At 40.5% G+C, this 288,358-nt stretch overlaps 2 protein-coding genes across 3 annotated transcripts in view; both read right to left on the reverse strand.

The window, feature by feature from the left end:
* Positions 1 to 3,781: 3,781 nt before the first annotated feature.
* LOC140736058 (collagen alpha-1(XIV) chain-like) lies at positions 3,782 to 186,350 on the reverse strand. The gene is given in 49 exon segments (XM_073061781.1): positions 3,782 to 4,748; positions 4,916 to 5,071; positions 7,555 to 7,632; positions 8,312 to 8,392; positions 8,394 to 8,500; positions 9,536 to 9,602; positions 9,695 to 9,730; positions 20,700 to 20,771; positions 21,685 to 21,738; positions 22,603 to 22,656; positions 25,182 to 25,235; positions 25,394 to 25,489; positions 25,602 to 25,655; positions 34,521 to 34,607; positions 42,003 to 42,080; positions 42,186 to 42,344; positions 53,887 to 53,996; positions 54,290 to 54,432; positions 66,579 to 66,717; positions 66,855 to 66,893; positions 68,271 to 68,435; positions 69,535 to 69,678; positions 71,186 to 71,309; positions 71,855 to 71,994; positions 78,819 to 78,875; positions 85,874 to 86,020; positions 87,913 to 88,029; positions 89,201 to 89,344; positions 90,854 to 90,976; positions 102,216 to 102,342; positions 104,443 to 104,585; positions 107,719 to 107,851; positions 110,983 to 111,122; positions 111,232 to 111,361; positions 112,189 to 112,328; positions 138,311 to 138,440; positions 141,307 to 141,452; positions 145,850 to 145,979; positions 151,425 to 151,594; positions 152,299 to 152,460; positions 154,910 to 155,074; positions 155,805 to 155,924; positions 158,519 to 158,674; positions 160,456 to 160,650; positions 161,367 to 161,537; positions 164,375 to 164,518; positions 168,896 to 169,000; positions 177,353 to 177,454; positions 186,214 to 186,350. Coding segments are annotated over 48 exon segments (5,607 nt in total). The 5' UTR covers positions 177,429 to 177,454; positions 186,214 to 186,350; the 3' UTR covers positions 3,782 to 4,649.
* Positions 186,351 to 193,864: 7,514 nt separating this feature from the next.
* The window catches only part of LOC140736059 (DEP domain-containing mTOR-interacting protein-like), a 102,775-nt gene continuing 8,281 nt past the window's right edge, over positions 193,865 to 288,358 (reverse strand). The window contains exons 1-9 of one of the 2 annotated variants that reach the window (XM_073061783.1): positions 286,845 to 287,276; positions 275,803 to 275,981; positions 253,327 to 253,450; positions 251,372 to 251,550; positions 248,874 to 249,056; positions 247,443 to 247,583; positions 231,477 to 231,547; positions 228,244 to 228,348; positions 193,865 to 202,085 (exon numbers count right to left, since the gene is read on the reverse strand). In XM_073061783.1, the coding sequence (XP_072917884.1) occupies positions 201,960 to 202,085; positions 228,244 to 228,348; positions 231,477 to 231,547; positions 247,443 to 247,583; positions 248,874 to 249,056; positions 251,372 to 251,550; positions 253,327 to 253,450; positions 275,803 to 275,981; positions 286,845 to 286,849 (1,113 nt within the window). In that variant the 5' untranslated portion in view covers positions 286,850 to 287,276 and the 3' untranslated portion in view covers positions 193,865 to 201,959. Of the gene's footprint in view, positions 202,086 to 228,243; positions 228,349 to 231,476; positions 231,548 to 247,442; positions 247,584 to 248,873; positions 249,057 to 251,371; positions 251,551 to 253,326; positions 253,451 to 275,802; positions 275,982 to 286,844; positions 287,277 to 288,358 lie in introns of those variants that run through there. The other variant, XM_073061782.1, reaches the window with a different exon arrangement.

Genomic DNA, 288,358 nt, shown 5'->3' on the forward strand with positions numbered 1-288,358 from the left:
GTGGAGGATTTCTTACACTTGTGGGATAACATCTTTCCTAACAAGGGGAATTACTTTTCTTGGCAGATGAGACTTGTGGCTACGGAACAGTCTCAGGTTCTGGGGACTCCTCTGTGGTGGGTATAGGATTGGACTCTGGGATTGTCGGAAGTGGCTCTGACTGCTCCATTCAACTTCATTCTGGACGTGTGGGCATCCTGAACAGTACATGACAAGCTGCTTGATCTGTTGATATATCCCAGACCATGAGAGAAAGCTTTGAGCCAATACTTTCATTTTAAACATGCCTAGGTGACTAGCATGTGGTTCCTCCAACACTTTAGCTCTCAACTTGGATGGCACAACAACTCTCAATCCCCCACATAAAGCAACCTCTGTCAAGGGCAAGCTCATCGCAGTGCTGGTAAAAATGAGAGATCTGGAATACCTGTTGCACATTCCAGCCAGTTTGGGTGGCCATGCAGACCTGAGACAGTGTGGGGTCTTTAGCGGTTTCCTTTTGGATCATCTAGTGATCTAGGAATAATGGTCCATAGTTCCCTGAAGGTGGAATCTCATGTAGATAGGGTGGTGAAGAAAGCTTTTGGTATGCTGGCCTTTATAAATCAGAGCATTGAGTATAGGAGTTGGGATGTAATGTTAAAGTTGTACAAGGAATTGGTAAGGCCGAATTTGGAGTATTGTGTACAGTTCTGGTCACCGAATTATAGGAAAGATGTCAACAAAATAGAGAGAGTACAGAGGAGATTTACTAGAATGTTACCTGGGTTTCAGCACTTAAGTTACAGGGAAAGGTTGAACAAGTTAGGTCTTTATTCTTTGGAGCATAGAAGGTTGAGGGGGGACTTGATAGAGGTATTTAAAATTATGAGGGGGATGGATAGAGTTGACATAGATAGTCTTTTTCCATTGAGAGTAGGGGAGATTCAAACAAGCGGACATGAGTTGAGAGTTGGGGGGCAAAAGTTTAAGGGTAACATGAGGGGGAATTTCTTTACTCAGAGAGTGGTAGCTGTGTGGAACGAGCTTCCAGTAGAAGTGGTAGAGGCAGGTTTGATTTTGTCATTTAAAAAAAAATTGGATAGGTAGATGGACAGGAAAGGAATGGAGGGTTATGGGCTGAGTGCAGGTAGGTGGGACTAGGTGAGAGCAAGTGTTCGGCACAGTCTAGGAGGGCCGAGATGGCCTGTTTCCATGCTGTAATTGTTATATGGTTATACGGTTAACTCTGCCGTAATAGGGACTTCTGATTTGCAATAGGAAGAAATGGTCAAGAGGACTGTCGTCCTTTGTAAATTTTTCAGGTATTGCCTTTTCCAAGGATAAATGTGGCAATCCATCAGCACGATTAGTTGTCCTCTTGAGTTTGATCTTGTGATTATGTCCTCCAAGAAACAGAGCCCATCTCTGCATTAATGCTGTTGCTCTTAGTGGAACACCCTTCTGAGGATTGAAAATGGACACCCGTGGTTGATGATCAGTAATGAGGGTAAACTCTTTCCCGTGCAAGTACCGATTGAAATGTTTTACATGCCAAACCAAACTCAAGGCCACGCTGTCAATCTGTTCATTGTTTTTCTCTGCAGCATTATGGGAACGTGATGTGGGATTCAGTTCCATCACTGAAAACATGTGAGATGACTGCACCTACACCATAAGGTGAAGCGTCACAGGTTACAGGTAAGCTCCACTGGACAATGTGGATCATAAAATGTGAGCACAGTGTCTGATATAACCATTTCCTTCATCTTTTAGAACCTCACAATGATTTGCCCATTGCCATTTCTTCCCGACCTGCAGTAATGAGTTCAAGGGGTTAAGCACGGTAGTCAGGTATGGACATATCCTAAAAAGGACCACTGTTATGATATCTACTGTGGCTTTTTGGGCATCCACCACTGCTTGAATTTTCTCAGCTCATTTGTGTAATTCTTCTATGTCTTTAGTGTAACCACAGTAAGTGATGGTTGGTTTAAAGAATTCACAGTTGTTCTGAGCCCATAATCTTCCAATCTTTCTAACACTGTCTTGAGATTTTGGAGAAGATCCTTGTCATCCTTAAAGATTACAATGATATTACTCCGTTAACACTGAGTGCTTGGGCAGCCTTGCAGCATCTGGTCCATAGCTTCCTGAAAGAGTACGGGTGCTCCAAAAATAAACCTATTATAGCTCTAGTGCCCTTTGTGAGTGATTATGGTGAGAAACATTTTGTGCTCTTCTTCTATCTCCATCTGTAGGTCGGCCTCAGCAAAGTCCATTTTACTGAAATGTTTCTCTCCAGAAATGTTTGCAAATATATCCTTATCCTAGGCAGGGTGTATTAATCTACTTTCAGCACTGGTAATTTTTTTAAAATCAAAGCGTGTTGTGCTATTTTATTTAAATATTTCGCTGTACTTTCTTTTAAACTCAAATGACTCACTGTGCTTGTATAAACATCTTTTAACTGCCTCTTTTGTATCATTCAACCTCTGCCACCAACCCTGGAACATCTAGTACATCACTAATAATGCCTATTTCATCTTTTAATTGCTGTTCATGGTTTCTCAACTAATTTTGGAATCAGTCCGGGAAACTTACTTTCTCAAAGAAGTTGTTATGAATTTTTTTGTTAACATGCTCAGATAACTTAATGGATAGTTAACCATCCTTATCTGTGACAATTACCAGATGTATGTTCAAATTGACAATGTTATCTGTTCTTCCATACAAAAAGTTTTGTTCTTAACCCTTTGACTTATCCCAGTGCAAAACTACATTGACGGAGAATACAAAGCAAGAATTAGTCTTCCATTACCAGCTGCACTCACTAATTAATATCTCAAAAGAGGATTACTTCAAGAAGAATGGAAACTTCTACTGAATACTGATGTCCAAATTTTCTCTCTAATACAAAATCCATGAAGGATGGACATGAACCAGTATATTTCGTATGACAGGTTTCTTTCGCTGTGCCTACAGGTAATTATCTTCTCAGAGGTTTGTCACTTCATAGTGGTGGGGATGCTTGTGAGTTCTTGAGATCACCATGGAGGAATGGAGGATTCAGACAAAGAACAATCCAGCTGAGACCTCAGCAATGGAGCTGGCAGAAGGTGATGGCACATCACAATGGCAGTGAAGGCGACGAAAGGCTGCAAGAGTGAAGAGTGCCCAGTCATCTTGCATGCCGCACTGGACATTGACACTGAGCTGTCAAGGACCATGTGGTAGCTGCTGATGCATCAGCCTCCCATGTTAAACAAAGTCATACATAGCCACAATCCATTAAGAGAATATCCCTTGGGAGAACATCATACTCATTTCAAATGATCGCACTTCTACTACTACTACTACATGTAGTTACACTAAGTTTTCTCTTTCTAAAATGGTCTGTTGTTTCTGTGCTGTTCAGAAAGCTAATGTGATACAATGCCAAGTCATAGTTGAAGACAAGGGACCAAAATAACAATCTGTCCACTCAGTTTGTTACAAGGACATAGAGGTCTGGCTGCTTAAAGTTTGTATCTCTTTTTTTCACCCAAATAGCCAATTTCTTCCATCTGTGGCTATTCTCTCATCAAGCAGTAGCTGTATTCACATCCAGCTTTTTCTCCTCTGCTATCAGAATTCTGAACAATTAAGAATTCCATGGACACTACCTCATTATTTTTGCTTTGTTTTCGCATCACTTAAACTGTTAATATATTTCTCATTGTACTTTATAGTGTATTTTATGTATTGCGCTGTACCGCTGCTGCAACACAACAGATTTCATGACATACGTCAGTGATAATAAACCTGATTCTAATTGGTCAGTTATTTCATTGAATTTTTATTTACTCCATTCACTACATCTCTTTCTACGTGTATTCATCATAGATGGTTCAAAATAGGTTAATCAAATTCATGCAAAATGTATTATTTTGTTTTGAAATACATTTATTCGTACATTCGCAAATCTAGAAAACACATGAATATTTAAACATAAATTGAAGTACTGACAGGATCCTCAACTATCTGGCAGGCCTATATGTTAAAATTAGTCTTGTGGCATGGATTTGACATTTAATTAAGCAGCATGTTAGTTTTAATAAGAACATTCAAAAAATAAACCAGATTTGATCCTGAACACATACAATTATTTTGTGAAAAATGTAACAAATGATGTTGAATGAGGAATATTCACATACTAACATCCACATCTTGTAGAAATGCTCCGAGGTAACATGATAATATTAGGCTCTATATGAATAAGGAAATTCACAAACACCAATTCAATTATCATCTTTGAAGCAAAATACATAATTACTGGATCTCGTTATATCAGTTTCAGAATTTGAAAAATACATTTTGTAAATACTGTCTGCAGTTATGTTAACAATGAATATTTTCAGCCTTGCAACATGTAAAGATCCACTGAGGATGTTGCTGAACATGAACTTTATACTGCTCACATATGCTCTTTTTATCCCAGTTGATCACATTGTGATTCAGAGAATTCATAATGACTTGCACGATTAATGCTTTCACTTCATTTTCAACATCACATTTCTTGGCATACAGTACACATAATAATACAACAGGAAAATGTCACCATTCTCAACTTTAAAAAGGCTGATGCGGTTCATTCAACTGAACCTTGCAGTAATCTGTTTGGTTGTTTTTCATTCATCCTTGAGAACGAATGCAAGAGTGGCTTCCACCACTATAAATGGCTTAAGGCAGTTGTTGAAATTTATGCTCAGATTCAATGTCTGGTTCACCTAATTAAAATAAAATTTTACAGAATTAAAACCCAGTAAAAGAAACAAGAAAATGAAAAATAGTATAATTAAAAGTCTTTACTGAAAACTGTTTGTAAAGGATGTACTCTAAGATTGATTAAGTCATAAGCTTTATTGGTACTTTTGTGAGAGTTGTTCATACTCACTCTCTGTGTGAAATATATTGCAGGCAGAGACATCACAGTGTCCTGCAGCACCTGGTGGTCCGATGGAGCCAGGTAAACCAGGCAGGCCAGGACGGCCTGGTGGGCCTGGTAATCCCTGTGGTCCTTGTTTTCCACGTTTACCTTCACCTCGTGGGCCTGCACAACCAAATGAAAGTTAAAACCTGGCTCAGGTAAAGAAGGTGGTTCCTCAAGTATTTAACATGTCATAGACATACAAAAAATCTGCAATTTTTTCCAGCAAGATGCTGGAAGTCCAAGGCCATGCACACAAAATACTGGATGAGCTCAGCATGCCAGGCAGCATCAATGGAAAAGAGTAAACCGTTGACATTTCGAGCCAAGTCCCTTCATCAGGACCCTTCATCCTGACGAAGGGTCTCAGTCACAAACATCAACTGTTTACTCTTTTCCATAGATGTTCCTCCAGCATTTTGTGTGTGTTGCTTTAACATATCAAGAAGTGAGAGCATAGCATACCAAGTATACTGATCAAGAACCTTTCAAAGTGATATGCATTCTCTCTGCTGGCTTCTAGAATCTGATGTGAGACTGTTTAGAATATTTACATTCTAATCCTTGATGGATAAGAATGATTAGACTAAAGGAAAGGATAAAATTAAATAAAGTGCATATTGGTGCAATGTGTCTTTATGTATGGAACATGTCGTTTTCCCTGTATCTTTATGTCTTTACTTCATCAACTCATAGAACAGCAAATCCATGTCATCTGCCTTCTTTTCAGACAACTTAGTAGCCTCATAGCCATTTAATCTGCCAAGTTAGAGGTCACAATATGTAAATAGTATGAAAGGTGCTGCTCTGCAAATAAACATTTCTGGAATTATCTTTGCTATACTCCAAGATTTTGTATGGTACCTTTTTCTGAAGTTAGGGTAGAATAATAAAGGTTTAATCTGGTGGATTGCCGAATGCAAGTTCACATCAGAAGTGAAAAGGAGCTCAACTGGCCATATTAATATTTCCTGTTCAATCTAGTTTGATGTGAAGAAAAGATCGATCCAATGAAACTTCGCATCAAGTATAGAGAAATACATCTGGGAAAGATTTGTAGGAATTTACGTAGCTCAGAAATGATCAATACATGAAATAGAATGACTAGATCAAGTAGATTTAAAACTATGTGTATTTTGAAACAATAGGTTGTCCAATATCTTTTTTAGATGGATGTATTTAAGTGAACCAAATATCCTTCTCCATCTGATTCATCTGATTGTTGGTGAATCAAATTTGACTAGTTAATAACTTATGCTTCAGTGAATAGTGAAACCGGTTAACAGTTAATCTACTTTACACTGCTGAGATTCAATTCTTTTATGATCCACAATGCTAAAGAGGCAGGTAAAGAATTGTTTTGCTAGTTATTAAGATTCATTTGTAGCTCAATTCCTCTGAACTTTGCAAAAAGCTAAAATTTAGACCTCCTTCCAGTATGAAATTTAGATTAATTTTAAGTCTTAGTCTACTTAGGCAACAGAAGATAATCAACCCGTCCCAGATGTCCTCCTTTTTCAAAGAAAGGGGCTTCTCTTCCTGTGGTAAACTATGTATACCTGTCTGGACACGTCCCCCCCCCACTGACTGCTCCTGTGGCTCCTCCCAAGACCCCTGTATAAAGGCGATTGGGGGCACTGCTCCTCCCTCAGTCTCGACATGGTCGTGGCCCTTTTTCACGGCTAATAAAAGCCCATCGTTCACTTCCAGTCTCCTAGACTTATTGATGGTGCATCACTTCAACTGCATCTCTTCAATTTCACACACGTCTGCTCTTACCCCATCCTCCTGCCAACTCACCAGGGATAGGGTTCCTCTTGTCCTCACCTACCGCCCCACCAGCCTTCGAGTCCAGCATGTAATTCTCCAAAACTTCCGCCACCTCCAACGGGATCCCACCACCAAGCGACTCCCTTGTCCATTCGTCCTCCCCACTGATCTCCTTCCTGGCACTTATCCTTGCAAGCAGAACAAGTGCTACACCTCCTCCCTCACTACCATCCAGGGCCCTAAACAGTCCTTCCAGGTGAGGCGACACTTCCTCTGTGAGTCTGTTGGGGCATTTATTGTGTTCGGTGCTCCTGTTGTGGCCTTCTGTACATCAGTGAAACCTGAGGTAGATTGGGAGACCACTTTTCCAAGTATCTACGCTCCATTCACCAGAACAAGTGGGATCTCCCAGTGGCCACCCATTATAATTCCACTTTTCATTCCCATTCCAATATGTCCGTCCACGGCCTCCTCCACTGTCGTGATCAGGCCACACTTAGGTTGGAGGAACAACACTTTATATTTCATCTGGGTAGCTTCCAACCTGATGGCATGAACATCAATGTCTCAAACTTCTGGTAATGCCCCCCAAACCGCCCCCCCACCTTCTCCATTTTCCATCCTCTTTTCCCTCTCTCACCTCATCTCACCAATCAATTCCCTCCCCCCACCTTTTAAATCAACTCCTCAGCTTTTTTTCTCTGGTTCTGTGAAAGTGTTTTGGCCCACAACATCGACTGTACTTTTTTTTCCCCCATAGATGCTGCCTGGTCTGCCGAGTACTTCCAGCATTTTGTGTGTGTTGCTGAGAAGATAATCACCATCATCATTTGTACCTGGGATTCCTTGGGGCCCCTCAGAGCCTGGTGCATTGACCCCTGGGCTTCCTTTCTCCCCCTTTTCACCAGGCTTGCCTGTTGACAAAACAATTCAAAGGTAGAGACAATTAAAACTACACAGGATGATCTGGGCTCTTTTCAGTCCATGTATGGTGCTTGACTGTCTAGGAGACTCAGATCATTTCTACAACACCATCATATTAAACTTAATAAAAGCAGCAGTAATTTCCAAATTTGCTTCTACAACTTCTCTGATATGCAAGCCTGTGGATATCGATGCGTAATTCCATACACGACACTCCGTGGAAATCCACACCCCACCCTTTTCTTCCCGGGAGTTACAAGGGTGATACAGGAACTGGAAGCCTGACTGGTGAAACCATTTCCTAGCGATCAACACACTTATCAAACTGAGATAGGATGTGGCATAGATTAATAATGCAAACATTAAGCACAGAGAATGATTGTGCCTGACACAGAAAGCCATCACAAAGGAACCTGATTTTCCATTCACTGTCCTGTGTTCTTTAGATAAAACAGCTTCCCAGAAAGTAGGCAGGGTCTGAAAATTGTGGGGGGGGGAAATTAAAAAACAGAATTTAGGCTGACTCCGTTAAACAGATTATCGTGAAAATACAATAACATTCCGGTACAGAGCTACAGAGTAGGGAATGAAATTTCAGCCAACTGTTGACATTTCCCATTAAGAAAGTAAGATCCCATTCTGGAAAATGAGTAGGGAGATATAATTTACCAATCTCTCCAGGGTAGCCCGCTTTGCCATCATTGCCAGGTATGCCTGGCATTCCTGGAGGCCCTCGATTTCCAGGTGGCCCAGGTCTCCCTGGCTCTCCAACCTCACCTGGTGGTCCCTGGATTATCCGTACGGGTACTGGGTTCTTTGTATACTCATTCAACACCAAATCAAATTTCAACATGTGACCTAGCAATTAATAAGTAAGCAAAGGTTATTACCAAACAGCATCAGAAACTCAATTAAAATCCATTCAGCTATTTGGTCATCAGAGATGTTTGTGAAATTATTAAATTCCTATCAGTGGAAAAACAGTTTCTCATATTTTGTGAACTTTTCATGGGCTCATTAGAGTACAATACTTACATAATAATATTTGGAAAAAAAGAGCAAACATGAGGAAATCTGCAGATGCTGGAAATTCAAACAACAACACACACAAAATGCTGGTGGAACACAGCAGGCCAGGCAGCATCTATAGGGAGAAGTGCTGTCGACGTTTCGGGCCGAGACCCTTCGTCAGGACTAACCGAAAGGAAAGATATTGGTTAGTCCTGACGAAGGGTCTCGGCCCGAAACGTCGACAGCACTTCTCCCTATAGATGCTGCCTGGCCTGCTGTGTTCCACCAGCATTTTGTGTGTGTTGTTGTTTGCAAAAAAAGCATGGGATTCAAAAACCCTAAACAAGGGAGGCTAATAAATCTCAGATATAACAACACAACACATATTGTATGTACATTGAACTCTAATTCTGAAATTTAGTTCAATGAAGTAAAATTCTAATTTCAGTAAAACAAACATATTAAATCATGTATGGAACAAAGGTGACCAAGATGGATTTCTACCCTGTGGAATTTTATATTCATGGGAACTTAAATTGAGTTATTAACATACAAGTAAATAAAGACTGCCGGTTTTACAAAGCCTTACAGGCTCATTTCTGTAGCCTGTAAATGAGCTACAGGCTACAACTTGAAAGGTCAGCAGAACAATCTTCAATTCACTGTTTGTCAGAGCAAAACTGTTTGGCTGCTGCGCAGGAATACCTTTAAGTACATAGTCTCTGTAAGTTCATCTTTCCTGCTTGAATGGCCTGATAGATTTCAATCTAAAATTACTAATGCTTTAAAAATGTAAATAAATGTAAATTTCCTGTTATGCTATATTATCAATATGAGACTGGCATTTTTCCTTTTTTTGTTGTACATCAATTGGTTACTTACTCTGAACAAGCTCTTCACAAGCTTGGCTAACCATCTGATAAACTGCAGCGAGGGATTGAGGTTCTCCCTATAAACAAAAAAGAATCGAAACATAACTCGAAAAAATTTCTAGTCTTTCTAAAAATTTTCCTTCAAAGTTATCATCAAGAAAGTTTTCACCTTCTCTCCTTTTTCTCCTTTTGCACCAGGGAGTCCCTGCAAAAAAAAAGGTATCAAGTATACACAATTGAATTTCAGAAGTGAGCACAAATTTGTATTTCTACTGGGCTAAGGAGTGCTGAACTTAGCCTTCCACCCACATTTTCTGCCTGTTGCTCTCTCTCCAGGCTTTGATGCAGAGAACCATACAAACTGACACTCCCTAGTTTCAAGAAATTCAGCCAGAAACTTCTCATTTACCGCATTACCTTCTGGAAAAGATTTATAAACATGTAGAAATTTCTACTTTACAGAAATTAATGATTAATGTTTTTACTCCTAACTTCATCTGGATAGTACTTCAATAACACTCTAATACCCCATCTGATCTCCAGGCCATTTAGTAGTGTTAAATCACAAACACTATAATTTTCTTAAGATCTTTCTCACTGCAACCAGTAATATCCAATCTAAGTATTCAAGACTATTTCTGCACTTTGGTAACAATGTATATATGCATCATGTTAAAGTATGCTTCCAGCATCACTTGGATATTCTTATACAATCACTGCCCATTAATATTGGTTAATGAATGTAATCATTAATAATCATCAGTATTACTACTTCCTCATACCTGCGAGTTACTAATCATTTCACCTGGACTAAATCTTTAGAAATCTGGCAAAATATACTTTCAAGTTCACTGCACTCTTTGTTAATGGCACTTGACTGAGTGTATTGATAATGAGTCCTTCCCCTTAATGAGAAATCCCCAGCGGTGTCAACTGGCAGAACCTTTACCCCAATAAAACCAGAATATGCTGGAAATCCTCAACAGGTCAGGCTGCATCTGCAGAGCTAATGCTTCGGACTAAAAGCCCACTGTAGGAACTGGGAAGGAAAGAAAAGAAATTCATTATAGAGAGGTCTGGGTGTGAGTGGGGGTGTCTACCATATTTGCCCAGATGACGACATTTACCATACAGGTGCGTCTGAAGTGCCTTTTTCCTTCCTGTACCATCGCTTCACCTCTATCAGATTAACAAAGCCCCTCTCCTTTGAGTCAGAACAAGGATAGAGTTAATTTAATACCTTCCACATTCAAAAGAACATTCTCCACAAATTTCACCATTCTACCATCAGACACATCTTCCCCTCTCCGCCCCCTTCAGCGTTGCACAGGGACTTTTCCTTTCATGGCACCTAGGTTCATTCTTCTGTTCTCACCTACCCTGATTTTGCCCAATCAGAGGCAAATTCCTCCATCACCATCTCTGTAGATTAATGAGCTTCTTCTCTCTCCGTCCCAGTTCTGACAACCTGAAACATTAATTCTTTCTCTTCACACAGATGCTGTCTGACTTGCTGAGAATTTCCAGTACATTTTGGGTTGATTTTAGATTTCTAGCATTTGCATTTTTGCTTTGATATTCAAAACTTTTAACCAAACTTTAGCCTTGAAGTAATTTGGTTTCTGTTCTGTCTTTCAGTGACTTAATTGCTGTTAAATTGCAGTTCACCTTTGCTCTGTGCTGGCATCATTACCATGCTTACTTTGTCTATGATTGCTTTAGTCAAGAAATCACATAGCTGTTGTAATGTATGGATGTATTTCTTTTAGAGCAGTGACTCCCCCCCAACTTAGTACTATGCATTGATCTGTTGTCTGTGCGTTGTTCTCTCTCTCTTGCTGCAATGTGAATACATCTGTTAAAGCCATCTCCCATGTGCACAGTTTTACTTAATCAATATGTAGTTGTGCACAGACACAACAAATTGGCGACAAGTATGAACCTGAATGTCAGAAAATATCACGAACTGCACCGACAGTTACAAGACGAAACAATGAGAGTTAAACAGCACAGGAAAGCCATCACAGGCATTAACAGAGGAACATGTGAACAACAGTGAAAGACGTGCTGAATTTAAAATTAAATTAACATAGTGATGGCCTCTGTCGGAAAAGTTGATGAATTTGATAGCACTAATGAAGGCTGGGAATCATATATCAAGGGGGTTGAACTGTATTGTAACCTGAACAATGTAAAGGAGCAACAAAAAAAAAGCCCCTATACTTCTTGGCTTACGCAACTTCGTAACCTCTGACAAGCTAGCAAGCTTGATGAAGCTGTTACAATTTTACAAATTCACTTGAGCTCTAAATCACTGGTAATAACTGAGAGATTTAGATTCTACAAAAGGAACCAGACAAAAGTTGAAAGCCTTTCCAAACACATGGCAGAACTACGCAAACTTTCCCAGTACTGTGACTTTAGAGCTGGACTTTCTGATGCATTAATGGACAGGTTTGAATGTGGCATAGATAGTCAAAACCCTCAAAAGAGGCTACTACCCGAAAGAGACCCAACATTAAAATGGGCATTGACCATTTCAATATCATTAGAGACAGAAGTAAAGGATGCAGCAGAACTACAGAAAAAAAGGTTAAAATGTAATATGCACAAAATGTCCCTGGATGTTGCAAATAGCCAAATATGTTATTGATGTGGCAAATCCTCCCATGATGCAAATGTCCATTGGTTCAAAGCAAAAGTCTGCAGAAAGGGTCACAGTCAAGGTCACATGGGGAGAATGTACAAGTCAGATAAAAAGCACAACTGAGTGAAAAGTCTCAAACACAAAACTAAGCAAATGCATAAAGTTACTGAATGTAAAACAGAATCAGACAACATAGGATCTGACAAAGATGAACTGTCATGCGTAGAACTGCATAGTATAACTAAAGGAGATCACAAAATCATTTGGATCAGAATAGATATGTCTGTGTAAAAATGAAAATGGAGCTGAATACAAGGTCAGCTTCATCCACTATTCCAGAGGCTGACTACAACAGACTGTTTTCTAAGAAACCATTTGAGAAGAGCTCAGTGATGCTAAAGACCTACACGAGCGAAAAAGTGTTTCCCAAAGGCAAACTGAAAGTAAATGTGACATATGGAGGCCAAACACAATCGTTAGAGGTTTATGCACTGAAAAGTGGAGGCCCAGCACTTTACAGAAGTGAATGGTTGAGAAAAATCCAACTGGACTGGCACCCAATCAATGCTCTCAGTGTGACATCAACAAGTAATGGCAGCCCATACGGTTATACTAACCAGAGACAGGCACATCTACTTAATGCTAATGAGAAGGCAACTTGTAAAAACCCAAAAGTCATGAATGCCAGAACTGAACTGGATGAAACAGCAACACTAAGATTCCATAAAGCGTATCCAGTGCCTTACGCATTATGTCCTAAACTGGATGCTGAACTGTAGAGCTTGGAGGCATCTGGAATCCCTCCAAGGTTGAGGGGAGGGATTGGGCCACACCCACTGTCCCGGTGATCAAGAAAGGATGCCATCATTTATGTGTGGATTTCAAGGGAAGCATCAACCCAGTGCTGCATAATGTGTAGTATCCCCTGCCACAAACAAAGACGTTTTTGCCTCCTTGGCAGGCGGGGAGAGGTTTTCAAAGATTGAATTGTCACAAGCCTATCTGCAAATGGAGATTAAGGTGTCAAGCAGGAAGTTCCTCACAATCAACACTCTTAAGGGACTGTTCCAGTATAATTGTTTCATCTTTAGCGTCTCATCAGATCCAGCAATTTGGCAAACAACAATGGACCAAGTGCTCCTAGATATTCCAAGAACACAGTGTTACCTTGATGACATCACTGTGACTGGCAAGAATAATGAAAAGCACCTTCAGAACTTTGTAAAGTGTTTACCAGGCTGAGTGAGTATGGTCTGTGAAAGAGAAATGTGTGTTTTTCAAGAATGAAATCTCATAAATTTCTCATAAATCTAGTATGAGGAATAAAGAATTTCTAACACTACCTCGAAGGACAAAAGTTTACAATAATGACAGATCACCAGCCCCTTGTGTCCATTTTCAATCCCAGGAAGGGAATTCCAGTGATGACTGCTATGTTGTAACTAGGAGCCCACACTTATGACATCAAATTCAAGGGTATCAAACAACACAGCAATGCTGATGGCTTGTCAAGACCTCCACTATTGGCAACTGATGAAGGAAAGTCTTCATTCTGTGACCCAGCAGAAGTGTTCCACACCGCATTGGCGTACCAGTTGCCGATAACAAATACCAAACTACAAAGAGAAACAAGAAATGACCTGACATTGTCAAAAGTCTGTGAAATCACCATGCAAGAATGCCCAACTCATGGTTTGCATTGTTGTCAGTGAGACAAGACCAATTGTCAGTATGACAAAGAACACTGATGTGTGGATCTCATGTTGTGGTTTCCTCTAAACTGTGCACCAGGGTGTTAGAAAATCTGCATGAAGGACACCTCGGTACAGTCAAGATGAAGAGTTTTACCCGGAGCTACATGTGGTGGCCAAGAAGAGATAAATAGATTGAAATCTTGAACAACAGCTGTTTGGGATACCAAAAAGTTCAAAATGCACATCCAGAGGCATCATTTCACCATCATCACCATGGCAAAGAGTACAAATTGACTTTGCTGGGCCATTCATGGACTCCAGGTTCCTGATTGTTGTGGATGCTCGTTCAAAGCAGTCTGAGGTCACGCCAATGAAGTCAACCACCTCAGTAAAGACTGTCTCCGCTCTGAGGGCTATCTGCTCCAGAAATGGCTTATAGAACAAATTGCGAGTAACAATGGACCTTAGAAAAATAGAGGGATATGGATAACCCGAGGGAATTTCTAAAGTAAGTACATGTTTGGCATAGCATTGTGGGTCAAAGGGCCTCTATTGTGCTGTAGGGTTTCTCTGGTTCTGCAAAACACATCAGAAGAATTCCGACTGTTCATGAAGAAAAATAGCATCAGACATTTCAAGTCAGCTCCTTACCACCCAGCAACGAATGGGTTAGCTGAAAAGTTTATCCAAACCTTCAGGAAATCCACTGAAATGCTGGAGAAAGAGAATATTTCTCTACAGCACAAGTTGGACAGCTTCCTTCTTGTGTATTGGAACTCTATTCATACGACAACAAATCGAACACCTGCAATGTTGTCCATGAACAGAAATCTGAAATCTCGCATTGACCTCCTAAAACAGATCTATGGATTGAAGTGCAGAATAACCAGTTCAGTCAGTTGCCAAGTGAACCAGCAAGAAGCTTTGAGATTGGACAGTAAGTCCTAGCACGTGTTTACCGAGAAGTAAGATTGCTACAAGAACTAGACTACTGATGTACACAGTGGATGTTGGAGATCAGACATGGAGACATCATGTAAACCAGATACTGGATGCTCAGCTGAAGAACACACCTGAGTTGACTACATTCAGCAAGATGGATACATTACAGTCATTGGACTTACCTCTCAGTGATCATGTCACTGACAGCAATGTGAGACCTGAAACTGAGAATGTTGTCTTAGACAAGACACCTACCAAATCTGATGCCACTCCACAGGTCCAGAAAGAAACAGAGCACCACCCAAAAGACTGAACCTTCAGAACTGTGAAGTTAGTTATGGACTGTAATAGTGAAAGCATGTTTATTTGGAATATGGGTTTATGAAAGGGAAGTTGAATGACTTGTACACATACAGTTTATGTTGCATTAATCTAAAGGTGGAAGAAGTGTATGTATGAATCTATTTCTTGTGGAGCAATGACCCCCCCCCCCCCCCCCAGCACTACGTATTGACCTGTTGTCTGGGCCTGTGCATTGATCTGTTGTCTGCGCATGCACTGTTGTTGACACATGCACATTGTTCCCTCTCTCTCTCCCACTGCAATGTGAATACACTAGTTAAAGCCATCTCCTGCATGCATGCTTTTATTTAATCAAAATGTAGTTGTGCATACACACAACAGCTGTTGTCTCTCTGTCTACTATTTTGTGTCTTGCTTATATTTTGAGGGTATAAGCTCACAGAGTTGCAAAATAAAAGAAAGAAGCCCTTTGGCTCATTGCATCTGTCCCAGACATAACGCATACCTATATTAGTCCCACCTCTGCATCCTTCCATGTACTGTTCATTCAAATACCTATAAGGATACCTCCGTCTGCCTTATTTTTCCCCCTGAGAATTAATCATTTTTGTCATTTTGAATTGGAACCCTCAGATGGATTCCACTGTATTGTCAGCAGCTAGTCATGACAGTCTCACACATTGCTTTGAAACACTGAACAAAATCAGGCAGTATTTCTCAATGTCTCTGCACACAAAATGGGATATACAATCCTACGTTATTAATTATTTCCAATTTGCATACTGAAAAAGTAACAGACGATCTTGTCAGTAAAGAAATTGCCAAAATCTCTAAATTTGCTGAGCTGTGACAAATACTGCGATGTGACTAAATATTTACTGATAGTCTTTCTTGATTGGTTGAATTTGTTCATTGATTAATCCACAGATGATTGAACGTAGGACATAGACTATTAAAGAACAGTACAGACTCTCCGATCTACAACGTTGTGCTGACCTTCTGACCGACTCCAAGATCAATCTAACCTTTCCCTCCTACACAGTCTTCTATTTTTCTATCATTCAAGTGCCTAAGAGTTTCTTAAATGCCTCAAATGTATCTACTTCTTCCACAAGGAATTCTAATCAGGCTTGTGAGACATGAGATGGCCCTCATTAAGCCATGTTGACCATTCCGAATCAGACTCTGCTTCTCCAAATGCTCATAAATCCTGTCTCTAAGCATATCCAGGATTATCCCTACTCCTTTTCTTGATCAAAGAAATAATATTTGCTACCATCCATTCATCTGGTGCTGCTCACCTGGCCAATGAGGATGCAAAGTTAATTGTCAAAGGCACAGTAATCTCTCCTTTTGCTACTCATAGTAACCTAGGTATATCCCATCTGCTCCCAGAGACTTATCTTACCTAACGTTTTTCAAAAGTTCCAGCACATTCTCTTCTTTAATATCAACATGTTCAAGCATATCAGTCTATTTTACAGTCTTCACAATCATCAAGTCACATTTATTGTCATTTACCTATATATGTACTGTATATAATGTATATATTGTAACCACATAATGTATGTGGAAATGAGACAATGTTTCTTCAAACCAGGGTGTAAAGCACAGTAACTTATGAAGGCAAGGATAAAATCTACAGAGAATCACACATAAATAACAAACAGAAGCACATTAATATTAAATAGTACAGAACAGATTAACGAGTGATCCTTTGAATATGATGCAGCCAGGACATCAGAAGCCCAGTGGCCTGGGGGAAGAAACAGTTTCTCATCCTGACCATTCATGTTTTTATGCATCCTGTCTAATGCTAGAAAGTCAAAAAGGATACTGGATGGATGGGTAGGATCCCTAATAACACTAAGGGCCCTGCATATGCAGCACTTCTGAAAAATATCCCCAGTAGATGGTAGGGAGACCCCTATGGTATCTCAGCTGTTCTCAGTCCTCTGTAGGGACTTCCATGTCCAATGCTCGACTGTACCCATACCAATGGAGGTGCAGTCACTGGTGAATATTGAAGCTAAGTATTCACTACAGGCCTCTCCATCCTCCTCCAACAGCAAGCACATATTTACTCTACTATCCCTTTTTGGTCCTCCCCTAACTCTGGCTATTCTCCTGTCCTTCACATACATGTAGACTGCCTTGGGGTTTTCCTTAATCCTACTCACCAAGGACTTCTCATACCTCCTTCTAACACTCCTAAGTCCGTTCTTCAGCTCCTTCCTGGTTATCTCATCTCTAATGCTCTCCGATTATTGCCTTCTAAATTTTAAGCAAGCACTTTCATTTACCTGACTAAATGTTCATCTCTTGTCAACTATAACACCATCCTTTCCCTCCCTCAATGGGACAAACTTATCCCTAACCTCCTGCAAGTGCTCCCTGAACAACCTGCACATTTTTGTTGTATATCCCCCTGAATATATCTGTTCCCAATTTATGCTCTCCAGTTCCTGCTTAACAACATAATCACCCCCCATCCCCCAATTAAATACTTTCTCATACCATTTGTTCCTATCATTCTACAAAGCTGTAGTAAAGGCCAGAGAGTTGTGGTCACTATCTCCAAAATGCTCTCCCACTGAGAGATCTGACACCTGGCCTTGTTCATTGCCTACATGAACATCCATCATGGTCTCTCCCCTAATCAGCCTGTCTACATATTGTCTACAGTAGTTAGGCACTAATTGACAAAGTAACAAAGTAACATACCTAAAGTCTCCACCTCTTCTCACTGAAGCCTTTTTAAGCCAAACCCTCAAACCCTCCACTCCTACACTGGCCCACCCACGCTATGGCCAATCCCACAATACCCTTAAACCTAACTTTTTTTTGGCCTTTGCCAAATGACTAATTACCTTGCGATCTCAGGCATGCAGAACTCCCAACTGGCCCAGGGCATTTTCCCCTTGTCACAAAAATAACCTTGCTTCAAAAGAAATGATCAAAGTCTCCAGTGTTGTTGTGTTGAGACAGACACTAATGCTTACTGATAGTCTTTCCCGATTGCTGAGTCTTAGATCCAGATTTGGAGCTCTCCATAACTTCTAACAGTTTAGGATTGAGATTATTCTTTAGTTTTTATTTCACTTTGCTAAAACAAAACACCTTTTAATATTTGTGGTATCAATGTGTTTGCTATGCAGTACATTTTCCAGATTCTTGAATCATTTGGAAGGATGTACTACCTGTACTGGTGCTTAATAAAAATTCCTTCTCAGTAGTGACTTCTGCAAATTGCTTGTCTGAGAACACTTGCATTCTTACACATTCTCCAAATGAACTTAAAACCTGATTGTAAACACAAAGTAAGATGCCAAAGGACTATTGTGTGCTGTTCCTCCTAGAATCAAACAGCAGTAAAACAGATCCACTGAGACTGTGCTAAAAATTGGGAATATCCATAATTTAATTTTATTCACCCCAAATTTCTATTTCCCACCCTCTAATGCCCCCAGATTCTATCACTCACCTACTTAGCATGAACAATATTCAAGAGCCATTTAACTTTCCAACCAGCATGCCGTTTGGGTGTGGGAAGAAACTGAGGTATTCAGAAAAATAAACCACAGTTATAGACAGGACAAATAAACTCTGCACAGGTGACACTGGAAGTCTGGATTGTGAAGTAACAGCTCAATTTATCTCAACACAGTGCCACCACCTCAGGATGAAATTTCTGCTCAAGAAGTTATGTCAGTGGTGCTAGAAAGTTTGTGAACCCTTTAGAATTTTCTATATTTCTGCCTAAACATGACCTAAAATGTGATCAAATCTTTATCAAGTCCTAAAACTAGGTATAAAGAACCCAATTAAATAACACAAAAAAATCATACTTGTTCATTTATTTATTGAGAAAAAATATACAATATTACATGTATTTGTTGGAAAAAGTATGTGAACCTCTAGGATTAACAGTTCATTTAAAGGGTGTTTCAATTAATGGGATGACAATCAGGTGTGAGTGTGGGAGGCCCTGTCCTATTTAAAGAACATAAACCCAGGTCTTCACTATCAAAATCTGATCTTCACCACATAGGTTTTTGGAAGTGTGCCATGCCTTGATCAGAAGAAATTTCTGAGGACCTCAGAAAATGTTACTGATGCTCACCAGGCTGGAAAAGGATACAAAACCGTTTCTCAAGAGTTTGGGCTCCACTAATCCAGAGTCAAGCAGATGGTATACAAATGGAGGAAATTCAACACCATTGTTACTACCCTCAGGAGTGGTCGACCAACAAAAATCACTCCAAGAACAAGGTGTGTAATATTCCAGGAGGTCACAAAGAAGCCCAGGATAACATCCAAGGAGCTACAAGCCTCTCTTGCATTGGCTAAAGTCAGTGTTCATGAGTCTACCATCAGGCAAACACTGAACAACAATCCTCTGCCTGGCAGAAGAAAGTTTACCAAAGACCACATGGATAAGCCAAAAGGCTAATGCAAGAATGTTCTGTGGACATAAGAGTCCAAGATAGAACTTTTTGGCTTAAATAAGAAGTGTTATGTTTGGTGAAAATCAAGCACTGTATTCCCAGCTTAGGAAACTCATCCCATCTATGAAACATGGTGGTGGCAGTGTCATGACTTGGGCCTGCTTGGCTGCCTTGGGACCAGGATGGCTTGACACTTGCCATCACTGACGGAACTATGAACATTGATGAATTGTACCAGCAGATTCTACAGGAAAATGTCAGGCTAACTGTCTGTGAACTGAAGCTCAAAAGAACGTGGACAATGACCTAAACACACAAGTCATTCTACCAAAGAATGGTTAAAGCAGAAGTAATTTCATTTTGGAATGGTTGGATCAAAGTCCTATCTTTAAACCTATAGAAATGTTGTTAGACAAATTGAAGCAAGCAGTTCATACAAGGAAGCCCACCAACATCCCAGAGTTGAAGCAGTTTTGTAAAGAGGAATGGCCTAAAACTCCTCTAAGTCGATGTGCAAGACTGATCAACGGTTACTGGGAATGTTTGGTTGAAATTATTGCTGTACAAGGGAGTCACGCCAGTTACTCAAAGCAAAGATGCAAATACTTTTTCCAACAAATACATGTGATATTGGATCATTTTTTCTCAATAAATAAATGAACAAGTATAATTTCTTTATTTAAGTTCACTTTATCTAGTCTTAGGATTTACATGAAGATCTGATTGCATTTTAGGTCATATTTATTCAGAAATAGAGAAAATTCTAAAGGGTTCACAAAACTTTCTAGCACAATTCTGTATTTTAATTAGATTGTCACGGTTTCTCACAACCAATGTTCAAGGACTTCCAGACTCAGCTCTCAAACTGTTTATTCATACCTGTAAAAAGCTATTAAGATTTTGCTCATTCCTGATCATCCATCTCCTTTTTATTATGCCTTCTATCCTTCTCACCAGTTTGTAACACCTGCGCACATGCAGACAGTCCTTTAGTTGACCAGGACAATAGAGATTTTATGCAGAAACACAAAGTGATGCTGAGAAGAGCTGGAATATGTGCAACTGCTTTTTTCAACATGATTATTTCATCACGTGTTCATAGGTCAGATATCATATACTTAGATAAATTGTAATACTTACAGTTGGCCCAACATCACCTGGAGGACCTTGATCCCCTCGATAGCCAGATGGCCCTGTGATACCCATGGGCCCCTTAAAAAATCATTATGAAAATTGTTTCAATGACATGTAAAATCAAAGCCAAAACTTTAACTGTCTTTCTATTAGCAAAGACAGGCAATTCAAAGAAATTCCATTGGGCCTGGAGAAAATCGCATGGGAGGCATTCAAGAATGTTGTTGAAAATTATCTTGCCAACTGCAGAATACCAAATTACATGCAGCTGGCTGACAATATGATTCAAGCATTAAAAAATATGAATAACTAAAGATTAATTTTCTGCATTGTCATTTAGTGTTCGTCCCCGAAAATCTTGGCACTGTCAGTGACGAGCATAGCGAAAGGTTTCACCAGGACATAGCGGTCATGGAGAAACTGTAAAAAGGGCAAGTGGAATCCATCAATGTGGCTGATTATTGTTGGACACTTAAGTGAGAAGCCTCAGACATTCAGTAGAAATGAAAATCATCAACAAAACATTTTAGCTTAGTTGAGCTATTGCAAAGCATCAGTGCCATTGTGCAATTAAACACATTATATTCAATAAAAGTTGATTTCTTGTTTCTCCAAATTCCTACGCAATACAAGTAGTCTGAAATTATATTTGTGTTCAGCTTTAAGCATTCTATCATAAACGATAAAAATTCTGAGGAAGCAACGCTTGAAAAAAATGTCCATAAAATGTTAACTTAATTTGGTTAATGTATCAATTATTCCAACTATAATTCACCATTACAAGTTTAATGAAGAAAATATAACTTTTTTTTCCCAAAAAACATTATCCAAGCAATATAATTACTTAAATTCTTGTCAGGAAGCCATTCAAAAGCTGAAATGTCTTCCCCACAGACCAAAAATCATTCTGAACAGTCTTCCACAGAAAGTCAGTGAAAAAACTATTATCTTTTTATTGACTTGTTATAAAATATTTTATTAGAAAACTTACTCTTGGCCCAGGAAGTCCTGGAGGTCCAATTGTGCCTTCCAGTCCTCTTGCTCCCTAAAACAGTCATAGCAATTTATAGCCTATAACCACACAACTTATTGACAACCCCACATTTTTTTTGCATTTTAGTTTCAATCCAGAGAAATCTCATTTGAACAACAGCAACAATTTTTGATGGCTAAAAACCCTCCTCTCTATTTTGAAGAACAGCAGAGGAGTTTCACCAGGATTAAGTCCATACTCATCCCTTAATCAGTATCACAAGGAAAAACCATCTTGGCATTGCTTTTCTTTTGGCACATGGACAAGTTGTCTGTTTCCCATAAAACAGGACCAGCAGACTGCATTTCAAAAGTTCTTCATTGTTTGTAAAGATATATGTAAGCTCGTTTGATGCTATTCCATGGCTCCGGAAAAAAAAATCACTTTCTGGTAATAACATTGGTAAGAAAAGCTCTTTTCAAGATAAATATTCTTCTGAGTTCCTTTCATTATCCTGCATTTCCCAATGAAAACATGTTTCAGGAGTTTCCAGCTTTTTTTATGCGAAGAATCCCTGCTGTTAACCATGGACCCCAGCTTGGGAACTCGTGCTTTAAATAGAACCATTAATGTTAATAATTTGACTGAAGCCTTACACATATTGATGTATCCAACATACTGTGCATAACTGCTCTTTCATTTTTTTGGCTCAGCTGTTAAATGTCACTACGAACTCAAAATATTTTTGGAGCACTTGAAATTGATGATATTGTGACCAGCAGTCCTGTCACTGTGCAATCTTACATTTGAAAAACTGGGTTCTAAATGTTGTTTGCAATGAAATACAGCTATGTTACATATTTTGTATTTATTTTTATCTTTGCAACAAGTTACCTGTTTACTCCGTTATTTATTTCCAAGCAAGTTTTACTCTACCTTTGGTCCCTGAAGTCCATCTCTCCCTGGAGGACCCCGAGGACCTGGAAGACCCTAAGGAGAAACAAAATTTCTGCTGAAAACAGTCACTTATTGCTCATTCAGCAAGAATGTCATTGTGATGTTATCTTCCCTTTTTCCACTATTGTCTCCAAACCATCACATCAACTCTTCAATTAAAGCAGAGAATGTTCTCAGACCCTAAATGACTCACAATATGCCTTGACCGCTTTGCATTTGAATATCATGGTAATTTTTTTAGTTTCTCTATCTTCACTTCTTTCTTGGTTACAGCTGCTAACCTAAACCATATGTCACAGTATGCTACTAACTGCAACATTGGTGAAGTCACCCAAACACAGTTCAGGTGAAAATTCAAACACAAGGAAATCTGCAGATGCTGGAGATTCAAGCAACACACACAATATTCTGGTGGAACGCAGCAGGCCAGGCAGCACCTATAGGAAGAAGTACAGTCGACATTTCGAGCCGAAACCCTTCGTCAGGACTAACTGAAAGAAAAGATAGCAAGAGATTTGAAAGTGGGAGGGGGAGGGGGAGATCCAAAATGATAGGAGAAGACAGGAGGTGGAGGGATGAAGCTAAGAGCTCAAAAGTTGATTGGCAAAAAGGATACACAGCTGGAGAAGGGAAAGGATCATGGGACAGGTGGCCTAGGGAGAAAGAAAGGGGGAGGGGAGCACCAGAGAGAGATGGAGAGCAGGCAAGGAGTGATTGTGAGATGGGCAGAGAGAGAAAAAAAGACAGAAAGGTGGGGGAATAATAAATAAATAAGGGGCATTAACAGAAGTTAGAGAAATCAATGTTCATGCCATCAGGTTGGAGGCTACCCAGACAGAATATAAGGTGTTGTTCCTCCAACCTGAGTGTGGCTTCATCTTGACAGTACAGGAGGCCATGGATAGACATATCAGAATGGGAATGGGACGTGGAATTAAAATGTGTGGCCACTGGGAGATCCTGCTTTCTCTGGCGGACCGAGCGTAGGTGTTCAGCGAAACGGTCTCCTAGTCTGCGTCGGGTTTCACCATATATAAAAGGCCACACCGGGAGCACCGGATGCAGTATACCACACCAGCTGACTCACAGGTGAAGTGTCGCCTCACCTGGAAGGACTGTCTGGGGCCCTGAATGGTGGTGAGGGAGGACGTGTAAGGGCAGGTGTAGCACTTGTTCCGTTTACAAGGATAAGTGCCAGGAGGGAGATCGGTGGGAAGGGATGGGGGGGACAAGTGGACAAGGGAGTCACGTAGGGAGCGATCCCTGCAGAAAACAGGAAGTGGGGTTGGAGGGAAAGATGTGCTTGGTGGTGGGATCCCACTGGAGGTGGCGGAAGTTACGGAGAATTATACGTTGGACCCGGAGGCTGGTGGGGTGGTAGGTGAGGACAAGGGGAACTCTATCCCGAGCGGGGTGGCGGAAGGTTGGGGTGAGAGCAGATGTGCGTAAAATGGGAGAGATGCGTTTGAGAGCAGAGATGATGGTCCTTCATCGCATGATAACAGGTAAAATGAATACATTAAGTATGATTCCAAAGGCTTCAGAAAGTACAGACATATAGAGACTGCACTAATGTCCTTACAGAGATCTTAAAGTCAGTGTCTTGCCAGGAGGTCCTGTAAAGGTTATGTCTTTATCTGCCCAGGCATACAAATGCACCTTCAACATGCTGATGTCTAGTTCACTAACTTACTGTACAGCTCTTACTGTATCACTTTTTAATCTTTCTGGTTGAATGCTAGTTTCTGATTTTTGGTATCATTCGTCACTGTGCAGCCATTTGGTAAGTCTACTTGAAGATGCAAAGAGATCAGAGAGACTGTACTTTTGTAGAATAAAGGTATTAAATCAGATGCACATAAATTTTGTACATGACTAAATGCAGATTTTTCTCTGTTTGCACATCAACTGCACATTAGAGTGGAAGTTCTTCCAGTGTACAGATTATTCCAAGTTATCCAGAAGTGTTTAGATTGATACGTGCATCCAAAGACATTCTGCCTGTAAGGGAAGCTGTCCAGTGTAACACGGCCAGGTGTCAACAGAGTCAAGCTCCTGTTCATTCTGATGGCCTCGTCACAGAGGCAGCTGACCTACCAGCTGCCCTGGCAAAGGGGCCATGCATCAGCTCCCAATGCATTTGAGGACTGACAACTGTGAGATTCTTAGAATCCCAGTAAAACACTGAAAAATTCCTGAGACAAAGTAACAAGAGCGATAAAGACAATTGAACTATGAACATTAGGAGCATGAGAGTCTATAACAGGAGGGCACAGCTTTGAGGTGTGAGGGGAGAAATTTAAGGGATAGAGTTTTCACTAAGAGAGTGAATATCTGAATGAACAGCAGCAGCAATGGTAAAGGCAGAAGCAACTGCCACATTAAAAGGCCTTTGGAAAGCTACTTAGATAGAAAAGGCAAAGAGGGATATGGACCGACTGCAGGCAAATGGGATTAGCATAAATGAGCATCACCGTCGGCAAAGACAAGATGTGGCAAAGGGGCCAATTTCTGTGCTGTGCAATTCTGTAACTCTATATTGCTGTTAGCAACTTTACCTGATTGCTTCTTTGTCCAGGCTCACCTTTTTGCCCCTTTTCACCAGGAGGACCCTATTTAAAGAGAATAAGAAACTAGGTGTTGTTATAAATTTAAGTTTTCTCCAATGTGTTGACAACAAAAAAATTACAAATACTTAAAGATTTTAATAAATACATTTTATCTAGATTCATTAGTATCTGATTTATATATACAAATATAACATGCATACCGCAGGTCCGCGTACACTAAGCCCCCTGGGTCCTGGAGGTCCCGGTTCACCTTGTAATCCCATTGGCCCTCTATCACCAATTGGACCTTCCGGGCCCTAGGGAACAAGAGGGCTCAGACTGAAAGGGGAATCAGTCCTGAATAAGCATTTGTTTACATGTTCATTACTGGAACTTATTTCTGGTATTGTGCAGAAGTGTAATCCTTACCCGAGGTCCAGGCTCCCCACGATCACCCTGGGGACCTCTTGCACCAGGAGGACCCTGTAGAATTGTTTTAAAAAAATAATCTTTGTTGCTTTTTAGAAACATGCATTTTTCTTCATTGATATATAAACAAACACATTGTGAAGAAATGTAAGCTAATCTTTAATTAGGTAATTAGACAAAGAATGGAACATGGCTGTAGAGGATGAGTTTAATGAAAGCATTCAAGTTAAAGTGCTTTCAAGTTGCATTCTAAAAATACAAACTTATCATTACAATACTTCCTTTAATGGCTCTTTTTTCAAAATATTTCACTGATTGTTGACACTTTGTCCAATCTGATGCTGGCAAAAGCAATATGGTTTACATTTGATTAAGAAGAATTTTAAGTAATGACAACCATTTTTCACAGACAAGGAAGCTAAAAATTTGCATAAAGATTAACTTAGCTTTAGCTAAGTAAGAGAGTATGAGATCATGGAGGACACACTACATTTCATATCACACATGAAGCTTCTGAGGCCTGTGAACACCACTACTTCTAGCTGTGGATTTGAAACAAATGACAAAATTGCTTAGCATAAATCTAACATTTTGATCAAACAATTTGAATAGAAAATGAATATTTCAATGACAAATCAGAATATGACTGAGAAATAAATCACAGGCCTTCTATCGTTACTAGATCAAAACGCTTGAATTGCATAATTTAGTGGACAGTGGGAGTACATATCTCACCAGGACAGCAGTTGTTTAAAAATATGGTCCAGCACCCCTTTCCCATGAGCTGAGGTAGGCTTCAAACGCTGATCTTTTCAAACAGGCCCAACTGCTTGACATGAATTATACCCGAGGCTGAGAACAAGGAATGAGCTGATGTTTGGCTGATTTAAATGCTGGGCTGCATTGAAAAGGTCAGAGTATTCGGCCGGAGGTGAGGGACATGTTGGTATTCAGCTCACTGTTCCGTGAGGTTTACTCGTCTCTACACAGAACTGAGGTTGTGGCCTGCACCTAACAGCGTCCTGGACTGGCTGCAGTGATGACTACTTTAATGGCTGTGAACTCACTTTTGTGAACTTTAGTTCTGAATGTTATTTGTTTACTTTTTATTGTTTGCACAATTCATTCTTTTTTTTGCACATTGGCTGTTTTAATGGGTTTTTTGTTTTGTGGCTGTCTGCAAGAAGACAAATCTCAAGGTTGTATATAGCAAACATACTTTGACAATAAATGTATTTGAACTTCAGTGTCTACGAACCGGTAGCTACAGAGGCAACGTTGAACAAAATGAGCTGAAGAAGCCTGTAATGAGATGGGTTATGGAATGTGCTCCCTGGGATGGTGGCAGAGGAAGATACATTAGGGACTTTTAAGAGATGATTGGATAAGCAGATGAATGTAAGAAAAATGGAAGAATATGGACATTGTTTAGGCAGAAGAGACTAGTTTACTTGGCTATGTGATCACTATTTTAATTGGTTTGGCACAACATTGAGGGCTAAAGGGTCTGTTCCTGTGTTGTACTCTTCTGTGTTCTACATCCTAAGTCAATTGACAAGAAATAGATGGTAGAAGCCCTTTGAGGGATGGAGGGATTGGGCACTCCAGGTCCCAATGAAATGAGAAGATCTAAAGCTCATTGTCAGTGAAGTTCACCCTCACGCTCATATCGATGCCCGTCCTTGAAAGTTTAAAAAAAATGCAGGGTGGTACTGATATCCAATACTGAGGATGAAGATATATTAAAAGCCTTGCAATAAGTAGGGCATTGACAATGGGCCAATTAAGTTCAGTCATGTCACAAAGATCAAAGCAATGAGTCAAAAGGAAGATAGAGGATTGGGGAGCTTTTAAAAACTTGCAGAAGGAAACTCGAGGGTAGATATAGGACCAATACAAAATGGCACTGGAGATATTGTAATGAGAGATGCAGTGATGGCAGAGAAACTGAATGTGTATTTTGTTTCAGTCTTCACAGTGGAAGACGTCTGCAGTATACCGGACATTCAGGAGTGTCAGAGAAGTGAAGTTTGTGCAGTGAAAATTATGACTAAGAAGGTGCTCAGGAAACTTAAAGGTCTGAGGGTGGATAAACCTCCTGAATCTGATGGAATGCACCCTTGGGTTCTGAAGGAAGTAGCTGGAGAGATTGTGCAGGCATTAACAATGATCTTTCAAGAATTGATAGATTCTGGCATTGTACCAGATGACTGGAAAATTGCAAATGTTACTCCGCTATTTAAGAAGGGTGGGAGGCAGCAGAAAGGAAACTATAGACCTGTTAGCCTGACATCAGTGGTTGGGAAGTTGTTGGAATCGATTGTTAGGGATGAGTTCACGGAGTACCTGGAGGCACATGACAAGATAGGTCAAAACCAGCATGGTTTTCTGAAAGGAAAATCCTGCCTAACAAACCTACTGCAATTCTTTGAGGAAATTACAAGCAGGGTAGACAAAGGAGTAGAGTTGATGTACTTGGACTTTCAGAAGGCCTTTGACAAGGTGCCATACATGAGGCTGCTTAGCAAAATAAGAGCCCATGGAATTACAGGGAAGTTACCAGCGTGGGTGGAGCATCAGCTGGTCAGCAGAAAACAGAGAGTGTGAATAAAGGGATCCTATTCTGCCGGTTACCAGTGGAGTTCCACAGGGGTCGCTTCTTTTTACGATGTATGTCAATGATTTGGACTACAGTATTCATGGATTTGTGGCTAAATTTACTCATGATAGGTGGATGAGAGGGCAGTGTTGAGGAAATAGAGAGCCTGCAGAGAGATTTAGATAATTTAGGGGAATGGGCAAAGAAGTGGCAAATGAAATACAATGTTGGAAAGTGTATAGTCATGCACTTTGGTGGAAGAAATAAATGGGCAAACTATTATTTAGATGGGGAGAGAATTCAAAATACAGAGATGTAAAGGGACTTGGGAGTCCTTGTGCAAGATACCCTAAAAGTTACCCTCCAGGTTGAGTCAGTGGTGAAGAAGGCGATTGCGATGTTGGCATTCATTTCCAGAAGTATAGAAAATAAGAGCAGGGATGTGATGTTGAGGCTCTAAAAGGCACTTGTGAGACCAGACTTGGAGTATTGTGTGCAGTTTTGGGTTCCTTATTTTAGAAAGGATATACTAACATTGGAGAGGGTTCAGAGAAGATTCACAAGAATGATTCCAGGAATGAAAGGGTTACCATATGAGGAGTGTCTGGCAGCTCTTGGGCTGTATTCCCTGGAGTTCAGGAGAATGAGGGAAGATCGCACAGAAACATTCTGAATGTTAAGAAACCTGAACAGATTAGATATGGCAATGTTATTTCCCATGGTAGGGGAGTCTAGGACAAGAGGGCACGACTTCAGGATTGAAGGACATCCATTTAGAACTGAGATGCAGAGAAATTACTTTAGTCAGAGGGTGGTAAATCTGTTGAATTTGTTGAGGCCAAGTCATCGGCTGTATTTAAGGCAGAGATAGATAGGTTCTTGATTAGCCAGGGCATCAAAGGGTATGGGGTGAAAGCAGGGGAGTGGGGTTGACTGGAAGAATTGTATCAGCCCATGATTGAATGGCGGCACAGACTCGATGGGCTGACTGGCTTACTTCTGCTCTTATATCTTATGGTCTTATGAGTCTCACTGAGATCGTGAAGTCAAAATGTTTGGGCTTTGTTGCCGTAAAGCCAGACAAAAATATCATGATCGTAAAAAAGATCGCTGTACCTTTGGGTGCCACGGTAGTGAAGCCATTACAGCTCGGCTTGCTCCAGAGTTCAGAGTTCAATTCCAGTGCCGTTCTGTAAGAAGCCTCTGTATGTCTCTGCGTGGAATGAGTGGGTTTTCTCTGTGTCCTCTGGTTTCCTCCCATAGTCCAAAGACATACTGCATAGGTTAACTGGTCATTAGAAATTGTCCTGTGATTACGTTAGAGTTAGTCGGTTTTGTCGCGAGATGCTGGGGAGGCATGGTTCTAAGGACTGGAAGGGCACTGATAAATACATACATAAATACCTCATAAAAGGAGCCAAACACAATAACAGAAACTAATAATAGTCTTTGTGAATCTGGTCAAAGTATTTGATTCAGTCAAAAATGATGCAGAAAAGAATTTCATCAAACTCATAGAAGATCTGCAAAATGATACATCGATAACCTAGAGGTTATCTGGAAGGAGTGATGTTCACAGGCCTCAGAAACTTCATGAAATGTAGACAGCCTACAATGATCTCATGCTCCAATACTTAGCTAAAGCCCATTCATGACCAGAAGTAAACAGAGTGATCCACTCTCACTTATCCTGTTCAAAATTGTCATGGACCCCTCTCCTCCCCGTCAGTTGTCTGGGCAGTTTGAGCACGAGTGTCAAGATTTCAATTTAATACCATCAAATGAAACTTACAGCACCTTCTTCTGCTGACAACAGTGCTATCAATAGTGATTCTGACACAGGAAGATTGAGCAACATTAAGATCTTTCAGCCTTTTTGCAAATGCACTCACTCAAAAGCAGCACCAAGGAAACAAGACATTTTCATAGGTCTATAAGCTCAAACATTATATGTACGACAGCCATCCAGCTAATTCAATAATGGTAGTTACATAGACTTTGTACAACCTACTGATTCCAAGAAGAACTTGGAAGCCATATTGACCCCTGGATGAGAGTCACCAAAGAGAACAGAAGTGGAAAGTTTGGCAAGTGGTCACCAAGCTTAAAGCAATTAATCTGAAACCCTACAAAAGTCAACATATCCAATGCTCATAACCCCTTCTTACATTACTGTCCATCAGAAGCATTCTAAAACTGTCTGAGATTCCTTGTTAAAATGATCCAGGTGATAATAAAGGAGCCCCTCCCCCTGCTCCTAAGTAAATGACATGCTCTATTCATGATTATTCTTTCTCTTACTGTTTATTTTTTAAGTCGTAGTGAGTTTATGTCTTTGTACTCTACTACTGCTGCAAACTTCAAATTTCTCGTGACATAAGACAGTGATAATGAACTTCATTCTGATTCTGATTCAAGAAAACATGACAGAAGGCAAAGGAACTGACACAGAAAGAGAAAAGTAAAATAGAAAAATATGAAAGTAACAAGAAATAAACAGATTGCACAAGATTTGTAGATATGTAAAAAAAAGATTCAGAAAAAATTAATGTGGGTTCATTGCAGACTGAGAGTGGTGTTCAAGAGGCTTTTAGACTGACATATGATTATGAGAATGGAGGAATATGGAGGCAGAAGGAATTAATCATATTTTGCATATGCTTGGCACATACATCATTGAACAAGAGGCCTGCTCCTACGCTGTACTGTTCTATGTTCTGTGTTCTACCTGTACCTGTGCTGATACAATAAAACTCAGTGATGATATGGGCAGCATAAGAAGCATGTAGTGAGGATCAACGTATAATCCTCCGTAACTTCCGCCACCTCCTACATGATCCCACCACCAACCACATCTTCTCTTCCCCCCCACTCTCGGCTTTCCGCAGGGATCGCTCCCTACGCGACTCCCTTGTCCATTCATCTCCCCATCCCTCCCCACAGACCTCCCTCCAGGCACTCATCCCTGCAAACGGAAGAAGTGCTACACCTGCCCCCACACTTCTTCCCTCACCACCATCCCAGGCCCCAGACAGTCCTTTCAGCTGAGGCACCACTTCACCTGCGAGTCAACTGGGGTGATATACTGTATCTGGTGCTCCTGATGTGACCATTTATACATTGGGGAGACCCGCCGCAGACTGGGAGACCGTTTCGCCGAACACCGGCGCTCAGTCCTCCCGCAGTGGCGGGATCTCCCTGTGGCCACACACTTCAATTCCACAGACCACTCCCACTCCGACATGTCTGTCCATGGCCTCCTCTACCATCAAGATGAGGCTGCGCACAGGTCGATGGAGCAATACCTTATCTCCCGTCTGGGTAGCCTCCTATCTGCCGGCATGAACATCCAACTCACAGACCTCCGTTGATACCCCTGCCCCCGCTTACCCCCATCCCTATCTATTATTTCAGTCTGGTTCTCTTTCTCTTTTTTCCCCCCTCACTATAATCTCCCCCCAGCCCTACCTTTCTTTCTCTTTTATTTCCCATAATTCTCCACCTTCCCCTAGCCCATTTCCCTCCAACCTATCACTTCCCAGCTCTCTACTTCATCCCTCCCCCCACTTCTTATCCCCACTCGACCATCCCATGTTACTTCACTCCTGATGAAGGGTTTCGGCCCGAAACGTTGTTATTACCTCCTCCCATAGATGCTGTTTGGCCTGCTGAGTTCTGCCAGCATTTTGTGTTTTTAGTGAGGTTTTAGCAGTATTAACTTAGAAAGTAATAATAGGATTGGGCAGAAGCAATAAGATTTATATTGAGGAAATCATGTTTGAGCTTGTAATTATTGGGACCTTCAGAAGGCTTTCTGTAAAGTACATGCAGCCCAAGGATATGGCAGGTAGAACAAAATGTAGAAAAATGTGTGGTTATCCACTTTAAGTGAAAGGAGAAAAACACAGATTTTTTTTCTAAACAATAAGGCTTTGAAGTCTGTCTGAGTGTCCCTGGGCATTCTTGTACATGAATCACTGAAAGTTGCAGCTAGAAGCAAACAAATAGGAAGGCAGAAATTTTTGTTGGCTTTTATTCCAAGAGGATTTCAGTACAAGAATAAGGATGTCTTACCAGAGAAACTTAACAGCACAAATATCAGTGATGATTCACTCTCAATGCCCCTTATGCACACTTTGAAAGGAGAACTAACACTACATCTTTGCGAGTCCCCAAAGCATCTAGCAGCCCTGTGATCACTTGTCTCAGAGGTTGATGTTGGAAAATCCAGAACCCTCACAAGGCATCACAGCTCCGAAGATGTGCCTAGCTGGGTACTGAAAACCTGTTCAAACTAACGGGCTGGAGTATTCAAGGACACTTCCAATCTCTCACTGATGCATTTGAGATTTTCACCTGATTCAAAGGGACATCAATTGTACCGGTGCCCAAAAAGAGCAGGTTGAGCTGTCTCAATGACTATTGCCTGATAACACTCATAACTACTGTAATGAAGAGCTTCGAGAGGTTGGTCATGGCTGGAATTAACTCCTGCCTGAGCAGGGACCTGGACCTGCTGTAGTTTGCCTTCTGCCAATCTCATTGGCTGTCTGCTCTGCTTTGGAGCATTTACACAAATGCAAAACAAATATTAAGCTGCTTTTTATTGATTACAGTAACAATATCATCATCCCCTAAGTACTAATCATCTACCTTCAAAACCTGGGTCTTTGAACCACGCTCAGCAACTGGACCCTGAAATTCCTTATCGGGAGACCACAGTCGGTATGGATCGGAAATAGCATCTTTTCCTCACTGAGGGTTAACACCTCAAAGATAATTCTTACAGATTTCTAAATATGTACAGTGTAGAGCATTCTGAGAAGTTACATCACCACCTGGCATGGATGCTCCAATGCATAGGACTGCAAAAGGCCACAGGGGGCTGTAGACTTAGTCAACTCCATCATGAGCACAACCTTTCTCACCATCAAAGACATCTTCAAGATGCAGTACCTCAAGAAAGTGGCATTTATCACTAAGGACACTGACTATACAGGACATACCCTCTTCTCGTTACTACCATCAAAGAGAAGGCCCTGCTTGCAGTGATTCTGAAACAGCTTCATATTCAGCTTCAACGTGTCAGACACAGCCCTCTATCATCAGATTTCTGAATGGTCCATGAACCCATGAACACTACTTTATTATTCCTTTTTGAGCTATTTATTTATTTTTGTAACTTATAGTAATTTTACTTCTGCATTGACCTACTGCATATTTCACGTAATCTAAGTCAAAAATAAATCTGAAATACTTGCAATGGAGAGCGTGTAACAGAGACTCTTTCCCTTGTCTCATTGACCTGTGCATTTAAAACCATAGGTCACAGTCTCAAGATAGGTGCTTAGTCATTCAGAACTGAGATGAGAGGAAATTCCATGACGAAGGGTCTCGGCCCGAAACGTCCACAGCACTTCTCCCTATAGATGCTGCCTAGCCTGCTGTGTTCTACCAGCATTTTGTGTGTGTTGTTGGAAATTCCATGATTCAGTTTATGGTAAATCTCTGGAATTCTCTTCCCAAAGTTCTGCAGATGTACAGCCTCTGGATATATTCAAGTCCCAGTTAGATAGCTTTTGGGATGTTAAAAGAAATGCGGGATTATGGGATTATTGGTTGATAATAGTGCTGAGGTAAAGCATTTAGGCTACCATTAATTTAATCAGGTAATCTTATTTCAGGTAGCATTAATATATGCAAGAGAGACTGAAAGATACAGCACAAAATCTGATTAGTTTTTCATTCGCTGCTGTGGCTTAAGTTCAGTCTTTGAATGAAGCTGAAAATATTCATGGAAGAAATGAACCACAATATGGAGAATGCACAAATGAAGATGAGCTTCCACAATTTTCACCGTACTGGTCCCTCGTTCGTGACCGGCATACCACCCCATCCCACCCCTGCCTGAAATGAAAGAGTCCAGGAAAGTGAACTGTACTCAAATGACTCATTGGACTGCAGTTTATCAGATTTAATCCAAAGAGGCCCAAAGACAAATTTAAGATGTGTCCCTCCTGCTTACTAATCATTTTTCTCCCATTAAAGTTAGACCACTTCTAATCTCCAAGAGACTTCAACAGATTGATATTTATAAGGAGTTTGAGTACTTATCATGCCCTTGACAAACGGACATAAAAACCCATTCCAGGTCTGCCATATGTAGTTAAAGCTATAAAATATGTATTGTTTATCTTTCCCAAAACAATAATATTTATTCCATTTATCATGTTGCCTAATTGTATTGATCTGGTCTCCCCTATACTATTTTTTACATCTCTATTTTATAGCTAAGACACTGTGTTGTACAATGAACTCACTGGTAGTCCTGAAGGACCCGAACTTCCTTTGGTTACCCTTGAGCAAGTGCAGGGCTGAGCACGGGGGGGACATTTCACAGCATCTCTCTGAAATCAGGAAAATACTTCAATTATCATAATTCATGGATCACATAGACAGTAGGAACATGCAAATCCGAAATGGTAAAGAAGCCATTAATAGAATTCTATTAATCTTCTTTAGCAAACTTTTGTGAATCTATTCAGCTATCCATGAAATGTGATGCATAAACATCCCAAGGCAAACCTTCACATTGCAGGTGAGAGGCAATCAGAAAGTTTCTGAGAACTTGACGAGATCAATTTTCAAATCTGTTACTATGATCTACTGGCTAGTCTTAAATTTGTAAACTTTTTTCACCTAACATTGAGTAGAGTCCGGTTTGCTTTGAATTTTGTCTCTAAATCTATAGTGTGGTAAGTCCCCATTGAGCTATTACCATGACAACTGGCCTGCCATTTATAATGTGGAAATTGCCCATAACATCAAGCTCCAGTGAATCAACCTCACATAGGGGGAGGGCCATCCCTTTATGTATTGTCTCAAGTGAGTCCAAGAACAGAGGTGGGGGGAGGGGAGAGTGGCCTGGGTGCCATAGGATTTGAGTCAGAAGGGAAGTGCAGCCTGAGGTCACTGAGGGGTTGTTCTAATGCTACAACCAGTGGTGAAGAAGATGGGTTGCAGTTTTATGGTCAGTGGTGTGGGACGTATCTGTATCATATGGCTGTAGGGATGGAGAGGGCATTTGATGGGTAGAGGGTCCGAGACTGGCATTGAGGGTTTGGTGGAAAGGAAAGAGTGGTTTAGGCTAATTGGTGCAGGGACAGAACTAGAGATTGAGAGCTGGAAGTTATGGTGGAGGAGGAAACGGCAGTGGACAAACGAGAGCTGGTGAGGAAATAATCTGAATTTGAACCAGTGCTTGACAGGGACTTGTTTTGGGAGACATTTTTTTAAAATTGCATTGCTAAAGTTGTTTATTGTGTTTCCTCCTCTCGCTGTGAAATGGGGACACCACTTTTTCCCTTATTAGGGAGGGAGAGAGAGAAAGAGAGAGAGACAGACAGACAGACAGAGAGAGACGGTGGTTTGTCGAATTGTTGGGTGATCGATTAGTTTTTGTTGTACTGCAGATCATGGTCTCATTGGAGGTTTTGCTACTGCATGCTCAGCGGGTGGAAGGCGCTGATGGTTTTTTGCTGAAGTGGGTGGGGGAGGGAGGGTCGTTGCTTTGCTGCTACTTGTGCGTGGGAGGGGGAAGTGGGGCGCTTTGCAGTTCTAATACGTTAACTGTCACTCATTCTCTCGGGTACTCTTCTGTTTTCCTGGTCGTCTGAAGAATTTCAGGGTGTATATTGTATACATTTCTCTAACATTAAACAGAACTATTGAAATGAAACTAAACAATCATTTCTATCATTTCATGAAAACCTTGTTACGTTCTGAATAACAATTCATGGACATATATCTGCCTAGATTTGAAATGATCTGTGTGCAATTTGCACATAAAAGACATTTCATGCACATTAGAGTGCACTTGATATCATTACTGGGTTGACAACTGATTCATAGGAAATTGGTCTACATATATCCAGATATGAACCATAGAATCAGGTAATGGGGGAGACAGTTAGAGCAGTGGTGTGCTCCGTATGCAGTATGTGGGAGGTCAGAGTCAACACAGTTGTCCCTGATGACCACACCTGCAATAGGTGCATCCAGCTGCAGCTCCTATCAGACCGAGTTAGGGAATTGGAGCAGGAGCTGGATGAACTACAGATCATTCGGGAGGCAGAGACAGAGATAGATAAGAGTTATCGGGAGGTAGTCACACCGACGAGACAGGAGGTAGGCAAATGGGTGACAGTCGAGAGAGGCAGGAGGAGCAGACAGAGAGAGCAGATCACCCCTGTGGCCGTTCCCATCAACAATAAGTATACCGTTTTGGATACTGTTGGTGGGAATGACCTACCAGGAACAAGTTGCAGTGGTCCTGTCTCTGGCACTGAGGTTGGACCCTCGACTAGGAAGGGGAGGAGGGAAGAGAGTGGTAGTGATAGGGGATTCTATAGTCAGGGGGGCAAATAGGAGATTTTGTGGGGATGATCGGGAGTCTCGGATGGTATGTTACCTCCCTGGTGCCGGGGTCCAGGACATCTCAGATCGGGTGCAGGTTATTCTCGAGAGGGAGGGCAAGAACCCAGATGTTGTGGTCCATGTAGGGACCAACGACGTGGGTAGGATGAGTGAGGGGGTCCTGCGTAGTGAGTTCAGGGTGTTAGGTGAGAAGCTGAAGGGCAGGACCTCCAGGGTAACAGGATTGCTACCTGTGCCACGTGCGAGTGAGGCAAGGAACAGAAGGATTATACAGATTAATACGTGGCTGAGAGGATGGTGCAGGAGGGAGGGCTTCAGGTTTTTAGATAATTGGGCTTTGTTCCAGGGAAGGTGGGATCTGTTCCGACGGGACGGTTTACACCTGAACTGGAGCGGTACTAACATTCTTGCAGATAAGTTTGCTAGTGCTTCTCGGGGGGGGTTTAAACTAAATTTGCAGGGGGCAGGGATCCAGAATGTGAGAGAGGATAGCGAGATGAAGAATAAAGGACAAGTGGGGACTACACGGTTCCGGAATATTAAGTGTGTAGTAGAGAAAGGTGAGGCGGAACAAGTGATAAGAAGGACACATGTACAGAGGGATGGTATGATGGAACATGGAGTTAAATGTGCAGAAAGAATAAGTAAATTTAGGAAGGACAACAAAATTCAAGGGGCATATAGCCCGATGGGAGTTTGGGGAGCTGGGTTAAGCACAATAGGCAGCAATTTAAACAGAGACAGGAGAAATGGGCTAAAAATTCTATATCTGTACGAAGTGTCAGAAATAAGGTGGATGAGCTTGAAGCTCAGGTGTGAATGGGTAACTATGATGTTTTTGGGATAACGGAGATATGGCTGCAGGGAGATCAGACCTGGTAAATGAATGTACAAGGGTATACGTGCTATCGTAGGGACAGAAATGTGGGCAGTGGGGGTGGGGTGGCCCTGTTGGTGAGGAATGAGATTCAGTCCTTTGCAAGGGGGGCATAGGATCAGGAGAAATAGAGTCTGTGTGGATAGAACTGAGGAACAGTAAGGGCAAAAAGACCCTAATGGGTGTTGTCTACAGGCCCCCAAACAGTAGCATGGATATTGGGTGCAAGTTGAATAGGGAGTTAACATTGGCATGTGGCAAAGGTAATGTCGCAGTAGTTATGGGGGATTTCAACATGCAGGTGAACTGGGAGAATCAGGTTGGTGCTGGACCCCAGGATAGGGAGTTTGTAGAGTGCCTACGGGATGCATTCTTGGAACAGCTTGTACGAGAGCCGACCAGGGACAAGACTATTTTGGATTTAGTGTTATGTAATGAACAGGATTTGATAAGCGATCTTGAAGTAAAGGAGCCATTAGGAGGTAGTGACCATAATATGATGTTTTTATCTGCAACTTGAGAAGGATAAGGGCAGATCAGAGGTGTCAGTGTTGCAGTTGAACAAAGGAGACTATGGAGCCATGAGAGAGGAGCTGGCCAAAGTTAAATGGATGGATATCCTAGCAGAAAAGACAGTGGAACAGCAATGGCAGGTATTCTTGGGAATAATGCACAAGGTGCAAAATCAGTTCATCCCCCAGAGAAGGAAGGATTCAAAGGGGGGAAAGGGGCCACAGTGGTTGACAAAGGAAGTCAGAGATTGCATAGCATTAAAAAAAAGAAATATGACAGAGCTAAGGTGAGTGGGAAGACAGATGATTGGGAAATTTTTAAGGAACAACAGAACTTAACTAAAAAGGCAATACGGGGAGAAAAAAATGAGGTAAGAACGCAAGCTAGCCAGGAATATAAAGGAGGATAGCATCCTCTATATCCTCTACATAGCACCATCCAGAGACAGAGAAGCAGTTTCAGCGACAGGTTGCTATCGATGCAATGCTCCTCAGACAGGATGAAGAGATCAATACTCCCCAATGCCATTCGGCTTTACAATTCAACCGCCAGGAGTAAGATATGTTAAAGTGCCGGGGTTAGGACTCAATGTATTTAAGTAAACTACTTAAGAACTTTTTAAAAGCTATTATTAATGCTTTTTGAGAGGGTGATTTTAGATGCGTATCATATTTTTACTGAGTTAAGTATTGTATGTAATTAGTTTTGCTACAATAAGTGTATGGGACATTGGAAAAAAATGTTGAATTTCCCCATGGGGATGAATAAAGTATCTATCTATCTATCTAAAAGCTTTTTTTTAGGTATGTGAAGAGAAAGAAGATAGTTAAGAACAATGTTGGGCCCTTGAAGAATGAATTGGGTGAAACTGTTATGGGAAACAGAGATATGGCAGAAGAATTTAATAAGTATGTTAGATCTGTCTTCACTAGGGAAGACACAAGCAATATCCCAGATGTATGGATGGGCCAAGGACATAGGGTAACAGAGGAAATGAAACAGATTGACATTAGGAAGGAAATGGTGATGAGTAGACTGATGGGACTGAAGGCTAACAAATCCCCAGGTCCAGATGGTCTGCATCCTAGGGTACTAAAGGAGGTGGCTCTGGAAATTGCGGATGCATTGGTAATCATTTTCCAATGTTCCTTAGATTCAGGATCAGTTCCTGAGGATTGGAGAATGGCTAATGTTATCCCACTTTTTAAGAAAGGGGGGAGGGAGAAAACAGAGAACTGTCGTCCTGTCAGCCTAACATCAGTAGTGGGGAAGATGCTAGAGTCCATTATTAAAGATGAAATAGTGGCATATCTAGATAGCAGTGATAGGATTGGGCCGAGCCAGCATGGATTTACCAAGGGCAACTCACGCCTGACTAATCTATTGGAGTTTTTTGAGGATGTAACCAGGAAGTTAGACAAGGGAGATCCAGTGGATGTAGTGTACCTCGATTTTCAGAAGGCATTTGATAAGGTCCCACATAGAAGATTGGTGGGTAAAATCAAAGGTCAGGGCATCGGGGGGAAGACATTGACATGGATAGAAAACTGGTTGGTAGATAGAAAGCAAAGGGTAGCGGTGAATGGGTGTTTCTCGGAATGGCAGATGGTGACTAGTGGGGTGCCACAGGGCTCGGTATTGGGACCACAGCTGTTTACGATTTACATCAATGATTTAGATGAAGGTATTGAGAATAACATCAGCAAGTTTGCTGATGATACTAAGCTGGGTGGCAGTGTGACATGTGATGAGGATGTTAGGGGAATTCAGGGTGACTTGGATAGACTGGGTGAGTGGGCAGATACTTGGCAGATGACGTTTAATGTGAATAAGTGTGAAGTTATCCACTTTGGGAGTAAGAACAGGAAGGCAGATTATTATCTGAACGGTGTAGAGTTAGGTAAGGGAGAAATACAAAGAGATCTAGGAGTCCTTGTTCATCAGTCACTGAAGGTGAATGAGCAAATACAGCAGGCAGTGAAGAAGTCTAATGGAATGTTGGCCTTTATTACAAAGGGAATTGAGTACAAGAGCAAGGAAATACTTTTGCATTTGTACAGGGCCCTGGTGAGACCACACCTGGAGTACTGTGTACAGTTTTGGTCTCCAGGGTTAAGGAAGGACATCCTGGCTGTAGAGTGCAGCGTAGATTCACAAGGTTAATTCCTGGGATGTCTGGACTGTCTTACGCAGAGAGGTTAGAGAGACTGGACTTGTACACACTGGAATTAAGGAGATTGAGAGGGGATCTGATTGCAACATATAAGATTATTAAGGGACTGGACAAGATAGAGGCAGGAAATATGTTCCAGATGCTGGGAGAGCCCAGTACCAGAGGGCATGGTTTAAGAATAAGGGGTAGGTCATTTAGGACAGAGTTAAGGAAAAACTTCTTCTCCCAGAGAGTTGTGGGGGTGTGGAATGCACTGCTTCAGAAGGCAGTGGAGGCCAATTCTCTGGATGCTTTCAAGAAGGAGCTAGATAGGTATCTTATGGATAGGGGAATCAAGGGATATGGGGACAAGGCCGGAACCGGGTATTGATAGTAGATGATCAGCCATGATCTCAGAATGGCGGTGCAGGCTCGAAGAGCCGAATGGTCTACTTCTGCACCTATTGTCTATTGTCTATAGTCTAACCATAGAACACTACAGCACAGTACAGGCCCTTCAGCCCTCCATGTTGTGCTGACCCATATAATCCTTAAAAAAAAGTACTAAACCCACACTACCCCATGACCCTCTATTTTTCTTTCTTTATGATTAACTTTAGTGCCTCTGATGTTTGCATTACATTGGTTCCACATCTAATTAAGTCATATGATTACAGCAGGTACAAGTACAACATTTAGAAGGATCTTGGACAGACACATAGATAGGAAAGATTTACAGGGATATTGACCAAACATGGGGAAATGAAACTAGCTTAGATGGGAATCTTGGTCTGCATGGAACATCTGGAACTGAAGGACCTGTTTCTATGTTGTTTGACTTTATGACTCATCCCATGCACAGTGGTTATTTCTGCACTGACAGACTGAAGCTGGCTGCCAACAGTATGAACTTGCAGCCTGTGGATTTTCCTCACAAGAAAATAACAAATACGCCCTTGGGAAGTTAGTAAACGGATACACATTAAATGGATCCTATTGCTTTAACTGACATGAAAGCACACATCTATGCATTCACAACAGGAATTGTCCAGTTGGTTTATTTTGTATTTGTGCTACCACAATGTAAACGGAATTTGGGCCATAAGACTACAAAACATCAGAGCAGAATTTGGCTAAATGGCCCATCATGTCTTTAGATGTTTGTGCTTTTCAAAAAAACACAAGAATAATAAGTTGTGAACAAATGGTTGTATACACTTTTTTCCTTTTATCAATGACTTACAATAACCAATGAGACCACAGTTCAGTATGTTCTTTTTTCGCATTATGGTAGGGAAGTGAAATAATAAAACAACATTACTTCCAGAGAAATGTCAATTAAATCCTTTTGAGTATTATTGTTTTTGTAGTTTGAAAAGGAATAACGGAGCCTGGGTCCATTATAAAAGAATAGAAAGTGTACAAGTGATCCTCAATCATGTCTTATCCACCTGCATTAATTTCATACATTCATTTGCAATAAAAAATGTATTTCAAGGATTCAAGCATCAACATCTTTATTTCAGTCAAACAGTTATAAATTCTAACTAAGGGCATAACCTAAAATGGCACTCCAGTGCACTGCTGAAGCACTGGAGGAACCAGTTGTTAGATGAGCTATTAAACAAAGGCTCCACTTTGGATAAATAATTTCATGGCATTTAAAAGCAGGCAGTATCTGGGCTGATATCATTGTTTCAAGTAACAACCAAATTGCATTTTTTGTGTGATTTTGCCTGTCATCTTCCTTTATAAACTTGAGCTTTTGGAAGCTAACATCCTTTGGCTTAACATTGATGCCTCAAGTTATTTACTATGACTTACCAACGCCGGTAGATCACAGCACTTATCCATTTCCGCAAAAGAATTATTGCAAACCATTTCAAATGCCTGTAACTGAAACTAAACAACCAATTAAAACCAGATGCAATCAAAAGAAAACACGTCAAAAACATCAACAAAGTAAAACACTTCAAAGAAGTTAAAATAATTCCATTTATCACTTACTGGCGCTGAACTACTACCAGGATCACTGACGTTTACTAGTTTTGCAAGCACTTCAAATCCTTCTGAGGAGATTTTTCCAAGGCCATTTATGAGTTTCTCTCCAATCTCCACACAGTCAAGATAAAGCTTGACATTTGTCCTACTCACTGCTATATGGACCTAAAAAAAACAGCAGATACCAATTTAGTTCAGCATTTCATATAATTGATATAGTACTCCTAATATGACAAATGTTAATTAGAAGCTATTGGAAGTTAGTAATTTCACAACTGATACAGATGCATCTAATTTATTTTAATGATGTCGTGGAATTCATCTGGCCAATACCAGGGAGTGATGCCTTCCAGTTTCTCACTCTTCTAGTATCTATCCTTAAAAAATTTCCTTTTGCCTTTCTTGCTTTCCTGGTTTTCCACCTGTGAAGTGTACTAACCTAATGCTTATATCCTCAGTTCTGGAGTTTATGCTTTTCATGGATGGGTATGTTGATTTGTAATATTACAGCCATTACAAAAATTGGGCTCAGGGCGGAAAGTGAAGGAAAGGGAGGAGAAGGAGTTGCATTTTTAGTTAAGGGGAATATCACTGCAGTGGTCAGACATGATACTACTGTAGGATCATCCAGTGAGGCTACATAGGTGGAGCCAAAAAATAAGGGGATGATCACATTGTTTAGATTGTACTATAGGTCCACAAATAGTCAACAACAACAAAAAGGAGACATGGGTCAGGGACAGAAAGCTAGGAATAGGTGAATCCCTGAAGGAGTATGGGGATGCAGGAACATACTCAGGAAGAACATCAGGAGGACAAAAATGGCTTTGATAGAGGGGATTAATGAGAATCCAAATAGATATTGCGAGTGAAATAGGGAGGGGAGGGGAAGTAAATGGAGAGAAAATAGTGCCTCTCAAACTTTAGATTTGAAAGATTACTGTATACATCTATAGGTGGGGCTGCAGAAGATGGCCAACGTCCTCAATGCATATTTCATCTGTTTTTACCAAAGAGAAAGATACGAAGATTGAGGAACTAGGGAAAGTTATCGGGTTGGCTTGGCAATAGTCCACATTATTGTAGTAGAAGTGCTGCAGGTCTTAAAATAAATGAAGGTAAATCTCCAGGGCATGACTAGGCATGTACAAGAACATTGTGGGAAGCTAGGGAAGAAATTGCTAGAGCCTTGCTGAGATACTTACATCATCATAAGCCCAGGGTGAGGTGCTGGAAGATCGAAGGGTAGTGAATGTTGTGCTTTTATTTAGAAGGGCAGCAAAGAAAAACCTGAGAACTAGAGATCAGTAAGGAACACATCTGTGGTAGGGTTACTGGACAGCATTCTAAGGGATAGGAGATACATGTAAATGGAAGGAGAAGGATTGATTGGGGATCATCAGCACAGCTTTGGCATGGGAGCTCTTGGACAAGAATGTACAAGGCATGATTAGTAAGCTTGCAGATGACACTAAAATAGGTGGTATCACTGAAAGTGAAGAAGATTATCAAAAATTACAGGGGACCTTGAACGGATAGCTGGGTAAGTGGGTTGAGGAATGGCAAATGAGGTATAATTCTGGTGTGTGAGGTATTGTATTTTGGAAAGTCAAACATACTCAGTAACCACTTTATTACTCATCTCCTGTACCTAACAAAGTGGACACTGAAAGTACGTTCATAGTCTTTTTGCTGCTGTAGCCCATCCACTTCAAGGTTCAACATGCTGTACCTTCAGAGATGCTCTTCTGTACACCACTGTTGTAATGCATGGTTACCTGAGTTACTGTCACCTTCCTGTCAGCTTGAATCAGTATGGCCATTTTCCTCCAACCTCACACATTGACAAGGCAGTTTTGCTCAGAGTTGTGTCTGTACACAACCACATATGAATTAAATAAAAGCATGCACATGGGAGATGGCTTTAACTGATGTATTCACATTGCAGAAAGAGAGAGGAGAGAACAATGCATGTGTGTAGACAACAGATCAATATGTAGTGCAGGGGAGGCGGTCATTGCTCTAAAAGAAATAGATCCATACATTTTACTTCCTCTTCCTTTAGGTTAATGCAACATGAAACTGTATATGTACAAAACATTAAATTTCCCTTTCATAAACCCATATCCCAAATGAACATGCTTCGACAATAACAGTCCGTAACAACTTCACAGTTGGAAAGATTCAGTCATTTGGGTGGTGCTCTGTTTCTTTCAGTATAGTGCCTCTGGACGCGGTGTGGCATCAGGTTTGGTAGGTGTCTTGTCTAAGACAATGTTCTCACTTTCCAGTGTGACATTGCTGTCAGTGACATCATCACTGAGAGGCAAGTCCGGTGACTGTAACGTGTTCATCCTGCTAGATGCAGTTAACTTAGGTGTGTTCTTCAGCTGAGCATCCAGTATCTGGTCCACATAACGTCTCCAATGTATGATTCCACTGTGCATATCAGTGGTCCAGTGGTGTCCACTTGTTTTCTCGGTAATCACGCGCTAGGGCTTCCTGTCCAATCTCGAAGTTCCTTGCTACTTTGCTTGGCAACTAGCTGAGCAGTTTATTTTGCACTACCCTCTGTAGATCTGGTTTCAGGAGGTCTATGTGAGATCTCAGATTCCTGCTCATGAACAACATTACAGGTATTTGATTTGTCGTCGCATGAACACAAAATGAAAGTTGTTCACCTTGTGCTGTAGAGAAATGTCCTCCTTGTCCATCACTTTAAAGGACTTCGTGAAGGTGTGGATAAACTCTTCAGCTACCCTATTCATTACTCAGTGGTGAGGAGATGACCTGAAATGTTTGATTACATTTTTCTTCATGAACAACTAGAATTCTTCTAACATGCATTGTGGTCCTTTGTCACTCACAATTTGCTCAGGTAAGCTATTTCTGGCAAAGATAGTCCTCAGGGCAGAGACAGTCATTGCTGAAGTGGTTGACTTCATTAGTGTGACCTCAGACCACTTCGAATGAGCATCCACAGCAATCAGAAACATGGAGTCTATGAATGGCGCAGAAAAGTCACTATGTACTCTTTGCCATGGTAATGATGGCCACTCCTGTGGGGGTGCATTTTTAACTTTTTGGCACAGCTTTCGGCCAAATCTTCAATCTGTTTATCTATTCGTAGCCATCGCACGTAGCTCTGGGCGAGACTCTTCATCTTGACTGTACCCAGGCGTCCTTCAGGTAAATTTTCTAACACCCTGGTGCACAGTTTAGAGGGAACCACAACAAGAGATCCACACATCAGCATTCTTTGACATACTATCAGTCGTTCTTGTCTCGCTGAGAACTCTGGAAACACAGGGTTACCATGAGCTGGCCATCCTTGCATCGTGATTTCATAGACAATGTTGGGTCATTCCTTGTTTCCCTTTGTATTTTGGAAATTGTTAATGGCAACTGGTTCACCAGTGCAGTGTGGAACACTTCTGCAGGGTCACAGAATGAAGACTTTTCTTTATCAGTTGCCAATAGTGAAAGACATGACAGGCCACCAGCATCGCTGTGTTGTACGGTACCCTTGAACACTATGTCATTGGAGTGGGCTCCTAGGAACAGTGCCTTATGTTGTAACTGAGTAGTAGTCATCACTGAAATTTCCTTTGGAAACACCTTCTGACTTGCATTAAGCACTGATTACTGCTATCATTTGGGCTGCAGTTGCCTGTTGCTATCACATTGAGAGCTTTTTTAAAATTTGTATTTATTTATTAAATTTTTAAGAGAATTACATAAAATGAATAGAATATTAGAATAGTGAAAAATTAATATTGTCCCTCCCCCCTTAGATCCCTATCTGAAAAAAAAAGAAAAGAGAAAAAAAAGAAAAAAGAAAGAAAAAAAAAGATAGAAAGATTGCCTGGATATCGGAGGATCCCCACATGCTCCACGGAGTTCAAGATAACTTTAGTTTTTATTTTCCCCAAATAACTTATAATTTTATCTTCAAAGGACCTATATATTTAAACCTATCTTTTGTAGTTGGGGTGCCAAATTTTCAAAAATATATCATATTCATTTCTTAAATTATAAGTGATTTTTTCAAGTGGAATGCAGCTAATATTCATTATTCCAATGATCCATAGTTAAATATGAATCTGATTTCCAAGTAACTGCAATAGCTTTTTGGCTACTGCCAATGCAATTTTTATAAATTTTTTCTGATATTTATTCAATTTAGGTTTCGGTATTATCGCTTCAATATCACCTAGTAAAAATAATATTGGGCTATGTGGGAGTTGTATTCCAATAATTTGTTCCAGTAAAAGTCTTAAATTTATCCAAAAAGGTTGAATTTTAGAACAAGACCAAGTAGAATGTAAAAAGGTACCAATTTCTTGATTACATTGAAAACATTGGTCAGATAAATTTGAATTTAATCTATTTATTTTCTGTGGTGTTATATATAATTGATGTAAAAAATTATATTGTACTAATCTAAGTCGGACATTTATTGTATTTATCATACTATCAAGACATAGTCTTGACCAATTTTTTTCATCAATTTTAATATTCAAATCAGTTTCCCATTTTTGTCTTGATTTATGAATTCCTGGTTTAATTGTTTTTGAATCAAATTATACATACAAGATGTAATTTTTTAAATTTTTTCTTTTTGAATTAAGATTTCTATTTCATTAGGTTTTGGCATTAACATTGTTTGACCCAGTTTATCTCGTAAATAGGCCTTTAATTGAAAATAACAGAAAAGAGTGTTATTTGATATTTGATATTTATTTTTTAATTGATCAAATGACATCAATATACCTCCTTCAAAACAGTCACCTATATATCTGATCCCTTTTTGAAACCAGTTATGTAAAAGTTGATTATCCATTGTGAAAGGAATAAGCCTATTTTGAATTAAGGTTCTTTTTGCTAATAAGGATTTCTTTATTTCATCATCCATATTTACCTTATTCCATAAATCAATCAAATGTCTTAATATAAGAAATTCTTTCTTTTCCCGTATCCATTTGGATTCCCATTTATATATAAAATCTTCTGGTATATTTTCTCCTATCTTATCTAATTCTATTTTAATCCATGCCGGTTTTTCTTCATCAAAAAAAGATGCAATAAATCTAAATTGATTTGCTTTGTAATAATTCTTAAAATTTGGAAGTTGTAACCCTCCTAAATCAAATTTACATGTCAATTTTTCCAACGATATTCTTGACATCTTTCCTTTCCAAAGAAACTTCCTCACACATTTATTCAATTCTTGAAAAAACTTCTGAGGCAGTTGTATTGGTAATGTTTGGAATAAATATTGTAATCTAAGAAATATATTCATTTTTACAGCATTAACTCTACCTATTAATGTTATTGGTAACATCATCCATTTATCAAGATCTTCTTTTATTTTTTTCAATAATGGCAAATAATTTAGTTTATATAAATTCTTTATATCATTATCAACTCTTATACCTAAATATTTTATACCATTTGTTGGCCATCTAAATTGAGTTACTAGTCTACATTGACTATAATCTCCTTTGGTAAGGGGTAAAATTTCACTTTTATCCCAGTTTACTTTATACCCTGATATTTTCCTATATTCTTCCAATCTAAAAGATAATTTTTGCAACGATTGCAATGGGTTTGTTAAATAAATCAGAACATCATCAGCAAATAAATTAACCTTATATTCTTCTTGGTTAACTCTGAAGCCCACAATATCTGAGTCCGTTCTAATTATTTCAGCTAATGGTTCTATCGCCAATACAAATAGGGCAGGTGATAATGGGCAGCCTTGTCTAGTTGACCTTGTTAAGTGGAATGATGTTGAAATTTGACCGTTTGTCACTACTTTAGCTTGAGGACTAATATTTAAGGTTTTAATCCATTTTATAAAAGATTTTCCTAACTCATATTTTTCCAGTACCTTAAATAAAAAATCCCATTCCAATCTATCAGATGCTCTTTCTGCATCCAAAGCAACTGCCACACTCATTTCCTCTCTATTTTGTGCCAGATGAATTATGCTAAGTAACCGAGTTACATTATCCGTCAATTGTCTATTTTTAGTAAAGCCTACATTTTTTACAACTATTCCTGTCCAAGAAGTTCTGGCCCTCCATTTTCAATATGTAAATGTTGTACTTGGTCTCCGTACATCACATTTACTTTCAGTTTGCCTTTGGGAGATACGTTTTCACTTTTAGCATCACTGAGGTCTTCTCTAATAGTATTTTAGAAAACAGTCTGTTATAAACAGCCTCTTGAGTCATGGACAAAGCTGACACTGTATCCAACTCCATTTTCAGTCTTACACCAGACACATCTATTGTGATCCAGATGATTTTTTGATCTGCTTCAGTAATACTGTACAGTTCCAGGCATGACGGTTCACTTTGGTCAGAATCAATGCTGTCTGAATCTGTTTTAAATTTGGTAACTTTATGCATTTGCTCAGTTTTGTGTTTGAGACTTTTCACTCAGTTGTGCTTTTTATCTGACTTGTACATTCTCCCCATGTGACCTTGACTGTGACCCTTTCTGCAGACTTTTACTTTGAACCAACAGCCATTAACGTCATGGGAGAATTTGCCAAATTGATAACATTTTTGGCTTTTTGCATTTTGAATTCAGAATCATTTTGTGCATTTCACATTCTAACCTCTTTTTCTGCAGTTCTCCTGCACTCATTACTGCAGTCTCTAAAACTATTGCAATGGTTAATGCCTGTTCTAAGGTTAGGCCTCTTTCTGCCAGTAGCCTTGTTTGAGTGCTTCCACTACGCATGCCAACTACAAGTCAGTCCCTTAATGCATCAGGAAGCCTATTTCTAAAATCACAGTACTGTACTGGGAAAGATTGCGCAATTCTGAATCAGAATCAGAATCAGATTTATTGTCACCGGCATGTGTCGTGAAATTTGTTAACTTAGCAGCAGCAGTTCAATACAATACATAATGTAGAAGAAAAATAAATAAATATAGTATATGTACATTGAATAGATTAAAAATAGTGCATAAACAAAAATAATATATATTTTAAAAGTGAAGTTGCGTTCACAAATTCAATGCCCATTTAGGAACCGGATAGGAGAGGGGAAGAAGCTGTTCCTGAATTGCTGAGTGTGTGCCTTCAGGCTTCTGTACCTCCTACCTGATAGTAATAGTGAGAAAAGGACATGCCCTGGGTGCTGGAGGTCCTTAATAATGGATGCTGCCTTTCTGAGACACCGCTCTCTGAAGATGTCCTGGGTACTTTGTAGGCTAGTACCCAAGATGAAGCTGACTAGATTTACGACCCTCTGCAGCTTCTTTTGGTTCTGTACAGTAGCACCCCACTGCCCCTGCCCCCCATACCAGACAGTGATGCAGCCTGTCAGAATGCTCTTTACGGTACATCTACAGAAGTTTTTGAATGTGTTTATTGACATATCAAATTTCTTCAAACTCCTAATGAAGTACAATCACTGTCTAGCCTTCTTCATAGCTGCATCAATATTTTGAGTTGGGTCAGGTTAGGTTAGATCCTCAGAGATCTTGACACCTAGGAACTTGAAGATGCTCACTCTCTCCACTTCTGATCCCTCTATGAGGATTGGTATGTGTTTCTTCCTCTTACCCTTCCAGAAGTCCACAATCAGCTCTTTCGTCTTACTGATGTTGAGTGCAAGGTTGTTGCTGTGACACCACTCTACTAGCTGGCATATTTCGCTCCTGTACTCCCTCTATTCTCCAAATGAGATTCTACCAACAATGGTTATATCATCAGCAAATTTACAAATGATATTTGAGCCATGTCTAGCCAAACAGTCATGGGTATAGACAGAGTAGAGCAGTGGACTAAGCATTCACCCTTGAGGTGCACCAGTATTGATCATCAGCGAGGAAGAGATATTATCACCAATCCACACAGACTGTGGTCTTCCAAGTAGGAACTTGAGGATCCAATTGCAGAGGGAAGTACAGAGGCCCAGGTTCTATAACTTATCAATCAGGATTGTGGGAACGATGGTGTCAAATGCTGAGCTATAGTTGATGAACAGCATTCTGACGTAGGTGTTTGTATTTTTGTATTGTTGTATTGTCCAGGTGGTCTAAGGCCATCTGAGGAACCATTGAGATTGCATCTGCCGTTGACCTATTGTGGTGATAAGCAAATTGCAATGGGTCCAGGTCCTTGCTGAGGCAGGAGTTCAGTCTAGTCATGACCGATCTTTCAAAGCATTTCAACACTGTAGATGTGACTGCTACCAGGCGATGGTCATTAAGGCAGCTCGCATTATTCTTCTTAGGCACTGGTATAATTGTTGACTTTTGAAGCAAGTCGAAACTTCTGCCTGTAGCAGTGAGAGGTTGAAAATGTCCTTGAATACTCCTGCCAGTTGGTTGGCACAGGTTGTCAGAGCCTTACCATGTACTCCATCGGGACCTTCCGCCTTGAGAGGGTTCACTCTCTTTAAAGACAGAACTAACATCAACCTCCGAGACACAGATCACAGGTTGCAGCAGGGATCTTCACAGCTGCAGTTATATTGTCCCTTTCAAAGCGGGCATAGGAGGTGCTGAGTTCACCTGGTAGTGAAGCATCGCTGTCATTCATGCTATTGGGTTTCACTTTGTAGAAAGTAATGTCTTGCAAACCCTGCCAGAGTACATCCGAAGTCACCTCCAATCTCATTTGAAATTGTCTTTTCACCCTTGAAATAGCCCTCCGGAAGTCATACCTGGTTCTCTGGTACAAACCTGGGTCACCGGACTTAAATGCCACATATCTAGCCTTCAGTAGATGATGCACCTCCTGGTTCCTCCACAGCTTTTGGTTTGCAAATGTGTAACAAGTCTTTGTAGGCACACACTCATCCATTCAGGTTTTAATGAAGTTGGTAACAACTGCAGCATACGCATCCAGGTTCGAAGAGGAATCTCTGAACATGGTCCAGACCACAGATTCAAAGCAGTCTTGTAAGGGGTCCTGAGCATCCCTTGTCCATACCTTCTCGGTCCTCACTACTGGTGCTGCAGTCTTCAGTCTCTGCCTGTACTCAGGGAGTAGAATGTATTCAGAAATGTCTGTGCAATGTATTTGGAAATGCTTTCATCTTTTGACTGGTTCCTTTTGTAAAATCTAAATCTTTCAGCTATTGCCAATGGTTTAGGGCTCAAGTGATTTTGTAAAATTGTGACAATTTCATCGAACATCTTGTTTGCTGGCTTTGTAGGGATTACTAAGTTGCGTAACAGACTGTACGTTCTTCAGGCCCGCTAAGCTAAGAAGTGTAAGGCCTTTCTTTTGCTCCTTCATTTTGTTTGCATTACAATACAGATCAACCTTCTCAATATATGACTCCCAGCCTTCATTAGCGCTATCAAATTTGTCAACTTTCCTGACTGAACCCATCACAATGTTATTTCACTTTAAATTCACCGCGTCTTTTACTGGTACTCACGCGATCTTTCGTTATTGCCTGTGACAGTTTTCTTGTGCCGCTTAACTCTCAATGTTTCATCTTGTAACTGCTGGTGCAGTTCGTGATATTTTCTGACATTCAGGTTAGTATTCCTCACCTGTTTGTTGTGTCTGTACATAACTACATATCAATTAAATAAACTCATACATGCGTGAGATGGCTTTAACTGGCGTATTCTAATTGCAGCGAGGGAGAGAGCAAGGTGCGTGCAAAGTCAGCAGCATATGTGCAGACAACAGATCTATACATAGTGCTAAGGGAGGGAGGGTGGGTGATTGCTCTAAAAGAAATGAATCCAGACATTACACTTAAGATTTTTTTTGTTTTTTGTACCATTCTCTGTAAACTCTAGAGACTGCTGTGTGTCGAAGTCCCAAAAGATCAGCAGTCTCTGATATACTCAAACAGCCCCGTACGGCATCAACAATCATTCTACAGTCAAGGTTGCTTAGATCACATTTCTTACTCATTCTGATATTTGGTCTGAACAATAACTTTACTGTTTGATCATGCCTGCATGCTTTTATGCACTGAGTTGCTGCCTCATAATTAGCAACTTAGATATTTGTATTAAGAGATTCAAGATTATTTAATGTCATTTCCTGTACACAAGTGTAATGAGAAAGAAATAATTGTTACTCCCAATTAAAAAAAACCCTCAAAAGATAAAGAACACAATAATATTAAAAAACACAGTAAATATAAATACTGTTCTTAAAATAGATTGACTGTATGTCCATAAATTGATGCTAGGCTGTACATAAGGTGGCTAATGGGAGATAATAAAGTTGTGGTGGAGTTAATAGGTGGAGGAGTTGCTCAGCCTTACTGCTTGGGGAAAGTAACTGTTTTGCAGTCTGGTAATCCTGGCACAGATGCTGCATGGCCTCCTCCCTAATGGGAGTAAGTCAAGCAGTCCATGAGCAGGATGTGTAGGATCCTTTATGATGCTACTGGTCTTTCTCCGGCACCTTTCTGTACATATCTCCTTGACATTGGGTAGGCTGGTGCCACTGATGCGTTGGACAATTCTGACTACCCATTGTCGACCCTTCCTGTCCACTGCCGTGCAGTTTTGTACCAAGCTCTGAAGCAGCTTGTTAGCATCCTTTCGGTAGGATGACGTGAGAATGCTTGTGCAACGTCCAGCTCTCTTCAAACTCCTCAAAAGAGTTGGTGAGCTGCGTGGGATGTGTTCTGAGACTATGAAAGGTTGTGCGTGATGTGCATTCCCATAAGTATGAAACTGCTTACTATAGTGTTAAATGCAAAAATGAAATCCAGGAACAGCATCCTGACATAAATGTGTTTGTTTTCTAGGTGTGTCAGGGTCAGGTGCATGATACTACGGTATTTGTCCTAATATGGTTCTGTCAGTAAGCATATTGGAGAGTGACCAATATGGCATAAATCAAGTTTTTGATATATGCCATTACTAGCCATTTAAAGCACTCTTAATGAGCATGTATACAGGTGTACCCAATAACATGGTCACTGACTGCAATGGTAGGACTTTCACAGTGAATAGTAGGGTTCTACAAATTGCTGCAAAATAATGGCACCTTAGAGGTCAGGTATCTGGATCTCTAAAAGTGGAGTCACAGGTAAACAGGGTGGTAAAAAGGGCTTTAGGAGTGCTTACATTCATCTTTCAGGGCATTGAATATAGAAGGTGAAGATTATCTAACAGTTGTAAGTTGTCCCCGAGATCATAATACTGAGTATTGTGTTCCAATTGGTTACACTGCTGTCGGAAAGATATCATTAAACTGGGAAGAGTTGAAAAAAGATTTTCAAAAATGTTTCCTGTACGTGAGGGACTGCATTATCAGAAGTTGAACAAGTTGGGACTTTCTTCCTTTCAGAGTAGGCGCCTAAGACTTGATTTTATAAGGTGTATAAACCATGAGGGGCATAGCAAAGTGAATGCACTCCGTCTTCTCCCCAGGGTTGAGGAAACAAGAACCAGATTTAAGGTGAGAGGGGAAATGTATTGAAAGGAACCTGAAGGGCACTTTTCTCCCACGGAGGGCGATACAAATATGAAATGAGCTGCTAGAGGAAATGTTAGAGATCAGTACTACTATAACATTTAAAATGCAGCTGAACAGATTCATCAATTGGAAAGGTTTAGAAGAATTTGGGGCAAGCACAGGGAAATAGAACCAGCTTGAACTGGTATTTTGGTTGGCATGGACAAAGGACATGCTTCTGTGCTCTATGACTCTATAACAGTAGAACTGTTCATAACCAGGCTAAAATCAATAATTTTACCTTGTGGAAACTTCCAAAGAAAATCCTTTTCACTTCAGGTTGGCTAAAAGTAACTCTCTGTAATTCACTTTTGTGGTCAAGGTTGAAATAGTTCAGTGTTTGCTGTTTATCTGAAAATTGCATAGTACAAATCAGAATCAAGTTATTTTCAACATAAAACAACCATTAACATGACTCCTTCAAAATATTTGAGAGAGTTATGTAAGCAGAATTGTTTTCCCATGTTGGTGTTCTATGCATGGGGAAGATTTATTAGAAACTTGAGTCATTCCAGTTTCCACACCCACATATTCCTTTTAATTCCAAGCAAACAAAGCTCCTTTTCATAAACTGAGCCCCTCCAAGAGTAGAATTGTTTAAAAATAAATTTCTGTTTGCTATGATTTAAGTTCTATAGCCTTACAGTCAAGCACAACTCCAACAAGAGGGTGAAAATATTCATCCACAATCTGCCAAATTGCAAACGGTTCTTCGGGAGTATTCGGTAGCACTCGGAACAGCAAGGTAATGGTATGCTCTCTAGGTAGACCTGCAGGATGAATATTCCTAGACAAAAAGAAAACATTCATTAGCAAAACATCAGAACAACATATCCCTGAAAATCAAATTTTACATGCTATATTTTAAGAGACAAATGGGAGAAAGGTGATGGTGGGAAAAATGTTGTGATTAAACGTTGTTTACTTCTCAATGACGCGCCCATACCCAAGAATGCTGCCACATGAACCAGAAGCCAACCACTATACTCTATTATGTACAGACAATTTTAGTCAAGTAGATAGTTTTAAGGAAGTCAAAAACTGGCTGGTGGTTAAGACAATAAATGAAAGAAGGAAAATACGAGGCGTGATTGATAAGTTTGTGGCTTAAGGTAGAAGGAGTCAATTTTAGAAAATCTAGCACATCTATTTTTCAACATAGTCCCCTCCTACATCTATACACTTAGTCCAGCAGTCGTGGATCATACGGATCTCAGACGTCCAGAAAGTGTCCACAGATGGGTGATTGATAAGTTTGTGGCCTAAGGTAGAAGGAGATAAGTTATTAACTTCAAACTTTCTGCATAATCACTCAAAGAGTTGAACTGCATGTGCATGTAACGAGAGCTGTATCACTCATCTCCTTCTACCCCAGGCCACGAACTTATCAGTCACTTATCTGTGGACACTTTCTGGACGTCCAAGATCCGTATGCTCCACGACCGCTGGACTAAGTGTGTAAATGTAAGAGGGGACTATGTTGAAAAATAAATGTGCTAGATTTTCTAAAATTGACGCCTTCTCTACCTTAGGCTACAAACTTATCGATCACCCCTCATATATGTTGGTCACAGTTGGAAATGATCACTGGTTATATTGTGATTGCTAGCTACCAATCTAGTTTTTGCAATGTTGTATTATATTAAATAAGTAAATTATTAAAATAGTTTATTATTGTCACTGAGGTGGAGTGAAAAAAATGATTTTGTGTGCTATCCATGCAGATCATTTCATAACATTAGTACATTGAGGCAGTACAAAGGAAAGCAATAATGGGGAATAATTTGCTAAATGTTACAAAGAAAGGACAGTGCAGGCTATAATAAGGCTATAACAAGGTAGATTCTGTGATCAAGAGTCCATTATATTGTACTAGGTAATCATTTAGTAGGCTTATAACAGTGGAATAGAAATTATACTTGAGCTTTAAGGTACGTGGTTTAAGGCCTTTGCATCTTCAGCCCAATGAGACAGGGATAGAGAATATCCATGGTAGGTGGGATCTCTGATTATGCTGGCTGCTTTATCTATACTTCTTGTTACCTCTGTAAAGTAGGTAGTCCATGGAGGGGAGGATGGTTTCTGTAATGTGCTGAGCTTTATTTGCACCTCTCAGCAACTTCCTGTAGTCTTGGGCAGCAGTTTGCTTACCAAGCTGTGATTCACTAGGTTAGGATGTTCTCTACGGTGGATGGATAAAAATTAAAGGAGGGTCAAAGGGGACATACTAAATTTTGTTAGCCATCTGAGGAAGTTGAGGCACTGGTGCACTTTCTTTATCTTGACATCTATGAGGTTGGACCAGGAGAGACGACTGGTGATACTAATTTCTCAGAACTTGAAGTTCTTAACCCTCTCGGCCTCTGCACCCCCTTTCCTGAAGTCAATGACCAGCAGTTTTGACATTGAGGAAAAGGTTGTTGTCATGACTCCACACCGCCAGACTGCTTATCTCTTATTCTTACTGATACCGACCTGTTGGTCAGCAAGTCAAAGATCCATTTGCAAAGGAAACTGGGTCCCAGTTTCACGAGTTAGGAGTGTTAATTGCTTAACACTGCAGCAGTCTGGACCCAATTAAGATACATCCATTGCTAAATACTTATCCCCTATCATTCGGTCTCACCCAATCTCATTACTGACTGCCTACTCACATCCCACGAAATCTCACAATCCATACCCCAATCGACTCAGGCCCTGTCACCCTGACCTCCACACACTCACCTACATCAATAATTCCAACTTCTCTAATCCCCTCAATTGCCCAAATCCATGACCCAAACTCTTATCTTCATACCACCAGTCATGCTACCATGAGACACAGATCTCCAGGCATCTGCAGTTCTCCCCAGCTGCTGCTTCAGCCTCAGCTAATCCTAAAAAACTCCAGCTGGATTGCTATCATCCTCTTTGATCACTGATATCATGTTTTCCATTGCTCACTCCAAAATGCTTTGACTGCTACATATTAATGAATGTTATATAACAGATGACACATTATTTCAGAACCTTTTTTTTCATAAACTGATGGTCTATAATTCTTTACAGATGTTAAATTTTCTTTCCAGATTCTGTCAACAAAAATTTGATTTTTTTTAAAGGCATTAGGCAAAGGCATTTCAGTTTGGCAATAAGTAGCTTCTAATCATTCCAACTAATTTCTGATCAAGTGCTTCACAACGTAATGAGACAATAAATAACAATCAGAGTCGTAATCAAGATTAAAAAGGCAGAGCCTCACGGCAGTTTTTCAAAGTTGGACTGCAACCAATCAGTGAGCAGGCGTACAGGAAAAGAGCTGTCTTTTCAGTCAGGTCTGCACTCAAGATTAAAAAGGCTGAACTTTGTGGCAGGTTTTCAGTGTTGGATTGCAACCAGTCTCTGAGCGGGATTCTTTAGAAAGGACCAACGAAAAATAATGCAAGTGCAAGCAGAGTGGCCACTGTTGTGAGTGGGTCAGTGTTTAGAGTGGCTTCGGCTCATGAGGCTTGGGCGAGGTAAGGTATCTGCTAAGGTTTTCTTTTTGTTCTTAATTCTTCATCTGTTAAGGCATAGTAGTGTAGTGAGAATGGCTCCAAGGGCAGTGTTTGTAGTGTGTGTGAGATGTAGGAATTCTGGGAGACTTTCAGTCACCCAGATAACTGCATCTGCAACAGGCATGTCGAGCTGCAGCTCCTGAGAGAACATATTAAGGAACTGGAGCTGCAGCTCCTGAGAGAACATATTAAGGAACTGGAGCTGCAGCTCCTGAGAGAACATATTAAGGAACCAGAACTGCAGCTATATGACCTTCGGCTCATACGAGAGAAAGAGGTGGTGACAGATAGGAGCTACAGGAAGGTATTCACCCCAAGATTGCAGGAGGCAGGTAACTTGGTGACCATCAAGAGAAGGAAGGGAAAATGCACAGTGAGTGCAGAGTACCCATGTGGCCATCCCCACAATAATAAGTTTACCACTTTAGATATTGTGGAGGGGAATGACCTACTGGAGAGAGCTGCAGTGACCGGGTCTCTGGTACTGAGTCTGGTGCTGTGGCTCAGATGAGAAGAGAGGTGAAGAGGACTGTAGTAGTGATAAGAGACTCCATAGTTAGAGGAACAGAGACAAGATTCTGTGGGCACGATAGAGACACCCAGTTGAGATGTTACCTCCTAGGTGCTAGCATCAGGGATGTCTTGGATCAGGTCCACTGCATTCTGAAGGGGGAGGGTGAACAGCGAGAAGTCTTGGTAGACATTGGCACCAATGACAAAGATAGAAAAGTTGCGGAGGTCCTGAAGAGACACCTTAGAGAACCAGGTAGAAAGCTGAAAAACAGAACTTCCAGGGTAATGATCTCTGGTTGCTGCCTGTGTCAAGCGCCAGTGAGGGTAAGAATAGGATGACTTGGCAGGTGAATGTGTGGCTGAGGAGCTGGTGCAGGGGGCAGGGGTTTGGATTTATGGATCTCTGGGATCTCTTCAGGGGAAGGTACTTGTAAAAAAAAAAGGGACAGGTTACACCTGTAGGGTAAAGTAATTGGTGGAAATGTACATAATTCACAGCCACTGACACTGAGTTGGGGTTTCACTTTAAGAGGATGGTCTGGCATTATGACAAAATTACATTAGGGTTTTCTCAGCATGCTTTTGTGTTCAGGTTTTGGAGTTCAATAAAATGTATTAGGCTTTTCTCAAACACAAAATGCCCCAGTTTTATTTGCGATAACCTACATTGGTGACCCTGATGCTCTAGGACAATTCCAGAGTTATTGAACATGTTGGCCATTGCAGTCACTGCCAGAGTTTTCGCAACAAAATGCCACGATCCAATTCATGCTTTGAGAAATCTTCACCAACAACACCAAATATTTCTATGTGGTAGTGTTGCTCAGTAACACCACGGTTGCGAGAGTGGTGAGTGTATTAGAACACAGGACTGAACACAATAAATACTGATTGCGGAAAACTCACCTTTTATAGACTTTTGGACTATCGGAGTCTGAGCACACCAGTGGCTCTCCTTGCCCAGTCTCGACGATGCTAAGCCATTGGAGTTAATGGACTACATGCAGTCTCTCCTTGGAAATCACCATCCTTATTTTATTTTTAAAGAACTTTTCATGCAGCAAAAGCCTGATCAAGTTCACATAGCCATCGCTAATGCACCCATGAAGGACTAAAGGGAGTCTGCTAAAATGGCTGATCGTCTGCACTTGGCCAGGCAGAGATGCAAAATTCCTCCTCCTTTCCCTGCCTCAGTAAGTCTGGTCAGCAAGGGCCCCAACGTAGGGACATCCACAGCTGAGATACAGACAATGGTGGACCTGTGTTTTTACCATGCTCACTTTGGTACAAATGCTAGGAAGTGCCAACTGCCTGGTAGGCACAACAGAGTACAACAGGCCAGCACATCGGGACATCAGAGGTCTGTGAACACCATGGGTTCCAGCTGCCAGGGTAATCTACTGTTCAATATGGACATCCTTTCAGGGCGACGCTTCCTGGGTGACTCGGGTACTCAAGTGAGTGTTGCCTATTGACAAGAAGGCAAAGAGTGGGGAAACCTCACTGGAGACTGCCAACAGAAGCAGAATGCAGACTGACGAGACATGACGGGTTGCGCTCTGCTTCAGTGAGCAATGTTACCCCAGTAAGCTCCCCACAACAACACTGTCAAGAGCATGTCCTACTGCATGTGAGTTTACTCAACTGCTGGGCAATTTCCCAAACATCACCAAGCCCACATTCTCCACTACAATCACAAACCATGGCATCGAGCACCACAGTTCCACAACTGGCACAACAGTCCATGCCCGTGCGTATAGATTAGACCCAGAAGAGCTGGCAACCATTAAGTCTCAGTTTGCCAACAAGGAAAGACTTGACATTGTATAATGGTTCACTAGCCCCTGGGCTTTACTCTCCATATAGTCCCTAAATCCAATGGTGGTTGCTGCGCATGTGGCGATTACAGATGCCTTAACCAGTCCCCCATACAGTATCCAGGACTTTTCAGCACATTTAGCCAGAAAATTAATATTTTCTAAAGTACTTAGGGGCTACCATCAGGTACCTGTGCGCATGAAGGACATTTCCAAAACAGCTATGATAACCCTGTTCAGCCCAAGTTTCTGCATATGCTGTTTGGTCTGAAAAATGCAGCACAGACTTTCCAATAGCTGATGGACTCTGTATAAAAAGACTGAAATTTTCTTTTTGTTTACCAGGTTGACATACTTGTTGCCAGTGCATCCAAAATCCAAACACATATCCCATCTTCACAAACTTTTCAAGCACCTAAGAAATATGGGTTGATCATCGACCCTGCTAAATGCCAGTTTGGGTTGTCAACCACTGACTTTCTCAGCCATTTCTACAGACAGTGCAAAACCCCTCCCATTAAAAGTAGCTGCTATTAAACAGGGCGGAGATGGCCTGTTTCCGTGCTGTAATTGTTATATGGTTATATATGGTTATTATGGATTTCCCACCGCTTTGCACTACTAAAAAACTACAGGAGATTTTTGCAGGATCTCCCAGTGGCACCTACACTCTGTCCGCCAGAGAAAGCAGGATCTCCCAGTGGCCACACATTTTAATTCAATGTCCTATTCCCATTCTGATATGTCTATCCATGGCCTCCTCTACCGTCAAGATGAAGCCACACTCAGATTGGAGGAACAACACCTTATATTCCATCTGGGCAGCCTCCAACCTGATGGCATGAACAATGATTTTTCTACTTCTGTTAATGCCCCCCTCCCCTTCTTACCCCAATTCCTTATTTATCTATCTATCTATCTATTTATTTATTTATTTATTTATTTATTACTTTTCTCCCTTTTTTTTCACTCTGTCCCTCTCACAATCACTCCTTGCCTGCTCTCCGTCTCCCTCTGGTGCTCCCTCCCATTTTCTTTCTCCCTAGGCCTCCCGTCCCATAATCCTTTCCCTTCTCCAGCTATGTATCCCTTTTGCCAATCAACTTTCCAGCTCTTAGCTTCACCCCACCCCCTCTTTTCTTCTCCTATCATTTCAGATCTCCCCCTCCCCTCCCCCTCCCACTTTCAAATCTCTTACTATCTCTTCTTTCAGTTAGTCCTGACGAAGGCCCAAAATGTCGACTGTACTTCTTCCCATAGATGCTGCCTGGCCTGCTGTGTTCCACCAGCATTTTGTGTGTGTTGCAGGAGTTTTTAGCTATGGTGAATATTGATCACTTCTTCATTCCATGATCTGGTGAACTTGTGCTCCCTCTGTACAGTGTGCTTAAAGAAAATACCCCTAGTCATGTGCTGGACTGGTCAGTGGGTATGACCATGCCGTTTGATGGTACCAATCAAGTGCAACCTTGCTGCCACACCTGCTCTACAACACACCTAGAGCCATTCCTACTGACGCTTCAGACAACGCTGTAGCTGTACTCTAAAGGCAAGATGACAAAACTGGGGCTAATAAGGGAAGTCAAAGCCAACATAAAAGCCAAAGAGAGGGCATATATTAAAGTAAAAATTAGTGAGAAGCTAGAGGATTGGAAAGCTTTTAAAAATCAGCAGAAGGCACCTAAAAAAGTCATCAAGAAGGAAAGGATGAAATATGAAGGTAAACTAGCCAATAATATTAAGGAGGATACCAAAGTTTCTTTATATATGTATATATGTATTATAGTGTATAAGAGAGGTGAGCGTGGATATCAGACCGCTGGAAAATGATGTTGAGGAGGAAGTAATAGGTGACAAGGAAATGGTAGATGAAATCAATAAGTATTTTGCATCAGTCTTCACAGTGAAAGACACTAGCAGTATGCCAGAAGTTCGAGAGTATCAGGGGGAAGAAGTGTGTGAAGTTGCCATTACTAGGAATTGAATTGAATTGACTTTATTACTTACATCCTTCATATTCACGAAGAGTAAAAATCTTTACATTTTCTCCCTGTCTAATTGTGTAATGTGCAATTTATAGTAATTTATAATAACTAGTATGTATGTACAACAATATAACATAGAAATACAGTTCTGTCAGCATGAATTAATCTGTCTGATGGCCTAGTGGAAGATGCTGTTGTGGAGCCTTTTGGTCCTGGCTATTATGCTGGAGTACCGTTTCCCGGATAGTAGCAGCTGGAACAGTTTGTGGTTGGAGTGACTCAGGCCCCCAATGATCCTTTGGGCCCTTTTTGCACACCTGTCTTTGTAAGTGTCCTGAATAGTGGGAAGTTCACATCTACAGATGCGCTGGGCTGTCCACACCACTCTCTCAGAGTCCTGCAACTGAGAGAAGTACAGCACCCATACCAGCCAATGAAACAGCCAGTCAGGATGCTCTCAATTGTGCCCCTGCAGAAAGTTCTTAGGGTTTGGGGGCCCGTATCAAACTTCTTCAACTGACTGAGGTGAATGAGGCGCTGTTGTTCTTTTCACCACATAGCCAGTATGTACAGATCACGTGAGATCCTCGGTGTATGCCGAGAGCTGTTCATCCTCTCAAAACCAGAACCATCAATGTCAATAGGGGCTCGCCTGTCTCCATTCCTCCTGTAGTCCACAATTAGTTCCTTTGTTTTTGCAACATTGAGGGAGAAGTTGTTTTCTTGACACCACTGTGTCAGGGTGATGACTTCTTCTCTGTAGGCTGCCTTATTATTATTTGAGATTAGGGCAATCAGTGTAGAAGAAATAAAAGGAAGAAGGTTCATGGGAAACTGAAAGGTCTGAAGGTAGATAAATCACCTAGACCAGATGGTAAACAGTATACACTCCAGGATTCTGAAAGAGGTGCTGAAAAGATTATGGAGGTATTAGTAATGATCTTTCAAGAATTACTAGATTCTGGAAAACTGGAAAATTGAAAATATCACTCCACTCTTCAAGAAGGGAGACAGGCAGATGAAAGGGAATAATAGGTTAGCTAGTCTGACTTCAGTGGTTGGGAAGACATTAGAGTTGATTGTTAAGGATGTGGTTTTGGTTGCTTGGGTGCACATGATTAAATAGGCTGGAATCAGCATGGGTTGCTTAAGGGAAAATCTTGCCTGACAAATCTGATGGAATTCTTTGAAGAAATAACAAGCAGGATAGACAAAGGAGAATCAGTGGAAGCGGTGCATTTGTATTCTCAGAAGACCTTTGACAAAGTGCCACACATGATGCTTCTTAACAAGTTATGAACCCATGGTATTACGGGAAAGATTCTAGCATGGATAAAACTGTGGTTGTTTGGCAGGAGGCAAAGATTGGGGTGACTGTGTTGCAACCGTTGCTTTTTACGTTATTTGTCAATGACGGAATCGATGGCTTTGTTGAAAAGCTTGTAGACAATATGAAGTAGAGGGGCAGGTAGTTTTTAAGGAAGTATGGAGGCTACAGAAGAACTTAGACAGATTAGCAGAATGGGCAAATAAGTAGCAGATGGAATACTGTGTCAGAAAGAGTATGGTCATGCACTTTGGTAGAAGAAATAAAAGGGTAACTATTTTCTAAATGGAGAACAAATTCAAAAATCTGAGGTGCAAATTCACATTGGAGTCCTTGTCCAGAATTCCCTAAAGGTTGATTTGCAGGTTGATTCCATGGTGAGGAAGGCAAATGTGATGTTAGCATTCATTTCAAGAGGACTAGAACATAGAAGCAAGGATGTAATGTTGAGGCTTTACAAAGTACTGGAGTACTGTGAGCAGTTTCGGGCAATATTCCCTCCAAGACGCATGCATGCACACATCTCTTGCTACTAGCGCACAAAAGGTCACCATCTATCTCGTTGGCATGTTAAATATATTTCTCAGTCGTACACAATCACATTTCCTTTTCCAGTTTCTGATGCAGATGGCGTTGACAACATGGAGCTTGTGATGATTTAGCTGCAGGTTTTAGAGCTGGCTTATTTATACTGTTTGTATTGAAGAAATTATTCCGTGCACACATGTTGTTGTCACCGGGCAAAAAATTGCAAAGCAGAAGATTTTTTGTGCACATTGGTCATTACAAATCAGAAGGAACGTGGGTTTTACAGCCCTTACCTCAGAAAGCATGCGCTGACATTGGGGAGGGCTCAAACGGAAGTTCATGAAAGTGATTCCAGGATTGAAAAGCTTGTCATATGAGGAGCATTTGATGGCTCCCGGCAAGTACTCACTGGAACTCAGAAGAATAAGGGGTGACCTCATTGAAACCTATCGAATATTGGAAGTCTGCAGTAGAGTGGATGTGGAGAAGATGTTTCCTATGGTGGGAGAGTCTAAGTCCAGAGGACAGAGTCTTAGAATAGAGGGCTGTCCTTCTAGAACAGAGATGTGGATAAATTTCTTTAGCCAGAGAGTGGTCAATCTGTGCAAGTCATTGCCACAAGTGGCTGTTGAGGTCAAGTCATTGGGTATATTTACGGCAGAGATTGATAGATCCTTGATTAGTCAGGGCATGAAGGGATACAAGGAGAATACAGGAGATTGGGGCACAGAGGGAATATAAATCAGCCACAATGAAATGGCAGAGCAGACTTGATTGGCCAAATGGCCTAATCCAGCTCCTATATCTTATGTTACATTAGATGCTTTAACATGAGCTTCTGCCATTACTGTTTTAGGAACAATTGTTGTCTGGTAAATTAAATGATTATTTAGCATAAGGGAGTTTAAATTAATTGATAGCACACATTTAACTATTATTGTAAATTATTGGAAGGAGTACTAAGAGATGGGATCTACAAGTATCTGGATGGACAGGGACTTATTAGGGAGAGTCAACACGGCTTTGTGCGTGGTAGGTCATGTTTAACAAATCTATTAAGAGTTTTTCGAGGAGGTTACCAGGAAAGTGGATGAAGGGAAGGCAGTGGATGTTGTCTACATGGACTTCAGTAAGGCCTTTGACAAGGTCCCGTATGAGAAGTTAGTTAGTAAGATTCAGTCGCTAGGTATACATGATGAGGTAGTAAATTGGATTAGATATTGGCTCAATGGGAGAAGTCAGGGAGTGGTTGTGGAGGATTGCTTCTCTAAATGGAGGCCTGTGACTAGTGGTGTGCCACAGGGATCAGTGCTGGGTCCATTGTTATTTGTCATCTATATCAATGATCTGGATGATAATGTGGTAAATTGGATCAGCAAATTTGCTGATGATACAAAGATTGGAGGTGTAGTGGACAGTGAGGAAGGTTTTCAAAGCTTGCAGAGGGATCTGGACCAGCTGGAAAAATGGGCTCAAAAATGGCAGATGGAGTTTAATACAGACATGTGTGAGGTATTGCACTTTGGAAGGACAAACCAAGGTAGAACATACAAGGTAAATGGTAGGGCACTGAGGAGTGCAGCAGAACAGAGGGATCTAGGAATACAGATACAAAATTCACTAAAAGTGGCATCACAGGTAGATAGGGTAGTAAAGAGAGCTTTTGGTATATTGGCCTTTATAAATCATAATATTGAATATAAGAGTTGGAATGTTATGGTGAGGCCAAATTTGGAGTATTGTGTACAGTTTTGGTCACTGAATTACAGGAAGGATATTAATAAGGTTGAAAGAGTGCAGAGAAGGTTTACAAGGATGTTGCTGGCACTTGAGAAACTGAGTTACAGAGAAAGGTTGAATAGGTTAGGACTTTATTCCCTGGCGCGTAGAAGAATGAGGGGAGACTTGATAGAGGTATATAAAATTATGATGGGTATAGATAGAGTGAATGCAAGCAGGCTTTTTCCACTGAGGCTAGGGGAGAAAAAAAAAAGAGGACATGAGTTAAGGGTGAAGGGGGAAAAGTTTAAAGGGAACATTATGGGGGGGTTTCTTCACACAGAGAATGGTGGGAATGTGGAATGAGGTGACAGCTGAAGTTGTAAATGGAGGCTCACTTTTAACAGTTAAGAAAAACTTGGACAGCTATGTGGATGAGAGGTGTTTGGAGGGATATGGACCAGGTGCAGGTCAGTGGGACTAGGCAGAAAAACAGCTCGGCACAGCCAAGAAGGGCCAGAAGGCCTGTTTCTGTGCTGTAATTTTCTAAGGTTCTATGGTTCTATTGTTGGGAGTGAACAGAATTATAAACTCTGAATTAGCACATGACTAAAGGAAATCACGTGCAAATTGAGTGTGAGATGTAACGAGTTGAAATAACTGGATGTAGTTACAATCTCTACAATAATTATAATGAGAAGTTCATAACCATTTAGATTTTTAATATGCACCAAGGTTTTACTGTCTACACTCATATCAAAATAATTGCTAAATTTATCTTAGCATGTGCTTTTAAAAGTTATGTTTTAAAGCCTGTTTTTTAAATTATAACTTTAAAACTATAATTACAACATTCCATTTCTGAAATTTGTTTAATGTGCTAAAGCATCCCCAAAGTAGCTCATTGGAATACCACAAACAAAATTTCAAATTAGAGCAGAAGGTTAGCCACAGATAGTAATTTTAAAGATTATTTTAATTACTGGTGGTAAATCAGAAAAAAACTTCAATTTAACTGAGCCCCATCTTCCCTTCTGATAGCATTTCTAGACGCTGGTCAAATTTGTTTTGTTTTTATATATTTTAAAAACCATGACTCAGACATAAAAAGGGCAAGAGATCACACACACTGTGATTGTTCTTGGTCCTAACAATATCTTATATTTATTAGTATTAGCTGAGCATATGCTACAAATATTTCTTGAGAAGAATGGGAACAATATTACAATAGGACTTTGAAGGCTAGGTGTGTGGGCTTCGTAAGACTGAACAGGAAGAGAACTGAGGCTGCGAACACAAACAGAACACAGATGGGAGGCGGTACAGAAAAAGTATATGTACTGACAATTATGGCAGTTAAAAACGGAGAGCCAAATTATTATAAAAGAGAGATAAATCAGAAGTGACAATGGCAGAGAGGCAGGTCACAAGGACTGATGAGGTAAGAAGAACGTGAAGCTATGCAGTGTTACCTAGAAATTGTTTGGGGAAACAATGGTCATACCCACCTGGTAGCTCGTATAAGATGAGCATTTTCAAAAATACTATATGATGATAAGCCTGAGAAGATGTCAGATTCCATAGAAACTCCCTCAAGTTCTGAAAACTCTTTGTCTGTTAAGCCAAATGCCTCCATCATGTTAATTCCTATATCAAAAGAGTTATCAAAACACAAGTGATTTTTGAGCTAAAGGCAATTTTGGTGTAAAACAAATTTAGAAGCTTCCACAATTTATTAGTGGGATTGATACAACTAAATCAAGATAAGCAATATTTATTCATACCTGGGACAACCGTGCCTTGAATATTTGTCAGTGGACAAACTGAAAATAAGAAACATGAATTCGATTAATTTTTAACTGCCAACATTTTACTACTTTGCAACATGTCTCAAGAGATGTAAGCAATTCTAACCTAATAAATGATTTTAGGGTGAATTAGTCAAACACATATAGACCTTCAATCAAGTGCAAGAATAATTTTTGCTTCTATTGAAGCAACAAGAAGTAGGCAGAGAGCTGAGAGAACTCTTCGTTGAATAATGGACCTGCTGCACCCAACAGAACCAGCAGACAGCTTAATGTTCAGTTGGAAAGTGTCAATTACTGTGATGCTGCACCTTTGTAGAACTACACTGAAGTGTCTGACTGTTAAATGGTGAAGTCTCATAACTGAACTCATGATCATCTGAATTGATGGAAGAATAATAGGGACTGAAATCTGATGAAATTGAGGACTCTTCAGTCATCATTGATATTTTTCAATCAGCCAAATAGATTTATTAATCTGATCTGCCAATGAAGGTTAGAAATTAAAAATGCAAAGGTTCCTGAATAAAGCAAGTAAAAATGGTACCAACAAGGTTACCATATTATTATTTACAAGAAGGGTCAGAGCCATCTCTATTTCCTGAGGAGACTGAGGTCCTTTAACATCTGCGGGATGATGCTGAGGATGTTCTACGAGTCTGTGGTGGCCAGTGCTATCATGTTTGCTGTTGTGTGCTGGGGCAGCAGGCTGAGGGTAGCAGACACCAACAGAATCAACAAACTCATTCGTAAGGCGAGTGATGTTGTGGGGGTAGAACTGGACTCTCTGACGGTGGAGTCTGAAAAGAGGATGCTGTCCAAGTTGCATGCCATCTTGGACAATGACTCCCATCCACTCCATAATGTACTGGTTAGGCACAGGAGTACATTCAGCCAGAGACTCATTCCACCGGGATGTAACACTGAGCATCATAGGAAGTCATTCCTGCCTGTGGCCATCAAACTTTACAACTCCTCCTTCGGAGTGTCAGACACCCTGAGCCAATAGGCTGGTCCTGGACTTATTTCCACTTGGCATAATTTACTTATTATTATTTAATTATTTATGGTTTTATATTGCTATATTTCTACACTATTCTTGGTTGATGCGACTGTAATGAAACCCAATTTCCCTCGGGATCTATAAAGTATGTCTGTCTGTCTGTCTGTACATTCTACATTTTTACGCTGGCAGGCTTTATCACGTGATCTCTTAAGTGGCATTCAATGAAAGTTGCACACAGGATTTTATTGACTTCATAAGCTATTCTCAGTTGATATGGATATGCCAATCAAAGATGCAACACATCTTAATTCCTGCTGAAGCTTAGTTTCCTGAAATATTTTGCTTTTGTGCTGCTAATAAGAACAAAAAATAAGCAATATACTTACATGTCAAAACAGTTTGACAAATGGATGCAATAACTTTGTTTCCAATGTTGTTTAATTCACTGAAGTCATGGACATAAAACACAGCTTTGAAACCAGACACATTTGCAATTTTATTAAGCTTCACCTCATCGGCATCATCAATGCCAAGAATAAAGATAAAAAAGCCTGCATGAAAAAAAGATAAAGTTTATAATGTTAAAAATATTTGATGTGATGGTATTAACATGTCCGTTATATTGTTTAAACATGACTGTTTGTACATATAGCACCCTAAACACTTTATAGTTTTCATACAAATTCAAGTAATCTTATAAAACATCTTGCATTTACTATGCATCAGTAAAAGTCCAAATTGCTGTCTTTTATATTTTATAAAAGGGGAATTTATTTTTACAATAAATGTGCAACATTATTCATTAAAATGGAGCCTAAAATGTACAAACTACCAGGGACTATGGTTTATTACAAAGAACAACTGTTCAATTACTTGGATTTCCGTGCTGGCCTCATTTTAAGAATACTTTACTGAAACAAAAGCTAATTATCAAAAATATGCATCAGATTCTGACCTAAATGTGAACAGTGTCACAGCACTTCTTTTGCTTCCCAAGCTGCATCAAACACAATCAGCTAACATTAATTACTCCATGGATTCTGTCTACATTTCTTTCTGCCTCAATATAGCAGCAAAAATAATCAGTGACTCCTCCCATTCTGGATATTCTCTTTTCCATCCCCTTCAATTGGCATGATAAGATAGACTCTTGATCTCAATCTCGTTATGGTCTTGTACCTTATTGTCTGCCTGCACTACACTTTCTCTAAAACGCATTACTTTTCATTTTGTTATTGTTTTTCTTGTATTTTCTCAATGCACTGTTTGTAATAAAATGATTTGTTTGAATGACATCCAAAACAAAGTTTTTCAATGTAACTCAATACAAGTGACAATAATAAACTAATTTTAAAAAATCACCACAGATGAGTTGTTATTTTCTTTCACAAATACCTACTTGGGACAATAGCTTCAACTTTTAACTAATCAGAATCAGAATCAGGTTTAATATCACTAGCTTCTGTCATGAAATTTGTTAACTTTGCAGCAGCTGTGCATTGCAATAAATGACAAATATATATAAAAAATGAATTACAGTAAGGGTATATATGTATATTAAGTTAAGAATAGTACCATAAATTATATTCTGAAATTACTCTAAACTCTTAACAATAATTTAGCAACAGCAATAGTTGCCTAAAATATCACCTTTCAATGCCAGCTGTTGAAGTGTTTCACTTATTTCTCCAAGAACTGCTCCACGAGCAATCATAATCACAACTTTATGAATATGTTTTCTTTCCATTGTATTATTTTTGGAAAACAGACCATTTGATTTTCTGTCATCTTTGGCTATAAAACAAAATTGGCATTTTATGAACAAAAACAACTTTGCTAATTCTTTCCACATTAGCACAGTTCAGATTGATGAGACAGAGTTCCATTCCACTTAACGCTCTCCACTCACACCCGTGTAATTTTCAATGAACACTGAAAGGCAGAATAGGAAGCACTCATCTTAAATAAGTGAATAAATGATCTAAGTAACAAACTGGAGATGGCACCATCTTGCACACCATTTCCTGATGTTCTGACACACATGCATGCTGCAAGGCAAGGTAAGCATAACTCGAGTCACATTTTCTTCCTGTTGAATAAACATTTTGGCATTGCAAGAGAGATAGACTAACTGATGCCACTGTTAAGTGTGGATATCTAATTGACCACAAGGTTATATGCTTTCTCAGAAGTACCATGATCTCAGTATTTCATGCTTTAAACCAGAATACATGGGAAGAAAGTACTCTTTTCTCATATGCTCCCTGCTGTCCACCACTACCACCTCTCACCTGCTCCACCAGTTCTCCTCTCATCAGACATCATCAGGATAATTTATATTAGCCAATTGACCTATAGTTGCAAACCCCAAAACAGCTACACATAAATAGCTGCACAAAACCAGGCTATCAAAAAGCCAGACGCAGAGCTATAGGATGTGCTAAAGTACCCTAAATTGTAAGCTAAATTAACCTGAATCAAATGATCCAAACACTTTCTCTTAACCTTCTGAAGCATGTGGAACATTCTGCCCCTGAAGGTTGCAGATGCTAACTCAACTTTAGTGATTACAGAGGAAGATAAAATTGGGAAATAAGAGCACTGGGGTGTTGTTGGAGCAGACGATGGAGCAATAGGATTAAAAAGTTAGAGTTACTAAGATGAGCAATACATTCCACTGATGCTTCAATGATCCAAATTGAAAATATAATTGGAAGCCAGATCTCCCAATTCAACGATGTTACTTATTTCACAAACAGATACACATGGAAATTGCTGCAGATACAATAAAATAACACACAACAATTACAAGATATGTTGCTAACTCTACCTTATGCATATACAGCCTGTGTTTAGTGGACGACATTGAGAATAGACACTACTTTAATGAGTGTGCAGGCAAACTTGTAACTGGTCCCATAACAGAATGCTATAATAAATACAGAAGCAATTGGCTCATCAAAAATCTATTTATCTACTTTGTTCGTAGACTGGCTATTATTCACTACCTTCAAAATTGGATATATACTTGAAAAGAAAAAAAATCCTGCACAGCTATTGTGAGAGAAATTGGATGAATAAAAGTTTTTGGACAACTCTTTCAAACCACTGCTTCTGGTTCATTGGGCAGCATGAACTCATTCAATATTGTACCATAATATGATTCTTTGATCAGAAGAAGTCAAGATAAATTTAATGGATTGCAGAGGATTAAACTTCAAACAAGATGCCACATTATTAAGTATTAAACATAAACTAAGGTCATGCATCTAAAATTCTAGTCTGTAAGCAATGAGGATACCTGTGTTGGCATCTTCCCCTCTGTAAGGTATGTCATAGATTGCTCCCAGCAATTCCTCCTTACTTTCAAAGGAGCTGTGCTGAATTTCATTCCTCATATGATTACTGAACTGGCTCACTGATACCTGTGAAAGTAAATCATCATATCTATCAAAAAATCCCACCGACTGTTTTCAGTACTATACCCATTACTTACAGGCCCTCCCCAGTTTATAAACACCAAGCTTATGAATACCTCTGCATATGAACTAGCTCCCATAATATTCAATTGAAAAGCCTGATGTATGAATATATGTTTATTCCAATGAACAACAGAGCTAGTTCTCTCTTTCTATCAGTATTCAGTATACACTTTCATATTCATCCTATGTAATTTCATGCTATTCATGACAATATTGCAGAAGCATGGCTACCATATCCAGTGTCATTTGTTCAATTTATGTCATATGGACAAAGTTGACTTAAGGATGTCTGTAATAATGGAATCAATTCATTATCTTAGGACTGCCTGCACTACTTAAATAAGCAAAAAGCAACATTTCTGTATTTTATGAAAATTTTTCATGTAAGCCCTACACATAAAAACAGAGATGTGAATTTTGAGCAGCTTATGAGCAAGTTCTAAAGCAACAAGCAGTGAGAAATGACGCATTTGCATCTAAAAACTTACCTGAATTCCGTCAGGACCAATTTTGTCAAAAACTGTAACAGTGTCATACAGAAAGGCAATGATTTTCCTGAAGTTTACTGATCCTATCATTGTGGAGCCATCAATTATAAATGTCATGTCCGCTTTGACCGCACGGCAATCTGAGGAGAAAGGGACAGTGGTTGCTTTCTATCCAACAACTTCATAAAAGATGCAGCAAAGGTACGTAACTAAATTCTTGAAGCATAATTCTGTAATCTAAAACAGAGAGGTTATTCTTAAGGATTCTAAAATATTTTGCGGCCAATTAACTGAATCACTCCCTACATTTCTAAAAAGTACCCTTAAAATTTTAGCGGATATACCAGACACATAAGTTCTTCATTAATATGTTTATGTTGTCACTTAATAGTTTACATTATAAAGATAATACTCAATTAAAATCTGCACATCAATTCCCAATACTATTTGTCCTTGCAATTACTTGCTTACAGCTTATCTATTCTATCAACAAAAGGTTTAATTCCAGTGCCACTGATGCAGCAGGAGAGTTAGAGATTAAAATGATATGTAAGCATTTCCTTCAGCTTTAGGACCTTCAGTCTTATTCTGTGAAAGCCCAGCATTGTAACTGGGTAGGGACAACATCACCAAATGAACTGCAAATTGTATCATGTCGGTCCTATCTGCAATAAACTCACTTTTAATCATATTTTCCTAATTTTCTTTTATCCTAGCAAACAACCAATAAATCAATGGAAAGAAGAAGCCCTTCTGCTTAAGCAAGGAAAATTTAAAAATGAGAGGCCAGTGGAAAATTGAATATTTAAATGAAAAATGAGGCTTCATCGAGCACGTTGATTCCAAAATAGAAAATTCAACATTTTGGTAAACAGTGAACAGGAGAGGCCCACAATGTGACATGCATGTACCCAAGAAATATTTACACAGTCATCAACACATGTAATATATTTCTATATCAAATGGAACTGTAATTTAGAGTTTTACATGAAAAATCATTAAAGAAAGTAGTGGATACTGAAGAAGGGGCCTTTAGTATCCTAGAATAGAATAATTGAGATTGGAGAAAGGCAACCTTACATACTTGGTCTTAAAAGACTAAAACGTGTTCTTTACTGATTACAAATATTGCTACTTATAGTCTTTGGAAGTTCATTAATCCACTTAAATTTTAGACCTTTCTCAGCACAAAGGACCCTTACACTAATTGTACCAATAGCTTTAGATACATCTTGGTCCCAAATCTCTTTGGAATCTGACATTCTTGGATTTAACCATATGCAGCAGATCTGAGGCATCAATGAAATCCTGAACCAAATAATTGGTGCTATAATTTTTGGGATATGATTATTCATTAGATTATTATATAGCAAAAACCATATTGTCATCTGCACTTCATGAAATACCCAAATAGATAATGCAACTTGTTTCTTTTTATTTAAAAATACAGCACTTTGACTGGCTGTATCACTGTCTGGCATTGGGTGGGGGGGGGGGACCTACTGCACAAGACCAATGTACATTACAGAAACTAAGATTAGTCTGATCCAACATGGATACCAGCCTCCATTGTATTCAAGGAGCAGTGCCCTAGGAAGGCAGCATCCATTATTAAGGACCCCCATCACCCAGGACATGCCCTCTTCTTATTGTTACTGTCAGAAAGGGGATACAAAAGCCTGAAGGCACACACTCAGTAACTCAGGAACTGCTTCTACCCCTCTGCCATTCGATTTCTAAACAAACATTGAACCCATGAACACTACCTCACTACTTTTTTTGCCCTATTTATTTTAACTTAATTACTTATTAGACATATATACGCTTACTGTAATTCAGTTTTTTTCTCTATGTTCATGTATTGCTGCTGTAAAGCTAACAAATTTCACAACATACGGCAGTAATATTAAACCTGATTCTGATTATAACAGTTCCTTCCTGTGCATTAAGCCCGTGCCACCCAATTACACCCATGTGACTAATTAAGCTACTCGCCCACATGTCTTTGGAAAGTGGGAGGAAACTCACACAGTTATGGGAAGAATGTACAAACTCCTTTCTGACAGCAGCAGAATTAAATCTGGATTGCAGGTGCTAAAATCGCATTATGCTAACCACTACACTATCTTGATGACCTTTGATAGACAAATCAGGAGCTCCAAAGTGTTTCCACTGCAAATTTAATGAAGAAATAGCCTGATGACAAGAATAAAAAAGACACGAACAGATAGGGAACAGAGAGATATGGACCACAAACAGGTAAATGCAATTATTTTGGCATCATTCTCAGTGAAGACATAGTAGTCCAAATCAAACTTGGCGCGTGGCCAAGTGGTTAAGGCTTTGGGCTAGCGATCAGAAGGTCATTTGTTCGAGCCTCAGCTGAGGCAGCGTGTGTGTCCTTGAGCAAATCACTTAACCACACACTGCTCCTGCACGTTTATAGCCCAGTGGCAGCGGCTGGTGCAGTATGGACAAGACAAGACATGTCACTGTGCTGTACTCTTCCATGTTTCTATGTAAGAGCACATAAAGAATAAAAGAAATATTTGTAGTTTGGGAAATGAGGCAAGGCACTCATCAAAGCCATACATTGCATGTTGCTATACCATTACAACCATTACAAGTGTAATTAACACACATGCAATTTCATTGATATTCTTGGGGAAAAAAACTTGAGGACTGTGTAGTGGGAGAAAACAAATTGTAGACACATTCTTCCCTAGTGAATCTTAGTCTTTTTTTTTCAGATCAATATTTCATTTTAAAGTAATAATAAATTCCAAAATTCAACTTTAATTTAGAAGATTTAGTGTTGAGAAAAGTTAGTAAGAAGTCAGTCAGATTTTGGCAATGCTTCACTGGCTGTAATGAGAAAAACAAAGTTTAAAACAAAAGGATCCATTGTTATACATCTGGAACAAGTGGAGTAGCAGCTAAATGCCAAATGGAATTAAAGGCTTTGATATAAATGGAAAAGAAATCCATGATGGAACAGAAAGGTCCAAAGCAAACAACCATTACAGGATGACTGGTATATAAGATAATGAGAGGCATTGATCGTGTGGATAGTCAGAGGCTTTTTCCCTGAAATGGCTAGCACGAGAGGGTATAGTTTTAAGGTGCTTGGAAGTAGATACAGAGATGTCAGGGGCAAGTTTTTTTATGCAGAGAGTGGTGAGTGTGTGGAAGGGGCTGCAGGCGCTTGTGGTGGAGGCGTAAATGATAGGGTATTTTAAGACACTCCTGGATGGATACATGGAGCTTTGAAAAGCAGAGGGCTATGGGTAACCCTAGGTAGTTCTAAGGTAAAGACATGTTCAGCACAGCTTTGTGGGCCAAAGGGCCTGTACTGTGCTGTAGTTTTTCTGTTTCTAGAATCAAGGCAGAAGAGGAAAAAATTTTCTGAAGCATGAAAGGTCTTTATGAAAGAGTTAAAAATACAATAATTACTAACTGCTTGACTAAATAAACTGATATGATGCCCAGATACTATGATAACAGCTTTATTTCAACATGTTAAATAACATACTGGGTTATAGAATAAACTTGAGTAACATCATGTATATGTCCATTCCATATATATCCTTATTGATTGTTAATCAACACTGCTCCTAGTTAAGTAATCTTCTAGGGTAATTCTGTTGTTGCACATTTAATCTTAGCCTCTTACCCATTTCCAAATATAATTCTATCCATGAAGCTGTGCAGTCTGCTACCAAGGCCTTAATCTTTGGAATAGTCTTCTCAGTCTTTCTAGCCCACTTTAAAATCCTGCTTAATCTTCCTCGCCCCCACTCCCTTTAGCCAAGATTTTGGTTGTCTGTGCTGATGTCTCTTCATGTGCTTCAGCATAATCTTTTAACAATTATCCCATGAAGCTTTTAGGATAATTTCTGTTGTTGTTTAATTGCAACAGATAACATAGATTCAGTCTCATATATCACAACTTATGTGAACCTCAAGTGGACTTTGGAAGGCCATACAAATAGATGCACACTACACTCTGAAATGTATGTAGCAAAAATACAGATAAAAGAGCACAAATTAAATCAAAACATAAAATTTAAGAATATTACTTGGGCAATGTGAAGTTAAACAGGCAGAGTAGAAGATACCAAATGTCAGCAAGAGGAAGAATTCACATCAAGATGACCTGATTCATTTATTTCTGGCCAGCCTAGTAATAAAGCTGCAGCAAAAGATTCAATCACTAGAATCAGTTACAAAACCAACATCAGACTCAGCAAAGATGGGAAGATACAGATCACAGAAAAATTGCAAAAAGTCAGTCTTTCCAACAACAACTGAACACAAGTGAGAAAAGATCTCCTTCAACTGTGTCTGTTGGAAAACAGTGCGGAAAATTTTAGCCAGATGATTTTGTCAACTAGATAGATAGATAGATAGATAGATAGATACTTTATTCATCCCCATGGGGAAATTCAACTTTTTTTTTCCAATGTCCCATACACTTGTTGTATCAAAACTAATTACATACAATACTTAACTCAGTAAAAAATATGATATGCATCTAAATCACTATCTCAAAAAGCATTAATAATAGCTTTTAAAAAGTTCTTAAGTCCTGGCGGTTGAATTGTAAAGCCTAATGGCATTGGGGAGTATTGACCTCTTCATCCTGTCTGAGGAGCATTGCATCGATAGTAACCTGTCGCTGAAACTGCTTCTCTGTCTCTGGATGGTGCTATGTAGAGGATGTTCAGAGTTTTCCATAATTGACCGTAGTCTACTCAGCGCCCTTCGCTCAGCTACCGATGTTAAACTCTCCAGTACTTTGCCCACGACAGAGCCCGCCTTCCTTACCAGCTTATTAAGACGTGAGGCGTCCCTCTTCTTAATGCTTCCTCCCCAACACGCCACCACGAAGAAGAGGGCGCTCTCCACAACTGACCTATAGAACATCTTCAGCATCTCACTACAGACATTGAACTAACATTCAGACTTCAGATAATGAAGGAGATCATTAACTGAAAACTTTATTTTCAGTTAAAGTTGGAACTAATCAGAATTTCTACTTCACACAATAGATAGGCTTTAGTAGCATAACAATAATAAAAGCCATGGAATCAAAAGGCAGAGAGTCTGTGACATTTTATGATTATTGTAGTCTTTCTATGGGGACAAACTAAAATAGGCACTTGACCTTTCTCATTGATCTATGCATTAATCTGTCAGAAAAGCAGTGTCTGTTATAGTTGGCCCATCAGTTGATAACATATTTAAGGGCTGCACATCAAAAGAAACAAGAAATATCTCTGTAAATAAAATGATGTTATCTTTCAACTTTGTTGCTGTTCCCAAAACCCACCAACATTGCCAATGGTAATTTCAAAGACACCATCTCTATAATTTTCTATTTTCTATTTAGTTTCCATAAAGAAATTATTCTCTGAGTTACTGCAACCATTTATGAAGAAGGAATCAAGCACCAAGTTTCCAAATGAATTAAGACCAGAGAACACCACTGCCACCTTGTGGTTTAGAAAATAAAAGGCAACTTTCAATATCACTGTTAAAGCTGAAAGCACTAAGATTTTTGAGCAACAGACAATCTGCTGGAGCAACTCAGCAGGTGAAGGTAGGGAGAAGGGGATTATCAATGTTTCTAGCTGAAACCCTGTCTTGTAGTTTCAATTTGATATCCAGTTGTTAAATTGAAATTAATAGTTTCCAACATACACAGTACAGTTTTATACTGTATCAGCATGTGGAACATCTGTATCAATATTTCCAAAACATAAATAGCTTTGGTAATGCTTACAGACAATAGAAAACTTTCATCTATCCATGCTTCAGTAGTGTTTATGATGAAAGCCACTGATCTCACCATTATTTAAAAGGCAAAGCTTTTAATTTTCTTTCAAAATCTTTTTATACAAGTTTTAAGTTTTAGTTTGAATTCTTTTTAAAAATTGCTTTCTGTGTGACAAATGGCAAGTGAAAACTTAAATTTGTTTATACTGCATTCGTAGACTCTTTGGAATCCTTAAGAGGTGCAGAAATTTGCCAACAATCTGCTGGAGATACTCTGTGGATTGAGCAGCGTCTGTGGGAGGGTAGGAATTTTTGACATTTTGGGTCAAAACTCTGCATCAAGTCTGCTCAACCCACTGATTGCCTTCAACATAAGACCCAGTTTTGTGTGTGTGTGTGTGTGTGTGTGTGTGTGTGTGTGTGTGTGTGTGTGTGTGTGTGTGTGTGTGTGTGTGTGTGTGTGTGTGTGTGTGTGTGTGTGTGTGTGTGTGTGTGTGTGTGTGTGTGTGTGTGTGTGTGTTCCTTCAACAGTTTGCTTGTTGCTCCAAATTCCAGCATCTGCACGTGGTCCTGATGAAACATGACAATGCTTTACAAAACAACTAATGATCCTATTAATTACACTTTTTCTCGACTGCAATCACTGCTGCCCATGGCTGGAACAGACTTTAAGCCAAATCAAAGCAGCAGGCCCCAGGCCCAAGGGTGAAACACAAATAAGTGTTTGGCCAATTTACCAATTTAGGCATCAGGCCAGAACAAAAAGATTAAGACATCAAGGCTGAGACAAAGACATGATCCAGGCTTGTATCTTATTCAAAGGTACTCATTCAAAATGAATATAATCAATGTATGGGGGTTTTGCAGTAGATATAATAGCCTACACAGCAATATTCAGAAGATAGTTATATGGAAATAGATAGCAATTTCCAGGGATTATACATGTGCATGTAAACATAAAAGTACTTTGTTGTCCAATATGCACCTTGCCTTTCCAAAAGCTGCAACATACTGCATCGCACTAGCTGACCATGGTTCAGATACATCAAATATCATGGAACAACTTTTGACATCATTCTTTCATCACTGAGAACACAATTTGGTCTATTAGATAACCGCAATGTTTTCCCAAGTAAAAATTTATAGTCTGACACTGAAATACTATATTAAGCAATGACAATCCTACCTTTAAGAGCAGCAGGACCAGCACTGGAAGCAAATGTAGATCTTACTGGAAGTGGCACTAAAAGCAAGAGATAAAATTATGCCTTAAATATAAATTATTGCAAAACAAATATGATCTGCGTGATTTTAGTCAATTTTACTAAAGACTTCACCTTCTATTTGAATTTTACCTCCTAAGAGCATCTGCAGATTATACCATTTCCGTGACAATCATTACAATATTACAATACAGGATATTTTTCGTTCTAAATTTACATTATCCTTTTATTTCAATGTTTCCGTACTGTGGTAAGATATAGCTGTGAGGACGAAGTTGCTATTTTGTAAAATTCTGTTTTATTCTTACTAAAGCTAGTCTTCAGGCTTTTGCCTTGTCTTAATGAGAAAATAAATAAATGCTGCTGCTGACTAGGAAAATGATTGTTCGTGATGTTAGGAGATAAATGTTTCGCACATTCGTAAGATGAACTACTAGTTCAGTCACGGAGCAATCCCAGTCAAAATAGACTGGTGTCTTCTTAAAAATTTTGCATGAATTTATCTTTCTACTTACAGTGAGTTCCAATTAATTGGGCTATTGGTTAATTGGGGTAGCCACGTATTTGGAACGACACTTAAAAAACAACAAATAATCAAGAAAGTTCCAGGGACAAGAGGCAATTGCCAAATAATTTCTCAATACCGTCAATTGCATATACTTGTGTAGCCATTAGATACTACATCATGCTTTGAGTTAACAGTTTCTAAATAGTGTCAGACACATATGTTTGCGTTCAAAAAGCAGTGTTTTTTGCCACTGATAGTTGGTGAGAAATAAGCTGTAAGACAATCCAGAACTGTTTTGCTCACTGCAGTGTCAAGCATTCAGGCTTGGCGGTGCCAGAAATGGCCGGGAATAAAAAATGAAACGATTTCACTACTTCAGTAAGTTATGAACTACAGATAATTTGAAATTATCAACAATCATCTTGAATGTTACAATGAAAGCATTGAATGAAAGTAGTTCATTATCTGCACTAGGTGTGTGCATTGATTTTGATCATTTACAGACAATCAAAAAAACATGGACAAAATACTGGAGGAACTCAGCAGATCAAGCAGCATCAATGAAAAATAGTAAATAATCAATGTTTTAGGCCAAGATCCTTCATTCAGATTGGACGGAAAGAGGAGAAACCAGAGTAGAAAGGTGGGGGGAGGGAGGAAGAAGAACAAGGTAGTAGATGATAGGTGAAACCAGGAGAGGGGAAGGAGGGGAGCATAGTAAAGAGCTGGGAAGTTGATTGGGATAAAGGGCTGGAGAAGGGGGAGATTGATAGGAGAGGACAGAAGGCCATGGAAGAAAGGGAAGGAGGACCACTGGAGGGAGGTGATGGGCAGATAAGAAGATAAGGCGAGAGAGGGAAACAGGAATTGGAAATGGTGAACAGGGGAGGTGGCAATGATCAGACGTTTGAAGAAATTGACGTTCATGCCATTAGTTTGGAGGCTACCCAGACAGAATACAAAGTGTTGCTCCTCCAGCCTGAGTGTTGCCTCATTATAGCAGTAGAGGCAGCCATGGTCTGACATGTCGGAATGGGAATGGGAAGCAGAATTGAAATGGGTGTCTACTGGGAGATCCCACTCAGGAGCAGCACACACCCCAAAAAAAGAGGTAAAGTGTTGCCTCACCTAGAAGGACTGTTCAGGGCCCTGGATGGGGGTGAGGGAGGAGATGAATGGGTAGGCCTAGCATTTATTCTGCTTGCAGGGTTAAGTGCCAGGAGAAAGATTAGTAGGGAGGGATGAATGGACAAGGGAATCACAATGGGAGCAATGCCTGCAGAAAGTGGAGAGTAGAGAGATGGTACAGATGTACTTGGTGGCTGGGGCCCATTGAAGATGGTGGATAAGTTACGGGGAATAGTGTGTTGAATGCAGAGGCTCATAGGGTGGTAGGTGAGGAGAAGAGGAACTCTATCCCTGTTGAAGCGACAGGAGGATGGGGTGTGCATGGATGTCTGGGAAATGGTAGAAATGTGGGTGAGGGCAGTACCAATGGTGAAGGGGGGAACCCTGTTCTTTGAAGAAGAAAGACATCTCTTCAATTCTCCCCTCTGGCCCCCTCTTCTTCACTCCTCCCTCCTCTTCAATTCCCCATTATGGTCCCATTCTTACCTCTTCCCCTGACCTGCTTATCACCTCCCTCTGGTGCCTCTCTTCTTTCACTTTCTCCCACAGTGTATTCGTCCACTCTCCTGTTCTATCAGATTCCTTCGTCTCAAGCCACCTGCCCTTTCCACATTATTTCCCAGCTTCTTACTTCAACTCCCTCCCCTCACCCACCTGGCTTCACCTAGCACCTTCTAAGATGTACTTTTTCCGCTTCCCCTACCTCCTTAATCTGGCATATCCTCCCCCACCCCCCCCACCCCCAGTCCTGATGAAAAGTCTCAGCCTGAAATATCGACTGTTTGTTCATCTCCATAGATGCTGCCTGACCTGCTGAGTTCCTCCAGCATTTTGTTTGTGCTGCCATGGATTTCCAGCAACTACAGAATCTTTTATGTTTGTGAAGCACTAGGCCACCTTGAGGTCAGAACAGGTATTATCCATTTTCTTTATGTGACTGGTATCTTGTCAACACCATTATAAATGGGAAAGAGCCTTTAAATCCTCCCAATTGTAAGAATACTTTTTTTCCTCCACATACTTGTTCTGGCATTTAAAGTAAATCTAAAATTATTTCAGTGAAATATTTAACATTCGGCTTGGATTGGAAGCTCTGAACGCCTGTTAGCAGCTGCGCAAAAGGGTATTGGACATCAGAAAGCCCATGTGAACGGGGTTACTTCAATAATCTAGGCTATTAATCCAGATCTACACACAACACATGATCACATTCAGGGAAAAAGCAAAATATATCAATGGCAGAATTACTCTGTATCAGGAAAATAGGTAAAATTCATCTCAGTTCCTGTTTCTGGAGGATATTGTCAGGCTTGCACAGGCAGCCACCTCCCTCTCTCCACCCAGCCAATAGGAGTCACCGGCCACTCATTTCCAAATCATCATCTGCCACTCTCTGGTTCTGGATACCCCACCATAAAAAACATCCTCTCCACATCCACCCTATCTAGCCCTTTCAACATTCAGTTGGTTTCAATGAGATCTTCTCACATTCTTCTAAATTCCAGTGAGTAGATGTCCAAAGCTGCCAAGCACTCCTCGTGTTAACCCCTTCATTCCCAAAATCACCCTTGTGAACCTTCTCTGTACTCTCCCCAATGACAACACATCCTTTCTGAGATATGGGGCCTAAAACTGTTGACAATACTCCCAACTGTGGCCTGGCTAGTGTCTTATAAAGCCTCAGCATTAATTCCTTGCTATTACGTTCTAATCCCCTTGAAATAAATGCCAACATTGCATTTGCCTTTACCACAGACTCAACCTGACAATTAACTTTACGAGGTCTCCCAAGTTCCTCTATAACTCTGATGATTGACCTTCTCCCCATTCAGATAACAGTCCGCATTATTGTTCCTTTTACCGAAGTGAATTATCATAGATTTCCCAACATTGTATTCCATCTGCCACTTTTTTGCCCACTGTTCCAATTTGTCTAAGTCCTGCTGCAATCACAGTGCTTCCTCAGCACTACCTACCCCTCCATCTATCTTCGTATCATCCGCAAACTTTGCCACAAAGCCATCAATTCCATTATCCAAATCATTGACAAGCAATGTGAAAAGCAGCGATCGCAATACTGACCACTGAGGAACACCACTAGTTACTGGCAGATAACCAGAAAAGGCCCCTTTTATTCCCACATGCTGCCTCCTGCCTGTCAGGCATTCTGAAATCCATGCCAGTATCTTTTCTGTAATGCCATAGGGTTTTATCTTGTCAAGCAGCCTCATGTGTAACACCTTATCAAATGCTTTCTGACAATCCAAGTAAATGAAAAAGTAAAAGTCACTGCCTCATCTTTGTTCACCCTGCTTGTTACTTCCTCAAAGAACCTTGAGGAACCAAAAAATCTTGTCAGACAAGATTTCCCTTTACAGAAACCATACTGACTTTGACTTATTTTATCGTTCGTCTCCAAGTGCATCAGAACCTCATCCTTAACAATGAACTCCAACACTTTCCCAACCACTGAGGTTAGGCTAATTGGCCTATAATTTCCCTTCTTTTGCCTTTTTACCTTCTTAAAAGACTGGAGTGGTATTTACAATCTTCCAGTCCTCCGGGACCATGCCAGGATCAAGTGATTTGTGAAAGCTCATGACTAATGCATCTTTCATCTCTTCAGCAACCTTTCTCAGCACCCTGGGATGTAATCCCTCTGGTCCAGGTGACCTATCCACTTTAAGACCTTTGAGTTTACCTAGCCCTTTTTCCTTCATAATACAAACAGCACTCTCGGATCTCTAGCACACTGCTAGTGTCTTCCTCAGTGAAGACAGGTGCAAAGTACCCATTAAGTTCATCTGCCATTTCTTTGCCTGCCAATACTACCTCACCTGCGTCATTTTCCAGCAGTCCAATATCAATTCTCACCTCCCTTGTACTCTTTATATAACTGAAAAACTTTTGATATCCTGCTTTATATTTTTGGCTAACCTGCCCTCATTTTTCATCTTTTCCCTTCTTATAACTTTTTTAGTTGCCTTTTGTTGTATTTTAAAAGCTTTCCAATCATTCAACTTCCCACTCACTTTTGCTACCATATATGCCCTTTCCTTGGTTTTTTTCAGCCATCTCTGCTCAGCTGGCATCCCTACCAGTATTCTCCTCCAGTCCACCTGGGCAAGCTCCTCCCTCATGCCTCTGTAATTCTCTTTATTCCATTCCAATATCGATACATGTGAGTTATGCTTCTCCCTCTCAAAGTGCAGTATGAATTCAATCATATTATGATCACTGCCTCCTAAGGGTTCCTTTACGTTATGCTCCCTAATAAGATCTGGGTTATTATGCAACACCCAAACTACAACAGCCTTTCCCCAAGTAGGGCCATGCACAAGCTGCTCTAAAATGCCATCTCGTAGGAATTCAACAAACTCCCTCTCTTGTGATCTAGCACCAACCTCATTTTCCCAATTGCCTTGCATATTGAAGTCCCCCATTATAATTGTGTCATTACCCATATTTCATGCCTTTTCCAGCTCCCTTTGCAATCTCAAACCCACATCTTGGCTGCTATTTGTAGCTCTATATATATGATTCCCATAATGGTTTTTTTTAACCCTTACAATTTCTTAACTATAACCACAAAGTTTCAACATTGTCTGACCCTATGTCACCTCTTTCTAAAGATGTAATTCCATCTCTTGTCATCAGCCACGCCACCACCTATGCCTTCCTGCCTGTCCTTTCTATGCAAAGTATAGCCTTTGATACTAAGCTCCTAACTATGGCCTTCTGTCAGCCATGAATCAGCGATTTCCACTATGTCCACATTGTCCAGAAGCAGCAAGAAGGCATTGGCCATCTGCTCACCACTCTCAACCAATTTTCCATTTTGCTACAGCGATCCTGAACCAGTAACCCTCCTCCCTCAGAGCCTCCGATTCCAGTGCCCAAATGCTTAGACAGATCCCAACCCGATGCCACAAATTCCGGTCCCAGTGCATCTTACACTTCCTACTGGATCCATGGAAATGCCACCTCCAGGTAGAGACAAGAGGCCTTCTATCTGGTAAGCTCTTGCCAGCACAATAGCCGGAATCAATTGCTCTGTCCTCCCCACATCCTGCTGTATGCACACAGGAGTCTCTAGTGGATTATGGTGCAGCAGGAAACTTTCTGGCCCAGACTCTGTGTGAGCAGCTTGAATTCCCTACTCATCTCTTCTGCATCACAGCTTTCGGGTCTGGGACAGTCAGAGTGCGCACACTGCAGGTTGAGGTTGTTTTAATAGGGCCATCAGCCAGAGCCTATATGAGAAGCTTAAATCCACTGCTGCAACACATCTGCATGAACTGGTAATAAAAGTACAAAAATTGGGTGGATTACTTGTCAATTTGAGAGATTTCATTATGCTGAAAACACTGACTTGCATATATACCAACAAACCTGCAAAATGGCTATTAGCCCCACAACAAAAGTCAGCAGTGGTCAGATAGACCTGTGTCCCCCAATCATTAAAAATTTGCATGCAGGATCAGAAAGCAATTGGGAAGATAAATGAAATGTTTTTTATTGCAATAGGATTTGGGTTGAGATATTTGAAATGAAAATAGAAAATGCTGGAAAAATAGTCAGCAGCTCAGGCAGCATCAGTGAAATGAAAACCAATATTTTTTCTCTACTATTTTTGCCTGATCTGCTGAGGATTCTCTCCGTATTTTCTGTATTTTAAATTTTCAGTGTCGGTAGCCTTTTGATTGTCAGGAAGAATGTGTTATTTCAATGTTGTTGGGGAGATGCTCTGCCATCGAGTCTGCTCTGCCATTTGATCACCGCTGATTCTTTTTTCCCCTCCTCTGCTCTGCTCCCCAGCCCTCTCTCTATAACCTTTGATGCCATGTCCAATCAATAACCTATCAAGCTCTGCTATCAATACCCCAACAACCTGGCCTCCACAGCTGCCTGTGGTAATAAAATTCCACAAATTCACCACTCTCTAGCTGAAGAAATTTCTCTGCATCTCTGTTTTAAAAGGAGGCCCCTCTATCCTGAATCTGTGCTGTCTTGTCCTCAACTCCCCTTCCATGGGAAACATCCTTTTCACATCTACTCTGTCTAAGCTTTTCAACATTCAAAAGGTTTCAATGAGAACCTCCATCATCCTTCTAAGTTTCAGCAAGAGCAGACCTAGAGCTATCAAAAAATTCCTTGTATGATAACCCTTTCATTCCCAGAATCATCCTTGTAAACCTCCTCTGAACCCTCACCAATGCCAACAGATCTTTTTCTAAAATGAGGAACCCAAAACTGTTCACAATGTGCTTTTCCAATGTAAGGTATTCAAGGGAAATGGGTTTAATATATGAAGGTGGCACTGAGGTTAGCCATGATCTTACTGAGTGGTGGAGCAGGCATAAGTGCTTGTACTTAACTTACATGTAGACTGAAGAACAGAGACAGCAGGTCCTGCCATATCATGCAGTCTGGTGTAGACAGTGATCTTGTAGGGAGTATTGGGAAATAGATGTCTGAAACAGTACTGGTCTACCCCTGCATGCAGGGAGTTTTCCTGTATCTTTCCATCTGTAATTAAACAAAAGGTGGGGGGTTGAAAGAAGAGAAAGAGGAACATGTTCATTACCATTCCGGTGGAACATCAATAAATTATTTTGTGCTGTAATTTCTTTGAGTATTATTTTGATAACATAATTCAAGGCAAATAACAATTATAAATCCCATAGAAAATGCACAGCAGTTGTATGAAGGCAACAGCTCTGAACCTAGATCCTAACTTATACCATTTCTCACTTCATAATGGACAGAATGAGAACAAGAGCTTGAGAAGTCAGAGAGGTGTCTGTTTCCTCCCCTGCATAAAATTAAACACATTTAAGGAGTAGATGAACGTAATACAAGATATTAAGAGGAATAGACACAGTGGACAGCCAGCGTCTCTTCCCCAGGGCACCACTGCTCAATACAAGAGGACATGGCTTTAAGGTAAGGGGAGGCAATTTCAAGGGGGATATTAGAGGAAGGTTTTTCACACAGAGAATGGTTGGTGCGTGGAATGCACTGCCTGAGTCAGTGGTGGAGCAGACACACTAGTGAAGTTTAAGAGACTACTAGACAGGTATTTGGAGGAATTTAAGGTGGGGGGTTATATGTGAGGCAGGGTTTGAGGGTCGGCACAACATTGTGGGCCGAAGTGCCTGTAATGTGCTGTACTATTCTATGTTCTATGTTCTAATACAATGGTGATTGGTCCTGAATTTTACTGAGTTTTTTTATAAAGGAAATTGTAGAATAGTCCCACAACTTTTCATTTTTGACATTCGCAAGCAGATTCACAATTCAGTGGCATGAGAGCTAGGAACGAGTAGTATAATGTAACTAGGACAGGAGACAGATAGGTAGGCAGACTGACAGAGAGGGAGGGACAGAGGGGATTACAGTGAAGATGTGAAGTGGAGAAATCACAAGGGGTGTTAAAGGTAATAGAGAACATGTAAAAGACTATCTGAAGGACGTGGGGGTCCAAGATTATGAGGTTGCTTTGCTGAAGACTGAAAGGTCAACAGGTAGACTGGTGTGTGACAGAAGATTTGCTTGATGGTTTGTGGTTGAATTTTGCTTGCTTAACAAATTAAATCTCCAGCTACCACAGCACCAAGCATTTCCCCACCCTCCAACCACACCTAAATGCTGCTCTCCTGGCCATTATATGAGGAGTTGTAATATTCTGTGTTGTGCCGAGAAGGATTGTTACAGGTGGGGCAACAATTTGAGCAGAGATCTGGCAGGAAAATACTAGTGAAACTGAGGGACCTCTGTTCCAGTGAGCATCTGTTCTATCAGCTGCAAATCCCATTTGGAAGGGTAGGAAAGGGTGCTTCCTGGGGCCTGATAATAATAGAGTACACATACCAGGATCCTCTGGGAATCCCATCAGAAGGACAACAAGACCAGGTCGAAATCTTATTCTAAGATGAATGTAGGTGAATTAATATGATGAACAGCAAGCACAGCCAGAAGGATCTACTGTAGATGGATAAAATGAATTTTTCTATCCCCTCTTTATTTTAAGACTGCTTTTTTTCTCAGAACTCTTCCATCTTTACTGTTTTCATTTTTCCAAATACAACCAGCTGGATCGATTATATAAACGACTTTGATCTGAAGGTCACTTTCACCTGTTAAGCACCATCTGAAAGCAACCTGCAGAGTGGGTAGGAAATTTGAAATCTCACCTATGTGTGTTGACAGTGGCATTCTCAAACTAGTAGATGATTAAATTTCTACATGAGAGAGGATTCCAGCTTTTCGTGAACATATGAAATATACATATTCACTTTCCGTCGTGTATAAAGATATTCAACGAAGCAAAGAAAATATTTGAGAGCAACTCTCAGACAGGAAAGCACAAGCACAAATTTCAGTCGGAATGTTTCAATGAATTCTCAGAGCAAGTGTACCTTTCAGAGACTCAAGGACAATCTTGTAGCCTGTGGCTCCTGCATGGTCTTGCCACTGAGCACACATCGTTGTTAACTGGATGTGATAAGTACGAAGGCCAGTTACGTGCAAGTGCACTGCAAAACAAAACATCACCTTCAGAATTAAGGCCGCTGGCAAGGTCTGATAATGAAATATTCTCTTTGACACTGTTGCTTCCTGGAGAAGATCATCACACTTATACCTTTGAGTGAAAAAGTATAGATGAACTATAATTGTGTATGATATATTGTCAATCAATATCTTTCATTTACCATAAAAAGTGCCTATTAAATTGTACAACATCTTAAATTATTTCAGAGTCGGTTCTCAACTTCAGCATTTGGGCTGTGGTAGGTCCTTCTGTGTTGTAGGATTTCCCAAATTTTCATTGAGATGAGATGAGTAGTAGGTAGATACCATTTGACAGGCAATCTGTGCTAGTTTTAGCCAAGAGCATGTTAAATTCACCTCACACAGCCAAGGCAGGAACAGATTGCCTTTTGCATTGCCTTCCACCTTCATATCAACAAATTGCAGTGCTAATTTGTGACTCCTTCTCATTCCCTCTCATCCATAACTACAGCGTACAGAAACAGTTAAATATCTATAAATTTTCTTCCAAAGCATTTGGAAAAAGTCATTTTGTTATTCAGTATTATTTGAAGAGAGGTTTATTGAGTAGAAAGTGCTGGAAATTGAAGGAAAATGTTCCAAAACTGCAGCTGACAGATCAGTACTGTGCAGTCAAGGCAATTAAGTGCATTACATATACACAGACTGCACAAAGGAAATTCAACTAATAACAACTATAATATTATTCTTTAGATATATATTAATAAAACCATTCACATTTAGCAATTATCAAACCTCTCAAGGTCAACTCAAAAGCATTTAATACTGCCGAGACACAAGCAGAAAGCAATAGCTGACACTGCAAAGAAATTCACTGTTCACCACACATGACAGTGGGGTCTTTAACTTACACCTGAGCAGGCAGAGAATATTAAATTTGCATCTCTTGTCTGCTGGGACACAGGGAAAGCATAGGACAGGCAAATGTGGATAATCGACATAAACCGGTGTGGAGATTTAGGAAAGAAAGATGACCATGCATACGACTTGTTAGATTAAATAGGTAAACCTTGGATTAATATTTGAAAAACCAAATGTTCAAGTAAGGCAGAGGGCTGCCAATTGAGTCAAATTGGCAATAACTGAATCAGTATACTTTAGTTACGATGACTATTGTTAAGTGACAGAACCTACATGTTGCGGCTTTTCCTTCAATGAAAGTACTGTTGCCATTTGGATACAGTGCAAACACTCTGACATTGTATTCCTGTCCACTCTGAAGGTTCTTTATTACAATGGAGTCTTCATCCTCTCCAGTCATTACTTCCATGACTTTACCTGCAAAAAAGAAGTCCATAATTCTTCTCAAATACAAGGATCAAAGAAACAACAGTGATTAATGGAAATAATCCTATGTTTAAATTTTAATATTAACCAAACAGCAATGCAAGTTAATCTTAGAAATCTACTATGACCATGTTTCAGGTTTATCAATACTTTCAACAGCCTCTGATTTTATAACCACAACAAAGACCCAAAGATGATTTGTCAGACAGTTCCTTCTTTAACCTAATGTGTTATTTCAAGCCACATAAAATAGATCATGTGTAAGTTTTACTTCAAGACCCACAGAATTTAAATAGAGAGCTAGTTTAAGGAGGAGATACAAATGTCTGCAATTTTAGGGCACAGTCTGTAGGTCTGGCCTGAAGTCTAAGCATGGAAGTCAAGGCCGCAAGTCTGGTGCATTGGGAGCTCAAAGCCTGAAGGTTAAAGCCTCTGGGTTGCTGAGTGCTGAGGTTGAAGTCCTGTCCTTGTGTGTGTAGATGGGGAGTTGGGAAAAAGCTTCGTTTTGGTGGGTGGGTGGGAAAGTCGTTCATCTTGATGTTGTGAGCTGTCTGTTGGCTGCATGTTGTTCTGCTGGGCATGCTGTGTGGCACTTGAATGTGTGATGGAATACCAGCAGGCTGCCTCCACACCAAATCCTTGTGACTAATAATAAAGCAAAAATATAAACCTAAGCCAGAAATCCCACAGCACCAGATTCAAGAAATGGCTACTTGCCTTCAACTATGTGGTTCTTGAAACAACCTGCACAATCCTAATCACTACCTCAGTATTACAAGACTACTGCCACTTTGACCATATGGATAGCTATGCAGTGGTCAACATGGACATAATGGGCTGAAGGGCCTGTTCCATGCAGCGTGATAGATAGTCTAAAGGTGGGTACCACTAGGGAAGGTTTCCAGAGAAGGTATATTAAAAGAATTCTGTGAGACAGTTCCAGAGTGAGGAACATGAGGTGAGGGACTTGAATTGCATTCTCGAGGTTGTCAGGGTGAGCCTGGTAGTGGTCAAAATGTCCTGAATCCAGAGATGACGAAGAGCTGATTAATGAATTGGAAGTTGGTTGAGGGTGATGGACCAGGCAGATAGATCATGGTAGGTCGGAATTAGTGGAGAGAGGTAAAGAGATGACCTTACTGAGTCTTGTAGAAACAACCCTGCTCCTTACGACTCATAATGTGTGCAGTAAAAGCATATACCTCAAGACTTCAAGCCTTCATCTTTGCTACATGTTTGCTTTAGGCCTGAGAAGTCCAGGCATATGTAACCAAAACTGAGCACTGTTAAGATTTCACTATATTGAAATGATGCACTTATCTGCCACAAGCAGATTGGTCACTAACCCTCATCTCATCACCAATGCAGTTAGCAGAATCAGGGTGGGACTGGTTCCATTCCAATTAATTTATTGTCATTTAACCTCTGAAACAATGCTGTTAGGAAAAATTCAAACATTGTTCTGGCCATTCATCGAATCAAGGTCAAATCTACACTTACCAGAAGGTGCCTGGTAAATCACTGCGTATCCCATAGGTTGGGACTCAGCTTTATCCCAGATGACACGGAAGTGATTATACGACACCCCAGTGATTCGTAGGTTGGCTGGTGGAACAAATGGCACTGCAGGAAGGAAGCTCAGTGTAAAACCAATTGCCATTCATCAAGGGAAATGTGACAATAAACTGACTTTGAACATACTCTTACATTATGCCAATGATCCTTTTTGTAAGCAAACACATATTTTGCATCCATGGCTCCACAGTCTCTCACCTTGATGTTGCAGCAGTAATGAAAGTTTAAAAACCAATATATCAGGTTATCTGGTTGTCATTACTCTCTGAAAGGGACAGTAACTTAGTAGTTTAATATGGTAATTATTGTGTCTATACAACTACGTATCAATTAAAGAAAGGCACACATGCAGAATGTGAGGTTAACTCATGCATTTATGTTAAGAGGGGAGAGCGGGAGGGAGGGAGAGGTGAGGGAAAGGGAGATCAGTGCACAAGCAAGGACGACAGATCAATGCACACTAAGTTATCACTCTATCAGTAGTGTTAAGGGGAATCATCGCTCTTAAAGAAATAGATCCGTACATTATACTTCCTCCCCCTTTAGATTAATGTAACATAAACTAGCTATGTAACAAAACATTCAACTTCCCTTTAACAGGTCATATTCAAATAAACATACTTTCACAATAACAGTCCATAACTAACTTCACTAAAGAGTCAGTCTATTGGATCGTTTCAGTCTGTTTCTTTCAGGATAGTCCCTTTGGACATGTGGAGTGGCCTCAAGTTGGGCAGGTGTCTTGTCAAAGTCAACTTCTTCTGAGGCAGTTGTCACATTGCTGTTAGTGACATGATCATCATTAAGAAGCAAATCCGGTGGCTGTAATGTGTCCACCTTCAACATTGGATGAAGTTGACTGTACATGATATCTCCATGTCTGATCTCCAACATCCACTGTGTACATCAGTGGTCCAGTTCTGGTAGTGATTCTGCCGGATGTCCACTTGTTGGCTCGGTATTCATGCACTAGGACCTCCAGTCCAACCTCGAAGCTCCTTGCTGCTTTACTTGGCAACTGGCTGAACTGTTAATTCTGCATTTCCCTCCATAGATCTGGTTTCAGGAGGTCTATGTGAGATCTGTTTCCTGTTCATGAACAGCATTGCAGGTTTTTGATTTGTCGTCGCATGAACAGAGTTCTGATACACAAAAAGGAAGTTGTCTACCTTGTGCTGTAGAGGAATATCCCATTTGTCCGTCACTTTAATGGACTTATTGCAGGTTTGGAAAAAACATTCAGCAAAGCCATTCATTGTTGGGCGGTGAGGAGCTGACTTGAAATGTTTGTTGCCGATTTTCTTCATGAATAGTCTGAACTCTTCTGACGTGTATTGTGGTCCACTGTCACTCACAATTTGTTCAGACAAGCCACTTCTGGCAATAGAGTCCTCAGAGTGGACTTTTAGAGATGAGTGACTTCATTGGTATAACCTCAGGCCACTTCAAATGAGCATCCACAGCAATCAGAAACATGGAGTCCATGAATGGCCCAGAAAAGTCAATGAAGATGGCCACTCCCGCGGATGTAATAGTGCCTGTGGGGGTGTATTTTGAACTTTGTGGCACCCTGACCAGCTTTTGGTCAAGCTTTCAGTCTGTCTATTTATTCTCAGCCACCACACATAGCTCCAGGCAAGACTCTTCATCTTGACTGTACCCAGATATCCTTCATGCAGATTTTCTAACACTCTAGTGCACAGTTTAGAGAGAACCACAACAGGAGGTCCACACATCAGTGTCCTTTAAATACCGACAGCCGGTCTTGTTTCGTGGAGAACTCTGGAAACATAGGATTACCATAAACTGGCCATCCTTGCATGGTGAAGTCACAGACTTTTGATAATGTCGGGTCACTCCTTGTTTCTCTTTGTATTTCAGAATTTGTTACCAGCCACTGGTGACCTATGTGATGTGGAACACTTCTGCTGGGTCACATTCTGAAGACCTTTCTTCTTCAGTTGCTAACAGTGGAAGATGTGACAAGCCATCAGCATTGCTGTGTTGTTTGGTGCCCTTGAACTTTCTGTCATAAGAGTGGGCTCCTACGATAAGTGTCCAATGTTGCAACAAGGTAGCAGATATCACAGGTCCAAGTCCCGCTGCAATCACATTGCCTCCACAACACTATCTATTCCTCCACCTATATATGTATCATCCATAAACTCTGCCACAAAGCCATCAATTCCATTATCCAAATCATTGACAAACAATGTGAAAAATAACAGTCCCAATAGAGACCCCTGAGGAACACCACGAGTCACTGGCAGCCAACCAGAAAAGGCCCACTTGCTGCCACCTGCCTATCAGCCATTCCACTATCCATGTCAATATCTTTTCTGTAATGCCATAGGGTTTTATCTTGTCAAGCAGCCTCATGTGTGACACCTTATCAAATGCCTTCTGACGATCCAAGTAAATGACATTCACTGCCTCATCTTTGTTCACTCTGCTTGTTACTTCCTCAAAGAACTCTAACAAATTTGTCAGACAAGATTTCCCTTTACAGAAACCATGATGACTTTGACTTAATTTATAATTCATCTCCAAGAGCATTGAAACCTCATCCTTAATAATGAACTCCAACACTTTCCCAACCACTGAGGTTAGGCTAACTGGCCTAAAATTTCCCTTTTTTGCTTTCTTAGCTTCTTAAAAGAGTACAGTGGTATTTACAATCTTCCAGTCCTCCGGGACCATGCCAGAGTCAAGTGATTTGTGAAAGATCATGACAAACGCATCTTTCATCTCTTCAGGAACCTTTCTCAGCACCCTGGGATGTAATCCCTCTGGTCCAGGTGACTTATCCACTTTAAGACCTTTGAGTTTACCTAGCCCTTTTTCCTTCATAATACAAACAGCACTCACTCCTGCTCCCTGACACTCTCGGATCTCTAGCACACTGCTAGTGTCTTCCTCAATGAAGACAGATGCAAAGTACCCATTAAGTTCATCTGCCATTTCTTTGCCTGCTAATACTACCTCACCTGCGTCATTTTCCAGCAGTCCAATATCAATTCTCACCTCCCTTTTACTCTTTATATAACTAAAAAAACTTTTGATATCCTGCTTTATATTTTTGGCTAACCTATCCTCATTTTTCATCTCTTCCCTTCTTATAGCTTTTTTAGTTGCCTTTTGTTGTATTTTAAAATCTTCCCAATCATCCAACTTCCCAATCACTTTTGCTACCTTATATGCCCTTTCCTTGGCTTTTATGCAGTCCTTAACTTCCCTTGTCAGCCATGGTTGCCTATCCCTATCATTTGAGATCTTCTTCCTCTGTGAGACATATCTGTCCTGCAGCTTGTGAACTGAACTATTCCCTGAAATTTCAGCTATCCCTGCTCTGCCATCATCCCCACTGGCATTCTCCTCCAATCTACCTGGGAAAGCTCCTCTCTCGTGCCTCTAATTCCCTTTATTCCATTGCAATACTGTTAAATGTGAGTTATGCTTTTGCCTCTCAAATTGCAGTATGATTTTAATCATATTGTGATCACTGCCTCCTGAGAGTTTATTTACATTAGCTCCCTGATAAGATCTGGGTCTTATGCAACAGCCATTCCATGATAGCCCTTCCCCGAGAAGGGTCAAACACAAACTCTAAAAAGCCATCTCGTAGGAATTCAACAAATTCCCTTTCTTGCGATCCGACACCAAGCTCCTTTTCCCAATCCCCTTACATACTGAAGTATCCCATTAGAATTGTATCATTCCCCTTATTATACACCTTTTCCAGCTCCCTTTGCAATCTCAAACCCATATCTTGGCTACTATTTGGAAGCCTATAAATGATTCCCATAATGGTTTTCTTATCCTTACAGTTTCTTAACTCCAGCCACAAAGATTCATCATTCTCTGACCCTATGTCACCTCTTTCTAAAGATACAATTCCATCTCTTACCAACAGAGCCACACTGCTTTATGCCTTCCTGCTTGTCCTTTCAATACAAAGCATATCCTTTGATGTGAAGCTCCCAACTTTGGCCTTCTTTCAGCCACGACTCAGTGATGCCCACAACATCATACCGACCAATCTCTAATTGTGACACAAGTTCGCCACGTTATTCCAAATGCTTTGCGCATTTAAGTATAGCACCTTCAGTCCTGCATTCTTCATCCTTTTGAATTTTGCCTTTGCGGTACTATTTAACTCTTTGCTCTGGCTGCTCTTGTCCTTCCTTACATTCGTGTAACACCCATTATCTACTTATAAAACACCCTCAGCTCTATCATATTGGCTTCCATCCCCTACCATATTAATTTAAACCATAGAGGTAGTGGTGGAAATTCTTTATTCCCTAAGGGCCTCTCGGTCAATCTGTGCGCAGTTGCGTTCTGGACTCATCAGTGATCTTGAAGCAAATGCAATCGGACGTTCAGATACATCTTTCATTATGTGTGACAAAACAGCTCCAGTGCCAGAAGAGTATGCATTGCATGTAAGTCTGATGGCCAGAAATAGGTCATAATGGGTGAGCAGTTCATTTGATGTTATTAGTCTCTTTGTTTCCTTGAATGCTCTTTCACATCTTTCTGACCATTCCCACTTTGCTCTTGTCTGTAACAGTGTGTTCAGTGGGTCCAGCACTGTAGCAATGTTTGGGAGAAATTGGTGGTAGTAGTTTACAAGACCCAATTATGACCTGAGTTGTGACATATTTTCCAATTTTGGGGCCTGTAGCACTGCTTGCATCTTCTCTTGAGACTTATGTAAGTCATGCTTGTCAATAACATGTCCACATTATAAGATTTAATTCTTGAAAAAGTCACATTTCTCTTTTGTTGCATGCAGACCATACTCCTTCAGCCTGTTAAGCATTTTACCGAGGTTCTGGAGGTGCTCATCTTCATTCCTGCTAGTCACAATAATGTAATCAAGGTAATATTGTGTTCCTGGGACATCTTGGAGCCCTTGTCCATTGCTCTTTGCCAAATTGCTGGAACTGATTCGACACCAAAGATGAGCTGATTATACTGGAACAATCCCTTGTGAGTATTGATTGAGAGGAACATCCGACTTGACTCTTTAATCTCCATTTACAGATAACTTTGTGACAAGTCAATCTTTGAAATCCTTCCTCCACCTGCCAAAAATGCAAAAACGTCTTCTATTTACAGCAGGGGATACTGCACAGCATGCAGCACCAGCTTGATGCTCACTTCGAACTCCCCACATATGCAAACAGCTCCAGCCTTCCCTTTCTTGATCACCGGTTCAATGGGCATGGCCCAATTGTTCCACTCAACCTTGGAGAGACTGCCAGACACCTCCAAGCTCTGAAGTTCAGCAATCACTTTAGGGCGTAGTGCACTGGATGTGCTTTATTGAATCTTGATGTTGTTGCTTCAAGTTCAATTCTGGCCTTCAAGCCTTTGATCTTACCAATACCCTTCTCAAACACTTCCTTATTAATATTAAGCAGCCGTGGCAGTCTCTGGTTAGTCCTACTGTTTGGGTTGCCATTGCCTGTTGATGGTTTTTTAAAGCTATGATCGTGTGCCAGTCTAGTTGGAGTTTTCTCAACCATTCACATCCAAAAAGTGTTGGGCCGCCACTTTTCAATATGTAAAGCTCTGCCTGCTGTGTTCTGCCACTGTATGTCACTTTTACTTTCAGTTTGCCTTCAGGGGACACTTTTTCACCTGTGTAAGTCTTTAACATCACATAGGTCTCTTCTAATGGTAGCTTAGAAATCAGCCTGTTATAGTCAGCCTCTGAAATTATAGATACAGCTGAACCTGTATCCAGCTCCATTTTCAGTTTTACATCAGACACACCTATTGTGAGCTATATGATTTTGTGATCTGTTTCAGTAACGTATGCAGTTCTAGGCATGACAGTTCACCTTTGTCAGACTCTAATTGTCTGATTTTGTTTCACGTTTGGTCACTTTTTGCATTTGCTTAGTTTGGTGATTGGCTATGCTTGTTGTCTGCCTTGCACATTCTGTCTGTGTGACCTTGTCTGTGACACTTCCTGCAAACTTTTTCTTTGAGCCAATAGTCATTTGTATCATGGGAGGATTTGCCTCATCAATAACATCTTTGGCTTTTTGCGCCATTCAGGGACATTCTGTGTGTTTCACGTTTTAAACTCTTTTTCTGGAGTTTTGACGCATCCTTTTCTGCAGTCTCTAATGATATTGCAATGGTCAATGCCCATTCTATAGTTATGTCTCTTTCGGACGGTAGTCTCTTTTGATTGAGCTGACCATGTATGCCACATGCAAGCCAGTGCCTTAAATGCATCAGAAAGTCCATCTCCAAAGTCATAGGATTGGGAAAGTTTGCACCATTCTGCAATGTATTCACCATTTTCATCATTTGACTGGTTCCTTTTATTAAATTAAAATCTCTCAGCTATTACCAGCAGTTTAGAGGTCATGTAATTTCATAACAATTTCGTACAACGTCATTCTTTCTGGCTTTTCAGGAGTTACTAGGTTGTGTAAGAAACTGTATATTTTAGCACTCATTAAGCTAAGAAATGTGGAAACTTTCTTTTTCTCATCCACATCATTCGTATAACAATACACTTCAACCCTCCTGATATACAATTCCCAGTCCTCATTAGCACTATCACATTCATCAGCTTTCCTGATTAAGGCTACATCCACGCTACACTGGATAAATCCGTAACCGAAGCTTTTTCTCTTCGTTTTTACCCTCTGTCCACACTAAAACGGTGTTTTCATCCCCCAAAACCAGAGATTTTCAGAAACGCTCTGCAGGGCGTGTAATTTTGAAAACGCCGCTTGGCCAGAGCAGTGTGGATGGGGTCACTGGAGAAATCTAAAAATGCTGTCAAGACATGCTGGAACAGATAGTGATGGCAGCGTGCCATTTCATTGTTTTCTTGAACGCAACCTAACAATTTCAGAACAGACGGCAACGGGACTGAAGCCAGAAGAGTTAGAAATATACTCACCAAATACTTTGACCCATAACTTACTGAATAAATAAGTATACTCACTTTGCCCTGTTTTCTGTCCTTGCTCATATGAAGGTGGTTTACCTATTTATGCAAGTACTTCTCTGACAATAGACGTGTAATAGCCTAATGTAGCACTGTATGGAAATACAAGAAATACTGATGCAGACATGTTTTATACATTTAACAGGGAGCTTTATTAATGCAACAGAGTTCATCAGTTTTTCAATGTCCGTCATCAGCCGGGTCATACTGTCCGTGAACTCCCTGTCGGTTGCCTCCATATGCTCCAGTATTTGTTTTTTTTAAACTTTTAAGTCCTTCTGCGCGAGAGCCAACAGCTGTCCATCATTTAAGTTTTCCTAGTCTGTAACTGGACAAACGCGCAGCAAGTCTTTCACGGTGAGATTCGACACCAACCATGTCGCTTGTTTTCAGTAGATGTAACCTGCGCATGTGCAGTAGGAGGAGATTCACCGAAATATCCGTTTTAATGTGGACAGAGATATTTTTTAAAACGCATAGTATGGACGCCTATTGTTTTTACGTGAAACCAGTGTTGTCAAAATTATCCTGTCTAGTGTGGATGTAGCCTAATAAGGACATCATCATATTATTTTCACTTTAACTTTGCTGGTTGTGCTTCTCTCACTGTGTACCATGCACTATTACTCACACATCCCTTTGTTAGGATCTGTGACTACCATCTCTGCACTAATTCACTCTTTCCTCTCGCGGTCTCTCCCTTGTCCCGAATTCAGTTGTGTCATAACTGCCGATGCAGTTGGTGATATTCACTGACATTCAGGTTCGTACTCATTGCTAATTTGTTGTGTCTGTACAACAACATATTAATTAAATAAAGGAACACACATGGATGATAAGGCTAACTCGTGTATTCATGTTGCAGAGAGAGAGATAAAAGATCAATGCACATATGTAGACAACACATCAATGCACATAAGTAATTTATCAGTCCATCAGTAGTGCTAAGGGGAGTCATTGCTCTAAAAGAAACAGATCCATACTTTACAGGAATCCTAAAGTTCCAGGCAGTGATTTATTGCACCTTTACCAGCCGTCTCCACCTCAACCTGGGGAATTACCTGAACTGATAAGAATTTCAGGTATTTACAAATAAGTGCTTCTGTAAAATACCATGAAAATCCTATCCATTGTTAAGGAAAGTCTAATATATCCAAGGTGTATCAATTCAATGGACAATAGTAAACTCCCTCTCCCTTAAAACAGTGTTTTGACGTACAGTGCCTGTGTTGTAACACATATAAATATTTACAAAAGGAAGGGATTTTATAATAATGAGTTGAACTCTGAAACTCATTGGCTAGTCTGAGGGTCAATACAGATGATCGATCGGAAGTTCAAAAGTCGAAGCCCGATGACGAGTGCGGGAGACAGGAAGCATGGAGGTCCATCCTGGAATTGAAGGATGATCCATATGTGTAGGTGGGAGGGAGTAAAGAGGCTTACTTTGCTATTGTTGGTTCATGACTTGTTGTGTTCTGTGTTGCCCTGCCACGCAAGCAATATTGGCGCCAGAATGTGTGGCGACTCTTGTGGGCTGCCCCAGCACATCCCCAAGTGTGTTGGTTGTTATCACAAACATTGCATTTCACTTATGTTTTAATGTACATGTGATAAATAAACCTAAATCTTATTTATGATACTTCATCTATATTACCTATATAACAAAGTTAAATATTTAATAGTTTTTGTAAGATAGGAGAACAAGGACAGGCAAAGTCGCATAGAAGTCAAGCAATAAGAAACTGAATGAGGGTGAGTTTTGTAATGCAATGTGATCTGTCTATTCATTCTGAAGAGTGTTAGACATGTTCCAGCCAGGTAGTGGCATCAGTGACAGTGGATCGTGGTTGCTGGTATGAGTTTTTGCAGTCAATCCAGGTAGAAAAGGAACACACAAGTTGTGATTCTTTTTTTCTCTTCCTCCTTTTCCACTCACCTCCACTTGCATCCTGTTTGGAATTTAGATGGTAGCAGGCCATTGATGGGGAGGTTATGTATCAGATCACAATGAATCATGTCACTAAGTGTTGCAACGCTCCTGCAGATGTATCCAGGCTGTGTAAGTGCTCCATCAATTCTTGTATGACTATATGATTTACATGACGTAAAAGACTGAAAGAATATACCAGCTTTGCCACCAGGCTCAAGGACAGCTTCTATCTCACAGTTATAAGACAACTGAATGTCTCCCTTGTCTGATATGATGGCCTCTTGACCTCACAATCTTCCCGATTAAGACTTTGTACCTTATTTTCTGCTTGCACTGTACTTTCCTTATTCTATATCTTTATTCTGTATCAAGTTTCCTTTTCCCTTGCACAGCCTTGATGTAGTGATGTGATGATGTTAGGCCAGTTAGAAGAGTCGGCTGAAAGATGGCAGATGGAGTTTAATGCTGATAAGTGTGAGGTGCTACATTTTGGTAGGATTAATCAAAATAGGACATACATGGTAAATGGTAGGGCATTGAGGAATGCAGTAGAACAGAGTGATCTAGGAATAATGGTGCATAGTTCCCTGAAGGTGGAATCTCATGTGGATAGGGTGGTGAAGAAAGCTTTTGGTATGCTGGCCTTTATAAATCAGAGTATTGAGTATAGGAGTTGGGATGTAATGTTAAAATTGTACAAGGCATTGGTGAGACCAAATTTGGAGTATTGTGTACAGTTCTGGTCACCGAATTATAGGAAAGATGTCAACAAAATAGAGAGAGTACAGAGAAGATATACTAGAATGTTACCTGGGTTTCAGCACCTAAGTTAAAGAGAAAGGTTGAACAAGTTAGGTCTTTATTCTTTGGAGCGTAGAAGGTTGAGGGGGGACTTGATAGAGGTATTTAAAATTATGAGGGGGATAGATAGAGTTGGCGTGGATAGGCTTTTTCCATTGAGAGTAGGGGAGATTCAAACAAGAGGACATGAGTTGAGAGTTAGGGGGCAAAAGTTTAGGGGTAACATGAGGGGAAACTTCTTTACTCAGAGAGTGGTAGCTGTGTGGAACGAGCTTCCGGTAGAAGTGGTAGAGGCAGGTTTGATTTTGTCATTAAAAAAAAATTGGACAGGTATATGGACAGGAAAGGAATGGAGGGTATGGGCTGAGTGCAGGTCGGTGGGACTAGGTGAGAGTAAGTGTTTAGCACGGACTAGAAGGGCCGAGATGGCCTGTTTCTGTGCTGTAATTTTTATATGGTTATATGGAAATGATCTAACTGGATGGTATGAAAACAAAGTTTTCCACTGTACGTCAGTACACATGATGATAATAAATTAATTTCTAATGTCTGATGCTGATTAAAGATGGCTCACCAAAACACCAACTGTTTATTCCCTTCCACAGATGCTGACTGACCTGCTGAATCCCTCCAGCATTGTGTGTGTGTGTTGCTCCAATTTCCATGACATATGCCGTGCATGTATCTGGATTGTGTTTGCAAATCATCAGCTCAAGACTCCAAAATGACAGTGCTGAGTACAAATTAACTTGCTAACACCACAATTTGTCATTGGTCTCACCAATATAACATTCATTGTGGTACACCCCACAAATATGTTCACTTGTCATGAATGTTGGCTTAAGATTTTAATGGCACTCACATATCTGGAAAAAAAAAACCTGCTGTTAATGACCCCAATTTTGTGCCATTTACACTGCTTCAACTGCCACAGAAAAAATGAGATTTGTTGATTTCCCAAGGTCTGATAACAGCGCAGATCCATGGAAAGCCTTTACTCCTGGGATACTAACTGAAAATAACTTATTTTGTTGTTTTAGCTCGAGGGCTGAGCCATTCAACATAGATAGGTGATTATTTCAAAAGAATGGAATTTGTCAGTTTTGCCAGCTGTTACTGTGTTTGATTACACAGTATAATTTCAGGGCATCATTTTTCTCAGGGTCTTAGGAGTTTCTGTTAGATTTATCCTTTCTGTCTCTGCTTGACATCTGATGAAGACTAGCACCAGATGGAAATGGGGTTGGGGTAGGGGCACAGTGCAGCATAGAACCACTATAGGGATGTAAAGCTTGAAAAACATATCTGTTTTCAGAACCTCTAAAAAAATTCTTTCTGAAAATGATTGAGGTAGGATTTACACAAATTATAAAGAAAAACGGAGACTAAACTTCTGTTAATTATTTTCCTGGGGTGTGGCTCCACTATGCTGGTTAGCACATTATGATTGGCAGAGAAATTCAACAGGTGACCACTCAAATGGCTACACAACCTTTACTCGTGTTTCTGAAATAATACCCAAAATAGAGGAAAGGCTTATCAAGTTCAAGTTAAAATGTCATTATACTTACAGGTTTTTCCCTCTCCGGATATACTGGTCTCATCACCCGAAGCATAGACAGCAGTAACTGTCACATTGTACGTGGTATCAGATATAAGTGGTTGTAATATTATGCTGTTTCTCTTAACATGTGTTATCTGGAAAATTAGAAAGCTTTATTAATTAAGTTTCAAGATATGATTATTTAGAAACAAGTGATCAAGCTCAGTAATTTGGCTGAGACGTTTTTAAGTGGTTGAAAACTTAAAATATTTTGGATTTAACTAAGATGTTCGAGTAATGTGCTCTTTATGTAATTCTCAATTACTATATATCAACTTAATATTTTAACGTAGATAGTCTAAATAAACATAACAAGAAGTTGCAACAGATATAAATCATACTTGACTTTTCTGGTTCAAAAACCAGCTGCTAAATTTATCAAAATTATTTATGCACATGCCAAGAATTTGAAGCCCGTTTTCTTTAATTAAATTTTAAGCTTCAAGTTCTTTAAAAAAGCTAAAATTAAGGTTGAATCAGATCATAATTTTCAGAAAATCAGGCAGGATTATAAAAGCTTAAAAAGTGTGAAGCATTCATTTTGTTTCTATGCTTAAAGAAAATAAATAAATCTATATTAAAATATTTTATGTCACACTTTCCAATCATATGTTATATAAAGGATGATTGCCTTCCACTTAGATTCAAGGATGTGCAAGTAATCATTAACCAATTATCTCCCTTCCACAATAATGGTAGTCCTGTTCACTGCAGAAAATAGGAATAAGACTGTGTCTTAGGAACATTATACCGCCTTAGGAATAAGGTAGTATAATGTTGGACTCCATGATGATTCCACTGGTGGAATTTAATGTTACAAAATCCACTTAACCAACTTTTGTCACATTTGATAGGAAGGTAGTAGGTAATTTGTTCTTACTTTAATAAATATTTTAATATTATAGTTGATATTTTATACTAATCTATTTTAATGTACAGTATACTTAAATATTTTAGATTTTGCTTTTGAGTTGGCGGAGTTGGAGGCGGAATTAAGATGACACTAAACGGTGACTCCTTTGCTTGCATCTTCAGAAACAGCTCTATTTCCATCTCTACTGTCTTTATTTTTCCCTTTCAGGGTTCTGTTGAAGACCCTGACCTGGAGTTACACGCAGACTTCAGTTCTTTGCGGGAATGGGACCCACTCTCAGGGTTTCAGGACCGGCCATTGTTCTTTGGCATGCCAAGGGTTCGGCCTGGGAGTCTGGCTCGTATTTGAAAGCCTAAGATCTTAGGGCTCTGGAGACGGGCAGATTGAGGGTCAGTGTCACAGCAGGAGACTCTTCTGTCGTCGGGGATGCTGGAAAATCTTTCTCTGTGAGCCCAAAGACCCGAGATCTTTATAATCTTTGGGCACAGAGCTTGTAAAAAGCAACAAAACAGACTTATTAACATCGTAAACCAATGGGTTGTCGTTCTGTCTCCCGCTTGGTGTGAAAATGGGGGACACCTCCCTCTCCCTTTTTAGGGACAGAGAACCTGTGGTTTGTCGAATGCTGGATGAAATGTGGTAGTCTTTACGGTAACTGCAAGGTCTGTGTCTTTGCTATTGCCTAGCTCACATTTGTGCTCGGTAGTGGTGCACTTTTTTTTTTGCTGGGGGGAGGGGGGATCGTTGCCTTGCTGCCACTTCTGCGCAGGAGGGGGGAGCTGAGGGGGGACTTTGGAGTTCTCAGGTTTAACTGTTGTTCATTCTTTGGGGCACTTCTCTGTTTTTGTAGATGTTTGCGAAGAAAAATTGGACCTTTGAACCTTTGACCTTTGATTTTTTTCTTTTTTAATTAGCTTTAAATGTTTTCATTGACTTTTAAATAATTTTCTATTGTTCTGTATGCTAGATGTATTCCACCCCTTGTACACTCGAATGCCATGCCATTTTATTTTGCGTGAAATAGGAAAAAATTGACAATTCATTTATATTCACTGAAGTTCAATTACACTTGCAGAAATACATTTGAATGGTTTTCAGCTCTCAAAGATATTTTTTGAAGTATTTTCCAAAAATGGCATGGATGAAGATGATTCATGGGGCAGCCAAGATTTGTGAACATCTAATTCTAATAAGTTTGTAATTTCAGGGAAACAAATTTTACATAGAAAATTAACCTCCTATACAGACCAGTATGGGCATTATATTTTGACTATTACTACTTAAAATTGATATGATGATGATTAGTACAAATGTCATTTACCATCTCATCAGCATGGCCACCTGTAACTGTCATATATGAGATTTTGTACTGTTGAACATTTCCGCCTGAATGATCCCAGCTAACTTGGAGGCTAGTTGGAGTCTTGGACTCTATGAGAAGATTTGTTGGAGGATACCTGGAATCTAAAATAACATATGGCACAAGTAAATCCATTTTTAAAACTTCTACAATAAAGGTGAGGTTACTGCATTTTGATGTTTTGTTATCTAAATCAGAAAGTTAATATCATATTGCAATCTCAGACAATGGACGTCATATAGTGACAACTCATGTTCTAAATACAAACCTTGAAAATTCAGATTTATATTACTACTAATGACCAATACACTGGAAATGCATAGAAGAGCTGTGTCATTGGTTCATAGATGATGATCACAGTTCACAGTCAGTTTTACTGCTTTTGTATACTACCGCGGTTACTGAAACAGCTACTTGGATGGTAATCAGCCTCAGAGTAATGGCGGACATTTAAGAAGATTCCAAAGATTTACTATATAATGTTCTGAAAGAGTAAAAAGCTGAATTCCTTGCACTCTACATCAAACAATTACCCTTATCAAACCTCGTTAGCTCTTCAGCAAATCCAGATCTCTCTGCCTCTGGATGACAAAGCCCGTGAGAAGAAAATGGTTGTGTTAGATGCAGAGAGCTTAGCTCACCAGGAAACCTAGAAGAATATCCAGAGAGAGTATAGGGAAGAAAATAGAAGAGAAATGTGGAAACTAAAAAGAGGTAATCAAATAATACTTGCAGGTACTGAAGGAAAGAGTTGGACTGAGGAATCAAAAAGGTAAGCTATGTGCATCTGGACAATCTGATTAACTGCAACAAAATAGAAGGAGGATGCTGATGTAGATCGGAAAAACGTGTGTGTAACATCAGCTGGACTATGCATTGTAAAAGAGAAAGTATAACTGGTTAAGCAACTTTAAAAGTGAATACTTTGTCAAGTCTACATGAAATGTATCTCAGGATATTAAAAGAAGGTAGGAAATTGGAAATGTCTTAACCAGCACTTATCAATCATTGCTATCTACAGGAGCTATACTGGAAGACAGCTATTGCTACACCATTGTTTAAAAAACGAGAATGAGGAAACAATTAACTGAGTAATTATAAAATGGTTAATGTCAATGATGAACAAATCAATGGAATCAAATCTGAATGACAGCATAAGCATTTATTGAGAATGACCTGGATTACTGGAAGTCAATCTGTGTGGATTTGTTATGGAAAGTCTTGTCTAATAAATGACTGAATTTAAGAGCTAACAAGGAGGATAAAGGTAATTGTTTGACGTAGAGTACAATGAGTTCAGCAAAATGTTTGACAAGGTTGTGCATGACAGATGTCAAAAATACGGACAGTGGCAAGTAGGACTCAAAATCAGTTTGATTTGCAGGAAATGATGCATACTGTGTCACAGGCGTTAATGACACTGTAATGTTCTTTCCCGTGTAGATCTACATACAGCTCCTTGCTCTTTTATGGTATACTGTATACTGATTTATACTTAGATGCATGATAAAGGATTTACATGATAATTGACCGTGTGGTGAGGAAGAAAGGTTTTGTCGTCAAGGTGATGCCAATGGTCTGGTTAACTTAAAGCCGGGAAACATGAGGAAATGCATTTGGGAAGGTTGAAGTGACCAGGATGAAGGATGTTGAGAAAATGTAATATATAAATCATGGATTTTTAAAGGTGGCAGTATAGGTGTGAAGATTCAAAGGGCATGTGGAATGCTTACAATTATGAGCCAAGTAATTGAATGCAAGGAAAGGGAGATTGTAATATAATTCTATATATCAAAAATTAAACCAAGGTTTTAGCATAGTGTATAGTTCTGGTCACCACATTACGTGAAAGATATGATTGCGGAGCAAAGGAAATTTATAAGGAAGTTGCCTGGAGTGAAAACTCTTCACTGCAAGGTTAAGAACGGAAGAGCAGGGCTGGAATGGAGAAGGATGACAAGAGAACAAGGTGAGGTGCATAAAATGACGAAAGACATAACCAGAATGGAGAGGTGGTTTTGTTTTCCCTCTATAATGTTCAGTTCTAATAAAAGATCACCAACAAGCCTCTCTCTCTGTAGATACTGCCTAAGCATTTCCAAAACTTCTTCAGATTGTTCTTTAGTTTTATCATTGTACAGGCCATCCCTGCCTTTTGATTATTACACATGTACGAATGAGCTTCCATCAAGTTAGTAAATTCAAAAATCGGAAGTACATACATTTTCTACAAAGGTTAGAACTAGATCCCCTTCTTTATCCTCCAGCAATACCATTCAATGCAATGGTGTGCAGATAAGGTTACCCTATCAGATGATCTTTGTGTACTTTGAGACTTACCAAATTGACTTGGGGGCATCAATAAAAGTGAAACCCTGTTCATAACCTGGAGATGGCCTGTAAAGAGCTCAGTTCCCCTAAATCTTTACAGAACCAATGCCTTATTTGGGAAACATGTCACTAATTTGTTAGCAGAATTTTTTTTGTTAAATACAATGTTTCACACTAATGACACACTGTTAAAATTATCCAAATGCAAGCACATTTATTCTATAATGATTTATTGTGGATACCATCTCCATTTCAATCCATTCGTCTCTCTGGGCACTTCCCTAGAGTCAAGGATGTTTTCCTTCTACTCCAGTTCTGAGGAATGGAGGATATCTGTCTGTGGATTATTTCAAAACCAAGTAACTGCTGAATGCTCTTGACACAGTGAGATCTTGGTCCAAGACTGGAAATCTTTCTCTGCTACAAGAACTTAGCACACACATGCATGTGGGCAGACTCAAGTTCAAAACTGGGTGTAGATGCACACATGTGCATGTAGCCTCCCTCTGTCTCCTGAATCGTCTGTTTCACTACTTGCTTCCTTTCCCGTCAGCTTCTGCCTTCTTCCTTTCCCTTTCCATTCCCACCCCCACCCCCCACCACCACTATGTCTCAACAAACATGCAGTCTGAAACCTGTGGCCTAGTCCAGAGCTCCCAGACATCTCCCAGCAAAGATTGGGAGAATCTTCCTCCACTTTTCCAGTGCAACCCAATATCTGCAGGTTGCAATATCCCAGTGTGATTTCTTGGCTCTTGGGGGCTGGATTCATCTAGCAAAGGCATCCCAATTGATTCCCATCATCACTTTGCAAATAAAATGACACTAGATCACACGACAGCTATGCCAAAAATATTAATATGTTTTAGGGTACTGAATTCAATCTCCTTGAATTAGATTACTTACATGTATTGTAGCGCAGAACAATGGCGTTGCTCTTTGCTGTGTCATTATATAATGCTGACAGTGATACCTGATACTCCGTGTTTTTGGCCAGCCCCTGTAAGACTGCTGTGTTAACGTTCCCTTTGATGTCCAGCTGTTTGGAAAATAAGAAAAATTTATAGCATGCTTCTTAGCAAATTGAAGACATATTAACATTTCAAATATAGCTCTCAAACTTATATTTCATTCATAGATGTTGACAGTTTCACAATATATTCCCAGTTTTCTATTTATATTTCACAGTTCATGCATCTCCTTTCAATAAAATTAGATTTATATGTATTACTCTTAATAGTGATTTCCAGAAGAGAGTAAATAGAAATTAATATTGATTAATTTGAAAACTAAGAATGGCACAGAATGGCGATGAACGTATTGTGTGTATGTTACTGACGCCAAATCGATAACCACATCTCTTTGTTATGGATGGACTTTGCATTTGTACTGGACTTTAGGAAGACTCAGCTTGCATTGCTCCGTTACTACTGGTGGTGAGGACACAGATGTGGTGAGGACCTACAGGTACCTGGGGTGCACCTGAATGACAAACCTGAGTGGAGCACTAACATAGAGGCTGTGTACAAGAAGGGCCAGAGTTGCCTCAGCTTCCTGAGAAGACTGAAGTCCTTTGGAGTATGCATGCCTCTCCTTCACATGTTCTACCGGTCTGTTGTCGCCAGTACAACCTTCTATGTGGCGGTATGCTGGGGCAATGGCATCAACACGGGTGCCTAGAAAGGCTGGCTCTGTTATGGGAGTCAAACTGGACAAACTTGAGGCTGTGGTAGAACAAAGGACCCTACAGAAAATCCTGACAATTCTGGACAATGTTTCTCACCCTCTGCATGCCACCTTGGCTGAAAAGAGAAGTAGTTTTAGTAACAGACTAAGACAGCTGCACTGCTCCAAAGAGTGCTATATGAGGTTATTCTTACCCTTGGCCATTAGGCTCTATAATGAGTTGACCTTTAGCCAGGGAAGTGATGACCCCCTCCTGTTAGACTGTTTGAGGCATCTTTTTTAATTCTTTCTTACTTCTCTTCTAATATTTGTATGTTTGTGCACTTGTAATGCTACATTGACATTGTAATTTCCTTTGGGATCAATAATCTATCCATCTGTCTATGTGTGCATTGGCCAATCAAATCCCCATAGGATTCCTGAACGTTGAAGCTTGAAAAGATCTTTCCACAGAGTGCATTTGAGATTTGACCAGGGATTGGATCAAATAATGTATAACGTTGAAAAAAGAAGACAACGAAAAATTATTAGGGCAGTTAAGTATCAAGAAAGTGGCCAATTCTTTACTGGATGTTACAAAATGAAGCATTGTTGTTGGAAACTTAATTGAAACAATTAATTGGTGACTGTATTTTTTATAAGACAAAGTTCAGTACCTGAGTCAGGGACATTTGTCTATCTGTGAGGGGCATTCTGCATTTTCTACCCCACTCTTTCAATGGCAATTGGTAATTAATACAATTGACTTAATAATGAACTAAGAAAAAAATAATTTGCCCATTTGAAGTAAACAGGTTACTCTAACTATTTACAGAAAGATAACTGCTTATACCCTTTGAAAGCTTTATCTCTCCATGATAAATTTCTGTCTGCAGAAGGTGCAGATCTGAACATTATCAATTGGAAAAGAATGTATCACTGTTTACAGTGTTCATTCGCTGTTCTTCAGTCATTTACAGAGTAGTAACATAATTGCTGAATTATTGTAGTAGTATCCAGAGAACCAGGTTATTGAATTGGAAACACAACCTCAATTCTCACCATGGTAACTTGGGAATTAGAAATCATAGAAATTAATCTTGGACTACTACATCCTTCAAAGAAGGAACTTTGTTGTTCTAATCCAGTCTGATCTATATATAACTCCTGATCCACCAAAAGTCATTGATCCTTAACTGGGGATCTATAGCACATGCCAGTATTTCCAGCAATGTCTACATCTTGTGAATCAGTGTAAAAACAAAGAATTTGAGACAAGTATGCTAGCTGCTCACTTTTAGTATCCCATGAAGTAATTCCAAGGCTACAGACCTTTATCAACATTTTAATGTTGTACAGGATAAACTCACAACATAATAGGAATGGGAGCAGGACACTGGACTCCTCGCCATTCGGTATGATCATGTCTGATCTTCCCTATCTCCTCCTCTCTGTCATTTCTACATTGCTATCAATTCTTTGACATGTTAGAATTTATCTGCCACCTCCTTAAATACCTCCAGCGACCTATGTCTCAACATCGACCTTGTCATGCTGCAACAGGATTTTATTTATATCAATAAGGTTACCATCTTTTTTTTCTAAACGCCAAAGAATACACCCCTACATTTTCATAAGAGAAAAACTCTCTCATTCCAGAAATTGGCCTGCCAAATCTTGTCCGGATTGTTTATTTTTTTTAATATATTTAAAGATAAAGAACATTAATAGGCCCTTCTGGCACAATAAGCCTGTGCCACACAAGTACACCCATGTGGCCAATTAATGTAAAACTCTAGTATATCCTTTTCAAATGAGGGACCAAAATTGAATACAACATTCCATGAGTGGCCTCATCAAGCATTTCATACAAACAAAGGAAGGAGAAACAGCAATAAGGCCATTCCACTGTTTAATAAGATCATGGCTATACTAATCAGTTCCTCCTTCTTGCTTCCCTGCAGAAACCTTTTATCTACTTGTTTATCAAATATCAAATTAATTCTCCTTTAAAAATTCAAGAACATTATTATCACCTCTGTTTGAGGAAGACAGGTAAGACTCAATATCCCCTTAGTGAAGAAATGTTAATTCATCTTCATCGTAAATAAATGATCCTTATTTTTACACAATGACCTCCAAACACTTCAGAGCTAGAATACACCTGATGTATTTCACTGTATGCTTTGATGTACAAGTGACACATAAACCTAACCTTAACTCTAGATTCTCTCACAAAAGGAGACATCCTTTCCATGAACCTTCAGGATTTTATATCTCTGTGAAGTCCCCTCTTATTCCTCAAAACTCCAGCAGATACAAGTCTCTCATACGACAACACAGTTCTTTTAAAAGATCTTTCACCTGAAACATTTCCCATAGATGACCTCCTCAGAGTTTTCAGAAGGCTCTTTTTTCAAACTGAACTTCATTGACCTTTCAAATATTATCACTTCAGTTAAACAAACAGAACAAATTAGTTGGTTAAATATATATAAAACAAACCTCATACAATTTTCCTCCACTAAGTGGAATCCATTTTATTTTGTAGAGGGCAACATCACTGGCTGCGTGCTTCCATGTAATTGTTAAACTGGTGTCTGAAAATTCAGTGACTCTCAGATCTGAAGGAGGTGGAACCCTAACTAAGAATAAAAACGTTCAGAATATTTTCGTTATTCAAATATAATTGGTTCTTTTTAAATCAACTACAAAAAAATCTCTGCAATGCATTCTAGTTAGGAAGATACACACCTGTTTCAGCAGTGATGGTAATGGGCACAGACCTCAGGGTATCATAAATGGAAAGTACAGAAATCACATACTTTGTCAGTGAGGTCAGATTTCTTAATAGTACATTTGTAACGTTCCCACCAACTTCAATCTGGAATTATAAACAGGTATACGTGATCACACATTACAAACTTTCCAGGTAGAAAGATGACTCATTTTACCCAGTGAGGAAGGATTTACTGAGGGAATATTTAATCATATGTGTAAAATTATGAAGTTACTTATGAGCTTTTGTAAAAGGACTTATTCTCCCAAGTATAAAGTTATTAACTGGAAAGGGCATTCACTAAATACAATTGATTGAAAGGTTAGAAACATAGAAACACAGAAAACCTACAGCACAATACAGGCCCTTCGGCCCACAAAGTTGTGCCAAATATTTCCTTACCTTAGAACTGCCTAGGCTTACTCATAGTCCTCTATTTTTCTAAGCTCTATGTATCCATGCAGGAGTCTCTTAAAAGACCCTATCATTTCTGCCTTCACCGCCACTGCTGGCAGCCCATTCCACGCACTCACCACTCGCTGCGTAAAAATCCTAACCCTGACATCTCCTCTGTACCTACTTCCAAGCACCATAAAACTGTGCCCTCTCATGCTAGCCATTTCAGCCCTGGGAAAAAAAAGCCTCTAACTATCCACACGATCAACACCTCTCATTACCTTATACACCTCTATCAGGTCACCTCTCATCCTCCGTTGCTCCAAGGAGAAAAGGCAGAGTTCTAAAAGGTTAGAGTAGAGCTGAGGAAAACCAAAACATGCTTATGCCGTTACATTGTTTTCAGTGGGTATGATTGAAACTAAAGCCAAAACATTACTTACTTGTGTGATTAATAAGAAACGTAGGTACTGGTTACTTCCATTTGTAATGTGTGTTAGTCCCTGGCACAAGCAGAAGTTCAGCATAAGTCTCACCTGCTTGGGATCATTCCCATTAGCTGACACATATGTGATCTGATGTCCAGTCACTTTCCTTGCAGCTCTCTCCCAATTTACTTTGACACTACTGTGATGGAGCTCAGTGAGGTGTAGGTTTCTTGGAGGGTTCAGTGGATCTATATATAAATAACAAAGCAAACTATTGAAAACAGTTCATATCTAACGTAACGCCTACCAAGACCTCCTACCTTGAAATCAGTCAAGGACCTCTTTCTATGAGGTTCTTATGCAACCAGGCAGTTGTTCTATTAACTTGTAGCCTTGAGCCTGAGATTTGATATTGTCTGTTTCTCCGACCTGTCTCTTTGCAAACTCCTGCCCTTCCCACTGTTGCATTTTCAGTTCCCTAGATCACAATCTCTAGAACTTACTTCCAAATCTCTTTGTCTCTCCTTTATGGGATTCTTGGTAAAAATTATTTGATTGGCCAATGATGCACCATCAATAACTCTCGGAGATGGGAGGTGAACGATAGGCTTTTATTAGCAGCAAAACAGAGCACGGCATCTCGGAGACTGAGGGAGGAGCAGTGCCTCCAATCGCCTTTATACAGGGGTCTGTGGGAGGAGCCACAGGAGCAGTCAGCAGGGGGGCGTGTCCAGACAGGTATATGTAGTTCACCACATTCACCCCCCCCCCCTTTGTTTTAAAAGAGAGTCCCCATGGGGCGAAGTTTCTTACAAGTATATTTACAGGTTAAGTCTATCAGGCGGTTGAGTCTGTCGCTGCGATCTACGTAGCTCCGGTGGTGATTGCACCAGTGCCGATGGTTGTACTGGCTCCGGCCTGACTTGAGGTGCCAGCCTGTTAGGCATCAGTAATCCCTCATGCGTGTGCGTGGCGCCTGGTATATGCACGTGCGAGACGCCCGGTATGGGAGTGTCGTGAGGAGTCTGTGTAGGGCTTGGTGTGTGCGGTGTCAGGCGGGTATACACCTCGGTGGGTATGGGGTTCATAGTCACTGTGGAGTGTTCGGGGTAAGGGTCTGGTGCTCCTGCGGGAGCCAGGTCGCGAACGGAGATCGTGTCCTCCCGCCCATCAGGTAAGACCACGTAAGTATACTGGGGGCTCGCATGAAGTAGGTGAACCCTCTCGACCATCGGGAAGTATTTATTGCTCCTTGCATGTTTCCGGAGCAGCACTGGCCCTGGGGACATCAGCCAAGCCGGTAGGGTGGTCCCAGTGGCAGACTTCCTGGGAAAAGAAAAGAGTCGCTCATGAGGGGTGGCATTGGTGGACGTACATAACAGGGAGCGGATGGAGTGGAGTGCCTCGGGGAGGACCTCCTGCCAGCGAGAGACCGGCAATCCCTTTGACTTAAGGGCTAAGAGTGTGGCCTTCCACACAGTGGCATTCTCCCACTCCACCTGTCCATTCCCCTGGGGATTATAGCTCGTGGTCCTACTAGTAGCAATACCCCTAGCCAGCAGGTACTGACACAGTTCGTCACTCATAAACGAGGACCCTCTATCACTGTGGATATAGCAGGGATATCCGAACAGAGTGAAGAGCTGGAGCAGGGCTTTTATGACGGACGTGGCAGTGGTATCGGGGCAGGGGATGGCAAAGGGGAACCGCGAGTACTCATCGATTATGTTGAGAAAGTAGACATTGCGGTAGGTGGAGGGAATGGGGCCCTTAAAGTCGACACTCAGTCGCTCAAAGGGGCAGGTGGCCTTGATAAGTTGTGTCTTTTCAGGACGGTAGAAGTGTGGTTTGCGCTCAGCGCTGATTTGGCAGTCCCTGGTCATCGTCCTGATTTCCTCAAGGGAGTAAGGCAGGTTCCGGGCTTTCATGAAATGGTAAAATCGGGTGACCCCCGGGTGGCAAAGATCTGCATGGAGGGCGTATAGCTGGTCGAGCTGCACGCTGGCACACATTCCCCGGGATAGGGCATCAGGGGGCTCATTGAACCTTCCAGGCCGGTACAGGATATCATAGTTGTAGAGTTCTATTCTCCACTGCAAAATTTTATCATTTTTGATTTTGCCCCACTGTTGGTTGCTAAACATGAACGCAACTGAGCGCTGCTCGGTCAGCAAGGTGAACCTTTTGCCGGCGAGATAGTGCCTCCAGTGCCTAATAGCTTCCACTATGGCCTGGGCTTCTTTCTCCACCGCGGAGTGCCGAATTTCAGGGCCTTGAAGGGTACGAGAGAAGAATGCTACCGGCCTTCCTGCCTGATTGAGGGTAGCAGCCAGCGCGAAGTCGAAGGTGTCACTCTCTACTTGGAAGGGAATGGTCTCGTCCACCGCATGCATCGTTGCTTTGGCAATGTCCCCTTTAATGTGGCTGAAGGCCGCGCGGGCCTCGGCAAAGAGGGGAAATGTGGTGGATTTGACCGGGGGTGGGCCTTGTCTGCGTAATGAGGGACCCATTGGGCGTAATAGGAAAAGAAGCCCAGGCACCATTTGAGGGCTCTGAGAGTGGTGGGAAGAGGGAGTTCCAAAAGGGAGCGCACACAGTCGGGGTCAGGGCCAATGACCCTGTTCTCCACGACATACCCAAGGATAGCAAGTCGGGTGGTTCCGAACACACACTTGTCCCTCTTATAGATAAGGTTAAGAGCTTTGGCCGCTTGGAAAAATCGTTGGAGGTTAGTGTCGTGATCCTGCCAGTCGTGACCACAGATGGTGATGTTATCCAGATATGGGAACATGGCCTTCAGTTGGCACTGGTCCACCATCCAGTCCATTTCCCTCTGGAATACAGAGACACCATTCGTGACATTGAAGGGGACGCGCAGGAGGTGATACAGCCTGCCGCCCGCCTCGAAGGCGGTGTAGGGGCGGTCCTCCAGGCAGATGGGGAGCTGATGGTAAGCGGATTTCAGGTCTATGGTCAAGTACACCTTGTACTGAACTATCTGATTGACCATATCCGCGATGCGTAGGGGGTACGCGTCAAGCTGCGTGAACCTATTGATGGTCTGGTTATAGTCCACGACCATCCTATTTTTCTGCCCGGTCCAAACAATGACCACCTGGGCCCTCCAAGGACTTGTGCTTGGCTCAATGATCCCCTCCCTGAGCAGCCGCTGCACCTCCGACTGAATGAAGGCCCTGTCTCCCACGCTGTACCTCCTGCTTTTAGTTGCCACAGGTTTACAGTCAGGGGTCAGGTTGGCGAACAGCAGTGGGGGAGGGATCTTGAGAGTGGAGAGGCTGCAAGTGGTGTCAGTAGCGTGGCTGTTGGCATGGTGCTGGGTGGGATGTGCAGGTCAGTGTGTGTGTGTGGTCAGTAGCAGGGTATATGACGAAGCCCCACAAAACTGAGGATTTCTGACAGTGATTGGTGGGAGGGGCCCCTCATATGCCATAGTCACACTTTTTAGGTGGCTCTGGAAGTCAAGCCCCAATAGCACAGGGGCACACAGTTGAGGCATGACCAGTAACGCAAAGTCCCGATATTCTGTGCCCTGCACCACCAATGTCGCTACACAACCCCCCCGGATGTCTGTGGAATACGACCCAGAAGCCATGGTGACCCTCTGGCTTACCGGCCGTGTCACGAGTCCGCAGCGTTGCACCGTGTCCGGGTGAATAAAACTCTCAGTACTGCCCGTGTCAAACAGACAGCTAGTCCTGTGCCCCTCCACCAGGATGTCCATCATTGACCTTGCGAGCTGGTGTGGAGCGCTTTGGTCGAGGGTCATGGAGGCCAGAGTTGAATCGCCGTCTTGGTGTCCGGTAAGCACCCGTGGGGTCGGAGGCAGGGCGAGTTGGCACCGACAAAGATAGCCGCCCCCGTGCCTCGCACACGGCTGGCAGGCAAGATGGCGGTGACCAAAATGGCCGTCCCAATGCCTCGCACGTGGCACTGCTCGACTCCGCTCGTGGTTTGGACTTACAGGCCTTGGCGAAGTGGCCCTTCTTTCTGCAGCTGGAGCAGGTAGCTTCTCGGGCCAGGCAGCATTTTCGGGGCTGCTTTTCGAGTCCGCAGAAGTAACACTCCGCGGACTTGCGGCTGACAGCAGCCGTGGTCGATATGCTGGGTTGCAGGGACTTCACGGACTCACGACTGGCATCAGCTGTGGTTGATTCGCTGGCGGGTTGCGGGGTCTGCGGCGTCCACGTGGCCAGTGGGAGATCGCGTGCCTGGACAGCGTCAGCATCGTGCAGAGCGGCCTCCAGCGTGTCGGCCAGCTCGATTGCCGAATGTAAGGTAAGATCAGCATTTTCCAGCAGCCGCTGGCGCACATACACTGACCTGATCCCCGTAACGAAGGCGTCTCTTACTAGCAGCTCCACATGCTGTTCTGCCGTCAATCCCCTGCAGTCGCAGGCCCGCACGAGTGTCTGTAGGGCCCGGACAAATTCAACGCTCGACTCTCCGGCCCACTGCCGCCGTGTCGCTAAGCGATGTCTTCAGTAGACGGTGTTCACCGGCTGCCAGTATTGTCTTTTGAGGGCATCCATCACACCCTGGTAGTCCATTTGGTCCCTGATCATGGAGTAGACTCTTGGACTGACTCTGGAGAGGAGAATCCTGCACTTTGTGGCAGGGTCGGTCACATGAATCTCCTCCAGGTACGATTCGAAGCATGCTAGCCAGAGTTCAAAAGCGTCGCCGGCTTCCTGGGATTGTGGGTCGAGATCCAATCTGTCTGGTAGTAAAATGCTCTCCATATTTTAAAATTGCTGCTAATAACATTGATGCACCATCAATAACTCTCAGAGATGGGAGGTAAACGATAGGCTCTTATTAGCAGCAAAACGGAGCACGGCATCTCGGAGACTGAGGGAGGAGCAGCGCCTCCAATCGCCTTTATACAGGGGTCTGTGGGAGGAGCCACAGGAGCAGTCAGCAGAGAGGTGTGTCCAGACAGGTATACATAGTTTACCACAGCCAAGTATTTGGTTTCCTTCAGAGTCTCTTCTTTTCTGGTTCAATATCTATTTTCCTAATGCCCTTACAAACTACCCTGTCAGATCTTCATGTTAAATATTCATTGTAAATGGAAAAATATACCAATAGATCAAGAGATACTTAACAGTTATTTTCCAAAGCATTTTATTTGGAAAATAATACACTTTTCTATCACTCTGCTCTTTATTCATTCCCTAATTCTTTGTGTTGTTCATTCCTTATTCTTGGTATCTCTCCACTCAGCTGTTTCAACATTTTTTCTCCTTTTGCTTTATGTTTCAATCCTTTCAACTTCATTTTCACCATTCTTCTTCCACACTTTCATTAATCCACATCTCTTCATTTTCACTCTCTTTAATAATTGCTGATAATGACATCATATCATTATTCATTGAAACAGTCACATGAAGGTGCTGCTGAATTGGACAAACCTTGAGCTACAGCATAACTAAGCATTACACATGGTGCACCTGCTGGCCTCTTTGCTTTACTAATCTACTGCAGTCATGAAACACCCAGTGAAATCAGGGCCTCACATGCCACAATCGGAGCAGGTCCAAGCGTCAATCAGGCTTTTATACCTTGCATGGTGTAGCCCTACTCCAGTAGCCCCTGACAGTTTTGGCATCTTGAACTGTCAATGGCCTGCCCTACTTATTACTTTTAGAAACCTGCTGAATTGCATCATTGCATCACTGTGTGGTACAGAGAGGCTACTGCACAGGACCTAAAGAAGCTGCAGAAGGTTGTAAATCTAGTCAGCTCCATCTTGGGCACTAGCCAACAAAGTACCCAGGACATCTTTAGGGAGCGGTGTCTCAGAAAGGCATTGTCCATTATTAAGGACCCCCAACACCCAGGGCATGCCCTTTTCTCACTGTTACCATCAGTAAAGGGGTACAGAAGCCTGAAGGCACACACTCAGCGATTCAGGAACAGCTTCCTCCCCTCTGCCATCCGATTCTCAAATGGACATTGAAGCCCTGGACACCTCACTTTTTAAAAAATATACAGTATTTCTGTTTTTGCACATTATTTTAATCTATTCAATATATGTAATTGATTTACTTATTTATTTATTTATTATTATGTTTTATTTTATTTATTATTTTTTCTCTGTTAGATTATGTATTGCATTGAACTGCTGCTGCTGCTGAGTTAACAAATTTGACGTCACATGCCAGTGATAATAAATCTGATTCTGATCTTCTGATCTGAATTGGCATGTAGAATTGCTATTTTTTTGTGTAGTTTAACATTATTATGTTCTTTTGTATTTCTATATAATCACTTATATACATAAAACTATTTGGTAATTTTTTCAGTGATTGCAGTTGCCTCTGTATTTTTCTGGAAACTTCTTGGTTTCAAATGCAGGTGTCATATAACTTGAATCTGTCTATCTTACTGGTTAACTGTGATCAATGGAATTTCAGTTACCTCCAGTCTGGTACAAGAAGACCACACTACCTTTAGTCTTCCCTCCTCTCCATTGTCTCTAGCCATACTTCTTCCTTTCTATTTGCACTTGTAAACGCTTATTAAAATGATTACAAGCAATAAGTTTCATGCCTCATTCTTTACTTATGAGGAAGTTTTGGGCAGCAAAAGCATTATGACACAAAATGCCTCTAACATTCATAAGTATTTGAAAATATTTTAAATGTATTTAAATATTTTGAAATATTTTAAATATAGTAATATTTTTAAAAATGTATTAATTTTAAAACATTTTAAAATCCTGCTAATTAATTTTGCATAAAAATCCAATGAAAGAGAAAATATTGAAAAAAATAGCCAAGCAAATTTGAAGACAGAATATAATATTAATGGTAAAACTCTTGGCAGTGTGGAGAATCTGAGAGATCTTGGGGTCCGTGTCTATAGGACACTCAAAGCTGCTGCACAGGTTGACACTGTTATTAAGAGGGTGTGTGGTGTGTTGGCATTCATCAACCATGGGATTGAGTTCAAAAGCCTTGAGGTAACGTTACAGCTATACAAGTCTTTGGTCAGACCCCATTTGGAGTACTGTGTTCAGTTCTCGTCATCAAACTACAGGAAGGAAGGATGTGGCTACTATAGAGATAATGCAGAGGAAATTTACAAGGATGTTTCCTGGATTGGTGGGCATACCTTATGAGAATAGTTTGAGTGGACTTGACCTTTTCTCCATGCAGCAATGGAGGATGAGGGGTGACCGGATAGAGGTGTATAAGATGATGAGGGGCATTGATCATGTGGATAGCCAGAGTCTTTTTTCCCAGGGCTGAAATGGCTAGCACAAGGGGCATAGCTTTAAGGTGTTTGGAAACAGATACTGAGGAGATCTCAGGGGTAAGTTTTTCCTCACAGAGTGATGGGTGCGTGGAATGCACTGCCAGCGGCAGTGGTGGAAGTGGATAGAACAGGGGCTTTTAACAGCCTCTTAGATAGGTACATGGAGCTTAGAAAAATAGATGGTTATGCACTAGGAAATTCTAGGCAGTTTCTAGAGTAGGTTACATGGTCGGCACAACATTGTGGGCTGAAGGGCCTGTAATGAGCTGTAAATTTTCTATGTTCTATGTTCTATATCTTCTTATTTAAGGTCAATGACCTGATTCAAATGAATGGGGTCACATTGGAAGGACCAATAATGGCTGGCAGAAAATTAAAGTGCCAAATATGAAGTGTATACAGTACCTTAGGTCAAAAAGTAACGGAATACATCTAGACTCAGTGGTGGGTCAAAGGGGTCACATGCACTGTCATCAGACCTCCACATGTTCTGCATTGTTTTGTGCACAGTAGCTAGGTAGTGCTTCATAGCTGGCTCACATTCAGGATAATCTGGCCAGTTGTGCACATATTTTATAAAAGAAGTCATTGGGCAGAAGTTCATCAATAAAATATACTTAACTGAAGTCAAATATCACCCTGTATCCAAGACTGTTCACAGGAGAGTGAGAAATTTCTAGCTACTGGTCAAATAAGCATAATGAAAAGAGACCCAGGTTATTCCATTCAACAGATGGACATGAGGAAATTAACGCTGACAATTTTCCAATGATGGATAATAACATTCTGTTTCTCATCTCCACAAAATATAGCCTTATCATCATTTATAGGTGGATTTGCTGAGATTGCTTGCAGAATAGATACTAGCAAATTGTTAGTCGGCTTTCATTATGCATCATTTTAAGTAGAGTTTCATTATTTGATGAATGAAATGTCATTATTTGGCTGTATATAGTGACATAGCTATACTCAAAAAGAGTGGGGATAAGCAGATAATCCTACTATCAATCATGCGTCTAAGTGACTGAGATTGATTTTATGAATCTGAACAACCTTCCATTCACTATAATTTTCTGACAAAGTAAGTTACTGTAATTCATGTCATGTTCTGATTCCTCTGCTTTTCAGATAAACCATTTCCAGATAAATTAACTTTGTTTACTGTGCTTCTTGCCTCCTACAGAGAATAATAGAAACCCTGCACAGAATAGGCTTCAAGTCTCAGACAAGTTGAATAAAAACAATACTATTAAAATAAAAAATTCCATCATGGACAGTCCCAAGCCCAGCTACAAAAGGAGGAGGTTTGGGCTTGGAGCTAGCAACCCTATCCCATTAAAAACCCAGAGCTACAGGAACACTAACAGAAGCTCCAAAGACCTTATCCCTGGGAGAAGAAGGATCTTCACCGAGGAAGCATAAAATGGGCCACACCTGTAGACAGCTTGAAAGACTGGCCCAGGACAGAGGACTCTGACAAGCTGTTGTCTGTGGCCTATGCCACAATAGATGTGATGGCTTTAAATAAAATTTAAACTAAAAAGTAGGTACAGTTGTCTTGTCAGAGATGGGCATAAAGTACATGAGAGGACGATGTTCTGTCAATTGTGTACTAGCACCTCCCAGGTTAGAAGCACTTTTAAGGGGACCATTCCAAGAGGATTTGGAAAGAGAATCTTGTAATTTCACATTCATTTGGCCTAACCATTCATCACCCATCTTCTATACCCTACCCTTTGACCCCATTCCCCAGTCACCAATCTGCCACCTGACTTCCCCAATCACAAATCACAAAATTTGGAACATACTGTATCTGGAGCAATTCAGAGAGTAAGTTTGAGATCTGGTGTGAGGTGGGTGGGGAACAAGGACAAAAAAATAAGCAGCAATATCTAATTTAATGACAAAAGCTTCAAAATACTTTTAGTTATGCTAGCAGCAGGAAGTGGGAAGGTTTTGCTAAGGAACTGAAGGATGCATGAAGACGACTGTGCTCTGGCTCAACAAACGTTTTGTTCACAGGTCTGCTGCTGCAAAATATTGGAGTTCTTGGGGTTCAGGCAGTCCTTAAACGGTGAAAGGCTTTGCATTACAAAGGAAATGCAGTCATTTCATGTCTGGGTTAGAGAGATGGTGCATCTATCTGGGTTAAATCCAGTCATTTCAGAAAACCTGTTCCCTGGAATGTTGGGTGGAGTCCTTGAGGAAGGGGAGCTGTGATCAGTAGAGGTATTGGTACGAGTGTTGGAGTTCAGTGAGGACTATCAGGGCGGGAGAAAGGTAGGGGTACAGTCAGGTGGTAAATGGATCTCTTGGAAATTAAGCAAAAAGAGTGGCCCCAAGTAATCCAATATTTTTGTACCATTTGAAGAATCTGTACTAAGATGGACTGCACTTCTAGCCTAGAAAGCAGAGAAAAGATTGTTAGAAGTCCCATCAAGGTTCCAATGATGTCATTGTTGAGAATGGCAGCTTAAGTGAATAGCTCCTCTGGAAAAACGCATATTTTGCCCCGTTAACCCATTAAATGTAGGATTTTTCGAAAGTTTTGAACTGATAAGAGGGGCAAGAATGGGAAAAAATGGAAATAAAAAAGCATCACTGCAGAGCCTGTGGACGAGAGGCATGCAGTGAGCAGCTCTCCTACCCGGCCGCGTGCTAGCGAGGCTGATGATGGGCCTCGTTCAGGCAAAGCAGCAAATATGATCAAAATTTTGAAAGAGATACGGGAGTTCCAAAAAGATATAAAACAGCATCTACATGATATTAAGTCTGAGCTCGCCAATGTCAATCAAAAAATAGCAGTGGCAGAGACTCGAATTGAGAAGGTGGAAGATCGCGTGCAAAACGTGGAACAGATGCTAAGAAAGATGATAAAAATAATAAATCAACAAGAAGGTAAACTGCTTGACCTGGAGGGAAGATCACGGCAAAAAAAAATCAGGATATACAATGTTCCCGAAGGAACGGAGGCTTTGTCGATGATGGAGTTTGTAGGAAAGTTGCTGTGGGATGCACTGGAGCTTCCCTCGACTACGGAGCTGGAAATTGAGAGGGCGCATCACGTGATTGTCCCGCAGCCTACCCGAGGCAGAGAAGATAAGCCACGCTCAATAGTAATTAAATTCCTTCGATACAGTACCAATGTGGAGATTCTACGTAGGGCCTGGGGTAAGAATAGGGTGTTTTTAGATGATAAATTAATGTATTTTTATCAAGATTACCCCCCCCCCCCCGTGGTCCTGCAGAAACGTATAGAATACTCTTAAGTAAAGCGAATACTAAAGCAAGAAAGGATTAGGTTTCAAACTCTGTACCCTGCTAAACTTCAAGTGTTTTATCAAGATGGGATCCAACTGTACCAGACAGTGGAAGAGGTGACTACAGACATGAAAGCCAGAGGGTTGCCCGTCAGCATGATCGAACTGAGGGAAAGCCTGGCAGAGGAATTATCCCACTCTGCTTAGGAAATCGTGCGAGAATTGAGAAGGCAGGAGATGGGAGGAGGCCGAGAGAAGTATATTTGGAAGAGGCTGGGTGTTTTCCAAAGACAGTCCTCACCCCCTCCAGAAGAGCCATAAGGTTTGGCTAACTTTAAAAATGTTGAGAAGCAAAACAGAAGCAAAAGTAGACGGTGATATACCTACCTCGAGAAATACTTATTATAATGTGAATTTTATATTACTCAGCTATTCTACTTTATTTGCTCACTTACTCCTTTTTCCCCACCAAAATGAGAATATATATATGTGTGTATGTATGTATGTATATATATATGTGTGTGTGTGTGTGTGTGTGTGTGTGTGTGTGTGTGTGTATGTATATATATAGGAGGAGTACACAGGGAAATCTTTTCTGTGTAATGGATTTGTTCACTGACTTTTATGGATACTGCAATGGGGGCCTTCAACTCACAAGTAGGAGGGGTTATCCCCCACAGCTAGACATTTCCTCTAGCTCAACCCAGGGTCATCTGCTAGAGACCTCAGCATTGGAATCACACGTTTGTTGCCTTTTTTGTTATTATTTGAGTTTCTTGGTTCTTATTTGTTCAGGGAGTAGATTGATTAAGTTTTATTCTGCTAATTTCAATGATACATTGACAGATAAATACAGATGGCTCAGGACAAAGTAAAATTCATTTCTTTTAATGTCAATGGGCTATTAAATCCAATCAAACGTCATAGAATTTTATCCAAAATGAAAAAAGAACAAGCCCATGTAGTATATTTACAGGAAACTCACTTAAGTGATAATGAGCATAGAAAACTAAAGAGAATGGGTATCATTAATTTGTTTTTCTCTTCATATAAATCAGGACATAGGAGAGGAGTTGCTATTCTTATCTCAAGTAAGCTAAATTTTGAAAAAGTATTCGAAAAGGGAGATAAGAAGGGCAGATATATACCGGTAAGGGGAAATATAGATGGAAATTCAGTTACTCTATTGAATATACACGCACCCCCGGGAAGTGATATTAGTTTCTTTCAGAAAATTACTGATATTATGGTAGTGGAAACAGAAGGTCTCCTGATATGTGGGGAAGACTTAAACTCTTCCAATAGAAAAACCTATGAAACAAAATCCTTACATAAGAAAGTTAATACACTTTTCGAGGATGTTGATTTAATTGATATATGGAGGGACCTCTTCCCCGACAGAAGGGATTACACTCATTATTTTACTCCCCATTCTGTATATACAAGAATACAGACAGTCAGACAGACATACTTTATTGATCCCGAGGGAAATTGGGTTTCATTACAGTCACAACAACCAAGAATAGTGAAGAAATATAGCAATATGAAACCATAATTAAATAATAATAAGTTAATCATCCCAAGTGGAAATAAGTCCAGGACCAACCTATTGGCTCAGAGTGTCTGACACTCTGAGGGAGGAGTTGTAAAGTTTGATGGCCACAGGTAGAAACGACTTCCTATGACGCTCAGTGTTACATCTCGATGGAATGAGTCTCTGGCTGAATGTACTCCTGTGCCTAACCAGTACATTATGGAGTGGATGGGAGACATTGTCCAAGATGGCATGCAACTTGGACAGCATCCTCTTTTCAGACACCACCGTCAGAGAGTCCAGTTCCACCCCCACAACATCACTGGCCTTACAAATGAGTTTGTTGATTCTGTTGGTGTCTGCTACCCTCAGCCTGCTGCCCCAGCACACAACAGCAAACATGATAGCACTGGCCACCACAGACTCGTAGAACATCCTCAGCATTGTCCGGCAGATGTTAAAGGACCTCAGTCTCCTCAGGAAATAGAGACGGCTCTGACCCTTCTTGTAGACAGCCTCAGTGTTCTTTGACCAGTCCAGTTTATTGTCAATTCTTATCCCCAGGTATTTGTAATCCTCCACCATGTCCACACTGACCCCTTGGATGGAAACAGGGGTCACCAGTATCTTAGTCCTCCTCAGATCCACCACCATCTCCTTAGTCTTTTTCACATTAAGCTGCAGATGACTCTGCTCACACCAAATGACAAAGTTTCCCACCGTAGCCCTGTACTCAGCCTCACCTCCCTTGCTGATGCATCCAACTAGGGCAGAGTCATCAGAAAACTTCTGAAGATGGCAAGACTCTGTGTTGTAGTTGAAGTCCGAGGTGTAGATGGTGAAGAGAAAGGGAGACAGGACAGTCCCCTGTGGAGCCCCAGTGCTGCTGACCACTCTGTTTGACACAGTGTTGCAAGCGCACGTACTGTGGTCTGCCAGTCAGGTAATCAATAATCCATGACACCAGGGAAGCATCCGCCTGCATCACTGTCAGCTTCTCACCCAGCAGAGCAGGGCGGATGGTGTTGAACGCACTGGAGAAGTCAAAAAATATGACCCTCAACAGTGCTCGCCGGCTTGTCCAGGTGGGCGTATACACGGTTCAGCGGGTAGACGATGGCATCCTCAACTCCTAGTTGGGGCTTGAACTGGAGGGGGTCTATGTGTGGCCTAACCATAGGCCGGAGCTGCTCTAGAACAAGTCTCTCCAGGGTCTTCATGATGTGGGAGGTCAATGCCACCGGTCTGTAGTCATTGGAGCCACTGGGGCGCGGTGTCTTCGGTACAGGAACGAGGCAGGACATCTTCCACAGCACAGGAACCCTCTAGAGACTCAGGCTCAGGTTGAAGACATGGTGAAGTACTTCACATAGTTGGGGAGCACAGGCTTTGAGCATCCTGGGGCTGACACCATCCGGGCCTGCAGCCTTTCTTGGGTGGAGACGTTTCAGCTGTCTTCTCACCTGTTCAGCTGTGAAGCCCATCGTGGTGGTCTCAGGTGGGGGAGGGCTGTAGTCACGAGACCAGGGAGACCAGGAATAGACTATTACATAACATTTGGAAAAGACAAAGACAAACATCTGTGGAATTGGGACAATAGATGTAAGTGACCATGCACCTATATATTTATCTGTTGATTTTGACCTACAACCAAAGAATACTATTTGGAAGCTAAATTCGAGTCTACTCAATGATCCATACTTTAAGGAACAAATTAAAAAAGAAATTGGTCTCTACTTAGAATTCAATGATAATGGAGAGGTTTCACCTCCCATTTTATGGATACTCTGAAGGCTGTCTTAAGAGGGAAAATTCTTGCGATATCTTCATATAAGAAAAAAATAAGGAATAAAACATTAGAGGAATTACAAAATAGGCTGAAGGAACTAGAGAAAAAGCACAAATTGAATTTGGCACAGGATACATTAGAGGAAATTTTAAAAATTAGGAATGAAATTAATAGTTTGGCTATGCAAGAAATTAAGAAAAATTTAATGTTTCTTAAACAGAGACATTATGAAAGTAGATCTAAGTCCATGAAAATACTGGCGTGGAAACAAAAAAAAGATAGCAGAAAATACAATTCATAGAATTAGGGTTCCAAGAACAAAAATGATAAAAAAATAAGCTAAATGAAATTCAAGAAGCTTTTGAAGTGTTTTACAAAACTCTACATTCCAAAGTTCCAGGGGGAAGCTAACCCAAATTGACACCTTCCTGAATTCTGTAGTTACCCACTTTAAGTGAAGAACAAAATAGAACGATGACTGTTGACATAACTGAAGTTGAATTAGAAGCTGCAATTAGTAGGCTTAAATTAAGCAAGTCACCAGGATCAGATGGGTATACGACAGAGTGGTACAAAGAATTTAAAAATGAGTTAATTCCTGTTTTACTCCCTACACTGAACTGGGCTCTAAAAAAGGCACAAATGCCACCCAGTTGGAAGGAAGCGATAATCTCAGCTATACCGAAAGAAGGCAAGGATAAAATGGAATGCGGGTCATTTAGACCAATATCTGTTCTTAATGTAGATTATAGATTATTTACCTCCATCATAGCCAAACGATTAGAGGAGTTTCTACCCATACTGATACATAATGATCAGACAGGTTTTATACGACAACGCCAAACTCAAGACAATATACGAAGGACACTTCACATTATGGATCATATACAAACAAAATAAAATTGAAGCAATAGTGATAAGCGTGGACACTGAAAAAGCATTTGATTCGGTTAATTGGAATTTTCTTTACAGAGTTTTACATAGATTTGGTTTCCAAGACACAATTATTAAAACTATACAGACACCATATGACAACCCTACTGCTAGGATTAAAATCAATGGATATTTATCAAATAGCCTTACCCTAGAAAGGGGCACGAGACAGGGTTGTGCATGGTCACCACTACTCTTCACGTTATGTCTGGAACCATTAGCTCAATACATCAGACAAAATCAAGATATCAGGGGAATTACTATTAAAGGGACAGAGCATAAATTGGCTTGTTACGCGGATGACATTTTGATCTATCCAGGGCAACCAACATACTCTTTACCTAAATTGATGCAATCCTTTGAACAATATGGTCAATTATCTGGATACAAGATCAACATAGATAAAATCCAATTACTTTCATATTACTATAGCCAAGAGAAATTGAAAGTACCGTAGATTCCGGATTATAAGCCGCTACTTTTTTCCCACGCTTTGAACACTGCGGCCTTTACTACGGTGCGGCTAATGCATGGTTTTTTTTCATGCCGCCAAAAACATTTTGCCTCGTAACAGTAGACCAATAAAATTGATGAGTAGTTCACACAGGTCCAATGAAATTGTACGATAAATCAAGCGCACTTTCACAATTAAATTATTGTAAATCAGTCATTTGTACTCACCCTCATCAACATGGAAAACACTCGAAGAAAAGCATTGTGCTGCCTTTATGGCAGTTATTTAGTTTATAATATTTTCGCTTAGTAATTCATTTGTTAGTATTTTCTAGTTAAAGTTAGAAGTGTTTTAAGTATATTTGTTTTCTGTACTACATCCCGGAATGCTATGACGTCACATCCGGTTTCGCCGCGTCTTGTGGGAAATACCGGTTTGCGATAAACGGAAAGGAGGGGGCGAGCGCATTAGACCCACACGAGAACGCTGCCAGCATATGATGCAGCTTTTAAGTTAAAGGCGATCAATAACTTTTCCTGGTAGGCTGCAGTATATATTTTTTTACCAGTCGTAAGGAGATATTGGAATGTTGTTCGTGCACTGTTCAGTAAAAAAGTATACGCAACGTAATTTGTGTGTTACCGATACGTATGTATATTTAAAAGTAGCCGTGTTACAGGCACGGTTCGAAAAAAAGCATTTGCAATATGTATTTGTTTATGTTACCATACGGATTTAATTAAAAGTTAAAAAATCCTCACGTGTAATATCTTTCTGTGTAAATATCTCATATTACAACGTGGGACACCTGCGGCTTAAAATCCGGTGTGGTCTGTACAAGTACAAAATTGATTTTCTTTCTAAAATTAGAGCCTGCGGCTTTTAATCAGGTGCGCTCTGTAGTCCGGAATTTACGGTAGATATCCCTGGGCATGGCACACACAGTCTTTCAAATATTTGGGCATCATTATGCCAAAAGATTTGGCAAAATTATCAGAATGTAATTATCAGCCTTTATATAAAAAAATTAAGGAAGATATGGCAAGATGGAACCTGATTCCTTATTTTAGTCTCAGTTCAAGGATTGAGTCTATTAAAATGAATATACTGCCCAGACTGTTATATCTCTTTCAGACCCTACCAATAGAGATTAATCAAAATCAATTCAATGAATGGAACAAGATGTTATCAAGATACATTTGGCAAGGTAAAAGGCCTAGAGTTCATCTCAAAACTTTGCAATTAGCAAAGGAAAAGGGGGGATGGGGCCTACCTTCTCTTAGAGATTATTATTTTGCAGCACAGTTGAGAGCTGTGATATGTTGGTGGAACCCATCATATGACGCTCAATGGAAAAACATTGAGGAGCGGGTACTCCCCATCCCCACACAAGCAATTTTGGCTGATAACAGCCTGCAAAGGTACATAATTACTATTGATAACCCATGGGTGAAATTGACTCTTAAAATATGGAAAACTACTATAAAAGAATATAATCTAGAGGGAGATATTGCAATTCTTAAATGGTGTGCATATGACTCGGATTTTATACCAAATAAATTGGATGCTAGATTTAAGGACTAGATTTAAGCTAAAGGAATAACAGTTCTTTGCAACAGAATGAAAGAAGGAACACTGTTCAGTTTTGAAATGCTTAAAGAGAAACACAAGATTTTTATCGGTATCTACAGATGCAGCAATATGTTAATAGGACCCCTAAAAATGTAACCAAGGCAAGTACATGCTTGATAGAACTATTTAGAAAAGCTTATAATTCAGATAATGGTAGTAGAATTATTTCAAGCATGTATAAGGGTTTGTCAAATCTTAAAACACATTCGACTTCATACATTAAAACAAAATGGGAGAAGGAAGGAAGGAAGAAATTATATCTGAGGAAGAATGGGCAATAATATGGAGGTATCAATGGAAGTGTACCAGTTCACAGAAATGGAGGGAGTTCGGATGGAAAAACTTGATAAGATATTTTATTACACCCTCTCAGAAATCCCATTATGATAGTAACCTCCCTGTTTGCTGGAGAAATTGTAGAAATCAAAATGCAAATCATTATCATATTTTTTGAGACTGCCCTGTTATCAAAGACTATTGGAGGGGGATACACAATACCCTACAAAACATCTTTAAATGTGAAATACCCTTAGAGAGTAAGACCATATATTTTGGATATATACCTCAAGAATGGTTGAAAAGAGATAAATATTTAATGAATATACTGTTGGTGGCTGGTAAAAAGACTCTTACTAGGAAATGGTTATCCCAGGTGAGCCCAACTTTAAATGCATGGATGGAAATTACAATGGACATTTACAAAGTGGAGAAGATAACAGCATCCATTAATCATAAGCTGGAACAATTTGATTCATACTGGGGAAAAATGGTTTAACTACATAATGCCTCATGGGCCTGATTTTATTCTCACAAATCAATTAATATGTTGTTAAAAAAAAGATCACTCCCAACTTGTACATAGTTTTTTCCTTTTGCTTGCTTTTTCTTTCCACTCTTTTCTATAAGTGTAAACCTCAGATAAATACTATGTGGAGATTTGTGACATATATGATTATATGATATATATGTACAATGCCTGAAATACATCTTATGGAAATGTTTAAAAACACAAAATGCTGGCAGAACTCAGCAGGCCAGACAGCATCTATGGGAGGAGGTTGTGACGACGTTTCGGGCCGAAACCCTTCATCAGGAGTGAAGTAACATGGGATGGTGGAGAGGAGATAAGTAGTGGGGGGAGGGATGAAGCAGAGAGCTGGGAAGTGATAGGCTGGAGGGAAATGGGCTAGGGGGAAGGTGGAGAATTATGGGAAATAAAAGAGAAAGAAAGGTAGGGCTGGGGGGAGATTATAGTGAGGGGGGAGAAAAGAGAAAGAGAACCAGACTAAAATAATAGATAGGGATGGGGGTAAGTGGGGGCAGGGGTATCAACGGAGGTCAGTGAGTTGGATGTTCATGCCAGCAGGCAGGAGGCTACCTAGGCGGGAGATAAGGTATTGCTCCATCGACCTGCGCGTGGTCTCATCTTGACGGTAGAGGAGGCCATGGACAGACATGTCGGAGTGGGAGTGGTCTGTGGAATTGAAGTGTGTGGCCACAGGGAGATCCCACCACTGCTGGAGGACCGAGCGCCGGTGTTCGGTGAAACGGCCTACCAGTCTGCGGCGGGTCTCCCCAATGTATAAATGGCCACATCGGGAGCACAGGATACAGTATATCACCCCAGTTGACTCGCAGGTGAAGTGGTGCCTCAGCTGAAAAGACTGTCGGGGGCCTGGGATGGTGGTGAGGGAAGAAGTGTGGGGCAGGTGTAGCACTTCTTCCGTTTGCAGGGATGAGTGCCTGGAGGGAGGTCTGTGGGGAGGGATGGGGGAGATCAATGGACAAGGGAGTCGCGTAGGGAGCGATCCCTGCAGAAAGCCGAGAATGGGGGGGGGGAGGGGAAGATGTGTCTGGTGGTGGGATCACGTAGGAGGTGGCGGAAGTTACGGAGGATTATACGTTCGCCTCCAACTTTCACCCCACCCTCAAATTCACCTGGTCTATTTCCAACACCTCCCTCCCTCCGGGCACTCATCCCTGCAAAAGGAAGAAGTGCTACACCTGCCCCCACACTTCTTCCCTCACCACCATCCCAGGCCCCAGACAGTCTTTTCAGGTGAGGCACCACTTCACCTGCGAGTCAACTGGAGTGATATACTGTATCTGGTGCTCCCGATGTGGCCATTTATACATTGGGGAGACCCGCCGCAGACTGGGAGACCGTTTCACCGAACACCGGCGCTCAGTCCTCCAGCAGTGGTGGGATCTCCCTGTGGCCACACACTTCAATTCCACAGACCACTCCCACTCCGACATGTCTGTCCATGGCCTCCTCTACCGTCAAGATGAGGCCAAGCGCAGGTCAATGGAGCAATACCTTATCTCCCGCCTAGGTAGCCTCCTACCTGCCGACATGAACATGTAGTGAACTACATATACCTGCTCCTGTGGCTCCTCCCACGGACCCCGGTATAAAGGCAATTGGAGACTGAGCCCGGCCTCAGTCTCCAGGATGTAGTGTCGTGGTCAATTGCTACTTGTTCTTTCTTCCAGCCAATAAAAGCCTATATCTCGCCTCACGTCTTGGAGAGTTATTGATGGTGCATCAATTTTATTGGCTGGAAGTTTAAAACATGGAAAGCATTTTACGTCCGGAAAAATTAGACCTTGATCTTCAAGACTCCGAAGCAGTTCTTGCCTTTGAACTCTGGCTTGCATGCTTCCAATCATACTTGGAACAGATTCCAGTGACTGAGCCTGCCACAATGTACAAAATATTACTATCTAGAGTAAGTCCGAAAGTATTCTCCCTTATCAGGGACCTACCGACCTACCAAGGGGCACTGGACGCCCTCAAAAGACAGTACCTGCGGCCGGTGAACACCGTCTACGCAAGACATCGCTTAGCGACGTAGCGACAGCGACCCAGCGAGTCGAGCAGGCAGTTTCTCCGAGCCCTACAGACACTTTTGCGAACTTGCAACTGCAAAGGACTGACAGCGGAGCAGCATTCGGAGCTCCTGGTACGAGACGCCTTCGTTATGGGGATCAGGTCAGTGTACGTGCGCCAGCGGCTGCTGGAAAATGCTGATCTTACCTTACGCTCGGCGATCGAGATGGCCGACACACTGGAGGCTGCTCTGCACAATGCTGACGCTGTCCAGCCGCGCAATCCCCCGCCAGTTCCTTGGACACTGCAGACCCCGCCACCCGCCGTTGCAAGTCGCGAGTCCACAAACTCCTCAAAACCAACCACAGCTGCTGCCAGTCACAAGTCCGTGCAGTGTTACTTCTGCGGACTCGAAAAGCACCCCCGAAAACACTGCCCAGCCCGAGAAGCGACCTGCTCCAACTGCGGGAAGAAGGGCCATTTCGCCAAGGTCTGTAAGTCTGAACCACGAGCGGGGTCGAGCAGCACTGCATGTGAGGTATGGGGGCCGCCATCTTGGTCGCCGCCATCTTGCTTGCCCGCCTCGTGCAAGGCATGGGGGCGGCCATCTTTGTCGGCGCCACCTCACCCCGCCCCCGACCCACCGGTGCTTACCGGGCACCGAGACGGCGGTTCAACTCTGGCCTCCGTGACCCTCGACCAAAGCGCTCCACACCAGCTTGCAAGGTCAATGATGGACATCCTGGTGGAGGGGCACAGTACTAGCTGCCTGTTTGACACGGGCAGCACTGAGAGTTTTATTCACCCGGACATGGTGCAACGCTGCGGACTTGTGACACGGCCGGTAAGCCAGAGGGTCACCTTGCCTTCTGGGTCGTATTCCACAGACATCCGGGGGGGGTTGTGTAGCGACATTGGTGGTGCAGGGCACAGAATATCGGGACTTTGCGCTACTGGTCATGCCTCAACTGTGCGCACCTGTGCTATTGGGGCTGGACTTCCAGAGCCACCTCGAAAGTGTGACTATGGCATATGACGGGTGCCTCCCACCACTCACTGTCAGGAATCCTCAGTTTTGTGGGACTTCATCATATACCCCGCTACTGACCACACACACACACCGACCCGCACATCCCACCCAGCACCATGCTGACAGCTGCGCTACTGACACCACTTGCAGCCTCTCCACCCGCAAGATCCCTCCCCCACTGCTCTTCGCCAACCTGACCCCCGACTGTAAACCTGTGGCAACTAAAAGCAGGAGGTACAGCGCGGGGGACAGGGCCTTCATTCAGTCAGAGGTGCAGCGGCTGCTCAGGGAGGGGATCATTGAGCCAAGCACAAGTCCTTGGAGGGCCCAGGTGGTTGTTGTTCGGACCGGGCAGAAAAATAGGATGGTCGTGGACTATAGCCAGACCATCAATAGGTTCACGCAGCTTGACACGTACCCCCTACCCCGCATAGCGGATATGGTCAACCAGATAGCTCAGTACAAGGTGTACTCGACAATTGATCTGAAATCCGCTTATCACCAGCTCGCCATCTGCCCAGAGGACCGCCCCTACACCACCTTCGAGGCGGGCGGCAGGCTCTATCACTTCCTGCGCGTCCCCCTCGGTGTCACAAATGGTGTCTCTGTCTTCCAGAGGGAAATGGACCGGATTGTGGACCAGTGCCAACTGAAGGCCACATTTCCCTAACTGGATAATATCACCATCTGTGGTCACGACTGGTCGGATCACAACGCCAACCTCCAACGATTTTTCCAGGTGGCCAAAGCCCTGAACCTTACTTTTAACAGGGACAAGTGCGTGTTTGGAGCCACCCAACTCACTATCCTTGGGTATGTCGTGGAGAATGGGGTCATTGGCGTATGCGCCCCCTGTTAGAACTCCCTCTTCCCACCACCCTCAGAGCCCTCAGACGGTGCCTGGGCTTCTTTTTCTATTACACCCAATGGGTCCCTCATTACACAGACAAGGCCCACCCCCGGTCAAATCCACCACATTTCCCCTCTTTGCCGAGGCCCGCGCGGCCTTCAGCCACATTAAAGGGGACATTGCCAAAGCAACGATGCATGCGGTGGACGAGATCATTCCCTTCCAAGTAGAGAGTGACGCCTCCGACTTCGCGCTGGCTGCTACCCTCAATCAGGCAGGCAGGCCAGTAGCATTCTTTTCTCGTACCCTTCAAGGCCCTGAAATTCGGCATGTGTTACGAATGTGCCACAACTCTGAGGGGCCGAAGGGTACAAAGTAGCCCCCTCCTTTTTGAGAATCGCAAGATCGCTATTAATTCGGATCTGGGACCCAGGAAATGAGAGAGAGACATCCAGAATACACAAGGTTTGGAATGTGTCCTGGCCTCAGCAAGACGGAACCATTGATAACGGCTATTGTCTCTTGGAGACGGAATTGTGTATTGAGTACTGTACTATTCATTGAAGCCCCTCAGGGGATGACCAGAGTGGGCTGGTTGAGGGATTGCATCATCCCAACCTGATTGACATCTGAGACCCCGTGAGTAAGGATAAAAGAGGGGTCTGGGGAACAACCCCTTTAGACGCACCAGGAGAAACGCTAGAAATCCCGTGACAGCGTTTAATAGCGACAGCCGGTGGGGCTCGCGTGCGTCCTTTTCCCTTGCCTGGGAATTGGCGGGCTCGCCACGGAAGAACGGCTTTAGCTAAAGGAGAGGCCAAAAGTGGCCGGCCTCACCAACGGAACTCTCGAAGGATCGGAATCATAAAAGGAAAAGCCGGCAAGTTTCTAAAAATCTCTCTCTTGACTCCAACCAAAGGCTGCAGCCTGAATGAACTGAGTGACTTATGAGTATACCCGCACTTTTAGATTTAGTATTGACGACGTATATTATCTGTATGTTTGCATTGATATTATTTTTGTGTATTTTTACTAATAAATACTGTTAAAAATAGTACCATCAGACTTCAATGGACCTCTCTACCTTTGCTGGTAAGTGACCCAGTTACGGGGTTCGTAACACACCCAATGGGTCCCCCATTACGCAGACAAGGCCCGCCCCCTGGTCAAGTCTACCATATTTCCCCTCTCTGCCGAGGCCTGCGCAGCCTTCAGCCGCATTAAAGGGGACATTGCCAAAGCAACAATGCATGCGGTGGGTGAGACCATTCCCTTCCAAGTAGGGAGTGACGCCTCCGACTTCGCGCTGGCTGCTACCCTCAATCAGGCAGGCAGGCCAGTAGCATTCTTTTCTCGTACCCTTCAAGGCCCTGAAATTCGGCACTCCGCGGTGGAGAATGAAACCGAGGCCACAGTGGAAGCTATTAGGCACTGGATGCACTATCTCGCCGGCAAAAGGTTCACCTTGCTGACCGACCAGCGCTCGGTTGCATTCATGTTCAGCAACCAACAGCGGGGCAAAATCAAAAATGATAAAATTTTGCGGTGGAGAACAGAACTCTCCACCTATAACTATGATATCCTGTACTGGCCTGGAAGGCTCAATGAGCCCCCTGATGCCCTATCCCGGGGAATGTGTGCCAGCGCACAGCTCGACCAGCTATACGCCCTCCATGCAGATCTTTGCCACCCGGGGGTCACCCGATTTTACCATTTCGTGAAAGCCCGGAACCTGCCGTACTCCCTTGAGGACATCAGGACAATAACCAGGGACTGCCAAGTCTGCGCTGAGTGCAAACCGCACTTCTACCGTCCTGAAAAGGCGCAACTTATCAAGGCCACCCGCCCCTTTGAGCGACTGAGTGTTGACTTTAAGGGTCCCCTTCCCTCCACCAACCGCAATGTCTACTTTCTCAACATTATCGACGAGTACTCGCGGTTCCCCTTTGCCATCCCCTGCCCCGACACCACTGCCACGTCCGTCATAAAAGCCCTGCGCCAGCTCTTCACTCTGTTCGGATATCCCTGCTATATCCACAGTGATAGAGGGTCCTACTTTATGAGTGACGAGCTGCACCAGTACCTGCTGGCTAGGGGCATTGCTACTAGTAGGACCACGAGCTATAATCCCCGGGGAAATGGACAGGTGGAGAGGGAGAATGCCACAGTGTTTAAGGCCACACTTTTAGCCCTTAAGTCAAAAGGGTTGCCGGTCTCTCGATGGCAGGAGGTCCTCCCCGAGGCACTCCACTCTATCTGCTCCCTGTTATGTACGTCCACCAATGCCACCCCTCACGAGCGCCTATTTTCTTTCCCCAGGAAGTCTGCCACTGGGACCACCCTACCAGTTTGGCTGACGTCCCCGGGGCCAGTGCTGCTCCGAAAACATGTGAGGAGTAATAAATACTCCCCGCTGGTCGAGAGGGTTCACTTTCTACATGCGAACCCCCAGTATGCCTACGTGGTCTTACCTGATGAGCGGGAGGACACGGTCTCCGTCCACGACCTGGCGCCCGCAGGAGCAGCAGATCACTACCCCGAACACTCCACGGTAACTGTTAACCCTGTACCCGAGGTGACACCGCGCACACCGAGGCCTAAACAGACTCCTCATGTCACTCCTATACCGGGCGTCTCGCACGCGCATATACCAGGCGCCTCGCACACACATGAGGGATCACTGACGCCTAGTGGGCTGACATCTCCAGTTAGGCCGGAACCAGCACAACCACTGTCTCCAGTGCAATCACCACCGGCACCTGTGCAATCACCACCGGCACCTGTGCAATCACCACCGGCACCTGTGCAATCACAGCCGGTGCTACGTAGATCGCAGCGACAGATTCGACCACCTGATAGACTTAACCTGTAAATATACTTGTAAGAAAATTCGCCCCATGGGGACTCTCTTTTAAAACAAAGGGGGGGTGAATGTGGTGAACTACATATACCTGTCTGGACACGCCCCTCCTGCTGACTGCTCCTGTGGCTTCTCCCACTGACCGTGGCTCCTCCCACAGACCCCGGTATAAAGGCGATTGGAGACTGAGCCTGGCCTCAGTCTCCAGGATGTAGTGTCGTGGTCAATTGCTGCTTGTTCTTTCTTCCAGCCAATAAAAGCCTATATCTCGCCTCATGTCTCGGAGAGTTATTGTTGGTGCATCAGAACATCCAACTCACAGACCTCCGTTGATACCCCTGACCCCCCTTACCCCCATCCCTATCTATTATTTTAGTCTGGTTCTCTTTCTCTCTCTTTTCCCCCCCTCACTATAATCTCCCACCCCAGCCCTACCTTTCTTTCTTTTTTATTTCCCATAATTCTCCACCTTTCCCCTAGCCCATTTCCCTCCAGCCTATCACTTCCCAGCTCTCTGCTTCATCCCTCCCCCCACTTCTTATCCCCTCTCCACCATCCCATGTTACTTCACTCCTGATGAAGGGTTTCGGCCCGAAACGTCGTCACTACCTCCTCCCATAGATGCTGTCTGGCCTGTTGAGTTCTGCCAGCATTTTGTGTTTTTATCTATTTCCAGCATCTGCAGATTCACTCGTGTGCTTATGGAAATGTTTGTTTGATGATGAACTTCAATTAAAAAAACTACAAAAAAAAGTCCCATCAAACTCTAGCCACACTATGTAGAGGTGATCAATTTTATCAAATTCATAGAAAAATGCTGAATTCACTGCATATTCATTGCTAGCTTAAATCTACAGCATTTTTCTCAGTTGCTCCATGTTGCTTTTTAAACATCTCGCAACAGAATAATGTGGAATCATCAGTAAACATCCACATCACTGACATGATAAAGGGAAGGCCATTCTTGAAGTAGCTGATTTGAAAAGCAGGAGATACTAAATGGAGACAGTAGGAAATATTAAGGAAACACTCACTTTAAAATTCATTGATGAAAATAACACATAACATAATGGTTAATTTACTGGACCCGTACACCAGCCAATCCATTGACACAAGTTCAAATTCCGCAAGTGCTGCTGTGGAACTTAAAGTTCCTCTAATGTAAATACATTCAAGATTCAAGTGAATTTATTATCAAATAAAGAATAAATTACCCAACTTTGGGATTTGCGTGGTCACAGATAGCCACAGAGCAAAGAACCCAGTTTAAAGGAAACAAAAGAAGAAAAATAAAAGACCAACACTCGATGTGCAAGAGAAAGAAAATAAAACGCAAATCATGCAAACAATTGAAGCACACAACAGCATTCTAAACCAAAAATGAGTCTTCAGATCCAAACCCCAGCACAGCCCAGATCTGCTTATAAAACATTTTACAATTTTTAAAAAAAAGGTAGTATTAACTTTAACACTCATGACGAACCATCTAGCTCATAATGTCACTGGGTGAATGGAAATATAGCAGTCTTGTCTGGCCTTAAATAGTTCTGACTCGAAGCACTGTGGTCGACTTATAATTGCCCTTGCCATAAAACACAGTTCAAAGATGGACTTTAAGTGTTTACCTCACTCCATGCCTACATCCCGAGTATGAATAAAAAAGACAACTTAAAAACAATTATTACCAACATCTAGAATAAATGAGTTAATGCAAGGTCATGGAGATTATATACAATGTTACGGTAATTGATTATACATGTTTAAATAGACTCACGTGTTGCTTGCTGTGCTGTTACTGGTTCGCTTGTTTCCTCTCCATATAAAGCATAAGCTGTTACAATATACTCTGCATTTGGAGAAAGATCTTCTATTTCAATATCTGTGTATTGAGCATCAATCCTGATCTGTTATTACAAGAAAGCTATGTAAATATTTTGAAAGTAACTGTACAAATTTTGTTTCCTTAAACAGAGAGCCCCTGGAATTCTTTACATTAATGGACAACCCGCAGGAAGGTTATTCTAGAACTATATAAAACTTTCCATCGGCCAAAGCCGAAGCATCAGCTGACTGGGGAAGATGAAAATCTGGATGTACAGACCTGATAGTAGCGATGGAGAAAGATGGGACCAGCTTTCTCAATGATGGGTGCCCAGGACTAGATAGTCCAAGTTCCCCAAATAACTTCAATGAAGTGATATTACAGCATGTTTTACTGACGTATGACACTAAAGGTGCAAGGATAATGAACTCCAGGAAGTGCCCAGTCAAAATCAACAGAGAGAGAAAAGGATGTTGTAACAATTATTATTTTTAAAAACTGACTTTAGTTCCTGAAATAAGTTATGTAATTGAATCTCTATCAGTGAGACTGAACTATAAATGAACAGAATGATTGATATCGACAATCACTAAAATGTAGTACAAAGAGTATTTAATTAGGCCAACCATTTACATTCCAACTGCCTTCACCATAAGGTGATTGAAATGTAAAAGCAACATATTACCTCAGTTGTGCACATTCACCCGGGCAAGGTCATTGCTATTGAACCCTAAAAAGCAAATATTGGCCTTCAATTGCTTATAGCATGGGTTTGACATCATTGTAACAGAGCTTGAAGAGTTCAACTATGAGGGTAAGTTTTGAGCAGTCAGTTTGATTAATGATCAAGTTAATAAATTCAATAGGGCAGGTCCAGAGAAATCCCTCCGGTGAAAGAATTCAGAACAAAAGAACATGGTCTTATATGAAAAGATTTATGAGAATTTATGTTGTACCTTGTATAATATGTTGATATCTCAAAGTTCTTCACAAATAAAGAAAACTGAATTGTTCAAGTTTGCTTCATGCCAATTGCAGTCATCATGGCACATGAAATGCAGGAGCCAGTTTGCACAAAACAAGCTCTCATTACCAGTGACCAGGTAATATTCGATTTTACAACCATGCTAACTGACAGACAAGTATTGGACAGAATGCTTAGAAGGAAGACAGGACTTCCAGTCAAAGGTCTCACGGGAATGGTAAATTGAGATCTATGCTATTTAAAAATAAAATTTTAAAAATCTTCAATCTTTATTTCTTCTGCACACATGAAATTTTTAAGACTGTGATTGACACTCTTTATTAATGAACACATGCTAAATTTAAGCCAGTTGAGTAAGTTTCAGATGAACCATAGACTTTTGATGAGGCTAGGGGGCTAGACTGGGATATTCAAGATCCAATCCTCCTTCTAGAGTTTCTGATCCACTTCAGTGTAATAGAAATTGATGACTATTGAAAGCTGGGCAGTAAGTTTTCTATTTCATAAAAATAATCCTTCTTCAACAAGCTTCACCAAAAATATAAACATGGGCTGATTTCATTGATTCAATGCAATAGCTTCAGATAGATTTCTACTGCAGGCAGTCCCCGGGTTACAAACGAGTTCCATTCCTGAGACAGACCTTCAGTCAGATTTGTACATAAGTCGGAACAGGTACATCCAACATTATTTAGCATCAGTTAGTCAAATGTTTGTCTTAGTATATAGTATATATTTTACCTTTCTATGCATATAAAACACTTAAGAAATGTATGTATAATTAAACCACTGCATTGATTAGTAATAATTGTAGCTTTCATCGGGGCAGAGCCTTTCACATGTTCCATTATTCTCACTTTATCCTTTACCTGTATCCTTTCAAGTTGTTCCGATCATTGACTGACTGTAACCTAGTTTTTCCAATGACTGATGGCATTCCACCTCTTTCCAATTGCTTTATTATTTCCACTTTATTTTCAATCGCGATCGTTTTCCATCAACGGAACAGAAAACTGCGGATTTTATGTTCTATCACTGAGCAGCAGTGAACCATCTGATTAGCCTATCAGAGTTCTCTTGAGGAACTAGTTGACTTGATCAGCATTTCTTATCTGGCTAACGTTCACGATTGCCCTTAATAAAAAAAATACAGCAGCAGCCGTAGGCAGCGGTCTTGTGCTGCTCCGGGACATAAAGTCCACCGGTACTGAAACAGGTTAAATGGGACAAGTGGAGGCAGTGCTGACTGGAAAAGGGGGGCTCAGGATGAATCTTGCTAAGAAATATATAAGCCAAATACAAAGTTACACACTCAACACAGTGTTAACGGGAACAACTTAAAACGGACAGCATCGTGATCCAACTTAAAATGGCAGAAGGTGTTTTCCTCCCTCCGTTCGTAAGTACGAGTTGTCCGTAATTGGACATTCATAACTCGGGGACTGCCTGTATTGCCAAGCAGACTTGATGGGCTAAATGTCCTAATTCAGCTACTATGTCTTATGGTCTTAAGAGAATGTGGGTACTTCCAAGTTGCTATTGCCAAGTCTGAATGATTTGGTTGAAGACAAATGTTTTTATCTATATGCCCTTTGTTACATTTACAGGAACCAAACAGTCTTTTCTACTAATAATATACTAATGGTTAGAAACCATAGAGATCAATTTGGTTTCAGATTCTATGAGAAGCGCTCACCTCCAGGTCTAAACCAATCTTGACAACCAAATCATCGTCAATTATTCTACAGGATCTCCCTAACTGTATATCCTCTTCAACAATGAGCTACTACAAGGTTATAATAATTGCTACATGACTTCAATATAATTAGATCAAATTTTTATTTTAATGGATACTTTCATTAAGAAATGTACTCATCTTACAAGAGCATATTTTAAAGCAAAATACAAAATATAACTTAATATAAAAGCAGAACATGAAAACTCTGACACGGATAAAAATTACCTCTTTTCCATCTTCTACTTCATCAGTAGATACTTGTTCATAAAGGACCATATAATGAGTGGCTTCATCTTGAGGCTGCCATTTAATTCTCATACTGTTATGTGTGACATCATAGATTGTAAGATTATTCAGGGACGGGAAAGACACTAAAAATGAAGAATGTTAAATAAAACCAGTCAGATCAACTTTAAATAGGAGAACTAACTATCACAGGGAATAACGAACAAATTACATTCCTTTACCTGTATTTAACTGCACGAGTTAACTCATTTATTTTAAATGTGCTAGGTCAGCTAAAATATTGAGAAACATCAGACTATCATATTCAATTATAAATATCTGAAAAAATTACTAGCTATCCCATCTTGTAAATGAACATCTCAACCTTCCAATAGAATAGAATAACTACTGATATACTATTTGTTCTTCAGGAAATTGAACAGACAGCCTGATGCACCATCAATAACTCACGCCGAGACTTAGGAAGTGAGATTATCGGCTTTTATTGACTGAAGGACAACACTACATCCTGGGGAAAATGAGGGAGAGCAGCAGGCCACAGTCGCCTTTATACAGGGGTCTGTGGGAGGAGCCACAGGGGTAGTCAGCAGGGTCTTGGGAGGAGCCACAGGAGCAGTCAGACAGGTATATCTAGTTCACCACATTCACCCCCCCTTTGTTTAAAAAAATTCCCAAGCATATTTACAGGTTAAGTCGATCAGGTGGTCGAATCGTTCGCTGCGATCTACGTAGCTCCGGCTGCAATTGCACAGGAGCCGGAGGTGATGACAGCACAGGTGCCGGAGGTGGTGTGTGCTCCGAAGGCGGAGAGTGGGTTAATTCTGTCCCAACAGGAGGTGTCAGGGACCCCTCGCGTGTGAGCGAGGGCCCTGGAACAGACGCATACGGAGTCTGTGTGGGGCACGGGGCGTGCGGAGTCACCTCGGGTACAGGGTGCATAGTTACCGTGGAGTGCTCGGGGTAGTGGTCTGCTGCTCCGGCGGGCGCCAGGTCGCGGACAGAGACCGTGTCCTCCCGCCCATCAGGCAAGACCACGTAGGCATACTGGGGATTAGCATGCAGGAGGTGAACCTTCTCGACCAGTGGTGAGTACTTATTACTCCTCGCATGTTTACGCAGCAGCACTGGCCCCGGGGACGTCAGCCAAATTGGCAGGGTGGTCCCAGTGACAGACTTCCTGGGAAAAGAGAATAAACGTTCGTGAGGGGTGGCATTAGTGGACGTACACAACAGGGAGCGGATAGAGTGGAGTGCCTCAGGGAGGACCTCCTGCCATCGGGAGACCGGCAACCCTTGTGACTTAAGGGCTAAAAGTATGGCCTTCCACACTGTGGCATTCTCCCTCTCCACCTGACCATTCCCCCGGGGATTATAACTCGTGGTGCGACTAGTAGCTATGCCCCTAGCAAGCAGGAACCGGCGCAACTCGTCACTCATAAAGGAGGACCCTCTATCACTGTGGATATAGCAGGGATATCCGAACAGTGTGAAGAGCTGGCGCAGGACTTTGATGACCGACGTGGTAGTAGTGTCGGGGCAGGGAACGGCAAAGGGGAATCGCGAGTACTCGTCAATAATACTAAGAAAGTAGACATTGCGGTCGGTGGAGGGAAGGGGGCCCTTAAAGTCAATACTCAGTGTGCGTGTGGTAACGGAGTATATGGCGAAGTCCCACCAAACTGAGGATTCCTGACAGTGAGTGGTGGGAGGGGCCCGTCATATGCCATAGTCACACTTTTGAGATGGCTCTGGAAGTCCAGCCCCAATAGCACAGGTGCGCACAGTCGAGGCATGACCAGGAACGCAAAGTTCCGATATTCTGTGCCCTGCACCACCAATGTCGCTACACAACCCACCCGGATGTCTGTGGAATGCGACCCTGAAGCCAAGGTGATCTTCTGACGGACCGGCCGTGTCACGAGTCCGCAGCGTTTCACTGTGGCCGGGTCAATAAAACTCTCAGTGCTGCCCGTGTCAAACAGGCAGCGAGTCCTGTGCCCCTCCACCAGGATGTCCATCATCGACCTTGCCAGCTGGTGCGGAGCGCTTTGATCGAGGGTCACGGAAGCCAGCGTTGAACTGGGCGTGTCGAGGGCGGGGCCTGGTGACGCCGGCAAAGATGGCCGCTCACATCCGGGCATGCAAGATGGCGAGGCGGGGGCGGGGCCTGGTGACGCCGGCAAAGATGGCCGCTCACATCCGGGCATGCAAGAGGGCGGCTCCCAGGTCGCACACGGGTAGGTAGGGGCGGGGCCAGGTGACGCCGGCAAAGATGGTTGTCCACATCCGGTCATGCAAAATGGCGGCCCCCAGGTCTCAGACGCGGCGCTGCTCGACCCCGGGCGCGGTTTAGATTTACAGACCTTGGCGAAATGGCCCTTCTTCCCACAGCGGGAACAAGTCGCTTCGCGCGCCGGACAGAGTTCTCGTGCATGTTTCCGAAGCCCACAAAAGTAACAGAGTCTCATACCTGGCGAATTCGTGGGGTTTGAGATACCGCGACTGGCTGCGGCGTTGGCGAATTCGCTCGGAACCGGGGAATGGCTCGGTTGGACTTCTTCGGCGTACAGTTGCGCAGCCTCTATCGAACTGGCCGTCTCTATCGCAGAGCGTAAGGTAAGATCAGCTTTTTCCAGCAGCCGCTGGCGGATACACACTGACCGAACCCCAGTCACAAAAGCGTCTCGGACCAAGAGTTCCTTATGCTGTTCCGCTGAGAGCGCTTTGCAGCCACAGTCTCGCGCGAGTATCTGTAGTTCGCTGAGGAATTCAGCAGTCGACTCCGTAGGCCGCTGTTTTCGCGTGGCCAAGCGGTGCCGTGCATAAACTGGATTTACAGGCCGCAGGTACTGTCTTCGGAGGGCGGCAAGCGCCTCCTCGTAGGTGGATATGTCCCTGATGAACGAATAAACTTTTGGGGCGACCCTCGAGAAGAGAAGTTTGTGCCGAACAGCCGAATCGGTGGCACGAACCTCCTCTAAGTACGATTGGAAGCACACCAGCCAGTGTTCAAAGGCAAGAGCTGCTCCCGGGTCTCGGGGGTCCAAGTCTAGGCGTTCTGGGCGTAAAGCGGTTTCCATGTTGTAACTTTCAGTCAATAAAATTGATGCACCATCAATAACTCACGCCGAGACTTAGGAAGTGAGATTATCGGCTTTTATTGACTGAAGGACAACACTACATCCTGGGGAAAATGAGGGAGAGCAGCAGGCCACAGTCGCCTTTATACAGGGGTCTGTGGGAGGAGCCACAGGGGTAGTCAGCAGGGTCTTGGGAGGAGCCACAGGAGCAGTCAGACAGGTATATCTAGTTCACCACACAGCCTTGACACACCTACACCTCAAATGTGGTCTGGAAACTCTTGGCTTGCTCCACTGAGGAAAAACAGCCTTAAAAGATATTTTCTTCTGCATCAGTCTGATAAGATAGATCTCACCTCCTCAAGAATCTCCCAGTACATACCCTGGCTATCACAAAGGATGTGAGTAAGGGAGCAGATTTCAACATCATAAACTAATATTAAAGACAAGATCACTGGACAAGGAAAGTGAACATGGATGCAAGCCAGGAGAAGGCGAGGACATGGATAATCAAAATGATGGCAAGTTAAAGACTGCAGCTATTTGAGGAAGATAAATGTACTCTGACATCGGCCTAGGTAGGATGGCTCCCCACAAGTAACTCAGAATTAGGCCTTGCCCTTCAGTTTTATTTAGGCCTTGCAAATTGTATACCTTATTTGTAGCGGTTGCCCATGCCAAGGCTCTATGTGTCAGCCAGTGATATACTGGATGTGCCTGCTGCAATTTTGATTTGCAATCTCCTGTTCTAACCTGAAAATAGTCCTTCATGTCAAAAAAATTGCAATGGGACACCATCACAATACTTCACACCAAGGACTTTTTAGGGATAGTTGTTTGCAGCAAAGAAGATCAACTATGTTGAGGAGATTCAATCATAAGGAAGGAAAGCATGAAGATTGGACCATTAGAACCACCAGTTATTTCACCTCCCAGGAACTAAAATAAATATCACAGTTTCAAATTAAATGATTTACTGAAGGGGTGTAAGGAAAATCTAATTTTAATCTGCAGATTGCGTAGTCAAATCTGTTCTTGCAAAGTAATATTATAAAGAGAGAGAAGAGGCACACAAATTTCTTTGCATACTTGGAAATAATATCAGTGTCTTGTGCAGAAGTTGATCAATATGAAAAATATTAGAATTCTTTGATCTAATGAAAAAAACATTTTTTGATGATAAGAATGGATGCATTATAAGAAAGAGGCTAAATAACAAGGTGTTCATCACTTAAATGGAGAGAAACTGAACTTGTTTTCTTGTTGAAGATATAAAGGACATATCCAAACAGTAAAAGACTTAATATTGAAAAACACAAGTTTTTAGTTAATCTCTTAAAATTTGTTCAGAAGTTACTCCACCAATCTGTGTGTTATATAATACCACAAATCTAAATAGCTCAGATTTCGACTATTTATTACATGGTACTTTGATAACATACGTGTTGTTTCAATGCCTCTGAGACCTTCACCAACTAAATTTTCATAGATGGGAAACACTGCAATTTGATATTCAGTAAGGGAGTGTAAATTCTCTAGGACAACTGATGAAACTGTTCCATCCACAATCACCTGCAAAATAAAAACAACATGAAATTTTAAAAAATTCTAACAATACAAACCTTACATTTGTAATCTATGGCAATGTGGTCATAAGGTTATATAATCAATCCATTATATCACAAAAAAAGATATTATGAATTGCTTGGTTGTTACAATCCCTTGCTCTTCTCCATTCCATCAAATTTCTGCACACAGCTCTCTTACCAGTTGCTCTACTATAACCATATAACAATTACAGCACGGAAACAGGCCATCTCAGCCCTTCTGGTCCATGCCGAACGCTTACTCTCACCTAGTCCCACTAACCCGCACTCAGCCCATAACACTCCATTCCTTTCCTGTCCATATACCTATCCAATTTTACTTTAAATGACAATACCAAACCTGCCTCTACCACTTCTACTGGAAGCTTGTTCCACACAGCTACCAGTCTCTGAGTAAAGAAATTCCCCCTCGTGTTACCCTTAAACTTTTGCCCCCTAATTCTCTACTCATGTCCTCTTGTTTGAACCTCCCCTACTCTCAATGGAAAAAGCCTATCCACATCAACTCTATCTATACCCCTCATAATTTTAAACACCTCTATCAAGTCCCCCCTCAACCTTCTACGCTCCAAAGAATAAAGACCTAACTTGTTCAACCTTTCTCTTTAACTTAGGTGCTGAAACCCAGGTAACATTCTAGTAAATCTTCTCTGTACTCTTTCTATTTTGTTGTCATCTTTTCTATAATTCAGGGACCAGAACTGTACACAATACTCCAAACTCGACCTTACCAATGCCTTGTACAATTTTAACATTACATCCCAACTCCTATACTCAATGCTCTGATTTATAAAGGCCAACATATCAAAAGCTTTCTTCACCACCCTATCCACATGAGATTCCACCTTCAGGGAACTATGCACCATTATTCCTAGATCACTCTGTTCTACTGCATTCTTCAATGCCCTACCATTTACCATGTATGTCCTATTTGGATTATTCCTACCAAAATGTAGCACCTTACACTTATCAGCATTAAACTCCATCTGCTATCGTTCAGCCCACTCTTCTAACTGGCCTAAATCTCTCTGCAAACTTTGAAAACCTACTTCATTATCATCAACGCCACCTACCTGAGTGTCATCTGCATACTTACTAATCCAATGTACCACCCCATCATCCAGATCATTAATGTATATGACAAACAACATTGGACCCAGCACACGTCCCTGAGGCACACCACTAGTAACCAGCCTCCAACCTGACAAACAGTTATCCACCAGTACTCTCTGGCATCTTCCATCCAGCCACTGTCGAATCCATTTTACTACTTCAATATTAATACCTAACGATTGAACCTTCCTAACTAACCTTCCGTGCAGAACCTTGTCAAAGGCCCTACTGAAGTCCATATAGACAACATCCACCGCTTTACCCTCATCATCTTTCCTCGCAACCTCTTCAAAAAATTCAATAAGATTTTTCAAACATGTCCTTCCACGCACAAATCCCTGTTGACTGTTCCTAATCAGACCCTGTCTATCCAGGTAATTATATATACCATCTCTAAGAATACTTCCCATTAATTTACCCACCACTGACGTCAAACTGACAGGCCTATAATTGCTAGGTTTACTCTTAGAACCCTTTTTAAACAATGGAACCACATGAGCAATATGCCGATCCTCCGGCACCATCCCCATTTCTAATGACATTTGAAATATTTCTGTCAGAGCCCCTGCTATTTCTACACTAACCTCCTTGAAGGTCCTAGGAAATATCCTGTCAGAATCTGGAGATTTATCCACTTTTATATTCCTTAAAAGTGCCAGTACTTCCTCCTCTTTAATCGTCATAGTATCCATAACTTCTCTACTCATTTCCCTTACCTTACACAATTCAATATCCTTCTTTTTAGTGAATACTGAAGAAAAGAAATTGTTCAAATTCTCCCCCATCTCTTTCGGCTCCACACATAGCTGTCCACTCTGATTCTCTAAGGGACCAATTTTATCCCTCACTATCCTTTTGCAATTAATATAACTGTAGAAACCCTTCAGATTTATTTTCACCTTACTTGCCAAAGCAACCTCATATCTTCTTTTAGCTTTTCTAATTTCTTTCTTAAGATTCTTCTTATACTCTTTATATTCCTCGAGCACCTCATTTACTCCATGCTGCCTATATTTATTGTAGATATCTCTCTTTTTCCTAACCAAGTTTCCAATATCCCTTGAAAACCATGGCTCTCTCAAACTTTTAACCTTTCCTTTCAACCTAACAGGAACATAAAGATTCTGTACCCTCAAAATTTCACCTTTAAATGACCACCATTTCTCTATTACATCCTTCCCATAAAACAAATTGTCCCAAACCACTCCTTCTAAATCTTTTCGCATCTCCTTAAAGTTAGCCTTTCTCCAATCAAAAATCTCAACCCTGGGTCCAGTCCTATCCTTCTCCACAATTATATTGAAACTAATGGCATTGTGATCACTGGACCCGAAGTGCTCCCCAACACACACCTTCGTTACCTGACCTATTTCATTCCCTAACAGAAGATCCAACACTGCCCCTTCTCTAGTTGGTTCCTCGATGTATTGCTGCAAAAACATTATCCTGCACACATTTTACAAACTCCAAACCATTCATCCCTTTTACAGTATGGGCTTCCCAGTCTATATGTGGAAAATTAAAATCTCCCACAATCACAACCCTGTGCTTACTACAAATATCTGCTATCTCTTTGCATATTTGCTCCTCCAATTCTCGCTCCCAATTAGGTGGTCTATAATACACCCCAATCACAATCACTCCTATTTCCTTCACAATCTGCTTTAATCCTTTCAACCCACTAAACACTAAATGCACCTCAATCTCTTCGGCTTGTAAACATCTCATAAGATATTGGCATATATTTATCTCATTGTATAATGTGTAACCATATCCATAAAATAAAGGACAGTTGCCAGTGTATGGTCTTCCCAACTAATTGACAATTGCATAGTATAATTCAGGAAAATCAGCAAATTCCATTTCCTTTCCTATCTCCTGTTTTCTCCCAAGACCAGCCACCTGTCATTAAAATCCCTTTATCTCTGCTAGACCTGTTTTTCTAATAGTCCTCTATTCCTTCCTTTACTCTCTCTGTTCTGTCTTGTACCCAAGTTGGGCATTCCCTTTGTCATCATGAATTTACTTCAATTCCAATCCCCAGAATTCATATTAAAATTTTCTATCCTTCATTTAAGTTGCCCCATTCCTCACCCTTGAATGGAAATATTGAATAGTAGGGAAAAGAGATGTGGCTTGAAGTAATCTAAAGGCCCTCAATGTTTGGCCACGTGATAGGACAAAGGCATAAATGGGAAATATTAAAGCCATGTATGAAGGGAATTGCCATTATCATGGGAGTTTTTAATCAGAACAGTTGATTGGGCAAATCAAACAAGAAAGAATTTGAGAAGAGCAATTTTGTATTGTGTCTGAGATTACTTCTCAGAGAAGTATATTACAAAATCTACCTAGGACAGGGTATTTTCGGTTTGGCCACATGTACTGGAGGAAGATTAAAAAGAGATCTTGTGATTAAGGATCCCTAAGGAATAATGACCACAGCACAGCTGAAATCCAGCTACAGTGTCAAGGTGATCATCCCAGGTACAAAAGCAGGGTCTTCAACTTAAATAATTAGAATGCTATGAATTATGAAGTTGTTAGAGTGGACTGGATAAAGCAGCTAAGAGAAAGGTCAATAAATGATAAGCAGCAAATATTTCAATAACTAATTCAAAATGCTCAACAGAAATTTATCCCAACTGGAAAGAAGGATACTATGTGCAAAAGGATGTCAAGGCTTTGAAGAACGTGCAGAACAGGTTTACCAAGATGCTGCCTGGATTAGAGGACATGTGCTATAACAAGAGATTACTCAAACTTGGCTTGTTTTGGCTGTGGGGAAATCTGAGAGAGGCTTATAAGATTATAAGAGGCATAGATGGAGTAGATAGACAGTATCTTTTTCCCAGAAGACATGCATTTCAGGTGAGAGGGAGAAATTTCAAAGGAGATGAAGGAACAATTTTTTTTAAACACAGAGTATGTTTGGTGTCTGGAATGCACTGCCCAGGGTGGTGGTAGAGAAAGATACATCGAAGAATTTTAAGGGACATTTAAAACCGTACATGAATGGCAGGAAAATGGGAGAATATGGACATTGTCTTGGCAGAGGGTCTGTTCCTGTGCTGTACTGTTCTATGTAAGTTTTTCATTGAATCTGTACATACATATGACAATAAACTCATCTTTAACTCTGGTCCATATCTTAGATGTAGCAATTGCACCACCTCTTCTGGTAGTGTGTTCCAGATAGTAACCATTCTCTCTACAAGTACTTTCCCCTTAGAGCTTCCTTAAGCTCCTTCCTCTCATGCTAAATCAATGTTTACTGTTTATGAAACCCCTACCATGGCAAAAGTATTCTACCTACATTGTTTTAAATTTTGCATAACCACTCTCATTGTAATGAATCTCAAGATTCTTTGCTCCTGAAGGTGACGAAGGCCTGATGTTAGATGTATTTAAGATGAAGATAAGTAAAAGGTTTGAAAATTCAAGGAGGTGTAATTTAATTTAAAGTAAAATTCCAAAACAGAAGAATAGTCGAGGCCAACGTAAATCAGCCATGATCATACTGAATGGTGAGCAGGTGTGTGAGGCCTGGTGGCCTACTCCTCTCCTACTTTCTTGGATTAACCCCTCAGGTTCATTCATTCTAGGGATAACAGAACAAGCTTCTCCAGTCTCTCCCCATGACTAATGTTCTCCAATACTCCAAATATAGGAGTAGATCAACTTTTGAAAGATTGGGGAATTATGAGCAAGGAGGATCTGGCACATAGGAGATGACACCTAGAGTAGATCAGCATTTATCATACTGAGTGGTGGAGCAGGCTTGAGAGTTAGGGACCATATCCTGCTCCTGCTCTGTGTGATCTCCCTTCAGATTTTCTGTAAAATTTTACAGCAAAGCCTCTCTTCCATTCTGTGCTATCAATCTAACTCAAGATACTTATGAATCCTCCCAAATTTTGTCCATTAAATAACGGTGGTGCATTATTTAATGGACCTAAGTTCCCCTAAGCCTTGTGGCTTTCCAGCTGACTTTACATCTTTAAGACTCAAAATACAAAACAGAATGATAGTCAGGATCATATAACTGTTCCAATATTGACTTAAAGTTATATTTTGTCAGCTTTTGTCTCTGAGAAACACAGTTTTTCTTATATTAGTCATTACAGTTGGTAAATACAAGATTTTTGTTGAAAATTTAAATTAAAATGATACTGTATCTTCCACTTGAAGTCTATGACATTGTTTTTGAACTACACTGGCTTGTAGCAAATGAAATCGGCAATAGACTCAATATTTTTCAACTAAATTACCAACAAAATTGCATTCAACTTAATACCTCTTCTGGTTTTTCGCCTTTGGTAGGGTAATATATAACACGGTATTTGTTAGCTTTCTTGGGGCTGTGGGTCCAGCTGACCCGGAAACTCCTGGCTGTTATATCAGATATCACCAGATTTGTTGGGGTTGGATACAAAATGGCACCACTGCCAGGCCTGTGACGTTCACCTAATAATAGAAATGAGAAACAAAATTAACAAGGAAACAAAATTTTGTTGGCTTAATCTGCAACTTGCACACCTACTGCACAATAACACATTCATAAAAGCCGCACTTTCCTTTCACCATACAGTCACGTCAAGGATTCTAAATTAGTTGAAAAGGATTCTGTTAAGTATTCGATCAATGCTTTTAATATTCCCACAATTAGATCAACTGCTGGACAACTGATTTATAGAGTCAAGCACTTTTTTTTTACACTAAAGGGGTGAAAGAACACTTGTAGGCCACTGTTGAATTCCAATGTGCCTATGTTGTTACTGCATTTCCGAGAGCTCCCCAAAGATTTTCCCTTGGCTGCAATCAAAATGAACTTAGTGCTGAGTTTAGAGGTTTGGCAGCCACCATGCATCACTGCCATGTGTTCTCTTACAAGCTGACTAGTCTTATCTGTGCATCATTAGACAACTATATTTTCAAATGAAGTGTCTCTCTACACTTGCTTGGAAGAAAAAGCAGAATGATCTTTGAAAGATCTCATTGTGAGCTCCAATGCAAATGAGACAGCTGCACTTGATTTTAAGATTGAGATTTCAATAATGGTGAGGTCAAATCCAGGCCTCTGTATTGAGTCCAAAAGGCAGTTCATTGACAACAGGAAAAAGCAGTAAATTGCATTTTTGTTAAGAAACACAAGGAAGTTAGATGAGTACTTTTCACTTTGGTTGCTTTTGCCTTCATCTGTCCACAAAGAATCTTTGGAAGTTTATCACTGAGAGAGTCTAGAAGACTGAAGTCAGGCAAATTATACACATGGAGCTCAAGTGGATCAGATGCTATTTGTCTCAGCTCAGCTTCATCAGCATTCTTTACACCTACAACAAAATAGCACAACACATCAAGCAAAGGCAATCATGTTCTGTAAAGTATAAAATCTCTACATTTGGATTGGAGGAAGGGAAGCATGATGTCTCAGGGTACTAAAATAGGCCATAGTCAACATGGTTTCCTCAAGGGAAAACCTTCCCTGACACATTTGTTGGAATTCTCTGAAGAAAAAACAAACAGGATAGACAAAGGAGAATCGTTGATGTTGCGTACCTGGATTTTCAGAAGGCCTTTGAAAAGCTGCCACACATCAGGTTGCTTAATAAGGTATGAGCCCATGATATTACAGGAAGGATTCTAGCGTGGATAAAGCCATGGCTGATTGGCAGGAGGCAAAGAGTTCGAATAAAGGGAGCATTTTCTGGCTGGCTGCCAGTGACCAGTGGTTTTCTACAGGGGTCTGTGTTGGGACCGATTCTTTTTACTTTATATGTCAATGATTTGGATGATGGAATTGATGGCTATATTGAAAGGTTTGCAGATGATATGAAGATAGGTGGAGAGGTAGGTAATTTTGAGGAAGTAGAGAGGATACAGAAGGACTTAGACTATTTTCTAAATGGAGAGAGAATACAAAAAATGAGGTGCAAAAGGGCTTGGGAGTCCTTGTGCAGGACTCTCTCAAAATTAATTTACAGGTTGAGTCTGTGGTGAGGAAGGCAAATGCAACATTAGTATTCATTTCACGAGGGCAAGAGTATAAAATCATGGATATAATGTTTAAACTTTATAAAGCACTGGTGAGGCCTCATTTGGAGTATTCTCAGCAGATTTGGGCCCCTTATCTTGGAAAAGATGTGCTGAAACTGGAGAGGGTTCAAAGGAGGTCCACAAAAATGATTCCAGGATTGAACAATGTCATATGAAGAGCATTTGATGGCTCTAGGCCATTATTAACTGGAATTCAGAAGAATATAGGTAACCTCATTGAAACCTATTGAGGGGTGAAAGGCTATGATAGAGTGAATGTGGTGAGGATGTTACCTATGGTGGGAGAGTCCAAGACCAGAGGACACAGGCTCAGAATAGAGTGGCATTCTTTTAGAATGGAGATGAGGAAGAATTCATTTAGCCAAAAGTGATAAATCTGTGGAATTCTTTGCCACTGACAGCTGTAGAAGCCAAGTCTTTGGGTATATTTAAGGCAGAGGTTGATATTTTCTTGATTGGTCAGGGCATGAAGGGTCACGGGGAAAAGGCAGGAGATTGGGATGAGAGGAAACTTGGATCAATCATGACGAAATGGCAGAGCAAACTCAACTGGGCCAAATGGCCTAATTCTGCTCCTATATCTTATGGTCCTATGCTGTAAAGGGCTCTTTTATTATTCATCTGTCATATTACATAGGGCTATAATTCTACATATATATTTTCTCTTTAATTGCAATTTAGCAAAAAATACTGTGGAACAGTTAGAATAATAGTGTACCACAGTAACGTAGTGGTTAGCACGGCACTATTACAGCTCGGGGCACTGAAGTTCAGAGTTCAATCCCCACGTCCTCTTTAAGGAGTTTGTGTGTTTTCCCTGTGGAATGTGTGGGTTTTCTCCAGGCTCTCCGGTTTTCTCCCACAGTACAAAGATGTACTGCTTGGTAGGTTAATTGGTCAGTGTAAATTGTCCCATGATTAGGTTCGGGTTAACTCAAGGGTTAAGCAGGGGTTGCTGGGCTCGAAGGACCTTTTCTGCACTGTCCCTCTGAGTAACTATTACCAAAACATTTAAAAACTTATTCAAACAAGGAAAACTCCATGAAGAGTTCCTCTTTCAACTCAGATCTTCACACAGCTCCATCCCGATTTATCCAGAAATTCTCCCACAATTGCTCTTATCTTTATATGACCTCCTCCACTCGGATGTGGTGAGATATGAGGAAAGTGGCTGACGTTTCTTAATTTATCCTCATTCCAGGAGTGCATCAAGCAGGTGGAAATAATGGTTTCAGGAGAACCACCATCTACTCTGACCCTAAATATCCAATTCTCACAACAAGATATAATAAAGCTTTTGGAGTAAAACTGTACAAATCAAAACACATTTTTTTAAACAAGTAGGGATGGCAAAATATTTTTAAATAGTGAAAATAAAGATCATATGAACAATAAATCATGTATTTATTTAGTTTTTCCTATCTGTTCAGATTGCTGGTGAGGGAGGAGGATCGTTGCCTTGTTGCTGTTTACGTGTGGGAGGGGGGAGCTGAGGGGTGCTTTGGGGTGCTGATGTTTAAATATCATTCATTCTTTGGGGCACTCCTCTGTTTTCGTGGATGTTTGCAAAAAAAGTAAATTTCAGGATGTATATTGTACACATTTCTCTGACATTAAATGTACCTACTGAAATCTATCAGACTTTCCAGTCTAAAAGTGAAGCAGCCTACTTTCCAAAAACACTGTAGAGGGTTAAAGGGGGAAGATAGTAAACTTTATACTCACCAATAGCAAAAATTTCAACGCCAGCATCTTTCAGGCTTTGAGCTGATGAGGCAACATCGTCCTGTGACTTCCCATCGGTAAGCAGTATCAAGAACCTTGCAGCTTCTGGCCTAGCTCCAGCAGAGGCTTTTAGGGTATTTTCCAAAACATGCTTCAAGGCAAGAGCTAAAGAAATGGAACAGATGAAATCTCAATGTTCATTTAGAAATCGGATGGTAAAGGGGAGGAAGCTGTTCCTGAATCACTAAGTGTGTGCCTTCAGGCTTCTGTACCTCCTTCCCAACAGTAACAATGTGAAGAGAGCATTCCCCAGGTGGTGGGGGTCTTTAATGATGGACACCACCTTCCTCGGGCACCACTCCTTGAAGATGTCTTGGACATTATGGAAGCTAGTATCCATGATGGAGCTGGCTACCCATTTTATTTCACTGATTCACATAACAGTTGAGCACAGACACAGACTATCTCTGCATGGACAAAGAGGGAATTAGTAGATTTTCATTCTGATAAAGAGTTATAGAACAGAAAATGCTGGGAACTTTCAGATCTGGCAGAATAAAGATCAGAGATTAAGGATCAACTTTACATGTATTAGGAAAATGCTGTGGTGTGTTGGCACTACATGCAACAAAAAAACAACATTTGATAATTATACAAAATAAAGAATTATATAAAAATAAAGTTAGAAATACATATATGGAATAAAATGTGCATAAATACATAAATACCTACATGTATTTAGAATGCAAACAACATTATTAAAAGGTGGTTTAAAGTGCTTACAATGCAGAAGTATTTGTGTTTTACACTTTCACAATTATCGTAACATTTAATCTCAAATAAAGATTCACATTTGCTCTGGAAATTACGCCAATATTATTAGCAATAATATTACCTGTATACGTGTTGCCTCCCTTGTAGCGTATTTTTTGAACTGCTTCAAGAACTTCATTCTTGGTAGAATATGCATTCAGATCCCACTCTGTCCTTGGTTCTCCACTATATTGAGTTAATCCTGTTAAAAGCAGAATAATCAATAGCAGTGATTTAATCAATAAGGCGGGTTGCTTAACAACACTTCCCTCTATATAATAAATTACAGTCAAATGCTAATAGGTTTAATGAAGGAACAGTGTTCTGATATTTCATTCACTAATTTCCCACTCACACAAAAAACCTGTTCCTTTATTCTCTTTTCTCATCACCTTGTGAAGAAACAGGTTAGGATATCATCCTGTTCAAACCAGCTTTCCTAGATCTTATCCAAGTGAAAGGAAGTACAACTAAATTTGACCTTGTTCTCACCAATATCTGCCCATGTGTCATTTCCAGCAATAATTTCGCTGCTCAGCAATTGAGAGTAAGGTCTCCATCCACCACAACAGGTGGGGTTTCCAGGTGGCCTCCAATTTTAATTCTACTTCCCATTCCTATTCCAAAATGTCGGTCCATGATGAGGCCACTCTCAGGCTGAACTCATACTCCATCTGGGTAGCCTCCAACCTAATGACATGAACAGTGAATTTTCTAACTTCCAGAAATTTCTCCCCCTCCCCCTTCTCTCTTTTACCATTCCCCATTCCGCTCCCCTCTTACCCCTTCTCTTCTCCTCACCTGCTTATCACCTCCCCCTGCAGCCTCTCCTCCTTCCCTTTCTCACATGGTCCACTCTTCTTTCCTACCAGATTCCTTCTTCTTCTTCAGCCACCTCCAACTTCTCAGCTTCTCACTTCACCACCACCCCTCCCCCACTCTCCTCATCTGGCTTTACCTATCAGCTGCCAGCTTGTACTCCTTCTCTTCTCCCATACCCTCCTATTCTGCCTTCTTCCCGCTTCCTTTTCAAACCTGATGAAGAGTCTTGGCCCGGAACGTTGACTCTTTATTCCTCTGTTGTCTGCCTGCTAGGACCTTCCAGCATATTATGGGCATTGAGAGAAAGGAAGCTTTTTAATTCCCTTTATTCTTACTTACAGCTTTCACTCATTGCTGACCTGTTGCCCAAGGTTAAACAATCCAATTAGGTTGAGATTATAGAGCAGTCTTCATGCTTTTATGGTGATTAGAAAGTTTGAAAAAATAGATGCTGGAAATCTGAAGTAAGATCAGAGAGTCTTAGAAATACTCATAAGGAAACGGGCACTTTTGAAGGGAGAAGCAGAAATGAATTTTATGTTGATCAGGTTCATCAACCCGACACATTAACCTTATTTTTCTCACTACAAATAGTGCCCAACCTGCGGAGTATTTCCAGCATTTTTAATTGCACAATTTTTATAATTTGCCCCTCTGTTTTGCTATGAAGAAAATCAATTTGTTATAATGAATTATTCTGACACTTCAACATAACACTCAGTTCAAGTTAGGTTTAAAAAGAAAACTAACAGCTCATTATATTATAATGTAGACAAAAATAAAAAAGATAGTAATGTCTTTGTAAAAAACATTGTTCAAACATCCTCATGAGTACATTTAAAAAATGAGTAAATTTTTTTAAAAAGTTCTTCCAAATTATCAGTGCAACAAGCTACATTGTGGAGTCAGAAACAACATTAACATCAGGACTGATGAATTAACATTTTGTCAGTCCTGACAAAGGGTCTCGGCCTGAAACGCTGACTGCCCGACCTGCTGAGTTGATCCAGATTGTTTGTACGCCTTGATTTGACCACAGCATTTGCAGTGTACTGTGTTTATTAACATTTTTGACCTTTAGAAAAGCTAAAGATATCATAAATTTCAAGAAATAAGAGAAGCTGGGAATGAAGAAAGCGACAAGAATCAAATAGAAGGGAGAAGAGAGTAAGTGATAGAAGGGATAGTGCTGAAAATAATAAGGGATAGAAAAAGGACAAATAAAGAAAAAATGCATTCAGAGTTGTTGAGATCATTAGCCACTGAGAGTTGTCCCTAGTGTAAAGGTAAGTAATCAGGAGGGAGTTAATGCGAATGTGGGGAAAATAAAAAATAAGTTAGTATAAATGGGTGATGGATGGCACTGGCTTGATGGGCCAAAGGGCCTGTTATTGTGTCTTATGGGCCTACGATTCCATCTTTAGAGGTGCAAATAAGAACAGAATCATCAGCTGAAATTGTTGAACTTAAAACTAAATCTGCTAATTAAAAGTCGAGATGCTGCTCTTCCACAAAATACTGAGCTTCATAGGAAACAGAGGAGTAAAGATCATGATGGGAGTAAGATGGAGAATTAAAATGAGACTTGACTGAAAACTCAGAGCTGGGGGCATAATACAACAATACAAAGTCATCTACAGGTCATACAAAGTTTTGCCTTAGACTTCAAATGAGGGAGTTTATTTTTCTCTAATGCATATATTTTGCTGTTATATTTCAAAAGAGGCAACTATACCTCATGTTTCTAAAATCAACTGATATCCCTGCCTAATCACCACAAGTTATAAACTTACAGAAAGCAATTAAAGTTGTTGGTTGATATCCTAATGTTAGAGGCCACACCCATTACAAATTTAATACAGCCAGCAAACTTCCTTGAAATTCTTCCCTTTAATTAGATGGAAAAAATGGCAAAATAAAATTGATTAATGTAGAATATGAAGTTTAAAGTAAGGGTTGAAGTACTGCACTCACCAGTTCTAATTCCATCTGCACCAACACGAAAAGGTGTAATTAAGTTTATCAAAAACTGGCGGACCAGTCGGAAGTTCATTCTACCAATACTCCATGATCCATCAATTACAATTATAATATCTGCAGCAGCATTTGATGGGCAATTGAATTGAGATCCTGCAATGTCAAAGTAATGTTAATTATTTTAATCACCTTATCGAAGCAACTCCAGTGTGTTGATTCAGATATGAAACATTAACAAAGTTTAACAAAAACTTAAAGTAGTGGGTAGACAAATGTATAAATATGTTAATTATCTGGGTGCTGACTTTGTGTTTTACCCTTAAATTTGAAGAGTCACAAGGAAAATACTGCAGTTCCATTAACCCAGATGTTGCCCTGACTGATGAACCATTCATCAGCACTTTAGAAACTTAATTTGAGATGTAGATACCCAAATTAATCCAAAGACATATTCACTATTAAAGTGGCCTAACTTTCACACATTCAGCAACTGCAGTGTGACAGCAGATGTGCAGGAAATGGAAAAGATGCAGGTGAGGCCGGCAGTGAAGGAAACCCTGTTATTTGAAGGAGGACATCTCAGATATTCTGGAATGGAAAGCAATCATTCAATGGATATACATAGAAATAACTATTTTATCAAAGCCTGAATGTTTCAATGGAGGGATAATTTTTCATTACACATTCTGAGCCATGTTGGTTATCTCCAGATTATGGTATAGTTCCATTCTTGTGGGTAGAAGACGCCTGCAGAAGCTGGTCACTCCACCAGCCTCCCAAACACTTGTTTGTATATATGGGCTGTACATGAGTCAGGGATTCATAAACTGGAGTGGCCTGTATGTAACTTAACAGCAGTGAAGGGAATAGAGAAATCCTTTAGAACAGTGAACAGCCTTTAGGGGAGGGGGCACATACAAAAATTGCAAGAGGAAACTTCTACCACAAAACAAGTTCAGTCTTCATGAATCTGCAAGGAATTGGGCTATATGTTTATTTTGATGCCTGACACAAGATCTGAGTTTTGTAAGTGATGTGGTAAATGCCCAGTCATTTTCAGCAATTGATTACGTGAAAAAAATGCAATTACATATAAAAGTTTGTTGAACTTCCTTTCAATGCAATCTTTAAATAGATAGGATACAACATGCAATCAAATTTCCAAGAGAGCCAGCATTGTTAATAACCATCTTCTTCTTTTAAATTACATTTGTGATCAGAGCATGAGTAGTCCATCACAGACAAATGCCATAGTGGCAGAACTTTAGACTCAAACTTGAGACTCAGAAATTTAATAATGAATTATCTGTAATAATCATATTCCCTCTCCTTAATCATCTGCAGGTCCTAGCACACATTACAGTAATAAGTGTGGAAAGAAAATTTCAGAGTAATGGTGAATGTGGATTCTTTGTTTTTGAACTATCCATCCTTGTCCAGAAGTTACTGTTAATATGGATACATTTTGAAATACAGTGCGAACCCTGTCCAACCCCTCTCCATTAAAGTAGGAAACAGGTTTGTGATGTGAGTGGAATTTCTGTCATGTGAAGAACCATTGTTAAGCAATGATGCTTTACCCAGAAGGGAAACAGAATGGGAACTTCCATGGGTAAATGGTGATATGAATTTTTGGCTTGCTACAGAAAAAAAAACAGAAAAACTTGTTATCTATGAAATACCTCAAGTTCCCAGGCACTCTTGAATTGGAGAGGTAATTGACAAGAATAGGAGAAAGTTGTGAATAAAACTCTAATATAATGCACAACAGTCACCGTGCAGAACTTGGCTGGCTTATGCGTTGAAAACATCAGAGTGCCTAAGTGATCAGTGCACCTCACAAACTGTAAAAGACACCAATATAAATCATAAACAGTATGTGTTAATGTTACTCTTGCTTTATCTGACGTTGAAATTATACAGAAACTCCTCACCTTTTGCTAGGAATTCTTCAGACACAGGTTCTTCCTTTCGCTTTTCTTGAACCATTTTCCTTTTATTTTTAGGCAAATTTTGTGTTGCATTTTTCATTTGTGATGTTCGTTCATTTTCGGCAGCAGTGATATTCAACTTCCTTGTTTTGTTCTCTGACACCTTATCTGCTGACTTTCTTCGTTCGGAATTTTTCACTGCAAGCATTAGATGCAACTAAGACTTACAATAATTCTAAATTCAGTACAGTAATCACTTCTATTTCCCAAATGGTAATACAATTAACATAAAGTCATATAAACAGGATTATATCATAAACATCATTATCTGGGGTCAACATTGACCTTGTGTGGATGTGGAGCAGACTGTGGGTGGTATGATTATACCACTTAAATCATCAGCAGGAGATCATTTCCACTTTGAGAGGCAACTCACAAGGTGGGAAGTTTGATGCACTGCCACAGAGATGGTCTGAAGTGAACCATAAAACTCCCATGCAGCTATCAAGGGCATTCACAGTCTACACACCCATTATAATATTTTTTAATTAAACCTGGCTTTTCTGAGTCAATTTCAAAATATATGCAGTCCGCAGAGTGTTTGTCTCCACTGGTACCTCAAAACTATGTTGATTCCTGTGCAAATCATAGGGTTCAGTTAACACCTTACAAACACATTCCTGCCAAGGGTGTTATCATCAACCCTTAGAAGAAACCAAGCAGAATAGTGGCAGATGAGAACAAGTTAGGATGGGGCAGAAAATGTTTTATTGAGACTCTCAGTGCACTCCATTCTGCCTGGGCAGATAGCAGAATTTCCCTTCTACCCATCACTGTACCTCTTTATTATTAGACTAAATGGCATTTCTGTTTCTCTGTTGTGTAAAAATCATCCCTGCACTTTGTCTACCTACCTTTTCTGGATTGTGTTCCATGTATCCTTCCTGTTACATTGAGGCCTGTTGCATTACTAGTGGGAATACCAAGGTCCAGCAGAGTACCATTCTCTCCTGTTCCACTTGTCATCCTTTCACTTTGCTTATGCTTGGGAACTTTCCTTGAACGCTGTTCTTTTAGGACATTTACTAAAATGAAGAGCAACAGGGATCACAATAAAATAAGATAGCAGCATTAGCCTAAACATAAACTAAATAAGTCATGCTAATAAATCATGAATTACAATTCAATTTATAGCAGTATTTGTTGTTCTAAAGATTAAAATAAATAGTGAAATATTACATACAATGCAAATGTCAAATTAATAGCGCAGCTCTTAGTTCTGGGCAGAGTATACATTAGTCTGTAACACAAACTGCACTGAACCTTTTTGGAAATAATAAATATTGCAGGAGAGTAATGGAACATTAACATATATGGTCTACACTTAGAAGTTGCAGCAGCTACAATAAAACACCAGTTCACAATAGTGATAGCCCACATATCAAAGATGATTACTTGATTCATCTGTAGCAAAGTCCCAAACCAGTGGCTTGGATTTAACCACTAAGATGCAATGAATAACTGTGATTTCAGAGAACAGCTAAAAAAGCAGCAATAGCTGTTAGCATTGATGGTAAGAGGAGGGGCTGAAGAAACTCAGACTTATCAGTCATGATGGGAGGTAGCAAAGAGGAGATTATGAAGAGTATTTCTTAATACTGGCTCAAACTAAAATGTAGATGACAATTATTGAAATTCTAATCCAAGAAAAGTGAATAGTGGATTAATAGTAACTGATTGTCTAGATTACCAGATGCTATCAGCTGAATGCTGCATTAGGGAGAAATCCATAATATTTGTGGATTTTGTAGATAATGATGAATTCATAATTTTAATGCTGAATCTGATCATATAGTCATGTAGAGGGGGTAGTGAAATGGAGAGTCAAGAGAAAACTCACAAACTAAATTGCACAAAATGTCCAGGTAGCAGAAGCTCGAGTGGAAACGTCTCCAGATGAGAAGGAAAATTGTGTGACTTACCCAGTTCAGCAATGTTATTACAGTAGCTAAGAGTTAAAAGACACCCTGGAATAAATGATCCAATACAAAAATCTGCAGTTGATACAAACTGAAGGATATAATTTCAGGAGAGGAATGAAAAATTAACTGGCAATCGGCACAATTCTGTGCCCAGTTCTGAACAAAGAAAGGCAAGGCAGATATTTGAACAGAACAGAGTGAAGATGAAAACCATGAGATTAATATGCACATGGACTCAAAACACTGTGAGGCTTAAAAAACAATCAAGAGTCATTGGAGAGCTATGTATCAATCGTCTGTAAACTTTTCAGTGGCTTAATTCATTCAACAAATGAAGATCCAGCTATAGGGTTTAATCAAGCTCCAGAGAAATGGAAAGAAATCTTTAAAAATTTGAACACAAGATCATGCTAAGATTTTGAAAACAAAGATACAGGGCTTGAAATTTAAATCTGCCTGATTTGGGAATATATTCAAACATTCACTTTACTGTATATAAAAAAGAGGGAAAACATAAGAACTCAAGATCCAAATACACAGTAAAGACACAATTTTTATTTGAAATAGAATGTAATAGATGAAATAGATGTAAAAATTCTTATTGCGATTAATATATTTGCGCAAGTGAAAGGTTCTTTGCAGGAATGGGACCCGTTCTCAGGTTTTAGGACTGGCCGTTGTTCAGCATGCCAAGGGTTCGGCCTGAGAGTCCGGCTCGAATTCAGAAGCCTAAGGTCTCGGGTTCTGGAGACAGGCAGATCGAGGGTTGGTGTCATGGCAGGAGACCTATGTTTCATCGGGGGAGTCAGAAAATCTACTGCTGTGGGCCCGAAGACCCCGGATCTTTGCAATCTTCAGGCACAAAGCTCAAAAAAAGCCACGTAACGGACATTTAACATTGTAAACTAGCAAGTTGTTTATTACGTCTCCCCGCTCGTTCGGAAAATGGAGACACCTCTTTCACCCTTATTAGGGAGAGAGAGAATCTGCGGTATGTTGAATGCCGGGTGAAATGTGAAGTCTTTGAGGTAACTGCAAGTCTGTATCTTTGCTATCGCTTTGCTCATGCTTGAGTGCCCAGTGGCAATGCCAATGCTTTTTTTTTGCCAGTGGGGGGAGGGGGGATTGTTGCTCACTGCCGCTTATACACAGGAGGGAGGGGAGTGGGGGGGGGACTTTGGGGCTCTTACATTTAACTGTCGTTCATTCTTTGGGACACTTCTCTGTTTTCATGGATGTTTGCGAAGAAAAAGCATTTCAGGATGTATAGTGCATGCATTTCTCCAACATTAAATTGGACCTTTCAACCTTTGACTAGAATGATGAACTGAGAAATGTCTACATATACACATACACACAGGCATTTTGCTAAAGTTTCTTCGAAAACCCTGTCAACTAGAAGTTCATGGAACTAAAGGGAAAATTATTATTTTGATTATAGTAAGCTAAGTGCTAGTAGGCAAGTCAGCACACAACTTTGCAGGGCGTGACTAGTGTAATGTTATAGTAGCTTCTACTCACAGCATTTATATGGTTTAACTGATAAAAGAAAAAACCGTTTTCTAACAAAAGACAACACATTAACAATATAGATTTAACATTCAATTACAAAGAGATCTAAATGAATTAAATGAATGAGCAGAAATTTACATATTTTGGTAAAGTTGAGTTCATCTGGACAGAAAAAGGATTGGAAGATTTTACAATCCTAAGAGAAGCTAGAAGAAATGGAGGTGTAAAGATACCTCTACATTTTGAGCTTCAGAGTAGCTGCCGTGCACAACAATTTGCTTCTCACTCATTGACAAATGCTGAGTTTGAGTTAATGTTTTCAAGAAGGAGGCACATTCATTTCAATTTATTCCCATCTGCTACACAGTTCAGATTGCATTAAAGCACAATAATATGCAATTTTTGTGGAATGCAAACTAAGTTCTTACTAATAAACTTTCTTTTGGCGTAATGGTGCTCACGAGTTCCGTTAAGCAATAATATTTGAAGTGTGTACTCTTGAGTGGGTGAAAGGCCTACTACAGTTGCTTTTGCTATGTTTGTCTTCAGGATTATTTCCCGTTTGGAGGTACCTGAAAGAATCACAATACAAATACAAAATTATGTTCACAATGGCTACAGTGTGGGGCATTCTGTCATACATAAACATAAAATCAAGATGAAATCAGTGTTGCCCTAATAGTGACTAGACCAAGCACTTCAGCTTGAGCCATCATTAATTAAAATAATTGCAAAGTATTATTTTTATTCTCCGGCTTCTTAAAAACAACACAGTAGCTTTAGCAAACAATATAACAGTGTGTGCTCGTATATCAAGTAACGAGTGAACCACTTGAGATCCAAATTAAGTATTTATCAAGCTTAAGGACGGCAGTATGCATTGATAAGCCCTGCATCACTGGGATATTGATTATGAAAGTCCTTTGTGATGGAACTGGACCAGCAAAGAATTGGTGCATTAATGGGTGACAGGTGACAAAAATCAAAAGCACGGATGAGTGTCAAGTTACCAGCAGCCAAATTTGTGCCTGCTCCTCATTGCTACCACCAAGGATATGGTACAGGAGCCTGAAGACACACACTCAACACTTTAGGAAGAATTTCTTCTTCTCCACCCTCACCTTCACCCCCACTGCAATCAGACAATGAACCCATGATATATTTGCTCTCTTTTTGCACCACTTAATCAATTGAATTTTTAAAATATATTTCTTATTGTAATTTATAGTTTTTCAATATTATGTGTTGAAATGTATGTTTCCACAAAGCAACAAATGCCCGTGATATTAAACCAGATTCTGATACGAAGTGCAGCAGGTTCAATTATGGGCTCCACCACCAGGGGATAACATGTACAACCCAAACGCTACATTAGAAAATGAATAGCTTCTCTAGACCACTTTCCAACTGAGCAAGGATGAAGATATAATGCTGTATACAGGAAGTAAGTGATTTATTATTCTGGTCAAATGTGCATGTTAAAATAGATGTATAAATCCCTGAAGAATAAAGGATTCAAAAGCAACACTTGCTTTTCACGCAGATTTTGGCCATCTTACAAATGTAAAAAAAAATGAAATTGCAATGTTTTGGATTGGTTTCCATCGGTATACTGATGCCACCTCTAGTCGAACTAATCTGTACAGACATGCACCACTATCTGGCAAAGTGCCAAAAGAACATTTTTAACAGTGAAGGTATTCGAACCATATTTTATTCCTGGCATGAAAACAGCTCCTCGCTAACACTGGGGAACACACTTTTAGCTAAGCCCCATGCTTAGAAATGGAACATTTACTTTTGCCTTTTAAAAGGGAATTCTGTCTTCACACTCTATATTCACAAAGTGTGTCCTATATATAAAAAAAGGAGCAGAGATGTGACCAAGCTGCTGAGAAAGTTAAAGAATGTACAGGTTTGAAACCTGGGATCAGATAATATGGAATTTCTAAACATATCCAAACATCCTCCTAGAAACGAGGCAGGAGAGAAGGAGGTGGAGAGGGACAGTCCTGCACACAAAAGATTTAAACTCCCTTTCATTGATGTGCATTCCAGCATCTATGTTAGTGGAAGATGGTGCTGAGTGGTTGATATGGGGGATGCAGTTGCGGGGAGGGGTAGGTGGGAGGCGTTAGGAGGGAGTTGTCATAGGAGATGAGGGGTGTCAGTTTCTATTAAATTACAGCCCGGAGTAAGGTTTGTCCCGCTGTCTCTGACAGGCTATATTGACTCTAATGACAGTGGATCTTTTGGTGTTTTTCCCTGTCTTGTTTTATTCATATTCTGAGAACAGTGTCACTGGCAAGGTGAGCATTTAGTATCCATTTCTAATTGCCCTTCAGAAGGTCATTTTCTGCCACCTTCAGCAATCTTTCTGGCAAAATTACTTTCTCAGTGCCATTGGATACAGCTTTCCAGAATTTCCACAGAGTGACAATGAAGAAACAATAATGGCTTTCTATATCAAGTGGTATGCAACCAGGAGAGGAACCTCTGTGGTGGGGCACCACACTACTGCCTGCATCTTCTCAGTGGCTTAGGATGCAGGTTTGGAAGGTGTTGGAGTAGCGAGATGAGTAGCTGCAATTAAGTCTGTAGATGTAACAGACTACATCCACTGTACATCCATGACAAGACCATAAGACCAAGAGAAATAAAAGCACAATCAGGCCATCTGGCTCACTGCGTCTGCTTTACGATTCGACCATGGCCGATTTGTTTTCCCTCTCAAACCCATTCTCCTTGTACCGGATGACTAGATTCTGGCATTTTACCGGGTGACTCCGCTGTTTAAAAAGGGTGGGAAGCAGCAGAAAGGAAACTATAGACCTGTTAGCCTGACATCAGTGGTTGGAAAGTTGTTGGAATCGATTGTTAGGGATGAGATTACAAAGTACCTGGAGGCACATGACAAGATAGGCCAAAGCCAGCATGGTTTCCTGAAAAGAAAATCCTGCCTGACTAACCGACTGCCTAATCTTTTGAGGAAATTGAGAGAAGACAAAGGCGATACAGTGAATACGGTATACTTAGATTTTCAGAAGGCCTTCAACAAGGTGGCATACAGGAGCTGCTTAGCAAGATAAGAGCCCATGGAATTACAGGGAAGTTACTAGCAGGGGTGGAGCACTGGCTGGTCAGCAGAAAACAGAGAGTGGGAATAAAGGGATTCTAGTCTGGCTGGGGGCCGATTACCAGTGGATTTCCACAGGGGTTGGTGTTGGGACTGCTGCTTTTTACGATGTATGTTAATGATTTGGACTACGGGATTAATGGATTTGTGGCTAAATTTGCCGATGATACAAAGATAGGTGCAGGAGCGGGTAGCGTTGCAGAAACAGAGAACCTATAGAGAGACTTAGACAGTTTAGGGACATAGGCAAAAAAGTGGCAAATGAAATACAATATTGGAAAGTGTATGGTCATGCACTTTGATGAAAGCAATAAATGGGCAGACTATTATTTAAATGGAGAGAATCCTTGTGCAGGATACCCTAATGGTTAACCTCCAGGTTGAGTCGGTGGTGAAGAAGGCAAATGCAATATTGGCATTCATTTCTAGAGGTACAGAACATAAGAACAGGGATGTGATGTTGAGGCTCGTGAGACCACACTTGGAGTATTGTGTGCAGTTTTGGGCTCCTTATTTTAGAAAGGATATACTGACATTGGAGAGGGTTCAGAGAAGATTCACGAGAATGATTCCAGGAATGAAAGGGTTACCATATGAGGAACATCTGGCAGCTCTTGGGCTGTATTCCCTGGAGTTCAGGAGAATGAGTGGGGATCTCATAGAAACATTCCAAAAGTTAAATGGCCTGAATAGATTAGATATGGCAATGTTATTTCCCATGGTAGGGGAGTCTAGGACAAGAGGGCACAACTTCAGGATTGAAGGACATCCATTTAGAGCAGACATGCAGAGAAATTACTTTAGTCAGAGGGTGGTAAGTCTGTTGAATTTGTTGAGGCCAAGTCATTGGGTGTATTTAAGGCAGAGATAGATAGGTTCATGATTAGCCAGGGCATCAAAGGGTATGGAGAGAAGGCAGAGGAGTTGGGATGACTGGAAGAATTGGGTCAGCCATGACTGAATGGTGGAGTAGACTTGATGGGCCAAATGGCCTACTTCTGCTCCTATACAGTATCTTATGGTCTTAAGAACCTATCAACGTCCACATTAAATATGCCCAATGACTTGGGTCTCCACAGCTGTCTGTAGAAATGAATTCCACAGACTCACCTTTCCTTTCACTCAGGAAATTGCTCCTTATTGCTGTTCTAAAGTGATGTCCTTCTATTCTGAGGCTGTGAAATCTGGTCCTTGACTCTTCCACTACTGGAAACATCCTCTCCACACCCACTCTGTTCTAGGCATTTCAATATTCAGCTTGCTTCAATGTGACCCCCCCCCCCAAAACTTCTCAATTGCTCCTCATATGTCAATTCTTATTTTCCTGGGATTATTCTCATACACTACCTCTGGACTGTCCAATGCTAACACATCCTTTCTTAGATGGATGGAGGATATTAATGTTCAGAGTGATTCATAGGGTTCAAGTCAATTAAGCCGGATGGTGTGAAACCTCTTGGCAGCTAATGAAGCTGTACTCCTTCACAGTATTCCTTCACACTCCTGACATGCCTTGTACATAGTGGAGAGACTTTCGGGTCTGGATACCCAGAGTTCAACTGACAGCTGTAGCCAAAGTGTTTATGTGGTTGGTCAAGTTGAGTTTCTGGTCAATTGTGACTCCAAGTTGTTGGTGTTGATGAATGTAATGTGCATATCCATAGCTGTTTTTATCAAAGACCTTCCTCAGATCAGGTCAGAAGAGATATTTGCCCTGATCATTGCTCAATGTTCAATTTCAGTAGAAGTTAGGATGAAAGCTGATAAGAACTGCAGATCTGCAGCTCACATCCCATCAAGGAAGTCTCCTTACCTGAAGATGGTTTAACTCGTATTTTGTATCCTTGTTTGTTTCCATCAACTTCTTTCCATTTCATCTGCAGTCTGTCCCCTGATAGAACAGTTAATTTCAATCTACCTGAATGCAAAACAGAAGGAGAAAATATACCGTTAGAAATGGATCCCTCAAAAACATAGATTTCCCAGGATAATCAACTTTGTCATATTGCAGCCAAGTTGTCCTATCAATTAATGTTCCTCAAGAAAGATGCAGAAAATACTTTAACCCTTTAGATAATGCAAGTGTGGAGCTATTACCTTCTGTTAAGAACTGGTTCCCTGTCTTTGATCCACATTATTTACTTATTCCATTTATATGAATCATGGGGATAATAAAAACATCAAATGTTAGTTGTGCAATGACTCATGTCACAGCTACAAACAATGTACTTCAAGTGTGTATGCTTTACACACAAGGGAGATGCCGCAGGGAACTGCTAATGAATCACAATTAATTTTACTAATTCAAAGGCCCTGTCGTCCATAAAAGGTGATGAGATTATACAAAATGAATCTCTACACAAAATGTATACTGCCAGAGAAAGTCATAGAGGTGGACACAATTACAACATTTTAAACACATTTGGACAAGTATATAGATCGGTATGGTTTAGAGAGATACAAGCCAAATTCAGGCAAAAGGTGCTACCTCATGGACAAGATGGCTGAAGAGCCTATTTCCATGCTGTATGACTCCATCATTGTTTGTTTAGTACCAGATTTTAAAACTTCTACACAGTTTAGGAATTAGGAACTGCAGGAGAAGGCTGACTCGTCCTCCCAGCCTGCACTTCATCAAGAACGCTGGAGCAGGCACAACTGTGAATCCTTAAACTCAGCTTCATTTTCCTACATTATCCTAATTTCCTTGATCCTCTAATCATCTAGAAACCTGCTATGTAATTAAAGTCTCAGTAATATTTGATTATTATTGTGAATATATTGCTTGATTAAGCATTCATTGTTGTTTAAATAACTCATTACAGGTTATATGAAGAAGTATGTGAATGGCATACATCATCACACCACCATGTCATTAGTTCACACCTCACAAAAATTAAAAACGAAACTAGACACGTCATCTCCAAGCTCCCAACTTTTTCTTTCAATTAGTTTATTGTTTTGCAGTTACAAAACATAACAGTGCCGATGAGCAGGTTTTAATTGGCTATCTACCTGTTGAAAGTGTCTGCATGCTGTTGATGCACAAGGATTACACAACTGTGCTGAGAGCATTCAAGCAGTGGTGGATGCCCGAAGGCCAAAGGTCATGTCACAGTTGCAGTCCTTTTTAAGATTTGTCAATTACTATCAAAGATTCCTGCCAAGCCTCACTACTGTGCCACATCCTTGACCACAAAACTACAGATCAGAAAGAAGTGGCAATAGACAAAGCAGTGTAAGGTGACTTCCAAAAGCTAAAGGAAATGGCAACACCAAACACTGCACGCACGCATTATGATCATCTTTCAGTGAAGCTTGCCTGTGAAACCTCGCCTTATGGTATATGTATAGTCATGTCACATGTTAGCAGTGATGGAAGTGAATGCCCCATAGCCTTTGCATCACATTCCCTTGCCATTGCAAAGAAGAATTGTGCTCAGATTGGCAGGGAGGTCTTAAGTCTGGTTTGGAGCGTAAAACTTTTCAACCAGTATCTGTATAGGAGAGAGTTCACCCTTGTTATTGATCATCAACCACTAGTGTCCATTTTCAATCCATAGAAGGTGCAGAAGCCCAAATGCAGAGATGGTCTCTGTTTCTTGGAGGACACAAATATAAGACTGAGTTCAAGAGGGCAACCAATCATGGGAATGCTGATAGTTTGTCCCATTTACCCCTGAAAAAGCAAAAACCTGACAAATTTACAAAAGAGGACATTCCTCTTGACATATTCTCCCTAATGCAAATCACAAGTCTTCCTGTTATGGCAGAGATGATCCAAAGGGAAACCAGAAAAGACCCCAGACTGACTCATGTCATCGTGACAACCTAAAATGGCTGGAATGTAGAGTATCCTCATTTTTATGAATGCCATGATGAACTTGCCATGACAGAGGTTGCCTTATGTGGGATGGAAAAGTGCTGTATCATCCAAACTGAGAGATAAAGTGTTGGAGGGGTTATCTAGACGTGGTCAAAAGGAAAGTGTTGGCTTGAAGCTTCGTCTGATGGCCTAGGATAGATCAGCATATCAAACAGCTTGTGATCTACTGTTCAGAATGCCAATATATCCAGAAGAAAGAATCCAGAGCTCTCAGAAACTCTTCCTACAGTCCCAGAGTCAATTCCTACAACCACCATGGAAGAGGCCCTAGAACCTGAGGCTGTTTCACAGCCACAAGTCTCAACTGCCAAGCAGAGTGTAATATTGATTAAGCATTCCTTGTTTTAATAATTCATTATAATAAGTGTATGAATGGCATAATTCATTACGCCCACCACGTCATCGCTTAAAGTAAAAACAAAGTTTACACACATCTCTCGGCTCCCTTTTTTCCTTTCAATTAGTTTTATGTTTTGGAGGTACAAATCTTATTAAATCTACGCAGTCGCTAGTCAATTCTATTATTCTGCTGTTACATCCTTCATTGTATATTTGCTTTCAGCTGACTTTCAGAAAACAGGTCAGCAATTCCCTTTCTTCTCCATACCCCTACCAGAGGTAGATAGGCCACACTTGCAGGACTGACAGAATTTTGGAGGATAATAACCAATTCAGGCACGACCTCTACATCCGCCTCTTTCAAAACACTAGGGTCCTTAATTTCCTTTAGATCTTCATTCTTGTCAAGTTTTGGTTTGCTTGTATTTCTGGAAGGTTTTTTTGATATATTATCCATGAAGAAAGGCATAAAAATTTCCTCTGCTGTTTCCTTTTTCCCCATTATAACTTCTCTCATCTTTGTAAGTGATCCACATTTGTCCTGCTAGTCTACAGTTTTGCTTCTTTCCAGTTTACTCTCATATTCTTAATGAATTCCTTAATTCTCCTTTGATGAATTTTAAAATGCTCCTAACCTGCAGGCCTGCACTTTTGGCAACATAGTAAGTTTCTTCCTTCAACGTAATGCTTTTACAGTTTCTCTGGTCAGCCTGACAAAAGCCACTTTTCCTGTTGGGTATTTTTCAAAATCAAAACTTTAACTGCGGGCCAATGTCATAAGCTTTAGCGCAGTTTTCCTAATGACTACAGCCAACTCACAGCACAGATCCTTGAAGTTTATGTTTAGACCACTAATCTCTGACCAAAGTACATCACTTTCAAACCTAGAGTAAATTTTGTCATATAATGGTCACTCTTTCCAAAGGGTCAGATTAATTAATTATGAATTAACCCTTTTTCATTTTAGCATCTCATATAGAGAAACAGGCCTTCTACCTTATTACCACTGTTTGGACTAGTCCAGAATATACCTGAAGTTATTACTTTGTGAACATTTCTTTCAATGTTTTGGTTCAGCAATCAGGAAAAAAAAAATCTGATAATTACAATGAAATCAAAAATTTGGAATCCCATAATTGAAGACTGTATTATGATAGATTCCCCTAGGTGTCTTAAAGCAGTACAAAACATCAATAATAACCCCCTCTAGATTTCAACAATTAAACTGACATGAAATACGCAACACTCCAAAATATATAAATGTAGATAAACTGAATAAATATGCTCTGCTGCAGGAAAGAAGAACAAATCTCATTTTATTGCACTTAATCATACTGTAAGAACATTCCAAAAACAAGTTATATCAAGTTAATTTGGAGATACATTATAAATGCTTCTAAAATACCATTACAAATCATTCTCATCTATCCAAATTCACTTTTTACATAAGTAAAAGAAAATCTGCAGATGCTGGAAATCCAAGCAACACACACAAAATACTGGAAGAACTCAGCAGGCCAGGCAGTATTGTGGAAAAGAGTACAGTCAACATTGACTATACTCTTTTGTATAGATGCTGCCTGGCCTGCTGAGTTCCTCCAGTATTTTGGGTGTGTTGCTTGTCTTTTTACATAACCCTTTTTATTCATTTCAGTTTTAAATCTATTTGATTTCTTTATGTCCCTGGTTTCAACTATTTTTATAATGCCACATTATGCCTGTGACTACAGAAGTTAATGATCTATGGAAAATGCTTTTAGATCTTTCTGAACAACTTGATATTGTCACACCTAAGCTGTTTTTGATATTAACTATAAACATATGTTAATTTCCATGGATTATTTAGATTAATGCAAATGATTAGCAAAGTAAATTATCAATTATGTACATATTGTATCATATACTACATTGAGATTCATTTCTTGCAGGGATTTACAGGAAAATAAAGAAATACAAAAAAATTTGTGATTAAGAAAACAATGCATAAACTTGACAATCAATGTAGAAAAGATGACAAATTGTGCAAGTCAAGATAAACAAACAACTAAATGAATGAATGATGCGGAGAGCAAGAGTTGTAGAATTTCTTGGGTTGTGGAATCAGATCAGAGTTGAGATGTGTGAAGTTATCCATGTTGGTTCACGTGCCTGATGGCTGCAAGGTAATAACTGTTCCTGATTTGGTGGTGTGGGATCTAAGGCGTCTGTACCTCTTGCCTGATTTTAGTAGCAAGAAGAGAGCATGGCCTGGTGGATGGGGGTCCTTGATGAGCGAAACTGTGGGAGATAGAAACCTTCAACTCTATCTTAAAACAACCTAGATAAAAGCAAATGAGGTCACTTCACCTATAAAATAATGAGTGGCTAAGGAAGAAACAAGCTTTGCATAATATTTTTGCTGGTGTAGGTAGAAAAAAATTTATCTCGATTCATGCCACCAATAATGACTTCAATGATTCTATCATTTTGCTTCTGAAAAAACATCTCAAACATTATTCTACATCTCATTTCATACTGACAAACCCGCAAGTTCCAACATTTTCAGTAACACATTATTTTCAATTTCATTGATGCTTCATTACCAGATGAATAAGCTAAAACCCCTCAGTATAATATGGTACTGTTAATAACAATATCATCTTTATAGAGGCACGGTACAATGAACATCTTAAATCTATATACTAACTGTACCAGCTGCATGCTGGAAATGGTCTTCCTGTAACAATTACATTTAGGATCAATGATGAAGGCTTTCATCCTCATGAACCCAATTAGCATTGCCCAGTAGAATCTTTTTGTTACTGAAACAGCGCATTCACTCTGTCCAGCCACAGAGTGGAAAGAAACAATAGCTACTTACTGCAGCTATAATTGGAATCTATCAATTCCTTAGAAACGATAATAAGTTCAATAAAACCATTTAGGGTGTGCATAGGCTTTCCTATTACTTACTTAAGATATATTAAGATGATTTACAAGATTTATTTCTTGCAGCAATGCCGTACAGTTATGAAAGGGTAATTAGTTATGAGATCGTAAGGATAAAAAGGCTTTACACTGGGTCAGTTGATCTAAAAGTGCTTTGTTGCTGTATTCCTTGTTGCACTGAATACTGAATTGAGTGAATAATTATCAACTGCCGGTATTTATTTTAAAATCCCCTTTATCTACAACTATAACTCACATTTTGTATTTGCAAAAAAATGCCACTCATTTTCTTTATTTCCTGCACAACAGCCATTAAACATTTAAATTGCAGATGGAAAGTGAAGACCACAAAGAAGAGTTCATATTGCACATATAAATACACATTTGTTCTGTTCTTGAATACTGAAATTGTCATTTGATTAAATGGCACAGACAGCACACAAGAATATTACATATGAGTTATGAACAACTGATGCTATTCAGCTAACATACTACAATTGTTAGTACGATATCATTAGCCAAGTGCTTTGAGAGTCATCTTAATAATTCAAGTGATAAGATACTAACATTTGTTGAGGCGATAGTCACATCTGTCTGCAACAGAATGTGTACACAGAGGTTTACACCATTTGGTTCTGACAAATTAAGTAAAGGACAAAGCTCAAAGTTTCACTTGCTGGATTTATTTTAGCAAAATCTGTTAGCTTGTCTAATAACAAAAATTGGTGAAGAACTTATAGCCTAAAAAGAATACATTCAGAATAGCAAATACCTAATTGATATTCTACTAGATTTCTCCCAGAGCTCTTCACTGCGACCCAAAAATCATACCACAACTATGTGCTCTAAGGTGCTTTAAGACTTAAGATGCTATTCTTGTTCTAAGGTGAGGCTGTGTGTAAAATAGGGCCATCTCGGGGCCATTTAGGAGTAACTTATAGTCAAGAAATTGGACCATTGATTCCCATCTTTTAGGTGCAAGTTAATTTCCATTTCAAAGAGTGTGCATAGTTTCCCAGACTAGGGATGGGGTTGTGTATGAATCTATTCTCACAGAGGGTCGTAAAACTCAGATGGGGGAGATATGGAGGCTAGAATACTGAGGGTTTTTAAAGCATTAAATAATGTTTTGAAAGATTAGGGAATTGAATGCTATGGGGAGCTAGCACAAAAGGGACTGAGCAAGCTTCAGTAACAAAAGCAACCTAATCAGATTCCTCTTCTTTTATACTTCTTACCTTCCTTTGTTTATGCTTTATTTAATTCTGAACTTAAAGTTAGATGATATAGTTTTAAAAGTTGTTAATATACTGTAGATTTATTATGGCACAAAGCTATTGCTAGGTAGGCAGTGGGGGAATTCATTAAAAACTCTCATTAAAAGTGATCTTCCCTTCTAGAAATAGTTATGTTCGTAGCTTAAAAAGTCATGACAGATAAGGGTGATACTCCAAGCTCAAATATTGTGAACAATGTGTACTCTACATTTCTATAGCATACTTTTCTGTGAATTTGCTCACAGATAATGAAAGGATACACCTCTTTGCAAATTCATGCCAACTATCTATAAAATCAGTAAAGGTGATCTAACAAATAAGAGTTTTTTTTCAATATTCAACCTCGTGTTTAATGGTGCATAAAGTTCAGTTTTGTCTCATTTGATACCTTGAAATGTATAATTCTCGTGACAAATCTCAGCTCGACTGGCACTGATGCAAAGGATTTTTTGTAAAATTTAAAATACTTTAAATATTTAACTAAAATGTATCTATTACATTGCTGCAATATGAAAAGTGTACCATGAATCTAGAAAGATATTAACTCTTTCTCTACAGATATTTCCTGTACAACTGAATAACTTAATACATCTGCTACTTCTAATCTTGATACAAAATATGCATACACCACTTTTACTCTTTTATGCTACTGACTGTTTGAATACTTGACCCAGTGATGGTATACTTAGCATAGAAATTACTCATTGTAAGGCAAGATTCCTGGGGGAAAAAATGGCATGCAGATGCATACAAGCTTGGATATGGGGATATAGACTTCAAGAGCTATATTAATTTAACAATGCCCCAGAATAATTAAACTCTGTGGAATTAGCTGATCACCAGTAGAACAAGTAGGAAATTGACAGACAGCAAAGGAATAGTGATAATAGGAGCTGAGATTTTTCCTCTTAATATGTACTAAAGATTTGGATATGGATGTGTAGGGTAAATATTTAAATTTTGCAGATGATGCAGAACTAAGAGAGTACAAACCCACTTAAAAGAGAATCGTCGTACACTGCTAGATGTCAATAATATGGTTTAATGCATAAACAATTTGTTCTTCTTGATGCAAACAATGGAGCTCAGTGGGTATGGGCCAAACACAGGAAATTGAGATTAGCTGGGTGGGTGCTGTGGTTGCACGAATTGGTTGGGCAGAAGGCTCCGAATCTGGGGAGCATTGCATCCCAACTCTGTAAGATCTCCGCGAGGTCAGATATTGTAAATAGAGGGAAACTATTCCTATGGGAAGATGGTTCAAAAAGCTGGAGCTAAAAACTTGGGAAAAATACGATCCAATGAGAATGTGGGGTAAAGCTCTGAGGTTATAGTTAACTAGAGCTTGCTGTCTCTGTTGACACAGAAACAAAATTATCCAGCGCCTCCAAAAGGCACCTGGATGGTTATTCGAGACAAAATAATTTGTAGGACCATAGGGTAAAAACTGACAGAATGGTATTGAAGGGATAGTTGATGTGGATTGGAAGGACCAAAAATGCACCATCTATGCTGTAACTATTCTTTAACACAAGGCCCACTTAAATAAATAAGAGGGTGTCCATTACGCAAGTGCCCAGAAATAGTCTGGCAGGTATGCCTTAGTGTTAGACTCACAGCTAGATAGCTAAGAGGTAGATAGCTCATGGCCCAGAGCTATAAACAAGGGCAGTTATAAATAGTTTAGTTAGAAATTACTGTACAGAGTTTTAAAGTTCCTGGGTGGTCAGAAGTCTGGTGAAAAGAAAAATTAAGACACACGCTTTTAGGAAATCACAATTAAAATTGAGTTTGTGAATTCTAACTATAATTTTTCTTCAAATACATCTAAGATAAATACCTTGTCCCTCCGCTTGACTGATTAGATGAAGCACTACTATTGTAAAGGCGAGAACGCAGTGTTTTTGTGCAGTCATGGCAAAATCAGGAATGAGCACAAATCCTATAAATAAAGGAACAATAAATTAATTTAATTGACCATGAATATATTCAAATAAGCATTATCTAAATTATTGAAATGCAAAAAGGATTCATATACAAGCTGAGTTTTCATGTACTTCATTCAGGGTTGTACCAGATTCTTTAAAAGTGAACCTTGAAAGAGCTGGCCAAATTCATAATAACATTAGGCTTGGAAGATATCGTATCCAACAAAAAAATCTATGACTGAAAAGTTAACTCTGATTTCCTTTTGATAGATGTTGTTTAGCCAGCATTTTCTGCTTTAATAATATTTTATATATGTGTACACTGTATATACATATACATAAAGCATTATACAATAAAAACAAAAGTATTCCAGTGAACCAAAACTTTCACCAATCCTAAATTGCATTTTCCAAATAAAATACTTTTCAGGCATATTTATTGCCAAAGATTAGCAGGCAAGTTATGTACTCCAAGATTCCAGAAAACAATAACGCACCAATGATCAGCAAACACAAGAAAATGTGCAGATGCTGGAAATTCAAGCAACACACACAAAATGCTGGTGGGAAGGGATGGGGGTGACAAATTGACAAAAGAGTCATGTAGGGAGCGATCCCTGTGGAAAGCAGAAAGAAAGCACCAATGATCAGTTTTGTTTTAGTTTGTTGGTTTGAGGGATACTGCAGATATACTCTTTCTTCTCCTTCCAAAAAAACTCATGGTATCGTATATAAGCTTCAGTTAAAAAGATCATTCAGACAGTCTATCATCCTTTTAGTAACTAAAGTCATAGCCCACATTTATTGTTTAAGTGGACTTCAAAATCACAGCCCATGTTTTTGTGCACAATTCCTAACACATGGGCACGTCCTACCAGGTCAGCAACAAAATCAGTTAAGATAGTTCTGTTTTGTTACTCCAAACAACGAGATTTTATCTATAGAGTATGTTAGACAGCAAAATTCCTCCCAATAAACCTGATAACTAAACATCATCTTCAATTCTTTGGGAACTCATGCTTCCCCTTCCCAGGAATTACACTTCTACGTGACACAACACTCAGTTCTGATGGATGCCTAGGTATAATGTTATTTTGTATATAGTGACAAGTGATCGATGAAAGAACACTCACACAAACTGATGGAAGATAATTTAATTTGAAATCAGTAATTAATTTTCAAACTAATCCATCTGATTTTCATTCTTATCTTCACTTTTGATTTCACAAAAGGATTGCAAGATCAGTGCAGTTGAGCTAATCTCATTGCAACACTGAAGCAGAGTAGTGCAGAAATCATTAATTGATGTGAGGAGACCAAGGAAGTAAAAAACTAAGATATTGTGAAAGAATCCAAGATAATTGAAACTCTTTTGTCACTATGTATAATATTTTGTGTTCAACTATCTCTGAATGATTCATTCCTGGTCCTCCCCTACAATCCATCCTTTTCTGTCAGTTCTAAACTTCCTTTGAACCCACTTCAACTGTTGGAAGTATTTCTTCAACGACAAATTCCTTTTGCTCAGATCCAACCTCAAAGTGGAAAGTGTCCTGGGATGTTTCAGTACATTAAAGCTTTTGGTGAAATAAGGGAGAATATGCCTATTGATAAGATTATAGATAAAATTAAAAGATTGCAAACCAAATAAGAGACATAAAAAGAATTTAGCTATGTGATATTTTGTACTTTATGCATCAACGGCTACATTAAGGATATGCTTTCTATCGTAATCGTGGCAAATACTAAGTAACATGTTAGCATTTACACCATTAATAATCTATTTCTCATTATTCAATAAATCCCAAAACATGCAAACCTTTAAATTACAAGCAGGAAACAAAACATCCCTCCTTTATACTCATTTCTCAGTTTATAATGCAATTTATTAATAAGCATCAAAAATGGTTTTGATCTCCTTCAAGATGATAGGCTGAAGAGATTTCTCCAGCACGCTTTTTCCGATTACTCTTTCACAATAGTCAATAAACATCTTACTCTCTCTAATAAAATCATGAGCTTTCATGCTCTAGACACTCAATCAAACTTTCAAGAACTGGTCTTATACTAATTCTCATTTAAGTTTCTGTTATTGATTCATGAATACTTACGAGCTGTATGGTTTTCTTTTAATCTGCAGAAAATGGATTCTATTTCTGTTTTAACTGAAACCAGTTTTTCAGTGACTGAGGAGTTCAACTGAGGGGACATGGGCGTGAGATCCAGTGTAATTGATTGGCAGTATAGTTTTAGTTATGCAGCCCCCACAGCAAAAGATGAAAACACTTTCCAAGTCCTGAAAATTTCTTCACAGAATTCCAAATCAAAATTGTGCCGTGTGATTGAAAATCAGCTTAAACTAAAAACATGTGCAGCACATTTCCTTTAAACTTTCCCCTCTCCCCTTAACTGCACATCCTCTTAATACTTTTTACCCTGGGCAAAAGATTCGGATAAGGGACCAAATAGTTTGAGGTTGAAGTCAGCAAGAACCTTCATTAGTATTGTTCTGGTTCAGTGGGATTCTGACTGCGGAGGGCTGCAAATGCGCAGTTATTAGATATGTCTTAAAAGACCGATAGATTTTTTGCTATCCAGGAGTTTGGGGAACATTGGCAGAGAAGTGCTGAGGAAGGAGGTCAGCCACAATTGTTTTAAATGGGAGCAGGGCTCTGGGCTGAGTGGATTATTCCAACTTCTGTTTATTATATTCTCATAATCATTGAGTCACACAATCCAGAAGCAGGTCCTTCATCACACTGTCTCTATGCTGAGCATCAGCAATCTATCCATACTAATCTCATCTAAATTCATAAATTTGCATTTATTATGTGTATTTAGGGAAGAGTGGTCCCTTGCATCCATGTGGTATCACGATGTAAAAGCAGATTTGATTCATATCACAACATAAACAAATACACTGATATTATCAGTGAGAGATTCATTTTTCCAGTAAAATTCATCATAAAAAATCAGTACCAAAACACGTGTTGTAGTCGAGCAATATTATTAATCATGTAGAGGGAGTTTTAAAACTTAGACAGGTACTTGATTGTGCTAAGTTTTACGTACTCGTAGAGAGATCTGACTGTTGACAAGAATCTAAAGATTCACATTTACAGTAAAATCTCACATGCAACCCAGATATGTGTGAAGTGGTTCATTTTGGTAGGTCAAATATGATGGCAGAATATAGTATTATTAATGGTAAGACTCTTGGCAGTGTGAATGATCAGAGGGATCTTGGGGTCCGGGTCCATAGGGCGCTCAAAGCAACTGCACAGGTTGACTCTGTGGTTAAGAAGGCATACGGTGCATTGGCCTTCATCAATCGTGGAATTGAATTTAGGAGCTGAGAGGTAATGTTGCAGCTATATAGGACCCTGGTCAGACCCCACTTGAAGTATTGTACTCATTTCTGGTCACCTCACTACAGGAAGGATGTGGAAGCCATAGAAAGGGTGCAGAGGAGATTTACAAGGATTTTGCCTGGTTTGGAGAGCATGCCTTATAAAAACAGGTTGAGTGAACTCGGCCTTTTCTCCTTGGAGCGACGGAGGATGAGAGGTGATCTGATAGAGGTGTATAAGATGATCAGAGGCATGTGGATAGTCAGAGTCTTTCTCCCAGGGCTGAAATGGTTGCCACAAGAGTGCACAGGTTAAGGTGCTGGGGAGTAGATACAGAGGAGATGTCAGTTTTTTTTTACGCAGAGAGTGGTGAGTGCGTGGAATGGGCTGCCAGCAACAGTGGTGAAGGCGGATATGATAGGGTCTTTTTAAGAAACTTTTGGATAGGTACATGGAGCTTAGAAAAAGAGCTTAGGGGGCTATGGGTAAGCCTAGTAATTTCTAAGGTAAGGACATGTTTGGCACAACATGTGGGCTGAAGGGCCTCTATTCTGCTGTAGGGTTTCTGTGTTTCTAATGTTTACATGATATTATATAGTCACATTTTGGATAGAATTGAATAGACTGTATCGATTGGAGTGTGGTTACAAATATTAACAATGAAATCAGTTTGGATGGATTGAAGCAAATTAAAAACATTATGAAAAGATCCCAACTTTCTCTAAACTGATTGTTTTAATTTAAATTAACCCTCCCCTGTATTGATTGATGCCCTGTGTTGGAGTTAACTGTTTGTTTTATCTTCTCTTGAGAATCAAAGGAAAACTCTGGTTAGCATCCTGCATCTGTACAATCAAAATGCATTCCTACTTAGCATAGGGAGCACTGCCTAACTACTGTGTGGTACTGATGAGGAAAGCTGATATGTACTCAAACACCATGATGATTATCCAAAGTCCTAGGCTGAACCAGGGTTGAATAAACAGTCACCCATCAGATAGTATAAGCATTGCAATTGAAGAAAGAATAACTACAATCTTCTGTAAGTCTCCCACAGTTATTTGTCAGCTGTCACTAACAGAACCGTAACCTTAGGGCATTGTCACTGGTTGAAGATCGTTTTAAAATGGACTGATTTTGAAGAAAGGTGATTTACCAATAACCTTGACAGGTTAACATGCATAAATAGCACGGTTCATGACATCACCTGCTTGTAGTGCAGTCACAAAAACTTTTTGTTCTTTTGTTATAGAAAAACATCCCTAAAGCCATCAATCATGTTGATTGTTTTACAACGGGTCCTACTCCTCACACTCACAACCTCTCCAGGCACCTGTGCAGACATTACATCTCAGCTTTTGCAATGCAAATGGGTATTTGATTTACGATAGTCATGGAAGTATTTCTGCAAGGTGGACAGCATAGTTACTTTAAGAAAATGACCAGCTTTAAAAGCATTCTACATAGATACTCAGATATAAACTTGCAAGCCAAAGTTACTAATCCCAAATACAGCATGTTCCAGCAAGTGCCTCTTAATTACATATGTATGTATAAAAAATAGTGCCAAAGTCAAACTAACATAACAAAGAAGCTGACAGATGTCTGAATGAAAAATAATATGGGTTTAAATCATCATGATGGAATATCTCAGTACGGAAGATAATCATTAGCTCACAACTTGCTCAGTGGTATTTTTCTCTAGTGTGGAGTGCAAAAAATGGGTGTCTTCCTGTCAAAGCAACACACTCTAAATGCTGGAGGAACTCAGCAGGACAGATGCTCGGGGAAATGGTCTCCCAATCTACATCGGGTCTCACTGCAATACAGGAGGTCACACAAGGAGCACTAGCTGACACGCAGCTCTGAAGCCGTACAAACTGTGGTCTGCCATTCAGATAGTCCGTTATCCAGGATACAATGGAAGTGCCAATCTGCATTGAACAAAGTTTTTCACCCTGTAATGAAGGCTGTATGCTATTGAAGGCACTTGAGAAATCAGAAAACATGATCCTTACAATGCTATCCTGCTTATCTAAATTGGAGTAGGCTTCTTTCAGCAGGAAGACACTGAGGCTGTCTACAAGAAGGATCAGAGCTGTCTCTATTTCCTGAGGAGACTGAGGTCCTTTAACATCTGCAGGATGATGCTGAGGATGTTCTACGAGACTGTGGTGGCCAGTGCTATCATGTTTGCTGTTGTGTGCTGGGGCAGCAGGCTGAGGGTAGCAGACACCAACAGAATTAACAAACTCATTCGCAAGGCCAGTGATGTTGTAGGGGTGGAACTGGACTCTCTGACAGTGGTGTCTGAAAAGAGGATGCTATCCAAGTCACATGCCATCTTGGACAATGTCTCCCATCCACTCCATGATGTACTGGTTAGGCACAGGAGTACATTCAGCCAGAGACTCATTCCACCAAGATGCAACACTGAACGTCATAGAAAGTCATTCCTGCCTGTTGCCATCAAACTTTACAACTCCTCCCTCAGACTGTCAGACACTCTGAGCCAATAGGCTGGTCCTGGACTTATTTCCACTTGGAATAATTTACTTATTATCATTTAATTATTTCTGGTTTTATTTTGCTATATTTCTACTCTATTCTTGGTGGGTGCAACTATAACGAAACACAATTTCCCTCGGGATCAATAAAGTATGTCTGTCTGTCTATCTGTCTGTAGATGACAGCATCGGTGATTCCAGTGTGTTACTGATATGCAAACTACTGGGGATTAAGGGCTGATCTGACCAGGGATCAGAGGTGAGCCAGGACCAGCCTCTCCAGGGTCTTCATGATGTGTGAGGTCAGGGCCATTGGACAGTATTCATTCAAGACTTTCAGCTGGCCTTTCTTGGGTACTGGGACCACACATAATGCTTTCTACACAGTTGGGACCCTTTCCAGGCCGAGAATGAGGTTGAAAATGTGTTGAAGAACTCCACACAGCTGCTCAGCACATTCCCTCAGGTCCCTGTGGTTCACACCATCTGGTCTCAATGCTTTTCCATGTCTGAGTTTCTCCAGAGCTTGTCTCACCTGCTCAGTAGTGAAGGTGAGTCCATCATGACTGGAGAGTTGGTGGAAGTTGTGTGCTGGGGAGGTGTAGATCAGGACGACATCAGTTGGTAGTGAAGGAGTAGGACAAGAAGGGGATACAGACAGTGGTAGCCTGTGTTGTTCATCCACATGTTGAACTGGAGGGGGTAGGAGTGAGGAGGGAAGGTGTTGGTGCTGAGGTAGCATTGGGTGCCTCGGTACCTGGACTGGTGTGCTGAGGAGGGTGTGAACAGGCAATTGTCAAACCCATTGAAGAATTGGTTTAACTCATTAGCCCATTCACAGCTGCATTCTGCGGCTCTACGGCCAGGCTGACTGAAGCCAGTGAATGTTCTTCATGTCTTTCCACACCTCCCGTCTACTACTCTGCCCAAGCTTGTTCTCCATCTCTCTCCTGTATTCCTCTTTAGTCACATTGATCTTCTCCTTTAGCTCCCTCTGCACATGTTTCAATTCCTCCCTGTCTCTTGTGGTTGAGAATACTGGTGACCCATAGTTTGTTGTTAGGGAAGCAGCGAACAGTCCTTGATGGTATTAAAGTGTACTATGTTCCATCAATGTAAGAGGTTAACATGAGTATTGAGGAAGTAACTCAAGTATGTAATCAAAACTTCCTCAAAAAATAATCTGACAGATTAATGGTAATCCTTGACCAGGACCAATCAAAAAGGGCAACTGGCTTGCCAGATGACACTCTAAATCCCCAAATCCCCCAGGGAGCATGTAGAAGTCTAAAGAAAATAATAAAAGGAGTGCACCAACTCTCTCCATTTTCCTGCTCTATCCAAGCTCCTTTTGAAGATCAAACAGTGGCTTCCTCGACGAATTCAGATGCCACAGAATTGGAGAGCAAGTAAGGTGTCATATAATTTGGGAATATTTTATGGTTCCACTCCAACATGAAGTATCCTTGCATCGACTGCAACTTCAACAACTAGAGCTATATTGCCATCAGTGATCATGAAATTTGCCCCCTGTCAATGCAGTATCAAGTCAAACTAAAACTGGACCTTCTTCTAGAGAGGGGTCACATCTGGATGTAGAGTTATTCCTGCATTGCCTAAAAGCAGTTACAAAATAATCTCAGTGATAGAAAAGTTACAGTTACAATAGGTTTTTTTTCCATTTGGCAAAACAATCTGTATGCTGGAAAAGCTCAGTGGGTGAAGCAGTATCTGTGGAAAGAGAGGAAATGACTATGTTCTGGGTTTTGACCCAAAACGGCATCAATTCCTTTCTTCTCACAGATGCTGCTCAACCCATTGAGATCCACAAGCCAATTGTTTGTTGCTCCAGCTTTCAACATCTGCAGAATCTTCTCAGATGGGTTCTTAACTGTTTTGTAAGAAGCCTAAATTTTCACCAGTCCATAATCTCTATATAATAAAGAAATAATTACCATGGCAGCACAGTAGCGTAGTAATAAGCACCACACTTTACAGTACAGGAGACCTAGGTTCAATTCCTGGCACCGCCTGTAAGGAGCTTGTACAGTCTCCCCATGAACACGTGGGTTTCCTCCAGGTGCACTGGCTTCCTCCCACAGTCCAAAGATGTACCAGTTGGTAGGTTAGTTGGACATTGTAAATTGTCCTGTGATTAGGATAGGACTAAATCGCGGATTTGCTGAGTGGAAGGGCCGGAAAGACCTATTCCAAGCTGTATCTCAATAAATAACTAACTAAGTAAAGGTTATCATTTCTCTATTAATGTAGTTTGTCTCTTATTTAAGCAAAATAAATCAGCTATGTCTAGGAATGTATTAGTTATAACTACATAACAGTACTGAGAAGCACTCACACAGCTGTGATGCAGAAAAGATTAGAGCAGACCTATTAAACTACTCTTAATTGTGATTGAGAATACAGGGGGCTGTGTATAGCACCGGTCCATACTTGGTCAAGGTAAAATGTTTACTATTAATGAGAATAAATTTAAAGTCATATGAAACTTACAAAGATTTGTTTTAAGGTGTTTGTGGTCAAAACTTTGAGGCTGAAAGCAAAACAGGTATATGATCTGAAGTTCAGTTCCAATACTCAAATATTGAAATATTAGGAATAAACCACTTCTGCACATTACCTGTGTTTATCTTTGTCTGAACGAAACAAAGAAATCCAAGATTTAATCATGGGAAATATTTTTGTTTTTAAATCGCACATCTTCAAAACTGTCATTTAAAATATTCTTTGAATCTTCTGGCGTTGATAAAGTATGGACCGGTGCTATACACAACCCCCTGTGTCGGACAGATGTTAAATTCCTAGACTCGTTACGGGGGAAGAATGTACTGAGCAAAGGGAGGTTCGACCTGCGGCATCCACTGGCCATCACACTTCCGATGCTACAGAAACAAATACCTGGTTTTCCCTTCACGATGGGAGTTCTGCCAGATCACAACCGCCCTTCGCCGCTCCTTTATCGATGGTGTATTCCACACACACTGAAGAATAGTTTATATCCACAACGTTCAGTCAGATTATAAATTATAACTGCGAATTTCAGGGGTGTGTCATGAGATGATACTAAGCGCGGATCAGCCCCTTGGTGACGTACCTACTCCACATTAACTCTTACACAACTCTCAAGGCAAAGTGTCCCGACAAAGTTTGTTTCCAATTAATTGCAAATCCGAAATAAAACTGAGAAAACCGCTAAAGTCTAACAATGTGTTGAAGATAAGAACTTATATATAGAACACCAGAAGCTTATGAGAATGCCAAAACATTCCAATAATACAAATTGAATAATTCCATCATGTAGTTAAATATTTACAGTATTTACACTTTTCAGAAGAATAAGTTAAAGCAGATATGTCAGTCCCCAGGTAAGTAGGCAAACCGGATGGAATATTTATAAACGCAAATATTTTAAAAACGATCATCCTTCTCCGAGTCTACAGTGACCCGTGGAGCTGACACACCAACTAAAATTAATTTTAAGAGGTCAACTTGATGTTAACGTCTTCAAGTACTTCAGTTAGTATGTCGTTCGTTCGTTGGTTATGTGCCATGACCTATGACGTGGGGGACAATGGTCTTTCCATAACCATGATTGTTCTTGGTAATTTTTTCTACAGAAGTGGTTAGAAGTTGCCTTCTCCTGGGCAGTGTCTTTACAAGACGGCTGATCCCAGCCATAATCAATACTCTTCAGAGATTGCCTGAGTCAGTAGTCGCATAACCAGGTCTCTAGCCCCGGTTGGGGGTGTGGGGAGCGCTTAGCTGGCTACAGCTTGCCCAGCTGGCGGAGGGAGGGAGCGTCTTACACCTCCTTTGGTAGAGACGTATCTCGACCCCGACACCGCGTGTTTCATAAACGTGTAGAGAACTTGCTGACCGGACAGTTAGGTAGTACCTAAATTTAAGCATAGATAAAGCTGATCATCCATATTAGTAGGAAAAAGTAGAAATATCACCAACACTATTGAATTTTTTAAAAATGGAATAGAAAAGCAACTGGAAGCAAATCTGTAGTCATTAGAAGCGGTATTGCAGGTTAATTATGGAAACGTCGTCAATTTCTCTCCGCACATATGCTGCTGGACCCAGTGACTTCCACCAATGTGTATTTTTTCCTGTTGCTCCAGATTCTAGCATCTGCAATCACTTGTGCCTCTAATTATTTACTTCCAGGGTTACTGGAAGATCACAGTGAAGCTATGTTAAATTTATAGAATCATAGAAAACCTACAGTATAATACAGGCTCTTCAGTCCACAAAGCTGTGCAGATCATTTCCTTACCTTAGAAATTTCCTAGGATTACCCATAACCCTCTTATTTTTTCTAAGCTCCACATTCCCGTCTAGGAGTCTCTTAAAATACCCTATCGTACTCACCTCCACCACCGTCGCCGGCAGCCCATTCCACACACTCACCACTCTTGGTGTAAAAAACTTAACCCTGATATCTCCTCTGTACCTACTCCCCAGCACCTTAAACCTGTGTCCTCTTTCGGCAACCATTTCAGCCCTGGGAAAAAGGCACCGGCTATCCACACGATCAATGCCTCTCATCATCTTTTACACGTCTATCAGGTCACTCTCATCCTCCGTCACTCTCATCCTCTGTCTCTCCAAGGAGAAAAGGCCAAGTTCACTCAGTCTATTCTCATAAGGCATGCTCCCCAATCCAGGCAACAACCTTGTAAATCTCCTCTTCACCCTTTCTATGGTTTCCACATCCTTCCTGTAGTGAGGTGACCAGATCTGAGCACAGTACTCCAAGTGGGGTCTGACCAGGGTCCTATATAGCTGCAACATTACCTCTCGGATCCTAAACTCAATACTACGATTGATGAAGTCCAATGCACCGTATGCCTTCTTAAACACAGAGTCAACCTGCACAGCAACTTTGAGTGTCCTATGGACTCAGACTCCAAGATCCCTCTGATCCTCCACACTGCTAAGAGTCTTACCAATAATACTATATTCTGCCAACATATTTGACCTACCAAAATGAACCTCTTCACACTTATCTGGGTTGAACTTCATTTGCTACTTCTCAGCCCAGTTTTGCATCCTATCAATCTCCTGCTGTAACCTCTGACAGCCCTCCACACTATCCACAACACCCCCAACCTTTGTGTCATCAGCAAACTTACTAACCCATCCCTCCACTTCCTCATCCAGGTCATTTATAAAAATCATGAAGAGTAAGGGTCCCAGAACAGATCCCTGAGGCACGCCGCTGGTCACCGACCTCCATGCAGAATATGATCCGGCTACAACCTCTCTTTGCCTTCTGTGGGCAAGCCAGTTCTGAATCCACAAAGCAATGTCCCCTTGGATTCCATGCCTTCTTACTTTCTCAATAAGCCTTGTTGAAGTCCATATATGCTACATCTACTGCTCTACCTTCATCAATGTGTTTAGTCACATCCTCAAAGAATTCAATCAGGTTCGTAAGGCATGAGATGCCTTTGACAAAGCCATGCTGACTATTCCTATCATATTGTGCCTCTCCAATTGTTCATAAATCCTGCTTGTCAGGATCTTCTCCATCAACTTACCATCCACTGAATTAAGACTCACTGGTCTATAATTTCCTGGGCTATCCCAACTCCCTTTCTTGAATAAGGGAGCAACAACTGCAACCCTCCAATCCTCCAGAACCTCTCCCATCCCCATTGATAATGCAAATCCTCCTCCCTTACCTGAAACAGTAGCCTGGGGTACACGTCGTCCGGTCCTGGTGACTTATCCAACTTGATACTTTCCAAAAGCTCCAACTTTCTTAATATTTACATGCTCAAGCTTTTCAGTCTGCTGTAAGTCATCCCTACAATCGCTAAGATCCAATGCCACAGTGAATATGTAGTGGGAGTTTTGACAGGTTCAACTTCTACTGCAAAGTTCCATTCTCTCTGATATAAATAGACAAATAACTGAAAATGTTGCACAAAAGATTTACAAAGTCAGTGCCAGGACAGCGGGATAACAACTCCCAGAAAAAAGCAGAAATGTTTAGGAACATGCCTTGTGAATAAAAGGCTTATATATAGATTATTTTATCATTTTAAATAATAATGGAAAATGTACTGGCCATACACAAAACATTATTGCTGCTCTAAGACTCTTCAGTCAGAGAGGCTTGAACATGTTAACACAGAGTAATTGATGCAGTATTTTAGATGCCTTCAAAATGAAACTGGAAAAATGTAATAGTACAAACATGAGAAAAACTACAGATGCTAGAAATCCAAAGCAACACAGAAAATGCCGGAGGCCTCAGAATGCCGAACTCAGCAGGCCAGACAGCATCGATGGAAAAGAGTAAGCAGTTGATGTTTCAGGCCGAGACCCGAAGTAATGAAAAGAATACTAGGCTATGCGAGGGATTTGATGGGATAAAATTGGCCAATTAGTTTATTATTGCCACCTATACCAAGGATCTATGAAAATCTGCTGTGCACACCACCTATACAATTCATTTCAATGCAACAGTGCATTGAGGTACAGTAGTGCAAGGAAAAACAATAACAAAGTGCAGAATAAATTACAGGGTAAGTGCAGTGCAGGCAGACAACAAGGTGCAAAGCCTTAACAAAGTACATTGTGAAGTTGAGGGTCCTTCTTTTTGCACTATGGGATGACTCTATAACAGTGGGATAGAAGCTGTCCTTGAGCCAGGTGGTACACACTTATAGGCTTTTGCATTGGCTATCCATTGAAGGGGGAGAAAAGGATAGATGTACAGGGATTAGACTTACATTAAGTAAAATCTTCAATATACTCTAATTAAGCTAAGGAGCCTGCCTCTGTGATGTGCATTTGTGCAATTCAATGTGGTTATTTAGTATATCTTAATTTTAAATATTGTGTAATTAATCCAACAATACTCTGCTTAAACATCAGCCGATCTCCAACAGAATTGTTCTAGTTAAATGAAAACACATGTTGGAATCATGAACAGGAGAAGGCATGGCAAAATCTCAAGAAAGTGCTCACTAAAGAATCTGTGTTGAAATTCTATGATGCTGAGATACCCATCAAAATCTCATGTGATGCAGGCTTAGGGGCAGTATTACTCCAGAAACATGGTAAGGAATGGCTACCAGTGGCATATGCATCTCCTTCATTATCTGATCCAGAAACAAGGTATGCCCAAATTGAAAAAGAATTGTTCAGTATTACGTTTGCTTGCGAGAGATTTCATCTGTTTGTGTCAGGGCAATCTATTGATGTTGAAACTGATCATAAGCCTCTGATTGCATTGTTTCACAAACCTTTAAGTGACTGTCCTTTGCAAATTCAGCGAATGATGATCAAATTGCAAAGATATGCATTGAATGTGTCATACACACCTGGAAAATTCAAGTACACAGCTGACACACTTTCCAGAGCTGTGGATCCAACAACAAGACAGTCACAGGGACACTGTTGATGTTCAGGCATTTGTTGATATGATCATAGTGACTACACCTGTTGCTCCTGAGAAGTTGGAATTGGACAAAATTCTCAGTCAGGTGATACAAGTGGTGTTGGATGGATGGCCAGATAATAAGCATGAACGTATCTCAGAAGTCCAAGAACATTGGAACCACAGATCAGAACTTTCTGTTGTGGATGGGATACTGTACAAAGGCAGCAGAATTGTGATTCCTAAAAGTCTCCAAAAAGAAATGCTTGGGAAAATTCATGAAGGCCACCTAGGAATTGAAAAGTGTAAGAGAAGGGCTTGGGAAGTGATGTTTTGGCCCAGGATGAATCAAGAAATTGCAGAATTGGTGTCTTCTTGTCAAATATTCCTTAAATACCAACATAGCAACCCTAAGGAGCCACTGCATCCACATCCTAGTCCTCAGAGACCTTATCAGAAGGTAGGCGTTGATCTGTTTGTAACTGACAACAAAGATTATCTATTAATAACAGGATACAATGAGTATCAATCTGAAGTGTGTGGTCTGAGCAGAACAACTGCAGAAAATGTAATTACATGCATGAAATCAGTTTTTTCCAGACATGGTGTACCTGATGACGTTTTCACAGACAATGGTCCACAATTCAATGGTGAATGCATGAAACATTTTGCTCAGGAATAGGGCTTTGTTCATACAACATCTACTCCATTTTCCCCTCAGTCCAATGGGTTAGTTGAGAAGTCAGTAGGAATTATCAAGAAACTGATGCACAAAGCAAAAGATAGTGGAGGTGATTTTTATAAAGCTTTGTTAGCCTATCCCAGTACTCCACTTGAATATGGATTTTCACCTGCTCAGCTCTTGATGGAACGCCGTTTGAGATCCAATCTGCCAATAGATGAGAGCCCTCTGAGAACAGAGGGAGGTGAACAAGTGAAAAGATGGAAAGATGAACACAAAGCAAAGCAGAAAACATACTTTGACAGACGTTCTCGTCCATTACCTAAACTGCACCAAGGAGATGAAGTAAGAATACAAGACAGAATGAACACATGGACACAGAAAGCTACAGTACTTGAAGAAGTACAACCCAGATCATACATGGTCCAAACAGAAGAAGGAGCAGTGTTAAGAAGAAATCGCAAAGACCTCAAGAAAGAGTCAACTTCAGAGTTTCAGTTAACTGATGCAGACCAGACAAAACATGGAAATAACAATGAAACACAAGAACTGTGTGAACCACTTAGAAGGTCTACTCGTGTTCATAAACCCCCGAGAGATTGATAGAGACATGTTAAATTATGCATTTGCTCTGGTCATTGTTGCTAATTGTTTTTCTTTTTAAGGAAAGGAAGATGTGGTAATATGACATAGAAGAACGTGATTGGAGAGAGTTCTGAGCATGTGCAAGGATGTTAGAAAGATCGAGAAACATTGTATTGTAAAAACGTGGTGGTTGCTGTTAAATAAAAGTTCTATTCTTCCAGAATATGGTTCTTTATTAGTAACCCATGGTACGTACAAATATAAAGAACACAACATCTACCGCTACTTCTTTTCAGACATATTCAACACTGTGGGAACTGAGACAGGGAAGTACATCAGCTGAGACAGTGGTGAGGAGATAATCAGCAGGTGATTCATTTGACCATGTTTAGCCTATTAATTCTTGACTTCATTGGCTTCAGATTCAGTGCTGAAGAGTACCACCCCCTCCCAATGATATCTATTCTACACCAGTCCATCCCCACATTTGAGATGATGATAGAGCAGGGAGTGATCATAATAGATTGTTGCCTGATGAGTTTGGGAAAACTCTAATTCACAAGTGTTCTTGTGGATGGTTTTACCAAGGTTAAATGAGCTTCTTGTGGCCTTTCTCATGTTTTTGTATATTGTAGTTGATGCTGCCTAGCTTGCCCATTCTTTTTTTTCTCCTTATTCTTTTTTAATCGAGATTAGCTACAGCTGGGAGATTTGCCAAAATATTGCAAGGGATTGTTGACAATTAAGTTTGTTGTGGATTGAGCTACATGGGGAGAGAATGGCTCCCTCATTTCCCTCCTTCATGCACCTCCTTCAATGCAACACGGACCTCCTCCCACTTTCTAGCTCAGGCTGCTCAGTCTGTAGCCAAGGCCAGACACCCATAAAAACTTTGTGAGTAAACCACCTACCCTGTGCTGCCTGGTTTTGCTAGTTTGTGATATCCCCTAATTCACTGGTTGTGAGTTCACTTGTCATCATGATTCAAGTTAAAACCGAAAAGCTTCTGTCCCCAGTAACACACATAATATGTTGGAGGAACTCAGCAGGTGAGATAGTATTATGGAAAGGAATCAAGAGTCGATATTTTGGGCTCTGAGAACCTTTATCATTATTTTGCTCTCTGGATGCTGCTTGACCTGCTGAGCTCCTTCAGCATTTTGTGTGAGCTACTTTGGATTTCCAGCATCTGCAGAATCTCTTGCGTTTATGATTCTGTCCCCATTGCTGCCTTTAAGCCCACAGGTCCTCTGTCTCTCCTTTTACACACATGGGGTTGCCTTTAAACAAAGGACTTCTGTCTTCCACACTGACTTCAGGCCCATGAGGCCACTGTCATCCACGCAGCTTTTAAAGCCATAGGGCCTCCACCTTCACAACTCGCAGAGCTTCCAGCCAAAGAACATTCATGTATTTGATGGACTTTTGGCAATAATCAGAAAGAATTTTAGCGTTTTTGTCACAAATTCAATTACGTAAATTTGTCATATGTCATGGTGGGATCATGATTCTTGTTTATGACTTCAGATGAGATACCTGTCCATATAATCACAATGCTACAGAATATTAATAAGAAGTTTTTTTTAAATAAAACTCTCAATTAGATGAATAGTGCTTACAATTAACACATAAATTAAAATAAAATTTATCCAAATTAAGACCATTTACCTCAAACCTCATTCTAATGCCAGTCAAAAGCCTTACCTGCAAATTTAACAAAGATATTTAAAGATTTCATTCTAAATTTTACTCATTTCAATATCTTGCATTAATCTTTCAAAATTATATGTGCTTTTGCACAACCATCCTTCATCCTTCAGATGATCGGTGCATTAATGATTAACTCAATAGATCTTACCAAAGGAATCGACAGAGACAAACAATTAGTCATTAACTGCCATTTATTTATTGATTCTTTTTGTATGACACAGTTAATGGTAGTTGAATGTTAGACATTCAGGTATAATTAATGCAAGAATAGATATTCTGAAGATGACAGTGTTAGATCAGCTGTGTGAACATTATTCAAAATAATCTAGGCATTATTCATTATAAAATAAAATTATCCTCAATATGCAAGCTGTTAGGTTTCTCATATACCTTCGATGAACAAAATTATACAACATGTTTGTAATGCATTTTAAAAACTAGTTACCTTACCTGTATGTTTAAGCTAGCAATTTAGGTCTTGCTTTTAAAAAATACAGTACCTGCACACCTTGGGGAGCATTACAAAGAAAGTCAGTCGATTCTTTTACATTGATTTATTCCTATCTTCTTTCCGTGGAACTAAAATCAACTTCATTCTCATAAATATAACTCAAGATGACACAGTTAAAAATCTGCAGTTAATATACTTAAAACTAAAATTGTCACACCTGATGTTTCCCCTCTTATAATGAGGTTCCACGTTCATGAACCATATTCACACTGAAAATCAAGATCAAGTGAGCTTTAGACATTCTGCTTCAAGGAGGTTTCCACCCTGCTTGAGCTTTCCTTATGATTCCCGTCCAGCCCCAGCCAAACTTCCCACCTGCCATCGTCTCCAGTGTGGGTCACAGGTGGCAATCAGGGCACTTCCAACCACAAGAGAAAGCTCCTTGGGGCTCATCTCCCCTCTCACTGTGTGAGCAGAGAATCCATCTTGTGTCAAACATCAAGATTTACACATTTCATACTCAAAATTTGTCTTAATTTCATGTCTCTCTTGAAATTTTGATTAATTAAAATCAGGATTTCCTCGTTAATTTTTAAAAAATATTTTGTTTAGCTGCAGACCCTCACTTAATTGTTGATTAAGTAGGAACCAAATTAGTTAATTCCTTAAAACTAAGTACTTGTGTTGTGGAAGATTTCGTTAACTCAGCTTTTATTATTTTTATTAATTACTGAAAATCCAGGGGGTCCTGGGAGAAATAGACTAGGCTTCCTCATGTAATTCAAACTGAGCCTGACCAGATCCACTGCCTTAGCCTGCGTTTGAGATGCTGATTAATATTCTTCATTAATATTGTATTATTAGCTTTTGACTTTATACTTGTTCATTCAGGAAAGAGAGAAATGTTGTGCAGTGTTAACAATTATTAACTAATAACTAATTCAAATCAATCATTTTGCAAATATGATTTCTAGATGCATTTAAAATTATTCGGAAAACCTTGCAAGTAATGACTTTTACTATGTGCACAAGTCATTTTCTATTTAAATATTTATTACTCATTTGAAATTGAAGCTTTAGTAACCGACTGTGTTCTTAATGAATAGGTCCTCTGGATAAATTCTAGTGCTGGCTTTACCTTGATTAACTTATTTTTTTTTATTATTGGCTGATCTCCATCTGGAACTCTCATTCACAAAAGAAGCTTAATTAAAATGTGTGCAATTTGAAACAATGATTAATACAGAAGGACAAAATTGCACTCAAATCCTTTCAATCTTATTTCAGGTGGGTAAGTTACTTGTTCACAGCACCATCCTTTGGCCTTATAAAGTTATAACAGTTATTAGAAAGAATAATTCAATCATTTTGCAGAACTGCAACAAAGTAAATCTCCATTTACAACTGAGAGGTCAGTGTGTTACAACAGGTTCAGACAACTTATAATACTGTCTCACTAGAGAACATAAATAATAACTTGATTATAGACCATGAATATTGATAGTCTTTCAAGCAATTAATGGGTTTGATTGTCTTCCACCTTCATGATGGCAAAGAATCACAGATTTTATTTTTAATTAATTTACAATGAAAAAGAATACTCAAATAGAAGCACTGTTGATTTCTTTTAATATTTAAGTAAAAAGGACATATTAGAGATTAAAATTGAAGCAATATTATCTGCACCCAACACTAAGCAACTCTGCAACACATACAATTTCAATGACTAAAGTTGATCATTGCTTAATTCCCAGCTCTGCTGTCCTGAACAAGAAATTGCAATTCCTTTTGTGGTATTTCTTCATTTTCATTGGTGAAGACTGTTGAGGGCATCACTAAACCTGATAACCTGAGATCAGTAAGTTCACAACTTTCAGCAAGGTTTTCTGCTTGGTTCTGTCTCTGGGAAGGAGCCTTTGGTCATAGAGTCGTTGGTCCGGAATTGTGAGATTTGCATTCTTACGTGTGACAGGAGAAGCTAGGTAATGGCTTTCCTCCCATTTACCCCAAAAGTAACCAGAAGATGTAAGAGCAGAATTAGGCCATTTGGCCCATTTAGTTCAGCCATTGCATCATTACTGATCCATTTCCCTCTCATCTTCAATCTCCTGCCTTCTCCCTGTATCCCTTCATGCCCTGATTAGCCTATCAACTTCTGCCTTAAATATACCCAATGACATGGCCTCCACAGTTGCCATTGGCAACACATTCCACAAATTACCACTCTCTGGCAAAAGAAATTACTCATCTCTATTCTAAATGGACATCCCTTTATCCTGAGGCTGTGTCCCCTAGTCTTAGACTCCCCTACCATAGGAAACATCCTCCCCACAAATGCTCTATCAACACCCTTCAACATTCAGTAGGTTTCAATGAGGTCCCCCCTCATTCTTCAGAACTCCAGTTAGTAGAGGCCCAGAGCCATCAAACACTCCCCATACGACAAGCCTTTCAAACCTGGAATCATTTTTCTGAGCCTCCTTTGAACCCCCTCAAATATCAGCACATCTTTTACAGAACCCACATTTGCTCACAATACATTAAACCTCGCCAGTGCTTTATAAAGCCTTAAAATTACATCCTTACTTTTATATTCTAGTCCACTCAAAATGAATGCTAACATTATATTTCCCTTCCTCACCAATGATTCAGCTTGGAAATTAACCTTAAGGGAATCCTGCATGAGGACTCCCAAGCCTCTTTGCATCTCAGATTTTTGAATTTTCTCTCCATTTAGAAAATAGCCTATTTCTTCTACCAATCCGCATGACCATGCACTTCCCAACGTTGTATTCCATCTTCTACTTTATTGTCCTTTCTTTCAGTCTGTCTACATCCTTCTGTAGCCTCTCTACTTTCTTAACACTTCCTGCCCCTCCACCTCTTTTGTTATCCTCCAAAAACGCGGCTACAAAGACATCAATTCCTTCATCTAAATCATTGACTTAATACCGTAAAAAAAAAACAATCCCAATGCAGACCCCTGTGGAACACCACCAGTAACTGGCAACCAATCAGAAAAGACTCCCTTTATTCCCACTCTTTGCCACTTGCCAATCAGTCAATGTTCTATTCATGCCAGTATCTTTCCAGTAATACAATGGGTTCTTAACTTGTTAAGCAGCCTCATGTGTGGCAGCTTGTCAAAGGTTTTCTGAAAATCCAAGTACACAACATCAACTATTCTCCTGTGTCTATCCTGCTTGTTATTTCTTCAAAGATTTCCACATGTTTATCAGGGAAGATTTCCCTTCTAAGGAAACAATGCTGATTACAGCCTGTTTTATCACGTGCTTCCAAGTAGCCCAAAACCATATCCTTAATAGTCGACTTCAGCATCCTCCCAACCACTGAGGTCAGACTAATTGGCCTATTTCATTTCTTCTGTCTCTCTCCCTTCTTGAAATTTGGAGTGATGTCTGCAATTTTCCAGTCCCCTAGAACCATGCCAGAATCTTTTGGATCGTGAAAGATCATTACTAATGCTTCCACAATCTCTTCAACTACTACTTTCAGAGCACTAGGGCGCAGAACATCTGGTCTAGGTGATTTATCTACCTTCAGACCTTTCACCTTCCCAAGATCCTTCTCCCCAGTAATGGCACCTTCACAAATTTTTGCTCTGACACTCTCGAACTTCTGGCATACTGTGTGTATCTTCCACAGTGAATACTGATGCAAAATACTCACTCAGATCATTCCCCATTACTACAATTCCAGCATCATATTCCAGCAGTCTGATACCTACTCTCGCCTCACTTTATATATAAGGAGAAACTTCTGGAATCCTCTTTAATACTTCTGGCTAGCTTACCTTCATATTCCATCTTTTCCTTTTTTATGACTTTTTTCGATGTCTTCTGTTGGTTTCTAATAGCTTCCCAATCCTTTAACTTCCTATTACATTTTGTTCTATTATATACCCTCTCTTTGGCTTTTATATTGGCTTTGACTGCCCTTGTCAGCCACAGTTGCAACATCCTGCCTTTAGAATACTACTTCTTCTTTGGGATGTATCTATCCTGCACCTTCTGAATTGCTTCCAGAAATTCCAGGCATTGCTGCTCTGCTATCATCCCTGCTAGTGTGTGCTTCCAATCATTTATGGCCAGCTCCACTCTCATGCCTCTCTAACTCCCTTTACTCCACTGTAATACTGATACATCTGACTAGCTTATTCTTCTCAAATTGCAGGGTGATTTTTTCACATTATGATTACTGTCTCCTAAGGGTTCCTTTACCTTAAGCTCTCTAATCAATTCTACTTCATTGCACAACACCCAATCCAGAATAGCTGGTGGGCTCAACAACAACGAGCTACTTAATATATTGCCCCTTTGACATGCATTTTTGATCTTCCATTGTAATTTGTAGACCAAATCTATACTACTGTTTGGGGGTCTGCATATAACTTCCATTAGGGACCTTTTACACTTGCAGTTCCTTAGCTCTACCCACAATGATTCAACACCTTCTGACCGTATGTCACTTCTCTCTAATGATTTCATTTTTGACCAACAGAGACATCCACTCCCTTGACCTACTTGTCTGTCTTTTCAATACAATATGTATCTTTGGATGTTAAGCTTCCAGCTATAATCTTCTTTCAGCCACAGTTTTGTGATGCCCACAACATTACACATGCCAATTTCCCACTATGCTGCATGTTCATCTACCTGCATTCAAATTTTCCTTCAGTCCTGTATTTACCCTTTTAGATTTTGTCACACTTTTACATTGCAACTCATCCCATTGACTGCAATTTTGTCTCATCATCAACCTTTCCTTGCTGGCAGTCTCACTACACACTGCCTCTATTTGTAAACCAAATAGCCCATCGTCAGCCCCATCCCTCTGCAAAATTAATTCAAACCCTCCCAAACAGCTCTAGAAAACCTGCCCAGAAGGATACTTGTCCTTCGCAGGTTCAGATGCAACCTGTCCCTTTTTTGCAGATCATACCCTCACCAAAAGAGATCCCAATGATCCATAAATCTGAACTCCTGCCACCTGCACCAGTTCCTCAGCCACACACTCATTTGCCAAACCATCCTACACCAATGATTGCACCTCCTCCAACCCCTATGTGAAGCTTTTGAAGTTTGCAGATGACACTACCGTCATCGGACTCATCCAGAATAGTGATGAGTCTGCATATCGACAGCAGGTGGACCAACTGGCGCTCTGGTGCAGTCGGAACAATCTGGAGCTGTACATGCTCAAGACAAAGGAGATGATAGTGGATTTCAGGAGACATCCCCCCGCTATGTCTCCCCTTACAGTCCTCAGCAGCCCTGTGTCCATCGTGGAGAACTTCAGGTTCCTGGGAACCACCATCTCTCAGGATCTGAAGTGGGAGCAGAACATCAGCTCCATCCTGAAGGCCCAGCAGCGGATGTATTTCCTGCGGCTCTTGAGGAAATACGGTCTGCCTCAGGAATTGCTGCTGCAGTTCTACACTGCAGTCATTGAGTCTGTCCTGTGCACCTCCATCATTGTGTGGTTTGGAGCCGCCACCAAGCAGGATAGAACCAGACTACAGCGCACAGTGAGGACTGCCAAGCGCATTATTGGAGCCTCCCTGCCCTCTATTGTGGACCTGTACTCTTCCAGGTTGAAGAAAAGGGCGGGGAACATCATAAAGGACTCCTCCCATCCTGCGCACGGACTGTTTGATCTGCTTCCGTCTGGTAGGCACTTCAGATCCCTCCAGACTAAGACTAATAGGCACTGGAGAAGTTTTTTCCCTACTGCGGTCACTTTGCTGAACAGTTAACTGCCGGTTAACTGTCAGCTAACTACTCTTGGATTGCACTACCTGTATGTACAATTTATATTTTCATTTATATTTATCATTATTATTGTTATGAGCAGACAGACAACATCTGCTGGAAGTAAATTCCTTGTATGTGCATAGGTACTTGGCGATTAAAGTCTGATTCTGATTCTGATTCTGATTCCTGCCTTCACTGGTACGTGGCACAAACAACAATCCAGAGATTACTATCCTCTTGCTTGCTAAAATCTATCTTCAGGATCGCTTCACCTTTCCTATCTAGGTCATTGGTGTCAATATGTACCATTACATCTGGCTGTTCATCCTCTCCCTTTAGAATGCGATGAACCCAATCTGAGACATCCCTGACCCTGGCACCTAGGAGACAACATACCATTCAGGTGTCTCTATCACACCCACAGAACCTCCACTCTATTCCTCTGACTATGGAATCTTATATCACCACTGCATTCATCTTCACTTCTGTTGTCTTCTGAGCCATGGAGCCAGACTCAGTGCCAGAGACCTGGTCACTGCAGATCCCCCCAGTTAATTGACCCCCTCAAAAGTGTCCAAAGTGGCGTACTTATTATTGAGGGAAATAACCACAGGGTTACTCTGCCTATTTCCCCTCCTTCTCCTGACAGTCACCCAGTTACCTGCCTCCTGCAACCTAGAGGGCTTAATAGCAGGCATTTGTTCTCTTTATCCCTTAGGACTCCTGGAATTTCACCAGACTAGTTGCTCTGAAAGGTATAAACTCCTGGGTTATTTAGTCAGGATACTGGATTCATATGTTGAAATGAAGTCTGGCAATGAAAATGGATGGGCTCTAGTATCATGTCCCATTGCACATTCATTCCAGTTGTGTTTCTGTAGCAAATCTATTAATTTGCTATCCCTCTACCAGGTGCATCTAAAATCTTATTAAACTTGGTACCTATCCACGGAGCTGCAGGTATCATTTGAAACTCAGAGGAACAAAATCCCAACTACATACAAAAATCATTGCTTAGGGAGGGTATGCAAAGATCTTCTTCTCACACCTGAAAATCAAGGAATTGAACAAGAGGTTTCTGCAAAATCATAGGTTAATCTTTCTTTACACTTTTAAGACCGCACTTGAAGTACTTTGCTCAGTGTAGTGAGAATATGAGAATGAACTTGGCAACATAATAATTTTTCTTTTCCTCCTAATGATATCAAAGATGGAGATACAAGTAAGGGTTCTGAATTGTATACCTGTGAAGTGAAGACTTCAATGAAAATGTACAACTGCCTCTGATTAGTTAGATCATCAAAATGGAAAATGGAATAAAACAAGTTTTTTGTTGTATTTTCTTGTTCTAGATCAAAAAGCTGGCAATTAAGCACATAGCATCGTGAGAGAAAACAACTTTCCGATTTTGAATGAAATGGGTTAAAACTAAATTCTGTGAGCTCCTTGCTCAAATAAGCATGGATTGTTTTCTGTGGCGACTTGAAAACTTGGAACAGAGCCACTTTTTCTTTGTAGTAAGGCATAGTGACCTTGGAGCTTCCGATCTGGCTGGGCTCCAACATCGTTGCGATGGGGTAGGGGAGAGAGGAAGTCTTTACTTCTTGTTGAGTGTCACATTCCAATAAAGGTTACAGTGGATGCCAGTAAAATAGCTCAGTTTATACAAATACGCTTAATTGGATCTGCAAATTTTACAAATTAACCTTATACAATTTGAAGAAAATTGGTAATATCTATTAACAGTAGTTGTTGCTCTAATCCATGCTTCACAATCACGATGAGCAAACAAAAATTATAAACATACATCAAAAACAGAATTGATGTAGATAAAATGTATTCCAGCCATTGATTTTCAACATAGAAATTACAGTCAAAGTTAACAGGGGACAAATACTAACATACTTGAACGGAATTAAATGATAACTAAGTTTTGCTGGCCAAGATCTTCATCACTGATTTCTAGGCAAGTGTGTTTGAAACTATATATTCTCAAAAGTCTAAATAAAGTAGTCAACAACTGACTTTTTGAACAAGCACACATCATTCAATCATTTCCATAACTTCCATCACCAGAGTGCGAGGTCCTGTCATGATTATGTTGCTGACGGTTTTGTAGTCCAATTGCATTACATGCATACTGTTCACAGAAACAACGAACTGTCTGACCTGGTATAGAACAGAAAATATACAGTACATGTTAAAGTATACACAAATGAATGCAATATGTTCACTACATGACACCTTTCAAGTTGCAGCACTACGTGCACCCATCATCTTCCCTCCATGCAATTAGCAACCGAACTCATGCTTTTCCCTTGAAATGGCAAGTGCTAACAGATTTCTGTCTACTGGCTTCAAATCAGAAATGTTGGCCCCTGCTAATATGTGGATGTTGGGGTGCATGTCCTATGTATGGCACTTGAGTTTAAAATAAATTGAACAACTAACTATACAGTGTTCTTGTACTGTATTACTCTATAACTATATTTTGTCTACTCATTAAAAATAAACACAAACTCTCATTTAAATAATTCAGAAATTGGAATATGTCTGTGTGGAGCTGTTTCCAAACTCTATGTGATCCTTTGCCATATATCATCACAACATAGTTAATGTAATTTTCAGTAAAGATTACTGCTAAAAAATTCAATCAAGTGAGAATAACTTGCTGTCAAAATATTTCTTGAGTTAAAATCAATAAATATTAAAAATTTAAAAGTAAAATGATATTATAATTAAAGCTTTTCACAACACAAAACCCTTCCACAGTGTGTAGAAATGAAGCAGGTAAGAGTATTGGTGGTTTAAGCTAATAACCAAAATATCCATAGATATGTGGTAATCTTTAATTAGGGACAGAAGAGATTGCAGATTCTGGAATCTGGAACTAAAACAGAACACTGGAAGAACTCAAGAACCAGCATTCTGATTCTTTATATTATACTTTGTGAACACCATAGACGTGTTATGAATGAGTGTGATCAATGCTGGAGGCTCTTTGTGCATCCGGTCAAAAGTCCCAAGAAAATTATACTGCAGCACAGCATTAAGGAATGCACACCATTGTTGTATGGAAATTCTATACCATTGTATGCACACTGTGCAAGATGCCACTACTAGGCTCAGAATTTCAAGGGAATATGGAGTCACTGAAAAAAATGAAAACTTATTCTCCTAGACAGCTATCCAAGTTTTGTGCCAGAAGACAGTTTTCCCTGCAAAATGTTCTTTCCACAGATCCAACTTCCCCTGACGTCATGTCTGAATCTACAGCACTGGAAATAAAACACATCGTATTCAACAAACACCAAACTCAAATTCTAAAAAAATGTAAGTAAAAAGAATAATTTAGTCTTAACTATAAACTATCGGACCAAATCTCTCTGCCAGCCAATGTGAAAATAGAGATCACCTGCTATCAGCAGTGATGATATTAGCACATTCTAGCCCCACACATTGCATGATGGGAGTACAAAATGCACTGGGGGTCCAACTTATGAACTGTCCCTGGATTCATCATTGGATGCAGATGCATTCTGAAGCAGCTTAATGTGTTAAGAAGGATATGTCTTATCTAGCCCGTCAGCTCAACAGGAAGCTGGCACAGCTAGCTTGGCCTAAGTCATCTGAGTTGGGCTGTCAATTGCATTAAATAGGCAAGCTCAGTACATGAATCCTCTATTTGAACTTTTAATGAATTCATCATTTTATGGAGTTAAGTTTTAAAATACTTTGTTGACTGTTTCAAAATACATTTGAAAACTTTTAAAAATTATTATATTTCAATAATACGATTTAATTTAACTTTTATGAATATAGGGTTTGGGGATTGTAGCTGTATTTTAATACATGTATTTGGTACATTTTTTTCTTTTGACTTATATATATCTTCTTGTACTCTGTTTTCTTCAATGCAGAAACTAATAAAAATATTGAAAGAATATTTCAATATTTTTTCAATATTTTAAATATTGAATTTATTTTATGGAGTTAAGGTTTAAAATACTTTGCTGATTGTTTCAAAATACATTTGAAAACTTTTTTAAAATCCTTCTGATAGACAGGGGCCATCAGGCAGTCTGTAGGAGGGGCCTTGGTTTCTTCAGCCTGTGTCCTAGTCACAATTCACAGTTGGAGAAAGGTCAGTGCAGCCATTCACAATTCTGCCAGTTAAGTACAATAACTGAAAGCAGTAGTAACAAACTTCGGACGGCAGAGGGTGCAAAAGACAACACAGACTCAGAAATGGATTACATATCAACTGAGACTTACTTTGGAAAAGATATGAGGATTAGAGAAAAGTTGCAACAGTATATCATATAAAATAAAACACAATATTCTTAATGTTGTTATTTTTAAATGCCATGCAAAACACATGAATTGCAAAAATATGAATTCAATCATAATTATTGAAGCTGAGCCAAGAACATTTATCACAGAATTGGATGAATATTTCAGTAAGATTTAATAGGGTAAGTAGTTTTGATAGACAGTTAGCATTGGCAAGATGCCTATTTTGTATTACAATTTCCATATCTACTAAATGATAAACTTTTTTTCTAGTTTGCTGAAATATACTTTCCTTTGCATATTTTGACTTTGTAATGGTATAAAGCTGTCAGCCTTTACTTGTTGCTGTATCACCTTTTTAATTCATGCTTGTTATTTTTCCTTTATGTTATTTTATTTCTCTTGCACTTTGGAAGGAAAAACCAAGGTAGAACATACAAGGTAAATGGTAGGACACTGAGGAGTGCAGTAGAACAGAGGGATCTGGGAATACAGATACAACATTCCCTAAAAGTAGTGTCACAGGTATATAGGGTCATAAAGAGAGCTTTTGGTACATTAGCCTTTATAAATCAAAGCATTGAGTATAAGAATTGGAATGTAATGGTGAGGTTGTATAAGGCATTAGTGAGGCCAAATTTGGAGTATTGTGTGCAGTTTTGGTCACCAAATTACAGGAAGGATATTAATAAGGTTGAAAGAGTGCAGGGAAGGTTTACAAGGATGTTGCCGGCACTTGAGAAACTGAGTTACAGAGAAAGGTTGAATAGGTTAGGACTTTATTCCCTGGCGCGTAGAAGAATGAGGGGAGACTTGATAGAAGTATATAAAATAATGATGGGTATAGATAGAGTGAATGCAAGCAGGTTGTTTCCACTGAGGCTAGGGGAGAAAAAAACCAGAGGACATGGGTTAAGGGTGAAGGGGAAAAGTTTAAAAGGAACATTGGGGGGGGGGGGCTTCTTCACACGGAGAGTGGTGGGAGTGTGGAATGAGCTGCCAGATGAAGTGGTAAATGTAGGCTCACTTTTAACATTTAAGAAAAACTTGGACAGGTACATAGATGAGAGGGGTTTGGAGGGATATGGTTCAGGTGCAGGTCAGTGGGACAAGGCAGAAAAATGGTTCAGCACAGCCAAGAAGGGCCAAAAGGCCTGTTTCTGTGCTGTAATGTTCTATGGTTCTATGGTTATCCATCTTCCATCACTTTCACCCACCTTTTACTCCTATTATATAGGAGACTGTGTTGGCGCGTGGCCTAGTAGGCAAGGCATCAGACTAGTAACCCGAAGGTCACTGGTTCGAGCCTCAGTTGAGGCAGTGTGTTTGTGTCCTTGAGCAAGGCACTTAACAACACATTGCTCTGCGATGTCACCGGTGCCAAGCTGCTTGGGTCTTAGTGCCCTTCCCTTGGACAACATCGGTGGCATGGAGAGGGGAAGGCCTGCAGCTTGGGCAACTGCCGGTCTCCCATACAACCCTGCCCAGGCCTGCGCCCTGGAAACTCCAGGCGCAGATCCATGGTCTCTCGAGACCGACGGATGCCACCACCACCATAGGAGACTATAAAGAAATAAAACTGCATGAGAACTCCATGCAGTGCACAAAATCAGGTCATTTTCTATGTTGCACAACTTTTCTAAAGCATATTTTTTTTAAAAAGAGCTTGCCATCTACCTTACTTTCAAGCTGAGTTATATCTGAGTAAAAACAAGTTTTTCAAAAGACTGACAACTTCATTTGAAATGGGATTTCTCAGCTTTGAAAGCCTCCAAATCAAATTATCCCCATCAGAATTAGGCCTCTGTTTACAAAACATGCACAACAATACTGAGTTATAAGCCTTGAAAGTTATTCAATTTCCTTTGAGTCCCACACATTACAGGATGGAAGCATCAATTACAAGAAGAATGGAAAATGCCAACTTTACAACCATGTTTAGACAGAGAAGGCGTAAATTATTTGCTGTTTTGTGCACTTCAATTTCTCAAAATTCAAGGTCTATATTAACAGAACACAATGCATATGAATTAATTTTTAAAATTTATTTTAGACTCAATGATCACTTTATTAGGTACAACTGCTTGATAATGCAAATATCTAATCAGCCAATCATGTGGAAGCAACTCAATACATTAAATCATGTAGACATGGTCAAGGGGTTCAGTCATTGCTCAGATCAAACATCAGAATGGGGAAGAAATGTTATCTAAGTGATGTTGACCACAGAATGATCATTGGCGCTAGATGGGGTGGTTTGAGTATCTCAGAAACTGCTGACCTGGGATTTTCTTGCACAGAGCCACTAGAGTTTACAGAGAATAGAGCAAAATACAAAAAAATCCAGTGAGCAGCATTCTGGTGTTGATGAGAGAAGTCTGGGGAGAATGACCAGAATGGTTCAAGCTGACAGGAAGATGACAGTAACTCAAATAACCATGTGTTAAGCAGTGGTGTGCAGAAGAGCATCCCTGAACACACATGTTGAACTTTGAAGTGGATGTGCAGCAGAAGACCATAGATATACACTCAGTGGCTACGTAATGAGGTACAGAAGGTACCTAATAAAATGGCCACTGTGTGTAAACGCCAGCCCTTGCTGTGATGTCCCTATTACTTGGGGAAACAAGCCAGCAGAAGTGTGAGATACAGGAAATGAGGGAGTGAGGGAGAGCAAAGGGAAGAAAGGAAAACCCCAACAAAATCCCATTTAAAAATTTCCAATAATTATACTCAGATAGAAAGGATACAAGAAATGTCAGGTTTTTGATGGCAATGTTATTTGAAGTAATTAAAACTATCCATTATGAAAAAAATCAATTACATATGAATGCAAAACCCTTAACCACTTTTGCTGTGCTGTGTAGGTAAATATAGAAGCTTCATGCCCTTATTTTGATGTGGATGTTGTTTGTCAATCTAGCACCATGTTATCAAGGTAGCACAGTTTGCGAAAGAGCAGGGTACGTTGGACAGCAACTTCCAGACTTGTGCATTGAGCTACAAAAATAATTATCTGATAAGCTCCAGGACACTGTGTTCTGATAGTCTCATCAGTATTTTCATCATCAAATCAGGATGATTAAACCTTTTACAAAGAATATTAAAATGAGGACAAGATAGGACATGGATCATTTTTAACCAGATTGAAAGACATGTTTATTGAAGGCAAAAATCAATGCACAATATGCCAAAGGCTGTCTATAATCCTGATTCAATCTAGAATTAACTAGATTGAGTCAAACTAGCAGTGCGTCAATTAATAAATACACTAAGGCTATTATTTTTACTACCAGGCTTCAGACTTTAACCTTTAAACAAGTAAAAACTTGTACAGTACTCTAGCTTTATCTATTAGTCAAATATAGATGCATTTTTCCTTGCAACAAATTAAAGCTAACCAACTTAAAGAAATTACTGTCATTATATAACTCTACCCCTAATTTCTCATCAGTTGTTCGAAGGCTGGGACTTAAAGTGCAAGGCTGAAGATTTCTTTCTCAAATATCATATGAATGGCCTGACAGTGTTTCTCAGACTTTAAAAGTGGCCACACTTCCAGAGTACTGTGAAGTGGGCATCCAATGACAGTAAAGTATTTGTGTACTGCAAAAAAAAACTATAACCTGAAAATCTGGGCCAGTGTTTGGTTTTCACATTTCTAATAATGTTTTTGGTCCAACTAACTCCAAAGCTTGAGCTGGATTATTGCTGCCTAACCAATGACCAAATTACTTAATAATAATTGCATAACTTCAAAAATAGGCATGTTTATTCTTCTTCTGCTTTAAATCTAGTTGGCTTGGACATTTCACATTGAACTTGTGTTATCCATGGCAGGTTATTCTTGTAAGGTATGAAGAGAGGTTTTCAAATCCATGTAATTGATATCCAGGTACTTTAACAACTTGTAGCTTTGCAAGGATCCCTCTTTCGCTGCAGCTACATCAAATTGGATTTGGTACTGAATAAATAAAGTGCACATGAAGCAATTCCATTGAAAATCAAGACTTTTTGCAGTTATTTTTCCTCCTGATGAAGACGATATTGCTAATCCCTCACTTCTCATCCAATCTGACAATATTTATGTATGAATCTAAACAATGGGTTCTTTCAGTCTTTAAATTACACTGGATGTCACAGCCAAAACCAGTTTTGCATTGAAAAGCATATTGCTAGTAATGATCATGGTTAAACAATCAGGAAAAATATGTTTTAATTATTTTTGATCATTTTCAAAAGAAGGTATTTGTAATGAATTATATATTTAATGTTGTAATTTTAAGTTAAAGGCAATTCCAACAATTGGTCCTTGCAGTTAATAGCATTAAGAACAAAGACAGGGGATTCAGTGGAAATTACCCATACATGAAATAGACAGTGACAAAATAATTGAAGTCCACTGATATTTCAGTATTTTGTCTAAGGTCTACTATAAGTATCTATCCCTATAAGAGTGGATGGAAACTAACTGATTGAACCCAGCACCCTACCTGATTACTTGGTTTACTATTATTGCCACATGTACCAAGGTACAGTGGAAAAACTTTTGCCATCCATCAGATCATTTCATCACATCAATGCATTGGGGTAGTACGAGACAAAACAATAACATAATATAGAATCAATTGTTAGTTACAGAGAAAGTACAATGCAGGTAGATAATGAAGTGCTAGATAGATTGTTATATTATCATACTAGGAGACTGGTCAATAGTCTTACAGCAGCAGGTAGAAGCTCTCCTTGACCCTAACAGTACATGCTTTCGGGCTTTTGTATTTTCTGTCCAGTGAGAGGGGGGAGCAGAGGGGATGTGTTTGATTATATCGGCTGCTTCACTGAGGCAGCAAGAAGAGTAGTTGGAGTCCATGGAGAGGAGGATGGTTTCCAGGTCAAGCTGTGTCCACGACCCTCTGCAGATTCTTACAGCATCAGGCAGAGCAGACGCCATACCAAGATGTGATTCATCCGGAGGCTTTCTATGGTGCACAGACGGAAATGCCAGACTTCTTCAGCTTCTTGAGGAAATAGAGGCACTGGCGCACACGGCATCTAGATGGTTGGACCAAGCCAGGCTACTCCTGAGATTCACTCCTTGGAACTTGAAGCTCTCAAACCTCTTGACCTCAGCACCACTAATGTAAACAGGCACATGTACACACTCCACTTCCCAAAGTCAATGACTAGTTCTTTAGTTTTGCTGACATTGAAAGAAAGTCCGTTATGACACCATGTCACTAGACACTCTGTCTCCTTCCTGTACTCTAACTCATCATTATTTCAGATTTGGCTCACTACAGTGGTGTTATCGGCTCACATTGATGAACTGAGAACAGAATATGGCCACACAGTCATGAATGTATAGGAAGTGAAGTAGGGGGCTGAGGACATAGCTTTGTGGAGCATCATTGTTGAGGATAATTGTGGCAGAAGTATTTCTGCCTACCCTTATTGATTGGGGCCTGTTGGTCAGGAAGTCAAGGACCCAGTTGCAAAGGGAGGTGTGGAGTCCCAGGTCTAGGTCTTGGAAATGAGTTTGCTTGTAATTATAGCAATGAAAGCTGAGCTGTAGGTATCTGTACAGTCCAGATGCTCCAGAGATGAGTGTAGGGCCACAGAGATACCATCTCCCCTAGATCTTTTTGGCAGTAGGTTTAGTTATGGAAACAGAGAACAATCACATGAAAGGTAATCTATTTACTTTAGCCAGGAATGACCACAAAATGCTGTATGTGATAGATGTGTTCAGTTTGTTTACAAGAAGTGTCACTTAGTACATTTGCCTCTCTTGTCAAGCTCATTAAAATGGACTTCAGGAAGGGGAAGTCAAGGGGACACGCACCAGTTCTCATCAAGACATCAGTTGTGGAAAGGCTGAGCAGATTAAAGTTCCTGGATGTTAACATCTCTGAAGATCTATCCTGAGCCCAACATATTATTGCAATTACAAAGAAGTTATGACAGCAGCTATATTTCATCAGGAGCTTGAGGAGATTTGTTATGTCACTAGAGATTCTAGCAAATTTCTGCAGATGTATGTAACACCCTGGGAAAGGTTTCACTGCTAATATAAAGGTCTTTCTGTAGAAGCAGTGTTTGGGTTAGGTTAGAGATAACGGGTGCTCTGGAATGTGAGCTGACTCCTTTTGTTTGGCGGGAGATGACGAGGGAAGACGCTGGAGAGAACCAGTTGTAGGATTCGATCCGGTGAGGGGCCACAATTCGATGGAGCAAGGTGCCGCAGTCGACTGAGGATCAGTAGAAGTGACTTTTGGAAGAGTTGAGCTCCAACTTGTGCACATTTGACTGTTTCATTATAATGGGCCCTGTTTTGTTTTTTTTTTACAAACCCTTTAGTTCATAAATATAGTTCCTTTAATCGTATGTAGTGTGCTGTCTTATTTCTTGTCGAGTTGTAACAGGATAGTAAATTACACAGCATCCACACAAACCAGGGTATATGCATTATGCATAGAAGAGCCTGGTCTGGTGCAGTGATGAACACAATTTCATGTAGAAATAATCATCAGTGTGATTTGCTTACATGCATTAAAAATAGATGCTAATTAATAGATGCTAATCAGTTCCATTTCAAAGCTTCTGATAATCCTAGCAGGTTTAGAATCAGAATCAGATTTAACATCAGTGGCATATGTCATGAAATTTGTTGCGACAGAAGCGCAGAGCAACATATAATTTATTTTTTTGTGTGTGCCATACTCTGCCAGAGCCTCGGCGACCACTTTTTTTTTCAAGTGGTTGTCTTGGAGGTGTTACGCCTGTGCCCCAACTCTGAGGGGCCGAAGGGTACAAAGTAGCCCCCTCCTTTTTGAGAATCGCAAGATCGCTATTAATTCAGGTCAGGAGACCCAGGAAATGAGAGAGAGACGCAGAATCCACAAGGGGTTTGGAATGTCCTGGCCCCTCAGTGATACAAAGCCACGGATAACGGCCATTGTCTCTTGGAGACGGAATTGTGTATTGAGCGCTGTGCTATTCATCGAAGCCCTCAGGAAATGACCAATAGTGGGCTGGTTGAGGGATGGCCTCATCCCAACCTGATTGACATCTGAGACCCCGTGAGTAAGGATAAAAGAGGGTCTGGGGAACAACCCCTTTAGACGCACCAGGAGAAATGCTAGAAATCCAGTGACAGAGTTTAATAGCGACAGCCGGTGGAGGGCCCACGTGTGTCCTTTCCCGTTGTCGGGATTGAGGCCTTACCACGGAAGACGGCTTAGCTAAAGAAGAGACCACCACCAACAAAATTTCGAAGGATCAACATCATAAAAAGGAAAAGCCGGCAAGTTCTAAAAATCTGTCTTCCTCCAACCAAAGGCTGCAGCCTGCATGAACTTGAGTGACTTTCATATTTCCATCGGACAATACATTATCCCCTAGACAATGATAGAGCTATTTCTTATTGATTATGATTATACCCGCGCTTTTAGATTTAGTATTGACAACGTATATTATCTGTATGTTTGCATTGATATTATTTTTGTGTATTTTTATCAATAAATACTGTTAAAAATAGTACCATCAGACTTCAACGGACCTCCCTATCTTTGCTGGTAAGTGACCCAATTACGGGAAACAGAGGAAAGATTCTGTGAGTGGTCCCCCATGTCCTTCTCACAGCGCAGTGTTCTTTTTTTTTATACAAGGCCGAGTTACAAGCTTGACACTCAACCCGGCGCAGATGGAAAACGTGCCCGGGAGCAGCCCGACAGGATTCGAACTCGGGAACTTTCGCTCCGGAGTCCAGCGCTGATGTCACTGCGCCACCAGCTGGGTCGTAATATAATAATAAAGCACTATAAGTTACAATAAGAAATATATGGGAATTAAATTAGTACAAAAGAGAGGTGGAAATATAGTAAGGTAGTGTACATGAGTTCCTTGTCCATTCAGAAATCTGATGGTCAAGGGGAAGGAGCTGTTTCTTAATAACTGAATGTGTTTCTTCACGCTCCTGTACCACCACCAATAAGAAGAGGGCATGGCCTGGGTAATGGGGTTTTTTAATAATGGAGGCTGTCTTTCTGAAGACGTCCTCAATCCTGGGGAGGCGAGTGCCCATGGTGGAAATGGCTGAGTTTTCAACTTTCTCCTGCTTTTCCCGATCCTGTATAGTGGTCCCTCCATATCAGATGGTGAGGTGACCAATTAGAATGCTCTCCATGGTACATGACCCCCACCTGGTTTCCTTGGCTGTATAAGTTTAGGGAATACACAGTCTGGTCCCGCCAAACCCATGAGATTGAGACAATAAATGACATTATTATTCAGCCTCTTCCTGCCTTACATTAACTGAAGTTCAATTGTAAAACCTACCACTTCCACAAAACAGTCCGAATGCAGCTAAAATAACAGAGTACATAACATCACTATTTGGAAAAACATTGCAAAATCAAGAACATTGATTTGGCACCTTCAGAAATAATGGCTCAAGGTCCTTTCAAATTTCTCATATGTACAGGGAGTGCTTACTCCAGCAATTTACTGCTGACTTATTCATGCAATGAAAACCACAAAGGAGACACTAGGTATGCTGCATCTCTACATAGAAGTTCAATCTTGTTTCCCAAGCTCTTGACTACTTTGAGCAAAAATTCAACCACAGAGTCAAAAAGATCAAAGAAACATTTTAAGCATCCTTTTGACAGCTAACACACTTCAGTGTGAAGAAGCAAGCATTCAAATTCTTCATCATTACCTTGGCATAACTGGTGAAATATTCTGCTATTTAAATGGATAAGCTTTAATTTTGTTGATAGCAGATATTACAAGAGTCATGCTTGAGAATAAACGCTGGCTGAGGTTTTTGGCTGTGAGATGTTAATGGTGAATTACACAATGGATTGCAAACCAGCTTGGAATTTCTTTTTTCATAAATGCCAGTAACCAGCATGGTGACCTGTCATATACAGTGCGCCATCTGTTGAACAAGAAATCATGTTCCAAATTGGAATACTCTTAACCTCAATGTATATTTTGCGCTCATTGTAGATCGATTCTCCATTGATATTTGTTTTTAAGTTTAACTCAAAGCCTTCACTCATTTTGTCAATACGACGAACTATGGAGTTCTTATTCCGAGGAATTGATTTTAAAATACTGGTCTCCATTTTGAGAACAGTGGTGACCACTTCTGATAAAGCAGGCTTTATTAATCTTTCACTAATTGCATGAGATTTTCCACACTTTGCTATCATTTTAGTAATGTTATAAGAAGCAATGAGATCTGATGGGAACCGATTAAAACCATACTCCAGGTATGTAACATCGTATTGATGCACTTTTTGTACTTTCTGTTTCTTAGCAGGATTAGAATTCAAGGTTTTACTGCCTTCAGATCTCATAATCCCAAAGATGGTTCTTGACCATATGTATGAAGCAGAGGTTGCTTTGAACACTTCAAGAGAAGTCCTCGGGGTTGGCAGGTTCACTGATTGGCTCTATGTCAACATTTGGTTCCTGCCAGCACTGTATCATTGCTCGACCTGTTTTCCATAGATCTCTAGAGAAATTCGAGAGGGTGTACTTGGCTTGCCAACTGTAAATTGCATGAACTCATTCTGTGCCGCAAGTCAAGGAGGACTGTTGTTCCAGTGCCTCATCCTTTTATTTTGACAGTGCCTGTTCTAACAGGTTTCATGCCTTAAGCTAGGGTGCCACTTACCACACTCCACCCCCCCCCCCCAAGAATTGTGAATTCTTCCAGATGAGTTTTATTTCCCCAATGTCTCCTTAGGACACATATACACCCCCACTGGGAATCACCAGTCAGGATACTTGAAAGGTGCCTCTTTTCCACATGCCTGATGACTTGAGAAAATCTACACATTTCTGATGAGCTGAGAAAAAGTCCTGGCTGCTTCAGACTATTAGCCAGGGCCAAAGGAATGATCAGTTTTAGATGTATGGCTGTAGAATTTGGGTTATGGCTACCAAGCTGCCTTACACACTAAGGTTGGTGGTGTATTGGTGCCTTCACGAAATTTGAGCATCATATACTGCTCCTACAGACCAATTGAACTCCCAAAGGTCTGGGTAGACAAAAGGTGTTGGCACATAGGTTGCATCAGTATTGTTTCAACCTCCAGACATGCAGGTGATTCAGCTGACTGTAACCCCTCACTGCAGTCCTAATGTGGGGGTTTGACCCAAAACATTAACAATTCTTTCCCCATTACAGATGCTGTTCAACCCATTGAGTTCCTCCAGCAGTTTTTTTTTGCTCCAGATTCCAGCATCTGGAGTCTTGCCTCTTCCTGATTACAGATATCTAATTTCTGCTCACTTCATTATTAATCTCAAGATCAGAACTTTGTAACACCCAAGTCTGACTTTTTCACAAGGAAGATGGGTGAGAGTTTGCTGGGAAACATGAAGCTGCCATTACAGATGAGGCATCATTCCCACTGACCCACATTTTTGTGATCAGCTTCTGCACGGTCTCTCTATGCACTTGCAGATCATCAATCTGCTCAGGTCCAGTACTGAGAACAGCGAGCTATTTGCTCACAGCATCCTTCATTCCTGGAAAACACCAAACAGCTCAGTGTAGCATTCCCTGTTTTCTGGCACTAAAATCTGCACCACAAGTATATACTCCAAATTAAAACATTTTGATCCAAATCTTAAATAACTTTGTGTGGCCTCTGGAGAGATTTTAAATCACACAGACGCACTTGTTTCTTCCCATAGTGCCAAATTACCAGTGTGTGGTGCTGATAACACTAGGAGCTCAATCAAAGCATTAAAAGCTCAGTAGTCTCAGAAAACCACCGAGATAAAAAAAAATCCTCTTGTTGGTTAGAAGTACTAAGATTTGACAGATACAAAATTTGCAACCAACCTGAGATCAACAGCAACAGACATTCTCGCTACAATCAAGATTCCAGTCTCCTGTGTCACCAAGCTCGGTTCAGGTTTGATATGAGAGCAAAGAGTGTTTGAGTTTGCTCAGATGCAAGGCGTATACATCCAATGACTGTGTCATCATTACTACTGGAAGTGGACATGTATGGTGACAGACTTGTAGTCCAATAGCTTAAAGAGAATTATTGTTGAAGCATGTACAATAATAATTCAACTGAGGCAGCTACAGGAGAAATATTTGTACTCAATAAAATGTATGCCAGAAGGGACCAAGTGAGGATTAAAACTTTGAAAGCAAAATCAAAATGTATTAGCAGTGATAACTTTGCTGAAGTACTGAGAGTAAAGGTAAGTCTACTGCAAGAGCAGGGCACAAACAAAGGTTGTCCTTCTTAAAGAGAATCAGAATCAAGCAGCTTTAATCTTCCAGTATTAGTGGAACATGAAACTTCCAGCTAAATACAGTTACAAAATAAGCTTTCAGTTCCAAATTAAGACTTAAACAATTGGCAAGGAATTGCATTTCAAAAATACTAACAGTAAGAAACGGTAAGTACAAGCACTCATTAATACAGAAAAGGCTTAAGTCTTCCAAGTGTTTCCAAAATAATAATGAAAGGGGCAATGTGCAGTGACATTTTAGAGAAATGATATTTGGTGCCAGAAAACAATGAGACTGAGCTCTCATTTCTTACATGTCACTCATTCCTCATTTGCACTGCATGGTGTAAGGAAGGCATATGTTCATTGGAAATCTGAATTTGGATCTCCGATGTCGCTCAGCAATTGAGTTGAGTACATTACATTGCTCCACCATACCTAAACCTTGACAAAAAAAACAAGTGCATGTGCAGTATTATGATGACAAATATGAAGCTACACACCCTTCGTTAGAGCAAACCTTAAAGTTTTCCATTTCCTTTTAAGTTTGTCATACGGCTAATATTATAGCCTTAATCTCCTTAATAATTTCAAAACTACCATCAATGCAATTAGTTAACTCAACATTTCACTTGCTGTGGTTTTTAATCATTTCTAGCTATGTTTATAAAACATCAAACAATGACTCAAATAATCTCAGATCAATTACAAAATCTCTTAATTGGTTTTAGATTTACATGTGGATGGGCCACAGACCAAGGAGAATCTCTAGATTTTGATCCCCATTTTAAAAAATAATTTCTATGTTTATATTGTCAACATCCAAATTGCCTTCAGAACAAAAAAATTCTTGCTTCCTATTTTGCTCTGCTAGATTGTACTTTGGGGAACAACACATACCATAAGGCAGAAGAAACTCAGCAAGTCAAGTGGCACCTATATTGATGTTTTTGGTGAAGATTCTTCATCCGGATCAGCCCAGAGTTAACACCAAAAACAACAACTGCTTGTTTCTTTCCGTATTTGCTTTGTGCATGTGCATGTATTTCACTTTGTGCATGTGATCAGTATTTCCAGAATCTGCAGAATCTCTTGTGCTTATACTGCAGAAATTTCAGCAAGGCAGGGCTTAAAGTTAACGCATAGGCAAAGGTTCAAAGTTCAAAGTAAATTTATTATCAAAATATATATGTCATCATATGCAAAGCAGTCTCAGTTTCTTGTGGGCATACTCAATAAATCCATAACCGAATAAATGAAAGACCACACTAAACTTGAATGCTCAACCAGTGTGCAAATGACAACAAACTGTGCAAATACAAAAAGAAATAATGATAATAAATAAATAAGCAATATATATTGATAACATGAATAACATGAAATGAATCCATAGGTTTTGGGAATATTTCAATGATGGAGCAAGTGAAGTTATCCCATGTTCCTGAACCTGGTGGTATGAGTCCTGAGTCTCCTGTACCTTGGCAGCAACGAAAGAGAGCATGACCTCACTGGTGGAGGGTCCCTAACGATGGATTAGGCCATATCCACTACTTTTTGTAGGAGTTTATGTTCAAGGGAATTTGGTGTTTCCATACCAGGCTGTGATATAGCCAATCAATATACACTCCACCACACATCTATAGAAGTTTGTCAAAATTTTATATGTCATGCCGCATGTTTGCAAACTCCCAAGGAAGTAGAGGCACTGCCATGCTTTCTTAATAATTGCACTTACATACTGGGCCCAGCCAGGTCCTCTGAAATGAAAGCACCAAGGAATTTAAAGTTGCTGATCCTCTGATCTCCAATGAGGGCTGACTCATGGACCTCTGGTTTCTTCCTCCTGAGGACAATAATCACCTCCTTGGTCTTGCTGACATTGAGTAAGAGGTTGTTGTTATGGCACCATTCAGCCAGATTTTCAATCTTCCTCCTATATGCTGATTTGTTAGTATCTTTCATTTGGCCTTTGACAATGGTGTCATCATCAAACTTGAATATAGAATTAGAGCTGTGTTTAGCCACACTGTCATATGGGTAAAGTGAGTAGAGCTATGGGCTAAGCACAAAGACTTGTGGTGCATTTATGCTGTTGGAGATTGTGGAGGAGATGTTGTTGCCTATCTGAACTGACTGGGGTCTGCAAGTGAAGAAATCCAGTATCTAGTTGCACAAGCAGGTATTGAGACCAATAACTTGAAGCTTATTGATTAGTTTTGAGGGGATCATGGTATCGAAAGGTGATCTGTAGTTGATAAAGAGCATCCTGATGTATGCACTTTTGCTGTCCAGATGTTCCAGGTTTGAGTGAAGGGCCAATGTGATGGCATCTGCTGTGGTAGACAAATCAGAGCAGATCAAGTGGTAGTTTGCAGATAACTTCTCTTTGCACAGCATGGGGCTGGAACCATTTGGCATACCAACACAAGGTAAGGATGAAACCAAAAATCCTAGTGTGATGCTTACTCTCAGTCAGATGTTTTACTAATTTTGAAATATTACTCGCGATTAACATGTAGATTCTATTGACTATTAATGCCTGTATTACCATAGTGTAATTGTTGATTGATTATGCAAATAAGGAACTTGAACATCCACAAGATTACCAGTTGATCAATATCTGTATGCAGCTAAATATTTTCAGTATAAGAATGGCATTTCTATGTTTAAACTATAGAACAGTTTGTTGACTGGGGCCATACTGCCCTTGAACACAAGTAAATAAAGTGTGATTGAGGATTGAGTGCAAGATTTCAGAGTCCAGTTAATCAGCGACATCAATACTATGGGCAAATTTCTTCTGTAGCAGAAGTGCAAACCAAGCAATGTTAGTTTGGGTATGAATTACACAGTCCTTCCAATTGTCCTTTCTGCTAAGAAACCTGATTTCTAATCTTTGCTATAATCTGAAAATCATTCCCAGGAATAGTCAATATCACCGTTCAAAGACCCAAGCACAATTCATTAAATTGCACAATTGAGCATACAAGAATAATTGAAGGTAAACACAGAAAACTGACGGCATAAAGCCACGTAAAGGGAATCTATAGTAGCAAAAGTGAATGGGAAGTTGGATGATTGGGAAGCTTTTAAAATCCAAAAAAGACAACTAAAACAGCTATAAGAAGGGAAAAGATGAAATATGAGGGCAAAGAGCTAATAATATAAAGCAGGATACTAAAAGTTTTTTCGGCTATGCAAGAGTAAAAGGGAGGTGAGAGTTGATATTGGACCTCTGGAAAATGATGCTGGTGAGGTAGTAACGGGGGACAAAGAAATGGCAGATGAACTTAATGGGTACTTTGCATCTATCTTCACTGTTGAAGACACTAGCAGTGTGCCAGAGGTCCATGTGTCAGGGTGCTAGAGTGAGTGTCATTCCTATTACAAAGGACAAAGTACTAGGCAAACTCAAAGGCCTTAAGGTGGATAAATCACCTGGACTAGATAGACTACATCCCAGTGTCCTGGGATTGTTTGCTGAAGAGGTAACCTCAGGGGTCAGTATTGGGGCCGCTACTTTCCACATTGTTTGTCAATGATTTAGATAATGGAATTGATGGCTTTGTGGCAAAGTTTGCGGATGATACGAAGATAGGTGGAGTGGTAGGTAGTGCTGAGGAAGCAATGCGATTAAGTGAAGCAGTGACTTAGACAAATTGGAAGAATGGACAAAAAAGTGGCAGATGGAATATAATGTTGGGATATCTATGATAATTCATTTTGGTAAAGGGAACAATAGTGCAGACTATTATCTAATGGGGAGAAATTCAAACATCAGCGGTGCAGAGGGACATAGGAGTCCTCTTGTAAGACTCCCATAAGATTAATTTAGAGGTTGAGTCTGTGGTAAAGATGGCAAATGCAATGTTGGCATTTATTTCAAGGGGGATAGAATATATCAGCAAGGAAATAATGCTGAACCTTTATAAGACACTAGTCAGGCCACACTTGGAGTATTGTCAATAGTTTTGGACCCAATATCTCAGAAAGGATGAGTAGTCATTGGAGGGAGTCCAGAGGAGGTTCACGAGGATGATTCTGTAAATGAGAGGCCGAACATACGAGGAGCGTATGGCAGCTTTGACCATAAGACAGAGGAGCAGAATTAGGCTATTTGGCCTATCGAGTCTGCTCCACCATTCAATTATGGCAGATCCTTTTATCCCCCCATCTCAGCCCCACTCCCCAGCTTTCTCGCCATAATCTTTGATGCCATGACCAATCAAGAACTCATCAGTCTCTGCCTTAAATACATCCAATGACCTGGCCTCCACAGCTGCCTGTGGTAATAAATTCCACCATCGCCCAGCTAAAGAAATTTCTCCACATCTCTGTTTTAAATGGACGCCCCTCTATCCTGAGGCTGTGCCCTATTGCCCTAGACTCCCACACCATAAGAAACATCCTTTCCACATCTACTTTGTCTAGGCCTCTCAACATTCGAAAGGTTTCAATGAGATACCTCTTTGTCCTTCTAAATTCCAGTGACTACAGGCCCAGAGCTATCATACGATCCTATGTTAACCCTTTCATTCCTGGAATCATCCTTGTGAACCTCCTCTCAACCCTCTCCAATGCCAGCACCTCTTTAATTAGATGAGGAAGCCAAAACTGCTCATGATACTCAAGGTGAGGTCTCATCAGTGCCTTATAAAGCCTCAGCATCACATCCTGCTCTTGTATTCTAGAACTCTTAAAATGAATGCTAACATTGCAATTGCCTTCCTCACCTGCAAGTTAACCTTTAGGGTGTTCCGCACTAGGACTCCCAAGTCCCTTTGCCTTTCAATTCTTTGGATTTTCTCCCCATTTAGAAAATAGTCTGCACATTTATTTCTACTACCAAAGTGCATGACTATACACCTTCCAATATTGTATTTTATTTGCCGCTCTCTTGCTCATTCTCCTAATCTGTCTAAGTCATTCTGCAATCCACCTGTTTCTTCAACACTATGTGCCCCTCCACCATCTTCATATCACCTTTGGGCCTGTCTTCACTGGAATTTAGAAGAATGCAGGGAGATCTCATTGAAACCTACTGAATGTTGAAAGAACTAGATATGGTAGATGTGGAGAAGATGCTTCCTATGGCGGGGGTATCCAAAACTGGAGGGCACAGCCTCAAAATTGAGGGGGCAACCTTTTAAGATACGGAGGAATTTTTTTAGCCAGTGCAGTGAATCTGTGGAATGCTCTGCCACAGATTGCTATGGAGGCCAAGTCCATGGGTATATTTAAAGCGGAATTTGATAGTTTCATGATAGGTCAGGGTATCAAAGGATATGGTGAGAAGGGAGGTGTAAGGGGTTGAGCAGGATCTGGATTCAGCCATGATGGAATGGTGGAGCAGACTCGATCAGCTGAATGGCTGAATTCTGTTCCTATGTCTTATTGTCGGATGGTCCAAAATGCTGACTGACTTGGCTGTTTTGAACTTCAGATTACAAATATCTGCAGCTTTTTTTTCGATTTTCAGTTATCAGAGTAATTAAAGGAACTACAAAAAATAGCAAGAATAGCTGTTAAGTAAAATCTATCTCTGTATAGAAAATACAGAAAGGGTAATCTATTAAATTCACATTGCTTAATTATCTACGCCCCAAGAGAGAAACAATGATGCTCACGTTGAAGAACTCCAAAGCTTTTTACTCCCTTCATTCACTTAACCAATAGATTACTACATGTAAAACATTTGTCTCATAACATCATCAGCTAGTGGTACATTCCAGGTTGGAGGAACAACACCTTATATACCAGCTGGGTAGCCTCCAACCTGATGGCATGAATATTGACTTCTCTAACTTCCGTTAATGCCCCTTCTCCCCTTCTTATCCTATCCCTGATATATTTACTTTTTTCCCCTTCCTTTTTTCTCCTCTCTTTCTGCCCATCACTCTGCCTGTTCTCCATCTCCCTCTGGTGTTCCCCCCTCCCCCTTTCTTTCTCCCTAGGCCTCCCGTCCCATGATTCTTTCCCTTCTCTAGCTCTGTATCCCTTTTGCCAATCACCTTTCCGGCTCTTAGCTTCACCCCACCCCCTCCAGTCTTCTCCTATCATTTTGCATTTCCCTTCCCCCTCCTACTTTCAAATCTCTTACTATCTTTCCTTTCAGTTAGTCCTGATGAAGAGTCTCGGTCCAAAACTTCAACAGTGCTTCTCCCTATAGATGCTGCTTGGCCTGCTGCGTTCCACCAGCATTTTGTGTATGGTACTTTTTCATTGTGTTCATTTCCATAAAACTATCCAAGAAAATCTAGATTCTGATTCCAATTCATTTAGCACATATACATGGAAAAATAGTCAGACTTGTCATTTGCATTAACAACAGCACACCCAAGAAAATGCTGAAGGCAGCCCGCAAGTGTTGCCACAAATTCTGGCATCAAACATAGCATGCTCAGCAGAGCACAGAACATACCAAGCAACAAAGTACCTTTATGTGATATGCTACAACATTTTGATCAATTTTATTACAATATATAAATGTACACACTTTATGTTGAGATGTATCTATGTGTTGCACTCTGTAAATCTTGTTCTTCTGAACAAAAATACTGAAAAAGGAAAGGAAACAAAGTAGCACCGGCTCACGTTCTTACTGGTGTGCCAGCCCCACATCTCACTACGTCCTTGTCCTGGCCTTCAATCGTGGAGCAGAGGGTTAGACTCCAGCTTGTCCTCTAAGCTCTCCAGATCCTTGTCCCTAACCCTAACTTCCTCCTTAGTTTTTCTCTGCTCTTAAAACCACCCTCAGGAACCTTTGAAAAACAACAAAAAGCAACCAAATCTGAATCACAACATCAATGGGAAATCCATAAGGAAGTTAAATTCCCACTACCAAGTAAGAAAACTTTATTACATTGATTAAGAATTGATAGGAGCATCATAAAAGGGGGAAGCTGAAGTCTTTCCAATAATCCTGGAAAGCTTTAACCCTTAAACTACCATTGGAACATCTCACTAAATGAGATAGACAAGGAGTTGCATTGAGATTGTAGATAGAAAATAGAACAGTACAGCACAGGAACAGGCCCTTCGGCTCGCAATGTTATGCAAAATCAAATAGCTAACTAATCTCTTCTGCCTACACATTAGTGTGCCTATTTAAATGTCTCAGAAAAGTCTCTAATGTTTCTGTCTCTACCAACACTTCAGGCAGCTCATTCCAGGCATTCGCCACTCTGTCAAAAGTTTGCCCCTCACATGTCCTTTGAAATTACACACTCTCATCTTAAATGCATACTCTCGGTATTAGACATTTAAAACTTTGGGGCGGGGGGGAAATGCTGTCTGGCTGCTCTATCTAAGCTTCTCATAATCTTATAAATTTCTGTCAGATTTTCCAATAGCCTCCGTCACTCCAGAGAAAACAAGCCTAGTTTGTCCAACTTCCCATTATAGCATATCTTGATAAACCTCTTCTGCACCCTCTCCAGAACCTTGACATCTTTCATATAACGGGGTGACCAGAACAATGCTCCAGATGCAGCTTAACTGGAGTTGGATAAAACTGTAACATAACTTTCTGACTTTTGAACTCAATGCCTCACAAAATAAAGGAAAGCATGTCATCTGCCTTCTTAACCACCCTATCAACCTGTGTAGCCACTTTCAAGAAGCTTTGAACTTGGACCCCAAGCTCCTTCTGTTCATTAACACTGATCTTGTCCTTAACAGTGTATTGTCTCTTTTCATTTGACCTACCAAGATGCAACACTTCTCCCTTGACCAGATAAGCTCCAACTGCTATTTCTACTGTTTTTGCCTTTACTTCAGTATTCACTACAGAAAAGGATCTTGGCGATTGTAGGGATGACTTGCAATGAACTGAGATTCTTAAGCATGCAGATATTAAGGAAGAGGATGTGCTGGAGATTTTGGAAAGCATCAAGTTGGATAAGTCACCAGGACCTGATGAGATGTACCCCAGGCTACTGTGGGAATCGAGGGAGGAGATTGCTGAGCCTCTGGCGATGATCTTTGCATCATCAATGAGTACGGGAGAGGTTCAAAAGGATTGGACGGTTGCAGATGTTGTTCCCTTATTCAAGAAAGGGAGTAGGGATAGCCCAGGAAATTATAGACCAGTGAGTCTTACTTCAGTGTCTGGTAAGTTGATGGAGAAGATCCTGAAAGGCAGGATCTATGAACATTTGGAGAGGCATGATATAATTAGGAATACAGGCAGTCCCTAGGTTACATACGAGTTCTGTTTCTGAGTCCGTCTTTAAGTCGGATTTGTACGTAAGTCGGAACAAGTACATCCGGTATTATTTAGCGTCAGTTAGTCAAATGTTTGTCTTAGTATATGGTATATATTTTACCTTTCTATGCATATAAAACACTTAAGAAGAATATGTATTTCAATAATTAAACCACTGCATTGCTTAGTAATAATTGTAGCTTTCATCAGAGCAGGACCTTTCACATGCTCTATTATTCTCACTTTATCTGTTATCCTTTAAAATTGTTCTGATCATTGACCGACTGTAGCCTAGTGCTTTTCCAATGACCAATGTCGTTTCACCTCTTTCCAAACACTTTATTATTTCCACTTTATTTTCAACAGCGATTGCTTCCCGTCAATGGAACAGAAACACTGTGGGCGGCAGGTCCTGAGCTCCGCCAGCTCCCGAGGTCCACTGGGTCCTAAGGACCACCGCACTGAGACAGGCTAAATGGGACAAGTGGGGGCTGTGCTGGGTTTGGGTATTTGATCCTCCACAATATTCCACATGGGAATTTAAACTGGAGGTGGCAGTGTATTTTTTTACGAGGTCAAGTTGCGAGCTCAACATCAACCCGGCACGGATGGTATGGGAATCACTGGATCGACATCAACCTGGCACAGATGGCACAGGAGTCATTGAATCGATATTAACCCGGCACGGGAGTGGTCTGTCACTAGATCAAACTCGGAAACCTCTGTTCTTGAGCCCAGTGCTGATCTCACTGCGCCACCAGCTGACCGGAACGGGGGGGGGGGGGGGGGTGGTCAGGGTGAATCTTACTAAGAAATTTTAAGCCAAATACAAAGTTAAACACTCACAGTGTTAACGGCAATGACTTAAAATGGTGGACGGCGTTCTCCTTCCTCGGTTCGTAAGTACAAGTTGTCCATAAGTTGGACGTTCATAACTTGGGGACTACCTGTAGTCAGCATGGCTTTGTCAAAGGCAGGTCATGCCTTATGAGCCTGATTGAATTTTTTGAGGATGTGACTAAACACATTGATGAGGGTAGAGCAGTAGATGTAGTGTATATAGATTTTAGCAAGGCGTTTGATAAGGTACCCCATGCAAAGCTTATTGAGAAAGTAAGGAGGCATGGGATCCAAGGGGACATTGCTTTATGGATCCAGAACTGGTTTGCCCACAGAAGGCAGAGAGTGTTTGTAGACGGATCACATTCTGTATGGAGGCCGGTGACCAGTGGTGTGCCTTGGGGATCTGTTCTGGGACCCTTACTCGTTATGATTTTTATAAATAACCTGGATGAGGAAATAGAGGGATGGGTTAGTAAACTTGCTGACGACACAAAGGTTGGGGATGTTGTGGATAGTGTGGACGGCTGTGTGAGGTAACAGCGGGACATTGATAGGATGTAAAACTGGGCTGAGAAGTGGCAGATGGCGTTCAAACCCAGTAAGTGTGAAGTGGTTCATTTTGGTAGGTCAAATATGATGGCAGAATATAGTATTAATGGTAAGACTCTTGGCTGTGTGGAGGTTCAGAGGGATCTTGGAGTCTGAGTCCATAGGACACTCAAAGCTGCTGCACAGGTTGATTCTGTGGTTAAGAAGATATATGATGCATTGGCCTTCATCAATCGTGGGATTGAGTTTAAGAGCCGAGACGTAATGTTGCAGCTATATAGGACCCTGGTCAGACCCCACTTGGAATACTGTGCTCAGTTCTGGTCGCCTCACTACAGGAAGGACGTGCACATCATAGATAGGGTGCAGAGGAGATTTACAAGGATGTTGCCTGGATTGGGAAGCATGCCTTATGAGAATAGGTTGAGTAAACTCGGCCTTTTCTCCTTGGAGCGACGGAGGATGAGAGGTGATCTGATAGAGGTGTTTCAGATGATGAGAGGTATTGATCGTGTGGATAGTCAGAGGGTTTTTTCCAGGGCTGAAATGGCTAGCACAAGAGGGCATAGTTTTAAGCTGCTTGGAAGTAGGTAGAGAGGAGATGTCAGGGGTAAGTTTTTTTATGCAGAGAGTGGTGAGTGCGTGGAATAGGCTGCCGGCAATGGGGGTGGGGGCAGAAAGTATCCTTTAAGAGACTCCTGGATTTATACATGGAGCTTAGAAAAATAGAGGCCAATGGGTAAGCCAAGTTAGTTCTAAGGTAAGGACATGTTCGGCCCAGCTTTGTGGGCCTGTATTGTGTTGTAGACTCACATATTAAGTGTCACCTCACCTGGAAGGATGGTTTGGGGCTCTGAATGGTAGTGAGGGAGGAAGTGCTCCACCTGCTTATCTAACTAATCTTTTGTTCTCCAGTCTTGATGAAGGGTCTCAGCCCGAAGCATCAACTGTACTCTTTTTCCATAGATGCTGCCTGGTCTGCTGAGTTCCTCCAGCATTTTATATGTGTGGCTTGGATTTCTAGCATCTGCAGATTTTCTCTTGTTTGTGATTAAACCCTCCCAAGTAGCACTAGTAAACCTCCCAGCCAAGATTCTGGTTCCCGTCCAGTTTAGGTGCAACTCATTCTTCTTGTACAAGTTAGCCCCTGCCCAAGAAAGGTTCCAATTATCCAGGAACCTGAGACCTTATCCCCTGCACCAGTTCCTGAGTCATTCATCTGTACTGGTGACCTGTTCTATATAGGACCCTGCACAGGCCCCACTTGGGGTACTGTGCTCAGTTCTGGTCACCTCACTACAGGAAGGATGTGGAAACCATAGAAAGGGTGTAAAGGAGATTTACAAGGATGTTGCCTGGATTGGGGAGCATGCCTTATGAGAATAGGTTGAATGTACAAGGCCTTTCCCCTTGGAGAGGCGGAGGAAGAGAGGTGACCTGATAGAGGTGTATAAAATGAGGAGAGGCATTGATCGTGTGGAAAATCAGAGGCTTTTTCCCAGAGCTGAAATGGCTAACATGAGAGGGCACAATTTTCAGGTGCTTAGAAGTAGGTACAGAAGAGATGTCAGGGGTAATTTTTTTTAAACGCAGAGAGTGGTGAGTGTGTGGAATGGGCTGCCAGCAATGGTGGTGGAGGCAGATACAATGGGGTCTTTTAAGAGACTCCTGGATAGGTACATGGAGCTTAGAAAAATAGAGGGCTATGGGTAACCCTAGGTAATTTCTAAAGTAAGTACATGTTCAGCACAGCATTGTGGGCCAAAGGGCCTGTATTGTGCTGTAGGTTTTCTATGTTTCTATTTCTTCCCTGACTAGCACATGGCACTGAGAGTAATTCAGAGATTTCTGTCTTGGAGGTTATGCTCTTCAGCCTCTTCTCTACTCCCTGTACAGGACTTCTTCCCCGTCTGCCTCTGTCATTGGTGCCAGTGTACACCATGACTTCTGGTCGCTCACCCTCCCCCTTGAGAATATTCTGCAGTTACTCTGAGACACCCTAGACCCGAGCACCTGGGAGGTAATACATCATCCCGGTCTCATTTTCATGCCATAGAATCTCCTGTCCATCCCCTTAACTATCAAGTCTCCTTTTACTATTGCCCTGCCTGACTTTTCCTTCCCTGCTAATCCTTAGGCCGTGCCACTGGCTTCCTATGACGGGACATTCCCCCCTTTCAGTAGATAAAGAGGTATACTTGTTGCTGAGGGAAATGGCCATGTGGAACCCTGCATTTCCTTTACACTTTCTGGTGGTCACCCATCTACTATCTGATGCCTACATTCTGGGTGTGACCACCTCAGTAAGAATTTCATCTGTGAGGTTTTCAGCCTGCTGGACGGCCCTGAGTACACCCAGCTCCAGTTCCCGTTACTTGACCTTCTCAGTCAGGAGCTCAAGTTGAGTGCACTTCCTGCCGATGCATTCATCAGAGAGACTGTTAGGTATCCTGCAATCCCACATCTTACAGAAGGAGCATTCCATTGCCTCAACTCCCATCCTGTTTACACTTGTTATACCTTTGGTTCGAAATTCTTAAGCCTAAACTCTACAGTCAACTAAATGATTCCAAAAGACGCAACATTTAGCCTCCGTCTATTCTCGCTGAGACCTGTTGAGCCAAAGCCTCCCACTCCAACAATGACCACTCTACAATGGCCACTCCACTTAAACCTCACTTCTTTTTATTAGCCCTTGCTAAGTTACTAATAATCCAAGCAATCTCTCGCTCTGCAGAAAAGTCCTGGGAGGTCCCACTTGCTTTTTAACTACCGGCGCATAAACTCCACAATGAACTGTCTCCAGCTCATCCATGACCTCCCGCTCTGTAGACTGGTATTGAAAGATCTCCCATTTACAACATAAGGAATTGCAAGGATGAGGAGGAGGGATTAGATTGGGTAACGGGTTGACAACAGTCTAGCTTTGAGAAAGTGCATGGAAAATGGGATTATGCCTTCAAGCAGGCTTCAGGCTCCATGCCATACCTATCAGATTAGGGCAAGAGTTAAGTTTCCTCCACACAGCTCCATACAAAAAAATTATACCTCACAATCCTTTAATTTCCCATTTTCTCCATTCTTGAGAACTCTTCAGTGAAGTTGTTATGTAGTTTCAAAGTAAGGGCAGACTACTGCAAAGATTATAAATACAATCAAAACCATTACCTTTATTCCAGCTGCTGCAGCTGGCCCTCCCGGATCCACAGCTTGGATGTAACATGGTCTTCCTCCTCGCACCACAAAACCCCATCCCACTGCATCACCCACAATCTGAAATTAAGGGAAGTATACACGAGTTAACCCTGCTTTATCTTTGAAATGGTGATTATTATGCACAATAATGAGCATATTATTTTGAGTCATCATGGCCAAGTCTTGAGGCATATTTGAAACCTAATTCAATGTGACTGTGCTTTAGAGAGAACAATGCCATTGTGCTGCAGATGTAATTGTGTGCTTCACAGAAGAGGCTTCTGGTTAGAAATTTAAGAGCTTCCATTTTCCCTTTTATCCCCCAAGTGCAAAATGGATGGATATGTGGAAGCCTCAAGCAGCCTCAAGCACTCACAATCAAAATGATGGTCTTGGTAGTAAGGAGGTCTAAGAGAATTAGGTGCAAATTTCAAGTGTGCTATTTTAAACACAAGAAGTTAATTGTACTTGTAAAATTTAATTTCTAAGCCTCCATGTAAGCAAAAGAGTCTTGCGATATCTACACTCAAGTATTACTTAGGAGTTATTTAAACCCATGGATGTTAATGTCTTTGTTAAACAAAATACCTCTTTGTTGTTCAGTTGAGAGGTTAGATTCCAAATCAAATATGCTTCAGCACTGTTTGTTAAAGAAGTAATGTTGATAAGTTAGTTTGTACAGAGGCACTTCAACAATTAGAAAAGCATCTATGGAAAATTCCATTTGCTGAGAAACAAAGGATAGAAGGGGTTATGCCAGTAGCTTCAGCAAAGTAAAATTACAGTTGAAATATATTAGCCACTTCACTTGTTCAGGGTTTAGAAGGAATGTGAAGGCAAAGCAGGTCAAAAACAGTCATGAGGTATTGTATGTGTTTAGGAGTTGGAACATTATCAGTTAGTGCTCTGCTTTTATGCCAGAAACTTGAAGGTGACAACAATGTCATGAATGAAATGATTGTTCTTATTCAGTAATTGTGCAAATCAAATAAAGTTAAATGTTCACAGATAACAGAAAAATGTACAAAATTAATATATTCTCTCAATTAGATTTCAAAATATTTTAATCTGAAGCTCACATTAAAATAAAAGTCCAATTAAAAATGAATTTATTTTGTTTTGGTTCTTGACCTATCAACATTGTTTTATTATTTAAAAAAAACCCTTTGTCAATATTAGCACAGCTCACACAAGGTAACTGGCACAGGCATATGCTCACAACCTCCTCCATTCAGCTGAAGAAAGACAAATCCACCCACTTTAACCCATAAATTGTTCTTCCAGCCACAATTTCTTGATGGCATAAATGAAGTAAAATGAAGGTGCTCTTTTATCCAGTAAAGTTTCTTTGTGTCATTTATTCTGTTTGGTAACTCTTCTATTAAGTGAATTTTTTTTTTTTGCAGCATTAAAAGCACTATATGTATGGAAGTTGGTACTGTTGTAGTAGGACCTGTATTACATTTGACACTAATGAGTTAAATACCTGGAAATTGAAAGGCCTCTGCTGTTGCTAAAATAGGTTTAAATACCAAATGAAAATCCTCCTCACAGCCAATATTTGCTGTAAAGGAAGTAGGGATGAATATGCTTGTGAATCTATGTATGTTTGGTTTAACTACAGCAACAAACTCAGACTTTCAAACATTTCAGCTTCAGGGTTCCATCCTTAAACAAATAATTGAATTAAATTCTTAAAAGAACTTAACTCTTTTTTTACAAATTTAATAGGACCCAAACTTTGTATCTAAATTTTGTGCTTTGATTCACAGCATTCTACTGAGAAAGAACGGAATGCTTAGGTATTTGTTACTGGTGGTCGATTGGTTCTCATGATATGGTGCCACTTCCACCAGTTTGATTAATCAGCATTAACCATTTGCAGAGGAACCATCTTAAAGGAAGATATTCCTGTAGATTTTGGAAAATAAAAACAAAGTTAAACTAGAGGAAATAAATGGGCAAGAACAAGCTGATTGCTTAACTTTTAAACAGATTTGTTCTGCTAGCTCTGCTTTTCTTGTATAGTGTTGGTACAGTTATAAAGCTGTTCCTAACAGAGGAGAAATTTTACCACTCTAACACTGATGATGGTTCAGTATTGTGGTGTCTGCAGTGAAGTTGGATTTCGCAAAGACTCTTAACTCACAATTCATCCTTATTTGCAATATATATAGATATATATATAAAAAAATGTCAGAATGTTGCATATTATCTCTGAAATTCATTGTGAACTTAAACATTACAATCATCCCCAGCTAGAATTATGGTCTGGAAATTCAAAAGGAAGAACTTTTTTAAAATATATTTCTGACATTTATCTCTCCTCTTTCTCACTGAGGCCATGAATTAATATATCTTAATCAGCTCAATGCTTCCACTAAATTAATCAGAGAAAACAAGTTTCTTTAGAATTGTACAGGATACTGTAACTGTTAATCAATGCCCATAGTGTTTTACTGAGTAAATGTGCTCAAATGTGTACATGGATCTTAAGGGTCCAAAACAGGATTGGATGCTGCACCTCCAACATTTAATTTCTCATTAATTTAACAAAGATAGATGTTAGCATTTCCATGATCAGGTGTAGTCCTGCTGCCCACTTCTGTACCGCAGTCTGGACTGACATAAGACAGGTAAAACTCCTGGACTTGAGGAGAAGGTAAATGCATTGTATTCAATATTTCAGTAATATTTGATTAAAGTTGCAAATATATTGTTTGATTAGGCATTCTTTGTTTGTTCATTATGGGTTACATACTAGTAAGTGAATGGCATACGTCATTACGCTGCCACATCATACGTGAGTGCCTCACTAAAGAAAACGAAGTAGATAAGACATGTCCTGGCTGTTGGTGTTTTTCTTTTGATTCGTTTCTGGAGTTACAAAACATAACTGTAAAGCCCCAACATTTGGTGTTAACGGCATTAAGGAGGGCAGAATTAGGCTACAGAGATCTAATTCTCAGACTTGAAGGGACACGAATGCTGTTTCCTGAGAAACCAGGCCCAGTGGTTTACAAAAACACTTCTGTACAAAGATAAAATTGGCTCTCATACAAGACCTCATACAATTTGAGATAAGCCTGTTTATCTCTCTTGTGGAAGTATTTTAATTTAGTCAATTCAAAGCTTCCATTTAGACTTTGTAACAGCTCCACTGCTCCTGTAGTAACTGTTTAAAGCTTCAAGGAATGCACACTTACTGTTAGTGTTTTCTTTAAGTAAGGTGCTCCTGGTGACAGGAGTTCTTCATTAGTGACCGGTCTCTTCAACACTATAACAATAACCACTAGTGAGTATTTGCACAAAGCATGTTAACATTTTTTTTTTAAAAACAATAAAATAACTCAATGCTAGAAATCCACTGAAACCTTCCCTGGCAGGATTTTATCAATTCATGGAAAGGTGAATTAAAGGTTAGTACAATTACAGAAACAATTAACGTTGAATTGTGCTACTGTGCTTGTTGGGGGGAAAATTCCACTTTGAATGCCTGCTTAATACCCAACTCATCTCAGGCAGGCGATTGCTTCGAGGTATCACCAGGGTTTCTATGCCAGCTGCAGGATTCCAGTGGGTATTTGGATGTCTGAATAGCTGCATAACATACGAGACAATAAGCTGCTAAATAGTAGTTCAAATAGAGCTCTGAATAATGGCAACACCGTCCTGTCTACACAAGCCCCAAATCAAACAAACCAGTCAAATGAATCCATGCTGAAGCAGGTTGCTTTGCAAAGCAGGCATGTGTTGGTAAAATACATTCTGCTGCCTGCAGTCTGTCATTTAAATGCAAGTCTGGTATAAACATGAAAATGAGGCCTATGAGGCCTAGACACCACCCACAACTTGCCAATTTTAAATGCAAGTTAAAAATTAGTTTCCACCTCTTGGTTTAGCCATTGTTTTAAAATTGCCACATCAATGCATCATACCTTCACAGCTAATATCAGCATGGGCACTTGTAAGTATTGTTATTTTTCTAATGGGTACAGAGGTTGGCACCCCACTGCCCCATGCTCCTAATTATAATGAGCAGCTGCCTAGATTGTGTATACCAATGTTAAATAGATCTTGAATCCCAAGCTTCTTGACTCAGGTGTGCTACAAGAGTGATGATCAGCTTTTTACCATTCAAGAGCTTTCTTTGATAAACCCAATTCATGACCTATGGGAAGCACAGTTTCTGACCAAAAATGTTTACATTGTCCAGAAATAAATTTCTAAAAAAATACTCAGGTCGTGTCATTAAAAGATTCTGAGCAATAACTACCTTTGATGGGACATACATTATGTGCTTTGGTTTCACTCAAAAAGAGTTAAATTGCTTTCTGTTGCCTACAACACTTACAAAACATTTCCAAAGAAATGTGACTTTTTTGGTAATTAGCTTTGAATTACATTAAATCATCTTAACTCAGAATTTAACAGGCTTTATGCTTCAGTAAACTTGGAGTTTATTGCACACACTAAATTTCAAAGACGTGATCATGCCAAACAAAGGCTGTAGATGGGCGAATAGGAACAAGGACAGGGCTGTCTAATAAATAACTATTTATGGTAATAGCCAACTATGGTACTCCAAAACAACATACGAGACTTATTAATAAGTAAAGCATACTGATTGCAATGTTGTTGCTATATAAAGTGGAACACTTTTAAATCCTTACTGTTAATTAATATCCATTAAACATTTCACAGCTATGAATGATCTAGATCAGTCCCAACCTGGGGTGCAGGACCCCTCCATTAATGGTAAGGGTCAATGGCAAAAAAGAAGTTAAGAAACCCCTGTCCTAACAAATAGCACAACCTCTACAGCACACACAGTTTAAAACAAATTAGCACTGGTCTATGCAAGCAGGATATGTAGATATAACAGAAGTTAAGTCAACCTATGAGATTAGAAGTAAGCATAAAGGTTCATTGAAAGGAAACGAGAAATCTTTAATTGTGCTGTAATTTTGCCATAAATAGTGGTTATTACAACAAAAAAATATATAATCTCTTGAAAATTAGATGTTTAATCGCAAGAATACTTTTCCAATCACCTCAGTATTAGCACTTTTGAACACAAATGTCTTTCTTTTTGCGATTTCTTGTGGTTGAGGATGACTAGCTTCAACCCTAATTCCAGGGGTTCTGAGCTGCTGCATAAGGCATCTTGTGACCCACAGACTTTGCCAGAGATCAGGAGCAGAATATTTGATGGGATGGCAAGTGACTGGGTTAAGAGAAGGCATTGGAAATGGAATTGGTTTTTTGGTGTACGTATACTGCAACAGAGTGAAAAGCTTGTCCTGCACACTTGTTCATACAGATCAGATCATTACACAGTGCATTGAGGTAGTGCACGGAGAAAAAAACAATGCATATAAAGTGTAACAGTTACACAGAGAGAGAGTGTAGTACAGGTAAACAATAAGGTGCAGAGGTCAAGATTCCACATCTACTTTGTCTACTCCTTTCTACATTCGTAAGTTTTCAATGAAATCCCCCCCATCCTAAATTCTAGTGTACAGACCCAGACCCATCAAACATTCCTCATATGATATCCCTTTCAATCCCAAAATCATCTTTGTGAACCTTCTCTGAACATTCTCCAATGCCAGCACAACTTTTAGATGAAGAGCCCAAAACTGTTCACAATACTCAATGTAAGGTCTTACCAGTGCCTTATAAAGCCTCAGTATCACATCCTTGCTCTTGTATTCTGAATCTCTTGAAATGAATACTAACATGGCATTTGCCCTCCTCACCACCAATTCAACCTGTAATTTAACCTTTAGGGTGTTCTGCACAAGGACTCCCAAGTCCCTTTGCATCTCAGATTTTTGGATTTTTTCCCTATTTAGAAAATGGTCTTCACATTTATTTCTTCTACCAAAGTACATGACCATGCATTTTCCAACATTGTATTTCATTTGCCATTTTCTTGCCCATTCACCTAATCTGTTCAAATCATTAGCAGCTGATCCATTTCCTCAACACTACGTGCCCTTCCACCAATCTTCGTATCATCTGCAAACTTGGCAACAAAGCCATCTATTCCATCATCAAAATCATTAATATACAACATAAAAAGAAGCGGTCCCACACCGACACTCATAAAAAGCAGTACCACACTGACACAACTACTCACTGTCAGCCAACCAGAATAGGGTCCTTTTATTCCCACTCACTGCCTCCTACCACTCAGCCAATGCCCTAACCATGCCAGTAACTTTCCTGTGTTACCATGGGCTCTTAACTTGGAAAGCAACCTTACGCCCTTCTGAAAATCCAAATATACAACATCCATTGTATTCCTTTTATCTATTGTACTTGTAATCTCCTCAAAAAAATTCCAACAGGTTCATCAGTCAATATTTTTTGGGAAAATCTCCTGGGAACTTTAAATTCTCATAACTCCCATCAGCTTCAACACTGCTGATGTAGACAGAAGCATGTACATTGCCCTCCTTCCTGAAGTCCATGACCAAGTCTTCTGTTTTGCTGGTACTGGGGGAAGATTGGTGTCATGACATCATGTTACTCAGCTCTTTCCTGTATTCCGACTTATTGCTATTAGAGAGTCAACCCACTACATAACACTACATAATTACGATACTCAATATGCAATTCATAATTAATCAAAGCTCACATTTTATTGTCTCTGCACAAACAGCAACATAATGACGACGACCCCGGGCCAACAACTTAGAACATGAATTCTACTGTTCTCTCTGTATCAAAACTCACTCAGACAACTTGTCCAATTTATAGCACTGAAATAAGGGGATCTTCATTGGCCAGATGATTGATCCTTTCTCTCCCACCCTCTTCCTCATTCAATAAGATCATAGCTGCTCACGCTGTGGGCTTAACTTCACCCTCCTGCCCCTTCCCAATAGCTCTTAGCTCACTAGCTATGGAAATACCTGTCTAACTGTGTCTTAACTATACTTAATGACATAAACTCCACTACCTCCCTGGGCAGAGAATTCGACAGATTGACTACTGTCTGGGAATAACCATTTCTCATCTATTTCCCCAAATCTTGAGGCAATGTTTTGTAGTTCTAATCTCACTTACAAATGGAAGCAACTTCCCTACCTCTCTCTTATCTATTCATTTCATAGTTCCAGGCAACTCAATCTCTCCTCCTAGGTTTAACCCTCATCTCCAGAATCAAATTTGTGAACCTCCTGTTTTTCCTCAAGTAAGGATCTGAGAACTGCACATAGCACTCCAGGTGCAGCCTCACCAGTACCCTCTATAGTTGAAGCATTACCACTCTGCTCTGAAATTCCCTTCCTTCAGCAATGAAAACCAATGTTCCATTTGCCTTCTTGATAACCTGGTGTACCTGCAAACCAACCTTTTGCAATCAGGCACAAACACTCCCAATTCCCAGTCTAAACACAATGCTGCAAACTTTCACCATTTAAAAAATCACCTGATCTTCTATTTTTCCTTAAAAAGTGGATGACTTCACATTTACAAACTCCATCTGCCAAACCCTTATCCACTCACTTAACCTCTACAGAATTTGTTTTTCCACTCAATCTAGTGGTGTCAGTAAACTTAGATATAATACACTTGGTCCCCACTTCCAAATCATTGACATACATCATGAACAGCTCTGGGGCCAGAACTGACCCCTGCAGCACTCCACATCCATCTCTGCCTTCAGCTGATTAACCAATCTTCTAACCAAGCTAATATTCTAGCCCCAACTCCATGCATCCTTATCTTATAGATAAATCTTTTCTGCAGTATTAATCAAACATCTGTCAATCCAAATGCACAACATCCACCTGTTCCCCTCTATCCACTATGCTCATTATATTCTCGAAGAATATAAGCGTGTTTGTCACCCCCACATCCCCACCCCCAATTTCACCTGGAGGTTCTTCCTCCCCTCCTACCACTTTCTTACTCTGACTACTTATCTTTTTTCTCTCCCAGTCCCAGTGTCTCTGCCCAAAACATTGACAGTACTCTTTCCATAGATGCTGCCCGGCCTGCTGAGTTCCTCCAGCATTTTGTGTGTGAAGCAAGTTTGTGAGTAAGTTTGTCAAACAGGACCTGCTGTTCATAAATCCATAATGTGTCTACCTGATGGAACCACTACTATCAAACTGTTTATTTCTTCCTTAATGATAGCTTCAAGCATTTTCCCAACTGCAGACATCAAGCTAACTGGTTTATAGTTACCAGCCTTGCCTGCATACTTTTTACAATAGTGATATGGACATTCACTGTCTTCCAATCTGCCAAAGCCTGATCAGAGTCTAGAAAATTTTGATAAATTATCACAAATATGTTTACTATAACTTCTGCCATTTCTTTCAGTTCACTGGGATGTAATCCATCAGGAAGGGGACTTGGTAAACTTTAAACCCACTGGTCTCACCACCACCTCTTTAGTGACTACAGTGGCATCAGCTGCAAACTCGTGGATGGATTTGGCCACACAGTCAGGAGCATCCAGGGAGTAGAGTAGGGTGCACTCTTAGGGAGCACCAGCATTCAGAATAACTGTGGTGGAGTTGCTGCCTGTCCTTACAAATGTGATCTGTTGGTCTGAAAGTCAAAGATCAAGTTGCTGAATGAGGTATTGGTTCCCAGGCTCTGGAGTTTGGTGATGAATTTGCTTGAAATAATAGTGTTGACGAAAGAGGTGCAGTCAATATACAACAGTTTGACATAGGCGCCTTTACTATCTATTTGCTCCAGAGAGGAGCGTAGGGCCTGGGAAATTGTGTCTGCTGTTTCAGCAGTAGGCAAACTGTGGTGGGCAAACTTGCTTGCAAAGCTGAAGTTAATGCATTCCATGAGCAGCCTCTCAAATCACTTCATGGCTGTAAATGGCAGAACTACTGTGTGTAGATGTTTAGGCACATTATCTTATTTCTCTTGGGTACTAGAATGATAGTGGTCTTCTTAAAGCAGGTGGGAACCACAAACTAAAATACAGAGAGATTTAAAATGTTTGCAAACACTCCTGCATGGTTCTCCTGTGGGTTACACTGGGTTTTTCAGTCTTGCCATGAAGGAACTTGTGATTCTCAATGACAACCTAAGTGCTCTTTTGCCATTTTGTGCAGTCTCATGAATTTCTTGCCATGATAGAAGCTAGAATAGAAAGTCTGTTACAGGAGTCGAGTAGTCTTTGTCACAGAACCATCCAAGAGGTAGACAAAATTGCAATGTCTAAACAGAAACTGCCTAAGGAACAAATTGTGTTAATACTGTGGCAGGGGCTAGCATACAAAGACCAATATCGGTTTAGAGGTGAAACTTGCAGAAAATGCAACAAAGTAGGACACATACAAAGAGCATGATGAACAGACAAAGTTAAATGGACTGTACAGGGAAGAGAAAAGGCAAAAAAGTCAAATTGCAGTTTCAAAAAGAGCACTAGTCTGCATGCTGTTGAGGAAAAATCTGATAATGATGACAGTGATATTGGAATAGGTAGCCTTGAGATTTACAATGTTAAAACTAGCAATAAACATCAATATGACTTACACCAGAAAAGAACAGCAAATTAATTAAAATGGAAGTGGACACTTGCTCTGCTGCTTCTGTCATTCCACAAAATGAGTTTAAACAGCATTTTTAAGATACATAAAGATATGAAATTTTAAAGATACAACATAGGCAGGAAGAGGGATGAGGTCCTGAAGTGTGAGTTTCGGGAACTAGGCAGAAGGCTGAAGAACAGGACCTCAAGGGTGGCGTTCTCAGGATTGCTGCCAGTGCTACGTGATAGTGATGGTAAGAATTGGAGGAGATGGCAGTTGAATGCGTGGCTGAGAAGTTGGTGCAGGGCGCTGGGTTTTAGATTTTTGGATCATTGGGATCTCTTCTGGGAAGGTGGGACCTGTACAGATTGGATGGGTGATGAACAGAGAGCTTGAATACATACATGGAATTATGATGCAGTGGCCATTACGGAGACTTGGCTGGCACCAGGGCAGGAATGGATTCTCAATATTCCTGGATTTCAGTGCTTTAAAAGGGATGGGGGGGGAGGGGAGGAAGGGTGGCATTACTGGTCAGGGATACTATTACAGCTGCAGAAAGGGTGGATAATGTAGCAGGATCCTCTTTTGAGTCAGTATGGGTAGAAGTCAGGAACAGGAAGGGAGTAGTTACTCTACTGGGGGTATTCAATAGGCCCTCTGGTAGCAGCAGAGATACCGAGGAGCAGATTGGGAGGCAGATTTTGGAAAGGTGCAAAAATAACAGGGTTGTTATCATGGGTGACTTTAACTTCCCTAATATTGTTCGGCACTTGTTTAGTTCCAAGGATTTAGATGGGGCAGAGTTTGTTAAGTGTGTCCAGGATGGATTCCTGTCACAGTATGTTGACAGGCCGACTAGGGGGAATGCCATACTAGATCTAGTATTAGGTAATGAACTGGGTCAGGTCACAGATCTGTCAGTGGGTGGGCATCTGGGGGACAGTGATCACTGCTCACTGGCCTTTAACATTATCATGGAAAAGGATAGAATCAGAGAGGATAGGAAAATTTTTAATTGGGGAAGGGCAAATTATGAGGCTATAAGGCTAGAACTTGCGGGTGTGAATTGGGATGATGTTTTCGCAGGGAAATGTACTATGGACATGTGGTCGATGTTCAGGGATCTCTTGCAGGATGTTAGTGATAAATTTGTCCCGGTGAAGAAGATAAAGAATGTAGGGTGAAGGAACCATGGGTGACAAGTGAAGTGGAAAATCTAGTCAGGTGGAAGAAGGCAGCATACATGAGGTTTAGGAAGCAAGGATCAGATGGGTCTATTGAGGAATATAAGGTAGCAAGAAATGAGCTTAAGAAGGGGCTGAGGAAAGCAAGAAGGTGGCATGAGAAGGCCTTGATGAGTAGGGTAAAGGAAAACCCCAAGGCATTCTTCAATTATGTGAAGAACAAAAGGATGACAGGAGTGAAGGTAGGACAGATTAGAGATAAAAGTGGGAAGATGTGCCTGGAGGCTGAGGAAGTGAGCGAGGTCCTCAATGAATACTTCTCTTCGGTATTCACCAAGGAGAGGGAACTTGATGACGGTGAGGACAATATGAGTGAGGATTATGTTCTGGAGTATGTTGATATTAAGGGAGAGGAAGTGTTGGAGTTGTTAAAATACATTAGGACGGATAAGTCCCCGGGGCCTGACGGAATATTCCCCAGGCTGCTCCATGAGGCGAGGGAAGAGATTGCTGAGCCTCTGGCTAGGATCTTTATGTCCTCGTTGTCCACAGGAATGGTACCTGAGGATTGGAGGGAGGTGAATGTTGTCCCCTTGTTCAAAAAAGGTAGTAGGGATAGTCCGGGTAATTATAGACCAGTGAGCCTTACGTCTGTGGTGGGAAAGCTGTTGGAAAAGATTCTTAGAGATAGAATCTATGGGCATTTAGAGAATCACGGTCTGATCAGGGACAGTCAGCATGGCTTTGTGAAGGCCAGATCATGCCTAACAAGCCTGATAGAGTTCTTTGAGGAGATGACCAGGCATATAGATGAGGGTAGTGCAGTGGATGTGATCTACATGGATTTTAGTAAGGCATTTGACAAGGTTCCACATGGTAGGCTTATTCAGAAAATCAGAAGGCATGGGATCCAGGGAAGTTTGGCCTGGTGGATTCAGAATTGGCTTGCCTGCAGAAGGCAGAGGGTCGTGGTGGAGGGAGTACATTCAGATTGGAGGGTTGTGACTAGTGGTGTCCCACAAGGATCTGTTCTGGGACCTCTACTTTTCATGATTTTTATTAATGACCTGGATGTGGGGGTAGAAGGGTGGGTTGGTAAGTTTGCAGACAACACAAAGGTTGGTGGTGTTGTAGATAGTGTAGAGGATTGTGGAAGATTGCAGAGAGACATTGATAGGATGCAGAAGTGAGCTGAGAAGTGGCAGATGGAGTTCAACCCGGAGAAGTGTCAGGTGGTACACTTTGGAAGGACAAACTCCAAGGCAGAGTACAAAGTAAATGATAGGATACTTGGTAGTGTGGAGGAGCAGAGGGATCTGGAGGTACATGTCCACAGATCCCTGAAAGTTGCCTCACAGGTAGATAGGGTAGTTAAGAAAGCTTATGGGGTGTTAGCTTTCATAAGTCGAGGGATAGAATTTAAGAGACACGATGTAATGATGCAGCTCTATAAAACTCTAGTTAGGCCCCACTTGGAGTACTGTGTCCAGTTCTGGTTGCCTCAGTATAGGAAGGATATGGAAGCATTGGAAAGGGTACAGAGGAGATTTACCAGGATGCTGCCTGGTTTAGAGAGTATGGATTATGATCAGAGATTAAGGGAGCTAGGGCTTTACTCTTTGGAGAGAAGGAGGATGAGAGGAGACATGATAGAGGTGTACAAGATATTAAGAGGAATAGACAGAGTGGACAGCCAACGCCTCTTCCCCAAGGCACCACTGCTCAATACAAGAGGACATGGCTTTAAGTTAAGGGGAAGGAAGTTCAAGGAGGATATTAGAGGAAGATTTTTCACTCAGAGAGTGGTTGGTGCGTGGAATGCACTGACTGAGTCAGTGGTGGAGGCAGACACACTAATGAAGTTTAAGAGACTACTAGACAGGTATACGGAGGAATTTAAGGTCGGGTGTTATATGTGAGGCAGGGTTTGAGAGTCAGCACAACATTATGCACCGAAGGGCCTGTAATGTTCTGTACTATTCTAGTTCTATACTAAACTGAAGCTCGCAGATATCTAACTAAGAACTTACACTGGAGAAAAGATAACTCCTGTGGGAATGACATTCCTAACAGTGAAATACTAGAACCAACAAGCAACATTGGGCTTAAATGTGGTAAAAACAAGAGGGCCAGCATTGTGGGGGTGTGATTGGCCGAGCCAACTACAACTTGATTGGAGATCCATCGACAAATGCCATGCCACACCCCCTGGAATATATTCAACTGAAAGCAAAATAAGGAATGTAGTGAATGATGTCACTGCAGAGTTCAAGGACGGCACTGGAAAACTCAAACATATCAAGGGTAAAACAGTGCTAACTGAAAATGGCAACATCTAAGTTTTACAAAGCCCGTCCAGTTCATTCCACTATCCATGATAAAGTAGCCAGTGAGCTAGATCGCATAGAGACTGAAGGAATTCTTTCCAAGATTGATTGGAGCCCATGGGTAACACCAGTGACCTCACTAGCCAAGAAGATCTTGGCTACTGACAGGGTCTGTCAGAATCTGTGGTGATTTTAAAGCCACCATCAACCCAATACTGAAAGTAAATCAATGTCCTCTGCCCTGGATAGAGCATGTCTTTGCAACCTTTCTGGAGGGAAATAATTCAACAAATTGGACTTAGCTGATGCCTACCTACAGATGGAAATGCAAGAAGAGTCCAAAGTGTTTCTCATTGTAAACTACTACAAGGTACTCAGCTTGTGGAGCTTTCCACAACCAGCTTCCTCCATGTCTGAGAGGTCCCTACAGCATCAGTTTTACATTGAACTCCAAATTACATCATGGATGTCTGATCAGAGTCCATTCTCTAATTAAAATATCATTCTTCCCTTTCTCTTGATGAAGGGACTCCGAAATGTTCCACAATAAAGGAGCACTATTCAGAACTTTCCCCAGATTTAACTATCAGTGTGTATTTTGGGTGTGATTGTGTACAAATGTTTCATGTCATACACACACCTCACTTAACACTTTCCTGGGAGTGTTGTTTCATTATAACATTCTTGGGTTTCCAGTTTGAACCTTCAGCTGGATAACTGTGGTATATTTTTTAAAAATGTTTTTTTGGAGCTGCATGTGCCTGCGGCAAGAACCCAAAGGAGATCCCAACCCTGTCCACTGTTGAATGCTGCAGTAACAGTGGCAGCCTGGCATTAATCCTGCCCTTCACTGTCGCTCCACCATCAACAGATCAGCCATGGCATAGCCTGGGATGGCTGCCTATAAGAGTTTGCTCGGGTGGGCTAGAATGAATAATGTAGTCAATCAGCAATCCATTGTGTGGCTCATGGTTACATGTCAGCTGGTCTGGTGTGTGTGAGACATTTCTGGAGTCTGGCATCACCTGCTTCATGGGTTGCCAAACCACACAGATTCCACTGTTTCTGCCATCACCTGATGGAAATGGCCATCTTCCTTTTGTTTGCCCCTGTAGCCCAGAGGTTGCAGGTTCAACAGTGCTGCTCCAACAAAAATATCTTCTCCGGTGTGGGATAGCCGAAGAGAAATCGGCTGTACGATAGGCCACGACGATCCAAGCAGACAGTCTACACCAGGAGCAGTCACAGCCAGTCCCCAGCAGTGTCCCGACCGGGGTGAGTCTTGACCCGACATCACAGGTCCAAGGGACTGCACTTCCCGCCCCAGCCTTCTCAGACAGTTTCTGCAGACTGTGCTGTGGGGCAATCCCTTATTGGATTTCAACACAGCAGTTGGGAAGGCAGAAGTTCATATCAGGGTCCCAGTAGTAGGTGTGTCAGTAATGCATGCATCTCTTTATATATAATGCTTTAAAGGCCCGCTTCAGCGTCAATTCCATTGATGCTCTTATTACTGTGATGACATGTTGAGGAGTCAGCAATGTTGTGTCAAGCTGTTCAAGAGTATTTTAACAAACGGTGAGTCAACTTTCGAGAGAGGGAATATTCACACCTTGTAAAGCTGGTCACAGTTCAAATTTGTACATCTCTGTGTGGACATATGTGATCATTTCAAACCTCACAGGTCAATGTTATTTATGTTGTAAGCAGATACTCTGTGTGTTAAATCCTGTGCTAAGCTGTTTTGAGCTGTGGGTACCGTGGAATTTGTTATTTGTTTCGATAGTCATGCTTTACGGTTGTTTATTAACAGTATGATTTCAGGAAGTTAGTATTTTGCATTGAAACAAAATTGTGAGCAGTTATACTTTACTCATTAACAAGGCACTGCATGTCACCTTGCAGTAGTGTAGTTGACTTTTACCATAAATAGTAATTTATTACAGAGGTCTATCCTTGTCCCAGTTTCTTTCATCTACAGCCTCTGCTTGGCATGACCCCATTTTGTAATTTCATTACAAGTCTTTAAGGTTTAGGTACATGGTAGCTATTAGATTGAGTTATTGTCCAAACTGCAGACCTCAACACTTATGCCACCAGAAGTACCAATAAGTGTTCGACAGACCACGGCCTAATCCTCTTTGTTGACTTCAAGAGCCTTCTGCACTAAACAATATACAGCATAAAAAAAGCGGTCCCAACACCGACCCCTGGCGGAACACCACTCATCACTGGTAGCCACCCAGAAAAGGATCCTTTTATTCCTAGTCACTGCCTCTTGCCAATCAGCCTATGCTCAAACCATGCCAGTAACTTTCATCTATTACCATGGACTCTGAACTTGGTAAGCAGCCTCATGTGTGGCACCTTGTCAAAGGTCTTCTGAAAGTCTAAGTATAGAACATCAGCTACATCACCTTTATCTATCCTACATGTAATCTCCTCAAAGAATTCCAACAGGTTCATCAGGCAAGATTTTCTCTTAAGGAAACTATGTTGATTTTGTCCTATCTTGTCCTGTATTGCCAAGTACTCCATATCCTCACCCTTAGCAATTAAATCCAACATTTTCCCAACCACTGAGGTCAGGCTATCTATAATTTCCTTTCTGCTGCCTAACTCCCTTCTTAAAGAGTGGGGTTACATTTGCAATTTTCCAATCCTCTGGCACCATGCCAGAGTCCAGTGATTCTTGAAAGATCATTACTAATGCCTCCATAATCTCAACTACCACCTCTTTCAGGGTGTTGTTCTTTTGGTCCGGGCAACTTTTGTACCCTGAGGTCTTTCAGCTTTTTGAGCACCTTCTCGCTTGTAATAGTAACTGCACTCACTTCTCTTCCCTTCACTCTTCATCATCTGGCACATGCTAATGTCTTCCACAGTGAAGACTGATGCAAAATACTCATTTAGTTCATCTGCTATCTCCCTGTTCCCCCGTTATTATGTTTCTGGACTCATTTTCTAGCAAGCCTATACCCACTCTTATCTCTTATATATTTTTACATACTTGAAAAAGCTTTTACTATCCACTTCTCCCTACCAAACTTCAAGATGAACTCATTAATATTGTGATCACTGTCGCCAATTGGTTCTTTTACGTTAAGCTCCCTGATCAACTCTGGTTCATTATGTAACACCCAATCCAGTTTGGTAGACTCTAGTAGACTCAATGACAAACTGCTCTAAAGAGCCGGGGTGACTACTTCCCTGCAACTATGATCGATTATTTCCTCACTCTTCCGTACAAGCTGAAGGTCACCAGCTGCTGCTCCAGATCCCTAAGACAGTCTTCAAGGAGCTGCAGCTAGATGTACTTCATGCAGATGTAGTTCCCTGGAAGACTCTGGGTCTCTCGGGACTCCAGCATCTGTCATGAAGAACACACAACAGCCATTTACTACAGCAGGTACCTTAATAGAAGCGTATTCAGAGCCAATGCCTCCTTCAAGCTAAAGCCTCCTTTGAGCCAAAACCTGACACTGCTACTACGCTCATCATTGGCCTACTCCCAACAATGGCCACCTGGCTTATCCCTTCTGTACTTCTAAACAAGTGTTGCCAACCTGCAATAAACCTCATCGCGGTGCCTGCTGCTGCTGCTTGGGCTGTCAGAATTATCCCGAATGCCCACGTAGCTCTCCTTTCAAAACAGCATTGCTGACCTGTGATAAAACTCATCGCTGTGACCTGCTCCTGCCGCTGATGGGGCTGTTGAAATTTCAAATCGCAACACCAAGAGGTCCTTGGAGAGGAGAAGAGGGTGCTGGATTTTTACCGCCCTCTGTGTGAAAGTGAATTCAGACTTTGCTAACAGATCTTGCAACTGCACTGATTGATCTGCTATATTCAAGGAAATGTTAAGAATGAAAACAATGTTAACAATGAAAACTTCAAACCCTTTTATCAATATCCTTTCCATTTTTCCTGTTTTAAACACCCAATATAATTTTTATGATTCTACAATGCAATGTTCTGTAGGGCCTAAATGATCAAGTCTTCTATAGACCATAAGACAAAGGAGCAGAAGTCGGCCACTCGGCCCATCGAGTCTGCTCCGCCATTTCATCATGAGCAGATGCAATCTCCCCTTTAGTCCCATTCCCCCACCTTCTCACCATAACCTTTGATGCCCTGACTATTCAAATACCTATCAATCTCTGCCTTAAATACACCCAATGACTTAGCCTCCACTGCCGCCCATGGCAACAAATTCCATAGATTCACCACCCTCTGGCTAAAAGAATTTTTTCGCATCTCTGTTCTGAATGGGCGCCCTGCAATCCTCAAGTCATGTCCTCTCATACTAGACTCCCCAACCATGGGAAACAACTTTGCCACATCCACTCTGTCCATGCCTTTCAACATTCAAAATGTTTCTATGAGGTCCCCCATCGTTCTTCTAAACTCCAAGGAGTACAGTCCAAGAGCGGTCAAACATTCCTCATATGTTAACCCTCTCATTCCCGGAATCATTCGAGTGAATCTTCTCTGAACCCTCTCCAATGTCAGCACATCCTTTTTTAAATAAGGAGCCCAAAACTGCACACAGTATTCCAAGTGAGGTCTTACCAGTGCCTTATAGAGCCTCAACATCACATCCCTGCTCTTATATTCTATTCCTCTAGAATTACAGTAACAATAACTAAAAATAAATCCTATCAAAATGAAGATTGTTCTGTAGTCCCATTGTAGTCTCAAGTCCCGATGCATCTCTGAACTTTGAATTCTCTCCCCATTTAAATAATAGTCTGCCCATTTATTTCTTTTACCAAGGTGCATGACCATACACTTTCCGACATTGTAATTCATTTGCCACTTCTTTGCCCATTCTCCCAATCTATCCAAGTCTCTCTGCAGACTCTCTGTTTCCTCAGCACTACTGGCTCCTCCACCTGTCTTTGTATCATCAGCAAACTTAGCCACAAAGCCATCTATTCCATAATCCAAATTGTTGATATACAACGTAAAAAGAAGCAGCCCCAACACGGACCCCTGTGGAACACCACTGGTAACCGGCAGCCAACCAGAATGGGATCCTTTCATTCCCACTCTCTGTTTCCTGCCAATCAACCAATGCTCTATCCAGATATGTAACTTTCCTGTAATTCCATGGGCTCTTATCTTGCTTAGCAGCCTCATGTGCGGCACCTTGTCAAAGGCCTTCTAAAAATCCAAATACACAACATCCACTGCACCTCCCTTGTCTAGCCTCAAAAAATTGCACTAGGTTTGTCAGGCAGGATTTTTCTTTAAGGAAACCATGCTGAGTTCTGCCTATCTTGTCATATGCCTCCAGGTACTCCGTAACCTCATCCTTGACAATCAACTCCAACAACTTCCCAACCACCGATGTCAAGCTAACAGGTCTATAATTTCCTTTTTGCTTCCTTGCCCCCTTCTTAAATAGCGGAGTGACATTTGCAATCTTCCAGTCCTCCGGAACCAGGCCAGAATCTATCGACTTATGAAAGATCATTACTAATGCCTCCGCAATCTCCACTGCTACTTCCTTCAGAACACGAGGGTGTATTCCATCTGGTCCAGGAGACCAGATATGCCTGGTCTATGCCTGATAAAAAATTAAAATGTGCATTTACAGCCAATTACTTCCCATCCAACTGAACAAAAACAAATATATGAGATTTGTATAATTTTTCAGTATATGTTCTTGGCTTGAGTTGGTTGGAGAAGGAATATTGAGTGCTAATAACTAGTAAATAGGGATGTGGATTGTGCTAATGCAGTAACAGGAAACTACAGAAAAAGCCTTAAGGTAGAGAGACACAGCAGCGACAAAGCCCAAGTTTCAGGAATTTCATTAGTTATGTTATGGAGGGCACACATTGTTGTAACAGAAAATTGAACTTTCTATTTAACTAACTTAGACTTGTGGATAATCACTTTACTCTGTAATCAAGACCTAGTTTGTTACTTAATATCTTCAGTAATTTCCATCCTGTTGTCAAAATCTAGGTAGGTCAGCTTTGGCTGAACATGTGCACCAGTCTTATTAAATTGTCCGTAATCTGAAATACCAAATCTGCGTAGTCTTTGAATTTGCTCCAATTTGTGTCTGGTCTACTAATAAAACAATACATTTCTGAATTCACTTTGCTTGCTTTAATTGTACTTGCTCCAACCTGATTTGGGGTTACATTCCACTGAAGGCACACAGGCAAGACTTGGAGTTGTATTGTAAAAGGCTGTAGTTCCTGTGACGGTAGAGGTAATGCTGCTCCGACGCACTGCTGATACCACCTTTATTTCTTTATTGGTTTGCACTGGCAATTGAAACATGAAGCAAGTTAGGCATTCATCACATTGGCTACACATCATCACAGAATTAAATGCATAGCAATAACATTAACTAGTAGGCTAGAAGACTGGGTCAGGAAGGCTGTTGGGTCATTAGGACAAGATAGGTTTTTGAATGGGAAAGAAAACACATATTCTTATCCCTCACTGGCTCATTCCCATAAATCTCAGGAATTCTAAACCTCGCTGGTGCATTACAAAGTTATACAGTTATACAGAACACAAACAGATCCTTCAGCCCAACTTCTCCATGCCAAACACGTTGCCTGCATTTGGCTCACGTCCCTCTAAACACTTCCTGTCCATGAACCTGTTCAAATGCCCTTTAAACATTGTAATTATCTTTGAGGATGAGATCAAATTAGCCTTCATTATGGAAATAAACACCAAGTTTACAGTGTAGGGAAAACCTCTGATCTTTTCAAAAGAACTTTAATATCCACATATTTTGATATTTCACGTTTTTTGCGATTGCTGATCCATTGTGTTCTTTTTTAATTACCATTATGGATTACACTTACACAAATATCTCTATCATTGTGTTTCATCTTCCATCTACCTGTTCTGCACAAAAAAATTACAAAGCCTTGCAAGAGAAACTAAATTCCAATTCTCAGGCTTGAATCCATCTTGTGCCATCTTATTTTGAGCAGGAATGAGCAAGGGGTGGCACAGCAGTGTAGCAGTTAGTGCAACATTTTTACAGTGCCACCGACCCGGGTTTAATTCCACGGCTGTCTGTAAACAGACGGGTGCTCCGGTTTCTCCACATATTCCAAAGATGTACAGGTTTGTAGGTTAATTGGTTACATGGGTGGAACTGGGCGGCACAGGTTCATTGGGCTGGAAGGGTCTGTTGCTGTGCTATATTTCTAAATAAATCAAATTTAATTTAAACATAGAACTTCTAGGAATAGAACTCAATAAAAAAAGATAACTTCTAGCAATAATGGACAGATATGGTAAATTGATTGGTTAATTCGACAATTAAATGTTACAAGTTTGTTCACAAGCTACATAAATTTAAACATTACACACAAAATGCATTTCGTGTATGTTGTTTAAATTTCCAGCATCTGCAGATTTCCTCGTGTTTGCCCTTTAAATTTAAACATTTTTGAGATAATTGATGCCAAAACCATGCTGAGCTTTTACACTTGATGAAATAAACAAAAATGCATTTCACCAAAATATATAATAAATGTCCAATTGATATAAATTTCATACATTCATGCATTATTCTAAAATACTTCCACCTGAGAGAAAACTGGAACCGTCCTGTTCTGGATTCAGCTTTCGCAGGCAGAAAGGACTGTCATGGGATTCTTGTGCCATCCATGAGCTTTCATTTAAGAGCTCAGTCAGTCGCCGTCTTCGACGAAAGTTTATGCGGAACTGGTAGAGCAAGTTACTGTCAAAAAAGTGGTGGCGATTCGAAACTGAAGAACAACAAATCATTTTCTTAATAAAGGCAAACCTGTTATCTTGGCATCCTTCAATTCCTTAGTAATATTACTATATAACAACTGCTGGTGCCAAGGCATGTACTTGTCTTTCTCCCCAATGGATAGATTACAATTTATCCAGAGCATTACCATAAGACCATGAAGATATAGGAACAGAACAATGATCATCTTAATGGTTTGGTCTACAGCAGGGGTACCCAGCCTTTTTTAATGCCATGGACTAATAGCATTAAGCAAGGTGGTCCACGAACCCCAGGCCTAGAGCATTAAACTCTCCTTACATTGACATAAAGTCAGCAACTTGGCTGAAACATTATTACACTTTACACTGGATGTTTTGGCATAAAACTGAAAATGCCACCCCAAGTCAGCAAATTTGTGGATGAAACCAAAATTGGGGGTGAGGTGGACAGTAAGGAAGGCTATCATGGCTTGCAGAGGGATCTGCAAAAGCTGGAAAAATGGGCTGAAAAATGGCAGATAGAATTTAATACAGACAAGCCCAAGGTTTTGTATTTCAGTCAGTCCAACCAGGGTAGGTCTTACACAATGAACAGTAGGATATTGAGGAGTGTGGTAGAACAAAGAGATCTGGGAATACAGATCTATAATTCATTGAAAGTGGTGTTACAGACAGATAGAGCCATCAAGAAAGCTCTTGGCATGTTGGCCTTCATAAATCAATATATTGAGTACAGGAGATGGGATGTTATGTTGAAGTTGCATAGGATATTGTTGAGGCCTAATTTGGAGTATTGTGTGCAGGAAAAATGTAAACAAAAGTTGAAAGCGTACAGAAAAAATTCATAAGGATGTTGCCAGGTCTGGAGGACCTAAGTTAAAAGGAAAGACTGAACAGGTTAAGACTGTATCCTTTAGAACATAGAAGACTGAGAGAAGATTTGATAGAGGTATACAAAATTATGAAGGGTACGGATAGGGTATATGCAAGCAGGCTTTTTTCACTGAGGTTGGATGGAACTATAACCAGATGACATGGGATCATGGCTTTAGCGTGAATGGCAAGAAGTTTAAGAGGAACATGAGGGGTAATTTCTCCACTCAGAGAGTCTTGAGGATGTAGAATTAGCTGCCAGCACAAGTGGTGCATGCAAGCTTGATTTCAACGTTTAAGAGAAGTTTGGATAGGCATTAATAGCAGGGATATGGTCCTGGTGCAGGTCGATGGGAATAGGCATTTTAAATGGTTTCGGAATGGACTAGATGGTTTCAGTGCTGTATGACTCTAATGATTTATTCTGTACCAACTGCATCTGGCTTCATGATTCCCTCTGAATATTGAGATGATTAGTGATGTATAAGTGGTACTCTTCTTGTATAGAGTCAGGAGAATGACAGATAGCTGTGTAACATTTTATTAGTTCTTTTGGATGCGCTTCAACGCCATTGCATCAGAGTTCTGGAAAATTAACAGTACATCTCACATTGAATTTATCAACTACTTATCAAATACTTAAATATGCCTGGCCCTCCGCCTGTAAGTAATAAATGTTCAAACTTGTCATTTTGGTGCCTTGCATTGAACAACATTCTGAATTCTGGTTTGGACAGATTTATTTTAGGAGGAGGAAGCATTAAGGTATGGGAGCGCCAAAGAATGAAATATTAAAATAGCTGAAAGCAGTGCCTGCAATGGCGACTGAAGGAGGGAAAGGAACCAAAATGATTGCATTTAGAAGAAATGGAATGAGGTAAATACACAAGTATGAAGGGACAGTTAAATGGAATAAAATAAAGGAGGTCATGGTTTAAGGGCGAAAGGTCAAATGGTTAAAGAAACATGAAGGAGATTATCTTCATTCAGAGTGTGGCGAATGTGTGCTACCAGCCAAAATGTTGGATGTGGGGTCTATTTCACCATTTAAGAGAAATTTGAATAATGGATAAGTACACGGATGGTGGGGGGGTGGGGTGGGGTATGGGAGCAGGACAACAGGACGGCAGAATAATAGTTCGGCATGGACCAGATGGACTGCAGGGCCTGTTTTCTATGTTGTGGTGTTCTAGGACTATGATTCTAAAATCAGATTTTAAAAATACAGGTGTTTAACAGATTGGAGTTCTGAGATCTAGTGTCAGTTAATGAAGAATAATGGATGTATAGCATTTTCTAAACTTCAAGATATGACTTGCTGGGTATGCAAATAAAATATATGCAAATATGTGAACTAACTAGAAACTTAAATATAAAGGCAGCATATGTAAATAGATAATTTCATGTTTAAAAGATAGATATATACAGTCAACATCTACTAGAGCTTCCTTACCATGTTGAATGATTCCATGTTCAAGCTCTCGTCGGCAAAGCTCCACTGCTTCTTTCCTTGAAGAAGCTTCCCCTTCTTTTATCAGCCAGTCAATGATTTCACAGCCAGAAACACTACGTTGGTACTTTACTCCATTTTCCTCTTGCAATTTCATAATTGTATTCTCAGAATTAATAAGCCTGTCAATGGCAGATTAACTGTGTAGAGATGTACATGTCCCAAAATAATCAGATATCTAAAAGGAACACTTGTTCCAAAACAGAAGATATTATATATATAACTCAAACCAAAATTTTAAATAGGCACTTCTTAGATTAGAATCTTTGCGCTTTGGGCTTGTTTTCAACAATATCTTGAAGAACTGAACCAAGTGGAGCAATTTCTAAAATATATATCAAAATTTGCTCGTCAGTCTAAGCCATTTCTGCTGTTTCTGTGTTGTATAAACATTGAATGAAGAGCCAGAACTTCCAGGCGGTAGCAAGCTGTCCAAGCTTGCTACTTACTGGCTTCTAAATAAAATCAGCACTTACCTGGAGCAATTCAAGCCAGTGCAGGTTCGGCAGGTAGATTTCACCGTGGAACTGCTGGTGAACTACAGACATTTGCTCTCCACTGTACTTTACTCCAGCATCAAAGCAAAGCTGGAATGACAGCAGTGATCGGATAAAATCAGGACTTGCTAATTCCTCCACAGAAGTCCCAAATTTCTACACAGTTGTGGAGGCAAAATGAAGCAGTTCCACGTGGAATCACTATTGCCTACGGAGAAATTTAGAGCCCAAGCTAAAAACTGCATTTTTCTGGTTTGCTGCTCAACTGGTATGATGTCTTCCTTGCTGCTGGGAATCAGAAATTGTGAGAACAATGGGAGAGAAGGGGCCCAGACCACTAAACTCTTTGTAGCAGCCTTCAAGGTCAAGTCAGCACTGGGACTTCATTGCCCAAGGCAAAGTACAGACCTTTGTATCTTTGTACAGAGTACCAAACTGTTCTGTAAATGTGACACAGGATCATAGACAAAGAGGCTTCGTCCAGAATTCTCACTAAAATCAGTACCTCCAACAATATAGCACTCAACTTTACATTGAAGTATGTTTTGAAGCAATCTTGTAACTAACAGATTAATGTTAAACCAAGACACCCCATTAACAAGACCTTTTCTCTTAGTCTTTTTAATGATTACTCAAAACCCATGTTAATCTGCCTTTTAATTTTGCAGCTACTATTTTGTTTTCCAGTGCACTTTAACATTTCCTATTCTAATTTCAGATCCAAACATTTGAAGTATTTTATTTATTCTTAAAATCATTATCTAATCTACCCTGAACATGCAGAGAGAAAAATGCTTTGTTAAGTTTATATCTTTCATGACCTTGGGTCACTCCAAAGCACTTTAAAACCCGTGAAGAATTTTAAGCATTCCATTCGAAGCACAGCACCTGAGAAAGCAGATAGGTTCACAATTTAATGCCTCATCTCATGGACACCATCTCTGATAATGATTCTAGCCCTCAGATCCAACAGAGTACCCTTTTGAATCCACAAGTTTCCAACTGAAAGTTGATTGCACTATCAACATAGATTAAATTGAAGAGATTAATATTTTAGTGTAAAATACAGGGGAATCTAAGAGTAAGAAGTTAATGAAGGGTAAAGGGTCAGAGGAGATGTCAGGGGTAAGTTTTTTTATGCAGAGAGTGGTGAGTGTGTGGAATGGGCTGTCGGCAACGGTGGTGGAAGTGGATACGATAGAGACTTTTGGATAGGCACATGGAGCCTAGAAAAATAGAGGGCTATCAGTAACCCTAGGAATTTCTAAGGTAGGGACATGTTTGGCATAACTTTGTGGGCCTAAGGGCCTGTATTGTACTGTAGGTTTTCTATGTTTCTATGTTTCTATGTCATCAAATAGAAAACGGAATCAATAATTAAAGACTTTATTAGGAACTCACTTTTCATACAAGCTTTGACCTCTCATGAACACCTTCACCTCCTTGCTTAAGGGAAATGTTCCATCATCTTTACGGAATCTGTAAAGAAGTTTTGCATCCTTGAACTCTGAATATCCATCGCAAACTGAAAGAAAACACATCTTATAATGCTTAGTTTCACTGCAGAAAAATGGCATTTTCTTTCAATTAATATCCTTCCAATATTCTAAGGTTAATTTTTACATTATTGTAATGTATGGAATAACATGCATCATTGGACTTTTCTTGCCCCCTTACACCAACTCAGAATATCAAAAAAGATTATTGATGTGAATTCACTATTTGAACGTGAAGGTACTGGTGAAGTGTTGGAAGATCGGAGAGAGGGGATGAGAGAAGAAACCGAAGGTGCAGTTCTTAAGCAGCTAGATGATTTAAATGCTCACAAGCATCTGCTTTCATTATTATCGTTGAATGAATTCTCAGCAGTCTTTTTAACTTCAACAAAAGTTTCTCCAGATCAAAATATGCTTTCAGTAGTATGTTTAGCAGGTTTATCTTAATATGTTCCATAAGAAAGTAGAAATATCTACATGCAGGTTCAGCTGTGGGAGAGGAGCTAGTCTCAAAGGTTGTTTGCTTCATAAAAGAACTAGCTTTTGTTAATAAAAACAGAGCTTTTAAACCAATTTCCAAATGGAAAGATTCTTTTCAATTCAATGTTTGTCTACAGATCTTTCAACATTTAGTGATTGCATTATAGGAACTCATATTCATATTTCATAGTCATAGAAAAGCATAGCATAGAAGCAGGTCATTTGGCCCTTCTAGTCTGAGCCAAGCCATTTAAACTGGCTACTTCCATCAACCTGCATATCTCACAATATCCCTACCATACATGTACCAATCCAAACTTCTCTTAAACAATGAAATCAAGCTTTCATGCACCACTTGCAATGGCAGCTCGTTCCACGCTCTCATGACCCTCTGACTGAAGAAGTTTCCCCTCATGTTCCCCTTAAACTTTTCATCTTTCACCATTAACCCATGATCTCTAAATGTAGTCCCATCCAACCTCAGTGTAAAAAGCTTGCCTGCATTTACCCTATCGATACCCCTCATCTGTACCCATCAAATCTCCTCTCCATTTTCTACACTCCAAGGAATAAAGTTGTAACCTATTCAATTTTTCGTTAAAACTCAAGCCCTCCAGACCCAGCAACATCCTTGTAAATTTTCTCTGTACCGTTTCATCCTTCCTGCAGTTAGGTGATCAAAGCCGCACACAATACTCCAAATTATGCCTCATCAATGTCTTACTACAACTTCAATATAACATCCCATCTCCTGTACTCAATACTTGGATTTATGAAGGCCAATGTTCCAAAAGATTTCTCCACACCCTATCAACGTATGACACCACTTTCAATGAAATATAGACCTGTATTCCCAGCTCCCTTTTTTCCACCACACTGGTGGAACTGTGTCCTGCCATTCCTCAGTGTCCTGCCATTCACTGTGTAAGACCCACTCTGGTTGGTCCTATCAACATGCAACACTTCACATTTGCCTGCATTAAATTCCATTTGCTATTTTTCTGCCCCTTTTTCCAACTGGTCCACATCTCATTGCACTACATCCCCAATATTGGTGTCATCCACATATCTGCTGATCCAGTTAACCACATTATCATCTAGATTGTTAATATAAATGATAAACAGCAATGGACCTAGCACCAGTCCTTGAAGCAAGTGACTGAACCTTCTTGACCAACCTCCCATGCGTCAAGCACTTTGCAAAGCCCATGTAGACAACATTCACTGCTTTGCCTTCATCAATTTTCATGATAACTTCCTCGAAAAACTCTAATAGATTGGTTAGACATGACTTACCACACATGACGCCATGATGACTATCCTTAATTAGTCCATGTCTATCCAAATACTCATACATTTTGTCCCTCACAATACCTTCTAATAACTTTCCACCATTGATATCAGGCTTACTGGCCTATAACTTGTTTTTTTTTAAAGAGCAATTCTTCAACAGTGGCATAACATTGGCTATCCTCCAATCCTCTGGCACCTCACCTGTCATTAAGGATGATTTAAACATCTCTGCTAAGGCCCCAGCATTTTGCATTTGCCTCATGCAGGGTCTGAGGGAACAACTCATCAAGCTCTGTGGATTTACCTCCTCATATTTGCCTCAAGACAGCAAATACCTCCTCCTCTGTATAGAGTCTATGAAGTTGATGCCATTTTGCCTTACTTTTTTTTTTAGACTCTGCGCCCACCTCCTGAGTAAATACAGATGCAAAAAATATAACTTATCTCTCTCATCTCGTTCAGCTTTTGGATTAACATTGTGATCTTCCAGAGGACCAATTTTGTCCTTTGTAATCCTTTTGCTCTTAACATATCTATAGAATCCCTTCGGATTCTCCTTCACCTTGTCTGCTGGAACAACCTCATGCCTTCTTTTAGTCCACTTGATTTCCTCAAGTATTTCTCCTGCATTTCTAATACTCCATAAACACCTCATTTGTTCCCACCTGCCTATACCTGCTATAAATCTCCTTTTTCTTCTTAACCGGGGTCTCAATATGTCTTGAAAACCAAGGTTTCCTACACCTGTTATCTTTCCCTTTTATTCTGACAGGCATATATAAGCTTTGTGCACTCCAAATTTCTCTTGAAGGCCTCCCGCTTACCAAGTAATCCTTTGCTAATTAAAAAAAACAGCCTGTCACAATCCACATTTGCTCAATCCTCTCTGGTACCAGCAAGCTTTTCTCCAATTTAGAATCTCAACTCATGGACCCAATCTATCTTTCTGCATACTTACTTTGAAACTAATGGCATTATAAGACGATAAAACCATAAGACATAGGAACAGAATTTGGCCATTCAGCCCAGAGTCTGCTCCGTCATTCCATCAGGCTGATTCCAGACCCCACCTAACCCCAGACATCTGCCTTCTTGCCAAATCCTTTGAGGCCCTGACCAATCTGGAAATGATCAACTTCCACCTTAAATATTCACACGAACTTGATCCCCACCGCAGTCTGTGGCAGAGCATTCCACAGATTTACTACTCTCTCGCGAAAAATATTCCTCCTTACCTCTGTTTCCAAAGGGTCACCCCTCAATTTTAAGGTTGTGGATCTAGATCTGGATACTCCCACCGTAGCAAATATCCTCTCCACATCCACCCCATCTAGTCCTTTCAACATTCAGTAGGTTTCAATGAGATCCCCCTGCATTCTTCTAAATTCCAGTGAGTACAGGCCCAAAACTGCCTAATGCTCCTCATATGTTAATCCTTTCATTCCTGGAACCATCCTCTTAAATCTCCTCTGGACTTTCTCCAATGACAACACACCCTTTCTGATATACGCGGCCTAAAACTGTTGACAGTACTCCAAGTGCAGCCTGACTAGTGTCTTATAAAACATCAGCACTATTTTTTTCCTTATATATTCTATTCCCCTCGAAATACATGCCAACACTGCATTTGCCTTCTTTACTACAGACTCAACCTGTAAATTAACCTTCTGGGAGTCTTGCACGAGGACTCCGAAGTCCCTCTGCACCTCTGATGTTTGAACCTTCTCCCCATTTAGATATAGTCACTAGATGATATTTATTATCACTAGATGCAAAATGTACACCTACACAAACTTTTGTCACCAGCACTGTCTCATTCCCTAATAGCAGATCAAGTATCGCACACTCTCTGATTGGGATCTCTGATTAGCCGCTGCTCAAAGCTCCCAAATGGAATGAGTCACTGCCTTTTCTACTTAACCGCTTAATCTGACTGAACTACATCTTCTCAGGCTTCTGATCTCTGATAGGCAGCTGCTCAAAGCTCTGGTTTGTCAACTTGGAAATGTTCAAAGAATAGATATTACTAAATCACGTATAAGGCAATCAATAATCTACTTTGAGTGACATCATTGTTCCTACAGGAATTTCTACAAATTTCTGGAATTCAAACAGTAGAGTTTGGTTTACTGGATAAATGTGCTATCATGTGGGGTGGATAGATATACAGGCTCCAGTAGGTTCCATACCTCTAAGATTTTCCTGGGCCCAAGAATGGTGGGAAACCTGATACAATTGATCTAAGCTTTGATGAGGAAAGAAAAGATGAATCAGTACTTGATATAATTTTGTAACAGTAACATTGTTGATTAGTGAATTTAAAGCACAGCTTTCTCCTTATTGTAGGTTTATTACAATGAAAAGTTTACAGTTATGAAAGGATGCCCAGTTAAATTAAGGATGACCTACAGATATTGCCAAACAGCACGTCACAGTGCTTGACATTTCCTTAGAATAAACTAGAAGTGAATTTCACAATCCAACTCTCCCTGTTAGAAGTTTCACAAAAATGGAACATATTGAGAGGAACCATTTCTCAGCTTGCATAATTGGTGATCTGTTAATTTTAATAGGTAGAAAAATATGTAAAAGCCATCATTTGCCCTTCACTTCCCAGTTCTCGATGTGGACTTTTGTTTTCTTTGGAAAAACCTAATTGTAAAAAATCTACTCAATGTCCTTATATTCCTCATTAGTGATGGAGAGTAATCTTCATTACATATGTCATGTATCCCATTAAACTTCACATAAGATGACAATGTAATCATCAATTGAGTGTATTTCTGAATACTTCTGAAATCACTTGGTGAATTACATCTTTAGCTTACTGATATTTTCCACCATTACAAAGTTCAATCGTTCATGTGTAGTACTAAAATGTCACTATTACAATCTTGATTCTGTATTTCTCACACTCACAATAAACAGAGAGATACCAAACAGGAATTTAATTTCTAACTGCATTTTGCCATAGTAAAAGCGCCAAGTGAATCCACTATTCAGTCCATGTAGTATTGATAAATCTGATCAAATAATTTCAGTGCAAGATCTTAATACAGCTTCCATAGTGTCAAAAAAATCACTAAATTGTAAATGAAAGATGCAGATTTGTTATGAGAAAATGTAGAATTTTACTATAGTTTCTTTAATGTAACAAACCATTAACTCAGAGACATTGAAACTTTGCCCTGTGGGATTTCATATTTGAGGCAGCTAAATAACTCTCAGGCATGAGAGCCAATGCATTCTGCCCAGCAGAAGTTACTCCACAATTTTCTGCACTTATGAAGTGCGAAGTACAGGAAAAGGGATGAATCTCGGAGATGAGAGAGAGGATTGCTGGACATTGGGTGGGACGGAGATGATGAGTGGAACAAAGGAAAACAGGAGGGATGATGAACTGGAATAGGGGAGCAAGTCACTAGAAGATGCAGGTGAGGGGATCATGATATACAGCATTAAGTGCAAGAGAAACCATAAGACCATAAGATATAGGAGCAGAATTAGGCCATTTGGCCCATCAAGTCTGCTCCGCCATTTCATCATGTTGATCCATTTCCCTCTTAGCCCCAATTTCCTGCCTTCTCCCTGTAACCCTCTATGCGCTGACTAATCAAGAACTTATCAACCTCTGCCTTAAATATATCCAACAACTTGGCCTCCACAGCCAGTAGTGGCAACGAATTCCACAGATTCACCACTCTGGCTAAAGACATTCCTTCTCATTTCTGTTCTAAATAGACTTCCCTCTCTTCAGAGGCCACATCCTCTGGTCTTAGACTACCCCACCATAGCAAACATCCTCTCCACATCGACTACATCGATGCCTTTCAAGATTCAATAGGTTTCAATGAGATCCACCCTCATTCTTCTGAATTCCAGTGAGTACGGGCCAAGATCCATCAAACACTCCTCATCTGAAAAACCTTTCAATCCCAGAATCAGTTTCGTGAACCTCATTTGAACCCTCTCCAATGTCAGCACACCCTTTCTTAGATAAACGGCCCGGAATGCTGACACTACTCCAAGTGAGGCCTCACCAATGCTTTATAAAGCCTCAACATTACATCTTTGCTTTTATAATCTAGACCTCTTGAAATGAATTTTAACATTGTATTTATCTTCCTCATCACTGACGCAACTTGCAAATTAAGCTTTAGGAAATCATGCACAAGGACTCACAGGTTCTTTGCACCATAGATTTTTGTACTTGCTCTCCATTTACAAAAGAGTCTACAATTTTATTTCTTCTACCAAAGTGCATAACCATATATTTCCTGATACTGCATTCCATCTGCTGCTTCTTTGCCAATTCTCCTAATCTGTCTAAATCCTTCTGGAGCCTCTCTGCTTCCTCAGCACCACCTGCAACTCCATCAATCTTCATATTGTCTGCAAAGCTGGCCATAAAGCCATCAATTCCATCATCCAAATAATTGAAATATACTGCAAAAAGTGAGCCCAATACAGACCCCTGTTGAACATCTCTAGTTATTAGCAGCTAACCAGAAAAAGCTCTCTTTATTCCCAGTCTTTGTCTCCTGCCAATCAGCCAATGCTTAATCCATGCTGCTATCTTTCCTGTACTGCCAAGGGCTCTTACCTTATTAAGCAGACTCATGTCAATGGCCCTCTGAAAATCCAAGTACACACCATCTACCCATTCTCCTTTGTTTATCCTGTTTCTTATTTCTTCAAAGGATTCCAGCAGATTTGTCAGGAAAGATTTCCCCTGAAGTTAACCATGCTGACTTTGGCCTATTTTATTATGTGCCTTCTAGTACCCTGAAACCACATCCTTAACAATTGACTCCAACATCTCACCACTGAGGTCAGAGTAACTGGCCTATAATTCCCTTTCTTCTGCCACTGTCCCTTCTTGAAAAGTGGAGTGACATTTGCAATTTTCCATTCCTCCAGAACCATGACAGAATATATTCATTTTTGAAAGATCATTAACTAATGCCTCTACAATCTCTTCACCAACCCCGTTCAGAACCCTGGGGTGTACACCATCTGGTCCATGTGATTTCTCTACCATCAGACTTTTCGGTTTCCCAAGCACCTTCTCCCTAGTAATGGCAACTTAACATCCTTCTGCTCACTGACATTCTTTAATGAATGGTATATTAATAATGTCTTCCACAATGAAGACTAATGCAAAATACTAGTCCACCATTCCCTTGTCCCCGACTAGTACCACTCCAGCTTCATTTTCCAGCAGTTTGACATTTACTCTCACTTCTTTTTTACTACTTATATATCTGAAGAAACTTTTGGTGTCCTCTTTAATATTATTGGTTAGCTTACCTTCATATTGCATCTTTTCCTTCTTTGACTTATTTAGCTCCCTTCTGTTGGTTTTTAGTCTTCCCAATGCTTTAACTTCCCACTAATTTTTGTTCTGCTATTTGCCCTCTCTTTGGCTTTTATATTGGCTTTGACTGCCCTTGTCAGCCACAGTTGTGTCATCCTGCCTTTAGAATACTACTTCTTCTTTGGGATGTATCTATCTTATGCCTTCTGAATTGCTCCCAGAATCTCCAGCGATTGCTGTTCTGCCATCATCACTGCTGGTGTCTCCTTCCAATCAATTTTGCCCAGCTTCTCTCTCATGCCTCTGTAATTCACTTCAGTCCACTGTAATATAGATACATCTGACTTTAGTTTCTCCTTCTGAAATTGCAAGGTGAATTCTAACTTATTATGATTACTTTCCCCCAAGTGTTCCTTTTCCTTAATCAATTTTTAATCAATTTTGGTTCATTGCAGAACATCCTATCCAAAATAGCTTTTCCTGAGTGGGCTCAACCATGAGCTGTCTAAAAAGCCATCTTCTAGGTATTCTACAAATTCCCCTTCTTGGGAATCAGCACCAATCTGATTTTCCCAATCTATCTGCAGATTAAAATTCCCTTTTGGCATGCATTTTCTATCTCCCACTGTAATTTGTAGCCTATATCTTTGCTACTGTAAAGAAGTCTGTATACTGTATAACTCCCAGCAGGGTTTTATTTGCCATTGCAGTTTCTTAACTCTACCCACAATGATTCTGCACCTTCCTATCCTACGTCATCTCTTTCTATCCCAGAATCATTTTTTAAAACCAACAGAGCCACCCCACCCTCTCTGATAACCTGTCTATCATTTCATTACAATGGTTATTCTTGGACATTAACCTCCCAGCTATCACCTTCTTTCAGCCATTATTCAGTAATGACTAAAACATCATACATGCCAATCTGTAGCTGTGCTATAAGTTCATCTACCTTATACCATATAATGTGGGTATTTGAAAATAACACCACCTGTCCTGTATTCATCAACCTTTTCACTTTTGTCCCCATTTTACATTGCAATTCACCCTGTTGACTGCAATTTTGCCCCATCATCAGCCTCTCCTTGCTAGCAGTCTCACTACACACTGCCTCTGTTTGTAAACCAACTACCTCATCCTCAGCCCTATCACTCCAGTTCCCATCTCCCTGCTGAATTAGTTTAAACCCTCCAGCTCCAGCAAGCCTGCCCACAAGAATATTGCCCCCCCCTCAGGTTCAGGTGTAATACGTCCTATTTGAACAGGTCGTACCTTAAATAGAAGAGGTCCCAATAATCCAGAAATCTGAACCCCTGGCCCCTGCACCAATTCCTCAGCCACACATTCATCTGCAACATCATCCTAGTACAACCCTTATTGGTGTGCAGCACAGGCAGTAATCCACAGATTACTACCATGGAGGTCCTGCTTTTCAGCTTCCTACCCAGCTCCCTAAAATCTCTCTTCGGGAACCTCCTCACCTCTCCTACCTATGTCATTGATTCCAATATGTGCCAAGATTTCTGGCTGCTCACCCTCTTCTTTAGAATGTAGTGGACCTGATCCAAGACATCCCTGACCCTGGCATCTGGGAGGTAATATATCCTCCAGGTCTCTATCATGTCCACAGAATCTCGTCTCTATTTCCCTAATTGTGGAATCCTCTATCGGTGGCAGTTCTCTTCACCTCTCCTCTTCTAAGTTACAGTGCCAGACACAGAGCCAGAGACTTGGTCACTGCAGTTCCCCCCGATAGGTTGACCCCTTCAAGAGTATCCAAAATTATTGGGGGGGAACAGCCACAGAGTTACACTGTACTGGCTGCCTAGTTTCCCTTCTTCTCCAAACAGTCACCCAAGTTACTTACCTTCTGCAACCTAGGGGTAACTACCACCCAGGAGCTCCAAGCTATCTCTTCCTCAGTCTCCCATACGAGTCAAAAGTCTGTTTCTTTAAATAAGACCAGTTAGACAGACCTCAGTGGTTGGCAAGATGTTGGAGTCGATTGTTAACAATGGGGTTTTGGGGTACTTGGATGCATGTGATAAAATAGGTTAAAGTCAGACTTAGGGGAAAATCTTGCCTGAAAAATCTATTAGAATTCTTTGAAAAAATAACAAGCAGGAGAAACAAAGCTGAACTGTTGGATGTTGTGCACTTGGATTTTCAGAAGGCCTTTGACAAGGTGCCACACATGAAGTTGCTTAATAAGTTAAGAACCCTTGGCAGGAGACAAAGAGGGGCAATAAAGGGAGCTTTTTCTGGTTGGCTGCAGTGACTAGCGGTGTTCGACAGGGGTTTGTGTTGGGACCGATTCTTTTTACTTTATATGTTAATGATTTGGATGAAGGAATTGATGGCTTAGTTGCCAAATTTGTTGACAATATGAAGATAGGTGGAGGGGCAGGTAGTGTTCAGGAAGCAGAAAAGCTGCAAAAGGACTTAAACAGATTAGGAAAATGGGTAAAGAAGTGGCAGATAGAATATAGTGCTGTGAAGTGTATGGTCATGCACTTTGTTAGAAGAAATAGTAGTGTGGCCTATTTTCTAATAGAAAGAAAATTCAAAATCTGATGTGCAAAGGGACTAGGGAATCCTCGTGCAGGATAACCTAAAGGTTAATTTGCAGGTTGAGTCGGTAGTGAGGAAAGCACATGCAATGTTAGCATTCATTTCAAGAGGGCTAGAGTATAAAAGCACTGGTGGTCCTCACTAGGAGCATTGTGAGCAGTTTGGGGCCCCTTTATCTTAGAAAGAATGTGCTGACATTGGTGACGATTCAAAGGAGGTTCATGAAAATGATTCTGGGATTGAAAGGCTTATCATATGAGGAGTGTTTGATGGCTCTGGGCCTGTACTCACTGGAACTCAGAAGAATGAGTGAGGATGCATTGCACCCACATGCCTCAACCCTTGAGTCAGCCTCCTCATTGAAACCCATCAAAATGTTGAAAGGCCTTGATGAAGTAAATGTGGAGAGGGTATTTTACTATGGTGGGGGAGTCTAAGAACAGAGGACACAGCCTCAGGATAGAAGGACATCCATTTCGAACAGAGATGTGGAGGAATTATGGAAAACTCTGAACATCCTCTACATAGCACCATCCAGAGACAGAGAAGCAGTTTCAGCGACAGGTTACTATCGATGCAATGCTCCTCAGACAGGATGAAGAGGTCAATACTCCCCAATGCCATTAGGCTTTACAATTCAACCGCCAGGACTTAAGAACTTTTTAAAAGCTATTATTAATGCTTTTTGAGATAGTGATTTAGATGCTTATCATATTTTTTACTGAGTTAAGTATTGTATGTAATTAGTTTTGCTACAACAAGTGTATGGGACATTGGAAAAAAAAGTTGAATTTCCCCATGGGGATGAATAAAGTATCTATCTATCTATCTTTCTTTAGCCAGAAAGTGGTGAATCTATGGAATTCATTGCCACAGGCAGCTGTGGAGGTCAAGTCATCAGGTATATTTAAGGCAAAGGTCGATACATTCTGATTAGTCAGAGTATCAAAGGATACAAGGAGAAGGCAGGAGATTGGGACTGAGAAAAAAGTTGGATCAGCCTTGATGAAATGGCAGATAAGACTCAATGGGCCAAATGGTCCAATTCTGCTCCTATATCCCATGGATTTAACACATTCTCTGAAGACCTGCAGCTCAGAGCACCTGATGTAGATGTGGTTATCAAGAGGCAGGAGGCCTCCCAGAATTCCTGCATCTCATACAAAGAGCACAACACAGCCCATGGAGCCATGCTCACTGCACTAACTGTGCCCTAACAGGAAGGAATGAGGAATAAAGGAGAGGAAACTTACTTAGCTGAAGCCTGATGATCCAAAGAACTCCAACACTGGCCCACTCACACAACGGACACTCTGCTTGTCCCTGCCTTATTTTAATTTGCCCTTTCTAATGAATCCTATTCACTGATTGGGTGCAGACCAAACTCAGAACACTGCCAAAGAGCTGCCTTTCCTAATCTTCAATTGCGGATCTGTGTGAATTTGCCACTTCTTCTCAAGCTCCCGATCACTGATTGGGTGCAGTCCAACCGATGAAAACTGCCAAGAAACGCTGCCTTGTTTCATCTTGGATCACAGACTTGTGTGAAGTTGCTGCTTCTTTTCGAGCTCCCGTTTACCGATTGGGCACAGTCCAAAGGTGAGATTGGAAACAAGATGAAGAATTGAAAAGGGCTGAGAGCACCAATGGGGCAGAAGGCAATTGAGAAACAATTTTTGGACAAAAAGATTAAAGAAGATATTGACTAGAAAAAGATCTTGAAGGAACTGATTGAATCAGATCCTTTAACCAACACATAACTAGACCACAAACCTCAGGTGAGGGGTTACTTCAATGTTTTAACCCCACACTAATAACAGGCCACATTGGACAACATTTAGCAAATTGGACACACCCTTGAACTCACAAGTCCTGTTTATAGATTTGCCCAGAGACAAATTCCAGCAGATTGATTTTTGTTCAGGTTTTCCCGATTTCACCAAAAAAAAGGATGATTCACAATGAATGTGACATCAAATTCAATCTGCTTGACAAGAAGATCGACATAGAAGCTTACCAAAGTTGAACTGTCTAGATTGCAGCTGTAAATCATATATTTTTTCCTCCATGATTCTGGGGAATGGGGTTAATTGTACTTCATTAGTTACAACCACTACCCAGTACAGTGACCTTGGATCACATGGGCTTTCTTAATCTGGATAGCTCAGCTGCTCACTACCCCAATTAGCTGAGACATCAGAAAAGTCAAAGAACTTTTTAAAATGTTATAAATAAACTTTGCAAAGATTTTGTTAAAAATTACACCCTATTAATCTTTTACTTCTACCATCATCTTATGTAATTTCTGCTTGTGCCAGTTTGATGAGTATTTTATTATACCTCAAAATTCCATTCAAAGTCATTGGCACATTTCTGACATTAAAATCAACCATAAATCAGTGCAATGCTTTAAATTTTAAAAAACCCAAATATTTTTCCTTAAAGTGACAAGATGATTCAGTTGAATTAACAAAGATCTGAAATACAGTGGATTCTGGTTAATCGGGACACCTCAGGACCATTACATTTTGGTCCAATTAAGCAACTGCCCCAATTAGCCAACGTTTCATGGAAGTAGTTAAAAAGAAATTAAAAAGGCATAACAAATTATGTATTTAAATGAAATACAGAACAAATTAGAATACTATCAGTACGACTATAATACTATAAAACTATATTAGTTACTAATTGTTATTGACAGAGGAACTTATCCAGTGTACACTGCCGTGTTCTTTTGATTGACTGTAAACCAGGGCAGATACCTATTGTAGATTATGGACTGCCTTCATAAAATGCTATTGACAATTACAACCTCGAAATCTTCATTTTCATTATAACATTCAAGATAACTGTCGATACTTTCAAATTATTCATAGTTCCTAATTGATGAAGCAGTGAAATAATTTCATTTTCACTCCTGGCCTTTTCTCGCATTTCCAAGCCTGACTGCTTGAAACCACAATGAAGAATACAGTTCTGAATTGTCTTGCTGCTCATTTCTTGCCAACTACAAGTGACAAAAATTACTGCTTTTTTGAACACAAGCACATGCAACTGATGCTATTTAAAAACGATTTGCTCTAAGTACGGTGTAGTGTCTAACGACCACACTAGCACACACATTGAAGCTTGTTAGAAACAGTTCAGCAACAGTCTCCCACCCCAATTAAGCTGCATTATGTCCCAAATAAACAAAGGGAATATCAGCCAGTTTCTTGATAAGTTTTTGTTCTTTAAGAGTCGTCCCAAATAAGCAGCTGCCCTGATGGCCCAATTAACCAGAATCCACTGTATTTTAATACAAAAATCTTTAATCATAGTGTCCTGGTGCATTATCTGCAAGTAACATGGTTTTAAATAACTGAAAATTATTCATTGTACAATATTAAAAATTCATTCAAAAACAAAATAATCATGTCTAATAAATTTCCGTGCACCTTAAAATTTCAATGCAAGCTTCTCCTTAAGGACCGTAAATAAGTATTGTAATGAATTCACAATAAAGAACATGGGAAATTGGAGTAAGACCATTCCCCCTTTGTGCCTGATGGGCACAGCCTGCTTCTAGGTTATTAATGTGGGGTATGTCAAAGAACAAAATTCATGAAACCAATGCCTCATGAAAGTTAGACACAAGAGACTGCAGATGGTGGAAATCTGGGGCACATGCACAAAATGTCGAGGGAGCTTAGCAAGTAAGACAGCATCTGTGGAGGGAAATGGATAGTCCAGTAAAGGACTATGGAGTTGATTGTTATCTTGAAAAAGCAACTGAGACCAAATGCATAAGGGAGATGAATTAGCATCATATATTTGTCTCAAAATATATGTGGCAATTCAATTAGTTAATGTGATCCTGGCATCACATATTGGAATACAGTCATAAAAATCTAAAGATCCCCCCTCCCTTTTCTATTCCCCACTCTAGCCTTTTACCTCTTCTCACCTGCCTATCACCACCTCCTGTGTCCTCACCTCCTTCCCTTCCTCCCATGATCCACTTTCCTCTCCTACAGACTTTTCTCACCCACCTGGCTTCACCTATCACCTTCTAGTTATCCTCCTACCCCTCCCCCATTTTTTAATTCCGGTGCTTTCCCTCTTCCTTTTCAGTCCTGCAGAAGGGTCACAGCCCAAAACATCAACGCTATTCCTTTCCATAGATGCTGCCCGACCCGCTGTGATCCTCCAGCATTTTGTGTGTTGCGTGTTGCTTTGGAGTTCCAGCATCTGCAGAATTTCTCGTGTTTATGAAATATAAATGTGTCCTTTTAGTGGGAAATTGAACAATTCTGTTTGTGGCCCAGAGGGAAAATAGGTAGGTCAGGAATTTCTTTAAAACACCAATGCATACAATACAGTTTAAAAAAAAATTTATTCTTTTTTTTTACAAACAAAAAAATACAGCACATCCACAAAAACCACGACCTTAACAAAATCAAGTTAAATATTGAGCAGCAGAAAGGAGAAAGATATAAAGGCAAAAGTAAACATACACAGCAGAGGTGCACCGCACCAAAAATCCTCAGTCCTCACCCCGTAAGAAAGTCCAATACAGGGACCCATATCCTTTCAAAGATGTCCCCTCTGTCCTCATTATATAGCCTCAGTCTCTCCAAATGTAAAGTGTTTGCCAGTTCTCTCAGCCACAGATCGTATGTAGGCACAGAGTCCATTTTCTACATTTGCAGGATTAACTTCTTAGCAATCACCATTCCAAACAATACAGCCATTTTTTCATACTTATTGGCTGAAGATAGGGAGCTTGTTGCTCCAAGGATGGCTATGAGTCGGTCCGCTTCCCACCGCTTCCCATAAGCCTCAGAGAAACAGTGAAAAGTACCTTTCCAGTATGCATAAAGCTTACAACATGACCAGAATGAATGTGACAAGTTACTGTTCTCAGATTTACATCTATTACAAACTGGTGAAACATCAGGGTAGAAGCTGTGCAACTTTTCTTTGGAATAATGGAGTCTATGTATTGTTTTAAACTGTATAAGTCTGTGCCTGACGTTGACCAAACAATCATGAATACTCTTTAAACACTCATCCCAGACCTCCTCTGTCAGTTCTATACCCAATTCATCCACCCATGCCTGTTTAAAACCTGCAGTATTCACCCGAGCTCCATTATGTAGGATCTGATAAAAATAGGATACAGAACTACGAGTAACCAGATCAAATACAATACTGTTTAAACAAAACAATCGAAAAGAACAAGGTTCATCTCACATTCCATAAATCAGTAAATTAATTGTTATTGTTAGAAAGCCATTAACATCAGAGAGCACAGTCATTGTCTGGTAAATGGTGAAAGATTGAGAATTACACGTGGGGAAAATATTACTGGCAGGTTAGAGAAGTGTTTCTGCCTTTAAATACTATACACTGATGGAAAATCAGGAGTGAATACATGAACAAAAATCACTAAATAGGATCAAAACAAGGAACATGCACTCAAGTGCAATTGCATGAACCACTGACACCACAGACAGCATTCTCATGAACAATGTTACTAAATACAAACCCACCTGCTAAATTATGTTTTAATACAATGGGCTATCAAATTTGTAATTAAAATAAAACAATGCTCTAACATTCATAATTGAGCAGATAGTTTTAATCCTACTTTTGATATGATTACTATTAAAAGATAAAATGGTCCTGCTATTGATTCCATTACAATGAGTTCGATTTTCACTCTTAAGTACTGGAGAACAATTACAGATGTTGACATGTTGCTACCCAGGCACCAGCTGAAGTATCAGATCTCATAGTCTGAATTAACTGGAAACATTATTCATGGCCAGTCCCTTTATTCAGTTCCTCTGTCTCTCCCATATTTCTTCCCAGGATGAGCCTTTCCTTCCCAGAGCAGAGATGATCTCCTTCAAAAAACAAAATAGGATTCCTTTCCTCTATCATTGATGCTGCCCCCTCCTGAAAATTGGGGCAAATATGGAGAAGAGCGAACGGTTCTCAGAGGGTCCGCTGGGTCCCACTGAGATGCTATCGAAATTTTGAGATTTATGGATCAGACTGACATTCAAATTAATTGCAGTTCATATTGGCCTCTTTCAGTTCTATGTACTTTTCCTGTTCTTGTCCACTCTTTCTTGGTGGCTGGCTGGGAATTGGGGGGGTGGGGTTTGATGGTCTTGTTGCTGTTTCCTCATGTGGGCAATCCATTATGTGGGGAGAGGAGTTGGGGTTTGCGAGTTTTTGTTTTGTTCTCTTTTCATGTGGTGGGGGGTGATGCCTTTCTTTCAACTATTCTATAGTTTTCTGTATTTTATGGCTATCTGAAGAAGACAATTCTCAGAGTTGTATCCTGCATACATATTTTAATAATAAAGTGAAGCTTTGAATTTCAAATAAGGCTTATAAAGTTCTGGGTGAGATAAGAAAAAGGAGTGCTAATTCTGAAGAATTTCCTTCTCCAAAAATACAATTTGAGTTAGAGCAGGGCTTCACAGCCTTTTCTATGCCCAGGACCCCTACCATTAACTGAGGGATCCATGGACCCCAGATTGGGATCACCTGCATTAGAGTTACATATTGATAAGGTTAGAAATTGTAATTTCCTTCTCACACAAAAAAAACAAATAATAACAGAAAACATTTACCATTAAATTTTTTATATGATCTGACATTTTTGCTAGAGATTCATGAAAAATAATAAAAACCAATTAACAAAAAGCTAGATTACAGACAAGGTGGTCTTAATGGTTTGAGAATGATTAGCAATACTATATTGTTGAAGGCACCAAAAAAAGATGTTCAAGGCAAAATTGAAGAAAGGAACTACTTTAATGTTATTTAGCGCTGAAATCAGAATCAAGTTTATTTTCACCAGCATGTGCCATGACATTTGTTAAATTGGCAGCAGCAATTCAATGCAATACATGATAATATAGAAATAAAAAAATAAACAAATCAATTAAAATATATGTCTATATTAAATAGATTAAAAATAGTGAAAGAAACAGAAGTGGTATGTATTTTTAAAAGTGAGGTAGTGTTCATGGATTCAATGTCTATTTAGGAATCAGATGGCAGAGGGGAACAAGCTGTTTCTGAATCACTGAGTATGTGCCTTCAGGCTTTTGAGCATCCTTCCTGACAATAACAATGAGAAGAAGCCATGTCCCAGGTGATGGGGACCTTTAGTAATGAACGTCACCTTTTTAAGGTACTGCTCCTTGAAGATGTCTTGGGTACTACAGATATTTTCTGTAGCTTCTACAGAAATAGTTCAGACTCTTAAGCCTGATAACTAATGGGGACCTGGAGAAATTAAATGGAACAATTTTTTTTCAGCCACAGGGTGGTAAATCTGTGGAATTCACTGCCATAGACTGCTGTGGAGGTCAAGCTATTGAGTATATTTAAATCAGAGATTGATAGGTTCTTGCTTAGTATGGATGTCAAAGGTTAAAGGGAGAAAGCAGAAGGTGGTTTGACAGGCTAAAAAACCAGCCATGATAGAATGGCAGCTCAAACTCGATAGGATGAATGGCCTAATACTGTTCCTATGTCTTATAGTGTTTTAAGTGGCTATAACATATAGTCTCAAATGTTCTTGAAACCTGTTAAAACAGATTAGCAAATGCTTTGCTGATCAATGTGGTGTTGCAACAAAAGGCATCATGATGAGTGATCAGTTGGGTCCAGTACGTATTCTCTTAATAACCTAGAAAGAGTCAGCCAAGACTCCAAATCTGGAAAGTACCCAACTGGGAACAGAGAGAAAAAAATAACAATCAAAAAATACTTTATAAGGATCAGTGGAGCTCAATCAATAAATGAAAAAAGGTAGATCCAGTGATCTGCTTTCACACCATATGATTAATATAGTAAAATATCGATGTAGTAATACCAAATTACCATCAATTGGCAATGTTTCAAAGAATACCTTAATGAAGAAGAACAAACTAGTGAAATGACAAATTTTGAAGAGGGAATGCCAACATTTTGGGTACCGGAGGCAGGAACCGGATGATGCCCAGGGACGTGCAAGAGGCCAGAACTGGAAAAGCTCAGAAACCAAAAGCAAAAAGGATTTGGCAAAAAGTCAATGCCAAAAGGATTACACACTTAATATAAGCATGGTCCAATGAAATCAAACATTTTGGGCTGGTCATTAGAACAATAAATATGCAATACCCAAAATATAAAAATACAAACAGTTGAAACCATAAATTTAGAGCAAGGCATAAGGGATATCTTATGACCAACAACTGTGCAATTTGAGTGCTGACTCAATGGAGCTCAAGGAATGAGAGGTAATCTTAAAGAAACAAATTAGATTCTGAAAGGCACTGACAAAGTAGATACCAAGATATTGTTTCTGCTCATTCATTTGCCGGGGGAAATCTATTAACATTTGCTTGCCTGGCTTTTTTGACCAGTCTTTATTTCAATCACATTGGGTTCCCTCTTACATCACATTCCCCAGTGTAATGATGGCTGTATTGCTGTTGCTTCCTGCACTCATAGTAAACTCATTACTTTCTATCTTAGTCTCACTTTCACATGGTGACTTTCTGACACTCTCTTCCTTATCTAGATCTCTTCAAATTCATCTCAGGGAAAGGGAGGGTAAAACATACTTTATAAGTTCACAGACTCCCAAAGTCATCTTGCCTGCACTTCCATCCATCCTGCCTTGAGTCAAGATTCCATTCCATTGTCTTATTCCTCTATTTCCACAAAAGGGCTCTGAGAGATCTTCCTTCTTCCTGAATCATAGCATGCCTGCTACTTGTTAACTGAACTCTGGCCATATCTCATCTTACTTCTTCTTGCTCCCTGAACAGAGTTCCTTTGATCCTCACTTTCCACCCTCCAACCTCCACATTCAATGATTCATTCTGCACAATTTCCATCTCTAGCATCATCTTTCCTCCCGTCCCACTTCAGCATTCTGAAAGGGACCACTCTTCAGTCTCCATCAACCACTTCATTTCTACTGAACTTTCCCATGTAACCTCAGGTGAAGCAACAAGCTGATGAAGGCAAGGCAGTGGATGTTGTCTACATGGGCATTAGCAAGGCACTTAACAAGGTCCCATATGCGAGGTTGGTTAAAAAGGTTCAGTTGCTCGGCAGTCAGAGGAAGTAGTAAATTGGATTAGACATTGGCTTTGTGGGAGAAGCCAGAAGAGGTAGTAGATGGTTAGGTCTCTGACTGGAGGTCTGAGACTAGTTGAGTCTCACAGGGAACAATGCTGTGTCCGTTGTTGTTTGTCATCTATATTAACAACCTGGATGATAATGTGGTGAACACGATTTTCAAATTTTGTGGATGACACCAAGATTGGGTGTGTAGTGGACAGTGAGGAAGACTATCATGGTTTGCAGTGGGGTCTAGACCAGCTGGAAAAATGGGCTGAAAAATGGCAGATGGAATTTAATGCAGACAAGTGTGAGGTACTGCACTTCAGTAGGACCAACCAGGGTAGGTCTTACAAAGTGAACAGTAGGGCACTGAGGAGTACAGTGGAACAAAGGGATCTGGGTATACAGGTCCATAATTTGTTGAGAGTGGCATCACAGTTGATAGGGTCGTAAAGAAACCTTTGGCACATTGGCCTTCATAAATCCAAGTATTGAGTACAGGAAATGGGATGTTATGTTGAAATTGTATAAGACATTGGTGAGGCCTAATTTGGAATATTGCGTGCAATTTTGGTCACCAACCTACAGGAAAGATGTAAAGAAGGTTGAACAAGTACAAACAAATATTTACCAGGATGTTGTCATGTCTGCAGGACTTGAGTTAGAAGGAAAGGTTGAATAAGTTAGGACTTTATTCCTTTGAATGTAGAAGATTGAGAGGAGATTTGATAGAGATATACAAAATTTTGAAGGGTATAGATAGAGTAAATGCAAACAGGCCTTTTCCACTGAGGTTGGGTGGGACTACAAACAGAGGTCATGGCTTAAGTGTGAAAGATGAAAAGTTTAGGGGGAAATTGAGGGGAAACTTCTTCACTCAGAGGGTTGTGAAGTGTGTGGAATGAGCTGCCAGTGCAAGTAGTACATATGAGCTCAATTTCAATGCTTCAGAGAAGTTTGTATAGGTACATGGATGCAGAGGTATAGAGGGCTATGGTCATAGTGCATGTCCATGGGAATAGGCAGTTTAAGTGGGTCAACACAGACTAAATGTGCCAAAAGGCTTGTTTCTGGGCTGTAATTTTCTATGACTATGACCAGTTCATTTACCTTCCAAACAACACTTTCCAGATAAGGCAGCAATTCACCTGCACTTCCAAACCAATTCAGTGCTCATAATGTGCTCTCAGCCACAGGAATAAAATTGAGCCTACGCTTACCTGCTGCTACAATTCTCAAACTTATTCCCACATTGGCTTCTCTGTTGATGTCCTCCTGCACTCTTACAACAAGGAGCAAAGTGATCATAAAGAAAAAGAACCTTATCCCCCAGACAAGAGAAATTCTGCAGATGCTGGAAATCCAAGCAACACACACTCTAGAGGAATTCAGCAGGCCAGGCAGAAACTATGGAAAAGAGTACAATCGACATTTCAGGTCGAGACCCTTCATCAGACCTGGAGGAAAAAAAGATGAGGAGTCAGAGTTAGAAGGTGGGAGGAAGGGAGGAAGAAACACAAGGCGGTAGGTGAAACTAGTGAGGTGGGGTGGGGGGGAAAGGGGTGAAGCAAAGAGCTGAGAATTTGATTGGTGAAAGCAATATATATAATTCTACAACATCTCTATTTTACATCTTTCATGTTCCTTTGTGCTCTCACCCTCTCTCAAATGGTGTCATTTCATAGATTGTTTCTCATTTCAGATTTTTTCCAAACCCCTTCATTAATTTATCAAACTGGTGACTTCATCTATTGCTTATCCACAGGGGAATCCTGTTCTCATCCTAGCCCTTTGTCCAAAACAACCCTTCCCTATCATCTCTGAAAATTAAGCTATCTCCCTTTACCGGTTCTGATGATAGGTTTTCAAACTGGAACACCAACTCTACTTCTTTCTCCATATATCCTGCCTAACTTAAGCTTTTCCAACATTTTCCTTTATTTTAATGGTCATTTCCCCTGATGAGGGTGAGGAGAATTGAGACCAGCACAATTGCACAGACTGGAATAAATATTTAACGAAATTACAGAGTGTGCAGAATTTGCACATTCTGAGTTACTGCATGGGTTTCTTTGACGTGTACCATTTCCTTCAGTGTCTGAAGGGTATGATGGAAAGACAATTATCTACAGTAAATTATCCATCACAGTGGGCTAATGAGAGGATGAAATTGGACTGACAGGATCAGTAGGCATGGCTTCAGTGTCAGGGGTCACCCATTCATATAAATAGAATGGCATAAATAGAAACTTCTCTTTCCAGAGCTCAATGCATCTTTGGAATTATCTAGCAGAGATTTTCCAAGATGGAATTATGCAATATATTTAAGGCTGAGATAGACATGTATTGTAAAAGAGGTAAGATCATAAGTGGGATCGGGCAACTGCGTGGAAATGAATCCAAGATCAGATTGGCCATCATCTTTTTGAATACAACAAAATACCCAATTCTACTCAAATTTTTGTAGGAATGATGCATGAAGTGGCTTTTCTTTCTTGAAAAGAGAACATTTAGGGGATATCTGGAAAAATTATTAAAATTATAAACATTTTAAATAATTTGGATCCAGATAAATTTACTGCTATGAAAAATATTATGGTACGGAAAGTCAGATTTGTAATTTTGAAACAACTGAAAAAAAAGTAAAGACCCTTTTACTCTGAAGACGGGAATCACATTAACCATTTAGATGTCAATGGTCCTCCACAAAGCTGTTCCCACCATACCACTCAACAAGGCCATACATTGATGACAATATTCATCAATAATTCCACTGCTCTGGCACATCCTTTGGTTGCCTATGGAAAAGTGCATTCAAGACTAAGGCTTCAACCCAACCACAATATTTGCAGTCTACCAAGCAGCTGTGATCTTCACCCTCTAGACAAGACCCTGACAACTCATAAAAGGCACCTCAAATAACTAAAGGTGACTGAAAAGACACTACCAAGGACAACTGTACAAAAGCCTCCAAATCCATAAGCAGGATAGAGGAACCAATATTAGAACCTTATACCAAGCATCAAGGCTCTGGTCATACTCATTGTGCTCTGGAGAGCTACATATTTACATCAAACCATGAAACATTCTACTCCAAGGTCTCACATGCCAAGAAGCACCCAGCACAACAGAGAATTCTGCAAGAATATCCTTGAACCATCCTCAAAGTTATGTAAGGGAATTCTAAGCTCATGGCACTCAAAACTGCAAAAGAAGAAACCAGTAAGGCCTTGGTCTCTTAGACCTTCCACAACAGGAGGCTTTGCACAAACATCTGAATGAGCATACAGCTCAGGCTGCACATCTTCCCAGGACCCATCAGCTTCATCAGAACTCACATGACTGTGTATTTCCCAACCTAAATGGGACATTTAGCATCTCTCATTTATACAAAAGGCATAATACAAAGCCAAAAAACTAAGCCTTCAATATACTGGACAGTAAATGAGTTAATCAGTGATGTTTAGCCCAGATCAATCATCCTCCATTAAACTTATTGGTCTTAATAACACAACTGAGAAGGAAATTAGTTCTTCTTCATTATGACACTAGACACATTTGGTATAGCACTGCTAATGGACTATGACAGTAACATACCATGATGAATGATGTTATGATCCATTAACCTTTGCATTAGCTTTATGGCTGTTTCCCTGTCAGGAGCTTCTTTATGGTCTATCAACCAATCAGTTAACTCTTTTGCAACAAAGCAGTTTGGATAGGTTCGTAGATTATAGCGACGGTCTTTGATTAATTTTCCATCGTGCAGGCGAAGCCTGATAAATAAAATAAAACCACATTATAATTTATCAGTAAATTGTTTTTTTTTCTAAACATTTAACATTATAGCAACATTGTGCTTTGTATAAGTTGCCAATTACATTTTGATCAACATTTTCATTTCAAGTTCAAACATTTCCTTCTACGACAAACAGGAAAGTTATTATAAGTAATTAGAATAATTGTGGCTTTTTTTTTAAAAAAAAGAGATTTTGTATTTTTGCCAACGCCTCAGTGAGGAACAAAAAAAACTTATTTGTGAAAATACTCAGAATTATTTACAAATAACCAAAAGACCCTTAAAATCCCTAAAGCAGCTAAAAAAGTACAAAAATTATGTTTTATCTTGTCAATTTATTGAAATGCCTTATAAGGATCAATAACTTGAAAAAGTTAATTGGATATACTTTCCGGTGCAATTTAGAAGGCGCAAAATTTACCCAAAATTAAGTCTGTGATTTGTAAAGATTATTATTAACTTTATTACATATCATTGTGTCTGGGAACAAAGGAGCAGTGAGAGCAGATAAGCACAAGTCACTAACAGTGATATAGATAATTAATGGAAACTAACAGGATGGGGCACAAGGTCATTCTAGGTATAAGGCGGCTTCAAAATACATTGCAGTGTATTTGCCTAGGCTGGAAGAAAAACAATAGTAAATGACAGGGCAAAGTGAAATATAAATGTACCTGGTGGTTATCTGAAAATAAAGGCAAACAATGAAGCAGCTGCAGTCTATTTAATGGCATGAAGCCTCTGCCAGAAAATTTATTATTGAATGGTTGTTTCACAATTATCACACTGAATAATCTACAAACCAGACACAGTTACCAAATACGGTGTTTTTAGAAAAAATGGTTGTCTGGAGCTACCAAGTTTTTAACGAATCATATGTATTGCAATATTCTAAGGTCTACATTTTTAACACTTTTTTTCTTTGTGTAGATATACCCGCTTGTATACTTCCAGCATTTTTGTGTTTACAACCAACACAACAAAGTGTTATTCAGAAAACTATGCTAAAGTTGGTCAAATAACTTTTCAGGGAAGACTTGTATAAACAAGTTTACCCAAGCATAAACAACAATATTGTCTTACAAAATTTTAGTGGAACTGGAACTTGAAACATTTTCAGAAATGCATATTTAAGCAGAATTTAACAATCATGTATTCCTTCACCCCTTCTGAATATTATTCGATTAATTGGATAGAAGATTTGGTGCAACTGGTCAAAAGACATTCCAACTAAGAACAAAATATATTGCTTCTAAGTCAGGGCTCCATGGATGAACAAAATTAGAACCATCTACAATGTTTAAGAACATTGACTGAAGTTTAATAACAAAACCAAAAAACACAGAAGAAATATCCAAAAGGAAAAAACAATTATGGAAACTGTAAAAAAAAGGCAAGCAGCTGTCTCAATAAAGAATGTCAAAGGCAACAGTGTTGTCACAAAAAATGTATGATTATCAAAAGGGAGATATTTCATCTGTTTCCCACTGCTTGGAAATTACATCTGGGAAATTAGCTGTACAAATGCACAAACACTTAAAAATAAATTTCAAAGTAAATTTATTATCAAAGTACATATTGGTCACCATATGGAACCATGAGATTCATTTTATTGTGGGCAGATTGAATAACTCTATAGAATAATAACCCCTTAATAAATTCAATGAAAGACTTCACCAACTCGGGCATTCATTCAGTGTGCAAAAGAGAACAAACTGTAAATGCAAATAGAAATAAAATAGAAACATAGAAAACCTACAGCACAATACAGGCCCTTCAGCCCACAATGCTGTGCCGAACATGTACTTACTTTAGAAATTACCTTGGGTTACCTCTGTTTTTCTAAGCTTCATGTACCTATCCAGGAGCCCCTATTGTATCCTCTTCTACCACATCACCAGCAACCCTTTCCACGCACTCACCATTCTCTGTGTAAAAATCTTACCCCTGACATCTTCTCTGTATCTTCTTCCAAGCACCTTAAAACTGTGTCCATTCATGTTAGTCATTTCAGCCCTGGGAAAAAGCCTCTGACTATCATGCCTCTCATCATCTGATACACCTCTATCAGGTCACCTCTCATCCTATGTCACTCCAAGCAGAAAAGGCCAAGTTTACTCAACCTATTCTCATAAGGCCTGCTCCCCAATCCTTGTAAATCTCCTCTGCACCCTTTCTATGGTTTCCACATCCTTCCTATAGTGAGGTGACCAGAACTGAGCACAGTATTCCAAGTGGGTCTGACCAGGGTCCTATATAGCTGTAATATTGTCTCTCAGCTCTTAAACTCAATCCCACAGTTGATGAAGGCCAATACACCATATGCCTTCTTAACCATACAGTCAACCTTCCCAGCAGCTTTGAATGTCCTATGGACTCGGACTCCAAGATCCTTCTGATCCTCCCCATTGCCAAGTGTCTTACCATTAATACTATATTCTGCCATCATATCTAACCTACCAAAATGAACCACTTCACACTTATCTGGGTTGAACTCCATCTGCCACTTCTTAGCCCCGTTTTGCATTCTATCAATGTTCTGCTGTAACCTCTGACAGCCCTTCACACTATCCACAACACCCCCAACCTTTGTATCATCAGACCCTCAGGATCTTCTCCATCAACTTACCAACCACTGAAGTAAGACTCACTGGTCTATAATTTCCTGGGCTATCTCTACTCCCTTTCTTGAATAAAGGAACTACATCTACAACCCTCCAGTCCTCCAGAACATCTCCTGTCCCCATTGATGATCCAAAGCTCATTGCCAGAGGCTCAGCAATCTCCTCCCTCGCTTCCCACGGTAGCCTGGGATATATCTCATCCAATCCCGATGAAAGTTGCTGACCCTTTTCACCTCTGATCCTCCGATAGACCTCTGGTTTCCTTCTCCTGAAGTCAATTATCAGCTCCCTGGTCTTGCTGACATTGAGTGTGGTTATGACACCGCTCAGCCAGATTTTCAATCTCTCCACTAAATGTCGATTCATCAAAACATTTGATTCCACTTCTGATGATGTTGTCAGCAAACTTGAATATGGCATTGGAGCTGTGCTTGGCCTCAGTCATAAATGTAAAGCGAGTAGAGCAGGGAACTAAGCACAGAAACTTATGATACAACTGTGTTGATCGTGGCGGAGATGTTGCTGCCAATCCAAACTGACTGGGGTCTGCAAGAGAGGAAAATGAGGATCCAATTTCACAAGAAGATATTAAGGCTAAAGTCAAGGAGCTTATTAACTGGCTTTGAGAGGGTGATGGTGTTGAATGCTGAGCTGTAGTTGTTAAAGGACATCCTAATGTATGCATCTTTGCTGCCCAGATGTTCCAGGGTTGAGTGAAGAGCCAATGAGATGGCATCTACAATGGACGTGTGGCTCCATTAGGCAAATAAGTTGCTTTACAGGCAGGTTGATGTGTTTCCTCACCAACCTCTCAAAACGCTTCTTCACTGTGGATGCAAGTGTGACTGGAGTAAATCATTGAGGCAAGTCACCAAGTTCATCTTGGACACCGGTATAATTGAAGCCTGCTTGAAACAGGCAGTTATTTCAGACTGCCGAAACACAAGGTTAAAAATCTTAGTGAACACTTCAGCCAGTTGATCAGCATCGGTCTTTCTTACTTTGCCAGGTATCCCAAAGGCAAATGCTTTTAATGGATTCACCCTCCTAAAGACTGGTCGTATGTTATCTTCAGAGACTGAATCAGAGGATCACTGGGGGCCTGTGGGAATTTATGATGGTTCCTCCAAGTTTTGACGGTCAAAGCGAGCATTTATGGCATTGAGCTCATCTTGAACATACAGTACAGAAACAGGCCGCTCATCCCAAAATGTTATGCCAAACCAGGTAACCAGCAAATCAAAAGCACCCAAACACTAACCCATCATACTTACACCATGTTCATATCCCTCCATCTACCTTACATCCATCTGCTGACCCAAACATCTCTTAAGAGCCTCCAATATATTGCCTCTACCACCATACCAGGCAGTGCATTCCAAGCAAACACGTGTCTAAGTAAAAAAAAAATTACCCCTCACGTTATCCTTGAACCTACTCTCTCACCCTCAATTCATGCCCTCGGGTATTAGGAAATTTCAATACTAGGGAACAGATGCTCTCTGTCTACTCTACATCTTTCATAAACCTCTATCAGATCTCCCCTCAGCCTCCAGTTCTCCAGAGAAACCAACCCAAGGCTATCCAGTCTCTTGTGATAGCACATGCCCTCTAAACCAAGCAACATCCTGGTAAAACTCTTCTGCACCCTTTCCAAAGCCTCAACATCCTTCCTACAGTGGGTAGCCAGAACCATATGATATACAATATATGCAATACTGCAGATGTGGCCTAACCAGTGTTTTATAAAGTTGCAACTTAACTTCTTAACTCAATGTCTCAGCTAATAAAAGCAAGCATTCCACAAGTCTTCTTAAACACTGTTTTGACTCACTTTCAAGAAGCTATCAACTTGGATCCCAAGATCTCTCTGCTCAGCAACACTGTTAAGGACTTTGCCATTAACAGCGCACTGTCTCTTTGCATTTGCCCTGCCAAGAAGCAACACCTCACATTTATCTGGGTTAAACTACATCTGTCATTTCTCAGTCCATATCGGCAACTGATGTATAATGTGCTGTATTCTTTGCCAGTCTTCTACACTATCCACAATTTCACCAATCCTGGTATCATCTGCTAATTTACGAACCCACCTGCTTACATTTTTATCCAGGTCATTTGTATACATCAGTGATTCTCAACCATTTTTTGGCCACGGCCCCCTTAGGAGCTCTTCTCGGGTTCCACGGCCCCCCTTTCAAACAGGGATACAACACGAACAAATAGACAGAAAATCATTTATTATTGAACACCAAGAAAACTTGAACATTCTGACATACTGGACAAAACTTTAAAAAAGGCTGTATGAAATTAAACATCTATCAGGCTTAATGCGATCCTTGAGCTTGGTGCTTTTCTGCAAGTCTAAGTCACCTGAGCCAGTCAGAGGTCACCTCTTGTTGCGATATCAGTTCAGCTCCTGGATTTTGTCAAGGAAACAAAAGCTTGGTGCTTTTCTGCAAGTCTAAGTCACCTGAGCCAGTCAGAGGTCACCTCTTGTTGCGATATCAGTTCAGCTCCTGGATTTTGTCAAGGAAACTACCTTGCAGAATCCGCTCTCAACCAAATATGTTGAGGGAAAGGCAATAAAAACTCTTTGGGCTTTTTCCCCACAGTGTTGTAAATTTATTCGGCAGATCACTGTTGATCCAAAATTCTTTTTGAAACTGACTGATCTGACGACGTGCAGTTATATCACTCTGAAGATCAATCAAACTCTCTTGAATTTCTGCATCAACTTGGGTGGGTTGTAGTTCAAATGGATTCAAAATCCAATCCGGGATACCGAGGTTTAACGGGTCATTAAATCTTTCTTGCATATCCTTGTGTATCTGCTTGAGATGTTTCATATAAACAGTAAGGTCATTGTCCTTCAGTGCCTCTGCGATCATCTTCAGGTTTGGAAATTGTAAATATTCCTGACATCCCATATTGTGGCAATAGACTTCGACTTTCTTAAGGAAAGAACTAATGGCTTCCTTACAATCTACGAGATTACTGTTTTTACATGGGGGTTTCATAGGTTCAGTTACCAGGGCCCCCATAAACACTTGGGGATCCCCTTCTCACAGTTTTCAGTCAGTGGCCCACTTCAAATGTGCCGTGGCCCCCGTTGAGAATGGCTGGTATAGATTACAAGCAGTAGAGATCCCAACACAGATCTTTATGGAACGCCAGCTCAAATACGTCACTTCAACCATTACCCTGACATCTATGCACAAGCCAGTTCTGAATCCAAACAGCCAATTCCTACCTTAATCTTTTGGATTAGCCTCCCATGAGGGACTTTGTTAAACACCTTACTAAAATCTATGTAGACAACATCCACTGCCCTACCCTCATCAATCTCTCACGTCATCTTGTCAGTAAACTCAGTCAAGTTGGTAAGGCACAACCTGCCACACACAAAGCCATGCTGGCTCTTCCTAATTAGGCCATGGGCTTCCAAATGCCCATGTATTCTAAGAATTTTCTCCAGCAATTTCCCTACAACTGATGGGAGATCTGCTGGTCTATAATTGCCAGGTTTTCCCCTTGTTTCTTTCTTTTAAAAAAACACAACATTCACTCACTAATCCTCCAGGACCTTGCCTGGGCCTAGAGGGGACAAGAATATACAAGTTAAAGGCTCAGCAATCTCATACCTTGCCTCCTTTAATAACCTGGGGTAATTCCCATCAGGCCCTGGGGAATTTTCCACCTCAATACTCATTAGGAGGCCCAACTCTTCCTCCTCCTTGACTTCTAAATGCCCAATGTTTTTATACACTCAGCACTGATCTCGTGGTCCTCCATATCCTTTTCCTCTGTAAATGCTGAAGCAAAATACTCATTAAGTACCTCACTCCCATTCTGTGCATACATGCATATATTCTCCCCCCCCCCCCCCCATCCTCTAGTAGTCCCACACTCTCCCTACTTAACCTCTTGCTCTTGGTGTATGTATAGAATGCCTTGGGATTCACCTTAATCCCTCTTGCCAAGGACTTTTCATGGCCCCTCCTGGCTTTCCTAATTTCCTTTAGTTCTTTTCTGACTTCTTTATGCTCCTCACATGCTCTATTTGATTCCAACTTCTGAAGCTTTACATACTTTTCCTTATTCTTCTTGACTAAATTCATCACCTCTCTGGACATCCAAGGTTATTTTATATTTCCATCCTCATCCTTCCTGTACTCTGTGCAGTTGATCTTTAAATGCCCTCCACATGTCTGATGTGAAAGAAAAGATGTTCTCAATCTTTGTTCCTGCCGAATGCCCTCAATTTGCTCTACTCCAATTTAAAACTCTCCCACAAAGACCATATTTATCATTATCTATAGCTATCCTAAAATATAATACGTACACGATGAATGTTGAAAGGGTTGGACAGAGTAGATGTGGAAAGGCTGTTTCCCTTGGTGAGTGAGTCCAGGACAAGTGATCACAGTCTTAGAATTAGAGGATACCCATTTAAAACAGAGATGAGGAGAAATTTTTCAGCCAGAGAGTCGTGGATTTATGGAATTTGTTGCCACATACAGCTGTGGAGGCCCAATCATTGAGGGTTTTTAAGGAGGAGATTGACAGGTATCTAATTAGTCAGGGTATCAAGGGATATGGGAAAAAAGCCAGAAATTGGAACTAGACGGAAGAATAGTTTAGCTCATGGTGGAGTAGCAGAGCAGACTCGATAGGCCGAATGGCCTACTTCTGCTCCTTTGTCTTGTGATCTTGTGATGCTGGAAGAACTCAGCAGGTCAGGCAGCATCTGTGAGAAAAGAGTAGCCAACGTTTCGAGCCGAGACCCTTCATCAGGAAACATAAGATAAGGAGTTGTGATCACTGTTCCCCAACTGTTGACTCACTGAAAGGTCAGTCACCTGGCCAGTCTCATTACCCAACACCAGGTCTGGTACAGCCCCTCCTCTCATTCAACTGTCCACATTTTGATTTAAGAAACCTTCCTGGATACACTTAACAAATTCTTCCCTTTAAACCCCTTACGCTAAGAAAGTCCCAGTTCATATTTGGGAAGTTGAAATCCCCCATGACAACTCTTTTATTTTTACACATTTCCTTAATATGATTACATATCTGTTCCTCAATGTCCCGGTAGCTATTAGGGGTCTGTAGTTCAATCCCATCAGTGTGATTGCACCCTTCCTATTCTCAAGTTCCACTCAAATGGACTCACTGTCTGACCTCTCCATTATGTTTCCTTTGAGTGCAGCTGTGACATTGTCCCTGATTAGTAGTGCAACTCCACCCCCTCTTTTAACCCCACCTCTATCTTTTTTTAAACTTTGAAAACCAGATACATTTTTAAAAATCTGGAAGTGAAGCCCCGTTGTCGCCTATGTTGTCTGATTTTACTTTATAAGAAGTGATAGCATTCAAGCCATGCCACAATTGTCGAGCATCCTTCATTAATCCAAGTTTAATCTGGAATTACCACTTTGCCCATGAGATGGCTTCCTGGAGATCGTACCTGGACATCTTGCAACTTTCTTGGTCACTGGACTTGAATGCCTCTGACCTGGCCCTGACCCACCACAGACTGTGGATCTCATGGTCCATCCAGTGCTTCTGATTGAGGAAGACTTTAAATGATTTTGTGGGCATACACAAAAATACAACTGTTTTAATGAAGTCCATGGCCACCAGTGTGTATTCATTCAAATCCACAGATGAGTCCTTGAACATAACCCAACCCACTGACTCAAAAACATCTCAAAGCTTCTCCTCTACCTCCCGCAACCACCTCTTTGTTGTCCTAATTTCTGGAGCCTTGCACTTCAGCCTCTGCCTGTGTGCAGGTAGGAAGACAGTCATGTGATCCAACTTACTGAAATGTGGTCTGGGTATGGAATGGTAGGCATTCCTTATCAGTGATCTAGTGTGTTGGGACTTTGGTGTTACAGGTTATATGCTGATGGTAATTGGGAAGGGTTTTCTTCAAACAAGACTATAATTCAAAGTGCATCAGGATGGACTGTTTCTTGTTTGGAGACGACATCATACAGTATCTCAAGCGCTTGATTATAGTCGGCCACTGGTGATATGTAAACCGCGGTCAGGATTATGGAGGAGAACTCCCTCGGTAAATAAAATGGACGGCATTTGACCATTAGGTGTTCAAGATCAGGAGAACATGAGCTCAGCAAAACCGCCACATCGGAGCACCACAGAGATTTATCATGAAATAAATTCACTCCAATGGGAAAAAATATACAAAATTTACATTGAGTGCATTGTATTGCTTCAAGAAAAGAACAAAAACAGGAGTTAAAAGGAATTCATACAAAACTGTAACTGGCTCTGTTCCATACATTCTTACCTGAAGGCTATGAAGACTATGTTTATGGCAAATAATGTTTTCAAAAAAATGTGTTCAGGTTTGAAACTGGCAGAGAAGACAATTAGTGAAAGATTATTTCCACAGCTCTGCATCAATAGCAATAAATTAAGGATTATTATGGAAAGCATGGGGGGGATGGGCAAGAAGGTATTTTTCCACCACACCATGGTTGATTAAAGTATTGAATTAATTAACATAAGCAGTATTAAAGCCAAATCAAACTGGCAAATTAAAGGAATCAAAATAAATATTAAAACCTGTAAGAGTAAAAGGAGAAAAATAGAATATTCAATACAAGATTCAAATGAACAGATGTTTTCCTTGATGCAGAAATTTCATAATGTTGTCACCTTGAATTTGCCCATGTAAGTACAGAGCTTTTAACTACCAACTGAACAATACCATACTTTCCCTTAAAAGTTAATGAAAATTCAACTCTGTTTTACCTCGTCTACGTCTTACTTACTTTGAAGATTAAAGTCTAACATTTTTATTTGTACAAGGGGTGCAATTTAAAATATTCCAAAATAATCCTCATTTATTCTGTGCAAGCAGTTTAGTAGTATGCATTATTAGCAACCTTGAAGCATCTGGGAATGACTAGTAAAGTCAGCCTTTCTGGCATTATTCACATCCCAAAACCATAAAACCTAATTGACATAGATCTTGGAATCTTGCATCTTCTCTTTCAACATGAGGCACCCCATAGCATGAAAAAATGTCAGAAATAAATGTTTCTAGAGATTCTGTTATCAAAGGGCAAGTACAGATCAGAATACCAACAAATTGATTCAAGATGAAGTGGTCAGTTGCAATGATCTGCCATTACGTGCACTTGCTTAATATATATATTTTTTGGTTTTTTTTCTAGTTTCTTATATATTTGAAATATTCTTAATTACAATCCACCTGGAAAACTTCTATATGGTCAATCAGTATCAATGTCCCACAATTGCTGGTTATTGTGTCCAACTTGTCTTACATAATTTTTCTTGTAAGTATCAATTAAAACACTATTTTTAAAACATTTCACACCTTTAACCTCTTGCATTAGTCAAATCTGTCATATTGTTGACCTATTTATTCAGTACAATGGTACAGAATAGAATCCCTTTTAGTTTAACTGCCTGTATCAATAAATGAGGAGCAAACCACCTGGTTTGGCACCTATTCAAAACATCAGCGTTTTAATCTCATTCTCCTCTTGGCCGGCCAGTCTTGGTAGCTGAATACAATCATTATGACAAACAAGGTAAGTTTTTTCAAACATAATGAGGTTAAATTTGCAAGCCTTTGATATCAGTGTAATGACTTGGATCAACAAGCAGGATCTGTGGAATAGGTGATGAAATGTCTTGTAGCACAATTTTGTGCTCAGGTTTGTAGCTGACAAGGCATCACTGGGCACAGAAAGCCATGAAAAAACCATAATTTAAATGTAGCATATTTCAGACTTAACTGTACTGAGAATTTTTATGAAAATTAGAGGACCATTCCTGCTAATACAAAACAATTAACTTCAAAATGAGCCATGATGTAATGCTTAAACCATGCTTCACACGTTGAAGAGTGAATTTGTCTGCTCACTAAAGCTCTACATGGAAGCAGAGGCTTACACAAAGTAATTCACCTCAAGGCTTAGCCAACAAAAATATTCAAATACACTGACGATTTGTAAACATTCAAGCACTCTTTTACAAATAAACTGGCAAGATAGTTTGTATACTCCTCTCAAAATCACTCAGAGGTACTAAAAGTAAAAAAATATTTAAAATGAAGATGATTAAACATTTATGAAAATACCCAAAAATAATCATATTTAAACTATTAAAAGGACACTTTTATAAAGTAACTTCTCAAATCTTATCTTTTTTACCTCATAAATGAACAGGCTTAATGGATCCACTACCAGATTTGAACTCAGTGAACAGATTTTCGCTCTCAGAGGGGTGCATGGAGCACAGCTAGCAAGTGTGAGACTTTGCATTTGGCTGAGAATCCCAAACTTAGTAATTCACATAGAGGAGTTCACCAGCAGTTCACTCCAGAATGTCCAGTAATTCCCAGCAAGCTGTCACTCATTATTTCAGATAACCTAACACTTGACAAGTTTTAAATAGCTGCTTCAAAATGAGAAGAGAGAATGAGCAGACAGAGGTTTGGGAAGATAATTCCAGAGCTACAGAATAAAATAAATAATTGTCCTATAATGCATCTACAACTATGGTTGATCAAGGTAGTAGATTGTGAAGGAAATTACAGAAATAGGGCAGGGGTAAAATAGGAGTATTAAATAAAACAAATGTGCTGTAGAAGCTAATTAAATCTACAGGTAAATAAGGAAAGGGATAGTGGCTTTAATAATAAAATAAGAGAGGCAGAATTGGAACTAAAATCTGCTATAGAGGTAGAAGCAGATGCATTTGGCAGAACCTTGTCTTTGACTCAAATATAACATCAAAGTTAGGAATGCCAAGTTCAGCTTTAAACAATTAACATTTAAATTGCTGGGGGGGATGAAATTCATTACAGAGGAATAGAGATTGTAGCTGCAACTGAAGATAATTGTTTGGGTATTTTCAATATTCGACTGAGGATGATTTCTGCTCATCTGTGTAGAAAACTAATACTACAAAGTACAGGCATTGTGGGACCACAATACGGTGGTGAAATGTGTCATGTAATTCAGAAAATGAGGTGGCCAGTGATAAAATGTTTGGAAGCTACAGGCATAAACTTAGCTGTGTGATAGGAAATCAAACTGGTAGATAGGAGGTGACGAAGTGGAAGGAGTAGGAAATGCTACTTTCACACAATTTCAAAGGATTGAACAAATGTATCTTGCACATAACTTCAGGTCTGCATTGTACTTATAACTGCTTGGTCTCAGTTAACAATGGTGTTTACTCACTGCTACATTGGACATCTGAATTTGGCTGGTTGGTGTGTAAATTTCCAAATAATTACCAACATTAAGTTGAAAAATGAACTCAATGATGATCTTAATCTGCTTATGTATTAGTGAAGCATTAATCATAATCATAGACAGAAATGTTCAATAATATGATGTCTTATCCCCGAGGGACAGTGAATTAAAATTCAAGGGAAACTTTTTATGAACCAGTCTTTGAGTACATCTATAGCGAGGGTTCAGAGGCTTTTTTCTTCTCCACTCGCACATTCATTCAATTGGCAAAACGTCCTCACATTCATTCCAGAATCAGAATCAAAATCAGGCATATGTGACGAAAGCTGTTGACTTTGCGGCAGCAGTCGTGTGCAATACATAGTAACAGAGCAAACTGAATTACAATAGTTTTTCTATGTTAAATAAGTAGTAAGAAGAAGAAAGCTCCTAACTCCAAGTGGAGTCATCCAGATGCCATTGTA

This window comes from Hemitrygon akajei, chromosome 11, assembly GCF_048418815.1.
Source record: "Hemitrygon akajei chromosome 11, sHemAka1.3, whole genome shotgun sequence".
Taxonomy (NCBI): domain Eukaryota; kingdom Metazoa; phylum Chordata; class Chondrichthyes; order Myliobatiformes; family Dasyatidae; genus Hemitrygon; species Hemitrygon akajei.